The 288,358-nt window shown below is 37.7% G+C and overlaps 2 long non-coding RNA genes, 1 other non-coding gene and 1 pseudogene across 3 annotated transcripts; 2 read left to right on the forward strand and 2 right to left on the reverse strand.

Annotated features, from left to right (window-relative positions):
• Window positions 1–2,071: 2,071 nt before the first annotated feature.
• On the reverse strand, window positions 2,072–30,824 carry LOC129481063 (uncharacterized). Its single transcript, XR_008657248.2, has 3 exons — window positions 30,604–30,824; window positions 2,709–2,828; window positions 2,072–2,138 (listed from the first exon to the last, which is right to left on the reverse strand). It is a non-coding gene; the product is annotated as an uncharacterized lncRNA (long non-coding RNA).
• On the forward strand, window positions 28,054–150,982 carry LOC129481062 (uncharacterized). The gene is made up of 6 exons (XR_008657247.2): window positions 28,054–28,158; window positions 30,563–30,733; window positions 57,690–57,935; window positions 68,382–68,508; window positions 140,543–140,698; window positions 150,537–150,982. It is a non-coding gene; the product is annotated as an uncharacterized lncRNA (long non-coding RNA).
• LOC129481429 (U7 small nuclear RNA) lies at window positions 56,196–56,254 on the forward strand. The gene has a single exon (XR_008657423.1). It is a non-coding gene; the product is annotated as a U7 small nuclear RNA (small nuclear RNA).
• Window positions 150,983–204,334: 53,352 nt separating the features above from the next.
• On the reverse strand, window positions 204,335–205,522 carry LOC129480324 (armadillo repeat-containing protein 1-like; annotated as a pseudogene).
• Window positions 205,523–288,358: the final 82,836 nt, after the last annotated feature.

The raw sequence follows: 288,358 nt of genomic DNA on the forward strand, positions 1-288,358 counted from the left end.
CTGACACTTGCCAAGAGAGGTCTGAAAAGGCATTCCTTCAATAAAGTGTATGAAAAACAATACCTATCATCCTCAATAATAAATTAATATTGAAAATGCCAAGAGAAAAGTTCTAAGAATCTATATATCTCTGCATTCTTTAAAAATTTGCTTTTTAGAAGCAAATCAATCCTCAAAAGAATTCGGAGAAACAAACAAATTCCACTTTATAAATCACTCATAGGTAGGATAACACCCATAATAATAAGAGACTTACAGAGGTTGCTCTTTGTTTAAAGCAAAAGTTTATCCACATGCTATTCTTTCTCTACACATGTTACTGGGAGAATTGGAGGGATAGTTTCTATTCTCTGTACTGTTTCTCTGGTTATACATGTACCAAATTATTTTTGAAAAATCAAATTTATTTGTAATTGGTTTCATAGAATGATAGTGTTTTCCTTATATCCTTGGCATTTTTGATTAGCCTCCACAGTTCTTTGAGTCATAGAAATTTCTTTTTCATGCTTGGTAACTAAATTATATTTGTTTTGACAATTTGAAAATATCTGTTTTAAAATAATGATGGATAAATACACCAAAAATGTACCTTTTATGTAATCTTATTCTTTTAAAGAAAGATAACTTGCAAGAAAATAAAATTTAAATGTACACCACTATAATTTTTTTCATAAAAATAAATCAACGAATGAGCAAGTGCTTAGGCAGCCAGCTGAACCTCTGTCAATGGGTTTATCACATCATGTTAAAATTGTTTATTTCTTTATTCTTCTGGTGCATGTAAGCACTCCATATGTAGGAGCAATATATTATTTAAATCCCCAGGACCTTATACAATATGGTGCTCAGTAACAATTCTTGAATGAAACTGAGCTGTAAAAAGTAGTCTTATTCCTAGAATGCCCCAAGGTTGAGGCAATATCTGCTGGATGTGTTTTTACTTAAAATGAAGATTGAAGAGATGTAGAATGGTAATAGATAAGGCTATTGGGACATGTACAGAAACAAATCTTTACTACATTCAGGCATAGACTGTTACTAGACAGGTTAAACATTATATAGTTTCTATGAAAAATATTTTTATATTGTAAGGAAATATAAAAACTAAAGTGGAATTAAAAAGGAGGATCTGTCTGTAGTGTTTGGTACATGTGGGTATTGACTAAACAGGAAAGAGACCACGATAGGGAGTAGCGGAGGAACAGGACGTCAAGGTATGTGTAAGTGGTCTGTCTACAGAAGTGGGAACCAGAGAGGAAAAAATGACTGAGTAATCATGAGTTTAGAGTGAAATGTCATCAGAATTCGTGAGAGTAATAAACCAAGGGAAAATTTCCTTAGTCAAGGCATAATCTAGGAAAGGCATGTTGAGTTACTATTGCTGAGTGATGGTTATGGCACCTTAGGAGGTTCTCCTAGACCTTAAAAGAATTCCCTTTTAGACATTCCATTGAGAGCTCAGTGGCTTATTTCTGCCCTAAACCCCTTTCATCCTCACCTATTCCATCTGTAGTTGTCCCAACATCCACAGATCTCTCTGCTGTTTTACTTTCAAGTATTAGTGTCCTGGTTTTCCACCTGAAGTTGGACTCACATAAGGATATCTTTTCTTAGGATCAATTTCCAAGTATGTGCATCGAGCATTTGACTTATCCTGTAGGTCTGAGTAGACTCTAGTTTAATCTGTTCTTCCACTTACAATCCCTGGTTAAAGCTCCAAGTGAGGTTTTGGCTGCATAAGCTGATGCTAAAAAAGTGCGTTGAGTCTAAAAGCACCATTGTCAAGTGAAACTGGAAATTCTCATTCTACACATGCCCAATAATCTGTCTTTGGGGTAATTTCTTCCCAACCCACACTCTTTTCTCCATCAGCTCTGCGCCTATCCTACTCATAACATGCATATACCTAATTGCATTTACCGTACATTTTGATTTGATTTTAAAAAGTAGTGGTGTTTTGTTTGCTTCAGGTATATCCTTATTCTTTTACTCTTATATGAATAAATGTCACTAGATTTTAGTAAGTCAAATATCAAAAAACCTCAGTACTCACCCATAGTCTGTGATAAAATATATTTTGTGTAATGTTTCATCCTTTAAGAAATAATGTCTCATACAACTAATATTTCTATCTGCATCTGTGAAAATAATCAAATTTTTCAGACTATTAAACTGCGAAACAAAGTGTAATTATTTGATGTTCAGCTCCTATTTTCTTAAAAACGTATTATAATTAGAGAAATATTAAGGCAAGCAAGAGCAAGAATGAGCCAAGATTTAATACATATCACCTAATTTAAAAATATTTATTGAGTATTTGTTATATATTTAGCATGATGCTAGGCATTATGGAGGCATGTGTATGTTTGAATCCTTCTAATGTGTATAGTTACAGATGTTTGGTAGAGTAGATTATAAATTTATAGAAATAATCATAGTAAAGGTAGGACAATAAAGAGATGAGGACGTTACTTATAAAACACAAAGACTTTCTTGATGACAAACAGGCATGAACATAGATAGCCTATTTAAAAATAAATAAAAATAGCCGAGTGCAGTTGCTCATGCTTGTAATTCCAGCACTTTGGAAGGCCAAGGCAGGAGGATACCTTGAGCCCAGAAGTTCAAGACCAACACCTGGGCAACAAAGGGAGATCTTGTCTCTACAAAACAATTTTAAAAAATTATCTAGGTGTAGTGGTACATACCTGTAGTCCCAGCTACTCAGAAGGCTGAGGAGGGAAGATCATTTGAGTCCAGAAGATAGACAGCAATGTACTCTGTTTGTGCCACTGCACTCCAGCCTGGGCGACAGAGCAAAACCCTGACTGAAAAATTAAATAAATAAATAAATAAATAAATAAATAAATAAATTTAAATTAAAGCAGCTGGTTAATATGAAAATACTTAACCCCACTTGCAATCAACCAAATGGAAAATATGTTTAAATACACTATTTTTTAAATTGGCCAAAATTTTAAATTATGTCGTCCAATGGTATGATACAAAGCTATGCTGCAGAGCTGTGCTGATAAATGCTTAAGGACTTGCTCTCTGGAGGGAAGTAAAACAACACCACCTATTTGTAGCATTTGCTGATTTCTGTTGTGTAAATACTCTCACCATGGCTGATTGCAAGCTACCAAATACACATCACTAAACACTAGATTGCGAAGCCATGCTTAGGATAGGCTTTCCTGAGCCAATCTGAGTAGACTCCAGCACACCTCTGATTGTGTGTACTCCTTGAAGAAACATGAATTAGGTAAATCTCTTGTAATACCAATTTGGCAATATGTTTCATTTGCCTTGAAACCATTTATGGCATTTAGACTCAGTAATCTTATATCCAGAATCTATCCTAAATAACTTCAAATAATTTTTTAACGTTACACAAATAGTTGTTTGCTGTCATAATAATTATGATAATGTTAATAATTAAATAGTAAGTAAGTATAACACATCTACAGTGTAATAGCCATCATTAAAAGCATGTTCATAAAAGGTATGAAATAACAGGGACAATGCTTTATTTATACAATTGAATTTAAAAGACAAGAAAAAGTGATCATGTGTGGTATGAACACAATTCCTTTTTAAAACCTGTACATAGAAAAAAGAAGTGATAATATATTGATAATAACGGGTTTGGGTGCAATTTTTTCATTCCTTCATAGCCCAGCACCTAGGAAATATTCAAAAAATATTTATCAGTCTCAAATATTTTCTGCTACTTTTCTACATTTCCCAGATTTGTTCTAATATAATCTACTTAGATAAGCATTAAAAAGAACTTTAATTGTGTTAGGTATGAGAGAAGTGTAAAACCAGGGTTGCTGGCTTGAGAGGATTATGGGAAAATAAGACCTGAAACAATTAGGGAATTACAAGTGGTGGAAGAAGAGAAGGAGCACAGAGGAAAGAAGCTATGCAAGATGATACTTAAGTTAGAATAGCATTTCCTTAACCACAAAACTTTTTTTAAGATTGAAACACCATATATAAGGACGGAAAATAATAGAAAGAACTACTTCATAGAGAAAGACAAAGTTCAAAGCAAGAACCCCCATGATTTGTCAAGAGATTAATCTAAATCACATTAACAGGTCTAGAGGTTGGCAAACTATGGCCAATGGAGCAAATTTATCCCATTGCCTATATTTTTAAATAAAGCTTTTTGGAATACAACCATGTCCACAAATTTGTATACTGCGCAGTTGAGACAGAGAATGTATGATCCACAAAGCCTATAATATGTACTATCTGACCCCCTACAGAAAAAGTTTGGCTACCCTTGATCTAGAAAAGAAAGTTCAAAATTTAAATATTCCATGTTTTTTAAAAAAAATTATGTGAAATTAGCTCTATATAATCATTAGAAAATGTCTTCTGAAAAGCCAAAATGTCTGACTTTACCTAATTTCCCCAGTCCTTTGTGTGAATGTGTGTGTGTGTGTGCACACGTGTGCTTAGTGGTAAATCCACTTAAAAAGTCAAGGCCATGTACTGTTACATTAGAATTGGAAGACAGATATAAAATGCTCTAAATAAAATAGAGATTAATTACAAATTCAAACGCATTAACATTATGTGAATGGCCAATTCAATAACTGATTATGTGAAAAATTAATTGCCTGCTTAAGTGGACAACCACACAAAACCGCATATCCTGTCTCAGCCCACACAGGTGTTCTATGTCTCCCAGACTTTTCAAATGATTTGGCATTCATATGCCATGGCTAAAAAAGTCAGACGCATATTTTTAACATTCAATTATCTATTCATTCTATAAACATAATAAATGACAATTTTATATTGGGAACTATATTAGTATTTAGGAATATAGTAAAGAAAGATGGTCCTTGACCTCAAAAAGAACATCTCTCCCCCACTCTCTCCTCGATTAATTTGTTATATGTTATAGGACGCATTCCAAAAAGTACACATTCCTAGGGCAATTAGTTTATGTCTGTATAATGAAATGGACAAAGAAATAAAAATGGCTACTGTTACAATTGATACTGAGAAAATGTGGTTTGGTTTGTAAAAATATTTATCAGAGTCTATTGCTTGTACCCAGAATTGCTCCCAGGATGATGTGGAAAAAAGAAGTTGAAATTGAAAGGAGCAAATTTATTCTGCATAACTAAGTATATTTAACTTTTGATTCTACCTGGTGACTTGGGAAGTTATTTCTAAAACTTGGGAAATGGAGATGGAGGTGGATTTTGGTTAGTGTGACGATGAATTCTGGCAGTATGTTGGGGGTCTGGAACCAAAAGAAATACGTCATGAGTGAGTAATTTCCATATGCAGTCTGACCTAAGTGAGGAATTTCAGAATAACTTGGTACCCAAGTGTAGTTGGTGTCTATACAATAATGAACCTCCATTGTCTCTAAAGCCTGTTACCCAACACGATAGCCTCATATTTGTGCTTCTTTCGGAAAAGGAGACATGTCCACACTTGGGATAAAGCCCTGAGAACCAGGAAGAGACAGGCAGGAGTGGTGATAAGTGATCCAGGACTGATCCTGGAGTGAAAAATGCGCTTGCTAGGCGATTGTAAGCACCACCAGGCAGGAATCATCATAAACACCAGAAATGGCACTGGACTCCTCAGATTGTGTGGGATGGAGCCTTGAGTTATTTTATTGGACATAAAAAAAGACTTGGAGACTTGGAAATTTTCAGCTTATTATTATAAACCTGATTTTTGTTTTATGTTATGCTTATTTACATCACATCAACCTCCTTCAGTGGGATGCAAGCACATGTCATATTTATCTTTATATTCCTCCTGTACCAAGCTTAGAGCATTATAGAGTAGGGGCTCATTAAATTAAGCAGAAAAAGAATTTCGAAATCAGAAAGAAGAGATGATCTTAGCTTCACCACAGAAGCAATATAGAATTGACTGAGGGCTAAACTACTTTTGTCTAATTGGGTGTCCCCAACTAAAATAGTGTCTCTAGAGTTAAGACTGGAGAAGTTTGGGAAGTGTGAATGTTGGAGAAGAAAAGTTAGATAGACCGTTTTTGTAGCAAAACCTCAAGCTAGGAAAACAAATGTTTTTAAGAAGGAGAATATATTTGCCTGTTAGGTAAAGAGAAAAAAAGGTCTCCCTAATGTAAATTTGATTTATTCTGTGGATCACACACAATATGGGCCAGAAATCTCTAAACATAGCAATACAATAAAAATCACTAAAAACAGATTTTTTTAGGTTTATTAAAAGCATATGCTCATGTTCAACCTCATGGGATTCTGATATCCTTGGTCTGGGTGAAAGAGTAAAATCTATACTTTTATTGTATTTCCCACAACCCGTTAAAATTCTAGAGAAAATTTCCTACTCCTATTGGTCTTTTTAACTTGAGGTCTGGCGTGTTTACTGAATTAATTAACAATGTGTTCACCATGTAAAGTTGCTCTCTTGCCTTCATAAATTAGAAATTTGTCGATAAAAATATTTTAATGCAACCTATTTCTCACTTTGTTTTGCTTTAAATGAATTCTCATAATACCAGATAGTATATATATCGAATACACTTCTCATTCTGCTCAATAAGTAGAAAACTTAGAGAATGGCTAAAATAAGGCTCTAAGCTAGGAAAAAGACATAGCAAAAAAAAAAGAAAAAGAAAAAGAAAAAAGAGTACTGAATAAACACGTGTTTATTATGTTATCAATGGCCAAGATGATATTGAAAGCACATGTAACAGAAAATATTATTTTCATGCTTCAGATTTCCAATCTACAGTCATGTTCTTGCACTTACTTTGAATACTATGATAGATGGATGGATGGATGACAGACAGATAGATAGACACACAGATTCATAGATGAGACATAGATAATAATTCGATAATAGATGTATAAACATAGAGAGATGGCTAGAGATAAAGATTGAGATTTTTTTTTAAAGTAAGAAATCTTGGAATTTAAGAAATGCCACACAAAAATACAAAAGAGAAAGGGAAATAAAGATTTCTTTCAATGTAAATTTTTTATTTGCTGTTTTACCTTAAAAATAATAATGTCAATTTCTGTCACATTGTCATGTGATTATATAATGAAATTGGTTTCAGTATTGTCATTCATCTGTTCTAATTTCAGGTATCAGATGTATTAAGCAGTTCAAACTGAGAGTGTAATCTTTTTAAAATCGTATTATAGATTCAGGGGGTACATGTGCAGATTTGTTACATGGCTAGGGTTTGGGCTTCTAGTGAGGCCATCACCCAGATAGTGAACCTAGTACACAATAGGTAGTTTTTCAACTATCATCCCCCTCCTTCAATTCATTCCCCCTTTTGGAGTTCCCATTGACTATTATTTCCGTCTTTATGACCATGGGTATCTACTATTTAGCTCCCACTTATAAGTGAGAACATGTGGTATTTGATTTTCTGTGTTATTTCACTTAGGAAAATGGCCTCCAGTCCTGCCATGTTATTGCAAAGGACATGATTTCATTCTTTTTTAAGTACTCCGTGGTGTATATGTACCACATTTTCTTTATCCAATCCACCATGGGTGGATTGATGGGTGCATAGGTTGACTCCATAACTTTGCTATTGTGAATAGTGCTTTGATAAACATATGAGTGTAAGTGTCTTTTAGATAACAAAAAATCATTTTCTTTTAGGTGGATGTCTAGCAGTCAGATAGCTGGGTCAAATGGTAGTTCTGTTTTTAGTTCTTTGAGAAATCCCCACACTGTTTTCCAAAGGGGTTGAACTATTTTACATTCCCACCAACAGTGTATAAGCGTTCCCTTTTCTAGTCATTGTTGTCAATGTCTTTATTTTTTGACTTTTTAATAATAGCCATTCTGATTGGTGTGAAATGGTATTTCATTGTGGTTTTAACTTGCATTTCCCTGATGATTAGTGATGTTGAGCTATTTGTCATTTTGTTGGCAACCTGTATGCCTTCTTTTGAGAAGTGTTTGTTCATGTCCTTTGCCCACTTTTTAACAGTTATTTGTTTTTTTCTTGTTGATTGGTAACAGTACACTTTCAAAGACAGTTGAGAAGACATAAAAATTATTGCAAAGCTCCTTTTCTTATAGGAGGTAGCATGGAAGTTTGGAGTCCACTTGCTACCTACAAATGTTGTGACTTAAGGGTGCCGATTATTTGAAACTATTAAGAGGGAGAAAAAATCTATCCCTCCCCCTCTCCCATTGAAAGAGCACAATCAGGCCGGGCGCGGTGGCTCACGCTTGTAATCCCAGCACTTTGGGAGGCCGAGGCAGGTGGATCACGAGGTCGGGAGATCGAGACCACGGTGAAACCCCGTCTCTACTAAAAATACAAAAAAATTAGCCGGGCGTGGTGGCGGGCACCTGTAGTCCCAGCTACTCGGAGAGGCTGAGGCAGGAGAATGGCGTGAACCCGGGAGGCGGAGCTTGCAGTGAGCCGAGATTGCGCCACTGCACTCCAGCCTGGGCAACAGAGTGAGACTCCGTCTCAAAAAAAAAAAAAAAAAAAAAAGAAAGAGCACAATCCTAGGATAGGTGTGCTGACACTACCCCAAAGCTTTCAAAATTATTCATATATCATCACCTCGTTTCCTTAGTTTTCATACACACACACACACACACACACACACACACACCACACTTCTGGTTCTGGAAAAAGAATGTTATTTCATAACTGTAGTTTTCTTTCCATGAAAACCACTATAAAATGAAAGGCATATTTTGCAAATGAGGGCATATTAAACTTGAGAACATATTGCATTTATGCTCCCAAATTTTAGTTTATGCTGTAAGCCTAGATCTAGAGAGAAAGGAAGTTCCGTGGAAGTCAAGAAAAGAACTAGGGGAAAGAGTGAGATTGAGATTATGTCTACTGTGCATTTACACCAGGTGCCATCAATTTAGCAAGTTATTAGACAATCCGAAGATCACAACTGTTCCATTACTTCTTGCAGTTCCCATACAGTCAAAAGGATACTGCCCTGTCCTTGCTAGATTAATGAAAACCGACTAAGATCAGAAAAGTAATAAGTTGAAAGAAGATAATTCAGACAGTTCTAGAAGTTACTAAAGTAGGCCCCGTATTGCCATTTTCCCAGAGAAAGAGGATAACGACTTTCTAGGGGTGCTGGAGCCTGCTCTTGTGGACTCACTAGAACCTATTAATAAATGTTCAGGAATTTTGTGAGCCAGGTATTACACTGTTGGTCATTTGTAATTGGCCATAGTGGGAGTATGCACAAAACAGAAAGCACAGAATGCTACAAATCAGGGACTTTTGTTCCCCCTGAGGGCCTATTTATTAACCCAGCACGTACAAAAATATCATGGTAGAATGTTTACATTTTTAAAAGACGTAAAAATAACTATTTTGTTGAAAAATGTTTACTTTTAGGCAACTGTTTCCCTTTTACAAAATTCATAAACCTATATCTTCATTTTTAGAAATGATCTAGAAAACACTTGCAACTCTATTAATGAGAAAGTATTAATTATCTTTAAAGTAATATTTGAGATTAAAAAATAAATTGACCTAATTTTAACCTAGCCCAAACAACCCAATGTCATTTGAAAATATTTGCTTTTCAGTATTTCCAGGGACACAGAGAGTGTTCTTTCCCTAAACCAAACTATTGACCTAAATTTAAAATTAAATTGCACACACACACACACATGCACACACACACATGCGTGTGCATGCAGGCACTAAAGAAGGCCACATTGTTCCAATCCAAACACAGTGATTATCATCCACAAAGAAGACACCCCTTGGGGTGTCTGAAATTTACAGGGAAGACAGCTGAACTCCCAGCAGGCATAACCCATCTGAAGATGTCTTCCTACAAATACCACAGGTACAAAACAATATTGCCTCACTGTTGAAACCTGACTGCCTGCTGCAGTGAAAACACAGGCCTCTGTGAACACTGAATTGGGGATAAAGGACAAAATGTTTAAGTTTATTATACTTTTTATATATGGATGTTTTGAGACAAAATTATAAAGTTTTTTTAAACAAAAACATTTTAAAGCATTGAATTGAGTCCAAATATAGAAATAAATAGGTCATGAATATCAGTTTATGTTTATAATTTTTATAAATATTAAATACACATCTTAGGAACATAATGATTTTTATACCATCATTTCTCATATTGATAATTAACTTGATCTCAGTTAATCTGGTATGTCAAGTCAATCTATGCACTGTATCAGGAGAAGACTATAGCTAACAATGTAAGATAAATGGAATATACACTTAGTGTATGTTCTATAGGGGGAAAAAGCCTTTATAAAGCTTAAGATGTTTTTTTTGAGACGGAGTCTCGCACTGTTGCCTGGGCTGGAGTGCAGTGGCACGATCTTGGCTCACTGCAACCTCTGCCTCCTGGGTTCAAACGATTCTCCTACCTCAGCCTCCTGTAGCTGGGATAACAGGCGACCGCCACCACACCCAGCTAATTTTTTTTTTTTTTTTTTGTATTTTTAGTAGAGACGGGGTTTCACTATGTTGGCCAGGCTGGTCTCAAACTCCTGACCTCATGAGTCGCCTGACTTGGCCTCCCAAAGTCCTGGGATTACAGGCGTGAGACACCATGCCCAACCAAGCTTAAGACTTTTGAATCAAATATTAGTAGCAACTTAAAGCAAAATTGTTTTGCTAAGCATAAGCAATGAGAATGCCTGCTCACCAGGAACTAAAATATATTTCAATACATTTATTTTGTTATTTATTTATAGAAACAAATGACAGCATAGAAGATAAAAGTAACTGTGGATAATATATCTCTATTTCAGTTTTTAACTATGAATTACTTTTAAACAATGAATATATTTAATTTAACTCAATTTTAGTTTGGTCATGAATACTAAATATCCATATCTGAAAGTCTGCTCTAATATATATTCATTTCTTTGCTGTTCCTTAAATACTTCGATTATTCTCCCACCTCAGGGCGCTTGCATCTACTATTTTCTCTGTCTGGAATGTTCTCTCTCTGACATCAGGATGGTTTATTCCCTCACTTCCTCTATGCCTTTTCTTAAGTATCACACTGTTAGTAAGTCCTTCCAATGTGAAAGAGCAAATTATGCTAGCTTCCTCCATCCACATTTCATATTTCTCTTATCATTTCTCCACAGCACTTACTACTAACACACACACACACACACACACACACACACACACTTTTAAAATTTTATACATACAGACATATATATATGCTTTTTAAAATTCTATTGTCATAAAAGCAGGATTATTAGCTGTTTTATTCACCACTAAATCTTGAGCACCTAAAGCGATACCCACATTTAGTGATAGCTCAGTTAATGAATCTTAATAGGGTCAGAAGGAACTCGAATGTTCTCTGATAGCTTCAGCATTACTTAATGGCAAAATCACAACCATAACCAGAATTAGTACAAAAAAATTCTTCTGTTTAAATACAGTAAACACGATTTCTGCACAATCCTGTTATGGAATCTATATAATTGTATCATTCTATATAAAGAAAAAAGGGTTGTTATAGTACCAAAGGAAAGCCATTTACAATTTTATTCCCCGAAGAATGCAAACTGTAAGAGAACAAAAAGCTGTATGACCAAAACTTTACCAAGGTGGAGAAAGTAAATAGCTAAATCAACAGAATGTTATAAATATTAAATTTATTTTTATATTAGCAAAGAAATTATTATTTTACAAGTGAAAATTATACACCAATTTATAGTTTGAGACTCCATAATTTAAAGGCAGATCACCTATATATGTAGCCCACAGTAATCATTGGGAATTTTTGCTTCTCACTGACTTGAACTTCTGAATTCGATAATAAACATCTCTATGAGGTAAGAATAATCACGATTAACGGGCACTCTCTATGTTCCAGGAGCTGTGCTTGCACTGGCCACTGTCCCAAAACAATTCTACAAAGTAGGTATTACTTTCCTATTTTTAGAGATTAAAAAAAAGAGAGAGCTACTAGAATTTTGGGGCTGAATTAATATTGAAGTTATCAGAGGACATTCGGGTACCTTCTGACCTTGTGGTTAACTTAATTCATTTAAGATTTATTAATTGAGAGACCATTACATGCCGACATTGCTTAGGGACTTAGCAATGAATAAAACAGGTAATGATCCTGATACAAAGAAGTGATTGAATAAATAAACAAACGGGTGGAGAAGTGCCAAATATCCTTTACAGAAAAAATCTGAATTATTTATGTAAATATTCTCCCTAAGGATTTGAATCTTAACTCTTATTCATTGATTGTGGACTAAGTGTATTGACTTATTGATTTGCTTCTAAGGAGTAGAGTGTGGAAAGTGAAGAGAGGAGAAAGAGTAACTTTACAGTGGAGAAACCTGGCAACACTTAACTCAGCTAGGTGATCAAGGTCAACATTATTAGTGATGTCATGCCAATAACAAGTGTGCTTGACATGGTGAGATGAGAATGGCATCTCACTTTTGTGATCTTCCTCCTCAAAATACATAACTCTGGTCTAATCATGAGGAAAGCTTCAGATAAATCCAAATTGAAGGACAGTGTACAAAGTACTTGTCCAGTACTCAACATTGTCAAGGTCATCAAAAACAAGGAAAGCCAGAGAAACTGTCACACGAGAAACAAAGGAGATTTGACAGCTAAATGTAGTGCGGTACGCTGGATTGGATCCTTGAACAGAAAAAATGGCATTAGGGAATAATTAGGAAAATCTAAATAAAATATAGAGTTGAGTTAATAATAATGTATGGTAGTTGTAAAAATGCACCATAGTAACCTAGAATATTAACAATAGGAGAAACTGGGAAAGGAGTAGACAGGAACTCTCTGTAATATCTAGCAACTTTTCTGTGAATCTAAAACTATTTAAAATTCAATGCTTTTTAAAAATATATACTTACACATACACACACACACACACACATTCAGCCTCTTAAACAAAAATGCAAAGAGGACATGCTCCCATTTCTGACCAAGCACATTTACTACTTTCCTAACAAAGAAAATGAGCCAAAATGGACCCCAAGATATTCAAACTGGAACCACCATGGAGGATAGTGTTTTACCTTGGATTAGTGAGGATGGCTTTACTGGCTAAGCATAAGAGAGAGACTGTAGAGTATAATTACCTGGATGAAAGATTTTAGGTTTTCTAACTTCAGGGATGGGTGGGAGCTTCAAAATCTCAGCTTAACATTAGAATGTCAGGGAAGCTTTCTTTCTTGTGCATGAGAAAAGACTCATTAAGAATTTCTGTTACTGGAGGTGAAAATCAGAAGGGGTTTCTTTGGAGATGTTGGGAGTAGTCTACAAAATAGGCCAGCTATGGGAGCAGTAAACCACAGGAAAACAATTGCCAGAGATGCCTTTAGGGTGCAGGGGCAGAAAAGCTTATCTGCTCAGTGAAATGTGATCGAGTAATCTGAGGGACTGATTCCTGACTGGGAAGACCAAGGCACCAAAGGCTCTACTCTCCAAAGTGCCATGTGAGCATTGCAGGCCTCAGGTTTAAGAGGTTTTGCTGTTGTAATTAAATATCAAAAAATGTATGAAGAATGTTTGCTAGTTAGAGTATGTTTTTCCCTTTGTGGAACAAGCCAGTGAACTTTTATCCCCTCATAATACAAATTTGTAATCTATGTTCCTGAAACCTTGAATGTAAAGATTCATATATAATTCTCACTTTGAGAGAAGCCCAAACATGAAAATGGGTTATGCAAAGCAGTATTATAAAGAGTAAATTCAATTTTTGCCTTGATTATTTTGTGTCTCTTGCCATGTCTACACTGATCAAAAGAAGAAGTGGAATTTTTTTTTGCTTTTTGCTTTCAAAATGAACTTTGTCCTTCTGAAAAAGAGACACACACTTCAGGCAAAATAAAAATATGTACCTTTCTTTTGGGCACTGGCCATTTACTGCTCTTACATATGATTGCCTTTCTCAGGTGTAATAATTTATTGCCTATTAGTTCACTATTGTGCAGGATCACTTTTCTCCCTTTGGTTGCGTGGGTAACTCCATTAGTGGTAATGAACTGTGCCATGGGTAATCACACCATTAAAACCTATCTACCTTAAACCCCAAAGCTTGAAACCCTCTCAGCTGTCAGTCCGGCAAAGAGAAAAAGAGCAATGACCTGCAAAGGTAGAGACCTGAGAACCTCTAGAGATATTAAGTTTAAGCTTAATAGTGAGTCATTAATAAATAAGATGCAGTATAATTATCAATATGAAGCACATTTAATAATTAATACCTTGCAAACAAAAAAGAAATGAAATACCTAGTGGAATTAGACAGAGGTTATATTCAGTTCCCCTTGACAATCCTGACTTGAAGGAGAATTCACAGACTGTTTAAAATTATGCAAGAGCCATTTCCCCAAAGCTCAAGAAGTGAAGCCACTTAGTAAATAGAATTCTTAACACTCATCTATCTGCGCTCTTACAAACTTTACCCATACTTGACTCTAAAAGTACTACTCCTCTCATTTAATTGCAACTTTTCATCTTTCAATTAAATATAAAAATGTTTGGGTGTATGTGTGTGATTAATAAAAACAAGTGACAAATGTAGCCTCTTTCATCTCTCATTTTTATGACATGGGATTCTTAGAATGGAAATTGCTGGCAGTAACTTCCAGTTTCTACTCACAATCCCAATTTTTGATAACCTATACTTTGTTGAGTAAGGGAAGAGAGCTAATATTTATTGAGCATTCACCAAAATAGATTAATTTTGCAATGGTTATCTCATGTAATTATCTAAACAAGCCTATGTAATTAAGCTTATTAACCTCAGTTTTAGACCAGAAATTTGAGGCTAAGAGAGGCAAAACCACTTTCTTCAAGATTATAAGTAGTAGATTGACAATTTCATTCCTGACCTTTCTGATCCTTAAGCTTGTAGTTTTTCAATTCTGTTCCTAAATATATCTTTAAATAGGGTATGAAAGTCTTCTTGTTGCTTTGCAAATGATCATATCAAAGCAATGATGTGTTTATTTATGTAACACTTCAACCAATCACCCATATTATTTAGCAGTTTGTCAACAGGTGGGAAACCAAGGGATAATAGCATTTCCCAAGTCACTGATTTGAAAGAAAATCCAGCCATTGTCCTGCATTACTGGCCAGTCAAATCTGTGATGAAAGGAAAGAATCAGGCTTTCACCATCATCAGCTCATAAACTTGGCCACGTCACCAGCCTTCCCCACTGCACTAACCCCTTAGCTCTCCTGAGAGGTTGAAAGAGACAGTTCTAATTTCTTTCTATCACTTTCAGCTTAGCAGGAGCATTTCTAGCCTTCATCATGAAATATGTTCACTTTAGGCTAAATAAAATCAGAGAGGTAACTCGGTATGCTTTAGAGTTCCCAACTGCAATGTGTCCTTTTTTATTTTTTAATTCTCTTCTACTAGAAGACCAACAGCTTACCAGGATATGAGATTTTCTTAGGAATGGAATGTTTGTTTAGTCATAATGAAGCCACACTTTTACCATCTATGCTCCCAGTGACCCCAATCTCACTTTCTCTACCAAGTGTTTTCCAGCATGCTGTGAACAGTTAGTTGTTCCATACTTTTAAAATTGAATGCCTTTATGTTTGTATTTCAGATTCTGTTCAAAATCCTCAATTCTATTGACATTATTTAAATTTTACAACCAAATTTTACTAAAAAACACACCTTTAAGGTAATAATGATGATAATTATAATAAAAATAGAGCAACTGCTGTCATAAACTAGTTTATTACTTAACAAGTTTTAATAATTAATAAGTGTTAGAAAAATGACAGAATGCTTACTATCCTTAGTGATTTCTGTCTCACTTAATTGAGCAATACAAGGAAGCCTTAGGTTTCAGAAATTCCCCTTCCTCAAAGGTCAGACAGGCAGGTATCATCATCTACTATGACCTAAAGGAAAATGGAAGAGAAACAAAATTGCCATGGGAAATATGAACTTGGTATAAACTTGTCAAAAGGAATTCATCTATCCAAACAGAATTAAATTAGGATCCCCTATATATGCAGTCTCTCATAATAACAGCTGCAAAATATCACATTCAGCTAATTTCAGGAAATGCCCTCCCTGCTCTTTGGTATCTACCTGAATTCTAGTCATCTTTCTTTCAAAGCTTCTATCATTGCATTTTCCTCCTGAAGCCATTGTTCTTACTCTGTTCCTTTCACCATTTTGAGCTCTGTTAAATATAGGATTGTACCACAGAAACAAACATGTAACACAAACTTATTTTACATTGTAAGGCAGATAATGTCATATGTCATTCTCATCTCTTGCCCAAGAAGCTGAGCCTCTTGAATGCAGAAATGTCTCCTTCCTATATTTCCTTACTGCAACTAGCAATGAGCTAGGCACATATATTATACTCAATAAGTGCCTATAAACTGACGACTGGGTGAATATTAAATGATCCTCTGATGTTATCGTATATTTCACTTTGAGCATGTTTCATCATTTGTTATTCTCTTAGTGTGTTTTATTTCCTCTTAATTTATGTTCTGATTTATATTTCTGAACCTGATATGCAAATGCTCTTTCCTTTTCTCTTGATCAATCCAAAAGCAACATTTCATTAAAATCCATCCTTAAATCCAGCCTCTTCCAGGCAGTCTCTGTGATACACCTATGTGCAGTGATTTCCCCTTCCACAGTCGTGATTTCAATGACGCGAGCATGTTCTTAAACATCATTGCCGCACACTATTCTTCAGTGTTTTCTACCACGCTTTTTTTTTTTTTTTTTTTTTTTTGAGACAGAGTCTCGCTCTGTTGTCCAGGTTGGAGTGGAGTGGCGCAATCTTGGCTCACTACAACCTCTGCCTCCCGGGTTCAAGCGATTCTCCTGCCTCAGCCTCCAGAGTATCCTGGATTGCAGGCACCTGCCACCACACCCAGCTAATTTTTGTATTTTTATTAGAGACAGGGTTTCACCATGTTGGCCAGGCTGGTCTCGAACTCCTGACCTCATGTGATTTGCCTGCCTCAGCCTCCCAAAGCAATGGGATTACAGGTGTAAGCCACTGTGCCCAATCACCTATCACATATTTTATTTCTCCAGTACAATATATCTCCAAGAGATATATTATTACAGAAAATGTGTTTGTCTGGTTGAATTAACAGTATGCATATAGAGAAGAGCATAAATCATTTTAAACTACTTAAAATTATTAAAATTGAGATAACTAAAGGTGTTGTTATAAATGTCTTATCTTAAAGAGGTCTCTAAAAGTACGTTAGTCAAAAATATGTAATATTCATTTTTAAAGCAAAGGAAGAAAAAATAGAGTTTATAAATGTTAGTGGATATGAATTTTATTGGGATGTATTTTATACTTTCACCATCATGTTGCATAGAAATGTCACTACTTGATAGTTTAGGATTTTCAATAAGAAATTTTGGATGATGTATGTGTGGGGGCATATGTGTAATTGTCAGGTACTTAATGGAGACTACTGAACTTTTAATTTGTTAAATTAAGACCTGATTATAAACAAACAGTTCTTTCAATTGCTTTCTCGGTTTTAAAAATGAGTTCTCTTACTATCAATATCAGTGATTTGTAGATTTATGAGCTTCTCTCCATTGTAAGGTACTTGCTTTGTAAATAATATATGCTTTCGTCAAAGCCACTGTAACTCTAAAAGAGAAAATTGTAAAGTTACCTTTAAAAACTTGGAGAAGAGACAGAAAATTTTGAAGACTAGAAGATAATATTAAAAAGAGTAAATATTGAAAACAAATATATATTTCATAATTAACTGTATAAAATATGACTCAAAGGCTTCTTTGGGTATCTTTGTTTATTTATTTATTTATTTTCTTTTTCTTAGAGGCAAGGTCTCACTCTGTCACCCAGGTTGGAGTACAGTGTCAAGATCATAGGTCACTGCAGGCTTGACCTCTTGGGCTCAAGTGATCCTCTCACCTCAGCCTTCTGACAGGCTGGGACTCAGTGACTTGGAGAAGGGGTGGGGGAGAGAGAGAGAGAGAGAGAGAGAGAGAGAGACAGTGTTGTAACAGGCATGCTTTTCAGTTGCCAGCCCAATCCCCTTTCCTTTGTAAGAGTCTCCTCTACCCTTCAGCATCAGCTCTCTTATGGCCCCCCTCAACTCTTTATCTCTTAGTTTCTCAATTTACAATTAATTTGATGAGAATAATAAATTATTTCCTGACCAGTAAAGAAACTGAATGAGGCAAACATCATTAGAGCTTAATTTAACAAATTAGTGTTCAACTGTGTTGACCCTAAGCAGCGATGAGTCCCGGGCATAATAACATGCTGTGTGAATTCTGATGGTGTCTCTCTGTGACTCACAGTCATCACTGCTTCTTGTTGCTCTAGTTGAATCTGTTCTTTACTGGCACCCGTTTCAGTGCCTCATAGGCCTGTGGTGCTTTATGTTTTCCATAGCACTGAAGTAAGTTGGAAAAGTCTGACATTTCCACAAAGCTTTATGAATAATCAAAAGGGCGAGTCTCACGTCCATGTCTCTTGATTCTATGCATGTTGTTTTCCATGCCCCCTAATCCTGTCCCTTCTTGTTCCTTTGCTTCCTCCTGTTTCCCTGTTAAGACTCCCCTGAGACACCTTCTTTTGCAGAAAGTCTTTGCTGACCTCCCAGGCTAGCCTTGCTCTTCTGTCTCTCTGCCTCTATGTCCCGTGCATCCATCATGGTACTCACTACCTCGGTAATTGCCTGTTTACTTGTCTATCTTTCAAAGCATTCTGTCACCCACATTGAGAGTTCTCTCTAAGTGTATACTTAGAGATGTCTTTAACATCTGTGTCTCTGCTAGAAAGCATTAGGGTGCCTGATAATATAAATTGGAATGAATGAATGAATGAATGAATGAAAATTTGAAGGAAGGCATGAATGAATACCCGTATTCATGAACAGCTATCTCTCTTTGTCAAACAGTCTAGGCTCCTTAGCCTGGTCCCCAGATTTGCCCCCTTCTTCCTTTTCATCTTCATCTCCTGTAACTTTTCTCAAGTTGCCCTGGTTATTCAAGTAGTCCAGTCATCCAGGACTTAACCTTTCTCACTTAAGCCTTGTAGTCTTACACCACAAGTCTGCCCTGGTCATTCTAGTTAAAATGTTTTCTGTTTTGTATGCAGTGAAAATCAAGGTTAGGCTTAAATGTTGCTGCCTCTATGTTCCCTGAGCATTTTGATCATAACACTAATTTAGCACAGATTACATTGTATCCTGGCTGGTGATCTATCTGTCTTCCCTGCCACACTGAACCCTTTCTTTAATGACCAAGAGCCATTTGGTTTACCTTTGTACCTTCAAAGAGATTAAATAATTTGCTTAAGATCATAAAACCGGCAAAAAAAAATAAAATAAAATAAAATAAACACAGGTAAACCCAGATATTTTGCCTCCAAATCCAGTACTCTAAAAATGTTTCTCCTGAACATCTCTTTCTCTTTCACACTGGCTTAAGAATTTTATTACTTTTACTCATATACAAATACACACATATACACACATATATTTTTCTTTGTATCTTCTTTTCAAATACATGTCTCATAAAATTCTGGAAACAAATAAATGTAGTTGGTAAATGCAGAGACCCTTATTAGGGAAAATTCTGAATGGAAAACCAGGTACCAGCATATATTCCCAAAGTTATGCAAACTTCTGTCGTAGTATTTACCATGATTAGGCAGCCTCTTTTGCTGTTATTTCCTACTCCTAAATAGTTTAAGTTCTGATGAACGAGATAAAGACTAATGAAGGCTGAATAAATTGCTTAATATTCCTACATTTGAAAAAAACCTTTTGAAAATTCCTATGTGAAAACCAATTTTGGAGGAGAAACTGCCTGTCAGGCTATAATGAAGCCCAACTGCAACTGGCCAATCTCTGGTATATTTCTAGGCTGTGTCTCCAGACCTCTTTCACATTTGCTGACAGCAGTTCAAATACTCAAGAGTGCCCCGGGGCAGGAGTAAGGGAGGGAGGACTTATTTTAAGTAGGCCAAGTCGGCTTGAAATAAGTGCAGTCTGATCATAGGTCTTGGAATTTGGGGCTTTCTGAATTGCAATCCTAGCTCAGACACTGATCCCTCCTGTGACCTAGGATAAATTACTCAACCTTTTTGCCTTGGTTTCCAGATCCCCTAAATAGGGATAATAATCCTGACCTCAGAAGGCCAGCATATGAATTAAACATTTGCAAGACCTGATCTTAACGACAGGCGAATGAAGCATCTCATTCTTGCAATATAATAACTCTTTCAACTCAATTTAACAAGAACTATTTCTGCTAAAGAAGCAAAAGGTGGCTGATTCTGGTATCTAACCAGCCCAAAATTGTTGATGCAGCCTCAAAAGGAAATCAGACTCATAAATGAAAAAAACTTGAGGCTGAAAACAAAACATTAAAATGTTGATTTTACCCCGAACCACCATGCCTGGTTGGTTCTTTTGCTGTAACAGGACAGCTTTTGAGTTTGGCCTTCCTGAGCATTGGGACAGTAGTTAGCTTTCCTGAGCACCACTCTCCAATGTAAGCCTTATCAGTATATTTATGTTGTTTATTTCAATAGTTTGAAGATATATTTAGTTGGAGAAAGATTCAAACTATGATCACTAACAGCTCAAGGACAAGACTTTTTTATATTTGGAAGTTCCATCAAAAGTGATATTTTATACAAAAATTAGCTGGGCATGGTGGTGTGCGCCTGTATTCCCAGCACTTTCAAAAGCCTACGTGGGCAGATCACTTGAGCCCAGGAATTTGAGACCAGCCTGGGCAACATAATGAGACTGTGTCTCCGAAAAAAACAAAATTAGCCAGGTGTGGTGACATGCACCTATAGTCCCAGCTACTCAGGAGGCTGAAGTGGGAGGATCGCTTAAGCCTGGGAAGTTGAGGCCACAGTGAGCCATGATCGCACCACTGCACTCCAGCCTGGGTTGAAAGCAAGACTCTGTTTCGGAAAAAAAAAAAAAAAAAAAAAAAAAAATATATATATATATATATATATATATATATATATATAAAAGTAAGATTCTGTTATTTTAGCAATACAATTAAATATGTACAAAGTTACTTTTAGAGTGAGGAATGTGTTCTAGAACATCATATATAATTCCAAATTCATGCAGATTAAGATTAATATTTCCAAAGGAAAAAAATGTGAAAGAGGAAATGCATTGTTGGAAAGGTTGACTCCAAAACCAGCAGAATGTATCCTTATATTCCTGCTGCTTTTTCTTTTCTTAGCATTATATCTCTCTCATAAAACACAGAGTCAGCCAGGTGTGGTGGCTCACGCCTGTAATCCTAGCACTTTGGGAGGCCGAGGTGGGCAGATTGCCTGAGCTCAGGAGTTCGAGACCAGCCTGGGCAACACGGTGAAACCCCGTCTCTACTAAAATACAAAAAAATTAGCCAGGCATGATGGCATGTGCCTGTAGTCCCAGCTACTTGGGAGGCTGAGGCAGGAGAATTGCTTGAACCCAAGAGGCGGAGGTTGCAGTGAGCTGAGATCACGCCACTGCACTCCAGCCGGGGCGACAACAAAACCTCAGTCTGTCCTAAATTAACAATAAAATAGAACATGGTCAGTATTTGTCTTTGAATTAGTATCTATTCTGTGTAACAAACTACCCCAGAACTTAGTGGCCTAAAACAATAATATTTACTATCTCACATATCTGTTGGTCAGGAATCTAGGCATGGCATAACTGGGTCCTCTGGCCCAGGGTCTTGCACAGGCATGATGCAATCAAGGTGTTAAAGAAGTTGTAATCATCTCAAACCTCAACTGGGGGTCAGCTTCCCCGCTCACTTGGAACTTGGTTGCTGGCAGGATACAGTTCTTCATAGGCTGTTGGACTGGGTCTCAGTTCCTCACCAGCTATTGGCCTGAGGCCACTCTCAGCTCCTTGCCACATGGGTCTTTCCATAGGGCAGCCCATAACATAGCAACTCATCTTATCAAAACACATAAGCAAAAAGTGCTGAAGAGAGAGAGAGAGATGGAATATGCCAACAAGGCTGAAGTCAGTCTCTTGTAAATTAATATCAGACGCGACATCCCATCCCATTTGCCATAGTCTATTGACAGAAGTGAGTTGCTAGCTCTAGCTCACACTCAAGGGAAGGAGATTACACAAGGCTATAAATACCAGAAGGCGGAGGTGATCATTGGAGGCCATCTTAAAAGGCTACCTATGGCTGACTTCTGCATACTGTATATTATACCTAACTTCCTTTCCAACATTCCTGAAAGTCAAGAGTGTTTTTTAGTATTAGCATATGATTTACTTCCTAGTAAATACTTATATGACATTGCTATAAGATGTTTAAAAACTCTTAAAGATAACAGTATATGTTTAAAAAAAAAACAGGACAAGAGTTAAGCAAATCACTCAGAGATGTGTCACTAATCATCTAGGGGGTCTGTGTAAAGGATAAGGCAGCATTATCCTGTGACAAGAGCAACAACTTGTTTTATAATTCCTTCAGACTCATTCAATGGCTCTCACATAATGCAATTCTTAAAAATTCGGGGGAAAAAAGCTTAGATTTCTTTTAAAGCATTAGTTCATGCCCATAAAGTGAGGTTTTTACTAACATGCTATGTCACATTATCTCAAGCTCATGTAAAATATGACCACATTCTATGTTTCTGTGACTATGTAAATAGTGACTATGTGAATGCTCGTAAAAATAAGGCTTATATTCCATATATGTCACTGTGTGAAATGTTTTTGAAATTTAATCCATTAGCTCATTAGACCATGGTGTTAATTCAAAGTCATATGCTTCATATTCATGTAAGTTTTCTAGTTTTGCAACAGAAAACATTGTTGCTAAAATTCTTATCCTCCTCTAGGTTGGTTTCATATATATATATATATATATATACACACACACACACACACACACATATATATACACACATATATATGTATATATACCTAAACACGTACATATTTGTGTAACATATGTATATTTGTGGGCATATAAAAATTGTGAATGGATGGGTAGAATTTATCACCACCCTTATGAGAACAACTCAAGGTACATTGTTCAATGTACTTCAAAAAGAGGGTCAACATCGTGATTTATATATTCCTCCTCAACAGTCATCATTTGTTTGCAAAGAAAGTGGTTACCTGAGAATACCCATTCTACTTTTTTTCTGATATTGGTGAATATGAATTTGATTAGAAATGCTACTTTTAATATGTTTGCTAAGAGTCCTGTTACAGTTGTGACAGATACTTTTACTTGCCAGTAAATTCTTCTTTTTAAAAAAAGTTTTTCCTTCACTCTGAAATGCTTTATACTTGTTATTTCCAAATTTATGGCTATGTAGATTGCTTTCAGTTTAGCGATCTGAGATAAGATGTATTACGAAAATGTATTTCCATTTCTGCGTCATCAAAGAGAGAAAATGGAGAAAAATAGAAAGTTCATTTTTTTCTCCAAATTTTGTGTCTATGATTAATGAGCTGCTGACTTCGTGGAGAAGGATTCCCCTCTCCACAAGGGTTTCAAAGCACTGTTTGTCAATCCGAAAAGCAGAAGCTCACTCTGAATCCAAAGTTTCAGCTGTTTGAACTCAACGCAACTCAGTGTGTGTTGAGGAACAGTAACTAGAAAAAAAGAGAAATTAAGCTAACCATTTCTCTCTTCTTTTCACTTGTCAGACTACATCTGTTTAGCCTTGACATTAAATTTCAAATGGGATATTGCTACATTAAAATGCCTGTGGTCAAAACCCAATGGGAAACAAAGTGTTGTAAAAGATAGCTGAAGAATCTGTAGATGTATTCATTTGCTAGGGCTGCCATAACTAAGTTCCATCACAAACCGGCTTGCTTAAACAGCAGAAATGTGTTTTCTCACAGTCCTAGAGGCTATAGCTGTCTGAAATCAAGATGTTGACAAGACTGGTTCCTTCTGAAGGCTGTGAGGGGAGGGTCTTTTTTCTGTTCCAGGCCTGTCTCCTAGGCTTGTAGATGGTGTCCTCCCTGCAATTTCATATCAGCTTCCCTATATGCATGTTTCTGTGCTGAAATTCCCCCTTTTTATAAGGAAATTTGTCATGCAGGATTAAATTCCATCTTATAACCTTACTTGAGCTTGATTACCTCTGTAAACACCCTATCATCAAGTAAGGTCACATTCTAAGGTACTCAGGTGTGAACTCTTCAACACATAAATTTTTAGGGGAAACAATTCAGTCCATAACATTGTCTTATTCCATTCAGTCTAACATAACAAAATATCACAGACTGGGTGTTTTATTCCTCACACTCCTGGAGTCCTAAAAGACCAAGACCAAAGTGCCACTAGATCTGGTGTCTGCTGAGGGCCCTCTTCATAGATGGCTGTCTTTTCACTGTGTCCTCACATGGCAGAAGAAACAAGAGACTTCTCTGGGGTCTCTTTTATAAACGCAGTAATTCCATTCGTGTAAAAATGTTTTAGAGGGTATATAATAACGATTTTCAAATTTCTGAAAGACTGTGCTGAAAAAGAGGGATGAGATTTTTCTGCGCTGCTCTAAAAGACAAAACTAAAATGAATATATAAAATTAGGGAAGCAAAAATTGTCATTAATATAAACAATACATTATTTGAGAACTTTATATTTCATAAGAAAGGCTTTGGATTTTGCAGTCATTGAGACAATAATATAAAATGACATCACCAATAATTGCTAGCAGATGAGGACTTATGTTTTTGCCTTCTCTCAGTCTTGGCTCTTCCCTTTTAGTAAAATGGGGGTAATAACACTTATTTCATATGATTGCTGTGAAAGCTACATGAGATTATGTATATTTGACATCTAGCACTGTGCTCAGCCCAGATTACAACCTTAGAGATTATTAATATTACTATTAGTATTTTGAGTTTTCTAATTATTCTAAAGTAAAGAGACTATTTCAAAGAATTAAAATACCGGGTAGAGGGCCACTTTTCACAGATATTACAGCAATTCTTAAATTGTTTGGAGGTCAAATAAAGGATTTTTAAAAGTGACATACATTAATATTTTATGGTTCTAGAAGCAGATAAGAAGCTGAAAGTAGATTGAGTAGCCTAGGTTTTGTAGCTTCCCCAAACCCCCACCCCCACTAGACAAAAACTAGAGTTTCTATTGCTTACTTTGGTTGTATCATTCCTCAACTACTTAATTTCATAACTTGTAACACTATTTCCCCGTCATTGTTTGATTAATGTTCAAAAATGCCTGTACAAACACCAACATCAATTTTAATGTAATCTTCAATGTCAAATATTATCACAAAAAGCAGCACTGAATATTCAACTGTTGCAGCTCCTGGAAACTGAATGAATGCCTCTAAATACAAGTCTGTTGTGGGTTTATTGGAAGAAGTACAAATTAATCTCTTCCTCATAAAAGGAAATATAGAGGATTCATCATCCATCCATTCGTTAATTCCTAAGTCATCAAGGAACACCCTGTTGTGCGTCCTGAGACTGCTAGGCATTGGGAATACAAATGCTTAGCAGTCTCAGGGCACACAACGGGGTATACATCAGGGAAAGCGCCATCTTACGGGAGCTTTCAGTTTAGTGGAAAAAACATCCAGGTAGACATTTGTTTATTAAAGTGTTACTGCAGGTGATACGGTTTGGCTGTGTCCCCACCCAAGTCCCCACCCAAATTGTAATCCCCGTGTGTTGGAGGAAGGACCTGGTGGGAGGTGACTGGATCACAAGGGCAGACTTCCCCCTTGCTATTCTCATGTTAGTAAGTGAGTTCTCAGGAGATATGATTGTTTGAAAGTGTGTGGCACTTCCACATTTGCTCTCTCTCTCTCTCCTGCTCTGCTGTGGTAAGACGGACTTACTTCCTCTTTGCCTTCTGCCATGATTTTAAGTTTCCCGAGGCCTCTTAGTCATGCTTCCTGTTAAGCCTGTGGAACTGTGAGTTGATTAAGCCTCTTCTTCATAAATTACCCAGTCTCAGGTAGTTCTTTATAGCAGTGTAAAAATGTCCTAGTACAGCAGGTTACTAAAATGGGCACTTAGCCACAACTTTGACGGTCAGGAAGGGCTTGGCAGAAGAAGTGTTTCTAAGCTTAGACTATAATGGTTAGTAGGAGTTCACAGGTAAAAAGGAGGAGGAAAGAGTGCTCTGGAAAATAGAAAACTATATGTGAATGTTCAAGAAAGAATATGCATCAAAGAAGGAATTAACCCGGGGTGAGAAGGAACACGATGTGGTGGAAAACTGCATGAGCCCAGAGTCAGGAGGCCTTCTGTAGCCATTAAGTAGTGATGCCCCTTTCCCATCCATGAATGCAAGATGCACTGTATAACGCTAAGAATGCTAGCCAGCTTTAGTGTCCATATATTACTTAAGATCTCTTATGCAAATTTTTAACATGATCACACTCTTATAATGAGATATGAAAAATAGATTGGAGATGACTGGATGTTGAGCTACTAAAAGCCAGATCTATTTTTTTCTCATCTCTGCAATAACTCAAAATGCCTAGCATGGTGAAATTATGTAAAATTGAACCAAGATATACTTCTCTATACAGAAGGAATTTAACATGGAGTCACACCACAAGAACTGGTTTTGCCAATAGAGAAATGAATAAGAATGGACTCGTTCTCTTAAGAGGAAAGTTCAATCTCCCGTGGTGCAAAATGAAGCTCTCTGTGAAGTGCTCTGCAGAGTACTCAAACCGGAAGCCAGATCACGGAGGCCTGGAGTACCTGCAGCAGTGGCTCTCAAACTATTTTACCACAAAATAAACTTGGTGATTTGTTTAGAATACAAGTTCCCTTGTTTTAGCTTCCTACAGTCTAATTGTGTTGCCCCAGGCAGAAGCGCATGAGTCAGATGTATACTCAACTTTCATTGCCAGAACCAAGTCCTTGCCCCTCACGTTGGATCTTTCCTGTGTTTTCAACCTTTGGTCTCACTTTAAACCCTACCTCAATCCTTGCTTCAACCACGTGGAAGTGGCTCAAACATGCCAGTTTATTCATGCCTCCATGCCTTTGTTATCAGCCCCCCTTCTATTTTAAAATGCTTTTGCCCTTAAAATGCAGTGTTCTGTTTCCCAGGTAACTGCCCATACATATTTCAAGACTCATCTATTTTAAATTTCTTCACTGCCTTTCTTGTTTAGACTTGACCGCTCACTCCTTAGTGTCTTTACTTTAACCCTGACCTGTGATGTAATCTATAAAACATTTCTCCACTTATTTTTTATACATTTCTTTCTTCTCTATTACAGTATTTGATACGATAAGCACTTAATAAATGTTTGCTAAATGGATAAATGCATGAGTGTATGAATGAATGAGATACATTCTAAAACAGTGCTTAAAGCATGGATTCTGCAGTTAGACTGCCTGGTTTCAAATCCTTTCTCTATCACTTACCAGGTGTGTGAATTTAGGAAAGTTACTTTAAGACTCTCTCTCAGTTTCTCAATTATAAATGGGAATGATAATATAGTATTTGCCTCATGTAGCTGTTAAGAGGTTTTAAATAAACTAATATTTGTAAAGCTGCAAAGCACTTAAAAGAATGTCTGGAACATAGTGTTATCAGCATTTATAAAATAAACGAATATACTACAGCAGAGATGATGAATGTTTAAATTTATATCTAGAAACAGAGATTGAGAGCAGAGACAAATCCACAAGATGTAAGAAGAAAAAAGTGATGGGCTTGATGATTGAGGAAGAAAAAGGACTGGGATGAAGTCTTGGGATTCTAATGGTCACTGGAAGGGGTTAGCAAGCTTCTTCCATTAATTCATTACTTTTAATTATTTGATCATAGGAAAGGAGAGTCTGGCCTTGTGGAAAAACATACAATCAGTTTCATTAGAAAAGAGAGAGTCAGATGTTTTTAAAACAACAACAATACGCCTTGAATAGTAGAGAAAAAGAAGAGCGATTGATGTATAAAGGCAAGACCTAGATTGAGACCACTGTGAACCCTGCAAAACAGAGGAGCCCCTGGGTGGGAGGGGATATAACTGGAACTCTGGGAATGTAACGTGCATGGTGTGCTCGTCTGACAGACAGGGCAGCTTAGGGGAATAAGTCTCTGCAGCGTTGTAGTGAAGAGAGAATACGGGACAACTACGGGACCACAGCTCAGCCAAGAGTAAGTGTAAATTTAAACATATTTCTTGATTTCTCTAAAGTCTCTCTTTTCTGTTAAATACAAATAATAATGCATGCTTCATTCAGCAAGTTATTGTGAAGACTAAATGAGACAGTATTGAAGTTACTATGTAACAGTAAATAAGGTACAGATAATCCTCAGTACAAGCACAATAGTGTGGGACTGCAAAGATGATTGTGCAAAGCAATCTTAATAATCAATGAGAAAACTAATGATTGGGCCTTGGCCTTTAAAAAGTTTTGCCAAAACATCAAAATCTTTCTTGCTGTCATTGACAAAGGTACAAGCAAATAAAAATAGTAAAACTAATACCTAATACAATATAACTTAAAACATGAGAAATGTTTAAAACTAAAGTTACGTTTCATAAAAACTTATCAAAAGTAGTTTAAACCATGCTTGCCTCCCTGTCATGTAACTAACAATGTGGGGCACCATCTTTCTTTACGCACTGGTGAATTATCATACGCTTTTCTAAGTTCAGATCGGCTTCCCGCATTGTATTCTTCGTTCTTTCAGTGTCTTGAAACACTTCCAAGAGCTTTTTCTAATGTGAAAATTTTCTGCCAGCATTACTTCCTCTAGGACATCTTCATTCTGTTCATCACAACTACCTTTCTCATTTATGTCAAGTTCTCTTTTAGTAAATTTATGTGGCCTCATACCTAGAAACTGAAATGACAGCAATGTCAGTATTCCATAGTCAGCTATCTTCTTACTGGATCTAATTTCACATCCAGCATTATTGCTTTTCATTTCTTGGCTGCACTTTCGTTTGCTGCACAATTCCTTCTTTTACTCATCCGTTTTGTAAAATGTCATGTGAGTTTATCATGGGAAGACATGGAGGCAACACAATTACGTGCTTTGCTGGGTGGTAACTGAGTAACAGATGTGCAGTAGCCATACTGAGGTGATCCGTCACTCATCATGATGTGCGTCTGATATTTATGTAGTGATTTCTGAACTGAAGTGCTGTCAGTGAGGTTAGAACTTCATGAAATTGCAGTTAATATACCATAGTTAATGAAACGTGAACCATGTTATTGAGGGACTGGTGTTATTTAACTAAACCATGGTAACTGAAATTGATACATATGAATTAGCAAATTGAGAGCTGCCAGTATTTTTAATTTCATCCTTTCAATGTTCTTAATTTCTTTTTAATCAGTAAGACTTATGTTTTTATGCACACCATTGTGATGAGGATCCCCAGGTTTTGATGGTTAAGCTGCAATTTGAGTAAGCGTTTCAAAATTAGGCTTAGTTCCTAACCCCACTCTCTGCGTGATCCTCTTTCCCACATCATTCCAAACATATCAGTGCGGCACACACCCAGGCTGAGAACCACTGCTCTAAAGCCTTCCACATAATTGAAAGTTTAGTCACTCTAGCTTTGAATTTTTCTACTTAAAAAAAATTATTAAAAGCTGTTAATTTAGAATTTTTGTGTCTTTGCTTTTAATTATTTCTTATTTTATTTTTGCTTATTTCATTTCCATTTGCTCATTTCATTGTAAAGAAATAGCTCTCAGAGAAATTTAAATTACCTTTGACTTTTCAGGGTGTGCCCCTAGATCTCACTTCACCCCTTTTCCCTCTTTCCATCTCAAGAAACAAAATTAAGAATAAAAGTAAGGGGAGCTAGTGTGAGTGAGAAAGAACTGAAATCTAGCCCCATGTAAATTAAAATGTTAAAAATAAAAAAAACATATTTTAAAAGGATTTTTCCATTAAACATAGGAATTAAATAAGAATTTATGTTAGAGAACTAGGTTTGGGGAGACAAAAGCTTTCATGAAAATGTTTATTTTAGGTTTATTTTTTAATAACAAGTATTGTGAATATTTTAAATACGAAATAATGGGGAAACGGCAGAAAAAACATACTAACTAGGTGGAATATTGCATAAATTTAGTGAATGTAAATGTTAGTTTTAAATACATTGTAGAAAGAAGAAAAAATGCAAAAGACACAATGTGAAGTGAAAAAAGCAGGAAACAGAATACCTTCCATGTAAGACAACAGTGCAAGGGAGTTGATGCTTCTGCCCCTTTCCTCACAGCAGGAGTGCCATTGCTCTCTCCCTCCCAGCCCCTCTCCCTCGCAGTACAAGGAACAAGATGTTTCTTGGCCAGTTCCATAGAGTTACTGCTCAGAAGAAACACTGCAATGAGAAATAGTAACTGGCATGGCAATGTCCTGTTATCTTCAGGTTCCTGGTATTAATAGAATCAAAATAGTAGACAAAACCCATCCTGATTCTTAACATAAGTTTAACAGTATGCTCCACTCTGAATTTCTAAGCCTACCCCCAAACGCATCCCAAATGGTGTACCAGTGTGGCCCACTGCCAAAAATAATATAATAATATTTCTCACAGCGGATCACAGTTATACCCAGAGGAATAGAAGGTCGATCTACCTGGAATTCCTTCTCCTCTTGTTGTGAAGCAGGTTCACTGTGCCCTGGTCACCAACTTGTCTTGAGTCCAGTGAGAGAAAACACCTGTGCATACAACAAGCTGCATGAAGAGACTTTTTACTACTTACAGGTAGGCAGCAAGACAACAGAAGCCTGTGACACATTGTAAGCCAGTCTGCAAGGCTCAAGAAATTTGCCCAGGATAGATGGAGTGTCCTCCATGCATACCCCACTTGTATCAGCTGAGGGACCCCAGAAAGCCTCTCACCCTGGGTTTTATGCCGTGGGGCAATGAGATTTGCTGGGCTAAAACATTGAAGGTTATCTTATTTCAGTAAAGCGGGGTCCCAGAACAGAGCTCAGGCTGTTCCAGCCAGCCCTCCTTATCTCAGAATGTTGCATTCCCAGAACATTCTACAGCTGTTCTTGAGAACTAGAAATGAGAAAAAGGAGGACAATAGGGCTGGTCCAAGGCCACCCAGAGAACTGTTCTACATTTTTCCTCCCCATCTCCCTTCCCTGCCCCTTTCTCCTCCTCCTCCTTCCTCCCCCTCCTCCTCTTCTTCCTCTCCTTCTTCTTCTTTTCCCGTTTGATACCTATCTGTCCTCCTTAAAGAATTCCAGTCACATCCTGGTAGTGTCCCACCTGGCTTGAGACCAGAGAGGTTGTCTTTTCTGATAACTTTGCATCCTGAAATGGTGAAAACGAATGCATAAATAACAGATCTTACGGTCTTTTGAAGGAATCTACTCCCCAGTGTGTTTCTAATTGTCTAGGGTAGAATGTTTACAAGAGGACAAATAAACTCCCCTCTTGATAATATTAATCCTCTTTTATAACATATCTGGACTTGTGTTACTTTTCTATTCTCCTTTTACCATGAGTGAGAAGAGAGAAGAATAAAAGGAATACCAAAATATATGGACTGTGAAATATTGAAAGCTGAGGATTGGGAATTCATAGAAACTATTTCTCTGGATACTATTTTTCTTACAGCACAATCACATGACTGAAGACAGAGCTCATCTGGGTTAGTGTTTCAGAAAATGTTGCCAAGAAACTTCTTCAAATGCAGATTCCTGGACCTCAGTGCAAACTACCATATTAGAAGTGAGAGTCAGGGTGAGATGGAGGAGAGGTGATATTGAGAACCTGCATTTTTTTAAACTTTTATTTTAGTTTCAGGGGTACATGTGAAGGTTTGTTATATAGGTAAGCTCATATCACAGGGGTTTGTTGTACAGATTATTTCATCACCCATATGTTAAGCCTAGTACCCAATAGTTACTTTTTCTACTCCTCTCCCTCCTTCAACCCTCCATGCTCAAGCAGACCCCAGTGTCTGTTGTTCCCTTTATGTTCATGAGTTCTCATCATTTATCTCTCACTTATAAGTGAAAACATGTAGTATTTGGTTTTCTGTTCCTCTGTTAGTTTGCTAAGGCAAATAGCCTCCAGCTCCATCCATGTTTCCACAAAAAGACATGATCTCGTTGTTGTTGTTTTTTATAGCTGCGTCATATTCCATGGTGTATATCTACCACATTTTCTTTAACCAATCTGTCCCTGATGAGCATTTAGGTTGATTCTGTATTTTTGCTCTTGTGATTCATGCTTAAATAAACATTCGTGGCTGGGCAAAGCGGCTCACACCTGTAGTCCCAGCACTTTGGGAGGCCGAGGCGGGTGGATCATGAGGTCAAGAAATTGAGACCATCCTGGCCAACATGGCGAAACCCCATCTCTACTAAAGATACAAAAGTTAGCTGGGCATGGTGGTGTGTGCCTGTAGTCCTAGCTACTCGGGAGGCTGAGGCAGGAGAATTGCTTGAACCCGGGAAGCAGAGGTTGCAGTGAGCCAAGATCGTGCCACTGCACTCCAGCCTGGTGACGAAGCGAGATTCCATCTCAAAAAGAAAAAAACAAAACAAAAACACTCATGTGCATGTGTCTTTATGGCAGAATGATTTTACCTCTTTGAGGAATCACCATACTGCTTTCCACAATGGTTAAACTAACTTACATTTCCACCAACGGTGTACAAGTGTTTCCTTTCCTCTGTAACCTTGTCAGCAACAGTTACTTTTTGACTTTTTATCAACAGCCATTCTGACTTGTGTGAGGTGGTTTTGATTTGCATTTCTCTAATGATCAGTGATATTGAGCCTTTTCTCAGTGCTTGTTGACCACATGTATGTCTTTTATTAAAAAAAAAAGTGGCTTTTCATGTCCTTTGCCCACTTTTTAATGGGGTTGTTTTTCTTTAGTAAATTTGTCTTAGTTCCTTAAAGATGCTGGATATTAGACCTTTGTCAGATGCATAGGTTTGCCAGTATTTTCTTCCCATTCTGTAGGTTGTCTGTTTGTTAACAGTTTCTCTTCCTGTGCAGAAGCTCTTAAATTTAATTAGATCCCATTTTTAAATTTTTGCTTTTGTTGGGATTGCTTTTGGTGCCTTTGTCATGAAATCTTCGCCATGCTTGTGTCCTGATTGGTATTGCCTAGATAAGAAAATCTAGAAGAAACTATAAGAAAATCCTAGAAGACACTAGGGTTTTTAGAGTTTTGGGTTTTACATTTAAGTCTTTAATCCATCTTGAGTGAATTTTTCCATATGGTTTAAAGAAGGGGTCCAGTTTCAATTTTCTGCATATGGCTAGCCAGTTATCCCAGCACCATTTATTGAATATGCAGTCTTTTCTCCATCATTTGTTTTTGTCAGCTTTGTTGAAGATCAGATGGCTGTTGATCTGTGGCCTTGTTTTGGGGCTCTCTATTCTGTTCCATTGATCTATGTGCCTGTTTTTGTACCAGTATCATGCTGTTCTGGTTACTGTAGCCCTGTAGTATAGTTTGAAGTCAGGTAATGTGATGCATCCAGCTTTGTTCTTCTTGCTTAGGATTGCATTGGCTATGAGGGTTCTTTTTTGGTTCCATATGAATTAAAAATTTTTTTCTAGTTCTCTGAAGAATGTTGTTGGTAGTTTGATAAGAATAGCATTGAATCTATAAATTGCTTTGGGCAGTATGGCCATTTTAAGGATATTGATTCTTCCTATCCATGAGCATGGGATATTTTTCCATTTGTTTGTGTCTCCTCTGATTTATTTGACAGTGTTTTGTGATTCTTATTGTAGAGACCTTTTATCTCCATGGTTATCTGTAGTCCTAGGTATTTTATTTTTTTGTGGCAGTTGTCAGTTGTGAATGGAATTGCCTTCCTGAATTAGTTCTCAGTTTGGCTGTTGTTGGTGTATAAGAATCTAGTGATTTTGTGTACATCGATTTTGTGTCATGAAACTTTGGTGAAATTGTTTATCAGCTGAAGACTATGGAGTTTTCTAGATACAGCATCATGTCATCTACTAACAGGGATAGTTTGACTTCCTCTCTTCTTATTTGGATGCGCTTTATTTCTTTCTCTTGCCTGATTGCTCTAGCTAAGACTTCCAATATGATATTGAATAGAAGTGGTGAGAGAGGGCATCCTTGTCTTGTGTCAGAGAACCTGCTGTTTTTTCTCAGTGTTTAAAAAAAACTTTTTATTGTAAAATCTAACAGATATATGAGTATATAAAACAAACCAAATACCCTTATAACCACAGCTAGGTTTAAGAAATATTATTTTTCCATCCATCTATCCTAATCACAGTCTCTTCCCTCTTTTCAATTTCAAAAGTAATCACCGTCCAGATCTTTTTTCTTTTTTTTTTTTTTTTGAGACGGAGTCTTGCTCTGTCACCCAGGCTGGAGTGCAGTGGTGCAATCTCGGCTCACTGCAAGCTCCGCCTCCCGGGTTCACACCATTCTCCTGCCTCAGCCTCTCTGAGTAGCTGGGACTACAGGCGCCCGCCACCACGCCCGGCTAATTTTTTTTGTATTTTTTAGTAGAGACGGGGTTTCACCGTGGTCTCGATCTCCTGACCTGATGATCTGCCCGCCTCGGCCTCCCAAAGTGCTGGGATTACAAGCGTGAGCCACCGCGCCCGGCCAGTCCTGATCTTTATGGTAATTAAGTCTTTATTTTCTTTGTAATTTTATCACCCAAATGTTCATGCCTAAGCACTAGTTTAGTTATGCTTCGCATTCCTTTTTCTAGAACAGGAGTGTTTTGTTTTTAATTGTTCCTCCTTTTGCTTTCTTTTTTTTTTTTTCCAATGGGGTTTTGGGAACACATGGTATTTGGTTACATGACTAGGTTCTTTAGTGGTGATTTCTAAGATTATGGTACAACCATCACCCAAGCAGTGTACCCTGTACCCAATGTGTAGTCTTTTATCTCTCACCCCCTCCCACCCTTTCCCCCGAGTCCCCAAAATCCATTGTATCATTCATATGCCTTTGCATCCTCATAGCTTAGCTCCCACTTGCAAGTGAGAACATATGATGTTTGGTTTTCCATTCCTGAGTTACTTCACTTAGAATAACGGTCTTCAGTTCCAACCAGGTTGCTTCAAATGCCATTATTTCATTCGTTTTTATGACTGAATAATATCCCATGGTGTGTGTGTGTGTGTGTGTGTGTGTGTGTGTGTGGTGTGTAAAATAATTTATTTGTCTACTCTTTGAATGATGAATGATGAGCATTGGGCTGAGAGAACCTACATTTTTAACAACTTATTTAGGTGATCCTCAGGAACTCTAAACCATGGGAATCACTGCTAGCCTATCTCCTTATACACTTAAGAAGCAAGATCTACACCCTCCAATGTATCACATTTTATTTCCATAAGCCTTCAATACCGATCAGGGGTGATGAGGATGGCATTATTTATCTCAGTTATGTATTTTCATTCTCCTTCCTAAAACAAGATTACATGCCTCTATCTGTTGCCATGTGACTTGAAATGCTTCTCTTTGGGAAAGGCATACTCCATGGTCTGAGGAGGTCATTTACATCACACTTGGCCATGTAAATTACTATGGCCAATGCAATGTGAGTAAAAGTGATATCTGCTACCTCTGGGTAGGTGCTTCAAGAGCCATCCCATGGCTCTGTCACTATTCTTTCCTTTTGCCGCAAGACTAAGATAAGGCTCTTTCCTTCAGTCTCAATCACCAAATAAGGAAGATAAGTGAGGCAGACCCACATTTTAGGCTCTCCTAAAACCTACATTGACAGAGTAGGAAATAAACTGTTATTGTTGTAAAGCACTGAGACTTTGAACTGGTTTTTATTTTTTAATGGAGCATAACATAAAGAAAGATTTCCAATCCATGGAGATAAAATAATTTCTAAAATTTTCTTTCCTATGACAAAAATATGGCCACGTAAAAGCAAAAAGTAGCTTGTGCTGCCTCTAAGGTGGCGCAGTAAGTGCACCTACGAATGCCCAATGAAAGGACAGTCCCAATGTGTATAATAGCTACATATTAGTTTCATCCTGCCTTAGCACCCCCATTCTGCACTGTCTCAAGGACAGCAATAGAGCTTTACTCTGTCTTCAAAACAATGGAAGGATGGATTATTTGCCCTGCCCTCCTCCTACACATATATACAGTTTGGGCAAAAGGAATACCACCAGGCAAATTGTTTTCAAATCTATCTAATTTCTTCAAGACTTTTCCTGTTTGTTTTTCTAAAATCACTTTCTTTCCTTCCATGGCAACAGCACAAGACAAAACGGTTCTCTTTTAATATTCAAGAGCTGTTGCTCTCAGACAATGTAGTGCTATTCAGCAGAAAAGCCCTATTCAGCATATTAAAAAATCCCATTAACTCTTCCCTTCTCATCACTTGAGAATTACAGATACCCTGGTCAATACCCTTGTCAGAAACTGATTTCATCTTTCTGACATCAGAGCTTTTAAACACATATCAGAATGAAAAACAAAGTATATGGCTATTTCTATCTACTCATGTCTCACTGTAAATAAATGAAATGGCAGGGTTCTGAAGTTGATATATAACATTAACTCGATAAATACTATTTGAATCTGGAGACTTATACACGGAAAGGAATTTCCAGAAGCTACCTTTCTTTAGCTCCCAGTCATCTAAATTAATAAAAACATTTTGCAATTAAAAAAAAATCTAAAAGATACTGGAAGCAAGTTTAATATGCTGAAAACATACATGCAAGTCTACTCTATACATGGGTGACAAGTCACATAGAATTACATTAAAGCAATTATTACATGTCATTTGTGCTTCTTGATTAGTCCAGAGTCCCTATATAGTACAAAAGCAAATATATTTGTTTGATGACAAAAAGCCAATAATTCCTCCAGGTATAACTGGAACCATGTCATTTGACACAATATGCTTTAAAATGGTATGTGGCTTCAAAACCCAAAGATTTATCAAATATAATTTTGCAAGTGTGCTTACAGGAGCTAATACAACCTTAGTTTCAAACATTTTGTTTCAAATGTAAGGAAAAGATGCTTCCATATGGAATAGAGCCATTTAGGAGCCACAATCAGTCACTGAAGATAATCAAATGTCCCTGAGCTTCATGACCCAGGCTAACTGAGTTACAGGTAATGATATTTGAATTTCCTCTTGTTGCCTGATTTAGAAGCCCATGACACTGCTGAGATACTTATATTTAACTCTTAGCAGGATTCCATTATGGTCTAGAAGCTTCTGAGACTGTTGAGGTTGGAAAAAAAAAAGCGGGGGTGCTCTAAACTCCACCAGGACTACCTCCAAGGGGACAATTCTCAGGCCAAGATAACTAGTGGAACTCTGGCAAATTATTTATACAGTTTTTCCTCTTCCTTTCTTAACTACAAGAATTCAAGACATTCCAAGAGGTTTAGGAGTAGTTTACTTGGTCCCACACTTCCTGGAATACCTCAGAAGACCCCAGAATTTTTTTATAACCCCAGGGAACATCCAAATTTCTATAATATGAAAAAAAAATACATGCACACTGATTATGGGCTAGACTGTGTGCCTATCAGACTTATATACAACAAACACTTGGATACATCCAGAATCCTTAAATTTTGGGGGTACAAAATATGAGGCTTCATTCATCAACTGGCATTCACCACCACAGGCATTGCCACCCCACCACATTTATTATCACTTTGATGGGGACATGTATGCCCTCAATTTCTCAGGTATTCTTTTCCTTCTGTTACATCTTCTTCTTATATCAATTTCTCCCCATCACACTTCCAAAATATATGACCATAATAAGAATGCCATCTAGACTGCTTAGGGCATTTGTTCATTAAAGAGCCAACTCTCAGCTAAATGAAGAGGCAAAGATCATTAGAGGTGACAGAGCATGGAATTTTTGAAATGAGTACTTCCCATAAGGCCTCAAATATCACCTTGGCCATTTATGACTCTCTTGGTGTGTATTTTATACACCATTTATTTAAAACAGCTTCGAGAGAAGGTCATTCAGATATTTGGATGTGGGTTAGCATCTAAAATGAACCACGGTTTATTATTCTTCTTATTGTCCACTTACTAAGGATAGTATAGTAGATGGTTGAAGTCTATGGCCTCATTTAAGAAAGTGCAAAAACAGCACTTTTCCTCTGTTCATATTAGAATGAATATCTTGATATTTAAGGCTCTAACCCTTTAGGAGTGAGTGGTAATTTTGTGCATATAGTATATCCGCACTTCATCCTTTTAACTCTCGAGCATAATATTCTAACTCAGGCAGAGAAGAGCTGCGGCAAAAGGATGTCAGGGTCGGCAGCAATGTTCCCTTTAAATGGATTGGATCTATAAGACAATCTTATCAAGCTTGTTCTAGCATAAGTGGCAGCTTTATGTTTAAGAACAAGAGGAGGTAGTGAAGGATACCGTGATGCATCATAAACCTGCAGGATTTTTACAAGCCAAGATAGATGTTAAGATAATGAGAACAGATTCACTTGTGAGAGGCTCTGATGTCAAAACTGGAGTTTTCCATTATTTTCACAAAGAATACTTTTTAATACATTCACAACACAAAAGCATGCAACAGCAATTGATGATCCACAGAAATATATGTGATTAATATCAAAAAGAAACATCTACCTCTGATTGTCCAAAGTGCCTGTGGGTGATATGATAGTTACTTTAAACATTATATATTTTTGAATGTTAACTTTTGCAAGCCCATCTTGTTTGCTCTCATTAGTCAGGAACTACTTGAAGGGCCATTCTACAAAAAGCAATTCATTTCAGACTATGAGCAGGACTTTTATGAAAATTCTACACAAATGCGAACTGAAGAAATTTAGTCACCATAGGGCAAAAGATGAAGCTCCATCATTAAAATGTCTTTGAGAGGAACTGAGAAGACTCAAATGGGTAAGGCTCAGAATGTAAAAAGATTAATGATAAAATGCCCCCAGAGTACAGTGTGAAACTGTTAATGTCCTATGAATTTGTTAACCTAGAAAAAGAATGGGTTGTGAATCTGAAAGTGTGGTCATGTTACAGAAGCGTTAAGAGAATTTAGGAATGAGAGGATTGAGAGAGCTACCAGGGGCCATCTGATTTCTTTCTGTGATGCTCTCTGGGTGAAGCATAGAAATAGGCATGATGTAGAATGCTTCTGCTTTAAAAGACCAGGACTGAATATCCTAAACAAGGACCAAAGAAAGTATCTTGGATTCTGAAAAGGAAGTGGGGGCAGAGGGCATTCTAGTCAGAACTCCACTAGAAAAAGAAATGACTTAACTATTTGTTGCTTACTGATAAACACAATCATTGGACATTTAGGAAAGAAGTTATTTAGTATCAGGGATCAAAAAGAATTTGGAAGGTTCGAACGGGATTAAGAAATGAAAATAGACGAAGATGTATGAATAGCTTGTTTCAGTATATAAACCAGTGATGTAGGCATATGGTGAACACCATTTTTTAGTTTGATGAGAAAACTTAGTTGAATTTTATTTAAAAATGTCAAAGATGTCAAGCACTAGGTCCTATTATTTCCCTCAAGACCAGTACCCCCAGCTGCTCCAAATGGAGCAGCAAAGTGAAATTAGCCAGTTCCCTTGAAAGGCTGTAGTGGTTCAGCTTCAGGGGGCTTGTTAATTTTCCTTCTCCAGGGGTTCCAAGTGAGGTCTGAGAGCAGAGCAGGGAGGCAGAGTGAAAAGAGGAATTAATAAGCTTTCTAAAGTATTGCTACCCCTACTTCTTTCAAGAGAATTAGTTAATTTCACTTTGCAACTCCATTCAGATCAGCTCAAGTTTGGGAAAAGCTCCAATTAAATAGAGGGAGAGGGGAGACAAAGGCAATTGGTAGGAAAGAGAGGGAATGGACAGAATTTAAATCGGCGACCTCGATCCAAAGCATTGCCCCAAATACTCAAAGTACTTTACAAATAAATATTACAAATATTTGTGAAAGATCTGGCCAGGACATAAAAAGTTTTCATTTTTATTAATTTTTATTCTTCCTTCGAATCTTGGTAAAACTTCTGAAATATAAATATTTTCTATTTCACCTGAATCACAGGGTTCACAGCAATATCTTTATGCCTGATCCATATAACATTCTCTCAATTTCTTCACACCTGGATGGTATGAATGTCTCTACCCATTTCTGATATGAAATAACAATATCCAGTGTTTTAAAATTGAAAACAAGAAATAAACACATAGAGAGGACTTCTCTTAAGCACTGCCTTGAATTATAAAAAGGGAAAAAATGACAATAGAATGAAAGAAACTAATAGCAAAAAATAAAGAGATGATAAGTGGAAGAGGCTAAAAGGGAAGATATACATGAAAATAGTAAGCACATATAAATTACCTATGGACATGAAGTATCATATTTTAAAGGTATTATAAACGGCTTAAGTTAACACATTCATTCAATTTATAATATATAGGTAATGGACAAATTGTCCCTAAGAAACCCTCCAACACGTAAAAATCACTGAAATAAATAATGCAATACAGCCCTTAGCCTAGTGTAAATAAGTGTTCAATAAAGTACTAGTATTTTTAAGTTATTTTTCTATTATCTGTAGAACACTTCTGTTTATGCTTCTCTAGAATATTTAAGACCCTTTCTTACAAAATAATATTTTACCTTTGACAAACTGGACTGACATGAACCAACAATATTAGAACATTAAGGATATACAGACTAGTCTTTTGATAGGTAACATGATTAAATAGAAAAAGCAGTTTTGTGCCAGGTCACAAATAAAATTTATGTTTTTAGGCAGACTCCATATGTGGCCTTGGGCACATTCCTAGGCCATCCTAAGAAAGAAATATCAACCTTCTTTCAGAAAATGAGGATTATAAGATCTGCTGTGTAAGACTAGGGGACTAGAGGACATGTATGTAAGGCACCCAAGATGGTACATATGCAGTGTCCAACAAACGATAACTAGTATTATCGTTACTAAAAGTTAAATATGGGTAAGGCTAGGGCTGAAAAGCCATGTAAGAGCTCATCTTATCAGCAGACTCCCAAACTAGTTTTGCATCAATATAACCTGTATAAAACTTAACAAAAATAGAGATTTGAATGCCCTACTTCAAATTTGTTAGATAGAATTTCTGTGAATGCTGTCCAGAAATCTAATTCCAGTTCACCATGTTATTTGTATTAATGATACTTAGATGGGTTAGGTCACTTGCCAATATCTCACAGTGTCCATGCAAAAACTAGAACCCTAGGCTTCCTTTGTCTCCATTTGAGCTTGCCTATTATATCACTGTATTTCTACAATCAACTACAGTCTTGTATTCACAGTGTCTTTAGAAGTCTAATTATTATTATTAACCATTTTGTGGTCTGATTTTTTACACTTGGTAAATCTCACTATGTTTTTTGTCCCCCCCCAAACTCCAGACTCCTCCTGGCAGACGATAACCAAGCATATATTTTGCCCACTTTCTATGGATTCTTCCTGTTATTTTGCCACTGTTTTGTTTACAAACACAGAGCTGAATCAAGAATTCCTATATAGTAGCTTCACTGAAAGCACATAAAAACAATATTTAACCTAAATACAAACTTGTGCTCCTAAACAAGATAGAGTAGCAGGGACCAGATTTACCTTCCTACCTGAAACAACTGAAAATCTGGACCAAATGTAGAAAACAACAGTGCTTAAGACATTGGCCATCAGGCAACAAAGGACAGTGATCGCTAAAATGTGGGAAACAATGCCTCCCATGCTCCAGATCACTTCCTAAAGTGAATTTCCAGGCCATAGTCTAGGAAGAGAACAGACTGACAGAACTAAAAAAGGTTCAAATCATACAGCATATTGTTTCTGGCCACAATGAAATTAAATTCAAAATCAAAAACAGAAAGATCCCTAGAAAATCCCCAAATATTTGGAAACTGAATAATCCTCTACTAAATAACCTATTGGTCAAAGAAGAAATCAAAGTAAAATTAGAAAGTATTTTATAATAAATGAAAATGAAAATACACATATCAAAAATTGTCGAATATGGCCAAAGTAATATATGAGAGAAACTTATAGCATGAATATGCCTACATTAGAAAAGAAGAAAGGTCTTAGGTTTCACCTTAAAAAAAAAGAAAATTAAGTCTTTAAGTATAGAAAGGTAAATAACAAAGATCAGAGTGAAAATTAAGAAAATAGTAAACAAAGAAACAACGAAGAACATAAATTATGAAAACCAAAATGCCGTTATTATTGATCAATAAAATCAATAAACTACTAACCATACCGATCAGAAAAAAAGAGAAAACACAGAAATTACTAATATCTGAAATGAGAGAGGTGATATCATTACAGATTGTACAGATATTAAAAGAATTATAAAGGGATATTATTAATAACTTTACAGTAATAAATTTGATGACAGACAAAATGGACAATTTCCTTGAAAAACAAACAACACTTACTGAAGAAGAAATAGCTTGGATAGTCTCATATACTTTAGTATATAGCCTCATATATACTAAAGAAATGAAAGCTGAAATTTAAAAAACCTTCTCACAGAGAGAAGTGCTATGTGTTTGGGGGTGGGGAGGAGATTACAAAGGGGCATGAGAAAATTTTTGGAAATTAATGGTTATGTTTATTATTGTGATGATGGTTTCAAAGATGACTGTCTATGTCAAGATTTATCAAATTGTACGTTTTCAACATGTGCTGTCAAGTGCATTTCAATAATGCTGATTAAAACTGTGATGAAAAAATACTTATTGCATTTAAAAAGCATGTGGTAGTTGGTAGTTTGTATTCACTCAAGAGGACTCCAAAAATTAATCAGAAACATACAATTCCAATTTTAGAAAATGATCACAAAAGAACCTTAAACCAGAAAGTGAGAATCCCTCAAGTTTAAGGACATTGTAGATCTTCTAGAAGTGTTTTTTTTCTTTCTTAGATGAAAGGTGATTATTTGAATTTCTAACAAAAAATCTAACATCTTCAAAGATAATATGTTTACTAATGGCGAGGAGAGAATACCTATAATCACTATGACTGAAATCAGAGAGGAATAATATTCCCATGTCAAAGTGTGTGCAAGTCTGTCTACACCTCTTTCTATTCATCAACAGTATCTGTGCACTTCATAGTCCTCTCATGAGAATAGAATAAAATAATGTCTAAAAGGAGCTTTTTGTATAAAATGTTTAGTGTTTCTAACATTTTGAATGAACAAGACTCATAAGGTGGAATGGAAAATAATTTTATTCATTTATCAAATCTGCCTTTACATATCAGTTCACAGGTGATTATTCCACCCTTCACCGCCTCCCACATCCCCAGTTTATATGGAATCTAGGGAAGGTCCCATGATTTTTCTGGTCAAACTCAAGAAAGTAAGAAGTCTTTACTCTCCCAAGCTGTTCTGGAACATCGAGTATGTTCTGCCCAATGTAATACGAACCCTGGATATAATTCAGTGTTAAAGCTTCGCTCCTGATTAACATTGACCACCTACAGTGTGGGAAGAGAGAAGGAATGATTGCCTTCTTCCCTTTTATCCTCTTTGTGCTTCAGCATCTCCTCCTTCAGCTTGCTACTGTGGATTTGTTACCCCTCCAGGATCTAAACAGAGGAGGTAAAGTAGATAAAAAGGCAGGAGAGTTTTTACTTAGGCCCTGATATGGTTGTGTTGAGGTTTACAGCAGATCCTTTCTCTTATGAAAATATTCATGGGTTCTTGGGAAACCCTCATCACAGAAAATCATGAAAATCTTTTTTTTAATTATTTTATTACACTTGAAGTTTTGGGAAAATAATGAAAATCTTTAACTAGCAGCCCTCAATGGAAGCACTCCCTAGAGCATTACTCAGAACTCTTCTCTTCTTGGGTATCTAGCTGTATACCTTCAACATCTTTTTGTTGAGTTTTCCTTGCACCACCAAGTAGTCCATTTGAAGGAGATCTGAAATGACCCTCGAGCACTCTTTCTTTCTCTCATATGTCTCACAATCTGACCGAGGAAAACTGCCTATGTTTTGTATCACTTGGAGCCTAACTACATTCTGTATGACTTTCCTAGGGCTGCTGTAACAAAGTAGCACAAACTGGGTGGCTTCACACATTGGAAAGTTATTTATTGTCTCACGGTTCTGGAGGTTGGTAATCCAAAATCAAGAGGATGTCAGGGCCATGCTCCCTCTGAACTCTGTAGGGGAGAATCTTTGCCTCCCCTAGCTTCTGGTGCTTGTCGGCGTTCCTTGCCTTACAGGTGCATCATGCCAACCTCTGCTTCCGCCATCACGTGTCCATTTTCTTCCTATGTGTCTTTGTCTCTTATCTTGAATCTCACAATTTCATCTTATCTTGAATCTCACAATGTCTCTTATCTTGAATCTCACAATTTCATCCGTCACATATGCTGACCAACCCAATGGCAGCCCGGTGCTCTACTGCCACTGGACCCTCAAGCTGATACATGAGGCATTATTCCTCTCTGACTTCGGTGACTTTTTATTAGAAATTCAAATAATCACCTTTCACCCAAGAAAGGAAAAGAATACTTCTAGAAGATCTACAATGTCATTAAACTTGAGGGATTTTCAATTTCTGGTTTAAGGCTCTTTTTGTGATCATTTTCCAAGATTGGAATTGTATGTTTCCAATCGTTAATTTCTGGAGTCTTCTTGAGTGACTACAGACTAACTATTACAGGCTTTTTAAATGCAATAAGTATTTTTTCATCACATTTTTAATCAGTTTTATTGAAATGCAATTAACAGCATCTCCTTTTGGAACACGGGTATTGTTAGCATCTATTATATTAAGGCCTCAGTCAAGACTGAAGCTGAAATAGCTCCATATTTATTTACATACATAATTGTGAGAGTAGAATAACAATAGTTCTATTAAAGCAAATGCATACCAACCACATCTATAATCAGAAATTTTATTCTTAAGGGTTAAAATAAGAAGCATACATTGCACAGAGAAGTTTCTATCTTCTCTGTTGTTTTCTTGATGAGGGAAGCCAGATGAGCTTTATTACAAGTCATATGCTATTATTGGCTTATTAATATATAGTGTGACCATGAGTAATAAACCCAAAAGCATAATCACTGAAATCAATAAGTCATTCAGAAAACTAAAATTAGGCTGTAGTATAAATAGCTATCTCTCCCGATAATTTTTGGAGATAAATAAGAAAAGTGGTTAATTTGATATCTTTTTTTTTTTTTTTTTAAGATGGAGTCTTGCTCTGTCACCCAGGCTGGAGTGCAGTGGCTCGATCTCAGCTCACTGCAAGCTCCACCTCCTAGGTTCATGCCATTCTCCTGCCTCAGCCTCCCGAGTAGCTGGGACTACAGGCGCCCGCCACCACGCACAGCTAATTTTTTGTATTTTTAGTGGAGATGGGGTTTCACCGTGTTAGCCAGGATGGTCTCGATCTCCTGACCTCGTGATCCACCTGCCTCAGCCTCCTAAAGTGCTGGGATTACAGGTGTGAGCCACCGCACCGGACCAATTTGATATCCTTCACCAAATCGGTTTGCAGGTGAATTCAGATGAGAATAAAATGGCCAAAAACAAGCATAAAATAGCAAACATGGAAAGCTAAAAACTTAAAGAATAGGGGCAATAAAAAAATGCAATAATTGTGTTAAGAAATGTTGAATACATTTAAAATCATAAAAGGTAAAAAGGAGAAAGTGGTTTTACTGCACATGACTCATGCAGGCAACTAACTTTCTTAGCACCTATTTCTTACAGGAAAATAATTAGCTGCACACATAAAAGCTAAGATTAAATGAGAACAATTTGCAATCATTCTTGAGATGTGGAATGTTCATGATCACATCCCTATAACATGCACTAACACCCACTGCATAGCTCATGGCCCCATTGATCATAATTTCCATCCATTACATGCCAAGAGCTATATGAACTCTTCTTAAGAGAGAGGAATAATAGTTACTTTATCCTTTTTAAATTTCATCAGATAACACCTTTTCTTTTTCCTGCCAATATACTACTATAACTTTATTTGAGCTTATGTAATTGCATATGTCCAAACCATTGAGTCAAAAAGCTATTTCGTACTATTAAAAATATTTTACATACATGTACAATAGCACTCCTCCTCAATCTCAACCCCTCCAGTTACGTACTAGACTTAAACTGATTCCCTAATGTATGCTTTATTCAACCATATCAGCTCACATTATTCCCTACTTAGTACTTCCGTGCAATTCAGACCAGCATCAGTGACTTCCTGTTACTCCTATGTGGTTAGAATTACAAAGGGTTTTGGGGAAAACCCAGCTGTGACATTCTCCTTTATTTCACCCCAGTCAAATGTCTGGCTCTTGGAGACCTTCCACTCTCGCATAGAATCTGCTACCAACAGGCTCTGTTTAGTTTCCATTTTATGAATAAAAATTTTCAAACTTTGAACTCAGCTCCAGCTTCATTATCCCAAACTTTCGGTGACTTACAATGAAATTTCAAAACAAATACAGTGCTTGAGGAACAAACACTCCAAGCAATTCAGGGTTCAGGTATGTGGGACTGAATGAATAACCTTAGGATATTTGAGAAGGGAATAGAGTTTTCACTCCTGTCTGTCCACAGCCACCTTTTCTAAACTTTATTTTCTCCCTTTTCTTGTCTGTTCTTCCCTGACAGCAAGATGCTTTGTATTCTTCAGCTCTCTGTGACTGCCACGATAATTCATTTACAAAAAAAGTGTTATGTGTCTAATAAGTTACATCTTAGGAATATTTAAATTTCTAAATAAAGGGAAGAAACTCTTTAAAAGGGGGACCAGTACAAAAATCACTGAGTAATAAAACAGGAAGGGACGCAAATCCTTCTTCCTTGGGTTTCATTGTGTGTGGTGGCTTATTCATCCAATTTTTCAACAAATATTTTTTAAGAGCCAATATATACCTTCATGGTGCTTGAATTATCTTATTTCAATTTGTTCTGTACCAGTGTTAGCTGGACATTTGTCTAGCTTCCCTCTCACTTGTGGACTAGTTTCAAGAACAAATCAAGCTGATTATATGGTACAGTAGTGCCTTATATATAGTACTCACTCAATAAATGAGGAATTTAATTCATTCTCATCTAGTTCCCCATTGGAAAAAAAGTGCATTGTAATCTTAAGGGACTTTTCCAATGTTCTACATCTGGTCAGTGGAAAACAAAATAATTCACTAGCATTTTAGGTGCCGGTATAGGAAAACAGTTTTTGCATAATGTTAACAATCAAATCATACCATATTGGCACCATCTGATTCAAATTTGAATCTTTAGCACCAATTTATTTGAAAATTATACTTTTAATTTTTACGTTCTCATAACTATTAAGCTAACTATTCCTGGTTGGTCCTGATGCATTATAGAGTTTTATGATCACTGTGCAGTGTGGCCTGACAAGATCTACAGCAGGAACAGCCTCACTATGTTCAGAGTGCATTCGTAAGAAAAGCCTCAGTTTTAAGAGGAGTGATATAAACCTAGAATGACAGGGGAAAAGGGTGACCAGGTGTAGGATGAAAATATAGTTAAATGAAAAATGGCTAAGGAATCACAGGATTTTGGACCTTGAATATCAAGAATTTCAGGGGCCCCATTAATGCTATTTTCAAATCTTTGAAGGTGTTGAATTTAGTAAATGAATAAATTATTTATGTGTGTCTTTGGAGACAGGAATAAAACCAAAGCTGAAGAAAAAGAAAATCAATTGCTATCTGTTTAACTATAACTAATTTATTGAATCAGTTGGACTCAGTAGGATACAAAAAGGAAGAGCAAGAGAGTGAGTGAATGAAGAGAGAGAAAGAAAAAAGGAAGAAAGAAAGAGAGAGAAAGAGGAAGGAAGGAAGGAGAAAGAAAGAGAAAGAAAGAAAGAAAAAGAAAGAAAGAAAGAAAAGAAAGAAAGAAAGAAAGAAAGAGAAAGAAAGAAAGAAAGAAAGAAAGAAAGAAAGAAAGAAAGAAAGAAAAAGGGAAAGGAAAGGAACGAAGGAAGGGAGGGAGGGAGGAAGGAAAGAAGAGAGGGAGGGAGGAAGGAAGGAAGGGAGGGAAAGAAAGAAAAAGCAAGCAAGCAAGGTTTTGCCCTCTGACCTTTCATATACACCTCTAGGGCGTTTCTCTTTCCCCATCATTTATTGGCATCTAGGACAAGCCTCTCTGCCCCCATTTAGTCACAAGAACAGTCTCATTTCAGTAATTTTCAAAGCCCTACCCAATAATATAAGAAGCTTTGAGTCTTATCCTATTTGAAGCTTCTCCCTTCCCCTGTATCTGGCTGGAAATCTGAAGTGCATGAGAGATTGGCCTCCTCTCTCTTCCCAGCTCCACTTCTTCCCGTCACTCCCTAGCTACTCTTTGATGGCGCCCAGGTCAGACCCAGGTAGTGAGAGAAGATTAGGCAAAAGCGGCTCAGTTGTATGCCGTTGGTTGAGTTACTTTCAGGGCTTTTTTGCTGACAGTGTTTCTCAACAGTGTTTCTACAGATTCCTAGAAACTCTTCTACTGGGTATTCCTCCACTGCCAGTCAACCTGGGCAAGGCTGCTCCTCCAGCCGGCTGCTTAGGACTAATCTGGGCTTCTGCTGGGTCCCTCTGCTGTGCTCTCCTTGTCCCTTCAGGCAGTCCTTTTCGGTGGAATCCTTTTCAAGCTGACCTACAGCCAATTCCTTTTGGTGGGATTCAAATCTAGATAATAGTAAGGACATGCATTTTCCTATGGCTGGAGCAAGTGCAGCTCATTCTATAGCTCACTCTCAAAGTCATTTTTCTTCCTTTTGTCATCAGCAAAGCACAGCTCCAGCCACAGCCTCTCCCGTTAGACCAAGAGTAACTCAAGTATCACATCTTCACACATCAAGAGCTTGACCAAAACGTTATTTCAGGGTTTTAGCCTGATTCTTCCTTGAAGGCTTCTCACTTAGAGTGGGGTGGAAAGTACCTTCTTCTCCCCTTATCCCAGTGACACAAAAAATGTTCCCCAAAGAAATGTCTTTCTGGAAGGCTTTCAACCATGGCCTTTTATAGATGCCTGTGAATGAGTGATAACTAGTGCAGGCAGGTGCAATTTAGGATCACCCCCTTTGCAAGTCTAGCTCCATGATTTAGAATGTTTTGTTCTCCAACTTTGGGCCTCCAGAGACAACAGAAAATAATTTTAGTGAACATCCTTTGGCTTACTTAAAAATGTTTCAATAATTCAGAGGTTCAGAAAATTTAACTATCAGCCTTGTGAACCCCTAAATAATTCAAGTCAGGGCTAAATCTCTGTTTTAGACTGTGAGAGAACAGATAAGTCTCCACCATAGATTGAGAAGGTGATAATCTCTAAGTTCCTTTTAGCTCCTAGGATTTACTGATCCACAGGCTGCCTCTGTCAGATGAGCCGAGTGGTCTCCTAGTCTTCAAAAACAAACAAAAGGAAGAACATCAACAGAAAACCAGAATGTGATGCAACTCAATAAACATCTCCACATATCCTACTTGGCTATTATGTATTTGATCTCTTCTCATTTTGTTTGAGTTGGCAAATCATGATAGCACCAAGATTGTTATTTCAACTCTAAAATCAAATCTCTAGAGGGATAAAAGCAGAGTTTTTAATTCAGATGTATTAAGTATTAAGATAATCAGAAGAGGCTAGAAAAGAAAATAGTAACAACACTGGAATGATTAAGCAATGTGGAAATCTTCAACTCTTTAAACATAATTACAATAATGATAATTAAAATAATTTTATTATCTCTTTCCTTTCCTTCAGGGTCTTTCATTTTAATTGCACTTAGGCATTTTCTTTCTCAGGCCAGAGTTAGTATCCTCCCTGCCCCCCAAAACTTGCTTTGGTTTCTCTCCAGTAACTGAAAGAATTAGGTTAGCTTTTTCCTAATCTTCTTGATACTGAGGTGATCAGTAAATGCACTTTTTGCTCTGAGAAAACTTGGGTGCCGAACTTGTTACTTCTCTGAGTGGTCCTATGGAATACACACACACACACACACACACACACACACACACACCCCATACGTGTGAAATGTAGATTTGTCACCAGAAAGGGGTCCTGATCCAGACCCCAAAAGAGAGTTCTTGGATCTTGCTCAAGAAAGAATTCGGGGCGAGTCCACAGAGTAAAGTGAAGGCAAGTTTATTAAGGGAGTAAAGGAATAAAATAATGGCTACTCCAGAAGCAGAGCAGCCACGAGGGCAGCTGGTTGCTGATTTTTATGGTTATTTCTTGATTATATGCTAAACAAGGGGTGAATTATTCATGCCTCCCTTTTTAGACCATGTAAGTAAATTCCTGACATTGTCATGGCATTTCTAAACTGTCATGTCGCAGGTCAAAGTATAACAGTGAGGACGACCAGAGGTCACTCAAGTCACCATCTTGGTTTCAGTGGGTTTTGGCCAGCTTCTTTACTGCAACCTGTTTTATCAGCAAGGTCTTCATGATCTGTATCTTGTGCTGACCTCCTATCTCATCCTGTGGCTAAGAATGCCTTATCTATCTGGGAATGCAGCCGAAGGGGTCTTAGCCTTATTTTACCTAGCCCCTATTCAAGATGGAGTTGCTCTGGTTTAAATGCCTCTGACAGATTTCCTAACATTTGCATAAAGAAGATGGAGAAGAAGGTTAACATTTTGAGCCCTACCTCAAATAATTTAAAATTTCTCAGATATTCTTGCCTCTAAAACCCCTCTTCAGCTAAACCTCCATGGAAGATTTTTTTTTTCTTTTGACTTTTCACTTTCTTACTGCAATATCTTGACTTTGGATCCTTTTCTCCTCTCCCCCAGGTTTTCCTCAGAAATTTCTCATTCTTTCCATGAGGAGTCAATTCACTACCTCAGCACCTATTGCACATTTTTTATATTCAAACACATTCCAGTCATGTTCAGCAAACAAAAAGAGCCTCAAACAGCTCCTGCCATCCTGAGAATACAACGTAGCCAAGACCTTTGGCTACTAAAACACACTGACCACAGTTTATCCTCCTCATCCCTAAGGTTTATCAAGGTAGTCTTCTGAATGAGATGTTCTCCTTCTGTACTCAGTTTTCATGCTGCCGATAAAGACATACCCAAGACTGGGAAGAAAAAGAGGTTTAATGGACTCACAGTTCCACATGGATGGGGAGGCCTCACAATCATGGCAGAAGGTGAAATGCACGTCTCACATGGCAGCAGAAAAGAGAAGAGAGCTTGTGCAGGGAAACTCCCCTTTGTAAAACCACCAGATCTTGTGAGACTTATTTACTATCAGAAGAAGAGCACAGGAAAGCCCTTCCCCCATAATTCAATTACCTCCCACTGCATTACTCCCACAACACATGGGAATTCAAGATAAGATTTGGTGGGGACACAGCCAAACCATATCATCCTGTCCCTGGCCCCACCCAAATCTCATGTCCTCACATTTCAAAACCAATCATGCCTTCTCAACAGTTCCCCAAAGTCTTAACTCATTTCAGCATTAACTCAAAAGTCTACAATCCAAAGTTTCATCCAAGACAAGGCAAGTCCCTTGCACCTACAAGCCTGTAAAACCAAAAGCAAGTTAGTTACTTCCTAGATACAATGGGGGTACAGGCATTGGGTAAATACAGCCATTCCAAATGGGAGAAATTGGCCAAAACAAAGGGGCTATAGGCCCCATGTAAGTCCTAAATCCAGTGGGGTAGTCACATCTTAAAGCTCCAAAATGATCTCCTTTGACTCCATGTCTCACATCCAGGTCACGCTGATGCAAGAGGTGGGCTCCCATGGCCTTGGGCAGCTCCACCTCTGTAGCTTTGCAGGGCATAGCCCCCCTCCTGGCTTTTTTCACAGGCTGGCATTGAGTGTCTGTGGCTTTTCCAGGCACACAGTGCAAGCTATTGGTGGATCTACCATTCTGGGGTCTGGAGAATGGTGGCCGTCTTCTCACAGCTCCACTAGGCAGTGCCCCGGTAGGGATTCTGTGTGGGGACTCTGAACCCACATTTCCCTTCTGTGCTGCCTTAGCAGAGGCTCTCCATGAGGGCCTGCCCCTGCAGCAAACTTCTGCCTAGGTATCCAGGCGTTTCTGTACATCTGATATCTAGGTGGAGGTTCCCAAACCTTAATTCTTGACTTCTGTGCACCCACAGGCTCAACACCAATAGAAGCTGCCAAGGCTTGGGGCTTCCACCCTCTGAAGCAACAGTTTGAGCTACACCTTGGCCCCTTTTAGTCACAGCTAGAGCAGCTGGGATGCAGGGCACCAAGGGCTTCACACAGCAGTGCCCCACTCTACTGGTACCAATTTACTGTATTCGTCAGTTTTCATGCTGCTGATACATACCTGAGACTGGGAAGAAAAAGAGGTGGTAATGGACTTTTCAGTTCCACATGGCTGGGGAGGCCTCTCAGTCATGGTGGAAGGTGAAAGGCATGTCTCACATGGCGGCAGACAAGAGAAGAGAGCTTGTGCAGGGAAATTCCCCTTTTTAAAACCATCAGCTCTTGTGAGACTTATTCACTGTCACAAGAGCAGCCTGGGAAAGACTGCCTCCATGATTCAATTACCCTCCAACGGGTCCCTCCCACAACACATGGGGACACAGCCAAACCATATCACCTTGCATTGATACATGTAATCTCAATGAAATAATGCAAATTTTCTTTATGCTTTGTTTCTCTGTTCTGCCAACTGAAGCTGGGTGGATAATTTGGGGTATTATTTTCCTTGGTAGTCACAGTAATCATGTTCAACCAGATGGCACAAATATATGAGGAAGCAGTTGTGCAAAGTGAAGAGGGTTCTTAGATCTCACACAGCTTTCCTGTGCTCCGCATTTTGGAAGTTTCTGAGTCAGCAAGCCCTGAAGACATCGCAAATAGGATGCTATTTCTTCCCAGGGTCTGCCCATATTTCTCATGGCTCCAAGAACTACATTCCACAAGATTATTTTTATGTCCAACCATACATCTAGAAACTTGTTTAGATGGAAATAATGACAAAAATTACCCAGATGATTATCCTTTGAATTTATAGGGCACTTTTCTGAGGGACTCCAAATTCTTCTAAGGCTAGAAGTCTCCCTGTCACTTCTCCTCCCTAACTACCATAATTCAAAAAGTAGTGATTATACCTATACATGAAGACTTATTTCAAGGATTTAAATACTTTTTAAAGAGTTAACCACAAATACAGAGTCCTGGCATGTTCCACCCATACCTGATGCCAGGAATTATGAAATAGGAAGCTGGCGGTGAGTGATGGTGCCTACTCTGGTTGTAAAGTAGTTTACTTTCTGCCTGAGTAAAGCATTAAGACATGCGTCAGGTATCATTAGCGAAGTTGTTCAGCAACTGTCAGCCCCCAAATAATTACAGACCACGGTTTCTTCTAAGATGTGCTCCCCACTTTCCACCATGGCGGTAACTGCCTTATACTACCTGTTCCATCAGCATTGCATGTGAGAATGTGAGGGGCAGGCTTGCTGCTTGCCTGAGGTTAATGATTACCCTGTGGATTTTCTCTACGATTTACACATTCTAATATTTTTCTGTTGTGTATGATCACCTGGCGACATTTACAGGGAAAGAAAGAAGTGCACTGCGGGTCAAGATTACCCATAGACTTTCTCACTGACTCTGAGTGTATGTGGGTGTCAATGCGTGTGGGGTGTGTGTCTGTGTAATCAGCAACATTGCTGCAGTACCTTTGAACCACATTGGAAAGGGAGGAACCAAAGGCAAGAAAATGACTTGAATCAAAATCATCTCTCCAAGTGTATTATTGATCCATAGAAGGAATGTTCTTGTAGGGTTGCAAGATGACGTCCATGAGGGCTGTGTGCATACTGTTTAGGACAGATATTACTGCTCTATATATTTAAATTGATGTTTTGTAAAATAAACACACACAAGCACATGACATGAACCTTCGTCAACATTCCTTAAATACTGCCTTTACTAAGGAAAGCACAGGTCTTCATGTGGTTAAGAGACCATAATTTTGGCCTAGGAAGCTAGTCTTTATGTTGAGAAAATGAAAGCCCTCTGAAAATTAATAGTTCTGCATGTCTTCATTCACTTTACAAGGGCAAATCCACGCTGATTCCTGCACTGTAGCAATTTAAGGAGAGTAAGCATCGGCCTCACCTGAGAGATATGAATCATGATGAAATCTTCCCCAGATTGCCCCCATTCATCCAGCCTCCCACAACTTCCCAGTTCACTACAGTAATACATATCTCCTCCAGACACTTCTGAGAGTTGAGGCTGGACATCTCAGTAAATATGAACAGAGCCTCTTTCCCAATAAGTTAGCTAATTTAGGTTAGTACATTAAAATTCCCTGAAATGGTATTTGGAGTCTCTTGGAACATTTTATTCCTTAGGCAAATGTGGCCCAAAATAAAATTGCATTTCCCCAAAATGCATCTGTTCTAAGGTTCAGGCCCATCCACAGAAAAATACAGCTGCCTCTCTGTGGCTCACCCTGCCTGGATCCCTAATGAGGCTCTGCTAATCTCCAATTCCTATAAGCGGCTCATTTCTTACTACATCTTGGGCTTACAGCTGTGTGGCTTTTGGGATGAGATTCTTTTTAAAAAGCTATGTTGAAAGGCAATCCATTTGATCAGAGAGTAATATCTTGACTTCATCTTTTATCAGTTCCCAGTGATACTTGGGCTGCAGGTGGAATCCTGCAGTTACCTTGTTTAACATTAAAAATAATTTCATTTTCCTGCCAGAAGCTGGTCTTACTGATCATGTTGCTGCTTAGAAGCCTGGAGAATCATGACTTTTACTTAACTTTTAGTAGTGAGAGATGGCAGATAATCCTAATTAAGAAAGAAACACAGATGGGGAGAAAGACTGCAATGCAGAACAAGAATAACAAGTCTACTGTAGTAGTGATTTCCATAATCCAAAAGAGAAAGGGAAATTGTCAAGGCAGCAGGAATTGCTTTCAAGAGCAGTCTCTACTCCAAGAATAAAGCAGAGATGCAGCTGAACTTACTCAGACCCTCTACTTCTTTCTTCAATACGGTTGAAGATTTCAATTTAATCTAGTGCTGCAAAACCAACAGTTCAGTAGAAAACACCACCAATTCTGAAGGGAAAATCAGTTTACTATTGCATTAGCTATATTTAAATTCAGAAGGTCTGGAGACATTTTCCCCAAGGCATTACTTCTTTTCTTTACTTCAAATCATTAGTTAAATCTTCTTTTTGAAGATTTAAAATTGATATAGGAACTGTCAATGCCTGTAGTCCTGTGACTTGCTGTAGTTGATAGTCAGTCTGCTGACTTGGGTGTCTAATACTGTTGTCAAATGATTGAGTGCTTATTAATTACATCCCTGGGCAATGGCAATGGCCATTACCCAGGGCAGCATAACATGAATGCTAAATCTGAATACAGCATGGAGAAAACCTAAGATTCTCAATAAATCAGAACCTATTTGTATATATGGCTCTCATAACAGACAATCGATCTTCTATGTACAAGCAATAAAAAACAAGAAGCAAATCTATCTCTAGAATTAGAGAAGTCATAGCTTTAGGGTCAGCTAAACCTAACTCCATGTAAACACATGAAGAGTCCATATTGCCTTCTAGATAATCCATATATTCACAATTTGAGTGGTTTATAACAGATACAACCAACTCAATAACTCACAAATGGAGAAAGTTATGGAAATTGATCAAAGAAATACTAAACACCAAGTATCTCTCATTCAACACTGAAAATTTACAAAAATAGTCTTTAACATTCAGAATCTAAAGGATTGTTAATGAGCCTAAAGGACTTACTAGATCAGTGTCAAAGGTCCTGTAACCTAATGTAGAGAGAAATTTGGGTTCTGTTTTGGCTAGAAAGGGATAGTGAAACAATTTCAATTGGTTGACTATTGCGTATCTCTCATTTTTTATATAGCTCATTTACTTCTCATGGCAGTGCAAATATTATTGTCTCCATTTTAAAGAAAAATAAATTGGGACCAAGATAATAGTAATAACACTTACAATGATTGTTTTAATTACTATTAGAGTTAACATTTGGAGGAACAATATGTCAGTTAACCATACTAAGTCCTTTAACTGTATTATCTTACAGAACTGTTCCAGAAAAGGTCGATGTTTTCATCCTCAATTTATAGATGAAGAGATTGAGGCTTGCAGAGTTAGAATAATTTGCCCAAGATTACACAGCAAAAACAATAAGGCCAAGATTAATACCACAGTCAAGAGCAGCTCTTTCAGAATTTGTCTAGCAGGATTTCTAGTTTTTACCAGAAAACCTCCCACAAAAGTAAGACCAAACAACAACAACAACAACAACAAAAACCTAGTCACTTCTACTAGGCCACAGCCACCAATTGGGACAGATATGATATGCTTTACTTGCTATAAATCTGATAATTTTTCAAGTTACTGGTAATGTGAAATGTGATGGTCCTCTGTAAATTACCAGCAACAAGTGCAATAATTGAAAGTGTATGGTATTCACTAGGAAAATAAAGGCAATATTTAACGTATGAAACCTAGACCAGGCCCAGTGGCTCACACTTATAATCGCAACCCTTTGGGAGTTGATTGCTTGAGGCCAGGAGTTTGAGACCAGCCTGGGCAACATAGTGAGACCCTGTCTCTACAAAAAAACCAAAAACTTACTTGGGCATGGTGGCAGACACCTGTAGTCCCAGCCACTAGGGAGGCTGAGGTGGGGGAGGAAAGACGATTTGAGCCCAAAAGTTTGAGGTTGCAGTGACCTATGATTGTGCCACTGCACTCCAGCCTGGGCGACAGAGTGAGACCCTATCAAAAATAAATAAATAAATAAAGCATGAAATCTAGTGTCAGGTATTTGTGGTCTAGTCAGTGATATACTCAGCAGGAGTATTACAGTTGTTAGTCCCTGCATTAGTATAGCAAATAAACAACTTCCCTGAACTTCTTACCAAAAAATTTCATGGTGATACCAACATTGCTTTGAGCACCAATAAATACATTCATAGCTCATTTATCCTCATCAGTTAACCTTCATCTTATAAAAGCACAATTAACTATTAACTTCATGATTAAAGGTTGTTCTCAATTTCAAGAGTGGGGACCCTTGAAGATTTTGCCAGCCAAGGTTACATTTGCTTTTTGATTATTGCTGTCTCAGCAAAATTATGAAATACCAGCCGGACACAGTGGCTCACGCCTGTAACCCCAGCATTTTGGGAGGCCAAGGCGGGTGGATCACCTGAGGTCAGGAGTTTGAGACCAGCCTGGCCAATGTGGTGAAACCCTGTCTCTACTGAAAATACAAAAATTAGCCAGGCCTGGTGGCACGCACCTGTAATCCCAGCTACTAGGGAGTCTGAGGTAGGAGAATCGCTTGAACCCAGGAGGCGGAGGTTGCAGTGAGCCGAGATCGCGACATTGCACTCCAGCCTGGGCAAAAAGAGTGAAATTCCATCTCAAAAAAATATATATATGTATATTATATATAATTTATATTTATATGAAATACTTTAAGATCTACAAATTGATAAACAAAAAGTTCCAGGAAGAAGTTTAGAAATATTCTTGAATTGTACTAAAGCACCTACAGGATTTCAAAGTAATTTGCCAGACATATTTTCTAATGTAGGTTTTATAGTCTCTGGGGTTTTTCTACTTACTGATTGCATGAGGGGCCCAGGAACTATTAGAGTGTGCATATCACAGTGTGTGTCTCTCTACTTCCCAGGCCCCCTTGCAGCTAAGTTGGCCATATGACTGACAGCAAGCCCTGGAATGCAGCCAGAAGTGATAGAAGCCTCTTTCACACCATGCTCCTAAAATATTCCAAGAAATTTTCCAAACCCACTCTCTTTAGTCCATGCATCTGGAAGTGAAAGTTTTAGAAAGGGTAAAGTCACTTAATGGAAGGGGCCCAGATCTAGCCCCTTGAAGCCAAGCTGTCCAACTAGAAATTCTGCATTAGTATTTGTGGGTGAGTATTAACCTTTGTCGGGCTAAGCCATAGAGAATTGTTTTAATTGCAGCCAGCCTGATTTTATAGTGACCTTGGATCCAGAATATTACTTAGATATTACTAGTATCTACTTCATAAAGTCTCTGTGAGGATGGAATAAGATAATGAACTCAAATATAAAGCAACTCCTTCTTTACATGAGTTTGAGTCTGTAGTATATAAACTACAAGTTATGTGTTTTATGATATATGCCTCTAAAAATAAATACACATGCAATTATATATATATATACACACACACACACAAGCATATATATATGTTTGTAAACACACACCTCACTCAGTCCATATATTCCTCCACTGTGAATAGAAATGTATAGAAAGCAAGCAATCTTTAGGGTGGCCATTTGGTGGTTACCAGACATAGAAAAAGAAGGTAATAAAATATAAATTTTAGGACAGTCTTTTGGTGATTATGCCAGACTCCTACCAGCATCTTTCCATGCCAGATCAATGGAACAGAAAATTCAATCATGTAGACTCATAGAATGGCAAGCCCACAGGGTGAATGAACTCAATATAGCTCTTTATATCGAAAGCCGAGAAATAGAGAATTCAGGTTTGTGTCCCAATATGATAACTTCTGCACGTTATTATAAAGCAAATGTGAGCTTTTCCCAAGATAGAAAACTATTGTGACTGATTTCTGGGACTTTTAGAGGCCCCTCTATATGCAGCTGAATTAGATAGCCAAAGAACTCTTCCTAACAGTGGTTATTTCTGCATCAGGTGGTAGAAAATGAGGATCGCCATTTTAGAAAAGATCCCAACACTTTCTCACTAGAAGTTAGAGAAATCATCAGAATGACTAGCATAGGTAAAAATCAGTTATACCTATAGGTTTTCAGAAGTAAAAATATGTCTTTTGGATTTGCTTTTTTTTTTGGTTAAATAAACATGTATCCTGGAACTTAAAGTAAAATAAAATTAAAAATTAAAAAAAGAAAGATGGACAAAGGCAGTTAATTAGCACAAATAAAATACACGTTGCCAATAAACAGAAGAAATAGTTAACCAAAAAAATTTTCTAAAATTTAGCTTATCTTGAGGCAATATGGGGAGCTTGGACATTGGGTATATACAAATACCGGGGCTATTTAGGTAATCCTATCACAGGAACCCAACATTTTTCACTTTTCTCCAGCTCTGTTAAAAAGAAAGGAAAAATGTGTATACTCAGTACAACATTCACTTAATGCCACCAATTCACTTAATGCATTGTTTAGATGTGCAATGGCTACTAGTTACAGTGTTGAATATAGAAATGTGTACATATGAGTTATATAGCTCCTGTCCAAAAGTCAGGAGGCCCAAGACCCAGGAAGAGTTGATGTTCTTTGTAACATATGACATCAGATCACAAAAAATACCAGAATAGTTTTGTTAAATAATTTTCTTGAGTACTAAAATTTTATAAAATTATTCTATTTTTAAAATATGTTATCTTAATATACATACTAATATTTTGAAAAATTACTTGACCGTATCAGATATATTCCTATGCATACAGTTTTGTAGGAATACCATAACAAATATCAAAAGCTGGGTGGCTTATACAGCAGAAATGTATTTTCTCACAGTCCTGGAGGCTGGAGGGCTGCGACCAGGTAGCAGCAGGGTGGCTTCTTCTGTGGCCTCTCTCCTTGGCCACGTCTTGCAGTGTTTTCACGTGGTTATTTCCTCTGCACGTGTATCCCTGGCATCTCTCTGTGTATCCAGATGTCCTTTTGTAAGTACACCAGTTAGATTGGATTTGGGATCCACCCTAATGGCCCCATTTTAACTTAATCATCTTTTTAAAGACTCTCCAAATACAGTCAGTCTGAGGTACTGGAAGTTAGAGCTTTAACATATGAATTTTGAGAACACACAATTCAACCCCTAACACTATATCATGAATTAAATAATATAGGAGAATATAATAGAATAATCATGGACTGTAGGGGAAATTATATTAGAAACAGATTCCCGGTTGATCCAGAAGTAGATGCATCCCATGGTGGTTTTTAATCCAGTGGGGGTCTTTGCCACTGGCTAAGTCATTTAAGAATATGTGGAGCATCTTCTTCAGGCCAGATATTGTGGCAGGAGCTGTACATGTCAGCAATAGTCCCTGTCTTAAAGCTCAGAACCCAGTGAACACCCAGGAAAAGACATGAACAATAAAAATTTAATGTAATAATAAATAAGCACAACCATAGAAGAATAAACAGGGCATTAGAAGAGCAAAGGTAACTATCTCATTCTTCCTGGAAATAAGGAAATTTCCACAGTATAAAGGACACTTCAGTGAAATAAGAAGTTGAGCAAGAAGAAGAAAAACGAAGAAAGAGCATTTCAGAGACAGGAGGCAACCTGGGTGAAGTTTAAAAAGTGGCAAATTCTTCTGTATGCCTAGATGAAGATGTAAGCTAGAGAATAATGATAATTTGGTCAGAAGAAGGAAGGGCCTGGTGTACTCTCTAATGCACTTGGACATATCTAGTGTAATGCTGCCAAATACGACATTCTGCAATGAGGGAAATCTTCTACGTCTGAGGTGGGTTAGATAAGGTGGTCATAGCCTCTCTTAAAGAGGAACAAACCACCCAACAGTGTGCAAACTACATCCTGGGCTCATGGTTAGAACATCCTGCCACAAGCTGGTAAAAGAGAAGGGGAGAAAGTCCCCAAATTTTTGCAAGCACAGAAGCCCATGATCAGTGTCTTTGGGCTGACCTATGCTCATTATAATAGTTAAAAACACTGCTGTGTAGAGAATTAAGATGCTAAGGAGGCATGCGATATATGTACTAGGATGGCAGCAATAGTGCATATGTGTCCAGAAGACCACCCACAACATGCATAGCAACAATGCCCATTCCCATCCCTTCATGAAAATCATGTAAGACTCTCATAAAGGGAGTTTCCCCAGCATCAGTCAGTGCTGTCTCACTTTTGAGCAGCCTGCTCTGATCAGCTGTCAGAGTGCACTTTTACTTTCCAATAAACTCCTTTATTTTGTTTTTACTTTTTACTTTTTTGAGACAGTTTCACTCTTTTTGCCCAGGTTGGAGTGCAATGGTGCGATGTCTGCTCACCGCAACCTCTGCCTACTGGGTTCAAGTGATTCTCCTGCCTCAGCCTCCTGAGTAGCTGAGATTACAGGCATGCACCACCACACCCAGCTAATTTTTGTATTTTTAGTAGAGATGGGTTATCTCCATGTTGGTCAGGCTGGTCTCGAACTCCTGGCCTCAGGTGATCTACCCACCTCGGCCTCCCAAAGAGCTGGGATTACAGGTGTGAGTCACCACACCTGGCTTCCTTTGTCTACTTTTATTTGAACTCACTCTCAAATTCCTTTGTGTGGTGAAATCAGGAACCTGAACTGGCCCACCGACAACATGTCTGTGCTGTGCAGTATGGTAGCCACTAGCCACATGCAACTATTGAGAATTTGAAATGTGTCTTGTGTCACAGAGTAACCCAATATTTTTAAATTTTATTTAAATTGTTTTAAATTTAAATATAGATAGCCAACATGACTCATGACTACCGTATTTGACAGTGTAGATTTAGAAAGGGTTTTTTATCTTTTTTCTTCATCTATACTGTCCACATGCATAATACACTCCAATCAGATACATTTTTCATTACGTGTGAGATGTGTAGCAGGATGTTTAAGTGGAAATTTGGCTGTGAATATATGGCAGCAAGTATTAGAAACCAAAATGAGTTGCGAAATAGATCACCAAGTCAGGGTTCTTCAGAAAAACAGAACCAATAGGATGTGTGTGTGGATAGAGACAGAGCCAGCAAGCTGGAGATGCAGGATAGCTGAAGGTGGAGCACCTGTCCAAGAGCCGGCAGGCTCAAGATCTAAGAAGAACTAATGTTTCAGTTTGAGTCTAAAGGCAAGAAAAAGCTGATGTCCCAGTTTCAAAGGAAGCAAGGCAGGAGGAATTCTGTCTTACACAGAGGAGGGTTGGTGTTTTTGTTCTATTCAGACCTTCCACTGACTGGATGAACCCATCCACATTAGGGAGGGCAGTCTGCTTTCCTCCGCCTATTGTTTTCAGTGCTGATCTCATTCCAGAACACCTGCACAGAAACACCTAGAATGTTTGACCAAATATCTGGGCACCTGTAGCCCAGGCAAGTTAACTCATAAAATTAACCATCACACCAAGTGAAAACTAAAAAGTACTTATTAGAGACTTAAACCTCTCATGCATGTGAAGAATATAAGAGTTTAGACAGCAGTTGTGGAGAGAATCAGTGGGGACTATAGAGAGAGCTACTCATGGGTTAGTCTGCTGTGAGAAACACCAGCTCCAAGGGAAAGGATCTGTTCACCTCTCACCTCAACCCTAATGAGAGAGCTTCGACCGACAGCTTGGTAGGTGTCCTTGCTATTGGAGTGACACAGCGGATTGAAGTCTGGTTCCCACAGGGAAAATTCAAAAAGCAGAGTGGGGCTGGCTAGTTGTTCCAAGCAGAAGGAAGGAAAGGGAGGCAGCATATTTCAGTTGCCTGACTCCCAACTTTGGTTGACACAAAGCATGCAAGAGTGTTTGCCATAACTAGATTTGGGCTACATGTGAACTCCTTTATTACAGGGTCACCCATAGAGGCAAACAGGCCTCAGCACAACAATGCTTAAAATACAGCATTCCTAGAGTCAGAGAAAAGTATATCACCTGCATCAAGGGAAATGTAGATGAGCACTCTACATCTACATGTACTCTTAGAAGTCCCAGTGTTGAGACTTCTAAAGAGAACCACAATTTCAGCACCCAAGAAGAAGAAGGCTTTTAACTTCAGCCATGTCCTGAGAGTATGAAATCAACTTTTGAATATACCAGTGAAGTAGGATATTTCCAGCCCACATATCACTTCCTCCACAACACTTAAAACAATTAGAAACCACACTTTTCAACTTGAGAGGAGAGCTTGTCCAAAATGAAAAGGCTGACCACATCTACTTCCCCAACTGCAAGCTTTCCACCAGTTGGCCTTAGTTAGGAAAAGAAGAATAGCTGTAATCTGAGTGCAGTTGGACATTTTACCTGTAATATGAAACTAGACAAATCCAAGAGATGTCTAAGAGGCATAACTGAAGGCTTTTGATGAACATATTTGATGTAGGTAGTGAGGAAGACAGGGTTTTGAATATTATGCTTGGGTTTCTCCTTGTGTAATTCTCCCCAGCTATATATATTTGATGATCCTATGACTTTATATTACCTAAGATTAATTACAAAGGTCAGTGGTATGGTGGAGTTTTCATCAAGAGCAGAGAAAAAACTAGCCCCATAGAACCAAGCATTAAGGGACCAAGGAGAGAAAAAAAATCACTCTGTATCTAATAGTTGTGCTTATCTGTGTACCAGATACTTACACAATGGTATTCAAATAGTCCATCAATGAGGGGGAAGGGGTATGATCCCTAAAGCAACATCTTAGAAACTTGGGCTAGGTGAAAATGTACATTTCAGTAGCTCAAAATGCCTTTCTAGAAAGATTGTGATTCTCTCAAGATGAGAATCTCTCCTATGAAGGATGGGGAGCCGTTACGTGATTATTAAAGGAAAATAACATAAAGAGCCTTGTGTTTTAGAAAGCTCACCCTGATACTTATGTGGGAAATACAGATGGGCTAACTTCAGACTTTAAACACAAACACCTGCTGGGAGATAAATGCAATTGTTCTGGTGAAAGTTGATGAGAACCTGAGCTAAGAAGATAAGGTAAGAAATGCAACAAAGGGAAGAATTTCAGGAGATATTTAAGAGGCAAAATTAACAGATCTTGATAACAAAATCAGATGTAGGTGATGGGAAACAGAGGCATTGAGGATGATGTTCAGGTTTCTGACTTGGGTAATTCTCTCTAGCTATATTATAGTAGAAACTCCAGAGGCATGAGCTGTGGCTTGGATCAAGGTGGTCCTTATACTTATCGAGTCAGAGCCAGTCCTGACTTTACGAGGTGGGCGTTCTGCTATATCACATCACTGTATCATATTACCTTCCTGTGATAAGCAGAATAAGGGTCCCACAAAGATGTCTATGTTCTAATCCTGGAAACTAAACATGTTAGGGTACCTAGCAAAGGGAATTAAGGTTGCATGTGAAATTAGGTTGCTAACCAGCTAACTTTAAAATAGGGGTCGTATCCTGGATTTATCCAAGTGGGCCCAATGTAATAAAAAGCCCCTTAAATTTGAAAGAGGGAGGCTGAAGAGTCAGTGTTATGGTGATACAATGTGAGACCTGAACAGCCTTTGCCGAATTTGAAAATGGAAGGGAGCCAGAAATGGAAGAACACAGGCAGGCTTCAAAGTTGGAAAAAAAAATCATTTTTCCCTAGAACCTCCAGAAAAGAATATAGTTAAGCCAATACCTTGATTTTGTCCCAGTGAGACCCACTGCACACTTCTGACCTCCAGAATGGTAAGATGATAAATCTGTGTTGTTTGAGAACACTGAGTTTGTGGGAATTTGATACAACTGCCCTGGGAAACAAATGCACTTATCATTTATCCTTTCTCAGCAAATCCCTACTCTCAGATTCATCCACATTTCTAATTTGTTTACCTCTAACTAATGCTTTATTTATAGTTTTCTTGACTTGTTATTTGCAACTTATTTAAACAGTATTATAAGCTAGTCATTGTGTGCCTACTGCTGTGTAACTATCACTGGAGTAAGTTAAACTACCAGGTGTATTCCCTATGAACAGTTAGGCCCATCAAATTATCTCAGTGCAAACATGAACAATAAGAACATCTTGTGTTGTAGTCTTTTTTTTTCTGCTTATCTGATTGCCATACAACTAAAACATTTCCCAAGTAATAAATAATTTAGTTATAAAATTTGGGCAGCTTTCTGTCATAAGATATAATATTTATTTTGCTGCTGAATTAATTAATGTTTGGGAAATGCCATGTAAATGTTAGCTCTTATCCTCTTCTTATTTATAGTAAGTACATAACCTGAAACTTAAGTCCATGCAATAGAAAATGCTGTGGACTGTAAGTGGTAATGATGAATTAACTTTATTTGTCCTTATGACTTGATCTGTAACCTGCATATAAAATTCAGAACTTGAAATGATGAAGATAATATCTGTCCATCCTAGCTTGGCCCAACACTCATGAAACACAGATGTGAATGATTTTTGACTGGAAGATTTCAAAATGAATATGCAGCTACTACAACTTTTATATAACTTTAAAATTCTGGAAGAGGAATGTAAGACTCTGTCCAAATTGTGTGTTTGGGGCAATGAGAATATTATATGTACAGTCCAAAATATATTTCCAAATACAGGTAAACAAAGGCTATCTTGATTCTGTTTTAAGGTCGCAAATAGTCTGTCATGGAGTTTAGATTGTGAGTCTCCCTGCTACAAGATGGGTCGCAATTGGAAGAGTGCTTTATATTCCCCGTGCCACTTCCAAATGATCCTAGAGGTTAGCAGAAAACAGCATTGGGGCTTCCAAAGACAAGGACTGAATTATATACTTGGTAAGACGAGAAATGATAACATTGTATTCTTCAAACAAAGTAACAGCCAGACAGGCAAAAGAACAAAGAATCTGGCCTCCAAGAAATCCTTAATTATAACCCTGCACCCTAAAAGGACAAGAATATAAAGCGGGTCAAGAAGAAATGCATGAATTATATAAGTAAAGAAAACTGAAACACAGTTCCAGGAACAAAGCAAGCTATCTATAATTTACTACTATAAAATTCAAGAATTTTGTACCCTAGCTTATGCTATTAATCCATAAAGATACAAAAGCCTTCAATATAAAATGATACTAGAAGCTGTAATTTAATTAAGGCTGAGGTACTACAGTTGTTAATTACATGTGAAATAGTAAATATTTAAAATATTTGAAAATTGCTCGTATTTCTTAAAATTGAGTAATATGCCGTAAATCTCAAACGGCAGGGTAATTGCAGTCTCCGTGGCAAGTCTGTTTGTACAGCAAAACCTGTATAGCATCTCTGGAGAACTAAGGTATAATCTGCAGCTGTGTAATTGAAGAAGATCTGACACATGGAACTATACAACAAGTTATTTTCAACTAGCAGAGCTTAGGATATTTTTCTTTCAGAATAAAAGTGCAGAATTCTGGATTATAATTATATTTCTACCACACTAAAATAGCTCACAAATGCTTATTCTATGTTAGAAGCAGGCTTTGAAATGGATAGTCTAAATGTATGGAATTTCACCACTTTTTGACAATGTAATTTTTGATTAATTTTCCAACACCATAAGCAAAACGCACCTGAACCCATATACACAGTGAATCCTGGGTGGGAATGTTGATTTAAATGTGTGTTTGCAATAAGTAAACATCCTGAAACACATCATATTCCTGTTCACATTAACTGCCTCTATCAAATATTGAAACCAAAGTATTTTGTTATTCAAAAGAATATTGTTTTATGCCTATGTATGGATGGTTGTTCCAATCATCTTACAGACTCTAGTGCAACATGAGATACTTGTAAACTTCTATAGCCTATGCTGTATGGAAGCTTTGTAGTTTCTTCTCCACTTCCTTAATCTGAGAGTAGTTGGTTTGTCCCTGAGTTTTCCTGGGTGAATTGACTTTCCACCAAGTGTCATCAAGAGAGTTTGATTTCTGGTTCTTGCCTTAATGAATAAGAGCTGCAATTCCAAGTAGTTAGCTGTGGCCCACACCCAGGTATACCTCTGAAGTAACCTTAGCATAAGTTCAGTTAGTAGATAAACCAAGATCCTCTCTACCTGACGAGAATCTAGCTAAAGGAAAGGCCACAGGGCTACCAAGGGCTCCTAAGAAGTTTCCAGCTTTTCATTGGCCATTTAAAAAACATCATATCACTTGTGGGACTTGGAACAATGAGGACTCTGTTCTTCATGAATGGACCTTGAGATTGTTTTACAGGTAAAAGGAGGGAATTCAGCTTATTACGAAGACTTCATTCAAGGTCAGGATGTGGCTGGAAGAGCGGCCTCTCTAAGAACATGGTTTGAAAGGAAATCTTGTGAGGAAGTAAGAGAAAATGACTCACAAGCCAGCCACACGCACATCAGTGCAAGTTAGCAGGATGGCAGGTGTCACAGGGAGGTAGAGTGCCCTTGGTGCCTTTTGGATCCCAATATTTTAATGTTTACCGCTTCTTGTTATATAGTAATATTCCTAACCCTGCATGTGGCACAATTGCTTTCATAAAGACAGTTATAATGAGTGGATAAAGAAAATGTGGCATATATAAACCATGGAACACTACTCAGACTACTCAGCCATTAAAAGGAACAACATAATGTCTTTTGCAGCAACTTGGATGGAGCTGGAGACCATTATTCTAAATGAAGTAACACGGGAGTGGAAAACCAAAAATCATATGTTCTCACTTGTAAGTGGGAGCTAAGCTATGAGTACACAAAGACATACAGAGTGATATAATGGACTTTAGAGACACAGAAGGAGGAGGGTGGGAGGGAGGCTAGGGATAAAAAAAAACTACACTTAAGTACAATGTATACTACTCAGGTGACGGGAACACTAAAATCTCAGAATTCACCACTATATAATTCATCCATGTTACAAAAAACCACATGTACCCCAAAAGCTATTGAAATAAAAAATAATAAAGACACTATTATGAAGATACTAGAATTAGTTCATACAAAACTAGCAGGGGAGCTTCTTTGATAGATGATGAACTCTGTGAGGGAGGGACATATTCACTTTTGCATGCCCAGAATCTAGCATGATATTTGGCAGACAGTGGGTGCCAGAGAAGTGTTTATTAATTTGGATTTTTTAGTGTCCCTTAATTGTTTAATGTCTGTCTTCCTTGGCATAGGTATTTCCTAGTCCCAAGAAACTGTGAATAATGAGGTATAAAGCACATACTTATAGTAACATCATACACAGTGTCACAAGATTGATCCTAACGTAGCTTCACTTTTATGTACCTTTTATTTCACTTATTACATAGATGGGAGTGAACACCCCAAGGAAAGACAGGTGTTAGGGCTTTATACATATTTAAGAATGTGAACATGCCCATAAGCCTATAGTTTGGGAGCAACACAAACACTAGAAAACTTCATGAGTCTCCTTCAAGGGTGTGTTCATAGGAGGTGCTCAATAGATGTTAAGTGACTGACTGCTAAAGGAATAATGGGGGCATTGGGCACTCGTCAAAAATAAAAGCTGAATGAATGATGGGAATAAATTTCTGACCAACATGGGAAAAATACCTGTACTATTAAATCCTGGATAGCTATAATTGTGCCCAGGATCCCATTTCTTCCATTCCACTGGCCGACTCAAAACCAGAGCAAATGTGCAAAAGATTCTGTGATATGATTTTCAGAGCACAATTTTCTTCATCTTCCTTTCTTTCAGCCCCAGTAAAAAAACAAGTCCCACAAAGATGTAGGATCTCACTTTGCCTGCATTAATTGTCCTTTGCCCAGTTTCTCTTCTCTTGGAAGGCCGAGGCAGCTTCTGATTTTGATCACTTCATGTCCAGGTAAGCAGCGCTGGGAAGCATATTGGGGCAGGTCATTGAAGAGAAGAGCTACCATGCTTCCAGCTTCACTCAGGACACAGACGGCAAAGGCTCAATAGTCCAGAACAAAACAATCTTGATCTGAAGCTTGACAATCCCTATTTGCAGAACACTTACTGGCATTAGCTGAAAATTTGCTTTTCTTTAAAACCTTTCTCCCTGGAAATGTCACATGCAGGGCAGCTCACCTCTGTCATGGGAATGGCACCTCCTCTAGTTGAGGTGAAAACTGGAAAGATGAAAAAACTGGCCTGTTCTTAACCTGAATTTCCACGAACCCTTGGGAGCATACAGTAAGGTACTCCAAAGCCTGAGTGGAGAGGCAAGATAAAAATGTGGTTATTCTTATGACTTAATACCTTGGAAAACTCAGATCTGTTGGTGCTTGATTTATTTGCAGATTTCTATAATGTCAGAAAACTAAGCAGAGCTCGTAGGATTAACATGTTCTCTATTTTTAGTACACACACATATGCATAAAGCACAGTTACTCAATGACCAAACAGAAAACTTCCAAAAAACCTCTTATGCAGGAGAGCCCTGCCAAGATTTTCAGGTCTTGATGTTCAGTTCCATTAGCACAGCAGGTCAATATCCATTAAGTGTAGACAGTCCCTCAGACAGTAAGAACCACTGTGGGTTAGTGGTTCAGGGCATGGTTTTGGAGGTGCACTGCTGGGCTTGGAATCCTAGCTCGCCCATTCAATATTATATAACTCTATGCACATTATTTAATCCCTTGGAGCTTCATTCTTATCTATGAAGTGGAGAGGAGATGATCATAATGTACCTCCCTCGCAAGTATTTAATAAAAGTGATGAACTTGGAAAAGTATATGTAACATAGTGAGTGCTTTACAAGCATTAGTCATACCTAAATTGGCACTTGAACACTACGTTAGAAAAAAAGTTGGAGAAAATAGTGGGTAGGCTCTGTTGTCTTAGGATGAGAAAGTACTGTTTAAATGATTTTTAAAAAGAAGAAGAAAATAAAAAATCCTTGGGAGCATAAAAAGAAATAAGGCCCAAGACTGTTGTGATAACATATTATGCAAGAGGAAGAAAGGTCCTTGAACTATGGCAATAAGGATAAATGTGTTTTAAATGAACATTTAAAAATTTCTGTGATTGAATCAGCCAACCATTAAATTTTAAATTAAGAAAGACTTACAGAGAATATAGACAACCATCTAGGCAACAAAAATGAAGATTAAAAGAAGTATTAATATGATTTTTACATAATCTCTTTATAATATTAATATAAATGTCTGCAAAGTAGACTAGTGTAGGTATACCAAAACTTCTGTACAAAAAATTAAACTTAGATTAAGTATTCCTAACAAATCAAGCAAGTTGCCCATAGAAAATATATTTTTGCTTTCATATGTAAACACATCTAAATACCTATTACAAAAGAAAAAGCAAGAAAAATGCTTTCTTTTTAAATGCACCCCAGGGTAGCAATAATGTTATTAGTTCCACTTGGGATTTATTCACATATTCATTATATGAATGATGTATAGATATATATATATAGAGAGAGAGAGATCAGTTTCCTGACCACTGCATTAATATTTGCATAAAGTGTTATGTCATTTTAAAGGCATTTAAAATCATTGAACACCATCCCCAATTTTCAAGATTTAAAATTAAGGCCCACAAAGAATAACTAATTTCTCTAAATTATATACAAACTAATTCACAGTCTGATGATAGTTTCTTTTGCTGTGTGGAAGCTCTTTAGTTTAATTAGATCCCATTTGTCAATTTTGGTTTTGTTGCAATTACTTTTGGTGTTTTAGTCATGAAGTCTTTGCCCATGCCTATGTCCTGAATGGTATTGCCTAGGTTTTCTACTAGGGTTCTTATGGTTTTAGGTTTTACATTTAAGTCTTTAATCCATCTTGAGTTAATTTTTGTATAAGGTGTAAGGAAGGGGTCCAGTATCAGTTTTCTGCATATGGCTAGCCAGTTTTCCCAACACCATTTATTAAGCAGGAAATACTTAGCCCACTGCTTGTTTTTGTCAGGTTTGTCAAAGATCAGATAGTTGTAGATGTGGGACATTATTTCTGAGGCCTCTGTTCTGTTCCATTGGTCTATATATCTGTTTTGGTACTAGTACCATGCTGTTTTGGTTACTGTAGCCTTGTAGTATAATCTGAAGTCAGGTAGCATGATGCCTCCAGCTTTGTTGTTTTTGCTAAGGATTGTCTTGACTATACAGGATCTTTTTTGGTTCCCTATGAAATTTAAAGTTGTTTTTTCTAATTTTGCAAAGAAAGTCAAAGGTAACGTGATGGGAATAGCATGGAATCTATAAATTACTTTGGGCAGTATGGCCATTTTCATGATATTGACTCTTCCTATCCATGAGCATGGGATGTTTTTCCATTTGTTTGTGTCCTCTCTTATTTCCCTGAGCAGTGGTTTGTAGTTCTCTTTGAAGAGGTCCTTCACATCCCTTGTAAGTTGTATTTCTAAGAATTTTATTGTCTTTGTAGCAATTGTGAAACTATCATCAGAGTGAACAGGCAACCTACAGAACGGGAGAAATTTTTTGCAATCTATCCATCTAACAAAGGTTTAATATCCAGAATCTACAAGAAACTTAAACAAACTATAAGAAAAAAAAAAAACAACCCCATCAAAAAGTAGGCAAAGGATATGAACAGACACTTTTCAAAAGAAGACATGTATGTGGCCAAGAAACATATGAAACAAAGCTTATCATCACTGGTCATTAGATAAATGCAAATCAAAACCACAATGAGATACCATCACACGCCAGTTAGAATGGCGATTATTAAAAAGTCAGGAAACAACAGATGCTGGCAAGGCTGTGGAGAAATAGGAACACTTTTACACTGTTGGTGGGAGTATAGATTAGTTCAACCATTGTGGAAGACACTGTAGCGATTCCTCAAGGATCTAGAACCAGAACTACTATTTGACCAGCAATCCCATTACTGGCTATATACCCGAAAGATTATAAATCATTCTACTATAAAGACACGTACACATGTATGTTTATTGCAGCACTATTTACAATAGCAAAGACTTGGAAACAACCCAAATGCTCATCAATGATAGACTGGATAAAGAAAATGTAGCACATATACACCATGGAATACTGTGCAGCTATAAAAAAGAATGAGTTTGTGTCCTTTGCAGGGACATAGATGAAGCTGGAAACCATCATTCTCAGCAAACTAGCACAGGAACAGAAAACCAAACACTGCATGTTCTCACTCATAAGTGGGAGCTGAACAATGAGAACACATGGACACAGGGAGGGGAACATCACACATCGGGGCCTGTTGGAGGCTGGGGGCCAAGGGGAGGGAGAGCATTAGGACAAATACCTAATGCATGAGGGGCTTAAAACCTAGATGATGGGTTGATAGGTGCAGCAAACCATTATGGCACATATATATCTATGTAACAAACCCACATATTCCGCACATGTATCCCAGAACTTAAAGTAAAATAAATAAAAATAAATGACCAGGCACGGTGGCTGACACCTGTAATCCCAGCACTTTGGGAGGCCAAGGCAGGTGGATCACGAGGTCAGGAGATCAAGATCATCCTGGCCAACATGGTGAAACCCCGTCTGTACTAAAAATACAAAAATTAGCTGGGCGTGGTGGCGTGCACCTGTAGTCTCAGCTACTCGGGAGGCTGAAGCAGGAGAATCCTGAAGGCGGAGGTTGCAGTGAGCCAAGATCATGCCACTGCACCCCAGCCTGGGCGACAAAAACAAGCAATGGGGAAAGGATTCCCTATTTAATATATGGTGCTGGGAAAACTGGCTAGCCATATGCAGAAAGCTGAAACTGGATCCCTTCCTTACACCTTACACAAAAATTAATTCAAGATGGATTAAAGCCTTAAATGTTAGACCTAAAACCATAAAAACCCTAGAAGAAAACCTAGGCAATACCATTCAGGACATAGGCATGGGCAAAGACTTCATGTCTAAAACACCAAAAGCAATGGCAACAAAAGCCAAAACTGACAAATGGTATCTACTTAAACTAAAGAACTTCTGCACAGCAAAAGAAACTACCACCAGAGTGAGCAGGCAACCTACAGAATGGGAGAAAAATTTTGCAATCTACCTATCTGACAAAGGGCTAATATCCACAATCTACAAAAAACTTAAACAAATTTACAAGAAAAAATCAAACAACCCCATCAAAAAGTAGGTGATGGATATGAACAGATGCTTCTCAAAAGAAGACATTTATGCAGCCAACAGACACATGAAAACATGCTCATCATCACTGGCCATCAGAGAAATGCAAATCAAAACCACAATGAGATACCATCTCACACCAGTTAGAATGGTGATCATTAAAAAGTCAGGAAACAACAGGTGCTGGAGAGGATGTGGAGAAATAGGAACGCTTTTGCACTGTCGGTGGGACTGTAAACTAGTTCAACCATTTTGGAAGTCAGTGTGGTGATTCCTCAGGGATCTAGAACTAGAAATACCGTTTGACCCAGCCCTCTTATTACTGGGCATATACCCAAAGGATTATAAATCATGGTGCTATAAAGACACATGCACATGTATGTTTCTTGCGGCACTATTCACAATAGCAAAGACTTGGAACCAACCCAAATGTCCATCAATGATAGACTGGATTAAGAAAATGTGGCACATATACACCATGGAATACTATGCAGCAGTAAAAAAAGGATGAGTTCATGTCCTTTGTAGGGACACGGATGTAGCTGGAAACCATCATTCTCAGCAAACTATCACAAGGACAGAAAACCAAACACCACATGTTCTCACTCATAGGTGGGAACTGAACAATGAGAACACTTGGACACAGGGTGGGGAACATCACACACTGGCGCCTGTCGTGGGGTGGTGGAATGGGGGAGGGATAGCATTAGGAGATATACCTAATGTAAATGACTAGTTAATGGGTGCAGCACACCAACATGGCACATGTATACATATGTAACAAACCTGCACATTGTGCACATGTACCCTAGAACTTAAAGTATAATAAGAAAAAGAAATAAATCATTGTCCTTTACCTTTTCCCTGCAACTCGCTCCTCTTAACTGAGATGTGATTGTAGATGTGACAATCTGAATATACTCACAGATGAACCCCCATAACCTAGAATATAAAAAATTAATAAAATGTTATATATCTCATGAATGCATAAAACATACGTAGATATGAGTCTATTTTGTGATTTACTACCATAAAGTATACACAAATCTATTATACAGAGTTAACATTTATCAAAACTTACACACATGCTTACAGACTGTACAGGGTTCCATTTGCAGTCAAGTGAAATGTAAACAAACATAAAGTTGCAGCATTAAAACACAACTGAATAAAATTAACTGTAGTAATGCTGTACTGCTGTAATAATTTCATAGTCACCTCCTGTTGCTATTGCAGTGAGCTCAAGTGTTGCAAGTATCTGCTTAAAATGCCATGTGATGCTAATCATCTCTGCATGAGCAGTTCATCTCTCCAGTAAATTGCTTACCACAGTAAAAGTTAATTTCTCATGGTTCTTGAGTATTTCTTATTGTGTTTAGTGCAATAACGTAAACCTTGAATTACGCCATGAGACCCATTCAAAGTGCCTCTAGTGATGCTGGAGGTGCTCCCAAGAAGCAAAGAAAGGCATGACATTACAAGAAAAAGTTGAATTGCTTGATATGTACCACGGATTGAGGTTTGCAGCTTCAGTTGTCATTCCCACCCCCCATTTCAGACAGATGGTTAATCTTCTAAACAGGGAATGTAAACTTATAGTCTCAGTAAATACAGTAAAGTACTATAAATATATTTTCTCTTATGATTTTCCTAACATCTTCTCTTCTGTAGCTTACTTTCTTATAAGAATACTATAATAAAATGCAAAATATGCATTAATTGACTATGTTACCAGTAAGGCTTCTGGTCAACAATAGGGTTTTGGGGGAGTCAGAGTTATGTGGTGGATTTTCTAGTGCTTACGTTTCAGCACCCCTAACTCATGTATTGTTCAAAGATCAACTTTATATCAGTTATGCACCATATTACTTTCTAAAATCTAAAAAAATCTGAATCTTCAAACATGTCTGGCTCAAACAGTTTCAGATAAGAGATTATGGAACTATGCAATGAGCAATTTCTAGTCCAAGATTTCTCCTCTACTGTTCACCATCCCAACAGGGGGTGAGGCTTATTCTTGGTGGAATTGAATCAGACGTCATAATCTCTGGTTCATATTTGGTTCATAGAAAAGAGCAGCTGGATTTATGCTCTCTGGGCAGAATATTACAGATTAGAGGAATTTTCCCTGAGTTGGCCTAAAATAAAAGATATATACAGTTGACATTTGAGGGTTCCTGTGCAAAACACTGGGAATGCTGTCTATTCGCCCTATAGAGATGTCTCAGCCAAGCATAAATTAGAATGAATCAACCTTAAGTCACACTGAATAGAAGTCAAGGATCATTAGACCTTTGAGAACGTGAAAGACTAAATAAAATAAATGAGACAAAGAACTCTGAGTAAAAAATTTCCCCAAAGCTGTAATTAATATTCTCAGAAAGGAACAATTATATCCATGAAATGAGAACAGAAATTTTATTTTTAAAAATCTTCAGAAAATAAATAACGTAAGAGGATTAAGAGTATATAATACTTGTATTCATTTGAAGTACTGGAAATTAAACCTGGAGGAAACAACTGTCAGAAAAACAGAACAAAAAGGTAACTACATGGAAAATAAGGAAGAAGTACAATATTAGTCTGTTCTCATACTTCTATACAGAAACTCCTGAGACTGGGTAACTTAATAAAGGAAAGAGGTTTAATTGGCTCATGGTTCTGCAGTGTACAGGAAGCATTGCAGGATCTGCTTCTTGGAGAGGTCTCAGGAAACTTACAATCATGGCAGAAGGTGAAGCAGAAGCAGGCACGTCTTATATGGCTGAGACAAGAGCAAAAGAGGGCAGGGGAGAAGCTACACACTTTTAAACAACCAGATCTCACAATAACTTACTCACTACCACGAGAACAGCACCAAAGGGATGGTGTTAAACCATTCATGAAGGATCCACCCCCATGATAAAATTGCTTCCCAATAGGCCTCACCTCCAACATTGGGGATTGCAACTGAACATGGGATGTGGTGGAGACACAGACCCAAACCATATCAAGTACCTGCATCAAGGCATACATTAGTGAAGTTTCAGAACATCAGGGATTGTTTTTAAACCTCAAAAACTCCCAAGGATAACAAACATGCTGCATGGAAAAAAATCAGAAATCAAAAAGGCATACCACTAGGCACTAGAAGATAACTGGCAAGTCTTCAAAATTCTCAGGAAAAACTAATTTCGAACTAGACTTCTATATCCATCTAATATATTAATTTGAGAAATAGTATACAGACATACAATCTTTTAAGACTATTACCTTCCAAATATCAGAGAAAGTTCCTTGGAGAACATACTTCAAAAAAACCAAAAAGTAAAGAGGAAAACGTGAAATCAAACAAACAAGTGTCCATTTCTTTAAAAGGCAGTTAGAATTTCAAAGATAATATGTCTTATAGTAATATATTATCCTAAGAACAATCTTAGAAAATATTTGCTCCAAATTGGTGCCTTAGACTTCACAGTGTGCTTAACCACATTGAAAGAGCTATGGAAAACTAAGCAAACAAAAAACAAAGCAATTATTACCTTCAACAAAAATGAAAAGTTATATAAGAAAGAAATTGTGATAATCATAGTAGACCATATGGCTTAGCCATTGGTCTAGCCATTATCTATAATAAATTTGTAAACATTAAATATTGATTAGCAAAAATGATTACTATATATATACTAGTCGAATGGGGAAAAGGAATTATAGGAGTGAGTATAAGGGATTATGAGTTAGTGTGAGAAAGTGAAATGTTCATTTTTCAGAGTAGAGAGTCAAAAAATAGTATATAAAATTTCAAAATCAAGAACTAGTCATATATGTTTGAGACTTAAAAATAAGAAGGTAAATGTTAGAATAAATGGTTAAAAGAGTTGAAAGCTGCTATCTTTGTTACGGAGATACTGGGGTTGTTCTGCTTGAACAGGAGACTGGTATTTTTCATTATGAATCACTGATTTTTATAAGGTGTTAATTTGATGTAAACAAAAATCAAATTTTTAATAAAAAGAGCCTAGTGATTATTTTAGCAAACAAATAAGATTACTATAATTATAATTTCTCACTTGTACAAGTTTAATATTTTCCTTCATCTCCCTTTCCATCTGAACTGCTTTTTTTGCCAGATTAATCTTTCCACAGAGCAGCTCAAATCATGTTGTTTTGCTTAAAAACTTTAAGTGACTAAACTCATTAATTTAGCATTGGAGATCTTCACAACTTATTTTCCATCTATTTTTTTCTTCCATTAATCAACAGATATTTGTGGAGCAATTGCTGCATGTTCTGTTGGAAGCAAAGAGGATATAATGATGAACAAGGCAGACATAATTCAGGTGTTCAAGGCACTTAAATTCAACATACTTCTGCTAACATCCTCTTTTCCTAGGCCTTTGTTCTAAACTTTTGGCTTGTCAGTCTTCTACTTCATCTTCAAGTATGCGTGTACAAGCTCTGGTTATACTTCAAGGCAGAATACAAATGCTACTTCCTTAACGAAGTCCCCAGGTGGAAGTTCATTTTTCTGTTCCAAATGTCCTTTGAACTTTAGCCTCATGGCTTTTATGCATTTTCTCACTATTACAGCAACTCACAAATGTGTTATCATCCCAACTAGAACTTGGGTTCCTTGAGAAGGGGGTCCCTGAAAGATTCATTTTTATATACCCTATGGTTCCCCTGCACATGGTAGATGCTTAATAAAGCATTACCTGGATCATCCATTCGGCATTTGGATAGTTTTACCTACAACATTGGAACACCATTTTAATAGTGGCTTATATACTAAGACATTTACTTTTTATTCTTTGTTAAATGTTTCATTTTAGAATAGTTTTAGATTTACAGAAAAATTGCAAAGATAGTACAGAAAGCTCCCATGTACCTCACACACAGCTTTCCCTATTATTAACACTGCACATTTGGCACAATTAATATTTATACATCATTATTAATTAGTATCCATAATTTGTATGGATTTCCTTAATTTTTACTTAATGTTCTTTTTTCTTTTCGTGGATCCCATCCAAGATACCACATTTCATTTAGTTGTCAAGTCTTCTTAGACTTCTCTTGGCTGTGACAGTTTCTCAGACTTTTCTTGTTTTTGATGACAGTGTTACTTTTCTTTTGCTGCAGTAAAATATTACCACAAACTTAGTGGCTTAAAATAATCTAAATTTATTATCTCCCAGTTCTGTAGGCCATAAGTCTAATAGAGGTCTAACTGGGCTGAAATCAATGTGTCAGGAAGGTTTTATCCTTTCTGGAGGCTCTAGGGAAGAGTCTATTTCCTTGTCTTTTCCAGCACCTAGGGGCCATTCACATTCCTACCATAATGACCCTTGATAGTTTGGAGTAGTATTGTTCAGGTATTTTATTGAATGTCTCTCAATGGGGATGTGCCTGCTATTAATATTTTTCTCATGATTAGACTTGGGTATGGTTGGGTTGGAGGGGGGAACATCACAGAGGTAATGTAACACTCCATCACCAATCAAGTCTACATGATTTATCAGCGTGACTTACCACTGTTGCTGTGAGCCCTGACCACCTGGCTAAGGCAACATTAGCCAGATGTAATAGACAGAATACTAGCCCCTGACCCCCGGCAAGTGTCTCTATGCCCTAATCCCTGGAATCTGTGAATATGTCAGGTTACATGACAAAAGGAAATTAAGATTACTAATAGAATTAAGCTTCCCAATCAGTGGACCTTCTGATAGAAATGTTATACCAAATTACCTGGGTAGGCCCAATGCAATCAAAAGGAAGAAGAGAGAGTCAGAGGAAATGAAGAAAGCAGATGAAGGAAGTAGGTCCAAGTGATGTGATGTGAGAAGAACTGGACCTGTTGTTTTATGGCTTTAAAGATAAAGAAAGGGGACCATGAGCCAAGGAATGTGGGCAGCCTCTAGAAGCTGGAGAAGGCAAAGAAACTGATTCTTTCCTGGAGCCCCCCAAAAAGAATGCAGCCCTGTCCACATCCCTGCCAAGACCTTGATGTTAGTCCAGTGTTAGACTTCTAACCCCAAAACTATAAGGTAATAAAGTTTTATTGTTTTACATCACTAATTTTGTGATCACTTGTTACAGCACCAGTAGAAAACTAATACATTGGGCTTTTCCACTGAGAAGTTACTCTCTTCAACCTCTTTCCATACTCTACTCTTTGGAAAGAGGCTACTATGTGCACCATCCATACTTAAGAAGTAGGAGTTATCCTCCGCTCCCTTGGGGCTGGAGCAGCTACATAAATTCTTTGAAATTCTTCTGCAGAAGAAATTTGTTTGTCTTCCCCTATTTGTTTATTTATTTAGTCATTTATATCAGTATGGGCTCATGGATATTTATGAATATTTAGGATTATAACCCAATATTGCCTCATTTGTTTTATTGCTCCAATTTTTTTTTCAGTTTTAGCTATTGACAGCTTTTTCAGTTGGCTTCTGTGTCTCTTTGACATACCTCTACCGTTGTGGGGTTTTTTGAGCATTTCCTTATTTTCTGGCACTACAGTATGGTCCATACTTGTAAAGTCTGATGGTGGAATATGCAGGTTAGTTCAGTAGCTCCATGGTATCATCAGAACATGGCTCTTTCTTTTTGCTCTGCTATCCACAAAGTGCCAATAATGTATCCTTTTATGATCACGTGTTGTCTCCAGAATGTTAAGCATTACAATATCATTCCAAAGTCTTCCCAAGCAGGAAGAGGGCAGGAGCAAAAAAGCTTCCATCTTTTGTGCCTCTCTCTTATGGGGATGCTAAATCCTTCTGAAAAGCTTCCATTAGATCTCCATTTACATTCACTTGGCCAAAACTGGGTCACATGACCATTCCTGGCCCAGTTACTAGCAAAAAGATCTCCATGACTGGTTTTGACTGATCATTTCCACTGGGGCTGGATACAATATCTAACCCCTGCCACCAAAAATAAACAAATTGGAATTTGCTTGCAAAAAAGAGGGAAAGAATGTAGTTTGTTCTTCAGTGGCCAAACACTCTGCATTTGACTAACAGATAATCTGTTTCATCTTGCTTTATTTTTAATATGAAATGAATTTGAAAGACATAGCAGAAACACTACACTGACTCATTAATCATCACATTTAAAAATACATTTCTTATGGTCTTGACAAGTATTGACAGCTGAAAAGACAAAAGCATACTTTTCACATTGAAACAAAAAAAAATTTTTTTTTCAGTTAGAAGCCTTAAAGGGAAAGTTACATATTTCAGGGCTTTGCAATATATATCCCAATTAAGATTCTCAAAAATCAGATTTACAAGGTGACTTAACTGTTTTTGTTTTGTTTTTGATATGTCAACTTATCTAGGCTACACTGTCCAGTTATTCGATCAATAACTCCTAACCAGTTGACTTTGAGTATGGTAGATTATCCAGGGTAATCTAAATGGGCATGATTGAATGAGTTAGAAAAACTTAAAAGCAAGGCTGATGTTGCACTGAAAGAGAAGAAATTCTGCCTATGGAGAGTAGCTCCCACTCATGCCCATATGTTGGAGCTTACCCACGAGCTTCCTTTCTTTATTGTCTGCCCAGTGGATTTCAGACTTACTTAACCAGCTCCCACAGTCCTGTAAGCCTTGTAATAAATCTCTCTTCCTCCCTCCCTTACTCCCTTCCTTTCTTTTCCTCCACCCCATCTAGCTTTCTAGCTATCTACTACCTATCTATCATCCGTCTATCTGTCTGTCTATTCATTCTACTAGTTCTGCTTCTTGGGCTGAACACTGACTGAAACACTTAGAGATAAACTACTTCAGACAAGATCATCTTCTGGTTCTGTATTCTAGTAACATTCCTTCTTCACGCCAATAAAAATGCTTTTTCTCTGAAAATTGCAGTAACTCATATAGATAAAGAATAAGCAGTTTTACTGTGATCCATTCAGTGTTTAGCGCCCTCTACCTAAGACACATTCTCCGGAAGAAAATTTCTTCCAAGCTTGGCTAAATTAGAAGGGAGGATTTGAGGAAGGGTTGATATGAGGAAAAACTAGGGCAGAGTGCAGAAGGTGAGGACACATTCACAAGATGAAAAATAATACATGTTGACTTTTTGACAAAATAAATTTGTCAAAAACATCCGCTGGTCTTTGGTGTTTTGAGTACTCCACAGGCTTGTTGACACAATGCTAGAAGTAAGCAGGAATCCAAAGCTGACTGATTCCAACTCTGGCCTTTCAAGAGGGGCCAAATAGCAGTGCTTGCCTTTATTTATTTGAAAACAACTCCTCTAGTTTCCTTAGTTGTGATGATACTCCAACCCTTCTTCTTTCTGGGACAGTTACTCAGATTTATTGCTTATCTTAAGAGTAATTCATGAACCACAGAAATTATTCTTTCCTATGAATCCATCTTGGGCAGTATCATCGATGAAAATCTCTTGTTCTTTGTATCTTACTGTAATCAGAGTAGCACAGGATTTGAAGACAGAATACCTAGGTTTGAGGCCTGTCAAATCTTGTATCAGAACACTCTCTATAGCCCTTTCCTCTTTATTTTTCACCATAATACTCACTACCTTCTTACAGTCAATATATCTATTCATCTCATTGGTTGTCTATCTCCCCTACTAGAATACAAACTCCAAGAGGGCTAGGATTTTCCTCTGTGAAATCACTGCCATATCCCAGTATGCAGTGCAGTCCCTAAACATAGTACGTGCTAACTATTGAACGAACAAACCTCACTCTGTTACTCTATCTGTAACGTGGACATAATAATAGAATCTAATTTACTACATTATTATGAGGGGAAAATGTTAATGCCTGTGACACTCTGGGATATCTCAGTTAGCCTGAACTCAAACTTTCTATAAGGATTTCAACATCTGCTTCTTTCCAAACAGAGGATATGGAAGATAGAAAAATATGGAGCAGAAATAAAGCATTAATTAATTTTAGCCTTTCTCAGAATTTACTATTCTGCTAGCTATAATTTTTTAATTCTTTATCTACAACATTGTCGTGGGCTGTAATTCATTGAGAAGTTTGTCTGTTTGCTTTAAACTATGCCCACACTAATTAGGGATTTAGGAAGAGCCTCTGCTGCTTATCATTTAGTCAAGTCAGTCAGCCAGTCAACAAATGGGGTAATTGCTGCCTGGCTTGATGCTTTAAGTGCTGAAGTATTAAAGATCAATAACATATTTGTTCCAGTAACTAATAATAATATCAAGCAAATTTTCTTCAGACATAACCCCAATACCTTAGGTTGCACTTGGCAGTTTATATCTCTTATTCTTTCTTTAGTGGGAATGAAAAAGAAAAAAAAGATATTCCCCCCGCAATAAAATACTGAACAGAGCTTGAAAATAACCTCATTTGAATATTCGGTTTTAACCCTGAGACCAAAAAAACAGAAATTTGCAAGGCCTTGTTCTCTAATACCCCATAATTGAGAATGAATGATCCAATGTTAAATAAAATATATTGATGTATTAAGTTCATAGGAACACAAACAAGAATGTTAACAGTGGTTCTCTCTGGGTCATGGGCGATGTTTGTTGTTGTTGATACCTTTATTTTTTTCTGCAGTGAACATGCATTATTCATATGCTGATAATAAAAAGAAAAAAGTATATTTTCTTTAAAATTGCGTTTTAGATCTTGGGGTAATAGAAATTTTGCAACTGTCTGCAAAGTCTTATTACCATTAACTAAGTAGAATAAGGGAGAAGGTAAAAAACAAACAGGAGTTTAAAACTTGAAAATAGATAACCACAGGTCATATAAGAAATGTGCAGTCAAAAGTTCAATAAACAAACTGATTTGGCAGCACAGTTAACTGAAACCACTTATAAGCAACTTCTCTTGGCCCTTCTGATATTTTCCCATAAACACTAGGATATCACGGTGTTTAGGGACTGCCAGGCTATTGGCAGGGGACAAAACACAAAGCACATTTTTTACTAATACTATTTTATTTTAAAATGCAATTGATCTTAAGGTACCACCACAATTGCAAATTGGGGGCTTTTCAAGTAATTTATACGGAAAAACTATGAAGTTTATCTTTGAAATGAAGTGAAATAATACCTGCACTTCCTACTTCGGGGAAATTTTATGTTAAATCACGCCAACAGGCAGAGATGACAAAACATTGAGAAATATTTAAAGATTTCATTTCTCTTCCTGATAACGACAAGGATCATTTTGTGCTCTCAGGGGGGAAATCAAATCTGATTTACAGTCAACTACCTCAGTGCCATGATCCACATTTCATATTCTTTAAGCAGCCTCAGCATAGAAGCGATATTACTGTCCTTTCACAATGGGGCTGATCAACTGCCAAAGGCCTGACAAATCATCAAATGCTTTCATTTAAAACTACCTGTTTCTTTATCGTGATAAAGCATGATGCGCAGCATGTGGCAAAGTATCATAATTTTATTGGCAAAAGGAAGCTTGATTTACACAATCTTTCTTTGAAAGGGAAAACAGTAGCAGTGAAAGGGACAGACTACATCTAGATGTATTCTTCCATTCATCTCACTTTCCCTCCTTTCTTTGTTGCACCTAAACAGCAAAATATCTCACTCCCTTCCTTGGCCCTGTCTGAGAAAAGCTCAAGAAAGATAACCAGAAAAGCATCTGAAAAGTAACATTGATCAGCCTTATTCTCATAATCCTCAAATCACAATTCTAATCTTGAACCCAAAGCAGTCCAGCAGTAAGCTAAAAGGAAATGTTAGTGAATAGGCAATGAATTTAAACGTCCAGCAGAAAAGGAATTAAAATGCCTAATCACCCTACCAAGCTCATAAGATGTAGCAAAGCAAATGCTACCGGCCTAGATTGAATTACTGCTTGGAGCAAAGATTGTTTGCATGTCTTTAAAGATATGTGGGGGTTATATTTTATTGTTTCTAGTTTTCTATTGGCGCTAGATCCAACTTAACCAAAATTGTGGTGCCTGATAAAACTCCCAGGGGCACATCCACATTCCCAAGTCTGCCCCAAGTCATCATTACGGCCTATTTGGGTTTTCCTTTTTCCTCCTGACAACTGCCATAAATTTCCAATGATAAGATTTGGCAGTGGAATAAGGAAGGTAAGAGACAATTTTCTGTGTTCTTGAAGAGATACCAAGATAAAGAATATACTTTATCCATCAATGTTTTCCTCTTGGATAACTGAGGGCAGAAAGTTAAAAAAAAAAAAATGTTTGGAAAGCCAGGTTGGTGATTCAAGGAAACTTTATAAAAGCAAAACAAAACAGCAGGGTGAATACTAACTTTAACACAAAGCATAACTAATTGCCCAATTTTCCTTTTCCAGAACCTGAAATCATTTGAAAGAGTTGTATCAAACTTGCTTTGCCTTTCTATTCAAAATCATTACCTCTTTTTAGAATCATACATTCCCTACCAAGACCTGTACTCTTGCCATTCACAGAAGACCAACATAGCTTTCTATTTAGTAATTCAGTCTTGTTATTGGACCACTTTTTAATTTAAAACATTTAAAGTTCAACTACGTCCCTTTATCTCAGAATTACTAGGAAATGCAGAACTAAAATTATTCATATTGCCAACCCCTTCTATGCAGAGAAAAAAATTAAAAAGTAAAGATAATGTTACATGAAGGAAAAATGCTTTCCCAGATAAACAAAAGCTGAGAGATTTCATCAACACCAGACCTGTCCTACAAACAATGCTAAAGGAAATACTTCAGTCTGAAAGAAAATAATGTTAATGATCAATAAAAACATCAGCTGAGGGTACAAAACTCCCTGGTAATAGTAAGTACACAACAAAACCCAGAATACTATAATACTGTAATTGTAGTATATAAATTACTTATATCTTAAGTAGACAGACTAAAAGATGAACCAATCAGAAAAAATTACCACAACTTTTTAAGACATACATAGACAGTACAATAAGATATAAATACAAACAACAAAACATTAAAAAGTGGGAGGATGAAGTTAAAATGTAGAGTCTTCATTAGTTTTCTTTGCTTGTTTGTTTGTGCAATCAGTGTTGAATTGCCATCAGTTTAAATTAATGGGAGTATAAGATATTATCTGCAGTCCTCATGGTAACCTTAAATCAGAAAACATGCAGAGATACACAAAACCTAAGAAGCAAGAAATTAAAACATGTCAGCAGTGAAAATTACCTTCATGAAAAGGAAGACAAGAAGGAAGGGAAAAAAAAAAGATAAGACCACAAAACAACCAGAAAATAGATAACAAAATGGCAGGAGTAAGTCCTTACTTATCAATAATAACATTGAATGTAAATGGACTAAGTTCTCCAATCAAAAGATATGGAGTGGCTGAATGGATTAACAAAAAAAAACACCCAATATCAGTCCCCTATAACAAACACCACCCCATAAAGACACACATAAACTAATAAAAGGGATAAAAAAATATTGTCCATGCAAATGGAAACCAAATAAGAGCAGGAGTAGCTATACTTAGACAAAATAGACTTCAAGACAAAAACTGTAAAAAGAGACAAAGAGGGTCACTACATAATGATAAAGGGGTCAATTCAGCCAGAGCATATAACACTTGTAAATACATATGCAGCCAACACTGGAGATATATATATATAAAGTTTGCTTTATATATTTGCTAAATATATAAAGCAAATATTATTAGAGCTAAAAAGAGAGATAGACCCCAATAAAATAACAGCTAGAGACCTCAACACTCCACTTTCAGCCTTGGACAGATCATCCAGACAAAAAATCAACAAGAAACGTCAGACTTAATCTGCACCACAGACCAAATGGGCCTAACAGATATCATGCAATGGCTACAGAATACACATTCTTCTCCTCAGTATGCGGATAATTCTCAAGGATAGACCATATGTTAGGTCACAAAACAACTCTTGAAACTTTCAAAAAATAGAAATTATATGAAGTATCTTCTCTGACCACAGTGGAATAAAACTAGAAATCAATAACAAGAGGAATTTTGGAAACTATACAAATACATGGAAATTAAACAATACGTTCCTTAATGACCAGAGGGTCAATGAAGAAAAAAGAAGGAAATTGAAAAATTTTTTGAAACAAATGATAATGGAAACACAACATACCAAAACCTATTGGATACATCAAAAGCAGTTCTCAGAGAGAAGTTTACACCCATAAGCACTGTATTACTCTGTTTTCACACTGCTGATAAAGACATACCTGAGACTGGGTAATTTATAAAGAAAAAGAGGTTTAATTGACTCAGTTCCATGTGGCTGGGGAGGCCTCATAATCATGGTGGCAGACACGTCTTACATGGCAACAGGAGAGAGAGAATGAGAGTCAAGTGAAAAGAGAAATGACGTATAAAACCATCAGATTTCATGAGACTTATTCACTACCACAAGAACAATACGAGGGAAACTGCGCCTATGATTCAACTATTTTCCACTGGGTCCCTCCCACAACACAGCCAAATCCTATCATCCTACCCCTGGCCCCTCCAAAATCTCATGCCCTCACATTTCAAAATCAATCATGACCTCCCAAAAGCCTCCCAAAGGCTAAACTCATTTCAGCATTAACTCAAAAATCCACAGTCCAAAGTCTCATATAAGACAAGGCAAGTCCCTTCCACCTATGAGCCAGTAAAATCAAAAGCAAGTTAGTTACTTCCTAGATAAAATGGGGATACAGGCATTGTATAAACACAGCCCTTCCAAATGGGAGAAATTGAGCAAAACAAAGGGGCTACAGGCCACATGCAAGTCTGAAATCTAGTGGGGCAGTCAAATCTTAAAGCTCCAAAATAACCTCCTTTGACTCCATGTCTCATATCCAGGTCATGCTGATGCAAGAGGTGGGTTCCCATGGTCTTAGGCAGATCTACCCCTGTGGCTTTGCAGGGTATGACCTCGCTTCCAGCTGCTTTCATGGGCTGGCATTGAGTGTCTGCAGCTTCTCCAGGTGCACAGAGCAAGCTGTAAGTGGATCTACCATCCTAGGGTCTGGAGTACAGTGGCCCTCTTCTCACAGCCCTGCTAGACAGTGCCAAGTGGGGACTCTGTGTGGGGGCTCTGACCCCTCATTTCCCTTCCACACTGCTCTAGCAGAGATTCTCCATGAGAGGCCCACCCCTGCAGCAAATTTCTGTCTGGACCAGGTGTTTTCATACATCCTCTGAAATCTAGGTGGAGGTTCCCAAACCTCAATTCTTGACTCCTGTGTCCCCACAGGCTCAACACCACATGAAAGCTGCCAAGGCTTGGGGCTTGCACCCTCTGAAGCCATGGCCCAAGCTGTACCTTCGACCTGTTTAGTCATGGTGGAGCAGCTGGGCCACAGGGCACCAAGTCCCTAGACTGCACACAGCAGAGGGACCCTTGGCCCAGCCCACAAAACCATTCTTTTCTCCTAGGCCTCTCATCACCGTGTGATGAGAGAGGCTGCTGCAAAGGTCTCTGAAGTGTCCTGGAGACATTTTCCCCATTGCCTTGGTGATTAACACTCGGCTTCTCGTTACTTATGCAAATTTCTGCAGCTAGCTTGAATTTCTTCTCAGAAAATAGGTTTTTCTTTTCTATTGCAATGTCAGGCTGCAAATTTTCTGAACTTTTATGCTCTGTTTCCCTTTTAAAACTGAATGCCTTTAACAGCATCCAAGTCACCTCTTGAATGCTTTGCTGCTTTGAAAATTTCTTCCACCAGATACCCTAAATCATCTCTTTCAAGTTCAAAGTTCCACAAATCTCTAGGGCAGGGGCAAAATGCTGCCACTCTCTTTGCTAAAATATAACAAGAATCACCTTTGCTCCAGTTCCCAAAAAGTTCCTCATCTTCATCTGAGACAACCTCAGGCTGGATTTCATTATCCCTATCATTATCAGCATTTTGGTCAAAGCTATTCAACAAATCTCTAGGGAGTTCCAAATTTTCCCACATTTCCCTGTCTTCTTCTAAGTCCTCCAAACTGCTCCAAACTCTGCCTGTTACCCAGTTCCAAAGTCGCTTCCACATTTTTGGGTATCTTTCCAGCAGCATCCCACTCCCGATACCAATTTACCATATTAGTCCATTTTCATGCTGCTGATAAAGACACACCAAAGAGTGGGTAATTTATAAAGGAAAAGAGGTTTAATGGACTCACAGTTCACATGGCTGGGGAGGCCTCACAGTCATGGTGGAAGGTATGTATTATATGGCAACAGACAAGAAAGAATGAGAGCCGAATGAAAAGGAAAATGCCTTATGAAACCATCAGACCTTGTGAGACTTATTCACTATTGTGAGAACAGTATGGGTGAAACTGCACCCATGATTCAGTTATCTGCCACTGGGTCCCTCCCACAACACGTGGGAATCACGGGAGCTACATCTCAAGATGAGATTTGGGTAAGAACACAGCCAAACCATATCAAGCATCTACTTTTAAAAAAGTAGAAAAACTTCAAATAAACAACTTGGTGAATTTTAAAGAACTAGAAAAGCAAGAGCAAATCAAACCAAAATTAGTAGAAAAGAAATAAGATCAGAGCAGAAAGAGTTGAAGAAAACAATACAAAAGATCAACAAAATAAAAAGTTATTTTTTGAAAAGATAAAGAAAATTGACAAACCTTTAGCCAGACTAAGAAAAAAAGAGAGAAGATCCAAATAAATAAAATCAGAGACGAAAAAGAAGACATTACAACTGATACCACAGAAATTCAAAGGATCACTGGAGGCTACACTGAGCAATTATATGCCAATAAATTGGAAAATCTAGAAGGAAAATGGATTAATTCCTAGACACATAGAGCCTACCAAGATTGAACCTTAAAGAAATTCAAAACCTGAAGAGACTAAAAACATGTAACAAGATCAAAGTTGTAATAAAAAGTCTCATAGCAAAGAAACACCCAGGACCAAATGGCTTTACTGCTGAATTTTACCAAACATTTAAAGAAGAATTAATACCAATCCTACTCAAACTACTCCAAAAAATAGAGGAGGAGGATGTACTTCAAACTCGTCCTATGAAGCCAGTGTTACCCTGATACCAAAACCAGACAAAGACACATCAAAAAAAGAAAACTACAGGCCAATGTCACTGATGAACATTGATGCAAAAATCCTCAACAAAAAATATTAGCAAACAGAAGTCAACAACAAATTAAAAAGATTATTCATCATGACCTTTATCCCAAGGATGCAAGGATGGTTCAACATACTCAAATCAATCAATATGATGTACCATATCAACAAAATGAAGGACAAAATCATATGATCATTTTAATTGATTATGAAAAAGGCTTTGATGAAATTTAACATTCCTCCATGATAAAAAAAAAAAACCTGGATAAACTGGATATAGAAGGAACATACCTCAACACAAGAAAAGAAATATATGACAGACCCACAGCTAGTATCATACTAAATGGGGAAAAACTAAAGTCTTACCTCTAAGATCTGGAACATGACAAGGATGACCACTTTCACCACTGTTATTCAACATAGTACTGGAATTCTAGCTAGAACCGTCAGACAAAAAAAGAAATAAAGAGCATCCAAATTAGAATGGAAGAGGTCAAATTATCCTTGTTTGCAAATAATATGATCTTATGCTTGGAAAAACCTAAAGACTTCACTAAAAAACTATTAGAACTGATAAACAAATTCAGTAAAGCTGCAGCATACAAAATCAGCATACAAAAATTAGTAGCATTTCTATATGCCAATAGCAAACAGCCTGAAAAAGAAATCAAGAAAGTAATCCCATTTACAATAGCTACAAATAAAATAAAACACCTAGAAATTAACAACCAAAGTGAAAGATCTGTACAATAAAAATTATAAAACGTTGAAATAAATTGAAGAGGACACACGAAAAAAGGAAAGCTATTTCATGTTCATGGATTGGAAGAATCAATATTGTTAAAATGTCCACACTACCTGAAACAATCTGCAGATTCAATGCAATCCCTATTAAAATACCAATGACATTATTCACAAGAATAGAAAAAACAATTTTAACATTTACATGAGTGCACAAAAGACCAAGAATAGTCAACACTATCTTGAACAAAAAGAACAAAAGTAGAGGAATCACATTACTTGACTTCATATTATACTACAAAACTACAGTAACCAAAACAGCATGGTACTGGTATAAAAAAACAGACACATAGACCAGTGGAACAGAACAGGAAACCCAGAAAAATGTCTATACAAACGAGTGAATTCAACTTTTGACAAAGTTGCCAAGAGTATACATTGGGAAAAGACAGTCTTTTCAATAAATCGTGCTGGAAAAACTAGATATCCATATGCAGAAGAATGAAACTAGATCCCTATCTCTCACCATATACGAAAGTCAAATCAAAATGGATTAAAGACTTAAATCTAAGACCTCAAACTATGAAAGTACCAAAAGAAAACTTTGGGGAAACTCTCCAGGACATTGGTCTGGGCAAAGATTTCTTGAGTAATATTCTACAAGCACAGGCAACTAAAGCAAAAATGGACAAATGCAATCAAGTTTAAAAGCTGCAGAATAGCAAAGAAAACTACGAGCAAAGTGAAGAAACAACCCACAGAATGGGAGAAGATATTTGCAGACTATCCATCTGACAGGAGATTAATAACTAGAATATATAAGGAGCTCAAACAACTCTATAGGAAAAAAATCTAATAATCTGATTTAAAAATAGGCAAAAGATATGAATATACATTTCTCAAAAGAAGACATACAAATGGCAAGGAGGTATATAAAAAGGTGCTCAACATCACTGATCATCAGAGAAATGGAAATCAAAACTGAAATAAGATAACATCTCACCCCAGTTAAAATGGTTTTTATCCTAAAGACAGGCAATAACAAATGCTGACAAGGATGTTAAAAAAAAAAAAGGAACCCTTGTACACTGTTGATGGGAACATAAATTAGTACAACCACTAGGAAAAACAGTTTGGAGGGTCCTCAAAAAACTAAAAATGGCACTACTACCATATGATCTAGCAATCCCACTCTTAAGTATATACCCAAAAGAAAGGAAATCAGTATGTTGAAGAGATATCTGCTCTCCCATGTTTACTGCAGCACCATTCACAATAGCCAAGATTTGGAAGCAACTTAAGTTGAATGGATCAACAGATAAATGAACGAAGAAAATATGATATATATACACAATGGACTGCTATTCAGCCATAAAAAACAAATGAGATACCATAATTTGTAACAACATAGATGGACTTGGAGGACATTATGTTAAGTGAAATAAGCCACACACCAAAAGATAAACTTTGCATGTTCCCACTTACTTGTGGGAGCTAAAATTTAAACACTTGAACTCATGGAGATAGAGAGCAGAATGATGACTACCAGAGGCTAGGAAGGGCTGTTGGGTGTGGGGAGAGAAGGTATGGTTAATAGGTACAAATATATAGCTATATAGAATGAATAAGATCTCATGTTTGATAGCACAGCAGCATGACTAGTCAACAATATATTATGGTACATTTTAAAATAACTAAAAGATATAATTGGATTGTTTATAACACAAAGAAAGGACAAATGCTTGAGATGATGGATATCCCATTTACCCTAGCGTGATTATTACATTTGTATGAGTGTACCAAAATAGCTCATGTACCCCATAAATACATACACCTATGATGTACACACAGAAAACTCATGTAACCCATAAATATACACACCTACTATATACCCACAAATATTTTTAAATTTAATTAAGCATTAAATTTAATTAAATTTAAAAAATTTAATAATGTTGCCATGTTTAGACAAAAGAAATTCATAGCAAAATTTGGGTCACAAATTCAGGCCTGTCAATTTTTCTATTTTCTGAAAGTATACATAGCAGATTTATTAAAAAGTAAAATGTAATCATTTGTAGCTTTTGTTGTTGTTATTGTTTGTTTGTTTGTTTGTTTTTGAGATGGAGCGTTGCTCTGTCACCCAGACTGGAGTGCAGTGGCACCATCTTGGCTCACTGCAACCTCTGCCTCTGGGGTCCAAGTGATTCTCCTGCCTTAGCCTCCTGAGTAGGTGGGATTACAGGCACCTGTCACCATACCCGGCTAATTTTTGTATTGTTAGTAGACATAGGGTTGCACCATGTCGTCCAGGCTGGTCTTGAACTCCTGATCTCAAGTGATCCACCTCGGCCTCCTAAAGTGCTGGGATCATAGGTGTGAGCCACCATGCTCAGCCTCATTTGTATTTTTAAATATGCAAATTACATCTCGACAGATTTGATAAATTGATCATTACATTCTTCGTAAACCTCTTTTTCCTTTGTTTAGGGAACTTCTAGTCTTTTGGATTTCCTCCTCCCTTTCAAGTTGCTAGACAATAGCTCCTTTAATATCTCTCTCCAGGAGTAAATTTTTCAATGTTGAGATTCTGCTCATAGCTTACATTATCCTGAATATGTTATTAACAGGTTTATTTTGCAGGAAAGCTTTTGTTTACTCTTTACAGTCTTCCCTCTCCTTTCAACCTTCACCATTCTTTGGCAGGTAGCTTCTGAACTGGATCTTTGTTTTGATGAGAAAGTGAGTGATGCTCTATTGATGACAGGAAGTAAGGGAAAGCTAAACTTACAGAAATAAAGATTTATTGTGGAAGATGAGGATGAGGCAGTGGTAAGGGTGGAGTTAAGGACTGTAGAAAAAGAGGGTAAGAGATGAAGCAGCTGCTGTTGAGAAAGAGCCCTTGGGAAAGAGCTAAAATATTTCAAGGGAACTAAATGAGAAGCTTTGCTATGCCATGAACATCCTTTCTTGTCTCACAAAACCTTGCTAATAAATGCATATTATTCATCAATATTTCTGAAACTGAATTTGTGTGGGGGTACTTTTTATTTTTTGTCTGTTTGGTTTTGGTGTGCAAAGATATGTTGAAACTGCTCTCAATTGGAGAAGATTAGGAACAAAAGTGGCTTAAGTTCTGTGTCCTGTTCAGTGCTGCTGTCTCAGCTATCCATTGACTATCCAACTGCATTCCTCCCAGCCCCACTTTAGGTAACTCAGGACCCAACCTGGCCTAAAGTAAACTCAAAAACCTGTTTCTTTTCTGCCATTTCCCATTCAGTAAATGACAGTACCACTCATCAAGTTGTTTCTACCATAAATCTTGAAGGACAGCTCTTCTCTCTTATCCTCTACTTTATAGCAATTGCCATGTTCTACCTCCCTGATCCATCTCAAATCCATCTCCTTCTCTCCTGACCCAAGTACCTTCATCTCTCTCTCTGGAAGTATTGCTAAAACTTCCTAGCTGATCTCTTGCTTCCAGTCTTTTTGCTTTCAAAAATCAGAGTAATCTTTAAAATGGATCATATCATTAGAGTAGGGCTTCCCACTCTCTTAGAATAAAAATTCAAGCTCCTTATATTTACTAACAACACTTCTCATGATATGGCCTCTATTCAGTTTTTCATCCAACTTCACATATCCTCCTTTCTTTTCTCATTATGTTCAAGGCACATGATTACTCCTTCATTACTCTGAAGAGCTAAGTAACTTTTTGCCACTAAACAAGTTGTTTCCTTGGCTTGAAAGCCCCATCCCCGCTCAATCCCCGATCTTCACCTAGCCCACTCCTTTCTTCTACTCACGCTTCCTGTCTCTTTGAATGTCACTTCTTCAGAAAAGCTTCCCTAGCCCTGCTCCTCCCCTAAGTCCCCTGTCCCTCCCAGACTGATCAGGTCTCCGTTATATACTCATTTTGTTCATAGCACTTGTTTCATCTATAATTAAATAACCTTTGCTATAATTACTAATGTCTGCTTCTACTGCAGACTCTCAATTATATGATTTGTGATGTTGTTGGTGGTGGTATTATGTTGGTGAACTGCTAATTAATGTTGTGTAGACAGACATTCCTGGGACTACTATTTCTGTGATAGAATTTTTAAGGCTAAGACATTAAAAATTAAAAGTTCTATAGATCAATCACATTTATATTTGCTATTTATCTTTCTCTCATTACTTTAAAGGAAAGAGAACACCTAAAATGTCCAATAAGTATAGGAAATTAAGATTGAGATGAGGAAAAGACTAAAATAAAAATTCTGGGAATTTCAGCAGAATGGCATTCTTTCTTCAAAAAACACATCAATCATAGGCAAGGACAGGATCTCACACCTACAAGTGCAATTTTTGCACCTCTAGAAATAAAGAACCAGTGTCCATTTCAATTCAAATATTACCCTCATTGCTTAGGGAGCTCACAAAGTAGTTCATTAGTGCCACCTCGGGTGACAGGTTTATGGTTCTGTCATTATATCTTCTAATAAATGAACTGATGATATGAATCAAATTCACTAAAATCTCTGTTCATCCTGAGTACATTGTAAAAAATCTAAAGTCAAGATTATGTGTTCCATGGTATTTCAGATGTAATAAAGCCTAAAGCTCTAACTGCAAAATGAGAATTATGTGCAGGGAGCTATCTTATTTAACGCAAAATGTTTTGGGGGCTAATAGCCCATGGCATACTGCTCATCAAAATGGACCAAGAGAAAAGACATGTGTTAAATCAGGGCTGACTCTATTGGCACTCACAACTATTTCCAACTCTAAGAGAATCAGTATAAGCACATCTACCCACAGATATCTTAGAGGTCTTTCCCTGGGAAGCCACTTTGGTCCATTTCTCCATTTAACATATACTACTTACAATTTTTTATTTCCTCATTTGATAGGAATTTGATGTGTGTTTAATATATGTTCATGGTATGCACTGCTTTAGATTCTATGGAAAATTATAACATAAAATGAAATACAGAGTCATCGATTTTAAAATAGGAAAGTGATATTTGTAACTTTTACATACACATGTAAACAAAACTAGTGGACAGCTATTTTTAAAAGTGGATATTCTTTTGACATAAATCACATGGTGGGTTTTAAGTTAATTTCAAAATAAAAGAAAGGTCATTGTGGGATAAGTTAAGTCTAAGAAATATTCTTGAAGCGACACAAAAGAGTGTAAGATTTTACCTATACTTGTGCCTATAGCTTGCGTGTTGAGTTGAGGGGAGTCAAAGAGAACAAACTGGCTGATGTTTGGAAGCAGTAAGAGAAAATATTGATAAGGTGGGGCCACATTAAGAAAGATTTTAAATACTGGATTGAGAAAATCTGAACTCATTAAAAGGGCTGTTATATTCTTAATGAGAGTGACATAAAAGTATACAAAAGGAAATTACAGATTAAGGACTATATATGCAAATATTAGAAAGACATGTTAAGGAGTTGTGGTAATACAGGTCTAAATTGATGAGGGCCTTGATTGGACTTTACAGGTGAGAAAAAATAATGTAATAATTAAGAGTGACACTGAGAAATAAGAACCTGTAGGCTTAGGTGACTGGTGAGTTATGAGAGATTTTGGGAGAAATAAATACGAAAAAGATGAATGTTTTGATACTTGGAATAGGGAAGAGTGGTATTTTAATCAATGAACTTGGAAAATTAGGAGGTGGGCATCCATTTGAGAACTACTTGAGTTTTGTATTTCAGATTTTGCAGAAAAGACAGATTCTAATGGAACTGCCAACATGTTAGAGTTGAAAGGTTCATAGGACCTATGGGTTCAAGTCCTCAGCAGGATTCAGGAATCCTTTCTATAATATTCCTCACAGAAGTATGAATACTTTCTGTATTTGGGAACATTACTAGGAACCCCTTCCTTAAGGTGAATTAAAATGCACTCTTCCCATAACTTACACTTAAAATTTTTCATTTCTACGTTCTGGCTCAAAATTGAACAAGACTATGTCCTCTTCCATGTTATAATTTCCAATTATATTATAGTCATTGCATTCCCCCTTTAGTTCCAGCTTTTCAAGAATGCCCTAGTTCCTTCAGGTGCAGCTCATTAACATAACTTAGAAACTCTTTATTAACAGAGACAAATAAGGCATCACAAATATCTCCCAACTATGAGAACCACTGATGCTATTTTAATCTTATAGTTGAATTTTATAATAGTCTCTTACAAAAAAAGGGTAGGCAACTCTCTTTTCCCTAAAAGCAAAAACTATAAAAGCTACATTCAAAATTAAAACATCCGAAGTCTAATAAAAGCCCAAGATCAGCAAGTCTGAGAAACCTGTGATTGGACTTGAAACTTGAATGAACAAATAAATTAAAAAGAATCAAATTCGATTTTCCAAAGGATTGTGATTTTCTGCTTTTTTCATGCAACAAATCTGGCAGGCCATAAAGATTTTTGAAAAATTATTGTGTTTATTATCTGATCTTTCTAATAATGCATTTGCTTCTAAATTTTGAAGTGCATTCATGAAATAGAAAAATCCATTTAAGTATCTATTATCACGGAATGGAGACTTGATTTGATGAAACCTCCATACAACTAACAAATGTTTGCCTCCCCAAATGACTTTTGCGCTGGCATTATGCTTCAGAAAATAGATTATTATTATTTATGATCATAATAATATATATTTACATAATAAGTTTCTCAGAGGAGTTAAAATCCATTTTTGCTTATTCTACAGTACTTTTCATTTGTAAAAGTCAGAAAACAGCAGTTTTGTTGTTGCAAGTGAAAAAATGTGTTAGGAAGGCACAGGCCCCTCAAAGCCAAAGTCAGTACTCAATGTGCGAGCAGTCAGAGGATACCTGTGAATCAAAATTCCTGTGATGTTTAATTTTTCCATTCAGTATCAGCAATTCTTATAAAATACAAAATTTTAAAAACTTTAAAAACATATATCAAGGACTATAAACATTTACTGTATGATCAATGTTATATGATATGTAAGAAGCGGCCCAGCCGCAAATCTAATTGAGAAGACAGGATTTCAAAATAAAAAATAATTTGAGACACTTGTGACAGAGAATATAATGACCTTTTAAGGGAAAGCAGTAGCTAAATTACAGGGTAAGAAGTAAAAAGAGCTCTGTTTTATTCTCTACTCCAAAAACAATGTGAAGCTAGTTATTTATCCCACCTGTAAACCACAATAAAACTGCACACTACAATCTTACCCCAGAAGGATAGGTGAGGATTAAATGTGGGTGTCTAGAGTTTCACAAATGGTGTTGTGATCTACAAATTGCAGTACCTTCACTTTGCTTTTATAACACATTTATGGTCCTTACACACAAGAGTCTTCCTTCACCTGTCTAGATACTACATCAACATGCATCCGACATCCCTCTTTAGAATCTCCTGAGGATGAGCTGAAGACCAAGCTAAAAATATGATTCAGTGATTGCATATTAAATCATACAAGGTTGAGACATACCAGGTCTCAATTTACTTTTGTAATACAAAATTAACCTTGTAGGTGCAAAATCACAGTATTATTTTATAATTATAGATATATCCTCTATATTTATTAGACATTACAAAATACCTGACCTTCCCAAGGTAGGTTAGGTAATTATTTTGTATCTAGCAGGAGCAGATTCATTAAACCTGCATCTCAGTATAAGTGTGACTAACACTTTTTCATCTTACCAGTTTCTATTACCATTGTTCGTGACACATTAATTAGATTTCATATTCAAGTATTAAAATTAAAAAATTTTGCTGAGTGCACCCCAGTGACAGTTGTTTATAGCATCAAACTGTTCGTGAAAAATGGTCATAGGTAACTTTACATTTATTTATCTCTGTATTTTTAATTATCTCTACTATAAGCTACTTTGGGGCAGGAAAATTAATTTTTTAAAATTCATGTTTGTACCAACAGCTCCTAGAAAGACATTTTGCACATGGTACACAAATAATACATATTCATTGCAAGCTTGAAAAATAGTTGGACTGAAATGAAAGACATGCCTTTTTCAGCACATTGTGTTGTTATGTGTGTAGAATGTTGTCCATTCATTTTGCTCAGTTTTAACTATTTGATCATATTCTCATTTATATGGGCTTTAAACAAGTGCAAATCTAAAGCCCAAGATATCATCTAATGAAGCTGTATTTACTTGTCTTTAATGGTCATTTCTTAAAATGCATATTTTGGTAATATAAAATAGAATGCCATAGTGCAGGCATACAATGTATAATACTGAGAAATTCACTCTTCTCAAAATGAGTAGAATCAAGGTATGGACTCATTTTAATTACTGCAGGTTGCAAAAGATATAGAAATCATCCTTTCTTATTTTTTAATTTCAAATATTCATTTTGAGAAGAAACACATCAATATTCAAATGCGCATAAAAACCTTCAAGTAAATAAAAATTGAAACTTGAAAGTTCTTTTGTAAGTATAAAATCAAGAAAATTTTATATATATATATTCCCTCAACCATCATATTTCTTTCTTAGAATTTTCTCATCCTGCAACTTTATGTTTCTCTTTCTTTTCTGTAAAAAAGGCAAGAAGAATTTACTTGCCACTTCCTTCCTCTGAATGGAACCATAGGCAACCTGTATTTTTAATATAAATGTTTGGGTTTTAAAATAACTAAGAAAAAATTTCAAATGTCTCCCCATAAAAACGATGGGTGAATGAGGTGATGGGTATTTTAATTATCTTGATTTAATCAACCCCACTGTATACATATATCAAAAATCACATTGTACTCCATAAACATATACAGTTATTTGTCACTTTAAAATAATGTTAATAATAAGAATTCTAATATGTATCATAGAAACCCTTTATATAAAATAAGAAAAATGAAGGTCCAAAGACAAAGCTTTGGAATTAGGTAAGATGTTCTCTTTTCACCATATATGTTCTATATTCCTTTGTAACACTGGTGCACTATCAATTTGACTTTATTTGAGTGAGCTACAATGTTAATTATTTTCATATAATTTATTTAGTTTTCACTAAGAGAAGAAAACTATTAGGTGCTGGTAGAAATGCAAATGAAATAAAGACCCTGGATCTTAAAAAGCTTAATGTAAATTTGTAGGGACAAAACATAGACCCCAGAAATGAGGAAGAATAATTATAAATAAGAAGTCAATAGGTGCAAATCATATTCTAATTCTACCTATTGAATACATGAGTCTTTTTTAAAAAACAAAAAACGATGGCTAACAATAGAGGTGGTTTCACAGGTTAGCAAGGCCTAGGCCTACAAGTAGGCTTCACAAGTTTCAGCAGATGAGGATCAGCTTTATTTCACATTCATTTGAAGCAGTCTCACTGGCTACAGTGTTCATATTGAAACAGTGGATTAATAAAGACAGAAAGATGACCAATAACTAAGTTGTAAAAGTTGTCCCACGATACATCAGCTTTGATCCTGGAGAACTTCTATATTCAATCCTCTCTTGCTTTCCTCTCTACTTTACGTCAATTCACTTTATTTCTAAGTAAATACAAAGTACCATTATATTAAATGTCAATTAGTAAATAAATATTAACCCTCACTGGAAGTTCAGAAATCAGTACAATTTATTTTGCATCTTCTTTTTATGCCGCTAGATAAAAACACTCCTTTTTTGTTATTATTCAATTACAGTGAATATCAGAGTGGGTTTGCTCACTAATACTGTGATCAGAGAATTTAAGGAAACTGTAAAAAAAAAAACAAGCAACAGATTTGTTTTCCTTATGGAGGTTAAATTACATGTGGAGAAATAGTGGTATTCTTCTTTTTCTACTCTCCAACTCTGAAGTTCAGTTTCAACTTAACTTATTGATTCTGTTGTATGGCATTTCAAAACTTTTTTTTTCAGTTTTCTTTTTTATTATTATTATTATACTTTAGGTTTTAGGGTACATGTGCACAATGTGCAGGTTTGTTACATATGTATCCATGTGCCATGTTGGTGTGCTGCACCCATTAACTCGTCATTTAGCATTAGGTATATCTCCTAATGCTATCCCTCCCCCCTCCCCCCACCCCAAAACAGTCCCCGGAGTGTGATGTTCCCCTTCCTGTGTCCATGTGTTCTCATTGTTCAGTTCCCACCTATCAGTGAGAACATGCGGTGTTTGGTTTTTTTGTCCTTGCGATAGTTTGCTCAGAATGATGGTTTCCAGTTTCATCCATGTCCCTACAAAGGACATGAACTCATCATTTTTTATGGCTGCATAGTATTCCATGGTGTATATTTGCCACCTTTTCTCATCATCACTGGCCATCAGAGAAACGCAAATCAAAACCACAATGAGATACCACCTCCCACCAGTTAGAATGGCCATCATTAAAAAGTCAGGAAACAACAGGTGCTGGAGAGGATGTGGAGAAATAGGAACACTTTTACATTGTTGGTGGGACTGTAAACTAGTTCAACCACTGTGGAAGTCAATGTGGCGATTCCTCAGGGATCTAGAACTAGAAATACCATTTGGCCCAGCCATCCCATTACTGGGTATATACCCAAAGGACTATAAATCATGCTGCTATAAAGACACATGCACACGTATGTTTATTGCGGCACAATTCACAATATTTATTTATTTTGAGACAGGGTCTTACTCTGTTGCCCAGACTGAAACATAGTGGCCTGATCTCAGCTCACCGCAACCTCCTCCTCCCAGGCTCAAGCAATTCTCCTGCCTCAGCCTCCCGAGTAGCTGTGATTACAGGCACGCACCACCACTGCCTGGCTAATTTTTATTTATTTATTTATTTATTTATTTATTTATTTATTTATTTTTGTATTTTTAGTAGAGATGAGGTTTCACCATGTTGGCCAGGCTGGCCTCGAACGCCTGACCTCAAATGATCCACCCACCTTGGCCTCCTAAAGTGCTGGGATTACAGGCATGGGCCACCATCCCTGGCTATCAAAACCGTAAATACTTAATTCATCCTAAATTGCACGCAATTGATAACAGAATAAAGGGTTTTTCCTCCTAATGACATTTTTACTTGTACTGAAGTTTCCATTACAAACACTCTGATGGCTGAGTTTCAGGTCTTGGTATAATGGGAGGGCAGGAGAAGTGAGTCAATGGGAAACAGGCATTGCTTCTTATTTTATTTTATTTTTTGAGTCCCGGGATACATGTGCAGGATGTGCAGGTTTATTACATAAGTAAATGTGTACCATGGCGGTTTGCTGCACCTATCAACCCGTCACCTAGGTATTAAGCCAAGTATGCATTAGCTCTTTTTCCTAATGCTCTCCCCACCCCCATCCTCCCCCAGCAGGCCCCAGTGTGTGTTGTTCCCCTCCTTGTGTCCATGTGTTCTCATTGTTCTGCTCCCACTTATAAGTGAGAACATGCGCTGTTTGGTTTTCTGTTCCTGCATTAATTTGCTGAGGATAATGGCTTCCATCTTCATCCATGTCCTTGCAAAGGACATGATCTTGTTTCGTTTTATGGCTGCATAGTATTCCATGGTGTATATGTGCCACATTTTCTTTATGCAGTCTATCATTGATGGGCATTTGGGTTAATTCCATATCATCGCTATTGTGAATATTGTTCCAATGAACATATGCATGCATGTATCTTTGTAACAGAATGATTTATATTCCTTTGGGTATATATACCCAGTAATGGGATTGCTGGGCCAAATGGTATTTCCAGTTCTAAATCTTTGAGGAATTATCACACTGTCTTGCACAATGGTTGAAATAATTTACATTTCACCAACAGTGTAAATAATTTACATTCCACCAACAGTGTAAAAGTGTTTCTATTCCTCCATAACCTTGCCAGCATTTGTTGCTTCATGGCTTTTTATTTAATCGCTATTCTGATTGGCGTGAGATGATATCTCAGGCCTTGCTTCTTGATGCTATTAAGCATCTGCTCATGTATTCTCCTAAAGCAAACTTTGATGAGCAGAGGTAAAGGACACAGGAACCAGGAGCCCTGAGTTCTAGTTTTGTTATGCTCTAAACTCATTTTTGCTGCCTAAATCAAGAGACTTTGAGAAAGCTACAACTTCTCTACCATTCAATTTCTTATTTTAAAAAGTACAGGAAAACTAGAGTAAGCCAAAATTTTGCAAAAGATATCCTAAAGGCTGTTAGTAGATACTACTTGAAAATAGGTGGCAGGGGAGGTAGTAGCAGGGGGTGACCCACAGTCAAATTAATGTACTTCACGTTGAGTTAAATATTGTGAAAATTTATTTCCTACTAATGTATATTTTAACTATCCAAGAGTAGGCATAGAGTATATAGTGTTCCTTAATGTTATTAGAACACGGAATTACTGTTTAAAAGAGTATCTAACTGACAAATACACCCTCCCAAGACTAAACCAGGAAGAAGTTGAATCTCTGAATAGACCAATAACAGGTTCTGAAATTGTGGCAATAATCAATAGCTTACCAACCAAAAAGAGTCCAGGACCTGATGGATTCACAGCTGAATTCTACCAGAGGTACAAGGAGGAACTGGTACCATTCCTTCTGAAACTATTCCAATCGATAGAAAAAGAGGGAATCCTCCCTAACACATTTTACAAAGCCAGCATCGTCCTGATACCAAAACCTGGCAGAGACATAACCAAAAAAGAGAATTTCAGACCAATATCCTTGATGAACATTGATGCAAAAATCCTCAATAAAATACTGGCAAACCGAATCCAGCAGCACATCAAAAAGCTTATCTACCATGATCAAGTGGGCTTCATCCCTGGGATGCAAGGCTGGTTCAACATACGCAAATCAATAAATGTAATCCAGCATATAAACAGAACCAAAGACAAAAACCACATGATTATCTCAATAGATACAGAAAAGGCCTTTGACAAAATTCAACAACCCTTCATGCTAAAAACTCTCAATAGATTAGGTATTGATGGGACGTATCTCAAAATAATAAGAGCTATCTACAACAAACCCACAGCCAATATCATACTGAATGGGCAAAAACTGGAAGCATTCCCTCTGAAAACTGGCACAAGACAGGGATGCCCTCTCTCACTGCTCCTATTCAACATAGTGCTGGAAGTTCTGGCCAGAGCAATCAGGCAGGAGAAGGAAATAAAGGGTATTCAATTAGGAAAAGAGGAAGTCAAATTGTCCCTGTTTGCAGATGACATGATTGTATATCTAGAAAACCCCATTGTCTCAGCCCAAAATCTCCTTAAGCTGATTAGCAACTTCAGCAAAGTCTCAGGATACAAAATTAATGTACAAAAATCACAAGCATTCTTGTACACCAATAACAGACAAACAGAGAGCCAAATCATGAGTGAACTCCCATTCACAATTGCTTCAAAGAGAATAAAATACCTAGGAATCCAACTTACAAGGGATGTGAAGGACCTCTTCAAGGAGAACTACAAACCACTGCTCAATGAAATAAAAGAGGATACAAACAAATGGAAGAACATTCCATGCTCACGGGTTGGAAGAATCAATATCGTGAAAATGGCCATACTGCCCAAGGTAATTTATAGATTCAATGCCATCCCCATCAAGCTACCAATGACTTTCTTCACAGAATTGGAAAAAACTACTTTAAAGTTCATATGGAACCAAAAAAGAGCCCGCATCACCAAGTCAATCCTAAGCCAAAAGAACAAAGCTGGAGGCATCACGCTACCTGACTTTAAACTATACTACAAGGCTACAGTAACCAAAACAGCATGGTACTGGTACCACAACAGAGACATAGATCAATGGAACAGAACAGAGCCCTCAGAAATGATGCCGCATAGCTACAACTATCTGATCTTTGACAAACCTGACAAAAACAAGAAATGGGGAAAGGATTCCCTATTTAATAAATGGTGCTGGGAAAACTGGCTAGCCATATGTAGAAAGCTGCAACTGGATCCCTTCCTTACACCTTATACAAAAATTAATTCAAGATGGATTAAAGACTTATATGTTAGACCTAAAACCATTAAAATCCTACAAGAAAACCTAGGCAATACCATTCAGGACATAGGCGTGGGCAAGGACTTCATGTCTAAAACACCAAAAGCAATGGCAACAAAAGCCAAAATCGACAAATGGGATCTCATTAAACTAAAGAGCTTCTGCACAGCAAAAGAAACTATCATCAGAGTGAACAGGCAACCTACAGAATGGGAGAAAGTTTTTGCAACCTACTCATCTGACAAAGGGCTAATATCCAGAATCTATAAAGAACTCAAACAAATTTACAAGAAAAAAACAAACAACCCCATCAAAAAGTGGGCAGAGGACATGAACAGACACTTCTCAAAAGAAGACATTTATGCAGCCAAAAAACACATGAAGAAATGCTCCTCATCACTGGCCATCAGAGAAATGCAAATCAAAACCACAGTGAGATACCATCTCACACCAGTTAGAATGGCCATCATTAAAAAATCAGGAAACAACAGGTGCTGGAGAGGATGTGGAGAAATAGGAACACTTTTACACTGTTGGTGGGACTGTAAACTAGTTCAACCATTGTGGAAGTCAGTGTGGTGATTCCTCAGGGATCTAGAACTAGAAATACCATTTGACCCAGCCATCCCATTACTGGGTATATACCCAAAGGACTATAAATCATGCTGCTATAAAGACACATGCACACGTATGTTTATTGCGGCACTATTCACAATAGCAAAGAGTTGGAACCAACCCAAATGTCCAACAACGATAGACTGGATTAAGAAAATGTGGCACATATACACCATGGAATACTATGCAGCCATAAAAAATGATGAGTTCGTGTCCTTTGTAGGGACATGGATGAAACTGGAAAACATCATTCTCAGTAAACTATCGCAAGGACAAAAAACCAAACACTGCATGTTCTCACTCATAGGTGGGAATTGAACAATGAGAACTCATGGACACAGGAAGGGGAACATCACACTCCGGGGACTGTTGTGGGGTGGGGGGAGGGGGGAGGGACAGCATTAGGAGATACACCTAATGCTAAATGACGAGTTAATGGGTGCAGGAAATCAACATGGCACATGGATACATATGTAACAAACCTGCACATTGTGCACATGTACCCTAAAACCCTAAAGTATAATAAAAAAAAAAAAAAGGAAAAAAAAAAATAAAAAAAAAATAAAAGAGTATCTAACTGAATTAGTGACCCTCAGAACACATGTCAGAAGTGAAATTCAGTGTAGTCTCCTGAGAGATGAAATATGTCCTTCAAAATAATTTCACCACAATACATTTTCCTACTTAGGGGATTTTGATTTTTGTCAGTTTGGTCTCAAGGCAAACATTGAATGTTAATGTAAAGAAATAAAATGCAATGATGATGATATAGGGATGGCAAATTCCATTGGATAATATTCTATGTTTATGTGGAATAATGAACTAATTCAAGATTTTAATATAGTAAAGTATTTAAAAAAATTAAGTTACTGCAGTGATTATATAGTTTCCTATTGCTGTTATAACAAATAACCACAGACTTAGTCATCGATCAGATGATGCATTAGTTATCTATTGCTGTGTAACAAAGTATCCCACACTGTAACTCAGAGTCCTGAGTCACAATGCCGGTGTCAATCTAGATGTCAGCCAGGACTGAGTCATCCAAAAACTGGACTGGGACTGGAGGATTCACTTGGCCCCCACTGTTGCTGGTTTTGAAGCTGGAGGAAGGGGCCAGGGATGCCAGTGGTCTCTAAAAGCTGGAAAAGGCAAGAAAATAAAATCTCCTCTAGGTTCTGCAGGAAGAAAGCAGCCTTCAGATGCTTTGATTTTAGCTCTGAGAGACTCACGTTGAACTTCTGATCTATGAAGCTGTAAATACACATAAATTTCTGCTCTTTGAAGCCACTAAGTCTGTGGTTATTATAGCAGCAATCGGAAATGATGCAATCACTGTCGTAATTTAATTTTTAATAATTTAGTATATTAAAATCTTGAATTAGTTCATTATTCCACATAAATAGAGAATATTATCTAATGGAATTTGCAGTCTCTGTATAATTAGCATTGCATTTTATTTCTTTATATAATACTCAAGGTTTGCCTTGAGACCAAGTTGACAAAAATCAAAATCTCCTGAGTCAGAAAATGTATTGTGGTGAAATTATTTTGAAGGACATATTTCATCTCTCAGGAGACTACACTGAATTTCATTTTTAACAACAATTCTTGCGGGAACTGTTAGAAGAGATGGGACTTAAAAATTGCAAGGACAAGTCTGAATGGGATAGAAGGTTGAAAATGCCCACTTAAAAGTAAACTTTATTCTTTAAAAATTTGTGTATAAAAATGCTTCAAACCATTTTATGTCAGTATTGGAGTTAAATCAGGGTAGAAAAGAAGATATTAACTTACCCAGTAAAATATACTTAATATTTCTTATCATTTGAAACGTGTTTTCATTTGAATACCTAATAGCAATGTAGTATAAATGTTAGGGGAGACTATAAAGAAGTTTAAGACCTAATCACTAATCTTGGAACATGGACAACCTAAGGATACAAGACAAAATATTAAACATTACAGTTAAAATTGACATCAGAAGAAACGACAAACTAGCAGGTGATTAATTTCCAAATAAATGACTCAGAGAATAAATTATATAGTACTTCAAATGAAGGAAATACGATCAGAGAGACAAGGATAAACACCATAATGTAGATGGTATTTTATCCAGGTCTTGAAAATGGCAAGAAATTGTGTAGTATAAAGAGGAAAGGAATGCTAAGCAGCTACTTAGAGGTAGGAAAATACTTCTATCATTATACAAATCACTCTGTATTATAGTTATTGGTTACCTGTTTAGGAATTCCTTGAAGATAAGATCATGTTTGACATTTGTACACCAGAATTTATGCAAGTCCCAAGCACATAGTACAAACTCAATACATATTTTTATTGTATATATTTCAGGTTTATAACATGATGTTTTCATATACATAGTGAAATGATTACCACAAGTAAGGAAATTTTACATCACCATCCATAGTTAATTCACGTGTGTGTGTGTGTGTCAAGAGCATGCAAAAATATATTCTATTAACAAATTTTTAGTGCAATATTATTAACTATAGTCCTCCTGCAGCACATTAGCACTCTCAACTTATTCATCCTACATAACAACAAGTTTTTATCCTTTGAACTACATCTCCCTATTTTCTTTCCTTCCCTGCTCCTGGTAAACACTATTCTACTGTTTCTATGTATTTGATTTTTTTCTTTTTAAGATTCCACATATAAGTGAGATCATGCCATATTTGTCTTTCTGTGTCTGGCTTACTTCACTTAGCATAATATTCTCCAGGTTCATCATTGTTGTCAGTATGTCCTTTTCTAAGGCTGAAAAATACTCTTCTCTGTGTGTATGTCACAGCATTTTTATCCAATTTTTATCCATTCTTCAGCAACAGACACAGGTTGTTTCCATACCTTGGCTATGGTGAATAATGCTGCTATAAACATGGCAGCACCGATATCTCTATGAGCTATTGATTTCATTTTCTTTAGGTACATATCCAACAAAGGAATTCCTTAGTCATATGTAGTTCTACTCAATAAGTATTTAGTGAGTGAAACAGATGATGGTTAAAACAGGGAAGTGATAGTGAAAAAAACATTTTCACAAAAATAAGTCTGAAAATATTTTATGAGATGAATTGAAGTCCAAAAAGAGACTTAGATCCCTGTTAAAAGGTTGTATTAACTTCCTGAGAAGAAGACAATAAAAACATGAGCTGAGGGTTGACAATGAGAAAGGAGGGGATTAAGAGGATCTAAGACACGTCAATAAGAAGGAAATGACATAATCTGATGAATCTTTAGATCTTGAGGCAAAAGGAGAGTCAAGACAAAGTTTGAAATTTGGATTCCATCTGACCATAATAGCGATGCTGCAGTTAACAAGAATGAGGAAACGAGAATGAGAAGACAATTTTAAGGAACTTCAAAATGTTGAGTGAAGTATGATACATACAAAACACACAAGCACCGTGGGAGTGAGCTCCAGTAATTCAGGAGGGAGGATATAAATTTGAAAGCTGTTTCACACAAACCATAATTGGAGCCATGTGAGAGGATGAGATTACCAGTGAACACCAGGAAAGAAAAGAGTAAAGACACAATTTAGGAAGCTCCTGCATTTAAAGAAATAAAGGAAAAAAAGAGAAGCTAGCAAAGGAAAGAGAGAAAAAGCAGAGATGCCCACGGGAGGCATGGGACAGATAGAACGGGTCAGCAATCAGGGCCAACTGCTTCAAAGTGAGAAAAGGGGTCTTCCCGTTTAGGAAGTGGTTTTGGATTTGTGTTAGGTGGCAGCTTGTGACCACTGAGCAAGTACTTTCAGAAGAATGACTAAGAGAGCAATTAAAATCATGTATCTCAAAAATCTTTTTGATTCTGAAATTTATTAAACCAAAAATTGATACTTGGAAACTAAAATAATGGCACTCTCCAATAAGGAGTGTCCAATATCTCATCACACCTTCACTTCTGTAATTTCTCCTGGGTGTATATTCAAAGTAGCCCAAGTAATGCAGGTTAGTGGAGGGGCTAATGGCCAACATGCCCGTCTGTGTAAGCTCAGGCGTGTGTGTACTGGAGGGCTAGGGTTCTCCAGACCTTGAATCCAGTCTGAGAACAGAAAGGACCCAGGAAATTCAATTTTATCCTATAATCCAGGTGATCCAATGCTCTTCTAGTAGGGCATTCAAGTAAATTGTGGGCATTTCTTTATTCTTTAGGGGGAGGCACCTAATGTCTGAAGCACAGAAGAAAGACAGTAACCCCTCTCCCAACCAAGTGATTGATGCAGTAACATTTTCCCATGATATACACCATGATGTAGAATAGAAACAGTTTCTTTTAAGACAAGGACTACCTTTACCAAATTTATAGTAAGAATATGCAATGTGCCTGTAAGATGAAAACACATTAAATTAGCAAGACTTTGGGTTCAAAAAGGTATATCTTACAGGCCAGTAGATGAAGTACACTGCCTCCGCTCAAGCTGACATTTTTGTCAACACACTCTGCTGATTATTCAGGATAACATTTTTCATAATTGGTAAGGCCACGCCCCCTGCGTGGACTTTCTCAGTGAATGTTGAAAATTGTTAAATACAATTTATGTAATTTATTTTTGTCAATGACCTTATTAGTACTTCCACTGCCAAACTGTGTTTGTGGGTGGATGTGGGTATGAAAATGCAGTCTTTACTTTTTCAAAAAAGAAGTTATATAACTTTACACTTCGTAAATTTAACAACCAAAATGTTATCTGTAAAAAGTGTTTCAGAGAAGCACTGTTTTACCACTGACTGGTTTGATGGGAGTTGATTAGATAATGGTTCTTCAACTGTGTGTTGTTACTGATATTGGCCACATTCCAGTTGGCTGCTATGGTGTCTAAATGCTCCCAAACAAAAATTACCCATAAAACCTGTGGCAGGGTTCTCTGAGATCATGGATACAGATCACTGCACATATGGATGGGTTGTTTTGACTGAGTTTATAATGTGACATTCCTTGTAAACATGATACACCTGTCTCTGTTTAACAGATAGTTTTTGAAGCTAAAACATTTATTTTCTCCCAGAACTCAGCAATGCCACATTATTTACCAATATTGAACCTGGGAGTCACTAAAACATTCCAGGATTCCAACTATTTCATCTTCAGCTACAATAACCCTTTACTTCAGTAAATTAGCAGAAAAAAATCTGCTTTATTTTGTCATAAAAGGGGAAGTAAAGGAGAGACAAGGAGACAATCAGTTAAAGGTTTCCATTACCTTTTAGAGATTAAAGACACAGATTTGTAACTATTTTCATTTTTTACATGTTGAAAGTTATGTTTGCTGTTAGTGTTACAAAGAATCAATCACAAAAACCTTCTGTGAGCATCAAGTATATACAAGGCACTGTGCAACAGACTTACGAATTTACAAAGAAGTGTATCCCTGTTGTCACACTGCTCCAGAGGGGCTTACAACCCATTTAGGAGAATAGGATTGACACACATGAAAAGATACTAAACTGGACAGTAACTAGGTGTCAATCATGTGCAAGGTGGGAATAAAGCAGCTGATGAATGGCAGGTGCCTGTGTCCATAGGAAACAAGGATGAAAGCTGCCCTTTGATTTAAGACCTGATCTGCTGCCTGCGGAGTCAATCACTGGTTGCTACTGTGCCCCTCATCTCAAAATCACTGACTTCAAATGACCACTTTATTAGTGTAGGCCTCAGGATTTATTTGCAGCCAGGGCCACAAAATATATATCAGATTTTCAGCTCCTCATCCCCAGCGTTCTGCTGCTAAGCCCCAACTACAAACTTCCATTCCCAAGGTGCATACACATATTCACACTCATCTCTATATTCACTGGATATATCAATCAAAATAATAACATTAGGAAGGAAACATTGGTGCCAATACTTACATACTGCTAGGGCATTTGGAGTTGGGGGTTGAATAATTTTCAGAACAAAACCCTTGGGGGTGTATCTTCATAATTATGATGTATATAAAGTGGTGTAAGATAGCAGCATGGAAAATGAACAGTTTCTGAAGAAGAAAACACACTCATGGATTTTCTTTGTGACTGTAAGACTTAACTGTTATAATTCAATATTGGTGGATTAAAAATTGATTTTAGCTATTAGATCTTCTCATAATTCGTTACTCCTTTCCAAATACCTTTATCCAATACCTACCGTATGCCAGGTTCTGTGTGTGATAGGCACTGGGAAGACAAAGATGAACCAGTCTCTGCACCCAAGAAGCTTGCAGTTTAGTGGGGGAGAGACGAGAAAATTAGCTATGGAGAAGTATGCATGTGATTCCACAGGAGCACAGAAGAAGAAAGGAGGAAAACCAAGAGGGAATGATGCTGAGATGAATATTTAAAAGATAAAAAGAAAGGAAAAGACACAGCAAGAAAAGACAACACATGTGTTGTAGGTTCACGGCAGCCCAAAAATAACACCCCTTTTCTCAAAATAAGAATCAATTGAGATATAATCCAAAGAAGACGGCAGAGGGAGACTGTTATAAACTGAGTGTTTCCCCTCAAAATTCATATGTTGAAATCTTAACCCCCAGTGGGATGGTATTCGGAGGTATTAGGAGGTGGGGCCTTTGGGAGGTGATTAGGTCATAAGAGTGGAGGAGTCATAAATGGGACGTCTTTGTAAAAGGGACCCTGAGAATTTCTTCATCCCTTTCTTCTATGTAATGGTACGGAAAGAAATTAGCAACCTGGAGGAGGGCCCTCATGAAAACCTGACTGTGCTGGCACCCTGATCTTGGGCTTCCAGCCTCCAGAACTGTGGGAAACAAATCTATGTTGTTTATAGTCCACTCAGTCTATGTCTATGGTAGTTTGTTACAACACCCCCAACTGATTAACACAGGAGCCACGAAGAAAACCTTAAAAGGAGGCTCAGGTGGAGGATACTGGTGGCATCGGTGGGCAAGCAGACTCTAATAGTGATTTGGTCAGACAGCCAGCTGCAGGCAATGCTGGACCAGGAGAACATGAGGAGCCAAGGAGAATGGACTGGCTCCTGATAAAAAGAAAGAGAAGGAGCTGGCATACTCATGATCACTTTCTCTTTCCAAACTTTCTCTGATTAGAGAAGCCACAATCTACCTGCTTTGGAGTGAAGAGTGTGAGGATATGAAAAGGGAAATAAAGTCAGGAATGTTATTCTAATGGAACTTCCTCCCCATCATAGAAACTCCAGACTAGAGAAAGAAATATTCCCTAACATTGTGCAAATGCACAGACATGAAAGAGTGTGGTATGACATGGGAGAGAAGCCTTAAATAAGTTGATATGGCTGAAATAAAGTACATATAAACAGATGTAGCTGAGGATGAGGCTGTTAGAAGCCATCTCATACAGCACTATGTTATGGGCTGAATGCTGGTATCTCCTCAAAATTCATATGTTGAAACCTCATCTTCTAATGTGATGGTATTAGGAGGTAGGGTCCTTGGGAATTAATTAGGATTACATGAGGTTGTGAGATTAGAGCTTTCATAAATGTGATTAATGTCCCTATAGAGTCCCCAAAGAGCTTGCTTTCTCTTCACGTAAGGATATAGTGAAAAATCAGCAGTTTGCAATCCAGAAGACAGCCCTCACCAGAACCTGACCATGCTGGCACCCTGATCTCAAACTTTCAGCTTCCAGACTGGGAGAAATAAGTATCTTTTATTTTAAAAGCCTAGTCTATAGTACTTTATTATAGCATCCCAAACTATGACATACTGAAAACAAGAAGCCAGAAATTCTGTATATTTTAGACATTATGACCACAATATGAAGAACCTATTCCTTATACCAAATCTAATCAGAGTTTTAATACTCTGAGGCCTGTGACCAAATGTTGGTGAGGCTTTCATTCTGTAGGGAATATACAAGTTACCGAGAGTCAGCAGGCAAATAATGGCTAAATGATGGAAATAGTATGAATAATACTAACTGGAAGCAACAAAGCATCCCTTCTGCCTGTCTATTCATTTTAGTGTCTTCTAAAAATAGTGTTACTGTGAAAGTTTTGAAGTGGTAAACAGTTATAGAAATTTTATTTTCTACATCATCAATCATTCTTAAAAATATGAGTGGACATAGTTTTGAAGTTATTAATTGTTAACTATCTTATAAAAAAAAAAAAAGATCAGGCTGGGCACGGTGGCTAACGCCTGTAATCCCAGCACTTTGGGAGGCCAAGGAAGGTAGAATGTGAGGTCAGGAGTTCAAGACCAGCCTGGCCAAGATGGTGAAACCCCATCTCTACTAAAAATACAAAAAATTGACCGGGCGTGGTGGCGGGCACCTGTAGTCCCAGCTACTCAGGAGGCTGAGGCAGAGAATTGCTTGAACCTTGGAGGCAGAAGTTGCAGTGAGCCAAGACCATGCCACTGCACTCCAGCCTGGGCAACAGAGCGAGACTCCATCTCAAAAAAAAAAAAAAAAAAAAAAGATCAATTCTGCCAAGTTTTGGCCAACAGAAACAACTTCTGAAGGGATTAAGGGACATTAAAACAATTGTTTTTTATTAACTTACTAACTGCATTGTTAAGATGAGTATCCTAAAATATCCTGTCCAGTTTTATCTATAAAAGATAATATGGAAGGCCTTAAATAAAAATGTGTAACGTGTATGTGTGTATGCACATGTTTGTGTGTGTATAAGAGACTGAAACATGAGATACTTCAAATTCTTTTCAGAAAAAAATGTTTAAATGTTTAAAAATAAGAAGTTTAAACATAAATACATACATGTAAACACCAAATACAAAGCAAAAACATTGTAACAGTGGTCCTCTGTTGTTTCTCTATCCATTAAATAAAAATTGCATCAGCCTGAAGTTTTCTCCTCTAATGGTACTCAAAGGTCCTGAACAGAAAACAAAGTACAGGTGCCTTTATTTGCATAGTGTCACCTCACCTAAAGAAAATCCTTCCTCTGCTCCTCTCCACTCTACAGGGCTAGGGAAGTCCTTTGATTCCTGCTGCTGAAGTTCCTGTTTGCTCTCAGTATTGTTTGATCACTCAGGGCACAACAGAACAGCATGTAGCTGTTGCCTTTTTGGCACCGGCTTGATATTCAGCAGTAGGTGGTTTCTCACCAGTTTGGCTCTTGCTTTAGGACAATGAGTGACAAGATGTTAGTTCACACAGCACGACTTATGTAACTTACAAAAGAAAAGATCAGGCTGGAGGTTTGTTTGGCAAATCAGCAAGATTTTCAAAACAAGAATAAAAGTCTTTTCCTTGCATCTCAAAATAAGGTTGACTTGGCCAAACTAAAAAAGGGCAACTCAGTCAAGAAAATGAATCAATACATTGGGTTAATGCCATTCAAAATAGCCAGAGTGGATTCCCTAAAGAAGATGTCTTTTGGGTGGAGGGGAGTTGAAAACAGAAAATATTATTTATCAATGTGTTTATTTATTTACACAGTGGCCATGTTACTATAAGGAGTCTAAACCTAGAGGAACAAAAGTTCTGCCCCAGAGTTTCAAGAAACCAAAATTACATGGGATAGTTTTGCTTGATTCTAATAAACTCACGTAAATGCTTGTCTCTTGCTTAGATTATTTTTAGCTCCACAAAGATTGTTTGTTAGAAAGTCAAACATCCCTTCACATGAAAGCACTGTAATAGCCATTTTTAAATTTGGGAACTAGTGTTTTTGAGGTGTCAATTGTGATTTGTTTTCACAGCCACAGGAAAAACTTCCTGAGAAGTTATGTAATAATTGTTAAAACTCAGAGTCTAGATTTCTGAATGAATCATGAATGTTCACATTTGACTCTTCCTCTTTGCTTCCTAGAAATAACAGTCACACAGCACGCAAAATTTCCAAGATTGTTCAATGTTTCATTACCATGTTTTTCATGAATTTTTCTAAAAAAAATAGAGTCTATGCATTCCTCTGGAGTCTGTAATTCTGATCTTAATATTCTCTCCTATAATTATGTCTTAAGGGGACAATGTTTCACCAAATTTAAAAAGGCAGGTTGGTTTTGACAGACAATTTAATGTCCATACCCACTACCCACTAGCCATATATAGATTCTTTTTTAAGATTGTCACCCAATATAATAACAGGCATGTAGGATTTTTCCCCTTATATCTCTAAGAAGTTAACATTTTCCACATATCTTTGGAAACAAAGTAAAAGCAAAATAGCTTCCACAACAACTTTACAATCTGATTTTTAAAATATAACTAGAAGTCAAATACATTGAAAAGCCAACCAAACATGGTTTCAGGAAGCTAAAGGCAAATGCACATCTTATATATAGCAAGGTTCTATTTTTTTCTAAGTCAGAAAAAGTATTAGAAGGGTTATTAGCAGTAAATAAAGCATAAAGGTAGGGTCATACCATGGAACAGTCATTGTGTTAGTAACAAAAGAAATGGACTCGTGCAAGCTTACCACTAGCCACTTGATCTCTCTGACTTGACCTTTCTGAGATGCCGGACAATAGCTGGTCCATTCACCCACTAGACCAGGTGGCTGTGAAGTTCAACTCACATCATGTATGTAATGGTGTTTCACAATTTGTAATATACTTAGAAAAAGGTTAGGAGTTATTGTGTAAATGTGAGGTGTTATGATTTTGTTAAGGTAAGGTGAAAGCTGCTGTTCTTATTCTTCTATTCCCACTTTAATTCTTTATGAAAGACAATGACTTAAAAAAGTCAATTCATGATAATAAAATCTCCACAAATCAATGTAGCAATATTTTCAACTTATTTCTTAAGTTCTCTCTTCCATCCTGTAATCCAGTTATGTCACATAACCTTATGCTTTTAGATATAGAAAGAACATTTGTCATTTTATAGTCCCAAATCATAATATTATAGACAAGGAGACAGAGGTGCAGATATAAAATGAAATTACTGAAAAGGACCTCGCCATAAACATAAGAAGTCTATAGGCAGTGAAGACTGAGGATTCCTTCTCAGTATTTTGGCTACCACTGTGGCTGATGATAGTTTTAGGAAACAGTACTGGAGTCATTGATAGCCAATAGGTATCTGCAAGAGCACAAATATCATTTCTATGAAAGTTACAAATAACAATCAAATTTGGTCACCTGTTTTATTTTGTTTGAAAAGTGTCCATGCTGATTGAACAAACACATTCAGGCATGGCACATCTGTGCTGTGTAGTGTTGAATAGCTTTCATCACCCTAAGGCTGTTCTTTGAGAGAGACCGGCTTCATGCTGAACTCAGCATGAGGACAACAGGGCAGGACACCAATTAGTGGAGGCATTTGCACCAACTTGACAGAACCACTGTGCAGGGAAGTTCACGGGAACCAAAGCAATAGCGGAAGCATGTCCTTTGGCAGTAAATAATTAAACTGGAAGGAAAAACTTTATCCTTCATAGATGGGAGTTTGATTTATATTCAAGAAAATCTGCAGCCTTCAGAAAATCTAATCAGTTACCAATCCCACGTGATCTTCATGAAGCCATGAGAAATTGCACTGTTCTCCTGTACTGCACTTTCTATATAATCTAAATTCACTTTTTTGACCTTCAGCAGAATAGGCATGGAAGCAGAGGTCATGACTGTGAGTTAGCATAGTATCAAATAGATGCTGTCAGGACCCCAAATCCCTACTCCCTGAAAATAAACACCATTTGCTTGTCTGGCCAGCTAATGCCATATTTTTGTAGTTCACAAGCTTCATTTAACTATAATTTTTAAGTATTATATTTGCTAAGTTTTTACAACATGAATTGTTTTTAGAGAAAAAAAGAGTGAGATAAGTAGCTGTGTATTGGCTGTGTTTTTTCTAGAAGGTGTTTTGCTTTTAATACTAATTTCCAGATCTAATTCCCTCTTGGCCTATTTCTACTCAGAGTGCTCAGCTAGAAAATACTAAGAAAAGATCACAAATCAAATGTCTTATGATAATATCCTCAGAAATTTTAAACAGCTCTAAGAGATTTGGCCTCAGACCCAAACATTTACATGATCGCTCAATTTTAATGAGGTCAAACAAGCTGCTTGGCATCTGGCCGGTGCTCAAGGTCTTGGCTTGAGTGGGGAGGGCCATCTTGTTCTTACAGAGAACGTAAGACATAGTGACAGGTGATAATGTAATGCATGAGGATGCTGCCCTTGGCCATTTCATCTTTTCACCCCTCTGGATTCCCAGAGGCAACGTTTTGGCCAGATGTAAACAGTTTTACCAGTAGCTAAGGATCTGAAGAAGAACCACATTTTGCAGAGAAGCATTTTAAAGGATTTAAGTAACCCCCTAACATTTGTCACAATGAGTTCATCAACCTGAGAAAACAAGAAAGAAAACAGACCTCTGGAAGTGCTAAGCAGAGTGATGGAGGCTACTAAGGAGCCAAATTAATACAGCTGTATTTTCATCTTGATTTTAAACTGCCAACTCTTGAGTATTAAAGTCACGTCAAAGATATATGTTCCTTTATAACTCCTCCATCTTAAATATTATCTTTGAAAAAATTAAGTTATTCTTGAGTAGGCTGTTTTTTCTTCAAGTAACAGCAATGTCTTTAAGTCTACTTAAATCTTATTTAAATAATTTACTAATTCTATAGGGTTGTTCATTAGAAACCGAGATTGAATTTAAAAAAAAATTTAAGGAGAGCAATCTCAGATGTAACTCACTTTACAAACAATTGCTTATGTTTTTCATTCTAATTACCAATATGAAATTTTCATCTTAATATCTTGCTTAGTACAGAGCCTGCCATGATACCAGTGAGGGGCCTTGTCACCAAATGTGGGAAGGAGAAAAGCACCTATAAACAATCTTAACACTTACTTTTACAATAAAGCATTGAGATTAATACATATATACGGTGTATTAGTCTGCTCTCACACTGCCATAAAGATACTACTTGACTCTGTTATTTATAAAGAAAAGAGGTTTAATTGACTCACAGTTCTGCATGGCTGGGGAAGCCTCAGGAAACTTACAATCATGGCGGAAGGTGAAGGAGAAGCAAGAACCTTCTTCACAAGGTGGCAGGAGAGAGAGAGAGAGAGAGAGAGCGAGAGCACACAAGGGAAACTGCTAGACATCTATCAAACAACAGATCTCATGAGAACTCCCTGACTAGCATGAGAACAGTATGGGGGAAACTGCTGCCATGATCCAATCACCTCCCACCAGGTCCCTCCCTCAACATCCGGGGTTTACAATTCGAGAAGAGATTTGGGTGGGGACACAGAACCAAACCATATCACATAGGAACCAAAAAGTAAAAACAGTAAAATCATTCTCTACTAATATTGTGTCACCTTAGAATCCACAAAATCCCACTTTTTCATATATTTAAAGGGTTACAAAGAAAGTAGAGTTTTAAATCACAGAAATGAATATTAAAACTTGGTTCAGTTAACTTGTAAATAACAGTAAGCTACTTTATTATGGAGGTTGTGAATGTTCTCTAATAGAATTTCAGGCCAGGCATGGTGTCTCGCACCTGTAATCTCAGCACTTTGGGAGGCTGAGGTGGGCAGATCACCTGAGGCCAGGAGTTCAAGACCAGCCTGGCCAACATGGTGAAACTTCATCTCTACTAAAAATACAAAAACTAGCTGGGCATGGTGGCATGTGCCTGTAATCCCAGCTACTTGGGAGCCTGAGGCAGGAGAATCACTTGAACCTGAGAGGTGGAGGCTGCAGTGAGCCGAGATCACATCACTCCACTCCAGCCTGGGCAACAGAGTAAGACCCTGTCACAAAAAATAAAAATAAAAAAGAATTTGAGAAAGCACTCATTATAAAATGATGTTGAAAATATAAGGCAAACAAAGTGAAAAACTCAATGGCTTTCCTAATTACTAAGAAGAGAATTACTGAATGGATAAGCAGTCAAGCACTAAAAGATGACTATTTTCTGAGACCAGAGAGAAGCTCTCTAAGTCCCTCTTGTGTTAAGTCTGTCCTACTGTTGAGAATGTGTGTATGGGGTAGAAATTATTTCCCCATCTCTAATATTCTTTTACCATGCACTCCACAACCTAAGGATATGGTCTTAGGTTGTACAGATCTTTGAAAGGTACTTTTCTGTGTCACTACAAGCATGCAGGCAGAAGACCAGGGTTGTTCTACACTAGGAGCACCCTCCATCAGAACTTTCTGCAATGTTAGAAATGCGCCATAACTGTACTGTCCAATATGTCAGCCAATACCCTCATGTAATCAAATGTAGCTACCATGACTGAACAACCAAATTTTTTCTTTTAGTTTAACTATTTTAAACTTAAAAAGCTACATGAGTCTAGTGGCTCCGTCATTGAATAGAACAGTTGCAAAAGCAAACATAAAGCTTGTGGGCTGATAATCAACTAGATCTACTAAAAACATGTGTCAGTCTGCACCATAAAGAATAAACTATTCCTCTTTGAAGCATCTATGTTAGTTCTATCACCGCCATTGTTTTGGTTCTTTAATATCATCTGCTGTGGATTTCTAAAAATTGGGAAATTGAAATCTAGGGTACAAAATCTTAACAATTAAATCAGTACATTCCAGGTAACAGAAAATATTGGGAACCTGTTCACTTATCCACAGATCCCAGGTGTGAAGCTCACGTCATGTAGTGCATTGTACGGCCCTCTTCATGCGTGTGGCAAACTACCCCATCAGCAACTATGAATAACAAAAGTTTTTTTTAGCTTAAAGAAAGAAATATAAACGACTTAATAAGAGTACTCTGACCAATGGAGGAGTTCTTTTAAGAATCAACTGTTTTTACCTCCCAGATAGTCAGTCCAAGAAGAAACAGACTTAAAGTCACATAAAGGAAAATAAAGATAAAATGCAAAGAGCTTCTTTCCAACTTCAATATTAGGCAATGAAATGGGTTCCCAAAGGGTAACTTCAGAATCTCTAACACAGGACATTGTCATACATGCCATCTGGTTTAGCTTACTGGTGTCATCCACTACATGCTATTTCTAGAATTAGTTGTTTTATTTTAGCTGAATATGTTTGGTTGAGTATCTTACATAAAGGTCTTGCTATAATTTTTTCCAGACTTTCGACTCCCACATAGTCTAGTATGTATGCATAATTATTTCCTTAAAAGTGTAAGTTCAGAGTTAAGGTTAATAAGATCTCATATATGTTGGTACTAAGGTTGTTATTTAGTTGTAAAGTGTAGCAATGTGATTGGCACTGTATTGAGGTGCAAAAGATACAGTTCTTAACCTAAGGGCATAATCCAAAATCTAGCCAAGTGAAAGATAAAGATATGATCATGATTTTATTATTCAACACTTCTACTTGTAGAAAAACTCTAGGAAAAAAGTTTTTAGAAGCATTATTGAGCAGTATGAAATAATATGGATTTCAACTTTTAAAAATTAGGGGTAAGAGAAAAGAAATAAGAAGGAAACAAGTTGACATATTGGGCAAGAATTTAGAGACAGTAATAAGCTTGGTATGTGTTTATTAGCAGTAGACAATAAGTTTAGAGGATTAATTATTAACTGTGATGCAGAGAATAAAATCCTGCTATGGGCTATATTTATAAAGTGCAGTTTTGACAAGCAATAATTATGTAAGCACAACATTCCCTTTCAGAATTAGTTGGGTTTTTTTAAGCTTTCACCATTCACAATTTGCCGCCAAAATGTTAACCATAATATAATACCACAGATGCAAAACATTCAGGGGGTCTTCGTGCACACTTTCAGCCTTCTACAAACACACTCTGCCCTCAGGAATCAGTGAATCTTTGAGACAAGCTCTCCCCTATACCACTGTCCACCTGCACCCCAGGCCACAAACAAAATGGAAGATACAAAACGATGTGACGCAGGATGGTAAGAAAGAGAGCTTTGGGTAGTGACCAAAGAGAAAGTAGATCTGAGAGACCGCAGGTGATGAAAGAATTAAAAATCCGAGACAAAGAAAGAGCTAGGAGGGTCAAAATTTCAGGAGCCCTGCTTTCCTGTCTCCAGTCCTTGATCTGGCTGAAACTGTGCAGAAGTGAAAGCGAGGGCCTGTGACAGGTGACTCTCTCACAGTACTTTCTGCAAGAGACCATCTGACTCCTGCCACCAGTGTGACAAAGACCACATGGAGGTCTGGGCTGAAAATCAGATCACCAGCCTCTAGCAGGTAAGACTGCTACTATTAGATTTGCCCTAAGACTGCTGGATATTTTTTATGACAGGTACCATTGGGTAACTCATTGGTTAGGAATGTGGGTTCTGGAATCAGACTGCCTGAGTTCAAGCTTCAACCCACTTCCTGGCTGTGTGACCCTAAGTAAGTTAATTACACTGCCCAGGACTCAGTTCCCCTAACTATGAATAGGACACAGTGACACTGACCTTGTGAGTACTAAAGGAAACTGTGCTCAGGAAAATGTTAGAGTAGTGGCTAGTTTGCTATAAACACCCAACAAATATTATATTACTCATTGTTATTTATATATATATAATATACATATAAATATATATAGCTTTCTGACTCTCTTGGAATAGTTTAACTGTATTTTCCATAACAAACAAAATTACTGATATTTAATGGCTGCTGAATTGATAGACATGATGGTTTTAGTGGTTGGTAAATCTCATTCAACAGGTTTCTAATAGCCAACTGGTATTTAATGAGCATATTAATGGTCTTACTGTCTTTAAATTAAACCCTATTTCAACCATTTAATTTCTGTTTATAACATACTTCCATCCTTTTAAAAGAAGCATATAAAGCTTCTCTTGAAAAGAATAATGTCCATTGACTTTTTTCTTCCCTGTTTTATTGACTGCCTAAATTCTTAGTAGCATTTGGGCAGACACTTCATGCTGTTCAAGTCTATTGAGTCATATGTTGTTGTGAAATTATTTTCTACCTAACCACAAATGTAATATGCTGGTATAACTTCCTCTTTTACATTTTAACAGTTTTTGATTGGCAGACAATCCTCAACATATTCTTTTTTCACTTGACAATGCAATTCTATCTATATGCCCTTCTTTCTTATTTTCCTTTTGGTCTTTGCCCCTTGTAGATGACTTCAATTCCATCATTACTATTCCTGTCTACTTGAAATATCAATATTATTTATCATTGTGTTGATCTGTGCCTTCTTCTATCTCATACATACTATCAGTATAAACTCTTTCATTATATTGATTAACCAACTCAGTTTATGGCACTGTTTCTTTATCTGTCATCAACTGATTATCACACATTCATCAGGCACTGGATAGAATTCACAGGATGTGCCACAAAGTGAGAAGGGGGATCATTTGCTTCTAGATGAAGACACATTTACTCATCATACTGCAAAGAGCAAGCTGACCCCTGCTTGAGATCTTACAGAGAATTACAGAAAATTCACAAAAGCCCCCACAAGAGAGACTGCTGTGACCACCTGTCAAGTTGTCAGCTGTAAACACCTGCCAAAATGCTAGATCACCTCACAAGGAGCTGTGAAGTAACAACTTTGCTGCCTTTCTTACTTCTTCTTCCTTCCTGGCGCCAATCCTTGAAGAGCCAGAAAACTCTGCCGGTGAATTGGAGAAGGAGTAGAAGGAGTATTAGATTAGGTAATAAATCTCTTCCACCCCTACTTCAACTTCTGGCTTCCCACTCACAGCAGACTCAAGCTGCCAGAAAGGAAAAAAACTTCAACTTTAACACAAGATCAAAGTTTTTACAAACACATGCTCTGACAGTTACTAAACTGGGGCAGTTTTCTGTGACCTGAAGTAACAAGAAAACTGTATTATTCAACAGTGACCAGAAGTATCATGGAGTCTGCCTAACTTTTCACAAAGAAATGAAAAGGCTAAACTCACAAACTACATTTAAAAGGATAGAGGGAGAGAACATTTAAGCTACTTCTTGACTATATTCCACAAGTCATCTCTGTTCAATGTATCAGCTGTTTCTTGGAAGAGAAAATGGTGATATCAGGGTACAGGATGGCTTCCTCAAGAATGAAGTTGTCATGCCCAGGCCAAACTCAATGACAGCCCTTGAATTCATGGAAATTATCCCAGGCAGAACACACATCCTTGTCATCATTGTCAAGGATTACTGATTACACCATTGTGTTTCATCTGCACCTACAGACATAGGAAGACACCAAACTACATGTCTCTTCGTGTCCCCAAGCTGCTAAAAAGGAATCATCTAAAATGCCTCTTCCTGGCCTCCCAGGAAGGTGTTGTAGAGATTCTCATGAAGTTATTATCTCTTTTAAATAATAGCTTGGCATTAACAGAAAATTTTCTCTGTATTATTGCCATCACTTAAAGACAGAACTTATGACATCACAAATGACCCAGAGAAAAGGTAGTTCTAAATCAATGCAAAATAACAAAAGGATAAAAAGCATATCCCCAGAGACACACCAGGAGATGCACACTGTGTAGCATTTATTAAAATGCAGGTATAAGCATAAGGCATAAAATGACAATATTAAACCAAGAGTTTAAATTATGTAGAATATTTTATAAGATTACAACTTTAATTTCCTTTGGGAAAACTAAGGCGGAAAATTGTAGTTTTGTGAGACTGTTCACTGTTGATTTGAAAGCCATCTGGCTAATCCTTAGCATTTATTTTTTAATGAATAAATGAAAATCAAAAGAAGGATGCAATATTATTCAAGAAAAATATTTATGCTCTGAAATTTTTAAAATAATATTGCAACTCCAAAATTACATGTAAATCCCTCAAAATAGACCAAGTAGGCATGTTCTCCCAATCTAATGTCTGTTTAACTCCATTGAAACAGGTGATCTATTTTTTAATATTGCCTATGTATGGGCAAGAAATGTGGGTATTTGCTCTGTTTTGTTTTAAATAGAAACTTCTAATTGCATTTTCTTTCTCTGGGAATCACACCTCCAAAGTGGTACACTGTAGGAAATAGAACAATCCTAGGGGCCATGGGCCTTCGTGAGAGGTATAAGTCTTGCTCCATCCCATTTCAGATGTGCAAGATGTTTACTCTGACACAGCCTATGTATCTTTAAGAAGCTCAAATAATACTAATTCAATGCCATTCCTAAGTTATCAAGAGGATCCAACAAGACAGTGAGCATAAAATTGTAAAGACAAAGTAATCTAAAATGGTGATTATTTTATTCTTTTTGTTATAGTGTTTCAATGAGGAATTATATTTCAGTAAAGAACAAGGAAAGTAATAGAAAAAAGAAGTATAATGCTATAAATAAGGAGCACATATTTCTCCATGCCCTGTTTACCCTAATATGTAAATACAGAGGGCTACAAAGAACAAATAACAGTTCAGAGAAATAAAGGGGCCATTTAATATTGAATCACAAAGGCCTCTGACAAACCCCAAATCCACCCTCCTTAAGCAAATCACCACTTTCCAAGCCATGGGATAATCTACTGAGTTTCTCTAGCTCTTCAAAGTTCTTTCTTCTTTTGACTTGTTGTGACCACTTCTCCAAAAGAGAGACTGAAAGCTTACTATCAAGTAACTTTGAATGTCCACATTTTATTCTCCCTCTTCCTTGTGACTTGCTCCACTAAAGGGAGATTTTGTTTCCTCCATTCCAATTCTACATCAAAATAAAACTACTGTGTTTCGCCACATCCATGTTTGAAGCATTTGCCTTGATCATTTGGGTAAGCGTAAATTTTTCACCTGCAATTTGATCATTCTTATTTCCTTAGCAGTAATTTACACTTTTGGAAGTCCTATCAGAAAACCAAAATTGTTCTGAGAAAAATTGTCTTAACTTTATCTTCCAAATTTTAAAAACAATAGGGGCACATCATGGAATATGTTAAAAAGTGTAATTTTTAAAAAGCAGAAAAATAATTTTGGGTTTTTTTGTCGCTGGTTTATTCTTGATCTTTAATATAGTCAAATTCATATTGCATATACATTTGTATCCTACTTTTTACTTACTATCATATCATTCACACTTTTCATGTCAAAAATTATTTGTAACAAAGTTTAATGCTAGTTATAATTGATTATTCGAATATAATGCCTAATTTTACAATAGTGAAATCTCAATTGCTTTGTATTGGTTTATAATAAATGCTAGCTAGTTTGCTATGGAAGCTTGGATCTGCTCATAATTTGTTTTTTTAAACATCAGAAATAGTTTTGAATTCAAGCAAATGTCTTTGTAGCACTAATTGAGATATTCAACAATTTTTCTCTGTTACCTGTTAAAACATGAGTTGTTACCTTCATTTTCTTCCTTTTTTATTTTAAAGTGCTGCAGTTGGGAAATGTGGTCAGAAACATGTCTTACTTTTTAGAATGATCTGAGATTGTCTTTGGGAGTATCTTGTTTATAAATTTGCACGTTCAGTGGTATTTTGAGCTTTGACAATGGAGAAAGAAGGTTAAGGTTATTTTTCTTAAACTTATAAGGTCACTTGCAAGTCTCTCTGTTTTCACTTTCACTGTTTATCTAGAATCTCTTAGAACCGATTCAAGAAGTGAATCGGTTCAATGTGGAAAGCCAGATGGCATGTCACTGTGTTCTCCCTCATTTCCTAAGGAACACTTTTAAGAAACTGTGGACAGTGACCAACCATCCCAATTTGTTCCAGACTGAAGAGTTCCCTAGGATATAGGACTTTAGGTGCTAACACTAGGACAGTTCCTGGCAAACTAGGATGTTTGGTTGCCCCTGAACAATTTTCCAGAGGGAAGTTTATTCAACATCAAACTCTCAGAAATTAAATCCAACTAAGTGAACCAGTTCCTGCCGAAGAGATTCACATTTACAATCCCCTTTCTGTGACAGTGAGTCTTCACAACTGAATCAACTGAATAATCAGAATCTTGAATGATGGACATTGGGCTTACTCATCTTAGTGATGATATCTAAAAACATTTGTGAAGGGTGCATGTACCAATTATAATATGCCATAACCAGGTGACCTGGCCACCAGGCCTTCTCATTCTCTGTCCCCTCCACTGCCCCTGGCTTCTTGCCCACTCTGCTCCAGTCACTCTGGCTTCCTGCAGCTCAAGTGTTTCTGCTTGCAGTTCCCCCCGCCTCTGTCCTTACTCTTCTGCCAAATATCACGTAGTTTGCTCCCTCATTCAACTCTTGGCACAAATCTCACCTTATCAGGGAGGACCTCCCTGACAACCCATTATAAAATAACTCCTTTACTTTCTATCCCTTTACCTTTTATTTTATTTATTTACTTATTTTTGAGATGGAATATTGCTGTGTCGCCCAGGCTGGAGTGCAGTGGTGTGATCTTGGCTCACTGCAACCTCCGCCTCCTGGGTTCAAGCGATTCTCCTGCCTCAGCCTCTCGAGTAGCTGGGATTACAGGCGCCCGCCACCACACCCAGCTAATTTTTTGTATTTTAGTAGAGACGGGGTTTCACTGTGTTACCCAGGCTGGTCTCGAACTCCTGAGCTCAGGCAATCCACCCGCTTTGGCTTCCCAAAGTGCTGAGATTACAGGCGTGAGCCACCACACCCGGCCCTACCATTTTATTTTTTTTTATCACAGTTACAAACCCCTGACATGTATTTATGTATTTGTTTAGTGTTTGTTTCCACTCCACTAGACTGTGAGCTCAGAGGATAAGGTAGGCACTTAACGAATGAAGGGATATGGTAAACACCACTGACGCTGGAGTCAGAATGGCTAGATTGAGAACTCAGCTCTGCCTCAAATAATTATGTGACCCTTAGCAGGTTACCTCACTGAAATTTCTAGGCCCCAGGTTCCACATAGATAAAATGAGAGTAACAAGAGCCCCTACCTCTAAAGGTTGTTTTGAAGAGGAAACAAAGTAATACACAGGAACCATTTAGGGCCCTGTCAGGTGTGTGGTAAGTGCTCAGTAGATGTTGTCCTGTATTGCCACTATTTCCCTCATTAATGAATATGTTTCCAAATATTGAATTAAACAGAAGCATCAAGCCTGGGGTTATCTGAATATGAATATGTAAACTATCAAGATCACAAAATGGCAGATGTTGTATATTGCTATTTAATATCTGCTATTTTATATATATATGTATATATACACACACACATACACACACACACACACACACATATATATATATATATATATTTTTTGTAGATGGAGTCTTGCTTTGTCATCCAGGCTGAAGCTCAGTGGCACCATCTTGGCTCACTGCAACCTCCACCTCCTGGGTTCAAGCAATTCTCCTGCCTCAGCCTTCCGAGTTGAGAATTGTTCCTTTAATTTCTAAGGCATTACACAACCAGTTTCCCTCACCAGGATCATTTTCTGGGCCATAAAACACACTAAATTTGGTTTAGTAGGAGGCCTCAGTGGAAGCCTTTGTCATGAACTCCACCAGCAGGGTATTCCTACAACATGTCACCTAAATGTTTCTGAAATTTTAGAGAGTTGAGCAGATGGTTGAGCTCTCTGATATTGTCTATAATGGCCCCACAAAGCTTTGATTTCATTTGTAAAATTTTAATCTTCAAACAATAAATCATGGACAGGGGGATTAAGAAGTACATTTTAAAGTTATTCAAGGATATCATCCTATGTGCCTATAAGGAGTTAGATACAGGTTCCTATTTACAATCTTAAAATCCATTGGCTTGAAGATGTTTGGGAAGAAAGAAGGGAAGCATGCAAATTTGTAATTTTGGAATTTTGAGTTTTGTCACTGTATTAGTTCATTCTTGAATTGCTATAAAGAAATACCTGAGACTGGGTAATTTATAAAGAAAAGAGGTTTAACTGGCTCATAGTCCTGCAGGCTTTACAGGAAGGAGGGCAACCGCATCTGCCTGGCTTCTGGTAAAACCTCAGGGAGTGTTTAGTCATGGCAGAAAGTGAAGGGGGAGCAGGCACATCACATGTTGAAAACAGGAGCAAGCTAGAGAGAGTGGTGGCGAGGTGTTTTGCCACATACTTTCAAACAAACAGATCTCATGTGAACTCAGAGCAAGAGCTGGCTTGTCACCAAGGGGATAGCCCAGGCCATTCATGAGGAATTCACCCCCATGATCCAAACACCTCCCACCAGGCCCCACCTCCAACATTGGAGATTACAATTTAACATGAGATTTGATGGGGACATGTATTCAAACTGTATCAGTTACTCACTGAAGGAAGAAATAATAAGAATGAGCCCACCAACCAAAAGCTAGGCAACTACCATACCTCAGTGCTCCCACATCAATTGCATGGCTCGCTTTGATATGAGGGCAAATCATAACTGCTCCCTCTCTAAGAGCTACTTTGTGGTCCACAGGAGAGGAACGGCCTCGTGACACTCAAATGGCCCTGGTACTCACAAGTTAACAAACTTCAAAATGCCATTTGAAAGGGAAACTAATAACATTAAAAAGAGGTCACAGTACTGTTTGAAAATCTACAAAGGAGTCATGATCTTTGTTCAAGGAAGTAAAATATTAAGGAAATTTGTGTTAGTTGAGTTCTTGACTGAACATGTGCTGTGAATTTCTGATTGTGGAAGCTGCTTCCTATTCGAAAATAAAATAAAACTCTCTTGCTATGCAAATGATAAGAATATGTTTTGGTATCAGACAATATCTAAAAGCAAACTCTCTGCAAAGTATCCCAGAATGGTTTACTTAAGAATATCCTGGCTGAACTTCAAAGTAGAGCCTACTGGAAAATATTTACCCAGACTATTTGAAAAGAGATTTGAAAAGAGAGTTTCATTGATTTCCATTGTCCAGCTTTATTTCATGGATTTCTATCATTCGACTGTATTTTTTATTACCAGTATCATTACCACAAGAAAGTATTACAGTCAAGAGATGACAAATAATAATGATGATAGTAACTGTAAATCCAAAAACTTTTACCTGTTAATAACTCTGTAACTAACTACAATAAACTACCTTTAGTATACAGATAGGTCTGGTGCAGTGGATCATGCCTGTAATCCCAGCACTTTGGGAGGCTGAGGCAGGTGGATCACTTGAGGCCAGGAGTTTGAGACCAGCCTGACCAACATGGCAAAACCCCATGTCTACTACAAACACAAACATTAGTCAGGTGTGGTGGTGCATGCCTGTAATCCCAGCTACTCGGGAGGCTGAAGCACGAGAATCATTTGAACCTAGGAGACAGAGGTTGCAGTGAGCCGAGATCATGCCACTGCACTCCAGCCTGGATGACAGGGTGAGACTCTGTCTCAAAAAAATAAAAAATAAAAACAAATAAACCTGTAACTTGTATTTACCAATGCCACATCAAGCAGGACAGCATAACTGACCCAGTAAAAATTACTCCCTGGCTCAGCACAGAGAGTGAAAGTAGCTGGAAATTCATAATACAACCTTCTGCAACTAGATCAAGAGGCTTCCCAGGTTCTTTTGCTTGATTTTACCACATGATTGTGGCCACCATCTTCCCTGATTTGTATCCTCGATTTCCTCTGTTGTTCCCTCAAGTAGCTCTCTGCACATATGATTGTATTCCCATGACAACTGTTGCTTCTCTTGGTGGGCCTGTTAGTCCAACTGAAACCAGGAACTCTGGCCTGCAGAGATACATTCTGTGCTGAGGACATAGAGGTTCTGTAATTCATCTGAGTTCCCGTGATTGAGCTCAGTTACTAGGCAACACCACCATGAGACCACGGATCCTGGTTGCACATGTACATGACTTCTCTGGCTCACCTTCTCCTTACCCTCCTTTCCCTGAGATTCAGAGAAAAGTCTTTGGAGACTGGGCCAGAAGACAAATAGAGTGATTAACAAAGCTTATCTAAAATTACTAATGATCCTTCATAGCCATGCTGCCATCCCACATCCCAATCTCTGTCAGAGGAAAACCCTAATTCCAAATAATTTATTTAAAATTGGCACAGTTCTGTCATGGCAAAGAAATACACAGGAGATGGCAACCTTAAAGCCTGGTGTACCTAGCTCTTTTGTCAAGATGCAAGCCTGAGGCCGAGCCTGAAAGTCCACTGTCAACTCTCCTCTACCTGAGGCTCTGAGAGAAGTAGGAAACTCATTCTACTGAAGCCTGCAGTGCTTATGGTGCCAATCTCTGAAAATAAAAGAATCGGAACCATGCTAGAAAATAAAAATGGATAACCTCTGAAGGCTCACATGATAAAAGTAATTTGGAATAAACTTTGTGTTTCCCTTAGCCTCTCCTTTTACCCATTGCATTAATTTTCCTTACATATCTGTGAATCAAGGCACTACAAATTCATTACTTACTGATGTGTCCAATTTCTTAAAGAATAACAATGTATCTTCAAATACTCAGATTTAAAATACTGTAGTCCTAGTTTTTTCATACGTTTTGCATTTCTCTTGCCACATTTTGGGTGACATAAAATGTCCCATGTAGCCACAAGTAATTATAAAACAGGTACACACAGAATTGGAAAGCACATATTTCATGCTTGATTATTATTTTTCTATCTTTGTCCACCAGTGTAATCTATTCTCTCAATTTAGTAAATTGGGTGTCATAATAGCTATGGCAGGGCTAGTGCCATGCAGCCTCCTTTGGGAGTAGGGAGTTTGGGAAGACAAATAGAAGTGAAATATGAACCACCAGGGTAATACATCTGAAAGTATGAAGATAGTGACATAACTTTTATTCTGGTTGACGTGGGTATTACAATTATCAGATCATCAGTGATATCAAATGTGCAGTGAGTCAAATTTGAGATGAATAAACTTTCTAACGATATGATGTTTCAAACTTTCATTTGCACTGTAGTTCACCATAACCTTTACTGGCTTCAGGTTGATTAGGTTATTGATAGCTAAAGTCATTTCTTCAGAGAATGCTGCTGGAATCTTAAACACACCCCAATATTTAAATTATAAATTGTATAGATACTCTAAGACTACTCAAAAGACCCCAAATAACAGCCAGGTAAATTTCAACTTATCAGCTGCCACAAGTATAGACACATCAGTGAGGGGATTCTCCTACTATTCTGGTACATTTATGAGATTAAAACCAGCCATACATTGCCAAGTGCAATGTCCGTCCCAGATGATAGCCAATCAATATTTATCAAGCTTCTCTAGAATGAGACACAGAAGGCTGAGAGCTAAGAGATCTGTCCAACTTCTGCCACTATCAGCTATGTGGTTTTGGGAATGTCACTTAATGTCTCCTGGTCTCGGTTTCTTCTGCTGCAAACTGGGCAAGATAATCTGTGGTCTCATCCAAAGAATTTCCCTGCTCAGTTAACAAGGTCACGGTCATTTACAGAGAAGTTTCATTTTGGAGTCCATGGGAGGCCATAACATAAAATTTCATAATTTCAAGCACTTTTCTATTTTAAGCATCATTATGTTTGAGGGAAAATAGTCCCAAATGTGTTAAACTAATTCTTCTTAGCAACTTTCTAACAGTCCTCGAATTTATTCAAATTAAGTAGCAAATTGAGACATCCTAGAGCAGATATACATTTAGTTTTAAATTGCTGCCTTTATATTTTACATATCATTGAATTTTCAAATAATACAATTAGCAAAAGTGCAAAAATATAAGTGAATTGAATTTAAACTGTGAAGCTAGAGGGATAGAAGTTTTTAATCACTAGATGTTCCATAGCATAACTGAATCAAGTTGTTTATGATAATTTTATTACCTCAAACCTCTTTTTTATAGAGTTGTTACATTTTCTCATGATGTATGATATCACACTTTCAAAGCCCTTTCAGTAATTGGAGCTCCATGAAACTGGCTTCTAAGGCTCATTAATGTGAAAAATTATCTTAAAAGTTAGGTAAAAGTAGTTTCACTTTGTTTTAGAACTACCAACTATGAAAGATATTTTCTATATCTTTGACAGTATTTCTGATTAAAGGTCACTCTTTTTTGTCAACATTGTATCTTCATGAAGTTCATTTACATTAAACCTATTTGTAACAGGATAGATTTAATTTTTCAAACTAAAAATGTGAAAGTGTTCATTTTATCCAAATTGTAAAATTTGTTTCAGAAACCTGACAGCAGGGATATTATCCTTGACTGCTGTTTAGAATCACCTAGGGAATTTGGAGAGAAAATAATTTACATATGGCTGGGCCTACCCCAGAATATTTAAATCAGAAACCCTAGACGTGGGAGTAGGTATTCGTATATTTTAAATGCTCCCCCAGGGATGTGCAGTCAGGACTAAACTGCTGGCCTAGAGTAACTTCTTATCTCATTGGTGCAACAGTCTCTGTTGCATTTTACCATTGGCATTCCCATCCCGATGCCTGCTCCACCACAATGCCCTCTACTTCTGTTTCTAACAGTTTTTCAAAATGCTTCTGAAATAGCTAGCTTTATTTTCTCTTCCTTTATAACAGTTCTGTAGAGTTGGCAGCACATGTATTATCCCATTTGAAAGCCTTGATTTGCCCAAGGGAGCACAAATAATAAGTGATAGGGCAAGAATAAGGATTTAGGCATTCTTATATCAAGTCTAGTGCACTTCCTGCTGTATCACACTGCCTTCCATGCTTGGAACCCAATGTTTGACTTTAATCACTCCTTGTCTGCACACAAAACTATAGTTTGATATTATCCAAAGAAAATGCAAAGAGGGGCAGGGTGCAGTGGCTCATGCCTGTAATCCCAGCACTTTGGGAGGCCGAGGTGGGCACATCACCTGAGGTCGGGAGTTTGAGACCAGCCTGACCAACATGGTGAAACCCCATCTCTACTAAAAATACAAAATTAGCCAGGCGTGGAGGCGCATGTCTGTAATCCCAGGTACTCGGGGGGCTGAAACAGGAGAATTGCTTGAACCCAGGAGGCGGAAGCTGTGGTAAGCTGAGATGGCCCCACTGCACTCCAGCCTGGGCAACAAGAGCAAAACTCTGTCTCAAAAAAAAAGAAAAAACAACAACAACAACAAAAAAAAAACCACACAAAGAGGAAAGAAAGGCGACTCATGTTGTGTGTAGTTGAGGCCCACTGACTACCTGTATTCAGCCCATGATAATTCCTTCAAGGGCTTTGGCAAGACCTTCAATGTTTAATTATAGACATTTTATCTTACTAATGATGAGTCATTTTAATAAACAATCAATTCACTAGCTTTTAGCCAATTATCATTTAGTTGAAGAATAGCAGCTAAAATTATGCTCTAGTCTGTTTTTCTCTTTTACTTTGCCCCCTTGTTTCCAAACTCCTCTTCCCTAATTAAAACAATTCCCAACTCTGACAGCTCTGGCCCCCACATCTAGAAAGAAAAACAAGAACCTTTACATTCCTGGCAACATATTTTAAATGTATATAATTAAAGCAGTAAAATTAAAGAAAAAAACATATAAGAAATGTTTTCACAGCAAAGTACCTTGACTTCAAGATCTGCTAACATAGAATTACATTAATTGTTCAGTGATTTTGATTTTCATAAGTCAATCCAAAATATCAACATGTTTTCCTCAACAACAGGTTTATATTATTTTGCTTGAATAATCCAAATAATTGTTTAAACTGCCTATTTCTCTTTATTTCTGTATAAAAGTCATCCATAACAATATCTCAATAGTGTAACTAACTCAAGAGATTTCTAGGGATTAAAAAACAAATCATATTTTAATTTGAAAAAATTATATGTGATAAAGAAGCCTTACAGATTCTCATTTATTGGATAGTGGTAAGCTAAAAAATGAACATCTCTGGCCAGCCAAACATAGCAGAAAGGGGGCGAAAAATTTCCTACAAGCACTACATAAATTAGCGTGGAGTATCAATGAAGAGTAGAAATCATGTGCCTAGTTCCAATGCTTCTCTATGTTGCCTTAGTTTCTTCATCATCTATGATACAGGGATAATAAAAGTTTTTGTCACACAGAGTTGTTGTGAAGATTAAATGAAGTCATGTGTATAAAAGCCTTGTAACTGCCTGGCACACTGAACAAGGGCTACCTACCTAAGTGTAGGTAGGACTCGTATTATCAGATTGTCGGCATTTGGCATTTTTAATTCTTCTTTCCTAATTCTTGCTCTCTCCAAGGTTGCTTCACAGCCAGAACTTTTGTTTTCAAACTCTGAATTCATTATAGGTACATAAACTTACATTGAAGAGTGACTATACTGGTTCATAAAGCCAATATGTAAGAGTCCTAAAAGTGGACGATGATTTAAATGAAAGAAACCTCATTTATCGGAATGACTGGATTCGTCGGACAGATGTGCAGAGCATTGCTCCACTGAAGATAAGGTGATTCTTAAGATGTCCCCAATGATTTCAGAACTCCTTACCCTAAGCACACAGACATACACTCATACTCTATCCCATACCACACAACACACACCAGAAAACACACATGCACACATACATACACACCTCATACACCAGGCAACACGCACACACATACACACACCACCACTACCATATACACACACTGCCAAAAACTTTTGTAGCAATAAGAAGGGAAAAGGCTGAAACTGGAACACATAGGCTTGCGGCAAAATTTTAACAACATCTCTACTAATTTAGATTTATATTTCTTCAGCCAATATTAAACACTCTTCAAGACACATTCTTTCATTTGATACTGACTTCAATCTGTGTCTTCCCTCTTCAGAATTCCAGAACTCTTTGACCCTATAATAAGGCCTTCTGACCTCCAGCCTCCTGGACAGAGACTTTTGACCATCCATAAAAAAACTTGTGAATGACTTGAAGGTTATGAATGCTATCTTAAATGCTTTACAAACATTATTGAATTTAATCTTCACAATTAACCTTTTGAGGACTATTTAGTGAATGAAGTGAGTTTTGAACTCAGGCTGACTTAGATTGTACAAGCCCACATTTCTACTCCTGCCTCAGCCTCCCAAGTAGCTTTGACTACAGGCATGCGTATCACCATGGCCCAGCTAATTTTCGTATTTTTGCAGAGATGAGGTTTCGACATGTTGCCCGGGATGGTCTTGAACTCCTGGGCTCAAGCATCCTCCCGCCTCAGCGTCCCAAAGTGCTGGGGTTATGGGCATGAACCACCATGCCTGGCTTAAAACAACAGTTCTCTTAAACATGACTTGAGTTATTCCAAATTAACCCACTAAACAGTGGGAATAGAATTTCCTGCTTTGGGACAGAAAACAACTTGATACTTCGTACCCAAACACACAACTCATTCAAATCCTATAATATCCGTTTCTTCCAAGCAGAATGAAATCCTATCAGTTGTAGCTCATATCTTCTTTTATTACATGAGATGAATAAAATAGATTTGTACATTTTTAGGGATTTAAAGTCTAGCAATAGAATTATAGTCTTTATACCTTTTGACAATGACCCTGATACTGCATAAATGTCACCAGTGAATGAAAACTAATTACAGTTCTTCCAGGCTAAAAAGCAGCAGCTGAATACCACTAATTATGCAATGAAGCTAACAATACAACTAAAAACACTGGCAATAAATGTATTCACAGGGAAGACAAATAAAGAATAAATGCAGCAAATCAACCATTGTAGAAAAAAATGGCAATTGCTGAAATCTTTCCACATTACACAAAAATTTTAAATAATCATTTAAAGTATTCATTTTGTTATTATACAATGATTACTTCTATCTCAGCACAAAAGTAATTTTCATAGCTGACACATACCCCCAAATGCCCAAATGCCTCTTTAACACACATTGATAACTGTGAGTTTAGAATTAATGGAGATATGCCTTGGCTCAGATGGCAAACAGCTAGAGTTGACATTCAGTTATGCCAATAATCACAGACCAGTTTCTAAGATCACAGTTATCCAAATGATTGAGAAGGAAAAAAAATTAGATTTTGTTTGGATTTGGGAGAAATAATTGCAATTCAACTTTGTTAACCTGGCCAAGTTATTCTTCCACACAGACTTCTATTCTAGTCAAATTAGATGCTACATAAAATCCTAAGTATTCAATTGGGACCGTATGCCAATTTTATCTTTAATATGGTCTGATTCAGGAGAGACTAAGTGGAGAGAAAGAAATATTGTTAATTTGAATATAAACCTATCATAGCTGGGTATCTATTTGAAGAGTGCCATAGGCATCACTGCCGTTGTCTGGGAGCATTTGCCCCAGAGTGAGTGTGGGATGAGAAGTGTGAATCCGCTCTTACCCCCACCTGGGCTCAGTTTTCCTGTGTCTCTTGAGCATCTCACTTGTTATGGACTATTTAAGGGACTTTCAAGGGTTATTTGGTAAATTTAACTTCGTGTGATTTTTGCCTTGCATGCCCTTTTAGAATCTAATTGTAAGGAGATTATTAAAACCGAAGGTGAGTTTCTCTATAATAATGTATATTTTATGTAAAGAGGCTGAGGATTTTGATATCGTCTTAATAGTTTGAGCTTGGGGTAAGTACTAAGCTCTATAGAAAGAAATTTGCATATGTTTGTAATATTTTAGTGGAAGAATAGATAGAAATGATGAAACTAATATTAGCATAAGAGACAGCAAACTAAGTGTTAGGCCTAACTCTGAAATTAATTATATGTGACCCTGAAAAGTCACCTATAGTTTATTCACCTTACAAAATAAGGAAGTGGGAAAGAAAGAAACAAAAGAAAAAGTGAGGTTGGAAGAACCCAACACCTTTTTTATGTCACTAGGAGTATACAGTTTCTTGTTATTCCAAAACCTGAATAATAAAGAGCTACCTCCAAACACAGTGAGGGGTCATGGCAGACCCTTAATGGACTAGCATAAAACAGTCATGACTCCATAGACTGGGAAGATCAAAATCTCTTGGACTTTATGCAGAGGGAAGTGGGGCTTAGAAAGAGCATAAAATTATGAAAACAATTAGCTACAAAAATGAGTATGTGTTTTGAATAAGTAAAGCCATTAAAATAAGTTACAAATTTTAAAAGTTCTTGAAGGACAAACTAAAGATCAACTTTGAAAATAAAATAAGACCGTTATTTTGCTTGCAAGACAAAGAAGAGCCTAATAAATCAAGAAACAAATGTCGAGGGACTCTCAGAGCTGAACAGCAAAAGAAATATCTTCTATATTGGGGGGAATTCCTAGACAACAAGTTCTGATCGGTTAAGGACAGCATGGCAAAGTCCTTAGAACTGTTCATTGTACCCTCCATTGCAAGAGACCCAGTACAGTTTCAAAGAGGCCAGGCATCTGTGTTAGGCACAGGGTCACATGGGAGGAACTTCCACATACTTACACTTAGGAGTTGGTAAAACTTTCCTATAACAATACAAATAGCCTTGGTTGTCTTTCATATGACGATTATTCTGTAACATAAATTCTAAAATCAATATTTTCTCAATTTTATTTTATAATTAAAATCAATGATATGGATCAGTTGCACAATAATATGAATAGACTTAACACTACTGGACTGTACACTTAAAAATAGTTAAGATCATCAATTTTATGTTATGTATTTTTAGCACAATTAAATTTCAAAAAAATTTTAATAAGCAACAATAATTTAGAAAAGTTTCTTTCAGCTTCACTATTCATTATTGGTAATGTACCTTTTTAGGATTGTTGTGAAATCGGGCCAAACTGCTATATAAGTGAAGCTCTTTTGAGTTTGGCTGTGCAATAAAACACATAATAATAATAATAATAATCATCTTAAATACTCCAGATTGTTGACTCTTTTTAACTAGTTTGAAGTTGATGGTCTCACTGTAGCTGTGCATAAGTTTGATTTTATTTCCATCTGTGTCAATATTTATGTCAAAATGCCAAGAAATCTAAATCTTTTTCCAGTGTTTTCATATGCTTCATTCCTCTTCATTAATTGGATTATCAAAAATCTAAAACCCCATTTATTATCTCTACCCAAAATGTGTCTCTTCCCATAAATCAATTACTGCTTTGGATGTGGTTATTTAAATAGCATACTTTATTATTTTTTGTTGTGGTTGAGATAGAGTCTCACTCTGTAGCCCAGGCTGGAATGCAGTGGCGTGATCTTGGCTCACTGCAACCTCCGCCTCCCAGGCTCACAGGCTCAAGAGATTCTCATGCCTCAGCCTCCCGGGCATGCACCACCATGCCTGGCTAATTTTTTTTTTTTTTTTTTTGGATTTTAGTAGAGACAGGGTTTTACCATGTTGCCCAGGGTGGTCTCGAACTGCTGAGCTCAGGCAATCTGCCCACCTTGGCCTCCCAAAGTGCTGGGATTACAGACATGAGCCACAGCACCCATCCAATTTTTTTAATATTCCATCTTTTGCTGAATATCCTCTTAGCTCCCTAAAATTTAAATCTAAATATGATGAAAGAAGAGTTTATTGAATCATTACAAAACATTCTTCCAAAATGCATTTCAAATGGAGTATTTGATCTTTATAAATTATTTTGAACAAAGTTTTTCTTTTTTTAATCTACGTAGTGTTTTAGTTTCTCTTTCAAGTGTCCTTATGTCATTAAAAACAAGTTGCAAGGCACGAACCACTTTAAAGTTCAAATCATCCCATTACCCACGGCCTCCAAAGACAATCTAAGTTTTCCCTATCCAAGCAAAGAATGAGAAATGGAAAAAAGGACAAAACTGTCCACTGAAGTAGTCCACAGCCTCTAAAACTGTGGAGGTGTCAGTGCAGGGGGAAGTGAGGGAAACCGCCAGATGATGGGGAGTGAGTGGCTCTGGCCTCAGATGCCAGCACCTCCCGCTGAGCAGAGTTAGCACCAATATTTGGGAGACAGGAACAGGGTCTTTCTCCCTGATCTTTGCTGCATATAGCACCCTGGGAAAATGACTTTCAGGCAGCTATGGCCTTTCAAAGGGAGGTTCCTGAGAAAGGAAGAGACAATTAGCTATAGTTTTTTAGTAATAAAAGAATTCACCTTAAAAGCTCCCAGTTTCCTGTCTTTGGAGGGTAAGAGTCATCCTGGGATCAGAGCAGTCTCCAAGGCCTCACCGGACCCTTCTCAGCAGATTTCCTTGCTCCTATAATTGAACAATTTATGGAAGTATCTACAAACCAAGTAACTATATCCTGCTAAACCCATATAAATTGTATCCCAACTCAACTCCCCCTTAGCTGAATGCAAAAATGCCCGTAGCCATTTAAATACCACCCAAGAGGAAGAGAATTTTCAGAGGAGTCAGAATGAGATGTCAAAAGTTCTTAATCAAATGCAGGCTAATTGGCTTACTTTTGCAAAATAGTTTTAAATGTATGACCATATGAACCCATTCCTAGGGCCCTTCTGGAGCCCTGAATGGGACCAAGACAAGTGAGTGACCCTGAAACTCAACCTTTGTATTCACAGTAGGACCTCCTGCTTCAGACTCTAAGCTTCTGGAGATCAGGAATTGCATCTTTTCTATTTCACATACCCAACTCCTCACACAATGCATGATGCAAGTGGGAATCTACATAAAATATCTGATGGATAAATGGAGTAGCATTGATGCATATGAGACCCAGTGTTAACCAAAGGAGGCAATCAACTCCAAGATCAACTGCCAAGATGAAAACCAGGACCAAGGAAAGCTTCTGAGATAAAATGATTTTTAAGATTAATGTAGTGGATATTTCCAGTTGTTTTTTATACCCTTCATCTGACTTCTCCTTCCTAAATTTGAGAGTTAGCCATCAGTTGAGTATTGTGAGAGGTTGTACCCTGCCACTAATTACAGAAACAAAAAAGGCCAGCTACCTGCTTTCCCGGACTCTAGGAGGTGAAGTTAAAAGAACATGAACTAACCTCTGTCAATAAGATACAACTACCAGGGAATTGCACCTGGAGTTAATGATTGAATCCATTCTAGGAATGCCAAGAGCATCTAGCGTCCAATGGCAGAGGGCCAGCCATGGTGGGCTGTCTCGGAGGCATGACGTGGTGGTGGTACCAGGGCCAGAATTTATTCTCTAGAAGCATCTCTCAAGATGAATGGCTGTACAGAAACATATTTAACCTCTCTTCATTTGTCTGCATGACAACATACTCGACTGTTTCTTCCTTGTCTCCTCTGAGGGCATACCAGCGTGTTGTCCTCCTGTCTCTCTGACCATTTATCTGTCACTCCTGAAGGCTCTTTCTGATCTCCCCGGCCTTTAAGTGTTAGAATTTCAAGGTTCATCATTAGGCTCTCTTCTTTCCTCATTCTGTAATCATCCACTGTCAATCTCTTCCACCCCTCTCTGCTTTAGTTCCAGCCATCATCATCTCTAGGCAAGACTATCCCAGGAATATCCTTCCTGTCACCCCACATTACCAACTTCCACCCAACCTCTAAAATCCAGTAGCTACACTGAAACCAGAATAATCTTGCCTAATGGCAATCAGATCACCCTCTGTGTAAACCCCTCATTGGATTCCCAGTACCTTGGGATAAATACCAAAATTCTTACCACTTGTGATGGTTAATATTGAGTGTCAAGTTGATTGGATTGAAGGATGCAAAGTATTGTGTCTGTGAGGATGTTACCAAAGGAGATTAACATTTGAGTCAGTGGAAGACAAAGAGGTAGACCCACCCTCAATCTGGGTGGGCACCATCTAATCAGCTGCCAGCGCAGCTAGGATAAAAGCAGGCAGATGAACGTGGAAGGACCATGACTGGCTGAGTCTTCCAGCCTTTATCTTTCTCTCATGCTGGATGCTTCCTGCCCTTGAACATCAGACTCCAAATTCTTCAGCTTTTGGACTCTTGGACTTAGAACAGTAGTTTGCCAAGGGCTCTTGGGCCTTCAGCCATAGACTGAAGACTGCACTGTTGACTTCCCTACTTTTGAGATTTTGGGACTTGGACTGGCTTTCTTGCTTCTCAGCTTGCAGATGACCTATTGTGGGACTTCACCTTGTGATTGTGTGAGTCAATAATAACTCCTTAATAAACTCCCTTTCATACATACATCTATTCTATTACTCTGTACCTCTAGAAAACCCTGACTAATAGACCATGGTGTATAAAATTCTACATAGTCTTGCTTCTGCCTAATTCTCCAAACTCATAATATGATGTTTGTATTTAATGAACCAACCCAGCTCCTCTACCCTGACCCTCCTTTCATCCAACTATATCTTTTCATAATTCAAATCTCAGTTCAAGTATAACATCCTTCAGGAATTGAATATTTTCCAACTGTCCCACTCTCCCCATGCTCAAAACCTGGAAGCTGTCATTGACTCTTCATTTCCTCAATTCTTTATTTTATCATCTGGTGTCATCATTCTTCCTTGATAATTTTCACCTGCATCTTCACTTTATATTCATACTGTCAACGTGCTAGTGCAAACATCATGCTTTCAGAAATAAATTTTTATAATTGCTTTCTGCATGCTTGAGGCTCTCCATCTCACTGTGCATCCCACATACTCCTGCAAAATTTAGAATAGATCCAAAAAATAAAGTAAAACATTCATAATATTATAAGTTATAGTGATAAGTATAAGGGAACTTATCAGAGTTCTTTAGTATATTAAAAGTCAGCTTCTCAACCTAATCATCTTAGTTCATCAGTCTGCAATCAATGTACCTAAATAACTTCATTGCCCAAATGTTTCCGATATAAATTACAACTTTTTCTAGAAAAGTGTGATTATTTTCTAATTAGCATAACCTGTGACTCTCATCTCTTCTCCTTTTTTCAAATTGGTCTCACATTTTAGAATGTTGTCATCTTCTTTTGACTGTAAAAATGCAATCCATCTACATGTGGAGCCTCACTCAGCCCAATTTGCTCATAACTTTCAAATGAGAGAAAAATTGTAAATGAAAGTGACGCCATTTCTTACTATCTACCACCAAGGGGCAGGATGGCAGAGGTAAGATCAAGAAATATTCAATGCATTGGAAAACATTATAAAATCTGCTCTATTTCTACTACTTTTCATAATACTCTCTCCTTTACTCCTAATTTTTAACACAAAACATTTTCTAAATGCAGCCCATAACTCTCAACTAATCCCCCCATCCTCTCTATTTAAAATATGTCTGCCTTTCCCCTGATAGAGATATGTAATAGGTCATTCTTTTTATTTTATGATTCTGCTTAACTGGATCAATATGCTCTTTGTCTACACCTCCAACACACAAGCCATAAATAAATGCACAGCAAAGTCATCCTTAGGAACAAAGACTTCAGTAACATCACAAGTTTCAGAGTTTTATCCTCAGCATCTCTGTCCTATTTAAATAATCTTGTATTTCCACAGTTATCACTCTCTGGTTTAATTGATGCATCCATGAAACTTACTGAGATAGAATAAGATTTCTTCCGTAGCTCGAATGGGATGAAAACAAATGCCTATTCTCATGCTATCTACAAGCAAATATTCTAGCTTTTAAGCAAGTACTCATGAGACCAGGGTGTGATACAGAAAAGCATTTAATTTGCTGAGGGAATGAGGAGATGAACAATATAGTAGTTATACCACTTACATAGTCTTTTTTCCCTCCAGCATTTCATTATTAAATTTTCAAACCTACAGAGAAGTTGAAAGAATTGTATAGTATTCACCTACATACTTACTACCTAGAATGTATTTTGGTTTCGTATTTTTAGAATTGTTTTTATCATTTTCTATCCATTAATCTGGCTTAATTGGGGACGCATCTAAAAGTAGGTTGTATTAGAGATACCAATGCCCATCACCCTAAAACCCTTCAATACAACTTTTATTTTGGTTTTTGTGACATTAACAATTTATTATCTGTGAAATACACAAATCAGAAGTGTACCACTTGAGAAGTTGTGAGAATGCATGCAACCCAGCAACTAAACCACTGTCCATCACCCCAGCAAACTTCCTCTTGCTGCTTCTCAATTTCTACTCTCCATATACAGGGACAACTGCTGTTTTGACTGCCTCACATTGGCTGTGACTAACATAGAACTTCATATAAATGGAATTACACAGTATTCATTTTTGCATAAGGCTTCTTTCACTCAGCATAATGTTGCTTTATGCATCACAAGAGCATTCAGTAGTATTCCACCGTATCATTTGTATAACACTTTTGTTTTTCCAGTCTCCTTTCCATGGCTAGTTTAGGGCTATTAGGGATAGCCCAAAACTATTCTTTTCACACTCTAATATAAGTCTTTTTGTGGATATTTGCTTTGGTTTTTTTCTGGGTAAATTTCCAGGAATAAAATTGCTGGGTCATAAGTAAATATAAGTTTAATTTAAAAAAACAAAAAGTTGCCAGAAATTTTTCCAAAGTGATAGTAACATTTTACACTGGCACCAACAATATATGAGTAGATCCAAATCCTTAGTAACATGGTATTGTCACAGTCTTTTAAGATTTTAACTAAATCAAAAATAGCTTCCTTTAAATATGGCAAATCATACCACATTTTCCTAGATATCTTCGTGAGCTAAATAACTAGGTTGAAGTGGTCTGGTATTAAAGATAAAACTGCAGTAACTACATGCAGTAATTTTATGATGTATCAAAATGATTGTTACTAGTTCATTTAAGCATGGACTGCTAAAATTTTCTGAGAGTTTAATTGCTGTTCCTCTCTCAACTGCAGCTCTTGAAAGACTGGTATTTTATTCTTTCTTATATCTCTACTATGTTTTTTGAGTTGATTTCAGCAGTTACCTAAAAATTATATTCAGATTAATTATAGATGCAAAGTTCCAAGACAGCAAAAACCATGCCTGTTTATCCACCATTGTATTCCCAGTGTCTAGCACAGTGTCAGGTTTAGTGGTGAGGACTCCAGCTGTGAGAGTCCAGGAAGCACTCAATATGTATTTTTTATGAATAAATGATTTATTTGGCAGATAATCTAACATTTTTCCTCTAGTTCCTTATCTAGAATAATAGTGACTGTTTCTCAGGGTTCCTTTGAAGTTTGAGATAATATATGTAAAAGTATCTCACACAATATGAGATACATAGTACACACTCACCAAGTATCTTTTTTAACTACTACTTTTTATAACTGTAAGTATTATTATGAAATGTAGCTTGCTTTTCCCTTTTCTCTTCTGTAATTTATGAAATATCCAGTCTCACAGCTGGTGTCCTCACCACTAAACCTGATGTCTCGCATAAGTTCTGGTTCTATAGTCCCAAAGGACTGCTGCACATCTATATCTACATAAAACTCCCCATGTTTCCAAATTCGACATGTCTAAAACCAAATGTTCCCACTCCATTCCTAACGGAACCTATAATGGAACCACCGCTTACCCAAGCAGTTACCAAACTTTTCCGACTTCTTTTTCTTCCTATAGAACTTTATAAAATTCAGTGAACTCTCCCTACATGACACATTTATATTTTACTTCCCATTCCTCCTTTATTTTCAATGCCAGTACCCTAATCCAGGTCACTACTTACCTATGAATTGTACTTCTTGAAATGGCATCCCAACAAAGTTCCTTGTCTGCAGTCTCTCCCTGCTTTTAATCCATACACTTTGCCATGGTTAATCTCCCTAAAGTACTGCTATACTCATTTTACTCAGCCCTTTTGAGGAAGCTGAGGATCAGCCGTATATGTGGTAAGTAAGAGAGACTATCATTCATGTTTGTTTCTCATGGTACCATGCCATGTATATAATAGGTTTCTAGTTAACAAAAGATAGTCAGTGAATGATTCAAACTGTTCAGAAGAAAAAAAAAAAAACCAACCAACCAAACAAAAAAAAAACAGAAAGAAAATAATGAATTCTGACTGAAACCAAATTAAGTAGCTATCCCAATAAGTCACTTATAGTTAATGTTTTAAGTTACATTTCTTTATGATGTGGAAAAAGAAGGCAATTACAACATATACTTAAAAGTAATTATAAATTTGGGAGTGGTCATGAGAAATGAGGAAGGAAATAAGAAAATAATGTTCTGCTTCAGACAAAGCAAACAATATGTCTTAGGTAAAATAATCCAAAACACCTAGAAGGCAGTAATGACAAAAAAGACCTGGAGAAAAGAAAGGATAACAGATGATATATGGGCTTGCACTACAATACAGAAACAGAAGGATGAAAGAAGAAAAAAACTAATGTAATTTTGCTGTAAGCTCAGAGGATTCCTGAGACTGAGTAGAATTTCACCTATAAAGCTCTGGTCAGTGCTGGATATCATGGTATGTAATAATTGGAAAACACTGGAGGCATTTCCAAGGAAAGCAATAAAAGTAAGCCCAAGAATAGTTGGATATGGGCTGAATCTACACATTGCTTCTGTGCGCAAGTGGACTGTAAAATTCAGTCCCAACCATTTATTTCCATTAACACAGCAGCAAAGAACAGATCAACTTGAAGAATCAGTTTTGCAAACGTCTACATTTGTGCGTGTAAACTTATTACTTCTCCAAAAAGTCAGTACGTAGTCTTTTTTCAGAATTTAAAACCTAGAGGAGATGGGCCACTTTCCAGGTTTCTCTAGATATAAGACAGGTAAACTCAGATAGATTTTTGTTTCTAACGAACATTTTTCCTGCTACAAGAAGTGGGCCAACCAGGCAAAATTAACATTAACAAGGAGAGAATGAGTGCATTGCTAAAAAAGAGGCACAGTACCTAATGGTTTAAAAGAAGCAGTTTTCTAGTTACTTGCTTGGGTTCAATCCTAGCTCCACTAGATATTAAGCTATATTAACCCTGGGCAAATTACTCAACCTCACTGGATCTCAGTTCACTAAAATGAGACTGATGTCAGCACTTACCATCAAGGGAGGTAATAAGGATTAAATAAACGAATACAGCTGCTGCACTTAGAACAGTATCCAACATACAATTAGCATTTACTAAGTGTTAGTTACTACATATTTTCAAACAGTAGGCTTAAAATCAAATGACAAAGAGTGGTGACGATTGGGGGAACCATTCAAAATTTATTGTCAGAAATACTGGGTTCAAGTCAGAGCTGTAAGATTTACTTCTGTAAATCTTAGTGATGCCTTACTCTTGTTCTTTGTGCCTCAGTTTCCTTGGATGTGACAATATTTCTTTTCTTATATCAAATGATCGTTATGATGATCAAATTATATAAAATAAGGATTTGTATAAAAGACTATACAGGTTATTATATTATGATGATGATCATCACCTCACAGTACACGGTGCTTAATAGCTTTTCAGTAAATGTTGAAGTTAGATGAATCTCATGACAAACCAATTGCTTTCAGGTAATTATTTGAGAAACTTTTTTGAGGTAATTGTTAAAAAATAGAAAAGAGAAGACTTCAAATGGCTAACATAAAGCAATGCTTATGGGGGTTTAGTTTATTGATTGATTTGTTTTAATTTTCCAGATTATCTCTAGTTTCAATTTTTGCATATATCAAGTGCTTGTATATAAAATACACAAAGTTAGGGTACTTTATCTATTTCTTATCTCATTAAGAAAAGCAAAACAGGAGAGGGGAAAAGATGGTTGAATAGAAACAGCCCTGATCTGCAGCTCCCAGAGAGACCAACGCAGAAGGTGGGTGTTTTCTGCATTTCCAACTGAGGTACCCAGTTCATCTCATTGGGACTGGTTAGGCAGTGGGTGCAACCCACGGACAGCAAGCAGCAGCAGGGTGGGGCATCGCTACATCTGGGAAGTGCATGGAGCCGGGAGACCTCCCTCCTCCACCCAAGGGAAGTGGTGAGTGACTGTGCTACCAGCCCAGGGCACTACACTTTTCGCATGGATTTTTGCAACCCGTGGATCAGGAGATTCTCTCGTGAGTGTAATCCACGAGGGCCCTGGGTTTCAAGCACAAAGCTGGGCAGCTGTTTGGGCAGGCACTGAGCTGCAGGAGTTTTTTCATACTCCAGTGGCACCTGGAACTCCAGTGAGACAGGAGAACCATCCACTCCCCTGGAAAGGGGGCTGAAGCCAGGGAGCCAAGCAGTCTCACTCAGCAGGTCCCACTCCCACAGAGCCCAGCAAGCTAAGAACCACTGGCTTAAAATTCTCACTGTCAGCACAGCAGTCTGGAGTCAGCCTGGGACAATGAGTTTGGTGGGGGCAGGGGCAACCACCATTACTGTGACTTTAGTAAGTGGTTTTCTCCTGACAGTGCTAAGGAGACTGGGAAGTTTGGACTGGACAGAATTGCTCCGATGGATTCCTCTTCAATGGGCAGGGAATCTCTGCAAGAAATCCAACAGCTGCAGTCAGGGGCTTACAGACAAAGCTCTCATCTCCCTGGGACAGAGCACCTGTGGGGAGAGATGGCTGCAGTCACAGCTTCAGTGGATTTAACTGTTCCTGCCTGCTGGCTCTGAAGAGAGTGGCTTATCCTGACAAGGGGGTTTCTCCCAGCACAGCACACCAGCTCTGCTAAGGGACAAGCTGCCTCCTCAAGTGGGTCCCTGACCCCGTGCCTCCTGACTGGGACAGACTTCCCAACAGGGGCCAACAGACACCTTAGAGAGGAGAGCTGTGGCTGGCATCAGGCTGGTGCTTCTGTGGGATGAAGCTTCCAAAGGAGCAGGCAGCAATCTTTGCTGTTCTATCTACAGTCTTCACTGGTGATACCCAGGCAAACAGGGTTTGGAGTGGATCTCCAGCAAACTGCAACGGAACTGCAGAAGAGGGGCCTGACTGTTAGAAGAAAAACTAACAAACAGAAAGCAAATGTCTTCCTATCCAAAGGTCATCAGCCTCAAAATCAAAGGTAGATAAATCCATGAAGATGAGGAAAAACCAGCATAACAAACACTGAAAATTCCAAAACCCAGAATGCCTCTTCTCTTCCAAATGATCACAATGCCTCTCCAGCAAGGGTGCAGAACTGGAAGGAGCATGAGATGGACGAATTGACAGAAGTGGGCTTCGGAAGATTGGTAAAGACAAATTCCACTGAGCTAAAGGAGCATGTTCTAAACCAATGCAAAGAAGCTAGGAACCTTGATAAAAGGTTACAGGAGCTGAGAACAAGAATAACCAGTTTAGAGAGGAACATAAATGACCTGATGGAGCTGAAAAACACAGCGTGAGAACTTCATGAAGCATAAACAAATATCAATACCTGAATTGACCAAGGAGAAAAAAGGATATCAGAGTTTGAAGTCCACCTTGCTGAAATAAGGCCTGCAGACAAGAGTAGAGAAAAAAGAATGAAAAGGAATAAACAAAGCCTCTAAGAAATGTAAAACTACGTAAAAAGACCGAACCTATGATTGATTGAGTACCTGAAAGTGACCAGGAGAATGAAACCAAGTTGGAAAACACACTTCAGTATATTATCCAGGAGAACTTGCCAACCTAGCAAGACAGGCCAACATGCAAATTCAGGAAATACAGGGAACACCACTAAGATACCCCACAAGAAGATCAACCCCAAGACACATAATCATCAGATTCTCCAAAGTCAAAATGAAGGAAAACAAGTTAAGGGCAGCCAGAAAGGTTGGATCACCTACAAAGGGAAGCCCATCAGACTAACAGCATATCTTTCAGCAGAAACCGTACAAGCCAGAAGATGGTGGGGGCAATATTCAACATTCTTAAAGAAAAGAACTTTCAACCCAGAATTTTATATCCAGCCAAACTAAGCTTCATAAGCAAAGGAGAAATAAAATTCTTTCTGGACAAGAAATGCCAAGGGATTTCATCACCACCAGGCCTGCCCTGCAAGAGCTCCTGGAGGAAGCACTAAATACGGAAAAGAAAAACCGGTACCAGCCACTGCAAAAACATACCAAAATATAAAGACCAATGACACTGTGAAGAAACTGCATCAACTGGTATGCAAAATAGCCACCAGCATCATGATGACAGGATCAAATTCACACATAACAATAAAACCTCAAATGTAAATAGGCTAAATGCCCTAATTAAAAGACACAGACTGGCAAATTGGATAAAGAGTCAAGACACATCAATGTGCTGTATTCAGGAAACCCATCTCACGTGCAAAGACACACATAGGCTCAAAATAAAGGAATGGAGGAAAATTTACCAAGCAAATGGAAAACAAACAAACAAAAAAAAGCAGGGGTTGCAATCCTAGTCTCTGATAAAACAGACTTTAAACCAACAAAGAGCAAAAGAGACAAAGAAGGGCATTACATAATGGTGAAGAGATAACACAACAAGAAGAACTAAATATCCTAAATATATATGCAGCCAATACAGGAGCACCCAGATTCATAAAACAAGTTCTTAGAAACCTACAAGGAGATTTAGCCTCCCACACAATAATAGTGGGAAACTTTAACACTCCACTGTCAATATTAGACAGACCAACAAAACAGAAAATTAACAAGAATATTCAGGACTTGAAATCAACTCTGGATCAAGTGGACTTAATAGACATCTACAGAACTCTGCACCCCAAATCAACAGAATATACATTCTTCGCAGTGCCACATGGCACTTACTCTAAAATCAACCATATGATTGGAAGTAAAACACGCCTCAGTAATTGCAAAAGAACAAAAATCATAACGGTCTCTCAGACCACCGTGCAATCAAATTAGAACTCAGGATTAAGAAACTCACTCAAAACCACACAACTACATGGAAATTGAACAACCTGCCCCTGAATGACTCCTAGATAAATAATGAAATTAATGCAGAAATCAAGAAGTTCTTTGAAACCAGTAAGAACAAAGAGACAGTGTACCAGAATCTCAGGGACACAGCTAAAGCAGCATTAAGAGTGAAATTTATAGCACTAAATGCTCACATATGAAAGCTGGAAAGATCTCAGATTGATACCCTAACATCACAATTAAAAGAACTAGAGAAGCAAGAGCAAAAAAATCCAAAAGCCAGAAGAAGACAAGAAATAACTAAGATCATAGCAGAACTGAAGAAGATAGAAACACGCAAAACCCTTCAAAACATCAATGAATCCAGGAGCTGGTTTTTTGAAAAAATTAATAAAATAAATAGACTGCTAGCTAGACTAATAAAGAATAAAAGGGAGAAGAATCAAATAGGCACAATAAAAAATGATGAAGAAGATATGACCACTGACCCCACAGAAATACAAACTATTCCTATCAAGCTACCATAGACTTTCTTCACAGAATTAGAAAAAACGACTTTAAATTTCATATGGAACCAAAAAGAGCCCATATAGCCAAGACAATCCTAAGCAAAAAGAACAAAGCTGGAGGCATCATGCTACCTGATTTCAAACTATACTGCAAGGCTATGGTAACCAAAACAGCATGGTACTGGTACCAAAACAGACATATAGACCAATGGAACAGAAAAGAGACTTCAGAAATAGCACCACACATCTACAACCATCTGATCTTCAACAAACTTGACAAAAAAGAAAAAGAAAAGCAATAAGGAAAGGATTCCCTATTTAATAAATGGTGCTGGGAAAACTGGCTAGCCCTATGCAGAAAACTGAAACTTGAACCCTTCCTTACACCTTATGCAAAAATTAACTCAAGATGTATTAAATACATAAATGTAAAACCCAAAACCATAAAACCCTAGAAGAAAACCTAAGCAATACCAGTTAGGACATAGGTATGGGCAAAGACTTCAGGATGAAAACACCAAAAGTAACTGCAACAAAAGCCACAATTGACAAATGGGATCTAATTAAACTAAAGAGCTTCTGCATAGCAAAAGAGACTATCATCAGAGTGAACAGATGGCCTTTAGAATGGGGGAAAATTTTTGCAATCTATCCATCTGACAAAGGTCTAATATCCAGAATCAATAAGGAACTTAAAAAAATTTACAAGAAAAAAAATACAACCCCATCAAAAAGTGGGCAAAGGATATGAACAGACACTTCTCAAAAGAAGACATTTATGCGGCCAACAAACATATGAAAAAAAGCTCATCATCACTGGTCATTAGAGAAAGGCAAATCAAAACCACAATGAGATACCATCTCACACCAGTCAGAATGGCGATCATTAAAAAGTCAAGAAACAGTTGAGGCTGGTGAGGCTGTGGAGAAATAGGAACACTTTTACACCACTAGTGGGAATGTAAATTAGTTCAACCACTGTGAAAGACATTGTGGTGATTCCTCAAGGATCTAGAACCAGAAATACCATTTGACCCAGCAATCTCATTACTGGGTATATACCCAAAGGAATATAAATCATCCTACTATAAAGACACATGTACATGTATGTTTATTGCAGCACTGTTTACAATAGCAAAGACATGGAATCAACCCAAATGTCCATCAATGATAGACTGGATAAAGAAAATGTGGTACATGCACACCATGGAATACTATGCAGCCATAAAAAAGTACAAGTTCATGTCCTTTGCATGGACATGGATGAAGCTGGAAGCCATCATTCTCAGCAAACTAACATAGCAACAGAAAACCAAACACCACATGCTCTCACTCATAAGTGAGAGTTGAATAATGAGAACACATGGACAGAAAGAGGGCAACAACACACACCAAGGCCTGTCAGGGGCTGGGAGTCAAGGGGAGGGAGAGCACTAGGACAAATATCTAATGCATGCAAGGCTTAAAACCTAGATGACGGGTTAATAGGTGTAGCAAACCACCATGGCACATATATACCTATATAACAAAAAAGAAAAGAAAAGCAAAATAATATGTAAAGTTACTAAACTTAAATAATATTCCGTATACTATAGGTCAAGCTATAGATCATACATTTCATCTATTTCAGAGGCGAGAGATCAATGGATAACATCAAAAATGTATTAAAGTCAACATATTCAATTTATTTCTCCACAGGCCTCTTCTGGGACTGATTGCAAGGAGTGAAATGGACTAATTTTAGAATAAGCAACTCTACTATGGAACTTCTGAAAAAAAAGAGCACTTTTTAAATTGCAGCAAAATATTTTTTGATATAAATTTGTGCCTGGCTTCTGCAGAAAACAGTAGACACATATAAGGTATTGCTCCAAGAACAGACTGCAAATGTGGACAAAGGAAATGACTTATATATATCCACAAGGGACACGTTTTTAAGGCAGTTGTCAGAGGAGAAAGAGGAGAAGCATGTGGAAGGAGGGCTTCCTGATGACTAAATTATATGTATGTTTCTGCATGTCTCATTTCATGGGAACTACCTCTACTTTCAAATGATCGTTTCTTCCCAACATTTCAATCTATATATCATTTCTCTTTGTAATAAAAAGCATGTTACTTTTCTAACTTTCGGCCTAAATACTAAGAAATAAAAATTTATTTAATGATCCATTAGACCCACTTATTTCTGTATAGTGGCACCAAAGAGATATTTTATAGAACACATAGTTCTGTTTCTTATGCCATTAAACACAGGAGGTTATTATTAACAACAATAATACTGAAAAAGTTTGTTGAGTGCATACTATATGCCAGACAAATGTGGTATAGCTTTTTACAATTACATGGCATTTTTATATTTATTAGTGCATTTGATCCTTATAACAATTTTACAAAGTAAAACAGACATCATTATCCCGATTTTAAATTTGAAAAATCACCACAGGTAACACCATACTTAATAGTAAAACTGTAGCAGCATTCCCATTACAGTCAAGAATAAGAGAAAAATGTTGCTTTTGTCATCCTTATATAGCACTGTTGTGAAATTTCTAGCTAATGAAGTGTAAACACTGCAAAGGAAAAGAGAAAAATTATTTTCTTTGCACCCAGCATTATTGCTCAATTTATATAATTCAGCAAAATTACCTTAAAGACCTGAACAGAAAAAAGAAAAACACTGTAGCTGTTAGGTTTGCATATGGCTGCAAATGATAAGACAACTGTAATAGGCAGTGGCTTACACATGCAAAGATTATGCTCTCAAATAAAGGGTGTGGAGGTAGATGACAAGGCCACCAAATCCTTAGGGAGCTAGCTTCTTCCAGGTTTCTACCCTGCCATTCCTAGGGAGCCTGGTCAGGTTGGCTCCTGGATCTCACCATCACTGCATTCCAGACAGCAAAGCTTAAGAATGACTGTCCAAAAGTGACATATGGCATTCTGTCATATCCCATTGGCCAAAATGTAGTCACATGGCCACACTGAATGTCAAAGGAGGGTAAGGAATGTCTTTATCCAAAATGGCCATGTGTACAGCTATAAAAAAAATCCAGAGTTCTGTTAAGGAAGAAGGGGAGAATGCATTCTAGACATCAACTAAAGTCATGCTCCCAATACAGTTCAAAATATCCACAAAAAAAGGAATTATGAGGGAATGAAGTTAATTAAAAAATGCAGTAGAAACTATAAAACCTTGCAGAAAAATTTTAAATGTTTTAAATAAATGAAAATAAAGATTATGTTCCTGGATTGGAAGACTCAGTAATGCAAATATCTAAATTCTTCCCCAGAGATCAACCAACAAGTGGTGTGCGATTAGAACAAAATTCCGAAGAAATTATTTGGAATTTAACAAAATGATTCTGAGGTGCTAGAAAATAAGTAAATGTCAGTAGGTGAGAAAACTTATGGAAAAAAAGACTGAGCCATCGGCTCAGTCTATCACATTTTACAGCATACAATAAAGTTACAATCATTACAGAAGTATGAAATGGCACAAGAATAGACACCAATAACAATAAGCATAATATTAAATCTAGAGAGATAGGTAATTATTTACAAAAATTTAGCAAATGATAAAACACTGGTGGTACAGGTATATGATGATGAAGTAGCAATATGATTTTTCAAAACATAGTCAAACATTCAAACATCTAATTCTATGCCTAATTATTTATTTCACCTACCAAAGGTAAAATGGTTCTCACCTCTTTCCTCCCAGTGGCTAAATCCCAGTGGCTAAGACCTCAGGCTCTGGGCCTAGAAAAGGCTGAAGTTTAAATGCTGCCTCTATATGTTGGCTGCATAACACTGAGGAACATCCTTCCCTTTTCTAGATCTCCATGAATTAAAGAATTAAGATTGCCCAAGGAAAAGTGTACTCCTTGCCCAGCTCCTAGGAATTAATCTCTGAAATTTTTCTGCCTGTTAAGAGTATCTTTGCTTACCCAGAGGTCTTGGTCCATGTCTCAGGATTATTTACGGTGGGGAACTTGGGCTATGTGCTATCAGCTTGACCTCTGAGGGGGCTAGAACTAAGGTCACCCATGTGGGCAGTCAGCTATATCTATATGACCAACCTCCAATAAAAACGCTGAAAGCCAAGGCTCAAGTGAGCATCTCTGGTTGGCCACGCACCATGCATATTGCCACAGATCATTGCTAGGAAAAATAAACACTGTCCACATGACTCCACTGCAAGAGGAGAGCTGAAAGCTTAAACCTGGTGCCTTCTGGATCCTGCCCTATGTGTCCCTTTCCTTGGTCAATTTTAATCTCTATCTTTTTGCTGGAATTAACTATCGACATGAGGATAACAGCTTTTAAAAGGCTTGTGGGCTCTTCTAGCATATCATTCAACATGAAGGTGATCTTGGAGACCCCTGAGCTGCAGCCTGTCTTCATATCTATAACAGGGGTAATAATAACAATACAACCTCGTGGGTTTTTCTGAAGATAAATGAGACAATGTCTGTATCGCACTTGCACAAAGCCTGCCACACAATAATTACTCAGTAAATGTTAGCTTTTATTACTTTAAGTCAGTAGGGGGAAATGGACTATTCAATGAGTCATATTGAGATAGCCGATTGACAATTTATGACCAAAAAAAACAGTTAAAGAATACCTCACATTTTATCTTCAAATGAATCTAGGGAAGTTTTAATATTTATTCATAAAAAACAAAGCCACAAAAGAATTTCGGGAAAATACATATGAATATATATCTGTAGTGAGTAAGGGGGTGCCTGATCTAAGCATACAATTGGAGAGAACTCCCTGAAAGGAAATGATAAATGATCTTAAAATATACAAAAATTTAAGACATTTGCATGCCCCAAATTGCACTCGAACAAAGTTAAAACAGAAAAACAAAGAGTGACAATATTTGAAACACAGATGACAGACATAGTTTATATCTTTAATGCACATTTTAAACAGCACATGTAAATCAGTAAGAAAAATTTGAACACTCTGTAGAATAATGGTAAAGGGCTTGAGAGACAATTGAAAAAGATTAGCATATTTATATCATGAATAGACTCAGAAAAATATTTTCTCTTACTAGGAATCAAAGAAATACGGCATTTTTTAAATGCGGTGTTTTTTCTCATTCAAGCAGAAAGTTGAATTATATTTTTAAATGATAATATGCAATGTTAGCAAGGGTGGGTGTCATAGACATTCTCGTATTACTAATTGGAATATTAGTTGGCATAATTCTTCTGGCTGGCATAATGGAGAAGGACTGGCATAATCCTTCTCCACTGTCATCAAAACTCTGACAACCATTCTTCCAAACTTCCCTTCCTCTAAGTTAAACTTAGTATCTGACTTTGCCTTCTATTTCACAGAGAAAATAGAAATTATAAGGCAGATTTTCTTGCCAACAAATCTACAACTCTACGATACTTACACTGATTCTTCTTCTCTTCTGGCAATTAGAGTTCTGCCTTTCCTCCTGGCTAGAGCCAATCCTGCTTCCCTTGTTCCAGACCCTAATTCCCACTCTCCATGTTCAAGAAATTTATACCACAATTTATACTTCCTCTCATTTAGAGATCTTCCTAGTATCTACCACTTTAATTTGCCTCTTACTTAATTGACTTCTTGTCAGTCTTATTTGCTATTTTCTTATTCTTTATCCGACTTTGAATAGCCATGTACCGAGTATTCATTATTTCTAGTGATCTCATCTAAATGGATGTAATATCATCTCCATTCTAATGATTCCCCAAATTATGTCCCCATACATATCTCTTTCTTGAAACCAATATTCACACATCCAGCTGCCTGCTTGATATCTCCACTTGGATATCCAACAGCAATCTCAAGGTTAATAAATCCCAAACAGATTTCTTAATTTACAACCCCCCACATACATATTCTTCTGGTTTCCTTGTCCTGGTCTTGGCAAAAATCTAGATGTTTTCTCAGATTCCTATTTCTCACATTCCCCCATCCACTCCACCATCCATCAACTCCCATCAGTTCTACTCCATAATGATATCTCTTTTCACCATCCTGTAGGATCAATATGAAACCAAAAGAGCTCTTGGATATCCTACGGAGTCATAAGAAAGAGCTTCCACAACTGTACTAAGGGGTGGAACTAAACATCTGGCCCGTAACATCTCTATCTGGAATGGTAGAACAAAAATATTCTCTTTTTTATGGGTATTTCTATATAAATGTATATCATTACAAAGATATAGAAAGAGAAACATGCCATCATATTAAATAAATAGTGGTTACTTTGGAGTGGCAGAATGATTGAAAAGTAATGTTTATTCTTTGCGTTTCCTGTAGTTTTTACATTCTTAGCTATGTGTGTTTATAATTTTCATGTGACACTATTGAAAACTAGAAAGATGTATCTAATAAAATAGCCTCAAAATATAAAAATGATAGAACTACTCAAAGAAATTGATAAATCCACTATTATGATAGATTTCAATAATCATCTCACAACAGTAAGAAATCAAGCAGATAAAAAAGTCAATACAAATATAAAGGATTTTAATAACAGAAGTAATAAGCTTGATCTAATTGCACAGAGATATAACTCCCAACCCAACAATTACAGAACATACATTTTTCACATACTGTGATTAATATTTGTTAAATGTTTCTATGCTTGAAAAAATGTATATTCCGTAACAAGCAAGTCTCAACAATTTTTTTAAAAAGGTACAATATAGAATTACTGACCAAAGTGCAATTAAGTTAGAAATCAATAACCAATAAACATGTGAACAAGCAAAATAACCATGTATATGGGAAATTAAACACTTCTAAATACCTTAGGAACAAACAAGAAATCTTAACAAATGTTAAAAGTATATTTCAATTTTCAAAAATTCCAAAAATTCACCTTGTTGATGAAACTGTTGGGAAACAGACTCTCTCATACTCTGATGATGTTAAAACAAAGTAATTCCCCTATGGAGGGAAATTTTGGTGATACTAATAAAAAAGATATAAATCTACCTCCTGACCCAACAATTCCATTTCTAGGAATTTTTCTTATGAATGTGCTCATGTACAAAATGACATATGTACAAGATTATTCATTACGGTACTAGTTACTGTAGCAAAAGATAGAAAGTAGCACAAGTCTCTCAATAGAAAACTAGCAAAACAAGTTTTCACTCTTCCTCACAATGAAATATTATGCAGCCATAAAAAGGATTAGGAACTTTGTATGAAATTTTCTATAGATAAAGTACTTTGTCTAGAACAAGGGCAGGAAGTTTACAGTATATTTTCCCTTTTGTGTAAGAAAGAGAAAAATCAAGAATAGGTGTTCATATTTTCTTGTATTTACATAAAGGAACAGTGGAAGAATGCATGAAAAATTAATAAAAGTCATCACCCATAGAATGTCAGGGAACAGAGTGGGTAAGGAAAGACAGGCACAAGATTCCTAAGTCTACAGTTATTCTATAGTTTTGATTTTTAGGTTATGTGCATATATTAGCTATTCAAAAATAAAATAATAAAAATTTTAAAATAGAAAGACAACATAGAATCTGTGGAATTAATCAAAGTAATACCTAGATGTAAATTTAAAGCCTAAAGTACATATTTAGAATAGACAGAAGGTCAAAAATTAATAACCTAGATAACTAACTTAAAAAGAGAGACAACTAAGTTGAAAAAATTAATAACTAAAGTTTCTAACTTTAAGGATTAGAAAAATAAAACCAAGAAAGTATAAGGAAAGAGATAAATATAAGTATAGAAACAATAAATATTTTGAAAATCTGAAAATAAAATGTAAGAGGATCAATAAGGACAAAAGTTGTAACCTCTAGACAAAAATGATCAAGGGTACAGAAAGAAAACACAGAGAGGCACAGACAACAAATATTAGAAATAAAAATAAATCTAGAGAAAGTGCAGCTCAAAGTGTAAGGGTATTTAAGAAACCGCCTAAGATTACATATGCAATAAAGTTTAGAGGTAGGCCTCACATTCAAGACTTCTGACTCAAAACTAGTGTTTCACTTATTCATTTCTATGTTCCTGAGACATGTCTTCCCATAATCAATTCAATCAATAATCATTGGCCTGGATAAGAGAAAGGAAAGCTAGGCTGGGTGCGGTGGCTTCCGCCTGTAATCCCAGCACTGTGGGAGGCCGAGAAGGGCGGATCACGAGGTCAGGAGATCGAGACCATCCTGGCTAACACGGTGAAACCCCATCTCTACTACAAATACAAAGAAATTAGCTGGGCGTGGTGGCAGGCGCCTGTAGTCCCGGCTACTCTGGAGGCTGAGGCAGGAGAATGGCATGAACCCGGGAGGCAGAGCTTGCAGTGAGCTGAGATCGCGCCACTGCACTCCAGCCTGGGCGACAGATGGAGACTACATCTCAAAAAAAAAAAAAAAAAAAAAAAAAGAGAAAGAGAGAGAGAGAAGGGAACACTAGCAAGTACTTGATTTTTCTTCTCTCAAGCTGCCTCTCATTTTTTGTATATACTTTGTCCCACTTCTTCCTGGCAAGGAATATCACACAAAGATGTGACTGCTGTACAAATTAGGATTCCAGCAGCTGTTTCTACTTTTCTGGAATTAAAAGTCTTCAAGGCCAAACCTGAAACTTGAAAAAAAAAATCTTTAATATTAACAGAATTTTAAAGACCATGAACTCTATCCACCTCACTCCTGTTGCTATTGCAGCAATATGTATGCTGCAGACATTCACTCTAAGAACTCACTGAGCCACATCACCTGCATCACCTTCCAAGGCCCTTCGAACATCTGGACCCACCATGTCATTCACAAAATCTAAGGTACTGGCCTGGGCATTCTGTAAATTTCCTTCCACTCTGACATTCTGTGATTCTGTGCCTTCAGGAATGTGAGAAATCACTGAAGGATATGTTTCAGAGATCTAGACTGGTTTACCACTGATTAGGTTAAGCAAAGGGGATGAGACTCTCAAAAGCTAATAGAAATTGCTAATGCTGAATATTTACCATTATCCAGATATTCATATTCTCTACTCTTCTTCATCTCCAAGTTTAAAGATAAAACACCAAGGGAAATAGCATCAAAATAATGATTGATAGATCCATATATTGTCAAGATTTCAAGTTTCATCTGTAAACTCCAGCCTAATTTTAGAGAAGTGTTGCCTACAGCTTACAGGAAAAAATAAATGTTAAACTTGTAATACAAATTTATACCTAGATCTATTGTAACTTTAAAAAAAAAAAAAGGCTATTCCTAACTGCATTATCTTTCTTTTTAAGAGGAAGCAAGTCAGCTAAAGACCTTAATCAAAAAATCGAATTACTGTTCTCAATTCCTTCATCCCCTGAAACAAATAGTACACATCACACCTACGACATAGCAGGTAAGGTATACATCACTGTCTGGGATGTATACCTTTTTGGTTTGGGGTTGGCCATGTGACTTACTGTGGCCAACAGGATGTTAGCAAAGGTACGGTGATGCAAGTGATCTTGCACTCTCGTACTCTGCCTTTGTCCATAAGAAGAACATGCCTCTGGAATCTGCTGGCCCAAAAACGAGAAGGAATACACAGAAGCCAGGACTCAACCCTTAACCTTAATCCAAGTCCAACTGAGCCTACCATAAGTCAGCTTTAGCCAGCTGATCTCATGGGTGAGAACGATAGGATTTCACTTGTGCCACTGAGATTTTTATGGTTGTTTGTTACACAGCATTATTATGGCAATGTTTGACTAATACACTTACCTACCCAACAACACTTATTAAGATAACCTTAACTATGAAATACATTTCCAAAAGAAAACATGCTTTACAATTCCAGAGTACTAACAATGAAAGGAAAAAGAACCTTTAAAAAGTAGATCTTAGGAGGAAGGGGTGGGACTCAACAACACAGAGATAATGTGTTACAGTAACAAAGCCCTTTTTAGTAAGTATTCTTATTACATCTGTTTTGGAGATCATAAAACAGAGGCTCAATAATTAACCAGAAGTAGTAAAAACAGCATTTCTGCTTAGGTTTTTCTGGTTCCAAATCTAGTGCACCTCCAGTAAGTAAAGTTCTTTTCAAATATTCTTTAAAAATAAATAAATAAATAGATAAATAAATAAATAAATAAATAAAGACATCATCTCGCTATGTTGCCCAGGCTCGTATCAAACGCCTGGGCTCAAGCAATCCTCCTGCTTCGGCCTCCCAAAGTATTGGGATTACAGGAGTGAGCCATTGCATCCAGCCTCAAATATTCTAATGAGTAGAAAGTATAGAAAAAAGTCTCTACACTTTGGGGAAAGCTGTGTGTCACTCAGAAATTAAATAAGGATGTGTTCTAAAGCAGGTGCCTGCGGGTTCATTTCAAATCACTAAACCATTGATGGATAAGCTTGGTTTCTCAATGAAAACATCCAGCAGTGGGGTGAAAGACATTTATGCAGTGTTTTCTAGGAAAACCCTTAGAAGACTAGATGAAATAGAAGTTCCTTATAGAGGGAGGGTGAAATCTCCACTTCAAAACACCCACTTCTAAGACATGAATTTATTGTCTTTCCAAAATAGAAATTAAAGTTTTCTCATGGATACTCATTTATGAAAACGCTTTTTATTAAAAACATATGGTCTCCAGCTGATTCAGGAATGCTCATCTATCTTGCCATTGGGTGTATATCATTATGTAAAATTCTTATGATCTCTACAGCCCTAGAGCCATATAGAGTTTTCTCTTTCATTCTTGCATCTCAAGAGGAAAATACAGAGATGTTACATGAATTACTCTTTCTCTAGTGTGAACATTTGGCAGAGATGATATCATTTCCAGATGCTTTCTTATTTTTCATCTGTTTAACGACCTTACTCATCAGAGAGTTGGAGGGTTTCTAAGTTTGGCTCTATCTAGGTATTATGGGGAAGAAGTTGAAAGCATTCTTGCCAGTGGTGTCTCAATTAAGACTGCCAAACAAAGCTTCCAGTGTATAAAATGATCCCTGTTTCCCCCCTGTTCAGTTATGGAAAAAATATATATATATACACACACACACAATTACTAACATCTACCTTCAAGGCCAATAAGAGAGAGTTAAATGTAAGCAACACGTTGTGATTCTGCTATTGAGGTAGTAATTGATAGTTTCGTGGACATCAATAATTGTTTCAGGGCCAGAATGACTAAAGACTTCAGATTTATGTTATTAAAAATACATAAATGAGTACACAGTGATGAAAATGTTGGACATAGGCTACTCTACAAAACATGTGCTTGGAATAACTTTTAGCAGGACTGATCTCCTGAGATTCTCCAAGTAATTATAATTTCAAATTTTGTTGAGAATCCTGTGTATGCCATTTAGATATCTTATTGTTACATAATGTGTTAAATTTATTTTCAACAAAGTAATGAAAAAATATATAGATGAATTTAATTAACATGAAGAAGTACAGAAACAATTTACCTATGCAGAATTCAGCTATGCCGTTGTCTTATTCAACCAGAAAGAATACCTAACAAAACCAAAATTAGGCAGAAAAGATCAATTTCAGGGGAACTAAAGTAGGTGTGACAAAATAGATCCCCCTCTCAGAGAGCATTTATTCTTATTTTAAACATTTGTAATAATTCAGATTTTCCATTCTCTGTATTCAGAGTTGATCATTTAAAATGATTTAGAATTCAATTTAGAATGTCATCTTTTTTTTTTTTTTGAGAAAGAGTCTCGCTCAGTCACCCAGGCTGGAGTGCAGTGGCATAATCTCAGCTCACTGCAACCTTGGCTCCCCAGGGTTAAGTAATCCTCCCACCTTAGCCTCTGGAGTAGGTAAGGTGTGCACCACCACTCCGGGCTATTTTTTTATAATTTTAATAGAGACGGGGGCCTTGCCATATTGCCCAGGATGGTCTTGAACTCCTGAGCTCAAGCAATCGGCCCGCCTCAGCCTCCCAAAGTGCTGGGATTACAGGCATGAGCCAACGTGCCCGGCCAGAATGTCTTATCTTTTAAAAAAATATTGTTTTAAATTTGGTGTTGCATTTTCTTTGAATGTGCAAGATTGCATTAATGAGAAATTATGCTCTTTCATTCAGAAGACTTTGGAGACCTTCATTCCAAGAACAACATACCTACAAACTGACTAATTTTTAAAAATTAAAATATGCTACTATGCTTTTTCTCGCCTAGAGAAGGGATGATGATCTCAGCAGTCCCATATCTGTATAGCACCATGAAGGCCAGGGCTGTATATCTCACTCTGCATTCACCTAGCACGCCATAGAATTTATCTGGGCATTTATAATTTTTGATGCTAGTGATAATGACAATGAAGAAACATGGGATGAATATTTCACCCATCCCTAAGCATTTACAATTTTCCTGCTACTTTCCATGGAACTACTATGATTTGGGAAAAAATCATATAAAATTATCATTTATTTGTGTCATCATTTTAAACTTGCTATTACCCTGATTAGGCCAATGCCTTTGCATTTGTCTTTCAGCTTTTTAAGAAGTATACATAACTTTCTTTTTTTTTTTTTTTTTGAGATAAAGTCTCACTGTGTCACCCAGGCTGGAGCATAGTGGAACAATCACAACTCACTGCAGCCTTCACCTCAGGGGGTCAAGTGATCCTCCCGCATCAGCCTCCCAAGTAGCTGGAACTGCAGGCACATGCCACTATGTCTGGATATTTAAAAAAAAAAAAAAAAAAAAAAAATTCTGTAGAGGCCATGTCCCACTATGTTGCCCAGGCTGATTTTGCTCTCCTGGGCTCAAGAAATCCTCCTGCTTCAGCCTCCTAAAGTGCTGGGATTGCAGGTGTGAGCCACCATGCCTGGCCCTTAAGTTTCATGTTATGTGATAACCAGGTCTTTACTGGGAGCCTAAGGACAGGGTAGTAACAAGTATAATGCCATGTAATGTCTTTGACATAGTGCTCTACATGTATGGACAGAACCTAGGAGGGCCGATTGGAAATCTCGTTCCATTGGTTTCCTCTTTTCCCACTGCCTTGTCCCTCCTCCAGGGTCCTGGCTTTATCCTTGTTAAAGCAAACTAAATGTGGCCTGAGAAAGACTTTGTATTTCTATATTTGAGTCCTTGTGGACAAACTGCAACCTAGCTTACTAATCAGACAAGATTGAAAATCTAACTTAGGAGCTTATGCCTGTAACAATAGCTGAACCTTGGCCAATCCCAGCGGCCACACCTTCAATCATTTACAGACTGCAAAGTGTTCTGTGTTCAAATTAAGGCGAACGCCAACCTGTAACCAGTCCAGCTGTTTCTCTACCTCACTGCCGATTTCTGTACACCAGTTTTCTTTCTTTGTCTATAAATTTGTTCTAACTATGAGGTATCCCTGGAGTCTCTCTGAATCTGCTATGATTCTGGGGGCTGCCCAATTCATGAATCATTCATTGCTCAATTAAATGTGTTTAAATTTAATTTGACTGAAGTTTTTCTTTTAACATCCTGAATCTAGCCTTTTAATCCCTTCCTAGTTTCAACCTGAGAAAAGAACAATAGATCTTTCTTCTTCAGAGACCAACATTTACCAAAAAAAAAAAAAAAAAAAAAAAAAAAAAAAAAAAAAAAAGTTTATGTCCTACTAATGCTCACGGCATTTATACACTAAAAGATCCCTCCTCACCAAGACTGAAATAGAAACGATTAAATAAGTAAAGAAATGAAGAGATAGATAATCATTTTCTATTCATAGGCGTGTTCATCAAAACCCACAAAGTATGAAAAGGACAATGATCGGATAAGAGCCAGGCCTTTTTGCATTCAATAAGGCATAGCATGAACCTGGCAGAACTTTTATCAAAGGCATCTGTTGTTATTTCTCATTACAGTGAGCAAGCCATGACCTCAAGTCTACACCATCAAATAGCCATGGAGATGACAAATCTTCCTTTGTGATATAATGCAGAGATTTCTGTCATACTTGCAGAACAACATTTATACAATAACATATAATTATCTCCTGAAACACCAACCAATGTCTGTCTAAAATTTAGATGCTGTTGTTTGGGAGGTGTAATTTTTTTTTCTTAAAACATACATAAAAATACATTTTTATAAAGCTTTACTTTCTCTGTGAAAATCTCCAATCTAAAAAAAAATGAGAGTTAACATTAAAAATTGAATAGATCCCTATTTTAGGTATCCATTCTTTTTTTACATTTTTAAAATATTTTTTAGTTTTTTTTTTTTTTCCCTAGAGGCAGGTCTCACTATGTTACCTAGGCTTGTCTTGTACTCCTGGGCCCAAGTGATCCACTCGCCTCAGCCTCTCAAAATGTTGGGATTACAGGCATGAGCCACTGTGCTCAGCTAAGTACCCATTCTGATTTAAAAAATCAACTTAAAAATACTTAATTACTCTTTTAAAGCTATTTATTAATTTTTTTAAAATTTAATAGGCAACCTAACCTTTTCAAAAAGAACTTCTAGTGTGAACCGTGAAATAAGCCACTCGGCAGATTTTATTTTCACATTGTCCTATGCAAATAATAAGCTAAAGGATTTTTTTTCATTTAGAACAAGTGAAATGAAATAGTTGTTATTCTTATTTTGATGTTCCTGAAAGGCAGCTCAAATGAAGCTTATCTACAATAATAATGATTGATGAGCTTCATCTAATGATAATCCTTAATACCTTAGAGAACAATCTCAATAGATCCAAACAACAACAAAATTCTGGCTCAATGAAGGGCATTGGGAGTAAGAACAAAGAGGTGAATTAGTAATTTAAATAAAAGAGTATTTAAGTCAATTCTAGCAAAGCAAAAAGAAAAGAGGGTTAACATTGTAATTTAAAATTTCCGGGTGTTTATTCCAGCAGTGACACTTCAGAACAGTGAATGTTAGGGAGTTTAGTTAATTTCTATGAAGTTTACAGTTTACATGTATTAAATGGGCGCTTGCTTAATTATTTTCTCTCTTGATTTTAAGTTCTACCAGGTTACAGTCCTTGTCTTTCTGGTTCATTTTTGTGTTACATGTGTCCAAAATAATACCCATATCTTGGTAAATGCGGAATAAATATTTGATGACTGAAAGAATGAAATCATTCAGCATTCAATAAAGATTTATTGTAAGCCTCATCTGGTCCAGAAACTCTTCTAGTTGCTGGGTGGGGACGGCACAAAACAGAGAAAAATCCCTCCCTTTGTGGAGCTTATACTTGAATGGATAAGACGATCAACAAAGCAAATGGGCAAATTTGATACCAAAAAAAATCAAAACTGGAAAGGAGGATATGAAATGTTGAGTGTTGGAGCAGGTGGTGAAATTTTAGTTAGGATTGCTGAGAAAGTCTTTAGCAAGAAGGTAACTTTCAAGTAAATACCTGAAGAAAGTGGGCTGCTCCCTATGTCGCTATCTTGGAAGAGATCGTTTCAAACAGATGGGACAGAAAGTACAAAAACCCTGAGGCAGGAGTGGTGAGAAAACAGCAGAGGGCCAGTGTGATTTACCAAGCAACGAATGGAGGGAAGGAGGATAAAATAAGAGAGGAAAAGGGAAGAGGAAAATCATATGACTTGTTGGCTAAAGCAAGGACTTTGGCTTTTATTCTGAGATAGACAAGAAGCTACTGGAAGGTTCTGGGCAGAGGAGTGACATAATCTGACTTACGTTTGAACGTGAACACTCTGGCTGCTGTTAATAATAGACTACAGGAGGGCAAGGATGGAAGTAAAATAAACACCTACTTCATAGCATTTTTATAAAAATTACTCAAAAAAGTATATAAGCCCAGCACAGACCTGTCACTAATTGCCCTTACTCGCTTAAGGAGAGCAAGTATCCCCTGTTCTCATAGGGAATGCCTTTCCTGCTCTGACAGATGCATATACAGAGGGTCTGGGTTATCACCATTAACAATCTCAAGAAACTACACCTCCTTTAAGGTAGCCCAGGAATTGGGGGTGTTGGCTTAATACAAGCAACAATAATCAGTGGACTTCCCCTTGGCCCCCCTCCAAAAAAGAAATGGCCCTGGCATCCAATGGAGTCATTCTGACAAAGTGAGGCAGCCATCCTATCTGCCGTCTCTGCCTTGTACCAAGGGAGCTCAATCACTTAATGTTGAAGCATCAAAGGGTTGTGAAGATGCTGGGAATTTAGCTGTTAACAAAATGTTTATATCTAAATTCCACAGTACTAGCATCAAAGGGCAGCCATTCACATCAATATCAACTAACAAAGCACACAGGGGTGCTTTATACTCACTCCATGTCTAATATGTTTTCCGGAGGAAAGGCTAAAGGCTACACAAAACATGACAAAATCCATGAACCCTAATTAAATTTCGCCTTAAAACACCATCATTAGACATTAACTAGGGATGTTTTACTCTCTGAAGGAGTAACTTCTTAGTTTTATTTCTTAATAATATAAAAAAGAACTTAGCAATCTGAGGGGAAGCAGTCCAAGCAGTCGTGACTTTGCAAACAAACAACTGAGCAGGTAGCATTTCCTTCCCATTCTGTCCCCTTGCTGCTCGTACATGTTGAAAGATTTCCGCTCCTATTTCTGGCCTCGCTTCACTGCTTTTCCTGGGAGGGTTTGCAGCAGTTCATTCAGCAATGGTTTATTGAGTGTCTACTTTGTGCCAGGTGCTATTCTAGCTGTTAATGATACAACAGTAAACCAAACAGACACTGCTCTCTGGGAGCTTAACTTCAAGTACCTACAAAAGGTTAAGGGAGAAGAAGAGGTGAGGTCAAGAAAGGTTAATCCACCTTCAGATTCTCCCTTGACTGCATCTCCATCCTCAACCACCCTCAGTGGTGGGCTTTAGTAGGTGCCAACAATAGCCTTTTTTCAGAAGGAAAACACTTTAGAATAAGTCAGGGCTTTCCTCTGAAATGTTGAGGAGTCACATACCGCTTCAAAAGCATCTAATCACCCACCACATCATCTATGTGCATTTGTGTCTGTATATGTAATATTGAGCATAAAGAAAGAGAGACAGAAAAAGAAGACACAGGAGACATGTTGGAAATTTTTACATAATAAAAAAGTGGAATCCAGGAATATCAGGCTTTTTTCATCTTTTGAAGTATCTTTTAAAATGTGGGGATTTGCCCTTTAATAATTATTATTATCCCCATTCTGATTTTAGTTTCTACAGTTACCACATCATTCAGAGCTACTTTTCTCCAGAGGATGTTTACTAGAATTACCTACTATGTAAGACACTTTTCGTTACCTCCTCAGCCTCCTTTCCTCATTCTGCTTTCCTACCAGAACCCACATTTTATTCAGAGATCCCCTGCCTATTCATGATGCTGGGCAACTTGACATTCCCAGGTCCAGCAGTATTCAATCAGCTTGGGGCATTCCCAGGGACATGTAAATACTTTAGGAGTGGATGTATGACCTAAGATGACTGAATGAAAGAAGACCATGGCTAGGGGAGAAGTTTTTTCTCTCTCTCTCTCTCTCTCTCTCTCTCTCTCCTGCTAGATAAAAACAAGATATTAGAGCTAACACTGTGAGAGACAGAAACTTAGCCCACCATTGAGCTCTTAAATGAATCAAACCTGAGGCTACAGGAGATGATAAATGTCCTTATTGTCTAAGCCCATCTGAATCAGGTACTCTGTTACTTGCAGCCCAAAGCATTATATCAGATACACATTGGAATTGTCACAGCTCTGGGCAGAAGCAGGATTTATTTGCAGTTCAGATTCCAAGCAGGAAGAGATTCTTCACATCACAGGATCTTTTAAAATCACTCCTGTTTTTTATAATATGAAAAAAGAAAGCAGTACCAGAGCAAAATAATCTGATCCCAACAGAGAACATCCACACAAAACTCTCAGGTTAGATTTTAACACTACAGTGCCACTGCATTATGGTATTACTTTGGGTACTCAAAGACAGAATTTAAATAAATGCTTAAGTAAATACCATATTATAGAAATAGGGTTCTGAAATGGCTCTGCCAACAGCTTAACTGTACAGGACAGGAAAGATGTGGGACATGAGAAAATAATTGAATCCAGATTGGACTATACATATTCCCTAAAACCAGTGGTCCCATTTTTTAAAGGAGAGGAATGGGAGACAGATAACAGAAACTGTGTATCTTATATATTGCATTATACCATAAAATATACACACTATAAACGTGCAGTAAATTTTGTTGTTTTTCTTATAGCCTGTTCAGTCATTCTCAGCAGGACCTGTTCTTAAAACCATAAATAAATTCTAAGTATTGTTACCTGTAGACATATTGATAGATTATGGGAAATCCTTTCTGACAGATGGTTTGCAAAGATGGCTACATCAATTTCTCCAGTTCCTAGAAGCCTATGTCTCTGGAAGTTGACTTTGCTACTCTTCTCCAGAGGGAACTATTTTCCCTCCTCTTGATGTGGGCTAACTCTGTCCTGTGACTTGCTATAACTAATAATGGCAGCAGAAGTGATATTGTGTAACTTCAGAGCCTCAACTTCAAAAAGCCTTGTAGCTTCCTCTCTTGCCCTTTTGCTGCCCTGAGACTGCCACATAAAAAAGCCCGGACTAGCCTCCTGGAGATGGGCCACGAGAGAGACCTTGTGAAAAAGCCTGGCCCCCTGTCCTGAGGCCCCAGCCATGCTACCGAGACTATCTGGAACCAGCGAACTCCAAGTCAACATAGCGACTGACAGCAACCTCATCAATGACACTGGTGAGACATCTGATGCTGATCCTAGTAAACATTTCAGAATTGTGAGGAATTAAATTATTTGCAAGCCACTAGGTTTTGGGGTAGAAAACTGATGCATCCTCCGTGTCTCCTAAAGTCAGGATTCTCGTACAAAAATCAATCCCTTGCAGGAGTCTATCCTAAGGAAAGTTTTTCTTTTTTCTTGTCCTTGAATATGCAATGTGTTATGCTGCAAGTAAATGCCTTAGAAAACCTCGAAGTGTTTTTAAGGAAGGAGTCATTCTGGAAAGACAACAACTCCCTCCTCAATGGAAGGTCCCGTTCTCTCCATTCTATACCTCTGACTCCTTCCCTCTATCAATACCTCTCACCCTCTCCTCTTTTCCTTCTACCTGCCTACCGTAGGTCACAAGAAATTTGTCCATAATTGGAGCTAGAATAGTGGAAAGACATGTTCCTATTCCAAGAGCCACAGCATCTGGATGGCTGTCATACATTCTATCAATACAACCATTTAGGTGTGCTGCATGGTGGGCTTTGGCGAGCTGGTCTGAGACCTAATTCACATGTGCTGTATTAATTATAAGTCCCAAACCACTAACTTACAAGCCTATTTTGTTATACCTGTAGCCAATTAATCTTTTTATTTTACTTTGTTTTATTATACTCTAAGTTCTAGGGTACATGTGCACAACGTGCTGGTTTGTTACATATGTATACATGTGCCGTGTTGGTTTGCTGCACCCATTAGTGGTCAATTAATTTGAAAGTGAACTCAAGAGAGTGAAATCAAGAAATGGCTTTATTCTGCCAGGCTGACTTTTGGCTCATTCATCCAGTATCCCTCTTCTGTTCCTTAGCAGCATGGGGTTCAGACTCCACAGCTTTCAGATCACTTTCAAGGCTTTAAAAACTCCAATCAATCCCAAAGCATCAGTCTCTGTGCTAATTCAAAGCTTCTCTCCTCTTTTCAGGATAAGCCTTACTCTGGATATTCAGTCTAGATGTTCTAGACTCTACTTGAGAATTTCTGAACCTCAGCACCATTGATATTTAGTATCAGATAAATCTTTGTTGGAGGAAACTGCCCTGTGCATTGTAGTATGTTCAACATAAACCTGGCCTCTACCTAGCTGATTCCAGTATGACCCCCTAGATGTGAGAACAAAAATGTCTCTAGATATTGCCAAATGCCCCAGAAGGCAAAATTGTCCCCAGTGAAGAATTACTGCTCTAGACTATCCATTCTTTTGTTTTGTTTTAATTTTATTATTATTATACTTTAAGTTTTAGGGTACATGTGCACAATGTGCAGGTTTGTTACATATGTATACATGTGCCACGTTGGTGAGCCCCACCCATTACCTCATCATTTAGCATTAAGTATATCTCCAAATGCTATCCCTCCCCACTCCCCCCATCCGAAACAGTCCCCAGAGTGTGATGTTCCCCTTCCTGTGTCCATGTGTTCTCACTGTTCAATTCCCACCTATGAGTGAGAACATGCGGTGTTTGGTTTTTTGTCCTTGCGATAGTTTGCTGAGAATGATGGTTTCCAGTTTCATCCATGTCCCTACAAAGGACATGAACTCATCCTTTTTTATGGCTGCATAGTATTCCATGGTGTATATGTGCCACATTTTCTTAATCCAGTCTACCATTGTTGGACATTTGGGTTGGTTCCCAGTCTTTGCTATTGTGAATAGTGCCGCAATAAACATACGTGTGCATGTGTCTTTACAGCAGCGTGATTTATAATCCTTTGGGTATATACCCAGTAATGGGATGGCTGGGTCAAATGGTATTTCTAGTTCTTGATCCCTGAGGAATCGCCACACTGACTTCCACAATGGTTGAACTAGTTTACAGTCCCACCAACAGTGTAAAAGTGTTCCTATTTCTCCACATCCTCTCCAGCACCTGTTGTTTCCTGACTTTTTAATGATGGCCATTCTAACCAGTGTGAGATGGTATCTCATTGTGGTTTTGATTTGCATTTCTCTGATGGCCAGTGATGATGAGCATTTTTCCATGTGTTTTTTTGGCTGCATAAATGTCTTCTTTTGAGAAGTGTCTGCTCATGTCCTTTGCCCACTTTTTGATGGGGTTGTTTGTTTTTTTCTTGTAAATTTGTTTGAGTTCATTGTAGATTCTGGATATTAGCCCTTTGTCAGATGAGCAGGTTGGGAAAATTTTCTCCCATTCTGTAGGTTGCCTGTTCACTTTGATGGTAGTTTCTTTTGCTGTGCAGAAGCTCTTTAGTTTAATTAGATCCCATTTGTCAATTTTGGCTTTTGTTGACATTGCTTTTGGTGTTTTAGACATGAAGTCCTTGCCCATGCCTATGGCCTGAATGGTATTGCCTAGGTTTTCTTCTAGGGTTTTTATGGTTTTAGGTCTAACATGTAAGTCTTTAATTAATTTGTGTATAAGGTGTAAGGAAGGGATCCAGTTTCTGCTTTCTACATATGGCTAGCCAGTTTTCCCAGCACCATTTATTAAATAGGGAATCCTTTCCCCATTTCTTGTTTTTGTCAGGTTTGTCAAAGATCAGATGATTGTAGATATGCGGCATTATTTCTGAGGGCTCTGTTCTGTTCCATTGATCTATATCTCTGTTTTGGTACCAGTACCATGCTGTTTTGGTTACTGTAGCCTTGTAGTATAGTTTGAAGTCAGGTAGCGTGATGCCTCTGGCTTTCTTCTTTTGGCTTACTATTGACTTGGCGATGCGGGCTCTTTTTTGGTTCCATATGAACTTTAAAGTAGTTTTTTCCAATTCTGTGAAGAAAATCATTGGTAGGTGATGGGGGTAGTATTGAATCTATAAAATTACCTTGGGCAGTATGGCCATTTTCACGATACTGATTCTTCCTACCCATGAGCGTGGAACGTTCTTCCATTTGTTTGTATCCTCTTTTATTTCATTGAGCAGTGGTTCGTCGTTCTCCTTGAAGAGGTCCTTCACGTCCCTTGTAACTTGGACTCCTAGGTATTTTATTCTCTTTGAAGCAATTGTGAATGGGAGTTCACTCATGATTTGGCTCTCTGTTTGTCTGTGATTGGTGTATAACAATGCTTGTGATTTTTGTACATTGATTTTGTATCCTGAGACTTTGCTGAATTTGCTTATCAGCTTAAGGAGATTTTGAGCTGAGACAATGGGGTTTTCTAGATATACAATCATGTCATCTGCAAACAGGGACAATTTGACTTCCTCTTTTACTAATTGAATACCCTTTATTTCCTTCTCCTGCCTGATTACCCTGGCCAGAACTTCCAACACTATGTTGAATAGGAGTGGTGAGAGAGGGCATCCCTGTCTTGTGCCAGTTTTCAAAGGGGATGCTTCCAGTTTTTGCCCATTCAGTATGATATTGGCTGTGGGTTTGTCATAGATAGCTCTTATTATTTTGAGATACATCCCATCAATACCTAATTTATTGAGAGTTTTTAGCATGAAGCGTTGTTGAATTTTGTCAAAGGCCTTTTCTGCATCTATTGAGATAATCATGTGGTTTTTGTCTGTGGTTCTGTTTATATGCTGGATTACATTTATTGATTTGTGTATGTTGAACCAGCCTTGCATCCCAGGGATGAAGCCCACTTGATCATGGTGGATAAGCTTTTTGATGTGCTGCTGGATTCGGTTTGCCAGTATTTTATTGAGGATTTTTGCATCAATGTTCATCAAGGATATTGGTCTAAAATTCTCTTTTTTGGTTGTGTCTCTGCCAGGCTTTGGTATCAGGATGATGCTGGCCTCATAAAATGAGTGAAGGAGGATTCCCTCTTTTTCTATTGATTGGAATAGTTTCAGAAGGAATGGTACCAGCTCCTCCTTGTACCTCTGGTAGAATTCGGCTGTGAATCCATCTGGTCCTGGACTCTTTTTGGTTGGTAAGCTATTGATTATTGCCACAATTTCAGAGCCTGTTATTGGTCTACTCAGAGATTCAACTTCTTCCTGGTTTAGTCTTGAGAGGGTGTATTTGTCGAGGAATTTATCCATTTCTTCTAGATTTTCTAGTTTATTTGCGTAGAGGTGTTTGTAGTATTCTCTGATGGTCGTTTGTATTTCTGTAGGATTGGTGGTGATATCCCCTTTATCATTTTTTATTGCGTCTATCTGATTCTTCTCTCTTTTCTTCTTTATTAGTCTTGGTAGTGGTCTATTAATTTTGTTGATCTTTTCAAAAAACCAGCTCCTGGATTCATTAATTTTTTGAAGGGTTTTTTGTGTCTCTATTTCCTTCAGTTCTGCTCTGATCTTAGTTATTTCTTGCCTTCTGCTAGCTTTTGAATGTGTTTGCTCTTGCTTCTCTAGTTCTTTTAATTGTGACGTTAGGGTGTCAATTTTGGATCTTTCCTGCTTTCTCTTGTGGGCATTTAGTGCTATAAATTTCCCTCTACACACTGCTTTGAATGTGTCTCAGAGATTCTGGTATGTTGTTAGACTATCCATTCTTAATAAGGATGATATTGCCCCCATGGGAATGGAAATTGGCTCCTGGAGGGCAAAAAATATGTGTTCCAATGATTTGTGGACCCCCAAAGACCACAGTACCCAGCATACAGTATGCCTGTGGCATACAATCCACAGAGGAAGGGGAAGGCAGTTAGGAGAAAAGTCAAAAAATAGCACCTTGGGAGAGCGAAATGAAAAAAGTTTATGAAACATGGCACTAGACCAATGGTGGGGTGTGAGATATGTTTCTTCCCTCTTCCCTCCCTCATTTGCTTTGCCAGTGGGGGTAAGCAGTGGAGAGGCAAAGTCTTTTTACTTAGCTGGTGTTATGTAATTCCCCCCAGCTGTTGAATTCCCCCTGCTATGGCAAGCATCAAAGGCGGGTCTCCTTGCAGTCTTGGGCCTGGCGGCTTTCCATTGATTCTTACTTTGAATATCTGTGTGATATGGTTAGAACACTCTCCAATTTCCCTCCAGCAATTAACCACACACAGCATCTTTCCGCTGGAGACCCTCAGTTCCCGTGGAATGCTCTTGGATGGGATTATTTAGAGATGGCTTTAGTTTGGCCCCACCGATCCAGGGGAATTTCCACTGTCTTATTCTGCCCAGCAGTGAATGCAGCTCCAGCCACCTCTAGCCTCCACACTTCTCCCAGACAAAGGCAGTCACTAGTCGCTGTGCCTACCACACCTGAGGGAGCTCACATCTGGATCTATAAAGAGTTCTCTAGTCCTCTGCTTTGGTACTAGTACAAATGGGAGCATCAGAAATACACACCGGGTAGCTCAGCAAGCCTCCAGGCAGGAAGTAAGAGACAGGACTGCCTGCTGGCACACAGCTTTCCCAGGGGTCTTGGTGCAGCCCTCACTTGCCTTGTGGGAAAAGTATCTCTCTCCCCTCCCTCATCCACTGCTCTTTCTGCTCCAATAAGTACCTTTACTTATGTGGGCAGAAGCTGGGAAAGCAGGGTTGATAGTTTGGCCACCTTTTAATAAGTGTTTTGAGGATCTGTCTAAAACCTCCCTATAGAATATTTTGTTATCAACTTTGTGGCACCATTAGAAATTCTGAGATGACAGGATAACACTCATTAAATGCTCATTTATACAACCCCTTGGAGTCGATTGGGACTACACTGGGAGAGAAGAATTTAAGCCGGTGTTTCCCAGTCTGTCAGCTAAAACATTGGGATATTATTAAGAGTTCTGCAAACTGATTTGTATTCTCTTTTATTCAGTCAACAAACACTTAGTGAACTCCTTTCAGGAGCACCTGTGGATACTACAGGCAACAAGAAAGGCAAGGTCTCTGCTCTCATGAGAATAGTTTAGCAGAGGAACATAACTAATAATGTAATGCCAGATTGTAATAAGTGTTGTGGAAAAAATAAGGCACTTAACAGAGTGATTGGGGGGATACGCGGAGGAGAGTGCTGGTTTGGAATGAGTGACCATAGAAGGGTTCTTTGTGGAGGAAATATTTGGACTGAAACCAGAATAACAAGAAGTAGCCAATCTTGTGAACATCTTGGGGGAAAAAATTCCAAGGAGAGAAAGAGCAGGTGCAGAGGCCCCGAGCAGAAGTGAGCTGGACATATTCCAGAAGGAATGCAGCCATGGCGCTGGGGGTGGTAAGAACGGGAGAATGCTGCAAGAGGACAGAGAAGCAGCTGGGAAGAGGAGAAGATCCTGGGAATGACAGGAAGCCAGAGGGGTTTGTTTTTTTTTATAAAAGTGCTTTTTTTAAAAAAAAATTACTTCTGGGGTACATGCGTAGGATGTGAAGGTTTGTCACATAGGTAAACGTGTGCCATGATGGTTTGCATCACCTATCAACCCATCACCTAGGTATTAAGCCCTGCATGCATTAGCTATTCTTCCTGATGCTCAAGAACTGCCTCCCATCCCCAAACAGGCTCCAGTGTGTGTTGTCCCCTTCCCTGTGATTCATGTATGCATGTGTTCATTGCAGCACTAGTCACAATAGCAAAGACATGGAATTAACCCAAATGCCCATCAATGATAGACTGGATAAAGAAAATGTGGTACACATACACCATGGAATACTATGCAGCCATAAAAATGAATGAGATCTTGTCCTTTGCAGGGACATGGATGGAGATGGAAGTCATTATCCCCATCAAACTAACACAGGAACAGAAAACCAAACACCACATGTTCTCACTTATAAGTGGAGCTGAATAATGAGAACACAGAGGGATTTCAAGTGCAACAGTCACACTACTCACAGACTGAATCTGTTTCACACACATGTGCCACAATTGTCCAAATGCGTGTAAATCTTGAAAATGATACAGACATGCATTGTACATGTTGCTAAATGTCTGGCAGCTTTCTGTCATGAGGAGAGGGATGGTGACATATGTTGATGTTAAAAGTCCTTATCTCTGAAAATATTAGACAGTACTGCCTGCTCTGCCTTTCTGATTTTAGATTTATCTGTACAAAAATTGAGTTCCTATTCTTTCTTCTACACTAAAAATAAACAAAACTTTACGAAGAGGAAAATGCACACAGACTCACTATGTATCTTTCCTGAAAGGACCCCATTCTGTATACAACAGGCAAACCTGAGTGTCATTGATGGGACAAGCACAGAAATGAGGTATCACCCTCAGGCAAGTATCTGCATCCTTGAAAGAAAAATTACTCCCATAGAAACACAGTATCTGATATCTCCAGGGATTCTGCATATTTACATTTCAAATAATTTGGAGTGAACAAAGAGTGGTACTTTATCACCTTAATGGGCATAGATTTTCACTAATAGAGGTTATAAATACAGTTATTTATAATGATTTAAATTGAAAGCAGGCTGTTTTTAGTGGCTGATGCCAAAATCATCCTGGAACTACCTCTAACTTACTATCAGAGGCTTATTTACCATAATTGACTGTCTCATTGTTTTACCTTGTCTTTGACCCTGTACACCAACCATGATGCTCCTGAATTTAAAAAGAGAAAGTGATTAATGTGGCAAGTGTAGAGACAGTCAGGCTTGTATACCCCAATGGGGATACAAGAGAAGTCTGGTAAGTAATAAACACCACCACTTTCTCACACTCTGACTCCCTCTTTTGCTGCATCTTCCAGGCAGCCCTTTAAACGAGAGGTCACTTATTTTAAAGCCAAATATACCTTTGTGCTACTCTAAATTGATTTATGCCCTGGTCAGGAAAAAAATATTTACATCTAAAAATGCTGAACCATGAAACTCTAGCTACAGGAAAGGTGACTTGTATAGATAAAATGTTAGCATCAACATAATTTCCATAATCATTATTTCTTCTCATGAAAAAAATTCCTACCTTAAGTGGTTAACTATGGGTATTCTTCCTGCTCAAATTTCTCTATGAGACAAATCCCAAATGAAAATCTTTTAAAGTTGAATGTAAAAATCCTTTAAGTATGAGGAGAAAATAACAAAGAAAATCAATTCTGTGAATATAAATGATAGAACAATGGTTTTCTGAAATTAAAGAACAACAATAGTGAATTTTAAATTCATTGTGTGTAGGATGTACAGAAATAGAAATGAAATATCCAGTTTCTAATTTCTTGGTAATCAGGAGTTAATGAATACTATAATTCACTTTTGCTTTCAGAGATCATTTATATCTCCCTCCCACTACTTACCTATTAGTTTTTCATCTTATTGCTAGTAGGGCCTATTCTGATAGCTATCAGTTTACTAGAAATTGTGCTCTCTCTTTCTCATAAGGAGTAAAGTAAGTCGAGTTACTGGAGATTAATGGAATATTCGGTTAACATATGTGGTGCATAGGCATAACTCTGAGATATTGCTGGTTCGATTCCAGATCACCACATAAAAGTGAATATTACAGTAAGACAAGTCACAAAAATGTTTTGATTTCCCAGTGCCTATAAAAAATATGTTTGCACTATACTGTAGTGTATTACGTGTACAATTGCATCATGTATAAAATAGCAATGTATATAATTAAGTTAAAAATTCTTTATTGCAAAAAAATGCTATCATCTGATCATTTAGCAAGTCATAATCTCATTGCTGCCGGAGGGGCTTGCCTCCATGTCAATGGCTGCTGACTAATCAACGTGGTGGCTGCTGAAGATTTGAGTGGCTGTGGAAATTTCTTAAAATAAGACGACAATGAAATTTGCCTCATCAATTGACTCTTCCTTTCATGAAAGGTTTCTGTGTAGCATGCAATGCTGTTTGGTAGTATTTTACCCCCAGAAATTCTTTCAAAATTAGAGTCCATCCTCCCAAACTCTGTTGCTGCATTATCAACTAAGTTTATGTAATATTATAAATTCTTTGTTGTTATTTCAAAAATGTTCACAGCATCTTCCCATAAAGATTCCATCTCAAGAAACCACTTTCTTTACTCATCTGTAAGAAGCAACTCCTCCTCTGTTGAAGTTTCAACATGAGATTGCAGCAATTCAGTCACATCTTCGGGTTTCACTTCTAATTCTCTTGCAATTTCGACCATATCTGCGGTTACTCCCTCCACTGAACTTTTCCAAGTCATCTATAAGGATTAGAATAAACTTCTTCCAAGCTCCTGTCAATGTTAACATTGTGACCTCCTCCCATGAATCATGAATATTTTTAATGACACCTAAGATGATGAATCCCTTCCAGAAGGTTTTTATCCTCCTTTGCCCATACATATCAGAGGAATCACTATCTATGGCAGCTATACCTTAATAAAATGTCTTTCTTCAACAACAAGACTTGAAAGTCAAAATTACTCTTTGATTCATGGGCTGCAGAATAGATGTTGTGTTAGAGGGCATAACAACAACATTAATCTCCTTGTACATCTCCATCAGAGCTCTTGGATGACCAGGTGCATTGTCAATGAGAAGTCATATTTAGAAGAGAATCTTTTTTTCTGAGCAGCAGATCTCCAGAGTGTGCTTAAAATATTCAGTAAGCCATGTTGTAAACACATATGCTGTCATCCAGGCTTTGTTTTTCTATTTATAGAGCATGAGCAGAATAGATTTAGCATAATTCATAAGGAGCATAGGATTTTCAGAAAGGTAAATGAGCACTGGTTTCACCTAAAGCCACCCACTGCGTTAGCCCCTAAGAAGAGAGCTACCCTGTCCTTCGCAGCTTTGAAGCCAGGCATTAACTTACCCTCTCTAACTATGAAAGTCCTATATGGCATCTTCTTTCAATATGAGCCTGTTTTGTCTACATGAAAAATCTTGTTGTTTAGTGTGGCCACCCTCATCAATGATCTTAGCCAGATTTTCTGCATAGTTTGCTGCAGCTTCTACTTGCTGCTTCACCTTGCAATTTTATGTCATGGAAATGGCTTTTCTTTTTTTAATTTTATATTATACTTTAAGTTTTAGGGTACACGTGCACAACGTGCAGTTAGTTACATGTGTATACATGTGCCATGTTGGTGTGCTGCACCCATTACCTCATCATTTAGCATTAGGTATATCTCCTAATGCTATCCCTCCCCCCTCCCCCCACCCCACAACAGGCCCCGGTGTGTGATGTTCCCCTTTCTGTGTCCACGTGTTCTCATTGTTCAGTTCCCACCTATGAGTGAGAACATGCAGTGTTTGGTTTTTTGTCCTTGTGATAGTTTGCTGAGAATGATGGTTTCCAGTTTCATCCATGTCCCTATAAAGGACATGAACTCATCATTTTTTATGGCTGCATAGTATTCCATGGTGTATACGTGCCACATTTTCTTAATCCAGTCTATCATTGTTGGACATTTGGGTTGGTTCCAAGTCTTTGCTATTGTGAATAGTGCCACAAATAAACATACATGTGCATGTGTCTTTACAGCAGCACGTCTTTTCTTAAATCTTATGAAGCAACCTCTAGCTTCAAACTTTTCTTCTTACAGCTTCTTCACCTCTCTCAGCCTTCATAGAATTGAAGAGAGTTAGGGACCTGCTCTAGATTAGGCTATGGCTTAAGAAAATGCTGTAGCTGGTTTGATCTTCTATCCAGACCAATAAAATGTTCTCCCTATCAGCAATAAAGTTGTTTCTTTTTCTTATCATTTGTATGTTCACTGAGGTAGCACTTTTAATTTCCTTCAAGAACTTTCTTTTTCTGTTTGTTCACAACTTGGTTAAGCATTTGGTGCAAGAGATCTAGCTTTTTGCCTATCTCAGCTTTTCACATGCTTTCCTCACTAAGAGTAATCATTTTCTAGCTTTCGATTTAAACTGATGCAACTCTTCATTCACTTGAACACTTAAATGACATTGTAGGGATGTAAATTGGCCTATTATCAATATTATTTTGTCTCATGGATTAGGGAGGCCTGAGAACAGGAAGAGAGGCAGGTGAACAGCAGGTCGGTGGAAAAGTCAGAACACATTTATTAATTAAGTTCACCATGTTTTATGGATGTGACATACTATACTATAACATAGTATGACATATTATACTATGTGTGTGACATATTATACTATAACAGTATAATAATAACATCAAAGAAGATGGATCATATCTCACCATAACAGATATAAGAATAATTTAAAGGTTGGAAATATTGCAAGAATGAGCAAAATTGACACAGAGACACAAAGTGAGCACATGCTATTGGAAAAATGACGCTGATAGATTTGTTCAACACAGAGTTGTCACAAGCCTTCAATTTGTAAAAAAAAAAAAAACACAGAATCTGGGAAGTACAATAGAGTATAAAGCACAATAAAACAAGGTGTGCCTGTATTAACAGAGAAATGTCATAAATGCTGTGTGGAGGGAAGTAAAATAGGGGAGGGAGGGTCAGCTATTGGTATTTAGATTATTGGGCTAGAGTAAACTCATACGTTGCTATCAGCTTCATGCTTTATTCAAATATGTTAAGATTATTCTATTTTAGTGATAATTTCGCCCTAATCCCATCAAAAGTTACAAATTTGAATCTCTATTAATACATCTATGGTAACTCTGTAATAAGTTGGGAAATGCATTGGGTTTAAATCTTGCCTCTGCCCTGTAGCATCAAATTATGTAAACCTGTCAAGTTTCAGGTTCTAGATCATGTTATATGGCAACCTCTGTGCTTGGCAAAAGGTAACTATTTATATCAGTTAGTGAATGTGATTCTAGTATATCCACTGTCTCTGTTTGAGGGAATTCTTTCATTCTTTCTGTTATTCTTCTATGCATTTAAATATTTACTAAGCACCAAATATATACCAGGCTTTAAACCAAGTGCAGAGATACATGGACATGACAGAAGTCCCTAACTTTAAAAGGCTCACAATCAAATGGGAATTTTATTTTTAACCGAAAGATGTTCTCAGATTGCGAGTCTTCACATTTGTTAAGACTTCTGCACTCATACTGGAGCTTTGTGGCTCACTAGAACAGATTTCACAGCAAAAGTCACTGTCTCAGAATTACTAAAGCCAAAACCTACTTAGCAGCAGCCAGTATAACTAAGCATAAAATATAGATCAACAAAGCTTAAAGTTAAAACCTAATAACAGAATATGTTTATACACCTTTTCAAATCTCCAGATATAATTTTAAAATTCTGTTTTTGACAGACTTTTCCAAGACAGTACCAAACTCCCTCCATCTCCTCTTGGGTATGATGTAAAGCCCACACATGTCAAAGCCAACATCACCCAGAGAATACCAACAGAGAGAAAACAGGAGAGGAAGAGGCCAACATAGGGTTTTATTCGTTTGTGATATTATCAAGATAAATGACGTTAGGACATTCCCTCCAACACCTTCTGGATGCCCGAGTTCAGGTAGAGAAAATTACTGCTCACCTATTTATTCCTTGCTTTTTCCCTACCAAACAAACTGACATGAAGTGCCAGGATGACATCATATCTGGGTTGACACTGACTGTAGTAAGAAACAAGGAATCTGAAAAGAATAGGAACATGACTTATCTACTCCATTTGGCATTTTGTTAACAACTCACTACATCTTTTGAACTCTATCAGGCATCTTAAGGGTTAACATGTATTCAATTTCATTAAGATAAGATCAATTAGCTTTCCATTTTCACTGAAATGACTGATAAATTACATTTAGATATGTAATATTAATGAAGAGGGGATGCATGGGAATGCCTTACTGAACGTATTTTCTTAATTTACTGATCAAATTATCACATCACTTTTCCCCCAAACCATTATTTTCCCAATGCTGTACATTGGTAGGGCTGAATGGCACCCAGAGCCAGCACCCTTTAAAAAAGCCAAGATCAACTAGATAATTTTGGGAGATTGTCTCAAGGCAACAAAACTAAAAGCTTTATTGACATGAAGCTCAATGTTCCTGAACTGAACCTCCAGCATAGACTAGACTCCAACAGGAAGACATGGATTAGAGACACTGGGGCTTTCCCTCCAGCACCAAAATAGCCAGTGGATTCAGTCAATGCAGTCGTGGAAACGCCAATTGTACCGTTCTATTGATCTGGAACAGAGTTAAGTCAATCAAAAGAATCAATCCTGTTAGTCCACGCACTCAGGAAAAGAGCAGAATCAATTATTCAGGGACTTTATGTTAAAAAAAACAAAATAAAACTTTTGTTCTCTAATGGATATTGGACATGTGCAAGTATTTTTGACCTGATCTATTCTAAAATACACATTAGTTCCCCACTGAAACCAGAATAAGGAATGCCATTAAAGCTACCAGTGAACAGATCTTACTCTCATCTAAATGAACAATATTGGTTTTGTCCTCTCTGACACACACATACACACACACACACATTAGTCATCAACTGTGTCAGCTTGAGTAAAAATTAATTTTTCAAATGGATTTTTTTTCAACTGAATTCAAGAAAATGTTATGTATATCCTTCCATCAGGGACTTTTACCCTTTTTTTGGTGGGAGGGGGGCTATGGTCCACTTTCAGAATATGATGAAAATTGAAAGAATCTCTTTGTAGAAAAATTAGATATTTGCATTGATGCATTTATATATATATTCACACACTCAAATGCACAAAATATTGCATATTAATTTCAGGAACATCACAGATTCTCAGAGCCCTTAACTCAGGGTTAAGAACCCCTGTTTCATGTACTTGCAATTGAGTTAGACACTGAAGGTCTGAAGCAAGGACGACAGGGTTCCATGTACAAGGATATGAAACAAAATGGTATGACTGGGGGAGAAATAACAGCTTGATAACCCTGAAACACAAACAAATGGGAAGTAAGAAGACAAATGGTGGGCAAAAGCAGGGCATTAAAGGCCATATATGTCATGTTAAGGAATTTAAGCATTTATTACAGGATGCTGTAGCCCCCAGTTTCTTATTATAAGTCAAAAACATTTGCAAAGAATCATCTAGGATCATTTACTAAATTAAAATGCGCCCAGGAATATGCATTTCAAGATCACTGCTCAGCTAACACTGGAGTATATAAAATTTTAGAACCCTTCAGAGAGCCTAAGGGAGGAAGCACCACAGGTAGTAAGAACAACAGCCCAAGGGTTCTGAGTGGGGCTGGGGATGATGATCAGATTTTCATTTTAGGTACAGCAGCCTGCAGGCTTCAGGGTACAGGTTTAATGAGGCCAGACTGAAAGATGGAGACTAGTTAAATCAGCTTGCAGAGAGATTCTGTGCCATGTACTAAAGCGGAAGTTGTCCTCAGGACAGATGTGGAGGATTCTTAGGGACTGAAAATTAACAGACTCCATTATTGAGAAGTACAAAGAGGGAATCAATCAATGATGACCAGGTTTTCTGGCTTGAGAGACTAGCCTGATGGCAGTATTACTATTAAAATGGGTAAAAAAAAAAGCAGATTTAAGAGGCAAAATAGAGTACAGATTTGGATTTTGAGATATGTAAGGAACACCTGGTGGAGATAAACACGTGTCTGGAATTTGGTGGAGGTGTCAGTGCATGTAAGGCTTCAGATGCCTATTTTGTCAGGTATTTTCTCCTAGGACGGCTCTCTCTGAGGACCACAATCTCCTCTGTGGGCAGCAAACTGCAGGCATTCTGGGAGCACACTTGGGAGGTGGTGGGGGCCTCACCAGTTACTTAGTCCCCCTGTGCTCAGTCAGGATTTCCTCCACCTTCCGTTTGCTTGAGCTCCAAGTCTGGAGCTGCTCTGGCCCAGTTCTCCTCGTGCCTCTCAAAGCCTCGAGGACTCAGCTTTTCTCTTGCCACCACTCTCCCTGCCCACATTGTCTTCCCTGGCTCTACCATGTCAACCTCCACCCTTCCATCGCCTGTTTATCCTCACTTACGGTGATATCAGGTTCTACTTCCGTCCTAGAGTTTCATAAGTACATTTCTGCATTTTTGTCTTCAGCCTCATTGTTACTTGGGAGCCAGTTTCTCAAAAAGAGAGGGTGAGGAAGAAAAGACTTAACCATCTTAAATGTAATTAGCATTGCTCTTGTAATAACACACACATTTATTTCACTGACCCAACAGTTCCATCCTAGGAACCTATCCCAAAGAAATTCTCATTTTAAGTGCACAAAGATGTATGTACATTGATTTTTTTTCATTATTTGGAAAAGAAAATTTTGAAAAATGGAGGCAAATTAACAATCACTAAAAATAGAGTGGTTGAATAAGTTATGGAGCATTCATACCATGTAATACTACATGGCTGGCAAAAAGAATCAGGTGCACCTAAAAACTCAAGCTAATAATACTTTGTAACATTGTAAAATATTATACAAAATTATAATATTTCATATTTTATAAAAAATATTCTTGTCTATAACTTAATTCATTAATATCTCCACCAATAAAAGACTTAGCCAAAGGAGAAGAAGCAACTTGTGCCCAGAAATACCATCTTAAGTAGGAAAACAATGAAAAATTTGAAGCACTGGGGACAAGTGATTACAATCAGAATTCAGCTGCTGAAAGCTAGAAAACTGAAAAATAGTGGAAAAAACAAAAATACTGTTTTACATAATTGAGATATGAAGACACAATTAAATCAAGAAAAAGTCCAAGTTTATACTGAGCATCTGCAGATATTGCCCTCCATACAGCAAACCATACTAAAATATTCTACTAATTGAGACAATTTGGTATCATGCACAAATTAAAAAACAAGTCAATAGAATAGAGACCAGAAGCATACCCACACATACATGGGAATTTTAGTTATAAAATTTATAATAAAGTTGATATTTAAAATTAAGGGAGGAAATGGACTATTCAATAAATTGTATAAGACAATCAACTGTTTGCAAGGAAAAAATAAATTTTGATCCCAGTTCCACAACTAGGGCTGCAACATTGAATACAGCATTTACAAACTACAGATGGATTAAAGAACTAAATTTGTGTGTGCATTTGTTAGGGGGAAATTCAGAAGGATATTTTTATAATTTTAGAATGTAAAAGGCCTCCCTAAGCAAGCCATAAAGAAGAAATGTCCTAAAGGATAAACTGACAGTTTTTAGCTCATAAAAATTAAAAGCCTGTTTATAACGAAGACTAAAAACTGGGTCTGGGACAAGTGACTGACAGAGAGAAAACATCTGTAGCATATTCTACAAAAGCTTAAGATCTATAATATATAAAAATTACTTGACCTTTTATTAAAGAAAGCCAAACAGCCCAGTAGAAAATAACATAACAAATGAATAGGCAATTCCCAGAAGAACCAACAATGACCAACAAACTTACGAGATGAAAGCACCTCACCGATTATTAGGGAACTACAAAGTTTTAGAATAAAATATCAGGGAGTGGGTATTATTGCAGTAAGAACACTTAGGATGACATCTACCCTCTTAACAAATTTATATGTGCGCAATACAGTATTGCTAAGTACAGGCACAATGTTGTACAGCAGATCTCTGGAAGTTATTCATCTTGCATAACTGAAACTTATCTATTGAATAGCAACTCCCTTTTTATCATTTTTTAATCTCTCAGATTGGCAACAGTTAAAAAAAATAAGTATATGTGAGAAATGCAAGAAACAGGCATTTCTGTACACTTTTGAAATGAGTATAAATTAATGAAATCTTTTTGAAAGGCAATGTCAGGAATAAAATTCAAGAATTTAACATCCAGTTTGGCATAGGCATTAGCTCCTCCGAACAGATGTCAGCTACCACCAGTTGTTAAGTTCCTGCCAACACACTGTCCCCAGTATGCACCAGCTGAATATCAACTCCAGCAGAATTTATCCAGTCTTAAATCATGTGTGGTCTCTGACTGGGCAATTCCATTTCTAGGAATCTATCCAAAAGAAATTCTCTTTTAAGTGCGTAAAAGATGCACACACATTTATGTTAATTTTGTCATTGTCTTGAAATGCTGAAAAAGAAAAGAAAATAGAAACATCCTAATGATCACAAAAAAAGGGAGTGGTTAAATAAATTATGACATATTCATGCCATGGAACACTATACAATCACTGAAAAAAAAAAATAGAGGTGACCCTAAATAGGCCAATACAGAAAAATATGGCATGATATTAAGAAAAAAACAACAGCAAGTTGCAAATCACAGACCAAAATTTACATATCTAATCCCATGTATTTTTAAAATATCCATGTCGTGATAGTTAATTTTATCATCAATGTGACTGAATTACAGGATGTCCAGGTATCTGGTTAAACATAATTGCTGGGTGTGTCTGTGAGAGTGTTTTCAAAAGAGATTAGCATTTAAATCTGTAGACTGAGTAAAGAGGATTACTCTGCCCAATGTGGATGGGCATCATCCAATGCATTGAGGCTCTGGATAGAAAAAAATGATAGAGGAAGGGATGATTGGCCCTCCCTCTCTCTGCCTAAATGCTTGAGCTGGAACATCGATCTCCTCTATCCCTTGATACTCCTGGCTCTCACATCTTCAGACATGAACTGAAATCTACACTATTGGCTCTCCAGGTCTCAAATCTTCAAACTACACCACTGGCCTTCCTGGGTCTTCAGCTTGCAGACAGCAGATCATGGGAGTCCTCAACCTCCATAATTACATGAGCCAATACCTTATAAATTGCTTTAGTGTGTACACACACACACACACACACACACGTGCATCAGCTGAGAGGGATACATTCGGAGAAGTGCATCATTAGGTGGTATTGCCATTGTATGAACATCAGAGTGTATTTATATAAACCTAGATGATATAGCCTACTACATACTATTCAGGACAGTAACATTTGTACAGATTTGGAGCCTAGGAGCAATAGCCTAGGCTATATTATGGGCTATTGCTCCTAGGTTCCAAATCTGTACAAATGTTACTGTGCTGAATAGTGTAAGGAAATAGTAACATAAGTATTTATGTGATAGGAAATTTCAGCTTCATTATAATCTTATGGTACCACTGTTGTATATGTGGTCCATTGTTGAACAGAACATCATGACTGTTTCTTAAATACACACACAAATATATATGCATATACATACATATACATATATAGACACACACATATATATGTGTGTGTGTATATATATTTTTATTGGTTCTGTTTTTCTGGAGAACTCTAATAGACATGTATTTGTATGCATAAGTTTTCATATAACATAATGTGTATGAATCCATAATCATAAATAGAAAAGAGGATGCAAGAATCTGTAACACTAGTTATAGGAGTTATAGTTAGGAAAGAATAAAGACTAGAAGGGTGGAAAGCAGAAGAGAGGCTTAGCATTTTATTTTGCATACTCTTCATTGTATGTATCATCTACAATGAGAAGACATATACAGGTACACCTCGGTTTATTGCACTTTGCTTTATTGCACTACACAGATACAGCCTTTTTTTTTTTTTTTTTTACAAATTAAAGATTTGTGGCAACTCATGTCAAACAAGTCTGTCAGCACCACTTTTCCAACAGCGTTTGCTTACTTCTTGTCTCTGTGTCACATTTTGGTAATTCTTGCAATATTTCTGACTTTTTCATTATTGTTATATCTGTTACGGTAATCTGTGATCAGTGATTTTTGAGGTCACTATTGTAATTGTTCTGGGACACAACAAGCTGCACCCATATAAGACGGTGAACTTAGTAAATGTGTGTGTTCTGACTGCTCTGTTATGTTGCTCTTCCCTTCTCTCTCTCCCTCTATTCAGGCCTCTCTATTCCCTAAGACACAACGATATTGAAAATAGGCCAATTAATAACCATACAATGGCCTCTAGGTGTTCAAGTGAAAGGAAGAGTGACATCTCTCTCATTTTAAGTCAAAAGCTAGAAATGATTAAGCCTAATGATTGAGGCTTGTCAAAACTGAGATAAGCTGAACACTAGACCTCTCGTGCCAAACAGCCAAGTTGTGAATGCGAAGGAAAATTTCCTAAAGGAAATTAAATGTGCTACTCCAGTGAACACACAAATGATAAGAAAGAGAAACAACCTTATTGCTGATAGGGAAAACATTTTAGCGGTCTGGATAGAAGATCAAACCAGCTACAACATCTCCTTAAACCAAAGCCTAATCCAGAGAAAGGCCCTAACTCTCTTCAATTCTATGAAGACTAAGAGAGGTGAAGAGGCTACAGAAGAAAAGTTTAAAACTAGCAGACAGGTTGCTTCATGATGTAAAAGCGTAAGGTGAAGCAGCAGTGCTGATGCAGAAGCTGCAGCAAATTATCCAGAAAATCTATCTAAGATAATTGATGAAGGTGGCTACACTAAACAAAAGATTTTTGATGTATGTAATCCCAGCACTTTGGGAGGCCGAGGTGGGTGGATAACAACGTCAGGAGTTCAAGACCAGCCTGGCCAACATGGCGAAACCCTGTCTTGACTAAAGAAATATAAAAATTAGCCAGTCATGGTGGTGGGTGCCTGTAATCTCAGCTACTTGGGAGGCTAAAGCAGGAGAACTGCTTGAACCCGGGAAGCAGAGGTTGCAGTGAGCTGAGATCACGCCACTACACTTCAACCTGGGTGACAGAACGAAACTCCATCTCAAAAAAAAAAAAAAAAAAGATTTTCAATGTAGACAAAATAGCCTTCTTTTGGAAGAAGATGCCATCTAGGACTTTCATAGCTAGAAGTCAATGCTTGGCTTCAAAGCTTCAAAGGTCAGGGTAATTCTCTTCTTAAGAGCTAATGCATCTGATGACTTACAGTTGAAGACAATGCTCATTTACCATTTTGAAAATCTAGGGCCCTTAAGAATTATGGTAAATCTATTCTGCTTGTGCTCTATAAACCTAACAACAATGCCTGGTTGATAACACATCTGTTTATAGCATGGCTTAATATTTTAATATTTACTGGATACTTTAAATCTACTGTTGAGACCAACTACTTAAAGAAATGTTTTTCAAAATATGACTACTCATTGGCAATGCACCTGGTCATAAAAAAAATCTAAAGGAGATACACAAGGAGAATTTTTTCATACCTGCTAACACAACATGCATTCTGCAGCCCATGGATCAAGGAGTTATTTTAACTTTCTGTTTTTTTTCTTCATCTTTTAAGTTCAGGGGTACACGTGCAGGATGTACAGGTCTGTTACACAAGTAGACATGTGCCATGGTGGTTTGCTGCACAGATCACTTTATTACCTAAGTATTACACCCAGCATCCATTAGCTATTCTTCCTGATGCTCTCTCACCCCCACTCCACCAACAGGCCTCAGTGTGTGTTGTTACTTCTCATGTGTCCACGTGTTCTCATCATTCAGCTCCCACTTATAAGTGAGAACATGTAGTGCTTGGTTTTCTCTTCCTGCATTAGTTTGTTGAGGATAATGGCTTCCACCTCCATTCATGTCCCTACAAAGGACACGGTCTCCTTCCTTTTTATGGCTGAATAGTATTCCATGGTGTATTTGTACCCCATTTTCTTAATCCAGTCTATCACTGCTGGGCATATAGGTTGATCTCATGTCTTTGCTATTGTGAATAGTGCTGTAATGAACATACCCGTGCATGTATCTTTATAATAGAATGATTTATATTCCTTTGGGTATATACCCAGTAATAACATTGTTGGGTCAAATGGTACTTCTGCCTCTAGGTTTTTGAGGAATTTTCTCCACAATGGTTGCACTAATTCACACGCCCACCAACAGTGTAAAAGCATTCTTGTCTCTCTGTAACCTTGCCAGCATCTGTTGTTTTTTGACTTTTTAATAATAGCCATCCTGACTGGTGTGAGATGGTATCTCATTGTAGTTTTGATTTGCATTTCTCTAATGATCAGTAATGTTGAGCTTTTTTTCATATGTTTGTTGGCCGCATGTATGTCTTCTTTTGAGAAGTGTCTGTTCATATCCTCTGCCCACTTTGTAATGGGGTTGTTTCTTTTTTGTAAATTTGTTTAAATTCCTTATATACTCTGAACATTAGATCTGTCTGATGGATAGATTGCAAAAATGTTCTCCCATTCTGTAGGTCATCTGTTCACTCTGATGATTGTTTCTTTTGCTGTGCAGAAGCTCTGTAATTTAAATAGATCCCATTTGTCAATTTTTGCTTTTGTTACACTTGAAATCTTTGCCTGTGCCTATGTCCTGAATGGTATTGCCTAGATTTTCTTCTAGGGTTTTTACAGTTTAGGGTTTTGGGTTTAAGTCTTTAATCTATCTTGAGTTAATTTTTGTATATGGCATAAGGAAGGGGTCCAGTTTCAATCTTCTGCATTTGGCTAACCAGCTCTCCCAGCACCATTTATTAAATAGAGAATCCTTTCCCCATTGCTTGTTTTTGTCTGGTTTGTCAAAAATCAGATGGTTGTAGGTGTGTGGTCTTATTTCTGAGTTCTCTATTCTGTTCTACTGTTATATGTTTCTGTTTTTGTACTAGCACCATGCTGTTTTGGTTACTATTGCCTTATAGTATCATTTGAAATCAGGTAGCATGATGCCTCCAGCTTTGTTCTTTGTGCTTACAATTGTCTTGGCTATTTGGATGCTTTTTTAATTCCATACGAATTTTAAAACAGTTTTTCCTAATTTTATGAAGAATATCAATAGTAGTATAACGGCAATAGCATTCAATCTATAAATTACTTTGGGACATATGGCCATTTTCATGATATTGATTCTTCCTATCCATGAGCATGGAATGTTTCTCCATTTGTTTGTGTCCTCTCTGATTTCTTTTTTTTTTGTTTGTTTGTTTGTTTGTTTGTTTTTTGTTTTTTTTATTTTTTATTATATTTTAGGGTTTTAGGGTACATGTGCACAATGTGCAGGTTTGTTACATATGTATCCATGTGCCATGTTGATTTCCTGCACCCATTAACTCGTCATTTAGCATTAGGTGTATCTCCTAATGCTGTCCCTCCCCCCTCCCCCCACCCCACAACAGTCCCCGGAGTGTGATGTTCCCCTTCCTATGTCCATGAGTTCTCATTGTTCAATTCCCACCTATGAGTGAGAACATGCGGTGTTTGGTTTTTTGTCCTTGTGATAGTTTGCTGAGAATGATGTTTTCCAGTTTCATCCATGTCCCTACAAAGGACACGAACTCATCATTTTTTATGGCTGCATAGTATTCCATGGTGTATATATGCCACATTTTCTTAATCCAGTCTATCGTTGTTGGACATTTGGGTTGGTTCCAACTCTTTGCTATTGTGAATAGTGCCGCAATAAACATACATGTGCATGTGTCTTTATAGCAGCATGATTTATAGTCCTTTGGGTATATACCCAGTAATGGGATGGCTGGGTCAAATGGTATTTCTAGTTCGAGATCCCTGAGGAATCGCCACACTGACTTCCACAATGGTTGAACTAGTTTACAGTCCCACCAACAGTGTAAAAGTGTTCCTATTTCTCCACATCCTCTCCAGCACCGGTTGTTTCCTGATTTTTTAATGATGGCCATTCTAACTGGTGTGAGATGGTATCTCACTGTGGTTTTGATTTGCATTTCTCTGATGGCCAGTGATGAGGAGCATTTCTTCATGTGTTTTTTGGCTGCATAAATGTCTTCTTTTGAGAAGTGTCTGTTCATGTCCTCTGCCCACTTTTTGATGGGGTTGTTTGTTTTTTTCTTGTAAATTTGTTTGAGTTCTTTATAGATTCTGGATATTAGCCCTTTGTCAGATGAGTAGGTTGCAAAAACTTTCTCCCATTCTGTAGGTTGCCTGTTCACTCTGATGATAGTTTCTTTTGCTGTGCAGAAGCTCTTTAGTTTAATGAGATCCCATTTGTCGATTTTGGCTTTTGTTGCCATTGCTTTTGGTGTTTTAGACATGAAGTCCTTGCCCACGCCTATGTCCTGAATGGTATTGCCTAGGTTTTCTTGTAGGATTTTAATGGTTTTAGGTCTAACATATAAGTCTTTAATCCATCTTGAATTAATTTTTGTATAAGGTGTAAGGAAGGGATCCAGTTGCAGCTTTCTACATATGGCTAGCCAGTTTTCCCAGCACCATTTATTAAATAGGGAATCCTTTCCCCATTTCTTGTTTTTGTCAGGTTTGTCAAAGATCAGATAGTTGTAGCTATGCGGCATCATTTCTGAGGGCTCTGTTCTGTTCCATTGATCTATGTCTCTGTTGTGGTACCAGTACCATGCTGTTTTGGTTACTGTAGCCTTGTAGTATAGTTTAAAGTCAGGTAGCGTGATGCCTCCAGCTTTGTTCTTTTGGCTTAGGATTGACTTGGCGATGCGGGCTCTTTTTTGGTTCCATATGAACTTTAAAGTAGTTTTTTCCAATTCTGTGAAGAAAGTCATTGGTAGCTTGATGGGGATGGCATTGAATCTATAAATTACCTTGGGCAGTATGGCCATTTTCACGATATTGATTCTTCCAACCCATGAGCACGGAATGTTCTTCCATTTGTTTGTATCCTCTTTTATTTCATTGAGCAGTGGTTTGTAGTTCTCCTTGAAGAGGTCCTTCACATCCCTTGTAAGTTGGATTCCTAGGTATTTTATTCTCTTTGAAGCAATTGTGAATGGGAGTTCACTCATGATTTGGCTCTCTGTTTGTCTGTTATTGGTGTACAAGAATGCTTGTGATTTTTGTACATTGATTTTGTATCCTGAGACTTTGCTGAAGTTGCTAATCAGCTTAAGGAGATTTTGGGCTGAGACAATGGAGTTTTCTAGATATACAATCATGTCATCTGCAAAAAGGGACAATTTGACTTCCTCTTTTCCTAATTGAATACCCTTTATTTCCTTCTCCTGCCTGATTGCTCTGGCCAGAACTTCCAGCACTATGTTGAATAGGAGCGGTGAGAGAGGGCATCCCTGTCTTGTGCCAGTTTTCAGAGGGAATGCTTCCAGTTTTTGCCCATTCAGTATGATATTGGCTGTGGGTTTGTTGTAGATAGCTCTTATTATTTTGAGATACGTCCCATCAATACCTAATTTATTGAGAGTTTTTAGCATGAAGGGTTGTTGAATTTTGTCAAAGGCCTTTTCTGCATCTATTGAGATAATCATGTGGTTTTTGTCTTTGGTTCTGTTTATATGCTGGATTACATTTATTGATTTGTGTATGTTGAACCAGCCTTGCATCCCAGGGATGAAGCCCACTTGATCATGGTGGATAAGCTTTTTGATGTGCTGCTGGATTCAGTTTGCCAGTATTTTATTGAGGATTTTTGCATCAATGTTCATCAAGGATATTGGTCTGAAATTCTCTTTTTTGGTTAAGTCTCTGCCAGGTTTTGGTATCAGGACGATGCTGGCTTCGTAAAATGTGTTAGGGAGGATTCCCTCTTTTTCTATCGATTGGAATAGTTTCAGAAGGAATGGTACCAGTTCCTCCTTGTACCTCTGGTAGAATTTGGCTGTGAATCCATCAGGTCCTGGACTCTTTTTGGTTGGTAAGCTACTGATTATTGCCACAATTTCAGAACCTGTTATTGGTCTATTCAGAGATTCAACTTCTTCCTGGTTTAGTCTTGGGAGGGTGTATTTGTCGAGGAATTTATCCATTTCTTCTAGATTTTCTAGTTTATTTGCATAGAGGTGTTTGTAGTATTCTCTGATGGTAAATTGTATTTCTGTGGGATCGGTGGTAATATCCCCTTTTTCGTTTTTTATTGCATCTATTTGATTCTTCTCTCTTTTCTTCTTTATTAGTCTTGCTAGCGGTCCATCAATTTTGTTGATCTTTTCAAAAAACCAGCTCCTGGATTCATTAATTTTTTGAAGGGTTTTTTGTGCCTCTATTTCCTTCAGTTCTGCTCTGATTTTAGTTATTTCTAGCCTTCTGCTAGCTTTTGAATGTGTTTGCTCTTGCTTTTCTAGTTCTTTTAATTGTGATGTTAGGGTGTCAATTTTGGATCTTTCCTGCTTTCTCTTGTGGGCATTTAGTGCTATAAATTTCCCTCTACACACTGCTTTGAACGTGTCCCAGAGATTCTGGTATGTTGTGTCTTTGTTCTCGTTGGTTTCAAAGAACATCTTTATTTCTGCCTTCATTTCATTATGTACCCAATAGTCATTCAAGAGCAGGTTGTTCAGTTTCCATGTAGTTGAGCGGTTTTGAGTGAGTTGCTTAATCCTGAGTTGTAGTTTGATTGCACTGTGGTCTGAGAGACAGTTTGTTATAATTTCTGTTCTTTTACATTTGCTGAGGAGCGCTTTACTTCCAACTATGTGGTCAGTTTTGGAATAGGTGTGGTGTGGTGCTGAAAAAAATGTATATTCTGTTGATTTGGGGTGGAGAGTTCTGTAGATGTCTATTAGGTCCACTTTATGTAGAGCTGAGTTCAATTCCTGGATATCCTTGTTAACTTTCTGTCTCGTTGATCTGTCTAATGCTGACAGTGGGGTGTTAAAATCTCCCATTATTATTGTGTGGGAGTTTAAGTCCCTTTGTAGGTCACTGAGGACTTGCTTTATGAATCTGGGTGCTCCTGTGTTGGGTGCATATATATTTAGGAGAGTTAGCTCTTCTTGTTGAATTGATCCCTTTACCATTATGTAATGGCCTTCTTTGTCTCTTTTGATCTTTGTTGGTTTAAAGTCTATTTTATCAGAGACTAGGATTGCAACCCCTGCCTTTTTTTGATTTCCAGTTGCTTGATAGATCTTCCTCCATCCCTTTATTTTGAGTCTATGTGTGTCTCTGCACGTGAGATGGGTGTCCTGAATACAGCACACTGATGGGTCCTGACTCCTTATCCAGTTTGCCAGTCTGTGTCTTTTGATTGGAGCATTTAGCCCATTTACATTTAACGTTAATATTGTTATGTGTGAATCTGATCCTGTCATTATGATGTTAGTTGGTTATTTTGCTCGTTAGTTGCTATAGTTTCTTCCTAGCCTCGATGGTCTTTACAGTTTGGCATGTTTTTGCAGTGGCTGGTACCGGTTGTTCCTTTCCATGTTTAGTGCTTCCTTCAGGAGCTCTTTTAGGGCAGGCCTGGTGGTGACAAAATCACTCAGTGTTTGCTTGTCTGTAAAGTATTTTATTTCTCTTTCACTTATGAAGCTTAGTTTGGCGGGATAGGAAATTCTGGGTTGAAAATTCTTTTCTTTAAGAATGGTGAATATCGGCCCCCACTCTCTTCTGGCTTGTAGAGTTTCTGCTGAGAGATCAGCTGTTAGTCTGATGGGCTTCCCTTTGTGGGTAACCCGACCTTTCTCTCTGGCTGCCCTTAACATTTTTTCCTTCATTTCAATTTTGGTGAATCTGACAATTATGTGTCTTGGAGTTGCCCTTCTCGAGGAGTATCTTTGTGGCGTTCTCTGTATTTCCTGAATCTGAATGCTGGCCTGCCTTGCTAGATTGAGGAAGTTCTCCTGGATAATATCTTGCAGAGTGTTTTCCAACTTGGTTCCATTCTCCCCATCATTTTCAGGTACACCAATCAGACGTAGGTTTGGTCTTTTCACATAGTCCCAAATTTCTTGGAGGCTTTGTTCATTTCTTTTTATTCTTTTTTCTCTAAACTTCCCTTCTCGCTTCATTTCATTCATTTCATCTTCCATCAGCGATACCCTTTCTTCCAGTTGATCGCATCTGCTACTGAGGCTTCTGCAATCTTCGCATAGTTCTCGAAACTTGGCTTTCAGCTCCATCAGCTCCTTTAAGCCCTTCTCTCCATTGGTTATTCTAGTTATCCATTCTTCTAATTTTTTTTCAAAGTTTTTAACTTCTTTGCTATTGTTTTGAATTTCCTCTCGTAGCTCAGAGTAGTTTGATCGTCTGAAGCCTTCTTCTCTCATCAAAGTCATCCTCCATCCAGCTTTGTTCCGTTGCTGGTGAGGAACTGCGTTCCTTTGGAGGAGGAGAGGTGCTCTGTTTTTTAGAGTTTCCAGTTTTTGTGCTGTTTTTTCCCCATCTTTGTGGTTTTATCTACATTTTGTCTTTGATGATGGTGATGTACAGATGGGTTTTTGGTGTGGATGTCCTTTCTGTTTGTTAGTTTTCCTTCTACCAGACAGGACCCTCAGCTGCAGGACTGTTGGAGTTTACTAGAGGTCCACTCCAGACCCTGTTTGGCTGGGTGTCAGCAGCGGTGGCTGCAGAGCAGCGGATTTTCGTGAGACCACAAATTCAGCTGTCTGATAGTTCCTCTGAAAGTTTTGTCTCAGAGGAGTACCCGGTTGAATGAGGTGTCAGTTTGTCCCTACTGGGGGGGTGCCTCCCATTTAGGCTGCTCAGCGGTGAGGGACCCACTTTAGGAGGCAGTCTGTCCGTTCTCAGATCTCCAGCTTTGTGCTGGGAGAACCACTACTCTCTTCAAAGCTGTCAGTCAGACAGGGACATTTAAGTCTGTGAAGGTTCTTGCTGAGTTTTTGTTTGTCTGTGCCCTGCCCCCAGAGGTGGAGCCTACAGAGGCAGGCAGGCCTCCTTGAGCTGTGGTGGGCTCCACCCAGTTCGAGCTTCCTGGCTGCTTTGTTTACCTAAGCAAGCCTGGGCAATGGCGGGCGCCCCTCCCCCAGCCTCGCTGCCGCCTTGCAGCTTGATCTCAGACTGCTGTGCTAGCAATCAGCGAGACTCCGTGGGCTAAGGACCCTCCGAGCCAGGTGCGGGACACAATCTCCTAGTGTGCCGTTTTCCAGGCCCGTTGGAAAAGCGCAGTATTAGGATGGGACTGACCCGATATTCCAGGTGCCGTCTGTTTCCCCTTTCTTTGACTAGGAAAGGGAACTCCCTGACCCCTTGCGCTTCCCGAGTGAGGCAATGCCTTGCCCTGCTTCGGCTCGCGCACAGTGCGCTTCACCGACTGTCCTGCACCCACTGTTAGGCACTCCCTAGTGAGATGAAACCGGTACCTCAAGCAGAATTGCAGAAATCACCTGTCTTCTGTGTCGCTGGGGCTGGGAGCTGAAGACCGGAGCTGTTCCTATTCGGCCATCTTGGCTCCACCTCTCCGTGTCCTCTCTGATTTCTTTGAGCAGTGTTTTGTAGCTGTCCTTGAAGATGTCCTTCACTTTCCTTGTCAGCTCTGTTCCTAGGTATCTTATATTTTAGTAGCATTTATGAATGGGAGTTCTTTCATGATTTGGCCCTCTACTTGCCTGTTGTTGGTGTGTGGGAATGCTAGCGATTTTTGCACATTGATTTTATATCCTGAGATTTTGCTAAAGTTGCTTATCAGTTTAAGAAACTTTTGGGCTGAGACAATGGTGTTTTCTAGATATAAGATCATGTCATCTTCAAACAAAGATAACTTGACTTTCTCTCTTCCTATTTGGATACCTTTTATTTCTTTCTCTTGCCTGATTGCCTTGGCCAGAACTTCCACTACTATGTTGAATAGGAGTGGTGAAAGAGTACATCCTTGTCTTATGCTGGTTTTCAAGGGGAATACTTCTGGCTTTTGCCCATTCAGTATGATGTAGGTTGTGGGTTTGTCATATATAGCTCTTATTATTTTGAGGTATGTTCCTTCAATACCTAATTTATTGAGAGTTTTTAACATGAAGTGATGTTGAATTTTATGTAAGGCTTTTTCTGCATCTATTGAGATAATCATGTGGTTTTTGTGGTTAGTTCTGTTTATGTGATGAATCACTTTTATTGATTTGTGTATGGTAAACCAAACCTGCATCCTGGTGATGAAGCCAACTTGATTGTGGTGGATAAGCTTCTTGCTGTGCTTCTGAATTTGGTTTGCCAGTATTTTATTGAGGATTTTTGCATTGATGTTCATCAAGGATATTGGCCTGAAGTTTTCTTTTTTGTTGTTGTTGTGTCTCTGCCAGGTCTTGCTATCAGGATGATGCTGGCCTCATAGAAATAGTTAGGGAGGAGTCCCTCCTTTTCAATGTTTTGAAATCATTTCACCAGAAGTGGTACCAGCTCTTCTTTGTGCCTGTGATGGAAATTCTGCTGTGAATCTGTCTGGTCCTAGGGCTTTTTTTATTTTTTTGGTTGGTAGGCTATTTATTACTGCCTCAATTTCAGAACTTGCTATTGGTCTATTTAGGGATTCAATTATTTAAGAAATACATTTATAAGGTTATAGCTGCCACAGATGGTGATTCCTCTGATGGATCTGGAAAGAGTAAATTGAAAACCTTCTACAAAGGATTCACTATCCTGGATGCCATTAAGAACACTCGTACTTAATGGGAGGAGGTCAAAATGTCAACATTGACAGGAATTTGGAAGAAGTTTACTCCAACTCACACAGATGACTTTGAAGGGTTCAAGACATCAGTGGAATAAGTTATTGCAGATGTGGTAGAAATTGCAAGAGAACTAGAATTAGAATGAAACCTGAAGATGTGACTGAATTGCTGCAATCTCATGATAAAATAATGGAGAAGGAGTTTCTTGTAATGAATGAGCAAAGAATGGTTTCTTGAGATGAAAACTACTCCTGATGAAGATACTGTGAACATTCTTGAAATGACAACAAGGTATTTAGAATATTATATAAACTTAATTGATAAAGCAGTGGCAGGGTTTGAGAACAATGACTAATTTTGAAAGTTCTTCTGTGAGTAAAATGCTATCACACAACATCAGATGCAACAGAGAACTCTTTCATAAAAGGAAAAGTCAATCAATTCAGCAACCTTCATTGTTGTCTTACTTTAAGAAATTGCCACAGCCACCCCAGCCTTCAGCAACCACCATTCTCATCAGTCAGTAGCCATTGACATCAAGGGAATACCTTCCACCAGCAAAATTATTATGGCTCACTGATAGCTCAGATGAATGTTAGCATTTTTTAGTAATAAAGTACTTTTAATTGAGATATGTACATTGTCTTTTAGATATAATGCTATTGCACTATGTACATTGTCTTTCAGATATAATGCTATTGCACACTTAATAGACTACAATATAGTGTAAACATATCATTTATACACACATTTATATGCACTGGGAAACCAAAATATTCAGGTGACTCACTTTACTGCAATATTTGCTTTATTGTGGGGGCCTGGTACCAAACCAGCAATATCTCCAGGGTATGACTTCATTGTAATTTTTTTAAAAGAACTAAAAACGTGTATGAGAAGCTCTCAAATTATGAGGCACATTCTTCAAAATCAAGCATAACTAAAGTACACATTCACCTTTAGAACTTAAAGTCAATGTCACTTCTCAACATATAATCTGAAATATTCAAAGTAAATGGAATAAGCCACATCTCAAGGGCAGCATTCTAAATGGAATTTATCGAACCATTTTTAAGTTAGCTAATTTTCAATTTTAAATATTTGACCTTACACTCTCTTATATTCCCAATTTTGTGTTTTTCTTTAAGGAGAATTCCTAGAAGCACTTAGGGAAATCAAGCTAGCTCACTTGTTAAACATGGAATAATCTGAACCAAAAGCCCAAATGCATAATTGTCTCTAGTTTTTGGAGCAGAACATCGTTTGCAATTGATAGTCCTCTCCATAGTTATGGTATTTTATTTCATACTCTGTGTCTCTAACTCCACAAGGTGAACGACCAGGCTTCCAGTTATAAAATGTCTGTGCCTAACTCTTTAATGTCTATTATATCTGCTATATAATGTGCCATAAATGTGAAACTCAGTCCTTAAAATATTAAACAGAATTTAAAGCTAACAAAAATATTCAACAAAAACACTATATACAACCAGATTTCTCTGCTTTATAGTCAACAATACAACTATTCAGGGGATTTTTTTAATTGGGTAGCCTTAATTAGTAAGGGAAAAGCCATTAGGTGACGGAGGGGTCCATACTCTGAGAAACTCAGATCTACAAATCCTTATCATCTCTACCTTGTGAGATGATACACAAAAAAAATAAAGATATCAAGGGCTCCAGTGCTGGTATATTCTGAAGAGCTGCATTTCTCAGAAGCAAACCTATTCTATCTAATTTACAGTTGGTTCTAGAAATATTTCTGTTATGTTTATTAAATACATATTTTTAATATCACATATTCACCAAATTAACTATTTTAGGATATTTTCGACAAGGAATAAAGGAACTAAAAGACTCTCATCTCAATTCTATGTCATATTCTCATTTAGAATGCATGGAGAACAAAACAGTAATTTAAATAAATTGAGTATATTTTCCTTAGGCAATTAGACTGTGTTTTCATTTAACTTGCCTGATGTATATTCTTCCTAGATTCCTATGAGATAAATAAGCCATTGTTTTTAAGGTGACAAGAATACTCAATGAACTTGGGACAACCTAATGAAGTGGCGGTTGAAGTCTAAATACAAGATAATCTCTCAAAAGACATTACAAATCTTTTGAGAACAAAATGTACGATTACTGGATGTCATAAAGAGGCCTTTTGTTTCCACTGCAATCTGAAACATGATGTTCCAGAAATCAAAACTGCATAGCAGAGCAAATATTCATACATTCTCAGCTGTTTCAGGTTATTTCTTTCAAAAGGTTATGGCTTTAAACGCTCACAGGCAAAAGCAAGATGCCTATTAGAGTGGCCAAATGGAGAAAAACAAGGGATGTAGAAAACAAAGCATGAATTGCCTCCCTAACCCTAATTATTCAGAAGAGAGAAACAAAGAAGAAGGTGTGCATTGCTATGCTGCTAAATCAAGGATTATTCCACTTCAAATCTGGTCAAGTCTGATCATTGGAGGCCTATATTTTGTTAGGTATCCAGACAACAAACCTGACAGGTGGCTTGCAAAATGTAGGGAAGCGAAGACTTATTGTTTAACCCACATTCTTGACATAGATAGGAAAATATAGCATATCTGAGGTTATTCACTCAGCCCTTCGGAGAGCTGGTCCCCCATTTCTCCTTCACCCAATTTTTCCAGGCTATTGCTCTGATGCGGCATCAAAGCCAGTAAAAGCACATTTGAAAATGAAAGGTCTATCACATTCCACGCTTCTTTTGAAACATCAAAAAGGCACAAAAAGAAGCGGTAGGACTAGAAAAAGCGGACAAGGAGCAGGACAGTGCCTGTTAGAACGGCAGGAATAGCTGGAGGTGAACCAATGTGAGGTCTATGAAAAGGCAAGTGAGAGAACCAGAAATTTGCTGCTGACAAGATGAAACAGCCCACAGCTGTGTCATGCTAATAAAAAGTTAATTTCAACTTTCAGACACTCTTCATGGTACTTTACAGTTCAATGGCACCAAGCTCATCCATTGTGCTGCATCACCTGCAGAGGCTGGGTCTATTTACAAGCTCTCAGAATCCAGATAGAATTGGAGGAAACTATTTTATTCCTGGAAGATGTCCATGGGGATAAGAACATTTGCGATCAGGTTGAACTGCTACCCCAGTATCCTTGCAAACTGGAGCTTCAGGCATTGAGTAAGTCCTAAAACACAAACATGGGTGGATCAGGAGCTTTTCCTTAGCCCTAGTTCATGCCATCACTGTCAAAATCTGGGGATAAGCAGAGTTTCAGCTGAAATAAAAAAAATCTTAAATACCTTGATAAATCTGTGGTCAGTCTCATGACCTACTTCTTTCAGGCTGAAATAGACAACCTACAAAACTTTTAAAAAAATCATGTCCCTAAGTTTTCTACTGTGTTATTTCCTGAGACCATAAATCCAAGTTGTTATGTATACATAGAAGCTGCCTCTAGAAATCTGGTGCTTGGTGATGTTTAAAAAATACAAGTAGAAAACAAAAATCCAATAATTCTTCACATGCACATCTTCTTGGTGCCATTGTACCCTGACCTCAGAAAATGTCATAGTGGCTATTTCACTCTATAAAGTTGAATAGGCATTACATTTCCTGTAGTAGCCATGTAATTTAGAAGAGCTATGTATTTGAAATTTTAAATCCTCGATGTGAATTTCAGCTTTGTCACTGATCGTTTCATTGTAAGCAAGACATTTAACTCTGTTCCAACTCACATGTGTAAAATGAACTATAAAAGCTGCCCTGCCCTGCCCTGTTCACTTTACAGGGATGTTGTCAGGAGCTAATGAGAAAAATCCTTTGCAAACTGTATAGAAAAGTATACTTTTCTATACTCATTATTACACATAACAAGATATTGCTGTGCCTAACAATGAGTATAGGCAACATATTTGTTGAATTAATGAAAAAATTAATTACTCATAAAACTAAGAAAAATTTACCATATGACTTTATTTCAACAAATATATTTCAATTTAATGTACATTATGGCTTATGGTTGCAATATCCTTGAAATTCTATTGCATAGCCCTGAAGATATTAATTATGTTTACTCTAGTACTTCTGTTTGCTATCTTAACTCTTTTCTTAGATACTAGTTCTTCTAGTGTATTTAGTGTCTCACATATAGAGACGTTTGTTTTCTTTTTTTAATATCCACTCAATTTTAATTATGTTACCTTTTATTATTTTACAATGTATTTCAAAAAATGCTGTTACAGTTGCCTTTACAGCTCTATATGATCTGGAATAAAAGAACACTTAGAATTAGAACACACAAACATCAAGTTGTAATACCTACTTGTCCTGAACAATTACTACCAAAGGGATGTAGTTTTTAAATATGCAGATGTGTGACAATACAAAATAAAATACAAATTCATTAGAACAGTAAACTTTGCTTTAGTGGCTATAGAAAGAAGGTGGTTTTATTTTCTTTTTTTCAACACATCTGGTTCTGGCAGCAAGTTATATTATGCATTTAGAGCAATAGGTGCCCTGAAAGTTTCTTTTTTTTTCAGTTTATGCATGTCCCTTGAATCAGAAACAAGACAGATGAAAAAAATATCCTCAATACCCTCCAGTAACTCTCCCTCCAGAAGGTCACAATGTTAGTGAACTCAAGACTCTCACTGGTGATGGTATTTTACAATGAAAACACAAGAAAACCCTTTGGGGTCCAATTTTCACACCACATTCTCCAAATAGTAAAATAGCAGCTCTATATGTGGATGAAAAGGAATTTCAATTTCTTCCTATTTGTTTTTAGTCATATCATATTAACATGTATCTGGATTTAGTTAATTTCCAAAAAGAAAATTTTAGTTACCAAATATTTCAGAAATTTAATAAAGCATTACATACATGTAATTAGCACTTATCTGCCAAAAAAATTATATGTATATGTATTTATTTATCTTACCTTCATTGAAGTTCTTTTTTTCTGGCTAGACATGAAAAACAGGATTAAGTGATCAATGCTGGCTTTATTTCTTCATAAGCAATAATTTGGGTCTTTTTCATTCAATACAACTGCAGCATTTTCATAATAAATTCACAAAAGGCAATACAAAGAAACATCTACTGAATAGGCTTCTGTCAAGCAATTCATGTTTTAAAGTTAGACCGTACACCAAAATGGCATTATGGTATTATAGGCATTTGATTTTTGTTTTTTTCAGTTTGTCAGTTCTTTACTACCATTATTTTTTTCTAGCAGGAGACAATGTATAATCACAAAGTAAGGCCTAGAGACCATTTACAGTTGTTTGCAATATCATGGTCAGACTTAACTCTCAAGAGCTGATATAAACCAAAGTGAAAAAAAGTCAACTAGAACCACATTTGGTCACATTCAAATAGTCTCCAAAAACACTTTGCTAACATACATGTTTCCTTCTTCTTGACTGATTTTGTGTTAATTTTATTAAAATTATAATGAATAAGCCTGCAAAATTTTTGTAGAGTTGTTTTTCTAGGGGACTACTATGTTCAAATGAATGTTTTTAATTTGCAAAATGTCATTAGTAATGTCCTTTCTATAAACATGGCTGGCAAAATAAGAAGGCACAAAAGAGGTTAACAAGAAACGTTTTCAGCTTTCAGTGAAGAGTACCAAAGCATGTATCTTTCATAGTAAAGCACGTATCTTTCATAGAGTAAAATATTCAGTAATTCATGCACAACTTGAGCTACAAGAAAACTTCTCTTCAGGTAGGTCCTGAAGCTTGAGGAGAAAATGAGTTTTCCTAATGACGCACTTCACGTACAATAAAATGTAAAGCTGGACATATCTGTTTGGTTTTTTTTTATTATTATGTTTTAAGTTCTAGGGTACATGTGCACAATGTGCAGGTTTATTACACATGTATACATGTGCCATGTTGGTGTTCTGCACCCATTAACTCGTCATTTACATTAGGTATATCTCCTAATGCTATCCCTCCCCCTTCTCCCTTCCCCCAACCCCACAATAGGCCCCGGTGTGTGATGTTCCCCTTCCTGTGTCCATGTGTTCTCATTGTTCAATTCCCACCTATGAGTCAGAACATGCAGTGTTTGGTTTTTTGTCCTTGCGATAGTTTGCTGAGAATGATAGTTTCCAGCTTCATCCATGTCCCTACAAAGGACGTGAACCCATCCGTTTTTATGGCTGCATAGTATCCCATGGTGTATATGTGCCACATTTTCTTAATCCAGTCTATCATTGATGGACATTTGGGTTGGTTCCAAGTCTTTGCTATTGTGAATAGTGCTGCAATAAACATACATGTGCATGTGTCTTTGTAGCAGCATGATTTATAATCCTTTGGGTATATACCCAGTAATGGGATGGCTGGGTCAAACGGTATTTCTAGTTCTAGATCCTTGAGGAATCGCCACACTGTCTTCCACAATGGTTGAACTAGTTTACAGTCCCACCAACAGTGTAAAAGTGTTCCTATTTCTCCACATCCTCTCCAACACCTGTTGTTTCATAACTTTTTAATGATCGCCATTCTAACTGGTGTGAGATGGTATCTCATTGTGGTTTTGATTTGCATTTCTCTGATGGCCAGTGATGATGAGCATGTTTTCACGTGTCTGTTGGCTGCATAAATGTCTTCTTTTGAGAAGTATCTGTTCATACCCTTCGCCCACTTTTTGATGGCGTTGTTTGATTTTTTTTTTGTAAATTTGTTTAAGTTCTTTGTAGATTACTTTGGCCAGTATGGCCATTTTCACAATATTCATTCTTCCTATCCATGAGCATGGAATGTTCTTCCATTTGTTTGTGTCCTCTTTCATTTCATTCAACAGTGGTTTGTAGTTCTCCTTGAAGAGGTCCTTCACGTCCCTTGTAAGTTAGATTCCTAGGTATTTGATTCTCTTTGAAGCAATTGTGAATGGGAGTTCACTCATGATTTGGCTCTCTGTTTGTCTGTTATTGGTGTATAGGAATGCTTGTGATTTTTGCACATTGATTTTGTATCCTGAGACTTTGCTGAAGTTGCTTATCAGCTTAAAGAGATTTTGGGCTGAGACAAGGGGGTTTTCTAAACATACCATCATGTCATCTGCAAACAGGGACAATTTGACTTCCTCTTTTCCTAATTGAATACCCTTTATTTCCTTCTCCTGCCTGATTGCCCTGGCCAGAACTTCCAACACTATGTTGAATAGGAGTGGTGAGAAAGGCATCCCTGTCTTGTGCCAGTTTTCAAAAGGAATGCTTCCAGTTTTGGCCCATTCAGTATGATATTGACTGTGGGTTTGTCATAAATAGCTCTTATTATTTTGAGGTACATCCCATCAATACCTAGTTTATTGAGGGTTTTTAGCATGAAGGGCTGTTGAATTTTGTCAAAGGCCTTTTCTGCATCTATTGAGATAATCATGTGGTTTTTGTCTTTGGTTCTGTTTATATGATGGATTATGTTTATTGACTTGTGTATGTTGAACCAGCCTTCCATCCTAGGGATGAAGCCCACTTGATCATGGTGGATAAGCTTTTTGATGTGCTGCTGGATTCGGTTTACCACTATTTTATTGAGGATTTTTGCATTGATGTTCATCAGGGATATAATCTCCTGGTGTGCCGTTTGCTAAGACCATTGGAAAAGCACAGTATTAGGGTGGGAGTGTCCCGATTTTCCAGGTACCGTCTGTCATGGCTTCCCTTGGCTAGGAAAGGGAATTCCCCGACCCTTTGCACTTCCCAGGTGAGGTGATGCCCCACCCTGCTTCTGCTCACACTCCATGGGCTGCACTCACTGTCCCCAGTGAGATGAACCCAGTACCTCAGTTGGAAATGCAGAAATCACCCGTCTTCTGTGTCGCTCACGCTGGGAGCTGTAAACTGGAACTCTTCCTATTTGGCCATCTTGGAACCTCCTCCCATGTTTGGCTTTAACAGTGGACCCATGGTTTATAAAATATGAGGCAATTAAATGAAAGAAAAAAAAAACAAAATACTTTCATAAACAAAGCAACTCCATCCATAACCTCTGTTCTTTTTACCACTCAGTGGGGTAAAATGTCCAATAAAATGTAAAATGCAGTATATGCAATCATGTAATCTAAAAGCTTTTCATGATAGCTTATTGCAAATTGCACTTGACAGTTCACCACAACAATGGAAAACTGGCCCCTGGTTGGTTCACACAGTCCTTGAGCCCCAAATTGAAGTCACCAATAAAACGATCTGGATAAAAAGTTTGCCACTGTGCTCAGCCAGCTAGTTCCACCCACTGGGTGTGAGCTGACCCAGGACACCACTTTGTCCTGTTTCTTTGTGGTACTATCATCTTCAGACAGGTAGTCAGGTAGCTCTGTGTTCTGTTCTACCACAGGAAGGTCTTGGAATGGGACCAGCATCTCTTCTCCACTTTCACTTTTCACAACTTACTAAGCTTTCATAACCTTGGTTGATGCTCTTGCTGATGCCAAAGCCTCAGCTTTCAAATCTGAATGGATTCACACCACACCTTTGAACAGCCATTTGAAAAGTAAAGCTAATAACACCTTTAATTTTTAACAAAGCCTCTTCACACAGATTTCTTGAAGATGTATCATCAAGGTCGTCTATATGCAAAACCACTGTTTTGGCACGTTTGTTTGTAGTTCCCAGAAAAAACTGAGCTTTCCTTCAATATTAATTCATTTCACTGAAACTATCACCAACTGCCTTATTGGAGGACTGAAGTATGTCGTAGATTTCAGAGGCCAGAAGTTTTGTTTCTCCTAGAGTTGCAGTTTTCTGTATAACATTTTGTAGGCTCAACATCAGTTCTCCTTTCATCTTTTCTCTGTTTGCATGGTATTCTCCCAAGTATCAAAGAGCAAGCAAAGCCGAATGGACGACTGGAGGGTTGGGGTGGTCCATAAATAAAATAAGGCCAGGCAGACATCCCTGATCCTGGACAATGGCTCTTCTGTTTAATGGATCTGCTGTTATATCCTGTAACTGGTTAACTACTGATAGAGTATCAGACTCTTCACTCATGGTGGAGGTGGAAGAATTCATCTTCTATGCCATGCACGTGAATGAAATTTTAAATTTGCTCCAGAGCTTTAGGAGTCCAGAGCCTGCCGCACCATCAGGGCCACACCTACGGATGAGGTAGAAACCCAGGTGGCGTGAGCCCCTCGGTTCACAGCCACAGCCTCGGCGATTGCAAACAACCGGACTAACTCAGGGAGCCAAAGAGCAAGGCGCTCTTTGGCGATGGGGAAAGGAGATGCTTGTTTTCAAGTGTTCAATGAGTCAGTGTTGTTTGAGCACTTTTTTTTTTTGATATGGAGTCTCACTCTGTCACCCAGGCTGGAGTGCAGTGGCACGATCTCGGCTCACTGCAGCCTCCATCTCCCAGGGCCACTTGATTCTCCTGCCTCCGCCTCCTGAGTAGCAGGGATTACAGGCATGTGCCACCATGCTCCGCTAATTTTTGTATTTTTAGTAGAGATGGGGTTTCTCCGTGTTGGCCAGGCTGGTTTCGAACTCCTGACCTCAAATGATCCACCTGCCTCAGCCTCCCAAAGTGCTGGGATTATAGGTGTGAGCCACTTCGCCCCACCAAGCACCTTTATTTTTGAGAATGCCAGTTCTATGTCTTTGCTACTCTATCCTGCCCAAGGTTATTGTGGAAGAATGGTGAGACATGGTACCTAGTGAGACATATTGGTAGAGTCTCTTCTGTGAAGGTGAATTCCTCATTCTCCTGATCTTGGTAACCACCAAGGACACTGCTCTACCTCTGCAGAGCCAGGACACACGGTGACTTTATTTGTACATCCAGTGCGCACAGCGACCTCATAATATGGGCACATATCGTTATTGACCCATTCTCAGAAAAAGCAAGGGTCCAGAAAGAGGCAACCATCCCAGCTGTGCCAACTAATAGAGAGTACCTGGTGATTGTCCCAAGGCCTCTTCCCTCCTGCTCTCTGTTAACTGTGAGAGAGCGGACTGGCAAACAGCTCAGCACTTGCCCAGACCTTTCCCTCACGGTGTATCACTTTGAATCTCTCTCTTAACTATTTTTCAGAAATGCTTCAATATTTCCCATCCTCTGATAAGAATTTATTCTTGTTTTTGATTTGATGATATGAAGGAGACACTAATTGCAACATGAACAAAAGAAATTAGCTTAGAAAGATTCCTAAGCAATTGGTTTGGTCATCACTCTGTCTCTATCAGTTCATCGACTTATTATGAAAATAACACATGCTTTCGGTTGGAAATTCAAAATAGCACAAAAAGGTATCCAAAGTAAGTCTTCTTCTCAGCCCAGTCCCTGAGTCCCACTCCCTGTAGATAAATGCCATCGACCATTTCTTATATGCTCTTCCAGAAATTTTCCATGTAAATATATGTCTATAGACATTACTAAGTACCTTCTTTTTGTTTAACTTAATGATATATCTTGAAGATCTGTCCATATCAGCACATGTAGATACACTAAATACAACAATTTATTATATGACATCAAAATTTGTTTAGTCAGTCTCCTGTTGATGGACATATGGCTGTTTCCTGGCTTTTGCTTTTCAGACCTCTCTGTGTACAGGTGAAATTAAAATCAGAGGGCAAATTGCTACATTTGCTGGCAGGCCTTACAAGATTGGCATGTTGTAAATTTTAATAATATTGTCCAATTGCATTTCAAAGAGAGTGTACCAATTTTTACAACACCTGCATTGCATATGTACTTGTATCCTTACACCCTTAGCCACTGTGAATTTCCATATAACTATTGCCATTATGATAGGCAAAAAATTGTTTCATGGTCTGAATTTGTATTTGTTTAATTATGAATGAGATTGATATTTTTTTAATATGCATAAAAATGTATTTTTCTTTCTGAACTCCTCTTTCATACATATCCTTTGCCTATTTTGTGAGGTCATTTATATGTTTCTTGTTGGCCTATACTAATGTTTTATACGTATATAAAAGGGATATAGTACATATACGGTGCAGATGTGGTAAAAATTCGTACAACCTCTCTGGAATGCAGTTGGAGATGAAGATGCATGTGTACAAAGTACAGGGGTTTTTTGTTTTGTTTTGTTTTTTGAGACTGAGTCTCGCCCTGTCGCCCAGGCTGGAATGTAATGGTGCGATCTTGGCTCACTGAAACCTCTGCATCCCGGGTTCAAGGGATTCTCCTGCCTCAGCCTCCTAAGTAGCTAGGAATACAGGTGCATGCCACCACACCGGCTAATTTTTTGTATCTTTAGTAGAGACAGGGTTTCACCATGTTGGCCAGGCTGGTCTTGAACTCCTGACCTCATGATCCGCCCCCCTCGGCCTCCCAAAGTGCTGGGATTACAGGCGTGAGCCGCTGCATCTGGCCCAGACTTTTTTTTTTTTTTTTTAGTTTTTTCTTTTGCCTTTAATTACGTAGTTTTCCCGAAAGAAATTTAATATTTTATAGTAAAATTTATTGCTCTACCTCCTTTATTGCTAATATCTGCTTATGTTTTTTTTCTTACTTAGGAAAATATTACTCACTCCAAGATTACTTTACATTTTTTTCATGATGCCTTATAAAAATTTTTTAGTTTTGCATTTTATCTTTAAAGCTTTGGTAGAAATTCAAAATAGCAAATCTAGAATGTACTTTAATGTAAGGAGTGAGACACAGAACTATTTTTTTCTAAATGACTGAAAACGTCTCAATGCCATCTATTAAATAATCCATCTTTCTTCACTGATTTAAAATGCCACCTTTATCATACAATAGATTCCCTGAAGTGTTTGGACCTACTTAAGATTCTATTCTGTTCCATTGATCTGCCTGCCTATGCAGATATTTTAGAAATGGATACATTTATGTAGCTATAATTTAGCCTATGTGGGTCTATTTCCAGGCTTTAGTTATTTGTATTCTACAGTATGTTTATTTGTCATTGTGTACCTCAGGTTTGACTTCCTCAAGGGTAAAAATTATGGATTCTCTTCCCTCTGTAATTCCCTAAAACATGAGTCACTGCCAAGTTTGGCATTTTGAAAACTGAAATCAAGCCATGTCCTTAGGCAGAACCAGTGGTGGTCTGAGTGGTTTCAGTGAGTGAAGCCCCTGCTCAAAATATTCAACCTCTAAATGTAATATATAAAACACTATGACAGTTTATTCCTTTCATTGAAGGGACGCTTCTTTAAACACTAACATTGTGCGTGGTGCTGAGAATAATTGTTCATCATAATTTCTCCTTGGTCTACGTTTTGGTAGAAAGGCAACATGAACTAACATTTAAGATCCATGAAATGTGTTAAGAATAGCACATATTCCATCTCATTTAATATCACAAAACAGCCTACAAAATTGGTGTTATTAATCTCACTTTACGGAGGAGGAAACAGGTTTAGAAAAGTAATTTGCCAACTTAGTGGAAAACTCTGGATTCAAACCCAAGCCTGTTCGATGCCAAATATCATGTTCTTACTCTCCTGTGCTACCTCCCAGAGACAGAGATCCTCAAACAATAATGGAAAATAATTTTCACTTCTTGTCCCAGCCATGCAGTGGCTCCCTTGATCACTGAATGGAGAATAATTTCTAGCTACAACCATGCTTAGCAGGAAACAGGACCATGATAAGTGACTGACATCTGCCACAGAAGTCAAGGGCAGCAGTGGCTATACAGGACACTGTATTTGTCATTATTGCACTACAACACAACATAGGAGACCAAAGGAACATTTTCCCAACTTCACAGTTATGTTTAGGAACAACCCTAAAAATCAGTTGATCGACAGAATTTCACTCCCTAAATAAAGCCTAAGAAGCCAATGTTAAAAATAAATTTTGAGAAATATAGTAAATAAAAGAGAGATTTAGATGTGATATCCAAAGTATACCAGTCCTGCCAACTTGACATGCTAAATATTCAGCCTCTTTTTGTAATAATCAACTTGGCTCTAGTAGTCATAGGAAGGTACTACCTCAAACCAGTTTTCCCCAGGCAGAAGAGAGAGAAGAAACTCTATTACATTCTAGAACTATGTATCAAATCAAGTACCTGAACTTTGAATCAAGCTCTACGCAGATCTACCAGTTATAAGAACTAGGCCCCTGGGTTTGTATGATACTCAATAGTTCCACATCTGGCCTCTCTGGAGTAGCCATTGAGTGGCCACCCAACTCCTACTACTCTTTCCTCCCCCTCAGGGATCTGCAAATTTATCTAAGTTTTCTGCCCACTTCCACAAATTCATATGGCTCAGGGAAGATTAGCCCAACTCCAGCCCCTCATAGTCCAGGTGTAATCCCATGCCCTTTGTCAATAACTGGATTAGCAATGGGACTAATTGCTATTTGCCATTAGCAACGTGATTGGATTCAGAGTCCTGAATTTTGGTAGAGGTCTGCTCTAAGCATAAAAAAAAGTTTTACCTTGCTCCTCTGGAACAGCACCAGGGAACAACCATTACTTTTCATCTGGCCAGTCTCCTTTGCTGATACAAGATCCGGAACTGCTGCAGCACATTCCCACCAGCCATCATTCAGAGGATGGCAGCACCAAAAGGATCACAAGGAATTGAACCTGTAGGCATCATGGACTCAGCCATGATGCCCACAGTAGCGCTGAACTTGCAGTTACTGAAGCAGTGAACAAGTTTAAATTGTAAGCCATTATTGTCCTCCAAATGTTTCCTAACTGACCTCACTCTTACACCTCCACTATGAATCTCCGAGACAGTCACTCTCTAAACTCTAGACAAGGGCTCCCAAAGTATTTACCTTCTTAAAGGACGCTGTAGGAGTTAAGAGCATAGGCTCAAACCCTGGCCCTGCCACTTATTTTCTGTGTGATCTTGGCAAGTTACCTAAACTCTCCAAGCATGTTCCTTCATCTATAAACTGGAGATAATCGTCACATCTAAGAGTTGTGTGAGGATTGAAGCAACTCATGCCTAGTGCTTAAAATCCAGCCTGGCATGTAAATACTGTCCTGATTTTGTGTACTTTTGTCAATGCCTGTGCCTGATTTTCCTCTCCCCAACAGTGAATTTTTAAAAGTCTCTATACCAAGTGAGGCACAGGTGCTGAACTGCCATAATTGACAATGGAGCCTTCTACTGGAAGGTTATCCTGGGAACCAGTATTCCAGCTCTTGTCTCTCTGGGGTGGGAAAGGCAGGGTTCTGAGCCCTGATTGAAGTCCAAAGAAGCCATTAACATAATGTCTGCCATAATACAGTTCCACCCAAAGAGTACGGAAGACCAGACGTATTAATCTTCTACTCAGAGGCAAAGGATGGGAGAACAGGGAACTAGGTGATTGGTGCCATTTCTCTCTTTGTCTCTTTTTTTAATATATCCACACGTAATCCAGTGAAATCACATATGTGGGCTAGTAAGATCTGAAATAGGCTGCACATTTTTGAAAATGGCCCACAGAAGTTTTTCTGTACCAATGCCCTTCAATGACTCCTTTACTCTCTCTGAGGTTCAGTTTTCTCACCTCTATAATGAGGAAGGATGATTACATGAAATAACCTTTGTAAAAATAACATACTATTGGCCGGGCGCAGTGGCTCACGCCTGTAACCCCAGCACTTTGGGAGGCCAAAGCAGGCAGATCACCAGAGGTCAGGAGTTCGAGACCAGACTCGCTAACATGGTAAAACCCCGTGTCTACTCAAAATACAAAAATTAGCCAGGCGTGGCGGTGCATACCTATAATCCCAGCTACTCGGGAGGCTGAGGCAGGAGAGTCACTTGAACCCGGGAGGCGGAGGTTGCAGTGAGCCGAGATCGTGCCACTGCACTCCAGCCTGGGTGACAGAGCAAGACTCTGTCTCAAAAAATAAATAAATAAATAAATAAATAACATACTATTAAGCAGGGACATAGAAAATCCTCAATGTGAGTTACTGAATAAACAAGCTAGTATCATTCTTAATAGGTAACTAATCCGAGTATACTGGTGAGAGTAAAAATTCATCTAACCCTAGATACATCTATCACCTATCGCTAAGGTAACAGAATAATCAAGAATAAGTTTTATTTTTATTTTATTATTATTATATTTTTTTGAGACAGAGTCTCACTTTGTCGCCCAGGCTGGAGTGCAGTGGCATGGTCTCAGCTCACTACAACCTCTGCCACCTGAGTTTAAGCAATTCTCCTGCCTCAGCCTCCTGAGTAGCTGGGATTACAGGCACCTTCCACTGCTCCTGGCTAATTTTTTTTTTTTTTTTTTTTTTCAGTAGAGACAGTGGCCAGACTGGTCTCTAACTCTTGAGCTCAAGTGATCAACCCACTTCAGCCTCCCAAAGTGCTGGGATTACAGGCATGAGCCACCGTGCCCAGCTAAGATTAATTTTTAAACCAACATTGGAACTTAAGACAATTTTATTTAAAATACAGCAAAACGGATATGATCGGTGAATACAGAACTTTAAAATGTCCTATGAAATACAGAATTTAATTTTGGATAAGTTAATTGCCTGTCTTCCTTTTCATATTTTTAGTTAAGCTTTTGAAAACATTAGTTTTTCATATTATTTATGTCTATTTTCCCAATGAAATTTATCAGATAAATTACTGCTTATGAATCCGTGGTTTTGTCTATTTACGTCTTTCAATCAGCTATAGAATAACATTTTAAGTGTATAAAATACAAATTTTCTATCCTAGAAATAAATGCGTAATACTTTGTTTTCTAAACTATTTAAGATTTTTCTAATCCTGTTAGGCTTTTAGTAATGTTTCTAATTCCCCAGTTTTCAAAGGATTTTTTGTGAGACACTTTTCTATTTTCTTTAGAGTGGGTTTAAAACAGTTCAGAATATAGCAATCATTGCTGCATTGCATGTATATCACCTTCTCACAACACCATGAATAATATATAAGAATCAATGATGATTTTATATCTGATTGCTGGCTCAATGCCATGTTATAAAAAAGAATTGCTTTGTGTGTATTCTAATATTCTTCTATTTTCTCTTGAGAAAATTAGTAGCTTTTGCAGTCTTTTATCCTCAATCAGTTTTACTTGGAATTCTTCAGAAATACAAGAGATTAAGGGTCATATATGGAAACATATTCCACCTCAAACATATTGAAATGTGTTTTGTGCATTGCACAACTTCAGGGGGTGACATTTACATGGTCTCCATGGATGCCATTCCAGAGTTATAAATGTGGCATCTCAAACAAATTGATTGAAATTCAATATTCAATCTAACTAGAGTCTGTTAGACTCTGTTCTGTTCTCAACTCAAGAAAAAAAAGTTAGACTTAACTAGGCAAGATTAATTTATTAGAGGTCCCATGTTTAATTTTAAGACATGAAATTATGTTTTAATATGTAATGTTAATTACTCAAGGCTTATTATATAAATTAATTTGTTAACATAATTCCTAGATTTTCTAATGTTAAAAAACTCAGAAGATTAATATATACAAGGAATGCCACACACTGACCATCTCCAGAACATAATCTGCCACTTTCACTCACAGCATCTCTGAGAACCAATACTGTGTGATGCCCTCACAAGTTTCCCTAAGGAAGTTACATTGGGCAAGTTATGCTGCAATAACAAGCAACCCTCGAGATCTCAGCAGTTTGAAACCACAGAGTTTTATATCTGCCTCATGCCATGTGTCCATCATAGGCCTCTGCTCCTCACAGCTTCTCAGGAATCCAACTTGCTTGTGTTTAAACAATCACTGAAGAAGTGGGAGAAAGCTTAATTAATCAAGCAGTAAAGAGTCTTCCTAAAAGTCATAAACATCACTTGTTCTCACACTTCATTGGTCAAAGCAAGCCACATGGCATCACCCAAGTTCATGTGGGCTGGGAAGTACAATTCCTCCATGAGCTGGGGATAACCAGATATATTTGGTGGACAGCTCCTACTCACCTTGTGATAAAGGAAAGAAGTAAGAAAACAGAAGTTTTAACAATTGGCCCAGAAAATACCCAAACTCTTTTCAATGACATTCATCCTATTTCTTTATAACGCAAACCAGGAAGAAGAGGATGAATAGAGTAAAAGTTACCATTTCCCTCACAGTATATTCTACCTGTAAATGTAGGGTTTAAATGATCTTTTCTTCCTCTTTTGTTTCCATGATAAAGCTAAATGTGAACTTGGCTGGATTCAGAACTTGAGTCTATTAGATTAAAATGGATAGTTCCTAATGTTTATTTACAGTCTATGCCAGATACTATTCATAGTGGCTTATGTGGATCATCACATATAATCTTCATAGCAACTTACATGAAGTAGGTAGATACTATCACCATCCTCATGTTCCAAGTAAAGAAGGTTAAGAAGAACGCAGAACTCATTAGTGAAAGAGGGTAGATTCCATTTCAGGCATGGACTCCACACCCCATACTCTCAATCAACATACAGCAGTGAGTAACACTGATAAAATATTTTATTATATAATGCCATTTGAGCTTGTGTATTTATATAAATGCCAGTGTACGATTGTAATTCTGAGAAAGAGTTTCCAAAACAGCATTCCAGCACGTTCCTCCATTTTTTAAAAAAACCACTGGCTTTTCACTTCATAAGATTTCATACATTAAATGGAAAAATATGTAAAGAGTGTTTTGGAGCTATTTTATAAACTTTACATGACTCTAAACTAACTAGAGAATTTAAAATTTTACCAAAAACGAGTAAGACTGAAAATTTATGAAGATCACACTGGGATCATGACAATATTCACAGATGCCACATTTATAACTCTGGAATGGCATCCATGGAGACCACGTAAATGTCACCCCCTGAAGTTGTGCGATGCACAATGTGTATGACCATATGCTGAGGCCCTAATGTTTTATGGGAAATCTGCCATCACTTGTATTTCTATTCTGACACTGTGTCTTAATAGGCAGTCTTATTTTGACTTTTGTTTCCCAAATAGCTTCAAAATTTTAATACCTTAAGTTCTTCTCCAAATTGAAAGTAGAAAATGTTGTCATACTGATATAATAAGCATTATAAAAACCAGTCTTAAATAAGCCATCTCATGTTGTCATTTCATTTGCTTAAAGAGTCAGTGTCTGGGTCTACATATGTAAATTATATTAACTGAACTGGGGAGCTGCAAAAATAGTTGAATTTAAGGAACTATATTTACTCAAGCATACAATAACAGCTAATCAATTCAACTGTTTTAAAACTTCTTAGAAATATGTCACATTACAGACATTATATGTACTGGTATCTATGGGGGGAAATCATAATTATTTTCAAGCATGCCAGAAAGAAACACTACTTCAGTTCATCAACTTCAACAGCTTCCTATTAGAATCTCAGGAAAACTGCTCGATTATTCCTCTCCTTCTACAGGACCCCATTACAGGCCCCACGGGATCTCTCCACTATTGCTATTGTGTCTTAATTTTGTTTTAATCATATTTTCAATCCTCCAATCCACTCCAGTGTCAGCAAAGTGCTGTTGATCTTGAGAAGTCCTTTGTTGTAAATCCCACTGAGCCACTTTCTGCAGAGAAGCTCCCCCTTTGAAGACTTGCCCCAGTGGTCTTTGTGTTGGCTGCTTCACTGAAGGAAAAAGCAGCATGCCTTAGGTAAAAATTTTTTGCAGTACCTTTTCAAACAGTATTTGTACACTTTAGTAGTCATCACAGAGTCTCTGCTGACCTAAAAGATTTGCAGCTTTATAAAAGCTGTGGCAGATGCTAAGAATATTCATCAACCCTTTTCTTCTTTTGAAACAGGCCCAAAAATGAATGACTTGTGGGCAAATATTGATTTCTTTTCCCAAAGATCAACTATTAAGCATGAAAGAACACCTAAACACAAAATCGAAAGGTTTACCTTGTCAAACTAGGGCAGAATGTAGACCACCACACTTTCCTACCTGAGGACACAAGGGCCAGGGAACAAATCAGAAATGTAATGTCTGTGGCACTTCCCGTCAGTCTTCTCTGGCAACCAAAGCTGAATAAACGAAGCAACATAAGGCTGTGCTTCTCCAACTTAAACTTTAATGTGAGTATGAATTACCAGGGATCTTATTAAAATACAGATTCTGATTCACTGGGTCTGGGATAGAGTTTGGTATTCTGCATTTCTGACTAGCGTCCAGGTGATACTGATTCTGCTCATCTAGGGACCTCGCTTTGAGTAGCAAGTGTTTAGGCCACTTACTAGCAGGAACTAAGCATAGTATCCTACAATAGCAAATGTCTTTCCAACAAGAAAGACAAGAGCAAATGCTGATGCCACATCTGCACTGCCTCAGAAAATAAAGAAGGGATGAGGAGCCCCCCAGTGGCACTCTGTGCCCATAAAAAGATCACATCCACATGAGAAGGACTGAGTGAGGCAATGGGGTTGGTGCAAGGAGCTCAGCAATCCCTCTGCTGCATGCTGGGGGCACTGGGTTTTGTTTTCACATTACCAGCCTCAGCGAGGTGGAACAGAGGATTACAAAGGGATAATCTAAATGGCAATTGCAAGTGTATTGCTGTGGTCACCAGCACCTTTTCCATCAGTATTTTCCATTTCTCCAAAGCCATATGGAGCAGTTAATCTATTTGGGTGATTTCTTAAGAGAAAATGAACAATACATGGTCCCAAGTGGCAAGTGTAGTGAAAGTTAAAAATGACATTTTCTTTTATCCCAAAGACTCCAAAATGTTCACAGATCTTACTATTATCATAAAAATAAATGACAAGAGGGATTTAGTTCAGTTAGAGAGCATCCTGCTATTGGCCATGTGGATAAACTTAAAATAAAACACACTGTCTTCTAGCCTTCAGCAGCTTCTAGCCTTGAGCATTGAGATAAAAGTCCAATATGAAGTTTCCTAATGATTTGAAAAGCTAGCTGTTTTAACAGAGATCATGGGAAAAGAGTTAGAAAAAGAGAGATTTCAAATCCAAAACTAAAAAAAATAGTAGATGTATGCTTCAATAGATTTGTTCCTTTAGCATATGCTCCATTGATCTTTCTGAAATTCTTCCAGGTGAGTTACCTGCTCTGTCCGAAAGGAATCACCATCAAAAAAACAAGAAGTCTTTTTAAACTAACAATTCCCTTTAGTTTGAGGCAGAGACTTTGGCCAAATTTACAAAGAAACATTTTTCACTGACTCGCCAAAGATATATATCAAGAGTATAAGTAAAAATGAAAAAGAAATTAGACACACTTGTTTAAAAGCCAGTTATGACAGAACCAAATCTACAGTGGTAGAGATTTGAGCTGGAGCCTGATTAGAAGGAGAACAGCCAAACAGAACCTGGCCTGACTTATAATATTACACCCAAAGCAGGGACAATCTAATTGGTGGGCTGAGTAGGTATCCACCTACATGAAACAAAAGAGCTGTAGCGAATCTTCCTCTTTCCCAGTCCAAAAGCATCTTTTGCCTAAAATTCCAAATTAGACACCCTATTCCTATTAATATATCCACGGGAGAAGTAACACCATAAATTCTCTTGAATCCTTAATATATTTCATTGGTTTGTTATTAGAGCCTCTTTGCATTATCTAGCCGTAGATACATTTTTTAATAGGTTTTGAGTGGAACGACCATCCTGACTAACAAGGTGAAACCCCGTCTCTACTAAAAACACAAAAAAAATTATCCGGGCATGGTGGTGGGCGCCTGTAGTCCCAGCTACCCGGGAGGCTAAGGTAGGAGAATGGTGTGAACCCAGGAGGCGGAGCTTGCAGTGAGCCGAGATTACGCCACTGCACTCCAGCCTGGGCAACAGAGCAAGACTCCGTCTCAAAAAAAAAAAAAAAAAGTTTTGAGGGGAACAAGTGGTGTTTTGTTATATGAATAAGTTCTTTAGTGGGGACTTCTGAGATTTTGGTGCACCCACCACCCCAGCAGTGTACACTGTACCCAATGTGTAGTCTTTTATCCCTTTCCACCCCCTACCCATTCCCCCATGTCCCCAAAGTCCAATGTATCATTCTTATGCCTTTGAGTCCTAATAGCTTAGCTCCCACATAGGAGTGAGAACATGCAATGTCTCGTTTTCCATTCCTGAGTTACTTCATTTAGAATAATAGTTTCCAATTCCCTCCAGGTTGTTGTGAATACCATTGTTTCCTTCCACCGTATGTCTGAGTAGTATTCCATGGTATTACGTATCACATTTTCTTTATCCACTCATTGATTGATGGGCATTTGGGCTTGTTCTATATTTCTGCAATTGCAAATTGTGCTGCTATAAACATGCGTGTGCAAGTATCTTTTCTGTATAATGACTTCGTTTCCTTTGGGTAGATACCTAGCAGTGGGATTCGCTGGATCAAACGGTAGGTCTACTTTTAGTTTTTAGGAATTGCCACACTGTTTTTCATAGTGGTTGTATTAGTTTACATTCCCACCAACACTGTAACATTGCTTCCTTTTCACTGCATCCTCACCAACATCTATTAATTTTTGATTATGACTATTCTTGCAGGAGTGAGGTGGTATCACATTGTGGTTTTGATTTGCATTTCCCCGATAATTAGCGATGTTGAGCATTTTCTCACATGTTTGTTGGCCATTTGTATATTTTCTTTTGAGAATTGTCTATTCACGTCTTCTGCCCTCTTTTTGATGGGATTGTTTGTTTTTTACTTGCTGATTTGTTTGAGTTCCTTGTAGATACCGGATATCAGTTTTTTGTCAGATGTATAGATTGTGAAGATTTTCTCCCACTCTGGGTCTTGTCTGTTAAATCTGCTAATTGTTTCTTTTGCTGTGCAGAAGCTTTTTAGTTTAATTAAGTCTCATCTTTTTATCTTTGTTTCTGTTGCATTTGCTTTTGGCTTCTTGGTCATGAAGTCTTTGCCTAAGCCAATGTCTAGAAGGGTTTTTCTGATGTTATCTTCTAGAATCTTTATGGTTTCAGGTCTTAGATTTAAGCCCTTGATCCATCTTGAGTTGATTTTTGTATAAGGTGAGAGACAAGCATCCAGTTTCATTCTTCCACATGTGGCTTGCCAATTATTCCAGCACCATTTGTTGAATAGGAAGGGTGTCCTTTCCTTGCTTTATGTTTTTGTTTACTTTATTGAAGATCAGTTGACTATATATACTTGGCTTTATTTCTGGGTTCTCTATTGTGTTCCATTGGTCTATGTGCCTATTTTCCTGCCAGTACCATGCTGTTTTGGTGACTATGGCCTTATAGTATAGTTTGAACTGAGGTAATGTGATGCCTCCAGATTTGTTCTTTTTGCTTAGTCTTGCTTTGGCTATGCAAGCTCTTTTTTGGATCCATATGAATTTTAGGATTTTTTTTTCTAATTCTATGAAGAATGAGAGTGGCATTTTGATGGGAATTGCATTGAATTTGTAGATTGCTTTAGGCAGTATGATCATTTCACAAGCTACTCCTGCTTGCTTTTGGCGTCCATGTGTGTGGAATATCTTTTTCTACCTCTTTACTGTAAGTTTATGTGAGTCCTTATTTGTTAGGTGAATCTCTTGAAGACAGCAGCAACTTGGTTGGTGAATTCTTATACATTTTGCCATTCTGTATCTTTTAAGTGGAGCATTTAGGCCATTTACATTCAATGTTAGTATTGAGATGTGAGGTACTATTCTATTCATCACGTAATTTGTTGTCTGAATACCTTGGATTTTTTTCATTGTGTTATTGTTATATAGGTCCTGTGAGATTTATGCCTTAAGAAGGTTCTATTTTGGTGTATTTGGAGGATTTGTTTCAAGATTTAGAGCTCCTTTTAGCAGTTCTTGTAGTGCTGGCTTCATAGTGGTGAATTCTCTCTGCATTTGTTTGTCTGGAAAAGACTGTATCTTTCGTTCATTCATGAAACTTAGTTTCGCTGGATACAACATTCTTGGCTGAAATTGTTTTGTTTAAGGAGGCTAAAAATAGGACCCCAATCCCTTCTAGCTTGTAGGGTTTTTGCTGAGAAATCTGCTATTAATCTGATAGGTTTTCCTTTATAGGTTGCCTGATGCTTTTGCCTCACAGCTCTTAAGATTCTTTTCTTTGTTTTGACTTTAGATAACCTGATGACTATGCACCTAGGCAATGATCTTTTTGCAATGAATTTCCCAGGTGTTCTTTGAGCTTCTTGTATTTGGATGTCTAGATCTCTAGCAACACAGGGGAACTTTCCTTGATTATTCCCTCAAATACGTTTTCTAAACTTTTAGATTTCTCTTCTTCCTCAGGAACACCAATTATTCTTAGGTTTGCAGGTTTAACATAGTCCCAAACTTCTTGAAGGCTTTGTTCATTTTTTAAAATTCTTTTTTCTTTGTCATTGATGGATTAGGTTAATTCAAAAGCCTTGTCTTCAAGCTCTGAAGTTCTTTCTTCTGCTTGTTCAGTTCTATTGCTGAGACTTTCTAGTGCACTTTGCATTTCTCTAAGTGTGTCCTTTTTTTTCCAGAAGTTGTGATTTTTTTTAATGCTATCTTTTTCACTGAAGAATTTTTCATTCATATCCTGTATCATGTTTTTCATTTCTTTAAGTTGGACGTTACCTTTCTCTGGTGCCTCCTTGATTAGCTTAATAACCGGCCTAAATTCTTTTTCTGGCAATTTGGAGATTTTGTCTTGGTGTGGATCCATTGCTGGTTACCTGGCATGATCTTTTAAGGGTGTTCAAGAACCTTGTTTTGTCATATTACCAGGATTGTTTTTCTAGTTTCTTCTCATTTGGGGAGACTATGTCAGAGGGAAGATCTGTGGCTCAAGGGCTGCTGTTCAGATTCTTTTATCCCATGAGGTGCTCCCTTGATGTGGTGTTCTCCCCATTCCCTTAGGAATGAGGCTTCCTAAGAGCCAAACTTCAGCGATTGTTTTCGCTCTTCTGGGTCTAGCCATCTAGTGGATCTACCAGGCTCCAGGCTGAGAAGTTTCTGCAAAGAGTCCTGTGATGTGATCTATCCTCACATCTTGCAGCCCTGGATACCAGCACCTGCTCTGGTGGAGGTAGCAGGGGAGTGAAGTGGACGCTGTGAGGGTTCTTGGTTGTGTTTTTGTTTCTGTGCTGGTTTTGTGTCAGTTGGCCTACAGCCAGGAGGTGGCGCTTTCAAGAGCACATCAGCTGTGGTACTATAGGTAGGATGGAAACTTGCCCTAGGGACACCTGGTTAAGTATTCAGATTTCTCAGGCAGTGAGCAATGTTATGGAGCTCCCAAGAGACCTTTGTCTTTTGCTACCAGGGCAAGTAGAGAAAGACCACCAGGTTGGGGCAGGGATAGGTGTGTCTGAGCTCAGCCTCTCCTTGGGCAGGGCTTGCTGTGGCTGCTGTGGAGGATGAAGGTGTGGTTCCCATTCCAATGGAGTTATATTCCCAGGGAGATTACGGCTGCCTCTGCGGAGTCATACAGGTTGCCAGGGAAGTTGGGGAAAGCCAGCAGTCACAGGTCTTACCCAGCTCCCATACAGCCTGCAGTTCTAAAGACCGGTCTCATTCCCACCATGCCCCCCCACAACTGCACTGAATCTATTTCCAGGTACCTGGTGGCCAGGGCTGAGAACTTGCCTCAGAATACAAGCCTCTCCACTAAGAAAGCAAGCTGACTCACAAGTTTTCGGCATCTCAAGGAGCCCACAGTGGTGATCCAGTTCCTTCAAAGGGTCTGTAGATTCTTTCGGCTTTCCTAATGTGTTCCTGCAGTAGTTCTTGGAGCAAAAGTTCACAATGTGAGTTTCCACACGTGGTCTGTCCATCTGAGAGCTGCAAGCTAGTCCAACCGCCTATCCGCCATCTTAATCCTTACTCTAATAAATATTTTTGTTATGAAAAGAGTAAGGGGAGGAGCAAAAGAAAGTCCAGAGTCAATGCATGGCTGATTAGCAAGCCATCTAGGGGTGATTATAAGAGTACTCAGGTATCTGGTGCTTGAATACAGAATCGGACCTTTACCAAAGGCAATATTCTTTAAATTTTTGCCTACAATGGTAATCACAGCAATCACAGAACATGAGCAACAGGCCACAGCTTGTGCCCCACACCTCAAGCTAAACCAAGCTAAATACATATAGTGGCTCTTTTAAATTAGAAATACAATAACTGAGATTAATTGTTTGACAAAATTTGGGTAAAACAACCTTATTGGATTTTGTCCACTATAGTTGAGGTATTCCAAATAGACAGAAAATAAAGCTCTTCATAACCTGGATTATTTATATTCACTTAGAAGACATGTTTTCTTCCTCTAGCAGGATAGCATTTCTGGTAGTAAACAGCTGCTTCCACCTCCACATAACAAATGGCTTTGACTCACCCCTGTTCAAGTGATCTAGTCAAACTGTCAGGAGTAAGTTGAAGCAGAGAAGTACATATCTTGCTTTTTATGGAAATGGATAGTAAAAGTGTGAGGGAATGGGTGCCCCAGGTAATGCTGTCACATCAAAAAAGACTTTGAAGAGATGCCAGAGACAAATTCTCCTGGTCCTCTGCATCTCCTTTTTCTACTTAACTACACTGATCCCCCCTCAGGTGTCCTTGAGGGGACTCTGAACATCCTGATAATGATTTTCAAACCTAATACATTTCTACAATTGTGGAATGAATGCCTCTGTGAAACAGAGAAATTAGCTTGAAAGAAAAGATGAAATTTGCATGTTTCTTTGCAACCAGGGTTTTCTTTTTTTTTTTTTTTTTGGAGCTCCAACTTTGTCTTTAATCCTCAAAAGTTGCCCCCTGACAAAAGGACGGTATAGGAAAAAGCAGTGATGTATGGTGGGTTTTAGCTTATCACCACTGACAAAGACCCTCTTCATGACCAAACTTTAGTCAGGCTTCTCTGAGCCCACTTCTCAACTAGGCCTCAACTTTGGCCTATAAGAACTGCAAATTTCAGCACAATTTCATCCACCCGACCCCCAGACACACACACACACTAAGAGACTTGAACAAACACTAGCATAGTTTCTATTCGCTCAAGACCATTTCCCTAGTATGACAATTCCAGCCCTCTTAAAATGCCTTCCTGAGACAGTTCACTGCTGCCAAAAGAATTTACTGTTTGTTCAGGCCAAAACCTGACTATAAGCCCTGAGTCCCTTTCCTTACAGCATGTACTTTAGAAAACTTGCAATTGTAAATTCTTTCTCTCTTCTTTTAAGATGTATCTTCTACGACCCAGGACTGTCTTTCTCAACAACTTGGAAGCCATCCTTTTGTAACGTAATGATCAAGAAAAATAGGGCCCATGCCTACCTGTCTCTATGGGAAGGTAGGAGCTTAACTTTCTTTTCTTTGATTTTACTTTCTTTATTTCATTTCTTTTTTATAGTTCTTAATTTTTTTATTATACCTTAAATTCTGAGATACATGTGCAGAACGTGCAGGTTATTACGTAGGTATACATGTGCCATGCTGGTTTGCTGCACTCATCAACCCATCATTAGGTATTTCTCCTAATGCTATCCCTCCCCTTTCCCCCCAACCCCCTGACAGGCCCCAGTGTGTAATGTTCCCCTCCCTGTGTCCATGTGTTCTTACTGTTCAACTCCCACTTATGAGTGAGAACATGTGGGTTTGGTTTTCTGTTCTTCTGTTAGTTTCCTGAGAATGATGGTTTCCAGGTTCATCCATGTCCCTGCAAAGGACATGAACTCATTCTTTTTAATGGCTGCATAGTATTCCATGGTGCATATGTGACACATTTTCTTTATCCAGTCTATCATTATTGGGCATTTGGGTTGGTTCCAAGTCTTTGCTATTGTGAATAGTGCTGTAATAAGCATATGTGTGCATTTGTCTTTACAGTAGAATAATTTACATACCCAGTAATGGGATTGCTGGGTCAAATGGTATTTCTGGTTCTAGATCCTTGAGGAATTGCCACACTGTCTTCCACAATGGTTGAACTAATTTACACTCCCACCAACAGTGTAAAAGCATTTCTATTTCTCCACATCCTCTCCAGCATCTGTAGTTTCCTGACTTTTTAATGATCGCGATTCTAAATGGTGTGAGATGGTATCTCATTGTGGTTTTGATTTGCATTTCTCTAATGACCCGTGATGATGAGCTTTGTTTCATATGTTTATTGGCCACATAAGTGTCTGCTTTTGAAAAGCATCTGTTCACATCCTTCACCCACTTTTAGATGGGGTTGTTTTATTCTTGTAAATTTGTTTAAGTTCCTTGTAGATTCTGGATATTAGCTCTTTGTCAAATGGATAGATTGCAAAAATTTTCCCCCATTCTGTAGGTTGCCTGTTTACTCTGATGATAGTTTGTTTTGCTGTGCAGAAGCTGTTTAGTTTAATTAGATTCCATTTGTCGATTTTGGCTTTTGTTGCCATTGCTTTTGGTGTTTTAGTCATGAAGTCTTTGCCCTTGCCTATGCTCTGAATGGTATTGCCTAGGTTTTCTTCTAGGGTTTTTATGGTTTTAGGTCTTACAGTCTTTAAGTCTTTAATCCATCTTGAGTTAATTTTGTATAAGGTGTAAGGCAGGGGCCCAGTTTCAGTTTTCTGCATATGGCTAGCCAGTTTTCCCAACACCATTTATTAAATAGGGAATCCTTTTCCCATTGCTTGTTTTTGTCAAATTTGTCAAAGATAAAATGGTTGTAGATGTGTGCTGTTATTTCTGAGGCCTCTGTTCTGTTCCATTGGTATATATATCTGTTTTGGTGGGAGTACCATGCTGTTTTGGTTACTGTAGCTTTGTAGTGTAGTTTGAAGTCAGGTAGCATGATGCCTTCAGCTTTGTTCTTTTTGCTTAGGATTGTCTTGGCTATGTGGGCTCTTTTTGGGTTCCATATGAAATTTAAAGTGGTTTTTTTCTAATTCTGTGAAGAAAGTCAATGGTAGCTTCATGGGGACAGCATGAATCTATAAACTACTTTGGGCAGTATGGCCATTTTCATGATATTGATTCTTCCTATCCATGATTATGGAATGTTTTTCCATTTGTTTGCATCCTCTTTTATTTCTTAGAGCAGTGGTTTGTAGTTCTCCTTGAAGAGGTCCTTCACATCCCTTATAAGTTGTATTCCTAGGTATTTTATTCTCTTTGTAGCAATTGTGAATGGGAGTTCACTCATGATTTGGCTCTCTATATAGGAATGCTTGTGATTTTTGCACATTGATTTTTTTTTTTTTTTTTTTTTTTTTGAGACAGAGTCTCGCTGTCACCCAAGCTGGAATGCAGTGGCATGATCTCGGCTCACTGCACGCTCCGCCCCCCAGGTTCACGCCATTCTCCTGCCTCAGCCTCCCGAGTATCCAGGACTACAGGTGCCTGCCACCACGCCTGGCTAATTTTTTGTATTTTTAGTAGAGACAGGGTTTTACCATGTTAGCCAGGATGATCTCGATCTCCTGACCTCATGATCTGCCTGCCTTGGTCTCCCAAAGGGCTGGGGTTACAGGCATGAGCCACCGTGCTTGGCCAACTTTTGCACATTGATTTGTTATCCTGAGACTTTGCTAAAGTTGCTTATCAGCTTAAGGAGATTTCAGGCTGAGACATTAGGGTTTTCTAAATATCCAATTATGTCATCTGCAAACAGAGACAATTTGACTTCCTCTCTTCCTATTTGAATACCCTTTATTTCTTTCTCTTGCCTGATTGCCATGGCCAGAACTTCCAATATTATGTTGAATAGGACTGGTGAGAGAGGGCATCCTTCTCTTGTGCCAGTTTTCAAAGGGAATGCTTCCAGCTTTTGCTCATTCAGTATGATATCAGCTGTGGGTCTGTCATAAATTGCTCCTATTATTTTGAGATATGTTCCATCGATACCTAGTTTATTGAGAGTTTTTAGCATGAAGGGGTGTTGAATTTTACCAAAGGCCTTTTCTTCATGTATTGAAATAATCATGTGGTTTTTGTCATTGGTTCCGTTTATGTGATGGATTATGTTTATTGATTTGCGTATGTTAAACCAGCCTTGTACCCCAGGGATGTAGCCAACTTGATCGTGGTGAATAAGATTTTTAGTGTGCTGCTGGATTTGGATTGCCAGTATTTTATTGAGAATTTTTGCATCGATGTTCATCAGGGATATTGGCCTAACATTTTCTTTTTTTGTTGTGTCTCTGCCAGGTTTTGGTATCAGGATGATGCTGGCCTCGTGAAATGAGTTAGGGAGGAGTCCCTCTTTTTCTATTGTTTGGAATAGTTTCAGAGGGAATGGTACCAGCTCCTCTTTGTACCTCTAATAGAATTCAGCTATGAATCCATCTGGTCCTGGGTTTTTTTTTTTTTTTTGGTTGGTAGGCTATTAATTACTGCCTCAATTTCAGAACTTGTTACTGGTCTATTCAGGGATTCGACTTCTTCCTGGTTTAGTCTTGGAAGGGTGTGTGTTTCTTCTAGATTTTCTAGTTTATTTGCCTAGAGGTTTTTGTAGCATTCTCTGACAGTAGTTTGTATTTCCATGGGATCAGTGGTGATATCCCCTTTATCACTTTTTGTTGTATCTATTTGATTCTTCTCTCTTTTCTTCATTAGTCTGGCTAGGAGTCTATTTATTTTGTTAATCTTTTCAAAAAAAAAAAAACAACTCCTGGATTGATGGATTTTTTGAAGGGTTTTTTTTCTGTCTCTATCTCCTTCAGTTCTGCTCTGATCTTAGGTATTTCTTGTCTTCTGCTAGCTTTTGAATTTGTTTGCTCTTGCTTCTCTAGTTATTTTAATTGTGATGTTAGCGTGTCAATTTTAGATCTTTCCTGCTTTCTCCTGTGAGTATTTAGTGCTATAAATTTTCCTCTAAACACTCCTTTAGCTGTGTCTCAGAGATTCTGGTACGTTGTGTCTTTGTTCTCATTGGTTTCAAAGAACTTATTTATTTCTGCCTTAATTTTGTTATTTACTCAGTAGTCATTCAGGAGCAGGTTGTTCAGTTTCCATGCAGTTGTGCAGTTTTGAGTGAGTTCCTTAGTCCTGAGTTCTAATTTGATTGCACTGTGGTCTGAGAGACTGTTTGTTATGATTTCCATTCTTTTGTATTTGCTGAGGAGTGTTTTACTTCCAATTATGTGGTCAGTTTTAGAATAACTGAGATGTGGTGCTGAGAAGAATGTATATTCTGTTGATTTGGGGTGGAGAGTTCTGTAGATGTCTATTAGGTCTGCTTGGTCCAGAGCTGAGTTCAAGTCCTGAATATGCTTGTTAATTTTCTGTCTTGTTGATCTATCTAATATTGACAGTGGGGTGTTAAATTCTCCCACTATTATTGTGTGGGAGTCTAAGTCTCTTTGTAGGTCTGTAAGAACTTGTTTTATGAATCTGGGTCCTCCTGTATTGGATATATATATTTAAGATAGTTAGCTCTTCTTGTTGCATTGATCCCTTTACCATTATGTAATGCCCTTCTTTGTCTTTTTTGCTCTTTGTTGGTTTAAAGTCTGTTTTATCAGAGACTAGCATTGCAACCCCTGATTTTTTTTTTCTTTCCATTTGCTTGGTAAATCCTCCTCCATCCCTTTATTTTGAGCCTATGTGTGTCTTTGCATGTGAGATGGGTTTCCTGAATACAGCACACTGATAGGTCTTGACTCTTTACCCAATTTGACAGTCTGTGTCTTTTAATTGGGGCATTTAGCCCATTTACATTTAAGGTTAATATTGTTATGCTTGAATTTGATCCTGTCATTATGATGCTAGCTGGTTGTTTTGCCTGTTAGTTAATGTAGTTTCTTCGTAGTATTGATGTTCTTTACAATTTGGTATGTTTTTGCAGTGGCTGGTACTGGTTGTTCGTTTTCATGTTTAGTGCTTCCTTCAGGAGCTCTTTTAGGGCAGGCCTGGTGGTGACAAAATTCCCAGCATTTTCTTGTCTGTAAAGGATTTTATTTCTTCTTCACTTATGAAGCTTAGTTTGGCTGGATATGAAATTCTGGGTTGAAAATTCTTTTCTTTAAGAATGTTGAATATTGGCCCCCCACTCTCTTCTGGCTTGTAGGGTTTCTGCTGAGAGATCTGCTGTTAGCCTGATGGGCTTCCTTTGTGGGTAACCTGACCTTTGTCTCTGGCTGCCCTTAACATTTTTTCTTTCATTTCAACCTTGGTGAATCTGACAATTATGTGTCTTAGGGTTGATCTTCCCAAGTAGTATCTTTGCGGTGTTCTCTGTATTTCCTGAATTTGAATGTTGGCCTGTCTTGCTAGGTTGGGGAAGTTCTCCTGGATAATATCCTAAAGTGTGTTTTCCAACTTGGTTTCATTCTCCCCATCACTTTCAGGTACACCAATCAAACGTAGGTTTGGTCTTTTCACATAGTCCCATATTTCTTGGAGGCTTTGTTTGTTCCTTTTCTTTCTTTTTTCTCTAATCTTGTCTTCACATTTTATTTCATTAAGTTGATTTTCAATCTCTGATATCCTTTCTTCTGCTCGATCAATTTGGCTGTTGATACTTGTGTATGCTTCACGAAGTTCTTGTACTGTGTTTTTCAGCTCCATCAGGTCATTTATGTTCTTCTCTAAACTGGTTATTATAGTTAGCAGTTCCTGTAACCTTTTATCAAGGTTCTTCACTTCCTTGCATTGCATTAAAACGTGCTCCTTTAGCTCAGAGGTGTTTGTTACTACCCACCTTCTGAAGCTCACTTCTGTCAATTCGTCATCTCCTCCTCCATCCAGTTTTGTTCCCTTGTTGGTAAGGAGTTGTGATCCTTTGGAGGATAAGAGGCATTCTGGCAACCAGGATTTTCTAGGCTATTGCTTGATTCAGGAGAATATTCTCCCTGTTTTTCTGTGTTTGAAGTATAACATGTACTCAAGCAGCTAATGGATCTGTTTCTGGCCATAATGCCATCTTTGGAATGCAAATCTTGCAGAGTATGCATCAGACTGACCATTGCTTCCCTGCTACTCTTGATCTTGCTTCATACTGATATATTCTTCCAGAAAGAGCAAAGGCGTAAGGGCTAAACAATCCAGCAGAGATTAAGTGAGAACATTTCTTAAATTCTGTTTTTCTTTAGGTAACTAACTGCAGCCTCTCTAAGGCTGCAGAATCATTCACTCACATATTAATATCACATGCATATATATCATTTTGAACCTCTCTAGGCACGTCTAGGGGATAAAAGAGTAAGCAAGACAAAGCCTACAACTTCATGGAACCTACACTGTAGGGGAGATAGACAATAAAGAAACCAAAATTGTCTGTGTACCTGTCGTGCAGTCTTGTGTAATCGTAAGTATTGTGGAAAAATAAGCCTGGGTAAAGGGATCAAGATGAAGGGACTGTGCACACCCACAGTAGGTTCATTTGAGAATGTAATCTAGAATAAAGACCTATATGAATCAGGGAAGTGGTCCTTACAGAGCAAATAACATGTCCAAAAGTCCTAATGGAAATGGAAAATTAGTATTTTTGAGAAACACAAAGAGCCAGTGTGATAGAGCCTAAAGCGAGAGTAGCAGGAAATGAAATCTTGTGAACAGAAAGAGGCCAGATCTAATGGATTCTGAAAAGCCATAGTAAGAAGCTGTGTTTTTGTTCTGAGTGAGCTGCTGCAGGATTTTGAATAGAAAAATGGCTTACATAGGCTGGTTTACATTTTACTCAGCTAACTCTGTAACTCTCAGCTTGGAGGAAAAGTCTTGTGGGTACCATCAGAAGCAGAGAATGTCTTTCTCTAAAATGGAAAGAAGAAATGGTTAGGAAAAGGGAATCAAGAGCTCTAATTTGAACATGTTAAATTTGAACGTCCTCTTTAGACATCAAGTGGAGATGTTGAGGAGAGAGTTTGGCATAAAAGTCTGGAGTCCAGATGAAAAGAAAGGGTGGGAGCTATAAATTCCAGAACCACCGAAAAATAGATATTTAAAGCTATGGTACTTAACGAACTTCCCTAGGAAGAAAGCATAGAAAAAGAAGAGAAAGCACCCCAAAATCTTTAGATCAGGGGGAAGAGGAGCCAGCAAAAAAGAATGGAAAGGCACAATTGCTGTAGGAATAAAACAAGGGACCAATAGAATTTCCCAAGCCAGTAAAACAAAATATGCTTCCAGAGGGTGGAAATGTACAACAGGATTCAGTGCTACTGATACGTCAAGGAAGATTAAGACTGAGAAATGTCCACAAGATTTGGCAAGAGGAGAATCATTGGTCACTTTGATAAGAAGGATTTCAGTGATGTGTTGAGGATGAAAGCCGTAGTAGAATGGGCCACAGAATGACTATTAAATCATTCTTCCAAGGAAATCCCACCCGAAAGGGGATGTGACATCGGTCTGGAGTAAAGGATTTTGTCAAGGAAGATTTTAGAATGTCTTTGGATGTTGGTAGAAATGATTGGATAGGGAAGGAGAAAATAATGTCAGAGAAAGAGAACACAATTGCAGGAGCAAAGTCCTTGAGCAGGCAAGAAGGATGGGATCCAGCATATAAATGTGGAGTTGGGCTTCAAAAGAAACAGAGTTTTTCATGCATTATAACAAAAGAAAAGGCCAAGTATATGGATACAGGTACAGGTGGACTCATAGTGGTAGGAAATAGCAGAAATTATCTTGTGTTTGTCTTTATTCTCTCAGTGAAATGAAACAAGACCATCAATTAAATGTGAAGGGAAAGGGTGTCAGATGCTGGAGGAGTAAGAGAAGATGAGAAGCAGTGTCCCAGAGAGTGCTGGACTGAGCTGACCAGGGAACACTAACAGCTGTCCAGGCAGGGCAAACTGCCCACTTGAGATTTATGGTCAGAAGCTAGATGATCCTCTGACTTTCATTGTTTCAGCAATGATAATAGATGGGAAATTTGGATATAATCTTTATATTCTAAGAAGACTTTGTAAGTTTATTTTAAACTGAGGGGGATAAAAATAGAATAGAAATCATGTTATAATAGGCAACTATGCATGAATGGAAAGATGCTTAAAACCAAACTTTGTAACCTAACTTTAAAATAATAATAATGATCTTTATTCTCATTTCCCTCTATACATGAATTTGCCCCATATAAGATTAAAGGGCCATTTTCTTTGATTTCAAGAGTACTATACCATCAAGGGATATACTTCTAATCTCTGCCACTAGAACACTGTCAGATCCTAAGCAATTATTTAATCTCACTGCAGCAGAGATAGTAGGTTAGCACCTCATTGTCTCGTTTGCCTTTCTCTCAGAAAGAACTCTCAACTCCTTAGCTGAGCAGATGGCTCCAAGAATCAAGACTACATTTCCCAACTTCTTTTGCAGCTAGGTGCACCCATGGAACTAAATTTGGACCAATGAGACATAAAAAAATGTGGTATGAGACAGTTTCTAGAAAACTTCCTTTAAGAACGTGACAGGTTCTCCTTATCTACCTTTTAATATCTTCCTCCACACAATGGCTAGAGTTCTAGTCATCATCCTGGACCGTCCTAAAAATGGCAAAACAGTTAGCTAGATAGAGTATGAGTCACTAACAGTTTTCTAGAAGCCACATCAACCCTGGAATACAAACCTTCAGCCTTCAATAATGTGAGAGAGAATGCTATCTCTATTAAGCCAACTGAACTGAATCATGATTGATATGCGTAGTCTCAAGTCTTAGTTTTCCCTTCCTTAAACTAAAGCTATCGTCAAGTTTTCTGTGCAAATGTAAAATTATCATTTACAATGCCATTTCTGTTTCAGAGATCAAAGTGGAATCTAGCTTCAATCCTATGTTTAATGCCCTCCTGAAATCTATTCAGTGTTGCCAAGGAAGGTGATACCCAGAGTTTTAAGTCCTCCCTTCACGTGTATATCTCCACAGAGTTAATGATCATAGTGTTTGATCTCTGAGGTTCAGCAACACAGTTCTGACTCTGGACTTGGTTTGACATTTAGCACAAAGAGGCATTGTGGGGTATTTTCTATGAGCTACTGGAACCCTCTCCGCCGAACAGTTCCACTAGTTTGACTCCTGTATTGTCCTATGTAGAAAACAAAAATTGAAAATAATACCTCTTGTGAAAATTTACTACCAAAATCATCCTTTCTTTAGCCATTCTGAATAAAATGATCAGTATCTGCCCATAAAGTTTATTAACTAAGGAAGGATGCCTTTATTTTTAGCTCTAAAATGCTATCACAAAAAGTACAAAAGGAAACATGCCAGATGAAAACAATTATTCAAAACAAGTTTGGTAAAAGCTATATCTTTAGGAAATAAAATATTGAACTTACATTATTTGGATAATTTGTAAGTAACTGTGTAAAAATGTTTTCCACATTGCTGGACTAGAACCCTTTCCCTATCATTTATTAAAAGTTTCCCTGGATTTTCAGGAAATTTAGAGAAATTTAACTTGCAGGACAAAACACTTATATAGTGTTTCAACAAAATTTCTCTTTTTGCACACTACACAAATAATACTGAGCCAAGAGAAACTTTCGTAAAAGCCAGCATGGAAATCCGTCTCTGTATTTTTTTTTTTATCTCTCTCTGGATTTAATGCCCTCATGAAGCTTGAATGGAATATAAGCATGTCACAGCATGGCAGAGGGATAATATATTTCCCTCTGCTTCACTGAGCATGAGTTGTGTATCTTGCTATCTTGAGAGTCCACAGTGCAGCACATTTATCCCTATTAGAAAAGCTCAGTCTAATAATATATGGATGCTGCAGCCATTTATGACAAATATATAAAATCATAACCTTATATATTCTGGAGATGGATGCATATACATGGAATCTATTAACTACGCATTGACAGATTTTTGTTAAAACTAGGTTTTTGGCCTGGCGCAGTGGCTCACGCTTGTAATCCCAGCACTTTGGGAGGCCGAGGCGGGTGGATCACGAGGTCAGGAGATCAAGACCATGATGAAACCCTGTCTCTACTAAAAATACAAAAAAAGAAAAAAAATTAGCCGGGCGTGGTGGCAGGTGCCTGTAGTCCCAGCTACTCGGAGAGGCTGAGGCAGGAGAATGGCGTGAACCCGGGAGGTGGAGCTTGCAGTGAGCCGAGATTGTGCCACTGCACTCCAGCCTGGGCGACAGAGCGAGACTCCGTCCCCGCAAAAAAAAAAAAACCAAAAAAAAAAAACTAGGTTTTCAACCTCAAAGACTAAAAGGACAAATATATTGATTATATTTGTATATTTATGTAGCCTCAAACTTTAATTTCAAGACAGAAAAAAAGAGCAGTGCCACTGTTGCCACTTTGGCCATACTTGGATTCACTTTGCCCATCCTGAGCACACAGCTATTCAGATGAGGGCATATGTTTATAAATACTGTTTGATTAATTTTGATAAGACATTCAGCTTCTCATCTCATTTTAGAAATGAAGGTCACAGCAATGAAAGAGTACATTTGTAAAAGTGACCCAAAAATAAGCAAATATTTATGGCTCAAATCCCGACATTTTCTAATTATATAACCTTGGGCAAATTTACTTAACCCAAGTCTCAATTTGCTCACCTGTAAAATGGGGATGATAATCATACCTAACTAATAGGATTGTATGTAAAGTGTTTAGCATGTCATTGGGACTCAATAAATGTTGGCTATTTTCATCATGACTAGTCCCTCAGAACCCTCGCCAGTAGACCAGTGGGAAAAAGTGAGCATAATCTGTGAAAGAGGGTAGGTAGGAGAGCGATCATTAACTGTGCTCTCCAGTTACTCTTATCTGCTCGCAAGGGGTATAATGTGATGCTGTCTCTAAACACACCTGAGAAAAGCACAAGATCCTGAGAACAGCACAAAGGCCTGATAATCCCTACAGAAGTCTTGTTTTAAACAGACTTAAACCATACACTCCAAAATTTAGGTCTGCATCTGTATCTAATTAGTACACAGAAAAACAAACAACCTTACAACCAAGAGAAAAATGGCCAGGGGTCACTTGAAGAGAGCAATAGGGTTAGATTTTTTTTTCCCCTCTATAGAATTTGCATCTTTCCCATCTCAGATTTAGCATTTCTTGGAAAAAATTGTGCAAAAATATTAAACTAGTTGATCTTCTGTGTTGATAAGGCTATACATTCATTCCTCAAATTTTTTGGCTTTGAGAGTCCAAAGCCACGACAGTGAAAAATAATGTTTCACACCATTTTCCATAAAGTTAAGGATTCAAATACCTTGCCAGTGTTAAAATCTCATATTTGTAATATACCTATTTCTCTAATTAACACAGCACAGTCATTAATATACTATATTATGTTAGGAAGTCATAATTGCAGCCAAGCAGAAAATAATTACCATCTATCAGCCTTTATGTTTTACAAAAGCAAAATTATTTTTCCTTTGTTGTAGAACTTCCCCAGGACAAATAATAGTTTTACAGTGGCAACACTTTCATTTCATGACCCAACTGCCAAATGTCTATATAAAACTGTCGTATATTCTTCTGAGCTCAACTCACATGCAGCTGTTTCAATTTTAAAATCTAATCAAAGAGCAAATCCTTCTCATTCCATTGTGAACAGCTGGTAACAACAATAGTGAAAAATAATAGGATCTCTTTCAAATGTGTCTCCATGTGAAAACAAGTTATTTCATATATCTCTCAGGTCAGATCTAGAAAACAATTCCTTGAAATTAATTCATGTCAGCAAACCTGTAATGAACACCCACTCTAACGTGCATTGTTGGACAATGTGCTCTTGGAGGTACACAGCACATGCCCTCAGGCAGCTTACAGATCACTGGAAAACAAGACAAGTAAGGGGCACAAAGGGTTACAAATAACTGTAACACAAAGGCAGAATAAGATAAAGGCCTGAAAGAAAGATAAACATTGTTACAAGGTTCAGAGGCAGGACAATTCAAGATCATTTAATTAGATAGATTGGTATCATTGAATGCAATGTAAGGTTGGTAACACTTCATCCAGCAAAGGGCTGGGCATTCCTGGCAATGGACACAACATTATCAAAGATCCTAATGCAAGAAAGCACATGATGTTTTGGGGTCAACAAGTAGTCCACTGTGCTTGAGTCAAGGATAGCCTCATGTAATGGACTTCTGTTGTTACTGCTATCCAGGATTCATTTATTTAACTTCTAGGAACAGTCATATTTTTCTCACCATCCTTCTCCCTTCAGTGGTTCATAGGGTCTGAATGACCCTATTTTGCTCCAAAGAGAGAAATGAGATTTTCATAGTACACTTAATTGCAATGACTGATGGAGGAGTAGGTAGGTAGCTTAATCTGACCAATCAGCATTATTAGAGCTAATAGACAAGACCATTGCTATTGTCTTCTGCTAATGAACAAGGAAGTCTGTGACTCCCGGATCTGCTGGCAATCATTTTGTAATGATAATGGGACCAACCATGAAGCAGACCAAGAGATGGCAAGAGAGAGGTCAGATCCTTCTACTGTAACTGCAGATAGGTGTGTCTGGCATGGATGCTTCAAGGGCATTTCAAACTCAATGTGTCCCAAAGCAAACTCTTTATCTCCCCATTATAATTCCCTTACCCATCCACCAAAACAAATTATTTTGTGTTCTCTACATTTGTCAGTGGTGTTACCATACACCCAATTATCCAAATTAAAAAGTTGAGAGTCAGCCACAATTCCTTCTGCTCTGTAAATTCTACATTAGTCTGGATCGCCAACCCCTGAGGAGTCCATCTTAGTAATAACTTTCCATTCTCCTCTCCATCCCTACACTCCTGCCTTCACGTCTCCCCAGAGGCCTCTGAGTCTGGAGATTAAGAATTTAATCTCTGCTGTCAGATAAATTAGGATTCACATTCCTACTTTGGTCCATTAATTCCAGGACCTTTAACAAGTTCCTTAATATCTCTAACCTCAGTTTGCTCTTCTGTAAAATGGGGATAGTAATTATTCCTACCTGACAGTGTTGCAATTAGGATTATGTAAAATTATATGTAAAAAGCTTAGAAGAGCACATGACACAGAGTAAGCAACCATAAGTACTATTATTCTTATTCTGATAATCTTCTAATTAATCTCTTCCTCCAACCCCTCATTATTTTTTATCCTCTAAATGATTTCCAGAGTTCTGTAAATATGTCACTTATCTGAATAAAAAATATTGGTGGTTCCTCTAGTTTGTTTCTTCAAGCTACATAGACACAATACATTGGCAAATTGTGGAATTAATTTACTTTGTCTAGCTACCATATAGTCTACTTGAAGAGAAAAGGTATCAGAGTGTGGCACGTGTGGTTGACTAGAACAGTTTGATGGAACACTTTTTTTCAGGTTGGTGTGTGCACACACATGAAATTGCATGTATATGTGAACGAGAGAGACTGGGTCACAGTATAAAATGTCTTACTGTGGTCACGGTAAACAAATTGAAATCCTTTGGCCTATGGAGTAGAGTCCAATCACCTCAGCATATCTCTTCACCTCGGCATGCCTTTCAAGATAGCGATTCCAAACAAAGTCTGCATAATGACTGCACTGGACCCCTTGCCATGTCTCAAAGATACATTTCTATATCTCCTTGTTTTGTTTACTTCTTAAATTTTATTGAGAAAAAATTATACACAATAAAATGTACCCATTTTAAGTATACAACATGGTAAGTTTTAACAAACACAGGCAGTCACAATCCAGATATAGAATATTTCCATCATCCCAAAATGCTTACTCATGTCCATTTGCAGTCATTCACTCTCCAACCTCTGGCCCTAGATCCCCACAGATCACCTTTCTGTTCATTGATTTTGTCCATTCTTGAATTTTATATAAATGGGACCATACAGCATGTATTCTTGTGTCTGGTGTCTTTCACTCAGCCTAATGTTTCTGAGATTCATCCATGCTGTTGGGTATATCATTTGTTTGTTTCCTTTTATTCATGAGGAATATTCCATTTTATGGATATACCATGATTTGTTTATCCATTTTCCTGCTGAGGGACATTTGAGTTATTTGTAGTTTTTGTCTATTATGAATAAAGCTTCTAGGAAAACGTATGTACAAATCTTTGTGTGGATATATTTTCATTTCTCTTGGGTAAATATCTAGCAGTGGAATGGCTTGGTCTTCAGGAAAGTGTATAATTAACCCTATAAGAAACTGCCAAACAGTTTTCCAAAAATGGCTATACTATTTTATATTCCCACCAGCACTGTATGAGGGTTCCAGTTGCTCTACTTCCTTGCCAGTCAGTACTTGATACTTAGATCTCTTTAATTTTAGCCATTCAAGTGGGTATACAGAGGCATCTCACTACAGTTTTAACTCAGATTTTTCTCATGTCTAATGATGTTGAGCAACTTTTCATGTATCATTCTTGGTCATTCTTTTATCTTCTTTCATAAAATATCCTTTCAAATAATTTACCTATTTTTATTGGGTTGTCTTCTTATATCCTTCAAAAATGAAATATTTACATATTCCTCAGTTGTTTTATGTGATTCCCTGTGTGTTTGATGGCCATCCACTCTGTCTCTATCTGACATATTTTTTAAAGTCTGGCTCATAGGTCTCCTTCTCATTGGAGGCTTTTCCCCATCTCCCCAATGACTACTTTCTCTGGGCCCTCACAACATCTGGTTTCCACATTCCTCTGTAGTGGTCCTTACCATATTGCATCATAATTCAGGGTTACATCCTGAACCCTGATAGAATAGAGCCTCTATCCTTCCCTAGCTTGTGAGTTCCTTGAGAGCACAAGAGGAGTAATTTTCTCCTTTGAATCTTCCCAAGGCTTACTACAATATCTAGCATATTTAAGTACTCAGGCTTACCTGAGTACTTGAATGATTTAGATTCAGAAGCTAAGAGAAGGAATAGTGAATTACTGAGATTAAAGCCATGGATGGGTGAGTATGATTTCAGAGTATTGTGGGAAAATATACAGGAATTCATTCATTCATTCACTTATTAAACAAATATTCATTTGGCTCTTACTGTGTACCAGACACCTTAGATGCTAGGATGCAGAGATATATGAGCTAGACCAAATCTCTGCTATGGAATAACTTAGCCTATAGCAAGAAGGACAGATCCATTAATCAAAAGTTAAAGTACAGTGTGACAACCAGGGAAACCCAGGATGCTAAGGGAGCTCATAGCAAAATCCCTAACTCAGGCATTGAAATCAAAGGGGACTTTCTAAAGAAGTGCTATCTAAGCTCTGACCTAAAGGTTGGGTCAAAGTGGCTCAAGTCAAAAAAACAATAGAACAGCAGTTTATACAAAAGCCCTGAGATAACAAAGAAAAAGTTATTTCAGGGAATTGCAATAAGTGAGCAGAGTGAGAGAACTAGTTATTTGATATAGGAAATAACTACAGAAGGAAATGTTGGTGACAATTCCATGAAATTATCAACAGATACAGGATAAAGAATGCTTACAAATGTTTATTTTTGTCATGTGTGAGAATCTCTTTTTCATTCCCCCTCCACCATAATCCCACCTCTAACAACTACTTGTTTGATCTTGAGAAAATGAATCCTCTCTGTATCTGTTTCCTCATTTTTATCACGAAAAGAATAACTTCATAAAGTTGTGTGAAGTATGAACTAATGCAGGTAAAATACTGTGCCAGGAACTAGCTAGACACTCACCAAATGTGTTACTCCTCTTGGGCACAAACTCTATTTTGCAGTAACCATATATCTAGGTGAGCCAAGTAACCAGTTATCAACAATAAGATATGAGCCCAAGGGTTGGGTCAGTTTTGGGCGAAGGCAGTTAAGATTAGGTGTGCCTTTCTCATGATCTCTCACTCTTTCTTTTTATGGTAACTTTGGAGTACCCATGTTGAATATTCACTAGGAAGAAGCCTGGTTCTCTGAATGACTGCATGGAGCAGAGCCCCTTTGCACCACCCACACCTACCTTCTGCTTACCTCATTGGCCTGTGACATATGGCAGCAAAACAAAGAAAAAAGAAAAAAAAAACTTGTATTATATTAAAAGACACAAAGGATTTGGGGTTGTTTGTTACAGGGGTTATCCTATACTGGTTTATTCAAACATTTAGCCCAAGCAAGACATGGTGGCTCACATCTGTAATCCTGGCACTTTGGGAGGCCGAGGCAGGTGGATCATTTGAAGTCAGGAGTTTGAGACTAGACTGGCCAACATGGTGAAACCCCGTCTCTACCTAAAATACAAAAATTAGCCAGGTGTTGTGGCAGGCACCTATAATCCCAGCTACTCAGGAGGCTGAGGCAGGAGAATCACTTGAACCAGGAGGCAGAGGTTACAGTGAGCCGAGATCGCGCCACTGCACTCCAGCCTGGGTGACAGAGCAAGACTCCATCTCAAAAACAAAAAACAAACAAACATTTAGCCCAATGTTTAGTGTATATTAAGCATGTAAAACATGTCAGCTGAGGATGCTATATATTTTTTTTAATTACATGAGACAATATGAGATAGTTATTCAGGCTCAAGCTCTGAAGTCAGACAGAATTGGGTCTGACTCCTGAATCTATATTTACCAATTTTGTTTGTTTCCTTGGCTAAGTGGCATAGTCTCTTGTGCTTACTTTACTTACTCATCTGTAAAATGAAGCTAATAACAGTGCCTACCTCATAAGGTCATGGTGAGCACTGAATGAGATAAAACATGCAAATCTTTTGTAACACTCACACATAGTAAGTGCTCAGTAAGTGGGCGCTACTAATACTATTAATAATGGAGTCTGATATTAGGGAACATTGAGGATTTGTTGCTGCATTTGTACTTCATGCAATCACTCCAGGAATGTTGTTCTTAACGCGTATCCATAGTATTTTCAGGTCAGTAATTACTCTGACTGACAAAGATAATAACATGTTAACAGATCAGGCCTCCAGTGCTCATAAATTATTCTGTCTCTTTCCTCAGCAAGTCAGGGTTCAAGGGATTTGAGTTGTTATTGGCATCCGAGGTTTTTCGATGGCTGGTTCTCACTGCTAATGCTCCTGGCATGCTCCGTTTTCCCCAGTGCTACAAGTTGCAATCAACTCGTGCTGGCAGTTGACATCTTTTAATATTTGTTGCTCCCTTTCTGCCTAGTACTTGTGGCTCTATCTTGACATGAAGCCATTCCTGGTATTGCCATTACTAACTAAACAGCCCTTGGACTCTAGCTGGGAAGCAGTACCCATAAATTGCTTAGAGTTATCCTATTTCCTGCAAACAAAAATCCCGGCAGCTTTAGGCCCATTTTTACTTTATTATTTATACAGCCAGACCATTTATTGCAGGATACGGCCTCTCCCTGGGTTGAAGTAGGGAAATTATTCCATTTCCTATTGTAAATGGTGCAACTCCTGATTCAGCAGCCTCGACAGGAGGCGTACTTGGAATGGAAGAATTTGCACATTTGTTGCTGAAAGTACAAATTCATTATCTGTGCCCTATTCTTCTTTGGCACTTAAAACAGAGTGGGATAAAGAGACAGGTTTTCATATCTCTTTAGCCATTCGGTCAGGTTATTGCTGGAGAAAGAAAGATGAGGAGAGATAGTGTGGACAGCACAGATTCGTTGTAATGGTCTATTGGTTCCACTTAGTGAAGGCCTATTAATTGCATAACATGCATCTGTATCTGTGTCTTTCAAATAACATTTCTAACCACCTGGGGAACTGCTAAGAAGGCACAGAGGAACATATAAAGAATGGGTGCAATTAGAAAATTACCATCGAGGATGGAGAAAGGTTTGAAGGAGGAGAAGGGAAAGATGCTCCTACTTCAATGCTGTAGGATTTTTTTTTAATAGAAAAATAATCTGTTTAACTGTGAAAGCCTTTCTTGTAAATTGCTACATGAGTAACAGTGGCTAAGGGAAGTAAATTCATCAGTGAAGGAGAGGGTGTATTGTGAAAAGTAGAAGGCGAGCTGGGAGATTTCTGATTGACTAAAAAGAAACTTTTTTTCGGCCGGGCGCGGTGGCTCACGCCTGTAATCCCAGCACTTTGGGAGGCCGAGGCGGGCGGATCACGAGGTCAGGAGATCGAGACCATCCTGGCCAACACAGTGAAACCCCGTCTCTACTAAAAATACAAAAAATTAGCCGGGCGTGGTGGCGGGCACCTGTAGTCCCAGCTACTCGGGAGGCTGAGGCAGGAGAATGGTGTGAACCCAGGAGGCGGAGCTTGCAGTGAGCCGAGATTGCGCCACTGCACTCCAGCCTGTGCGACAGAGCAAGACTCCATCACAAAAAAAAAAAAAAAAGAAAGAAACTTTTTTCTATTTTGATAAGAATCTACTACAATTATAGTTTTCATTCCTCTTTATTATTTCCCAGTGAAATTCCATTTTAATGAAATGTGGAAATTAATAACTACTTGATATGTTTTAACCCTTCCTAGTATCTTGTGTCCACTGAGAGACCCCAAACATCTCCTTTTGGCTGAGATTGTGCATCTCTGTGGAAGAGGAAACCTCTTATTATCCCCATAAGAGAAGCTGCCAACTGGTGGAATACTTGTCATTTCCTGACAGTACCATTCATCTAGCATGTATTATTGCAGTATTATCTCCCTTAACAGACTATAAACTGCTAAACAACAAAGGGATTTCTTTAAATATACTGTTGTGACTATCATACCTTAGGAAAAAGGAAAATAAGTACCTGAAATTTTTGAAAATGTTTAGGTTTATATTTATTTGAGAGAAGAAAATGAATAGCAACAGATCTTTTCTATTTTTATTTTAGATTTACTATATTTTGCTCTGCTAAAAAAGGCAAAGGGTTCAATAAGAAGTATCTCTGTTTCTAGAACATTCTCAAGTAGAAGAAACAAGCTGATTAGGAGGTAGTTTTTTTCTGATGTGACCAGTTTGAAGAAGTGGATTAGTGAGGATCAGCCTCTCTCCTCTGGTACAAAGGGACTGAGAAATTATTGGGAGAACCAGAAACTGGCCTCTGACTAGCACACTTCTCTCCTTTGGATGATGCTTTGAAAACTAAGTCAACTCTTTGGTTTCTGAATAGAAGCCCAGCAGCAGATAAACTGACAGATATGGCACCTACTGGTAGCCAGTTTCATTAAAGAGGGATACCTGGACAGCAAACTTATTTTACCTTGAGTCTAGAGGTGAATATTAAGGGAATAAGTGGTTGGTACCTCTACTTTAATCTTGGTCCTTCATATGCCCGATAAGTAAATGAGTCTCTGTTTCAGAAGTGTAAGTACTATCAGGAGTAATTAATTCCATTTTCTCTCCTGATAGTTGAGGCACTGTTGTGAGCTATTTCTGCTACTAACCTGGGTCTTCTTATGAATCCAGAACAAGATTTAAGGGTAAAATTGTGGTGATAAGACCCAGGGAGGAAAAGGTCATGCTGTCTTAAGCTCCATCAAAAGCAATTATGAACAGCAACAGGCTATGACATTCAGGACATCAGTACTAGGGAATAGCACTTAGAATTCAGACTTGAATTGGGTTTGTTAAAAGTATTGTACATAAAGACTTCCATAGTGTCTCTTGTAGCTTATACTAGAAAGATTTTGACTAAGCCTAATGTACTACCAGCCAGGAACCACCTAATCTTATGCCATAATGTTATTTTGGACCATGGATAACAGTCATATATGACTTTATTTTACTTATATCAACAAGCCTAGTATTTTATAGTTGTTAATTCAAAAGTACTTGTTAAATAAAATGGAATGGAACTAAATAGATCCTCTTGAAGAATCTAAAAATTAGCTGGATGTGGTGGCTCATGCCTGTAATCCCAACATTTTGGGAGGCCAAAGTAGGCATATCGCTTGAGCCCAAGAGTTCGAGACCACCCTGGGCAACATGGTAAAACCCCATCTCTACTGAAAAATAAATAAATAAAACATTTTTTTAAAAAAAACCTACAGTTTAGTGTATTTTCCATCGTATGACCATGCTTTGTGTGACTTTGTTATGGAGAAATGATACATTCAATTAGAAAAAATATATATACTTTGCCTTCCATCTACTGCAAGAGTGATCAAAATTGTTACCTCTGAGGAACAAGTTTTCAAAGACAGGTTTGCTCTCATATACAAGATGTAGTGGAGAATCATAATTAAGTCATGTAATATCACTGATTAAACAAATGTATATCATGGAGACTAAAAGAAACATATTATATGATAGCCATTTCTGTAATTCCAGCTACTTAAGAGGCTGAGGCACAGGATTACTTCTGCCCAAAAATTTGAGGTTGCAGTGAGCTATAATTGTGCGACTGCACTCCAACCTGGGTGACAGAGTGAGACCCTGTCTCTAAAACAAAGAAGAAGTGCTGCTGGGGTGAGGGTGACAGACAAGATAGCTGACTAGACACAGGCAGGAAGTCTTGCTCCAACCAAAAGAAACCAAATTATCAAATAAACCACCACATTTTAGCAGATCTTTGGAGTGAAAATGCCAAGAGTGGTTGGAGAGGCAATGCTGAAGCTGAGGCTGAAGTGGGAGGAAGCTGCGAACCCTGCATGGGGTACCTGAACACCAGGGCAAGTTTCTGGCCCAGAATGGCTCCTGGGAAAGGGGTGAGTGAGGGAACTGGGGGACTGCTCACTTTTACCGTGGACCTCTGGGATCCTAGCTATAAGGGGACCCCACATCCCCCATGGATGTATGAGCTGGCAGGGGAAATCTCCCTGGGGTACAGGCAGAAATAGGTCTTCAGACAGTGTGGAGCCTGGGAGCTTTTGTGCATTGGGCAGCTCCAGCAGAGAGTGGCCATAGACACCCATCACCCAGGGATCCTCATCCTCCTCCAGGAGGCACATGACCTAACTGTCTTCCAAGCCAGGAGAGAGTGGAGTCAGCTTCGCTGGGAGACTGGGACGTCTGCTCGGTGACGTCTTCTGCCTGGCAGCTCCTCCCAGGGCCCATGCCTAGCTGCCCTGTAGAAGTGAGTGCACAGCACAGCCCCTAAAGCCCAGCCTGAGTGCAGTGCTGCACCTGAGTACTTTCCCAGTGACCCAGGAGCACAATGGATCCCCCAGTGCAGCTAGAACCTGACTGTGAGCCACAAGGCATCCTGGTGCCCCAGGACTGTGGTACACAGCTTGGGAGTATGAAGCCAAGATCTGTGGCCAGCACTAGAGCTGTGGAGGAGGCTGCACCCTCAGACCACTGAGAAGGGAGAGATGTGCAGGTTCTCAGGCCAGGGCAGAGTAGGGTGTATCTCCTCCATAGGGCCAGTTTAGAAAGGTTATGGCATATCTCCCTGCTGCAGCTTCTACCTGACAGGGCCCCACAGCCCACGAGACCTAACAAAAGAAGTGCACATGCAGTGCAAGTCTTCAGAGGGCGATCCACCAAGGCCCAGGAGTGGATCTGACGAGCGGACCATCTCTCCCTCCCCCACAACAACAACAGAGCATCCCTGCAAACACAAGGAAATATAAAAGAGCCCCATGGCTGGGTATTAACTTAGCTACCAGCCATTACACTTAACCGCCATCTACTGGATCACAGTCCAAACTACAACAACAAAAATTATCCTGCTAATACATACACCTGTGAAACCAAGTTCAAGAATTAACCCACACATAAAGATACTGTACAGAGCCCCGGCCCTCTAAAAGCATTCAGAAATGAAGCCAACTGACTATACTCAACTTTCACCACAATTAAAAGAACACCAACCCCACCCCCCCTCCACCAGATGAGAAGAAAAGAGTTCTGGCAATTCAAAAAGCCAGAATGTCCCCTTACTTCCAAATGAGTACACTAGCTCTCCAGCAATAGTTCTTAACCAGTCTAAAATGACTAGAATGATTGACATAAAGTTCAGACTCAATGGCAAGGAAGCCCATCAAAATTCAGGAGAAAGTTAAAACCCAATCGAAGGAATCCAGTAAAATGATCCAAGAGCTGAACGAAAAAAAACTTTTAGCTTACTTTGGTTCTTGCTTAAAATAGCTATTTTTGAGGTTTGAAAACCTCACTGCAAGAATTTCATAATACAATTAGAAGTATTACCAGTGGAATAGACCAAGCTGAGGTAAGAATCCCAGAGCTTGAAGACTGGTTCGTTAAATCAATTCAGTCAGATGAAAATAAAGAAAAAAGAATTTTTTAAAAATGAATAAAACCTCCAAGAAATATGGGATTATGTAAAGAGAACAAATCTACAATTCATTAGCATTCCTGAGAGAGAAGAAAGAATAAGCAACTTGGAAACTATACTTGAGGATACAGTCCATGAAAACTTCCTTAATCTCACTAGGCACATTGACAGGCAAATCCAAGAAATGCAGAGAACCCCAGCTAGATACTATACAAGATGGCCAGCCCTAAGGCACATATTCATAAGATTCACCAAGGTTGATACAAAAGTAAAAAGCTTAAAGGCACCTAGACAGAAGGGTCAAGTCACATAAAGAGATAACCTCATCAGGCTAGCAGCAGACATCTAAGCAGAACTTGTATAAGTCAGAAGAGATTGAGGGCCTATTTTCAGCAACCTTAAAGAAAAGAAATTACAACCGAAAATTTCTCATAAACTTCATAAGTGAAGGAGAAGTAAAATCCTTCTCAGATGAGCAAATTCAGAGGGAATACATTTTAACTAGACCAGCCTTACAAAAAGGTCCTTAAGGGATTGCTAAATATGGAATCAAAAGAATGACACTTGTTACCACAAAAACACGCTTAAGCACATAGCTCACAGGCAGTATAAAGCACCTATACAATCAAGTCTATATAACAACCAGCTAACAATGCAATGACATGATCAAAATCACACATATCAATACTAACCATGAATGTAAATGGATTAAACAAACCACTTAAAAGTCACAGAGTGGCAAACTGGATAAAAAGACAAGACCCAACAATCTGTTGTCTTTAAGACACCCATCTCCCATGCAGTGACACCTACAGGCTCAAAGTAAAAGGATGGAAAAAGACTACCATGCAAACAAACAAACAAACAAACAAAAAAAAAACAAAAAAGAGCAGGAGTCGCTATTCTTATATCAGATAAAACAGTATTAAACCAATAAAAATTAAGAAAAGCAATGAAGGACATTACATAATGATAAAGGGTACAATCCAACAAGAAACTTAACTGTTCTAAATAATTACACACCCAACACTGGGGCACCCAGTTCACAAAACAATTTCTTCTTAACCTATGAAAAGACTTAGACAAGCACACAATAATAGTGGGACACTTCAACACCCCATTGACAACATTAGACAGATCATCAAGCCAGAAAACTAACCAAAAGACCCTGGACTTAAACTTGACACTTGAGCAACTGGACCTAAGAGACATCTACAGAACACTCCATTCAACAACCACAGAAAATTCATTCTTCTCTTCTGCACATGGGATCCAGATGAAGCATGTTAACAGGAAAGTTTATAGCCCTAAACACTTGTATCAAGAAGTAAGAAAGATTTCAAATTAACTAGCAACATTTTTTCCTAAAGTAACTAGGAAAAAAAAGAACAAACAAATCCCAAAGCTAGCAGAAGAAAACAAACAACTAAAATTAGAGAGGAGCTTAATGAAATTAAGATGCAAAAATCCATACAAAAGATTAGTGAAAGCAAGAGTTGGTTTCTTGAAAAAATAAACAAGATCAATAAACTGCTAACTAGATTAACAAATAAAAAAGAGGAGATCCAAATAAGTACTCTCAGAAATTACAAAGATGACATTACCACTCATCCTACAGAAAAACAAAATATACAAAAGATCTTCAGAGAATACTATGAACAACTCTATGCACACAAATTAGAAAATATAGAGGAAATGGATAAATCCAGGAAGCACACAATGTCTCAAGATTGAATCAGGAAGAGATTAAAACTCTGAATAGACCAATATTGAACTCTGCAATTGAATCAGTAGTAAAAAACCTACCAACTAAAAAAAAGCTCTAGACCAGATGGATTCACAGCCAAATTCTACCAAATGTACAAAGAAAAACTAGTACAGTCCTACTAAAACTATTCCAAAAAGTTGAGGAGGAGGGATTCCTCTCTAATTCATTCTATGAAGCCAGCATCAGCCTAATACCAAATCTGAAAGAGACATGACAAAGAAAGAAAACATCAGGCTAATATCCCTGATTAACATCGACATAAAAATCTCAACAAAATACTAGCAAACCAAATCTAGTATCACATCAAAATATTAATTCACCAAAATCAAGTAAGCTGTATTCCTGGCATGCAAGGTTGGTTCAACATATAGAAATCAATAAATGTGATTCACCACATAAACAGAATTAAAAACAAAAACCATATGATCATCTCAAAAGATGCAGAAAAAGCTTTTGATAAAATCCAACACCATTTAATGATAAAAACCCTCAACAGCTTAGGCACTGAAGGAACATACCTCCAAATAATAAGAGCAATGTATGACAAACCCACAGCCAGTATCATACTGAAAGGACAAAAGCTGGAAGTATTCCTCTTGAGAAACTGAACAAGACAAAGATGCCCATTCTCACCATTCCTCTTCAATATAGTACTGGGGGTGCTGGACAGAGCAATCAAGAAGAGAAGGAAATAAAGGCATCCAGATAGGAAAAGAAGAAGTCAAACTATGTCTCTTCATAGATGATATGATTCCATACCTTGAAAACACTAAAGACCTCACCTAAAGGTGACTAAAACTGATAAATGACTTTAGTGAGGTTTCACAATACAAAATCCATTTACAAAAATCAGTTGCATTTCTGTACACCAATAACGTCAAGGCTGAGAATCAAATCAAGGACACAATCCCATTCACAATGGCCACAAAGAAAATGAAATACCTAGGGATATAGCTAAGTAAGGAGGTGAAAGATCTCTGCCAGGGAAACTACAAAACATTGCTGAAAGAAACTAGAGATGATACAAATAAATGGAAAATTGGAAGAATTGATATCATAAAAATGACTATACTGCCCAAAGCAATTTACAGACTCAGTACCATTCCTATTAAATCACCAACATCATTCTGCACAGAGTTAGAAAAAAAAACTATTCTAAAATTATTTTAAATTATTTTGGAACCAAAAAAGCCTAAATAGCCAAAGAAATTCTAAGCAAAAAGAACAATGCCAGGTGCATCAAACTACCCGAATTCAAAGTATAGTATAAAAACAAAGTACAGTAATCAAAACAGCATAGTACTGGTACATAAACAGACATATGGAACAAAATAGAAAATTCAGAAATACAACCGCACACCTATAACCATCTGATCTTCTACAAGACCAACAAAAAAAAGGAATGGGGAAAGGACTCCCTATTCAACAAATGGTGCTGGGAAAATTTATTAGGCATATGCAGAAGAATGTAACCAGACCCTTACTTTTCACCATATACAAAAATTAACCAAGAAAGATTAAATATTTAAATGTAAGACCTCAAACTATACAAATTCTAAAAGAAAACCTAGGAAATACTCTTCTTGACACTGGCTTTGGCAAAGAATTTTTGGCTAAGTCCCTAAAAACAATTACAACAAAAACGAAAATTGACAAGTGGAGCCTAATTAAACTAAAGAGCTCTGCACAGCAAAAGAAACCATCAACAGAGTAAACAGTCAACCTACACAATGGAAGAAACTATTTGAAACTATGCATCCAACAGAGGTCTAGTATCCAGAATCTATAAGGGATTTAAACAAATCAACAAGCAAAAAGCAAATAACCCCATTTTAAAAATGGGCAAAGGACATGAACAGATACTTGTAAAAAGATAATATACACAAGCAGCCAAGAAACATATAAAAAATACTCATTGTCACTAATCATTAGAAAGATGCAAGTCAAAACCACAATGAGATATCATCTTATACCAGTCAGAATGGCTATTATTTAAAAGTCAAAAAACAACAGATGTTGGTGAGACTGCAGAGAAAGGGAAATGCTATACATGACTGGGGGATATGCAAACTAGTTCAGTCACTATGGAAAGCTGTTTGTAGATTTCTTGAAGAACTTAAAACAGAACTACCATGGGACCTAGTAATCCCATTACTGGGTGTATACCCAAAGGAAAATAGATCATTATATCAAAAAGACACATGTACTCATGTTCATTGCACACTATTCACAATAGGAAAGACATAGACTCAACCTAGGTTCCTATCATGGTGGACTGAATTTAAAAAAACATGATACATATATGCCTTAGAATACTGCACAGCCATAAAAAAGAATGAAATCATGTCCTTTGCAGCAACGAAGAGGGAGCCATAATCCTAAGTGAATTTATGCAGAAACAGAAAACCAAATACTTTATGTTCTCACTTATAAGTAGGACCTACACATTGAGCACACATGGATAAACATGGGAACAACAGACCCTGTGGACTATTAAAAGGGGATGGGCTGAAAAACTACCTATTGGGTACTATACTTAGTACCTAGGTGCAATATACCCATGTAACAATCCTGCACATGTACCCCTTGTATCCAAAGTAAAAGCTGAAATTTTTAAAAAGAAAGAAATATAATGTGGATTAGCTAAAACAAACCTTCTGAGATATAAATGATTAAGTTGTAGTTTCTTGTCACTAGGACCCATTACTGATAAAACCATTCATGTATTTTCGTCTGCCTGTTCTTAACATAGGAAAATAAACATGAAAGAGAGATGAGTTTTCTATCACCTTTATCTCCAAATCTCAGATTTCTCTAGTCATTGGTTGGAGATGGAAGGAGAGAATCCACCTCCAAGTAGCTAAAGACAAGAAAAAAAGGAAAACATTGATGTTATTTTAGCATAAAATATAGTCAGTAAAATCTTCAGTGAGGAAAAATCAACCAAACCAAAACATTTGTTTGAGAAAATATAAAATCAAACCAAACTGAAAAATACTGGAAAGAAAAATTCCCAAGTATCCCCCACAAGGCATTGCATCATTTATTATCACTTAATATACTAGATGATGCAAGGCCAGCTCTACAGTAGCTGAATCATTCTCCTAATGAAGGGTTTTCTTATATTTCCAAGGCATGGAACACATAGAAAATAATAAATCTGGAAAGAGTAGTAAATACTTACTGTGCACACAAATGACATGCAAGGGTTCAAGAAACCCCAAGGCCAATGAAGTATGCATTTCAAAACTATTCTCTCTAGAAAAGTGGTCAGCAAACATTTTTTGTAAAGGAACAGTTAATATTTTATTTAAGTTTGTTCTAAATCGCTCTCTGTCTCAACTATTCAACTTCAATGTTTTAGCATGAAAGCAGCTATATATAAATATGCAGATAAGTGGCCATGGTTGTGTTCAATAAAACTTTGTTTATAAAAACAGTAAGTGCTAGGGCTTGGTCCACTGGCTATGGTTTGCCAACACTCTCTAGAAGAATGAAATGGTAACTGAGTGAATAGGCTCTGGACCTCATCATCCCCAATACACCACACATACACACACACACATACACATACTTCAACCAAGGAAAATCTATATTTATCTCTTTTACATATTTAATTTCCATGTGAGGTTTTGTTTGAGAATAGTTAGTTCTATTACACAATTGGAAAACAAATAAATAAAGCTATGAAAACCAGTTCGGTAAACATTTATTATAAAATATATGTGTTTTATATATACATATATAAACACATAATTATAAAATATATGTGTTTATTATAATAGTAGTATTATTCAACTAAATTCTACTATGTTTTTCAAAATATAAGTCAAGATTTAAGATAGAAACGTACTTGAAAAGAAGTTCCAGCGCTTTTATTTACCTGTTTAAACAACTGATGAATTTAGAAACAAACTTTCATGGGGTACCTGAATATGGGGAAAGTTTGTGAAAATTTAGGGTGGGAGAGATGCCATCAAGATGGCTGACTAAAGGCACCCAACATTTGCCTCCCCGACAAAGAAGGACCAAAACAGCAAGAAGATAACAATACATTGAATAGAGTGCCAAAGGAGAATGCTAGAATTCAGCAGGAAAGTGACAGGAACCCTCTGACGCATAGAAACTCAAAATGACAGTATAAAGAGGAAAGAAAAGCTGGGGCAAGGATTGGTTCAGAGTCAGGAGTGACTCTCTAGTGCAAGGAAAAGATAAGCAAGAGATCCCCAACAGTTCACATTTCCACCACCAATGCCTGCAATATTAGCTACAGGACAACACCTCAGCCCTCACTTGCCCTGAGCTGGTACAGGGAGCTTCTTGCAGTCTACACAACTACATTGTCTCAGAAAGAGAATTCATTCTATGTCCCACCCACATCCCCTGAGACCCAAGAAGCTGTATAATGACACCATTTTGAGGTCTGAGCCAACAACAGACTACTTTCTGCTCTGGGGTCCAACAACTCCTGCATTCCCCCACATCCCTGGTGGGCCATGATGACATCCCCCCCAATATCAGTTCAGAGGGCTTCAGTGTTGTGTTATGTACTAAACCCAGCAGTGTGACTGTATCCCTAGCACCTGAACCCACACAGCTCCCTACACCCTAGGGAGCAAATGGTCCAGTACCCCAGGGAGGCTGCCCCCAGGGAATAGGTAAGCATGAAATCCCCAGAACCTGAACATAACCTGACTGGGGCCACTGCCACGGATATTGACCCTGCCGCCTCCAGCAACGAGGCCACCACACACCCATGCATGCCACCCAGGGGTATAAAACCCAGCCCATCCAAGCCATTGACACCACCACAGGAACCCACATACACCACCCAGAGTCCCATGGACCAGTGCACTCAGCCCATTGTCATCACTCAGCCCATTGTCATTGGCACCTGTCCATATCACCCAAGAGCCCAAAAAGGGGTCCACATGGCCCACTGCTACCACTACACCCATGTGGCCCACCTGGAGCCCCTGGACACATCTGCCCAAGGCCTGCTGCTGCTACCACCAATGCCTGCATGCATTTCCTGGGAACTTGAAGACTGTGCATTTGGGGCTTCTGCCACCACTGCACATGCCTATATACAACAAGAAGTGGTTTAGGTATCTCATCCAGGGCCCACGACCACCACAGCCAGTATCCACCCATGCCACCCAGGGGCCTAAGATCGGGCCCACCCAGTAATCCATTCCCCAGCAGATCCACAGCCCCCACAAACAATTGCAACCTAAGTCACTGAGGAACTTCCAGAAACTGATTACATTGATTACAGTAGAAAAAAAATAATAACACAGAGACTACACTGCAGGACCCGTCCAGAGCCAAAGCCAAAATACCCTACCCAACTGACACTATAGATACATCTACAGGAAAAGATGTTTCCGTATAAAAGCTACTCTTTAAAAACGAAATCAGTGATCATTAAAAAGTCAGGAAACAACAGATGCTGAAGAGGATGTAGAGAAATAGGAACGCTTTTACACTGTTGGTGGGAGTGTAAATTAGTTCAACCACTGTGGAAAACTGTGGTAATTCCTAAGGGATCTAGAACTAGAAATACCATTTGACCCAGCAATCCCATTACTGGGTGTCTACCCCAAGGATTATAAATCATTCTACTAAAAAGACACATGCACATGTATGTTTATTGTGCCACTGTTCACAATAGCAAAGACTTGGAACCAACCCAAATGCTCATCAATGATAGACTGGATAAAGAAAATGTGGCACGTATACACCATGGAATACTGTGCAGCCATAAAAAAGAATGAGTTAATGTCCTTTGCAGGGACATGGATGAAGCTGGAAGCCATCATTCTCAGCAAACTAACACAAGAACAGAAAACCAAACAGCACATGTTCTCACTCACAAGTGAGAGTTGAACAATGAAAACACGTGGACACAGGGAGGGAAACATCACACACCAGGGCCTGTCAGGGGGTGGGGGACTAGGGGAGGGATAGCATTAGGAGAAATACCTAACATAGGTGATGGGTTGATGGGCACAGCAATCCACCATGGCACGTGTATACCTATGTAACAAACCTGAACGTTCCGTACATGTACCCCAGAACTTAAAGTATAATTTTAAAAAAATGTGATCAGTGACTGTTACACCACATGTGTATATATTGACATGAAAACACAAGAAACATGAAAAAGTAAGGAAACACAACACCCCAATGGGACACAATAATTCTTCAGTAAAAGATCCTAAATAACAGGAAATCTATGCAATGCCTAAAAAGAATTCAAAATAATAATCTTAAGAAATCTCAGCGAGATACAAGATAATACAGATAGACAATATGAAGAAATTAGAAAAACAAATCATGATCTGAATGAGAAATTTAACAACAAGATAAATATCATAAAAAAGAACCAAACACAAATTCTGGAACTGAAGAAAACAATGAATGACATAAAAATATAATTGCAAGCTTCAACAATATAATAGATCAAACAGAACAAATAATTTCTGAACTTGAAGACAAGTCTTTTGAAATAACTCAGTCAGACAAAGAAAAAAATAACTTAAAAGAATGAAAATTCAGTGTGACATATGGGGCACCATCAGGAAAACAAATATTTGAATTTTGGGAATCCAGCAGGAGAGATGAGAAAAGATATGGAAAACCTATTTAGTAAAATAATAGCTGAAAATGTCCCAAGTCTTGTAAGACATATAGACATTTAGATACAGAAAGCTCAAAGGTCTTCAAATAGCTTCAACCCAAAAAGGTCCTCTCTGAGGCACATTATAGGAAAACTGTCAAAAGTCAAAGACAAAGACAGAATTCTAAAAACAGCAAAAGAAATATCACCAAGTCACATATGAGGGAATCTCCATCAGACTAACAGCAGATTTCTTATTAGAAACTTTACATACCAGGAGAGGAGATAATATATTCAAAGTGCTGAAAAAATAATTGTGAGCCAAAAATACTATATCCAGCACAGCTGTCCCACAGAAATGAAGGAGAAATAAAGTATTTCCCAGATAGGCAAAAACTGAGAGAATTCATCACAACTAGACTAGTACTACAAGAAATACTTAAAGGAGTTCTACCTCTGGAAGCAAAAGGACAATCAACCATCTATCATCACTAAAACACACAAAAGTATAAAACTTACTGATAGGACAGGGGCACAAATAAGAAATAAAAAAGAATCAAACATTATTAGCACAGAAAACCACCAAATTGCAAAGATCGTAAGTGAAGAAGAAAGGAAAAAATTATATGCAAGACAATCAGAAACCATCTAACAAAATAGCAGGACTAATTCCTCACACAAAATGACAACCTTAAAGGTAAATGATTTGAATTCCCCAATTAAAAGATATAGACTGACTGAATGAATTTAAAAAAAGAAAGAAAAAAGCAAGATCCATCTATCTGCTACCTACAAGAAACTCATTTGATCTGTAGGTAAACAAACGGAAAGGGAAAGGATGGAAAATGATATTCCATGTGAAAAAAAAAACACAAAAGTATGAAGAAAAGCAAGCATATATCACATAAAATAGACTTTAAGTCAAAAACATAAAAAGAAACAAAGTCATTCTATGATAAAGAGATCTATTCAGCAAGACGATAAAACAATAGCAAATACATATGCACCCAATACTGCCCAAATATCAAATATTATTAGAACTTAAGAATGAGATAAACTCCAGTACAATAATAGCTGAGGCCTTCAATATCTCACTTTCAGCATTGAACAGATCACCTAGCAAAAAAACAACAAACATTGGACTCAAACTGTGCTATAGACCAAATGGACCTAACGGCCATTTACAAAAAATGTCATCCAACAGCTGCAGAATACACATACTTCGCATCAGTACATGGAACATTCTCCAGGATATGTTATCCCACAAAACAAATTTCAACAAATACAAAATTTGAAATCACATCAAGTATCTTCTCAGACCACAGTGGAAAAAACTAGAAATCAATAACAAAAGGAACACTGGAAACCATACAAATACATAAAAATTAAACAATGTGCTCCTGAATGATCTTTGGATCAATGAAGAAAAAAACATTCTGAAACAGACAAAAATGGAAACACCTCATACCAAAAGCTATGGAATTAAAAACATTACTAAGAAGGAAGTTTATAGTAATAAATGCCCACATCAAAAAAGTAGAAAGATTTCAAATAAACAACCTAATGATGCACTGTACCTCAAAAAACTGGAAGAGTAAGAAGAACTCAAAGCCCAAATTAGTAGAGGAAAATAAATAATAAAGGCCAGCACAAAACTAAGCAGAACAGAGACTTTAAAAACAGCACAAAACGTCAATGAAATGAAAAGTTTGTTTCTTGAAAAGATAAACACAATCAACAAATCATTAATGAAACTCAGAAAAAAAAGAGAGAAGACCCAAATAAATAAAATCAGAAACAAAAAAGAAAACTTTATAACTGATAGTAGAGAAACACAAAGGATCATTGAGACTATTATGAACAACTATACACCAAACAAGTAGAAAACCTGAAAAAATAGATAAATTCCTTGACACACATAACCTACCAAGACTGAACCAGGAAGAAATACAAAACCTGAATGGACCAATAATGAAAAATGAGATTGAATTAGTTATAATAAATCCTCCAGCAAAAGAAAGCCCATGATCAGATGGCATTACTGTGAAATTCTAACAAATTTTTAATGATGAACTAATACCAATTCTCCTCAAACTATTCCAAAAAATTGAAGATAAAGGAATTCTTACTAACTCATCCTATGAGGCCAGCATTACCCTGATACAAAAATCAGACAAAAACACAATAAAAAAAGACAACAGAACAATATCCCTCATGAATATAGTTTTGAAGCTCTTCAATAGATACTAGCAAGCCAAATCCAACAGCATATCAAAAACATAATACACCCAATCAAGAGATTTATCCCAGTAATGCAAGGATAGTTCAGCATATGCAAATCAGTAAATGTGATACATTACATTAATGGAATGGAAATAAACCATATAATCATCTCAATAAATGAAGAAAAAGCATTTGAAAAAATTCAACATGCTTTCATGATAAAAACTCAACAAATTAAGCATAGAAGAAATATACCTCAACACAATAAAGACCATATATGACAAACCCAGATATAACATCATACTGAATGGGGAAAAGCTGAAAGACTCTTCTCTAAGAACTGGAACAAAACAAGGTATGTCCACTTTCACCACTTTTATTCAACAGAATACTGGAAGTTTTAACCAAAGCAATTAGGCAAGAGAATAAAATTAAGGGAATCCAAATTGATAAAAACGGAGTCAAATTGTTCTTTGCACACAACATGATATTATATGTAGAAAAACCTAAAGACTTCATGAAAAAATTCTTAAAACTAATAAGCAAATTCAGTGAGGTTGTAGAATACAAAAACAACATACAAAAGTCAGTAGCATTTTTATACACCAATAATGAATTAGCTGAAACAGAAATCAAGAAAGTGATTCCATTTATAATAGCTATAAAAATTAATATACCTAGGAATAAATGTAACCAAAGACCTAAAAGATATCTACAATGAAAACTACACTAATTTAAGAAATTAAAGAGGACACACACAAAAATGAAAAGACATTCCATACTCATGAATTGAAATAATTAATATTGTTAAAATGATTACACTACCCAAAGCAATCTACAAATTTAGTGCAATTCCTATCAAAACATCAGTGTCAGAAATAGAAAAAGCATTCTTAATGTTTGTACAGAACCACAAGAAAAAAAACATGAATAGACAAAGGAATGCTAAACAAAAAGAACAAAACTGAAGACATTATACTACCTGACAAAGTGTGAAATTACCTTACAAAGTCATATCAACCAAAATAGCATGATAAAACATGTAAAAGCAGACATATAGACCAATGAAACAGTATAGTTATCCCAGACATAAATTTATGTGTTTACAGTCAGCTAATTTTTTACAAAGATTCCAACAGCATACATTGGGACAGTCTCTTCAATAAACGGTGTTGGGAAAATAGAATATCCCTATGCAGAAGAAGAAAACTAGATCCCTATTCCTCACCATTAAAATGGATTAAAGCCTTAAATGTAAGACCCCAAACTATAGAACTAGTAGAAAAAAGCATACGTAAACACTTCAGGACATTGGTCTAGGCAAAGATTTTATGGCTAAGACCTCAAAAGCACAGGCAACAAAATCAGAAATAAACAAATGGGACTATAACAAACTAAAAAGCTTCTGAACAGCAAAAGAAAACAAAAAAGCAAAGACAAAACCTGTAGAATGAGAGAAAATATCTGCAAACTATTTCTTTAACAAGGAACAAATATCCAGAATATATTTTTAAAAGCTCAACATTACTAATCATCAGGGAAATGCAAGTCAAAACCACAATGAGATACCATCTCATCTCTTTGGAAAAAAAACACATTTTTCCTCTACTTTCACACCACAACAATCATAACACAGATGAAGACTTCTGTGACAAAATGTGTGGGGAGTGAGGAGGGGAGCAATTCACCAAGTGCACGATCAGTTCTGTGCAGACATCAGATGGGTGTCCTGCAATTCAATTCCAACACTATCTACCTGGAGATAATGTCAGATCACACAGGTTGTGGGCTCTGTCCCAAAAACTGTCCTGCCTCCTTCAGAAACCAGTTGCAACTCCAGGCCTCCAGAACTTCTGATGAATGGGATTTAGGTTGGGGTTCCCATGACTCCCTATTTTGGTTTGATTAATTTTCTAGAGTAGCTCACAAAATTCAGGGAAACATTTACTCACATTTAACAGTTTATTATAAAGGATATTGATATGGTTTGGCTCTGTGTCCCCACCCAAATCTCATGTCAAATTGTAATTCCCAGTGTTTGAAGAAAGGCCTGGTGGGAGGTGATTGAATCATGGGGGCGGCTTCCCCTCTTGCTGTTCTCATAATAGAGTTCTCATGAGATCTGTTTGTTTGAAAGTGTGTAGCACTTCCCCCTTTGTTCTCTCTCTCTCCTGCTGGCCATGTGAAGATGTATCTGCTTCCCCTTCACCTTCTGCCATGATTGTAAGTTTTCTGAGGCCTCCCCAGAAGCAGAAGCCTGTATGAGCCCATGGAACCATGGGCCAATTAAACCTCTTTCCTTTAAAATTACCCAGTCTCAGGTATGTCTTTATAGCAGTGCAAGAACAGACTAATAAAGATATTATAAGGCAAGGTATGTGGGAAGAAGCATGGAGAGCCCATGCCTTTCCTGGATACACCACTCTGTGGTAATATTCATGTGTTCAGTTATCAGAAAGCTCCCCAAATCCTGTCTTCGTTTACCTTTTATGGAGACTTCATTGGATAGGCATGATTGACAACCATGTAGAAATGTGACTGGACATAAAAGGTATTATCTAAACCCAGCAAGGCCTGTCTTTACAGATTCTTCTTGGCCTTTCTGAGCAGCATTTCTTACTCCAGGGTTTGGGGAAAGACCCTGTCTTAAAGGAGGGTCTTATCACCCACAATTAAATACAGTCCTAAGATTCTGCTTCATTACAACAAAAAATGGTAACAAGGGATATGGGAGTTATAAGCCAAAAACCATGGACAAATATATATATATTCGTCCTCCAGAACTTCTTTTGAACTGGGTTTAAGTTGGGGTTCCCATGATCCCCTCTTTGGGTTTGATTAATTTGCTAGAGTAGCTCACAAAACTCAGGGAAACACTTTACTTACATTTACCAATATATTTATATCTAAACATATATATAAATAACATCACATCACCCCAGGTAGACAAGCTATTATCAAAAAGACAAAAATTAAGAATTGCTGGTAAGGATGCAGAAAAAAGAGAACTCTTAAACACTATTGGCGCCAATTAGACCACTATAGCCATTATGGACAATGGTATGTAGGTTTCTCCAAAAACTAAAAATATCATATGATCCAGCAATCCCACTACTGGGTATTTATCAAAGAAAAGGAAATCAATGTGTCAAAGGGACACCTGTACCCCCATGTTTACTGCAGCACTATTCACAATAGCAAAGATATGGAATCAATCTAAATGTCCATCAGTGGATGAATGGATAAAGAAAATGTGGTATATACTCCCAATAGAAGACTATTCAACCATTAAAATAATGAAATCCTGTCATTTGTGGCAACAAAGATGAGCCTGGAGGACATTACGTTAAGTGAAATAAAGGCACAAAAAGATAAATACCGTGTGTTCTCACGCACATATGGGAGCTAAAAAATATAGCTCATAGAAATATTATGAGCTATATTTATTATTACAGTATTATTATCCTCTATTATCATTAAAGGATGAGAAAGGTGGCAGGAGAGGAAGATAAGGAGTGACTAGTTAACATACAAAGTTACAGCTATATGGGAGGAATAAGTTCTAGTGTTATTTAACATTCTAGAGTGAATATGGTTAACAATAATTTAGTGTATATTTTCAAAAAGCTAGAAGAGAGAATATTGAATGTTCACAACTCAAACAAATGATCAATGTACTAAGTGATGGATATAATTACCCTGATTTGATCCTTACACGTTGTATGCACTGTATGCCATAAATACACAAAATAATTACATGTCAACTAAAAATAAAAGAAAAAAAATTTAGGGTGAGATGAGTAGATATACGGCACTTTTAGCTAATTAATACCTAGACTTCTTTAAAGAGCTTCCTTGCTATTCCCAGGGAAAGCTTCAAGTAGACTTTTCTTTCTTACCAAGTTTGCTAATAGTTTTCAAACTTCAGTTACATAAGATTTACTTAGGGATGATTACGGAAAATACAGAATCCAATGACTTTCATTCTGAAGGTCTGGGATTAGGCCCAAGAATCAGCAGTTTTAATAAATATTCCAAGTTAGTGTACCACACTTTGAGAAACATCACTGTAGAGTGAACTAATAATATAAACTTCCTGTATTTACAAGAGGCTCTTGCCCTTATGAAAGTTGGAAAAAATAGGATAATAGTATGTTTTTTAGACCCATGTTCTCTGTATTGTGATTTTTTTCAATGACATGTGTTTGCCCTAGGGGTCTGAAGAATATTTTAATTTTTTTGTTGTTCTATTCACTGTTGTTTACTGATGTCTACTCCTAAAGGAAATGTTTTTAAAAGGTACAGAAACACAACTACACAGAGATACGATCTATATTTTAAAGCAAGATTTGGTTTTAGACCTTTCTCAGATGTGTTTAGGGAGTTGAGTTCATATTCAGTTCTAAAAGCATCAACCCTCAGTGGACACCAGTGTTGCAGTCAGCCAAGTTGAAATCATTGTACAAGGACGTATTTTCAGCAAGTTCCAGACTTCATTCAAAAGAGAAAAAAAGTTTCTTGTACTTTGTCTTTATAAACAGTAGCTGCTGTAACTTCGAAGGGGAAAAAAAATCACAGGAACTAGAAGTATTGATATCTGATTTAAAATGCAAAAAAACAAAAAAGGATTACAAGAGAAAAGGAGCAAAATATCTTCAGTGTGCCAAATGCAAGCATGGTAATAATCTGTAAGCATTTAGAAGATATAATGAATATTTCCTTAGGAGGAAGAGTCATCATTTAGTTGAGTGCAGGGTGCTAGGACAAGGAGAAATGGGTCCTGATTTCTGTGTAATTTTCTATCAAACTCAAAGTTGCTGATTACACAGTTTCAGCCATTTTTGAAAAATGTTTTTGGCACACACAAGCAAAGCTCTTAACTAATCCAGGACTGCTGATGTGAATGCAGCAAGAATTTATTTACAATTAGGCCTAACAGTCCCAAAGGTAAACCCATTTTTTAAAGTCATTAGGAAACTTACCTCTGCAAAAATTCTACTTTCCCCTCCCCCAAGGGTGTCAACTTGGGATAGGTGAATCAAATAATAAATTTGCTCAGTAGCACAAATACTAGTGAAGACTTTGCAGCTCTCATGATTTCTGCTACCTTTTAAAAGCTTACACATTCTATGTTTCCCTTTCAGTAAGCTATACTAACCAAGAAACCCAGGAAAACACAGACGTTTGCTGGCATGAAAGATAATTTATAATTCCAGAGTAAAAAATGCTATTTATCTACTGTTATCTTCAGGCTACATGCCTCATCTGCATTCATATTTTAATGCTGATTGAAAACATTGCTTGCTTCTTTCATTGTAGTTTCCTCCCCAAGATTTATTTTCTCAGAAAGGTCACTTCCACATTACTGTATTTCTGAGACTACATATTTCTACCTTGCCAGGATATTTTTTCCTTATTACTTTACCACATTATGTATTATTAATTAAAAAAACTGATTTGAAGTTGTTTATAGCATAGTCAAGTGTTTGTCTAAGGATATTTCCATGCAATGGGAGTTTTTTGAGTTTTGGTCTACAGAGCAGAACCATCAGTATCACCTAGAAGAAATGCACAATCTCAGGATTCATCCCAGATCTGCAGAATAAGAATCTTCATTTTCACAAGATCCCACAGTGATTTACGTATACTTTAAAGTTAGAGAAGTAGAAGGTTTTACAAGATCAACAACTGTAGGGAGGAGCCCCCATCTAGCCCCACTACTCCTAGGATTCTGAGTCTGCCATGCCTTAAGAGATTGTTCTCTACAGATTCAGTGGTGGATCTGCCAGAGATATTCCTCCTGTGTTTTCTCTAGTGGGAAGAGTACCAGGGTATCGTTTAGCATTCTGTCACTCTGTCTATGGCAAGACCCATAGACAGTAACATTCTGAAGAGAACCAACTAACTCTTCTCTACCATTATATCTCTACTGCCAGAAAGCAGTGACTGGCATATAATAGGTGTTCACAAATAAAATGGAATTGGAATCCCAGAAGCACCAAAATCATTGGTGAAATATATAAACATTTCAACAACTTGAAAGAGATGTATGGTCAACATGAAATTACCTACCCTCGTAGTTTCGTTGCTGCTGATCAAGTCAGAAGTATTGTTTTGTAAGATATATAGTCTACTCCAAATCTAAGTCTTGACAAAAGCATAGTACACTTTGGTTAGGCTACTGACTCCAAGCTACTTACTGACATCATAGAACATGTATTCTAAACTTCTGAGGACTTGTTTAGACCTAATTATATGATAAGCAAATGGTGGAAACCCAATAAATGCTGCTGACAGGCTGACAAGATTTACTCACCACTGGCTTGAGTCTTTGTGACTCAGTTCAACCTCAAAGGAAAAGAATTCACAGCCTTCCCCATCCACTCTGTAGCTGGGCAGCCTTTCGCCAATGCAGAGAACTAATTGCTTCTTTGTCTTTGGCTTGCATATCGCTTATTACTGGCATGACGTTCCAGTACCCAAGAAGCACAAATAGTGATCCCTGAAGCTGCTTTAACCTTTTCAAACTCTAACAACTTGATTGTATGCTTCATTACACTCCTCAGGATGACAGTCTGAAACAGAGAATTCCACCAGCATCCTTTATTAGTACTTTCTCCCACTTCCCAAGATAGCAAATGTCCTGCAAGTACAGGCAGAAACTTCAGCATCCATCCCTCAGTATTTTAGTGCTTCCTGTTCCTGGGCACATTTCCTAACTATTAAATCATGTGTGTGCTTTGAATACCATAAGCTCAATGAGCTTTGCCCACTCCAGCTTGCCCCAGGGCATTTAAACCCTTCACTAGAAAATTCCTCTCTATGGGGGTTTTCTTTCACAAAGCAACAACATTAGCAAAAACTCAAAAGCGCACAAAACTGAGATAAGGTAAATAGAAATGAAAACAATTCTCAAAGGGCTGGAAAGGTTTACTGAAATTACAAGTACCATCATATTTGGTATAGGATATGAAGTTCCTGCTAATCTGATCCTTGCCTTGCACACTCACCACCAGCGGTCCCCATATCCCAGCCCATGCTCTGCATTCCCTGCTGGCTATGCAACCTTACAAAGACACACTATAGCTGTTCACACTTGGGTCTTCCACTCTACTGGGTAAATGTCTACTCTTCTGTGACAGCCTTGCTCAAATAACTTCTATCAACCCTACTTAAACCACAGGTCATTTTCTATCCTGCAAGCAATGTATAAATTTATATAAACCCTAGTTTAATGCATTTCATGTTTATGATAATCATTTACATATGTCTCTACCCTAGAATGCAGGATATTTGTACATTCTTCTATTGAGAAGAGTAGTAGGGTGTCATTTAGTACTCTGTCACTCTGTCCAGGGCAAGCCACATAGAACATCCTAATAAGTAACATCCTAATAAGAAGCAACTACATCTTCTCTATGGTTATATCTCTACTGCCAGAAAGCAGTGACTGGCATGTAATAGGTGTTCACAAATAAGATGCAAATGGAATCCTAGAAGTATTTAGTTAGTTGGCACTACATATCCAGTGCCCATTTAAGTAGGTACTTGACACTGAATAAACAAGAAAACAAAAAATAATCACTAGGCTATGTCTAAAATTAGGGACATTTTAGGAAACATTTAAGACCCACTAATATGCCTTCATAATTAGACAAAAATTCTATTAATAATGTAAGTGTAAAAATGTTTCCTGTAATAAAAGCGTAATAACACAAACATGTGAAACCATTAGGTCACTCGCCTTTGAGAAGTTTAAAAATAAAACTACAGAAATTGCTCCTACTTGGCAGGAGTTAATGAATTCTGTTTATCTCAACTAGAAGCAATAATGCTATTAATTTGAATGACTGAGCGGCATCTCAGTCTTTACATAGGCCAATTTCATCGTATAGTCCCATAACCATATTATTTTTCTGAAAATGTTGCTTAAATACTAATATGAGAGCATCCCGAAGCAAACCAAAAATGATATAATTTTATTATATTTTCAAGTTAGCAATGAAAAAAAAATTTAAGAAATAAAATTAGGGTCTAGAAAAACACCTTCAGTGGGCCAGGGCCAAGATGGCTGACTAGAAGCAGTGGTGATCAGAGGCTCCCATAGAAAAGAACCATAATAGCTGTGAATCCTGTACTGCAACCAAAGTATCCAGGTTCTCTCATCAGAACTGACTAGGCAGCTGGCATGATCCACGGAGAGGAAAGAAGAGCAGTGTGGTGCAGTGGCCCACCTGAGAGCCACATGGAGCAGGGGAACCCCCACCCCTTAGCCAAGGGAGGTGGTGAGTAAGCATGCTACCCAGCCAGGGAAACCATGCTTTTTCCATGGAACCATGCCACCCATAGATCGGAAGATCCCACTGGTGAATCCATGCAACTGAGGCCTAGGGTCCCAAACTTGGAGGCATGTAGATTCTCAACAGCCTCTTAGCTAGAATCTGCTTAAGCCTGCTGAGTTTTCTGGGGGAGGGGGATCAGCACCACAGCTGTGGCTGCCTGATGTCTAAGCCTTTTAAGCTCCTTGTGGGAGGGGCAGCAGTCAGTACTGGGACTCATAACTGCCTAACATGCTAAGCTCCCTGGGTGGGGGAAGGACAGCATCCATTTCTATAGATCCAATCCATGCTTTTCCCCTGCTGGAGCCAGGGAGGCTGGACAGCTTGATTCCAAGAGGTGTGCCCCACAGCCCAACATACCAGCTGTGGCAGACTGCAGCCAGAGCACCTCTTCAGGCCTGACCCTGACTCATCCTTCCTCGTTGGGCAGGGCCTCCCTGCAGGAAAGCCAACAACTCTAGCCAGAGGTTCAGTGACAGAACCCTGAGCTCCCTGGGCCTGAGCCCCTAGGGGGAGGGGTCACCACAGTCTCTGCGGACCAGCAGAATTACCCTTTCCTCCTGGTAGTTCTGAGGAATCAAGGCAGCCCAGATGAGTGAGTATCCCCCCAGCAAAGCACACCACCTCCATCGAGGGACAGTCAAAGTGCTTTGTTAAATGGGTCCTGTTCCCTATGCCACCCAAATAGGCAAGACCCTTCAACAAGGGTTGTCAGAAACCCTATACAGAAGCGATCCTACTGGCATCAGGTTTGTGCCCCTTGAGGTCAGAGATCCCAGAAGAAGGAGAAGACACCCATCTTTGTTATTCTCCAGCCTCTTTCAGTGGCATCTCCAGGCACAGGAGCAAACCAGATGAATAGAGCCTGAATTGAACCCCAAACAAACCACAGCAGCCCTACAGAAAAGGGACCTGACCTTTGAAAGACAAACAAACAGAAAGCAACAAAAACAGCATCAACAAGAACAAAAAAGTCCCCACAAAAACCCCATCCAAGGGTTAGCAGCCTCAAAGATCAAACCTGGACAAATTCATGAAGATAAGAAAGAATCAATGAAAATATACTGAAACCCATAAGGCCAGAGTGTCTCTTCTCCTCCAAATGATCGCAATGTCTCTCCAGCAAGGGTGAAGAACTGGATGGAGGATAAGATGGACAAATTGACAGAAGTAGGCTTCAGGTGATGAGTAATAAGAAACTCCTCTAAGCTAAAGGAACATGTTTTAACCCAATGCAAAGAAGCTAAGAACCTTGATAAAAGGTTAGAGGAGCTGCTAACTAGAATAACCAGTTTAGAGAGGAACATAAATGACCTGGTGGAGCTGAAAAACACAGCACAAGAACTTCGAGAAGCATACACAAGTATCAATAGCCGAATCAACCAAGTGAAAGAAAGGATATCAGAGTTTGAAGACTGTCTTGCTGAAATAAGGCATGCAGACAAGATTAGAGAAAAAATAATGAAACAGAACTAACAAAGCCTCCAAAAAATATGGGACTACACAAAAAGACCAAACTTAAAATTGATTGCAGTCATGAAGGAGACAGGGATAATGGAAACAAGCTGGAAAACACACTTCAGGATGCTATCCAGGAGAATTTCCCCAACCTAGCAAGACAAGACAACATGCAAATTCAGGAAATACAGAGAACACCACTAAGATAGTCCATGAGAAGATCAATCCCAAGACACAAAATTATCAGATTCTCAAAGGTTGAAATGAAGGAAAAATGTTAAAGGGAACCAGAGAGAAAAGCCAGGTCACCTACAAGGGAAGCCTATCAGACTAACAGTACACCTCTCAGCAGAAACCCTACACGCCAGAAAAGAGGGCCAATATTCAACATTCCTAAAGAAAAGAATTTTCAACCCAGAATTTCATATCCAGCCAAACTAAGCTTCATAAACAAAGGAGAAATAAGATCCTTTACAGACAAACAAATACTGAGGGAACTCATCACCACCATGCCTACATCGCAAGAGCTCCTGAAGAAAGCACTAAATATGGAAAGAAAAAAAACAGTAGCAACCACTGCAAAAACCACACCAAAATATAAAGATTAATGATGTTATGAAGAAACTGCATCAACTAGTGTGCAAAATAACCAGAGAGCATCATGATGACAGGATCAAATTTACACATAACAATATTAACCTTAAATGTAAATGGGTTATATGCCCCAATTAAAAGACACCGGCTGGCAAATTGGATAGAGTCAAGATCTATTGATGTGCCGTATTCAGGAGACCCATCTCACATGCAAAGACACACATAGGCTCAAAATAAAGGGATGCAGGAAAATTTATCAAGCAAATAGAAAGCAAAAAAAAAAAAAAAAAGCAGGGGTTACAATCCTAGTCTCTGACAAAACAGGCTTTAAACCAATAAACAGCAAAAAAGACAAAGAAGGGCATTACATAATGGTAAAGGGATCAATGCAACAAGAAGAGCTAACTATTCTAAATATATATGTACCCAATACGGGAGCACCCAGATTCATAAAACAGGTTCTTACAGACCTACAAAGAGATTCAGACTCCCACACGATAATAGCGGGAGACTTTAACATCCCACTGTCAATATTAGCAGATCAACAAGACAGAAAATTAACAAGGATATTCAGGACATGAACTCAGCTCTGGATCAAGTGAACCTAATAGACATCTACAGAACTCTGCATGACAAATCAACGGAATTTACATTCTTCTCAGTGTCACATGTCACTTATTTTAAAATTGACCACATAATTGGAAGTAAAACACTGCTCAGCAAAAGCAAAAGAAGTGAAATCATAACAAACAGTCTCACAGACCACAGTGCAATCAAATTAGAACTCAAGATTAAGAAACTCACTCAAAACCACACAATTACATGAAAATTGAACAATCTGCTCCTGAATGACTCCTAGGTAAATAATAAAATTAAGGCAGAAATCAAGTTCTTTGAAATGAATGAGAACAAAGAGACAATGTACAAGTACCTCTGAGACACAGCTAAAGCAGTGTTAAGAGGGAAATTTATAGCACTAAATGCCCACATCAGAATGCCAGAAAGATCTCAAACTGACACCCTAACATCACAATTAAAGGAGTTAGAGAAGCAAGAGCAAACTAATCCAAAAGCTAGCAGAAGACAAGAAATAACTAAGATCAGAGCAGAATCGAAGGAGATAGAAACATGAAAAAGCCTCCAAAAAAATCAATGAATCCAGGAGCTCATTTTTGGAAAAAATTAACAAAATAGGCCACTAGCTAGAGTAATAAAAAAAGAGAGAAAAATAAAATAGACACAATAAAAAATGATAAAAGGGATATCACCACTGACACCACAGAAATACAAACTACCATCGGAAAATACTATAAACGCTTCTACACAAATAAACTAGAAAATTGAGAAGAAAAGTATAAGTTCCTGGACACATACACCCTCCCAACTCTAAACCAGGAAGAAGCTGAATCCCTGAATAGACCAATAACAAGTTCTGAAATTGAGGCAGTAACGAATAGCCTACCAATCAAAAAAAAAAAAAAAACCTAGGACCAGACAGATTCACAGCTGAATTCTACCAGAGGTACAAACAGGAGTGGTACCATTCCTTCTGAAACTATTCCAAACAATTGAAAAGGAGGGACTCTTCTCTAATTCATTTTATGTAGCCAGCATCATCCTGATACCAGAACCTGGCAGAGAAACAACAACAACAAAAAAACTTCAGGCCAACATCCCTGATTAACATTGATGCAAAAATCCTCAACAAAGTACTGGCAAACTGAATCCAGCACCACATCAAAAAACATCCACCATGATCAAGTCAGCTTCATCCCTGGGATGCAAGGCTGGTTCAACATATGCAAATCAATAAATGTAATCCATCACATAAACAGAACCAAAGACAAAAACCATATGATTATCTCAATAAATGCAGAAAAGGCCTTTAATAAAATTCAACATCCCTTCATGTTAAAAACTCTCAGTAAACTAGGTATTGATGGAATATATCTCAAAATAATAAGAGCTATTTATGACAAACCCATAGCTAATATCATACTGAATGGGCAAAAGCTGGAAGCACTCCCTTTGAAAACGGTACAAGACAAGGATGACCTCTCTCACTATTCCTATTCAACATAGTATTGGAAGTTCTGGCCAGGGCAGTCAGGCCAGAGAAAGAAATAAAGTGTATTCAAATAGGAAGAGAGGAAGTCAAATTGTCTCTGTTTGCAGATGATATGATTCTAAAGTTAGAAAACCTCATCATCTCAGCCCAAAACTCCTTAAGCTGATAGGCAACTTCAGCAAAGTCTCAGGATACAAAATCAATGTGCAAAAATCACAAACTTTTTTTTTTTTTTTTCGAGATGGAGTCTTGCTCTGTCACCCAGGCTGGAGTGCAGTGGCGCAATCTCGGCTCACTGCAAGCTCCGCCTCCTGGGTTCAAGTCATTCTTCTGCCTCAGCCTCCCAAGTAGCTGGGACTACAGGTGCATGCCACCACACCCGGCTAATTTTTTTTTTTATTTTTAGTAGAGACGGGTTTCACCATATTGGCCAGGCTGGTCTCGAACTCCTGACCTCATGAACTGCCCACCTCAGCCTCCCAATGTGCTGGGATTATAGGTGTGGGCCACCGCACCCAGGCAAAAATCACAAACATTTCTTTACCCCAGCAATAGACAGGCAGAGAGCCTAATCATGAATGAACTCCCATTCACAATTGCTACAAAGAGAATAAAATACTTAGGAATACAACTTACAAGGGATGTGAAGGACCTCTTCAAGGAGAACTACAAACCAAGCTCAAGGAAATAAGAGAGGACACAAATAGAAAAACATTCCATGCTCATGGATGGGAAGAATCAATATCGTGAGAATGGCCATACTGCCCAAAGTAATTTATAGATTCAATGCTGTTCTCATCAAACTACCACTGACGTTCTTCACAGAATTAGAAAAAACTACTTTAAATTTCATATGGAATCAAAGAAGACCCCATATAGCCAAGACAATCCTAAGCAAAACGAACAAAGCTGGAGGCATCGCACTACCTGACTTCAAATTGTACTACAAGGCTACAGTAACCAAAACAGCATGGTACTATACCAAAACAGACATATAAAACAAGGGAAGAGAACAGAGACCTCAGAAATAACACCACACATCTACAACATCTCATCTTCAACAAACCTGACAAAAGCAAGCCATGGGGAAAGGCTCTCCTGTTAAATAAATGATGCTGGGAAAACTGGCTAGCCATATGCAGAAAATTGAAACTGGAACCTTGCCTTACACCTTATACAAAAATTAACTCTAGATGGATTAAAGACTTAAATGTAAAACCCAAAACCACAAACACCCTAGAAGAAACCCTGGGCAATACCATTCAGTACATAGGCGTGGGCAAAGGCTTCATAACGGAAACGCCAAAAGCAATTGCAATAAAATCCAAAATTGACAAATGGCATCTAATTAAACTAAAGAGCTTTTGAACAGAAAAAAAAAAAAAAAAATTATCATCAGAGTGAACAGGCAACCTACAGAATGAGAGAAAATGTTTGCAATCTACCCATCTGACAAAGGTCTAATATTCAGAATTTACAAGGAACTTAAACAAATTTACAAGAAAAAAACAAACAACCCCATCAAAAAGTTGGTAAAGGATATGAACAGACACTTCTCAAAAGAAGACATTTACATGGCCAACAAACATATGAAAAAAGTTCAACATCACTGATCATTAGAGAAATGCAAATCAAAACCAAAATGAGATACCATCTCACGCCAGTTAAAATGGCGATTATTAAAAAGTCAAGAAACAATAGATGCTGGAGAGGCTATGGAGAAATAGGAACACTTTTACACATTGGTGGGAATGAAAATTAGTTCAACCATTGTGGAAGACAGTGTGGTGATTTCTCAAGGATCAAGAACCAGAAATACCCTTTGACCTAGCAATCCCATTACTGCATATATACTCAAAGGAATGTAAATCATTCTACTATAAAGACACATGCACACATATGTTTATTGCAGCATGATTTACAATAGCAAAGTCAAGGAATCACCCCAAATGCCCATCAATGATTGACTGGATAAAGAAAATGTGGTACACATACGCCATGAAATACCATGCAGCCATAAAAAGGAATGAAGTCATGTCCTTTGCAGGGACATGGATGAAACTGGAAATCATCATCCTCAGCAAACTAACACAGGAACACAAAACCGAACACCGCATGTTCTCACTCCTAAGTGGGAGCTGAACAGTGAGAACACATGGAAACAGAGAGGGGAACAACACACACCAGGGGCCGTTGAGGGGTGGGGGGCAAGGGGAGGGAACTTAGTCGATAGGTGCAGCAAACCACCATGGCACGCAGATATCTATGTAACAAATCTGCAGGTTCTGCACATGCATACCGGTGAGAGGTGACAGCGTGCTGGCAGACCTCGCTTGCTCTTGGTGCCTCCTCGGCCTCGGCACCCACTCTGGCTGCACTTGAGGAGCCCTTCAGCCTGCCACTGCACTGTGGGAGCCCCTCTTGGCTGGCCGAGGCCAGAGCCGGCTCCCTCTGCTTGCAGGGAGGTGTGGAGGAAGAGACGCAGCGCTCGTGGGCCAGCGCGAGTTCCGGGTGGGCGCAGGCTCGGTGGGCCCCGCACCAGGAGTGGCCGGCAGGCGCCGCTGGCCCCAGGCAGTGAGGGGCTTAGCACCCAGGCCAGCAGCTGCCGAGGGGGCACTGGGTCCCCCAGCACTGCCGGCCCACTTGCGCCACACTCAAATTCTCGCAGGGCCCCAGCCGTCTCCCTGCGGAGCGGGGCTCAGGACCTGCAGCCCGCCATGCCCGAGCCCTCCCCGACCCCCACCAGTGGGCTCCCGTGGGGCCTGAGCCTCCCCGAGGGTCCTCTGGATGGGAGGAAGGAACAACTCCAGACGCGCCACCTTAAGAGCTGTAACACTCACCACGAAGGCCTGCAGCTTCACTCCTGAAGCCAGCGAGACCATGAACCCACCAGAAGGAAGAAACTCCGAACGCGTGCGAACATCAGAAGGAACAAATTCCGGACACACCATCTTTAAGAACTGTAACACTCACAGCGCGGGTCGGCGGCTTCATTCTTGAAGTCAGTGAGACCAAGAACCCACCAATTCCAGACACAACTTAAAATAAATAAATCATTTTAAAAATCTTGAAAGAAAAATACCTTGAGGAGATAAATGTCACCGTTAAAAATAACCATTCTCCTAATTGTTTTTGTTTCCAATACTTCCTATGAGAAAAACGTGCTGTGTTAGATCTAACTATGAGTTTTGAGTACTGAGGATCTTCTTCACAAAGTCACGGTGTACGACAGAGTGAATATTTTCAGCCTAAGAAATATGTAGAATGTCCTTTGCCAAACAGCAATAAAGAAAAGTGGAGAAAAAATTTATTCCCATTTATGTGCTTTACTTTCTAATTAACAGCCACAATAGCATCAAAGAAAAACTCTCTTTTTTAGGGGAAAAATATGATTCTGGAAAATTTGAAATTGTCTCTGGCAAAAGCATGATGAGAGGGACCAAATATAGGATGCCAAGTTTCTGGCCATTCTCATTTCTTTTATATTACACCTAAGAAACCCAGTCTAATTCTCCATCCTTATGTATGAAGTTCTTTCCTTTATTTTATGGCACACATAACTAGTATATACAGTTGTTTCCTCATAACACGTGTTATTTATACACTAGGCTATTGTCATCTTCTAGAAGTGGAAAAGTATAGGGCTTAAGTACATAGGCTCTGTATCCCAGCCCTCCCACTTAGTAAATTTAGATAAGTGGCTTCACCTCTCTATGCTTCACTTTTCTTTTTTGTAAAACAGAGCTCATAAAAATACATATTTCAAAAATTTAAAGACAAAAGTTTTCACATTTTAACATTTCTGAAATCAGGATGTGCCTTACAATTGCGATCAGGCTAACCTGTAGTTGGGTTTCGCCAAAGGGAATTTTATTGTGCTCCTGCCCAGAATTTTCTACCCTTCCTAAATCCAGTGCAAAGATTGAGCCATGCAAGTGCTCTTGCTTTACCCTTCTGGGTGATGGATTTATTTTCATTTACCCTTATCCTGAGGGTAGAGACAGCCCTTTGTTGTCCTGGATGTATAGAAATTTCTCCTATCTTAAATGATGTTTCTTTCTTTGTATTGTATTAAATAACAGTGCATCTTACAATTGAAGACTCTTAGATGTGAAGAGCTCTCTCAGAGGGTAGATGTGAGGAGTAAATAAGATCATGCATGAAAGAGCCGATAGCAGTGCATGCCACATGACAAGCACTCAACACGTGCTATCACTTCTGTCTTACTATCAATAGCTAGTTGTCGCTAAACAGAGAAACATGTTAATTATCATTTCTGTCTTACTATCAATGTCTAGTTGTCGCTAAACAGAGAAACATGTTAGTTACTTAATTCTCTGAGCCTATGTACAAAATGCAAGACTCAAAATGAACCAATAATGCCATTTAAAATAGACCAACAAAAGCAGTGCCCCTGTGAAATCCGGGGTAGCCATCGCCTGTGGCTAGCGATGGCCTCCACAGGGCAAGACTCAAACTCAGTCTATTTGCCAGAAGTGATCTTGCCAAATGCTTCAAATCCCCTCTGCTGGTTAAGACTGGCTTTACAGAAAGTGTTCCCATTTTTGTTAATGGAAAGAGGGATTTAATCTTGCAGAGTTCCTCCTTAACATGCTCAAAATGGACTCCCCGGAGTTCTACAGATGCTGCATCAGCAGGGCAGGCGGGCTGGCTGGCAAAGATGCAATTCTCCTGGTATCCCAAAGACTAACTCGAAGGTCATGCTACTTTGCTAATTCAGTAAAATGTAATTACACTGCCAAAAGCTGGTTCTTTTTTGTTCCTCTTATTGATATACAAAGTTCTTAAATGCCAGGGTGCTCACATACATACATATTCAGCAGCTGTGCATCTGCATCTATTCAAAGAGCTCTAGATTTGGGCTTAAGAAGGAATCAGTCAATATGCACCATCTACAGCCACTGGCAATAATTTATCTTCCTTTTCTGGGTCCAAGCCCTTTTCCTCTGCCACTCAAGCATGCAGGAAGCAGACCAGTGATGGCAGATTATGTGTTACTTTCAGAGCTGCTTCATTGCACAACTCCAAGGGGTGCTATTCACATCACAGTCTGTGATGTGAACACAGTGCCCCCTGGAGTTACGCAGGCACTATTTGTGAGGCCATAAATGGCAGCCCTGGTTACCAGTAATTGGAACTAAGGCAGGATCACATGGATTCTCTATAAACTAAAACATACATTGAGGTTATTTGATAGTGTCCTGACTAATAAAATGTCATACCTTAAAAACAAACAAATAAGCAAATAAATAACTTGCAACTATAGTAACCATGGTTTTATAATTACTATCTTTATCAAAGTGTATTATTTATCTATACAGCAAATAATCTAAAGGATAACCTGTATAAGGCTTCCAGTGTTTAAAACAAACCAGCATTTTTGTTTATAAGCATCAACCTGGTATGGGTGTAAGTGGTACAAAACACCAGAGGATTCATCCAGCCTCCAGCTTATCCCTCTGAGTTCTCTCTCTTTTCAAAAGTCTCCACAGAAGATCTTCACCTTCTATAGTTACTCATACTAATGTCACTCCTCTTAAGGTCACAATTCCTTCCTGTTTTATAATAAAATCCATTCTTTTTCCACTAAAGGCACTTTCTGAATGTAAATCTTTAAGGAAGATAAAGACAGTTCTTCTTGTTCGTATAAAGTAGTTCACACTTCCAAATTTTAAGTCCTTGTTAAAGAAATCTGATATTGTGCCATACCTCCTGCCCCAAATAAGTTTCCCAGACCACTGTTTGGCAATGTGTTCTCCAAAAATCCTAAATCAGAGGCGGCCTTTTCTGAGTAACAATAAACTAAGTGCTCAAATATAATGAAATTTTGTCCATCAAGCATTTCTTTCTCCAGGTTATTTGATAGTCTATGATTCTTTTTTTTTAATTAAACAGCCTCTGATGCTCCCCCACAATCCTGGATTTTGGGTGAATGAAAAAGAAAGTCTGTACTTCCTAGTTTACCTTCTCTAATGTTAAACTGCAGAGTGGAATGGGTACACTCCTTCCTTTTTGGCAGAACAAGTAGGCACCCATGCCAGAGTAGGAATAGCTCCCAGGGCCCAAAGGTGTCACAGCACAAGCAGGGTGAAAGAGTGTTCCCATGAGGGGGCAGCCTGTGTGGAATATCAGAGCTCTAGCAGGGGGAGGAACAGCCCACAACGTGGAGTCAGAGCCTGAGAAGTATGTAATATGCAGTGTCGGAGTCCTCGCAAGGGCAGGAGGGTATCGACAGGGGTGGCCTGGTACAGGGTATCAGGAGGGTATGAGTAGGATAATAAGGGTTTTCAGCTGATGGAGGAAAGAGAAAGTGGTATTGAGGTGTCAGAGCCTAACCAGGGTGAAGGTGAAGGAAATGGCAGTGGAGATGGGAAACTGGTTACATACAAAGGGTGATCAAATATGTAAATAAATAGATAAGGATGTTGGGTTCAAGGTTTCTCATTATTGGAGAAGTGGGTTTCAAATATGGAAAAGAAGAAAACTAAAATGGCCTTTGTAATGTTGAGTGAGAACTGGTAGTATCCATGTGAACCCATGTTTTTCAATATATATAGAGAAAAAAGAAATAATATAATGTAAATATGCATTTGAATATGTGGGAGAGGGTCAATGAGATGGTATCTGTGAATATATATTATATACAATACATATATACACAGACATACACATATGCATACACATACACATTCTGTAAGGCTGGGAGGTATACGCCAACAGCAACAAGTATGCCTGTTGCCCATATCTGGGTCCCTGAATACCATTCCTTACAAAAAAAAAAAAAACTAGAACCATTTGGTGACCTGTCTGAATATAGGGCTGGGGCAATGTACCTGACAAACATGTCTAACCTGTATCATGAGAAAATATCAAACAAACCGAGACTGAAGGACATTCTACAAAATAAATGGCCTGCAATCTTCAAAAATACCGAGGTCATGAAAGTCAAGGAAAGTCTGAGAAACTTTCCAGACCGACAGAGACTAAAGAGATATGACAACTAGATAAAACACATAATTCTGAACTGGATGATTCTCTATAAAGGATATTATTGAGGCAATTGACAAAACTTGAATGGAGTCAGAAGATTAAACACTGGTAATGTATTATCAATATTAATTTTCTCTATTTGATGCTTATACTATATTTATGTAGGACAGTCTTTGTGGGAAACAATATACTAGATATTAACATTGTATCAATGTTAAGTTTCCTGAATTTGATCTTTGTACTGCAATTATAAAAGAGAATATCCTTATTCTAAGGAGATGCATACTGACATGTTTTGAGGTGAAGTATTATGATGTATACAGTTTAATCTCAAATGTTTCAGAAAAAAATATTTATAATAGTAATGCATACACATTCACATATATAATATGTGTGTGTGTGGAAAGAGAAAGGGAGAGTGAGAGCACAATTAACGAGCCTAGATGAAGAATATGTACAGATTCCTTTTGCTCTTTTGGAACTCTTTCAGGCTTGAATTTTTTTTTCAAAATAAAAATTTCAACAATAAAAGAGCAAAGCAAACTGAAAATCACCTCCATCATGCTTCGCAATCTTAGTGACATATCTGAATTCTCAGGGGTGCTTTTTATAAACTAAAGATTACTAACATATCCCCCAGGTTTACAAATCAAAATCTTTGAGAATTCTGACTAGAAAATTTCCAAAGTTTCTCAGGCGTTTGAATGCATCTCATCTACTGACCAGCATTTGGGAGCCACTAATCTGTCTCCCTCATTTTACAAATGAAGAAACTGAGACCCCAAGAGGTTATGGAACTATTAAGGCCACATTGATAGGTAATGACAGAGAGATCAGAATCTAGGTCTCCTAACTCCCAGCCCAGGTTTCCTTGATCACAATTCATAAAGGGATGCCCTTCAGAAGGATTGCTTTTAAAAAATGTATATATATTGCTCTTTATAGTTTTCTCAACTTAAAATGTTGTTGAGTTCGACCACAAAGCTTCCTAGAGAGCTCTGCTATGCGATTGTGACTATCCTCAGAGCACAGAGCTAAGTTGGAGACCTCATCTTGGAAAATATATAAACTGGTTTTTAATCATCATCTTTTTCAAGTCAAAAAGTCAAGCCTTTTAATATTTGCTAGAGTTAATGGGTTTCATCCCTAAAGGAAATAAAAGCAGTTGGAAGAAAGAAGTGGGGTAACAAGTAAAGAGCCTATGTTGATGAAGATAATCTCTGATGAAGACTCAACCAGCTTGACTGAAGCATTACTCTTCCCCTGTCTCTAGAACGCAGAAGCAGTTATATCAAACAAAGAAACTATGCGTTTGCACTGGAATCTTATGGTGAAATATCTGTGTATTTCCTACCAAGCATCTCTTCTCAAGAGAAACAGGGAAAGGATAAATTATATCAGTTTATTCTTTTGATTCCCTCGGCTGAGCCAGTTCCTGCTTCAGTGAGAGAAACCTTATAATCAGATTTGTTCAAATATTTCTGTCCAGGCTTGCTGAGCTTTGTCAGCACAAAATGTTCACAAACTGCTAACGTACAGTCGTATTTTTTTTCAGTCGATTTGTACAGTATCATTTAACTTCACTTTTTTTCACCTATAGACCGCATACTTTATTCCCAGACAGAGAAAAGAAAAAGCTACTCACCTAGGAAACCCATTATCCTCCCATCACATAAGAATCTGGAGACCAGAGAATGCAGTTAACATGAGTGTAGTTAAAGAAACCAAGCCCCACTTCCTGACAGTTGGATAAGTGTGGAATTCACAACAGCAGACTATTTCTACTAGCTTGAGTATACTTAAGCTAACACACTAAATAGGATTGTTAAGCGTTATCTTTGAGCCAGAAGTGAGTCCACCAGCTAATTCCACTACCTACTCACTCTGCTACACCACAATCTTGGTTTTTACCAGAAACCATCATAAGTTGAGATATTTGTAGCAGAGGAATGGGGCAATGCCATGCCTGTAGTCAGTGATAACCTGTATTCCCAAGAAAGTACAGGTGGTCCTTGACCTACAGTGGTTTGACTTACGATGGTTTAACTTGGCATATTTTGACTTTATGATGGCACTTTCAGCTGTGTACATTAGTAGTCAGTACCTAAAACCACTTTGTTTTACACTTTCAGTGCAGTAGTCAACAAATCACATGAGATACTCAACATTTTATTAGGAAATGGGCTTTGTATTAGATGATTTGCCCAACTGTAAACTAATGCAAGCACATTTAAGGTAGGCTAAGCTAAAGTATGATATTCGGTAGGTTAGGTGTATTAAATGCATTTTGACTTAACAGTATTTTCAACTTATGATGGGCTGGCTGAGATGTAACCCCATGGTAAGTAGAGGAGCATCTATATTATAAATCCAGCCAAATATTCTCCTCCTTGCTGAGGTCAGAAGTCTAGGACTTCTCTTCCCTCTTATGTAATAAGTCTTAATGTTTTGTAAGTGTGACTTTTCCTTTTCTCACAGATCTATCCTCTCTCTTCTGTTTCTACTGCTTGGGTTAGTCTCTCAACTATCTTTGATTTAGACACATTGAATAGCATTCTAATGTGTTTCCATGTCATTGATCTTTCCATTTTCCATCCATTCTTTATGGTGCTCCTGAGTTAATTTCTTTAAAATATAGATTTGATTATCTATATGCTTAATCAAAAGTCTTTTGTGGCTCCCTGCGACCTACAGAATAAAGCCCAGCTCTTTGCACAGCTTTCTACCCCTTTGCATAACACTTCTGGTAACATGAGGGACTGAAACAATATTAATATAAACAGGCTCACATCTCACAAGGAATATGGAAATACTGATTAAAAGATCCAAATATATATCTCACCTCAAAAGAAAGAACAATAAGAGCTGGGTCGGGGAAACAATAAGGAATGATAAAGCCTATATAATAAGCAGAAGATGCTGCCCAGCCATATAAAAGGGTTTCAGCCCCAGATAAGGGCTGTGGAGGGTAAGGGCTGAGCTTCTACCCACCACATGTGGAGAAAACATGTAGCTTTGGCCCATGTGAAACGAAAATGGACCTAAAACACTGAATGAGTTCAACAGCCTCTAAGGTCTGGTCTACCTGTGGAAATGAGACTACAAAAATTCTAACCATTAGCCCAGAGGAAGCTGTAGTAAGGAAGGCTGCCATTTCATCAGGCCAGTGGGAGGGGGAAGGTTCCAATCAGAAATCAAAACCTCAGGCCCGTGCCAGAATGGGTTTCGTTCTAAATTTGCATTGCCTGTGTTGTAAAGAAACCCCAAAATAAACATTGATCTAGGCTATGAAATCCCCAGAGCCCAGGCAGAGGCAAATAGGAAGCCATTCAGTGAGGACATGTCTACAATTCAATGCTCAAGGACATTTTCCAAAAAAAAAAAAAAAAAAAACACTTACAGAAGATGATTTTTCCAATAAAATATCACAAACCCTAGGAAAAAGCAATCCACTGTGAGCCAGGGAAGATGCAACAATTGAGAAAGTAGTTCACCCAGAACTGGAGGTCGTACAACAATTTGATAAAAGGAAAGAATATAGAGTTTGATTGGGCGTCATCGGACTAGTCTTGGAAACCAAAAACTACCAGAACAAAGGCAACTATTCTTTGAAAATTTGTCTGTTTTAGGGGCCATGCGCTACCTTGATGTGGCTTCCTAGTGTACATTTAATTCTCTGCTCCCTTCAGTTTACCTTTATCTACTTAAAAACAGTAACTCTTTGCTCCTTACTTCCATTTGAATGTATTCTTCCATATGCCATATGGAAGCCAGTATAGCTTAGTGTTGTAACATTAGATTCTGTAATTAAAATTTCTGAATTGACCTTGATTCTGCCACTTACTGGCTGTATTATTGTCAACTTCGCCTTTTTTTTTTTTTTTTTTTTTTTTAGAGAAGTTGCACTCTTGTCCCCCAGGCCTGAGTGCAATGGCTCAATCTTGGCTCACTGCAACCTCTGCCTCCCAGGTTCAAATAATTCTTCTGCCTCTGCCTCCCAAGTAGCTGGGATTAAGGCACCTGCCATCATGCCTGGATTTTTTTTTGTATTTTTAGTAGAGACGGGGGTCTCATCATGTTAGTCGGGCTGGTCTCGAGCTCCTGACCTCGTGATCTGCCCGCCTCGGCCTCCCAAAGTGCTGGGATTACAGGCATGAGCCACCATGCCCAGCCAACTTCGCCTCTTGTTCAAGTTCCTCTCTTGTAAAATAAGGATAATGGTTTGTATCTAGCAGCATTGATGAAGAGATCTGATGACATAGCACTGTAAAGCTCTCTGCCCAGGACCTGGCACAGAAAAGTAATAAATAAATGTTATTCATTATTATTCTTACGAATTACCTTGCACACATTATCATATATCCCGCAACAATTTTGTAAAAAAAAAAAATTACCTCTATGTTACATATTGGGAAACCGTTCATGGAGGTTAAGTAATATGCCTGAGGTAATATTGCTAGTAAGTAGTGGAGCTTGAGCATAAACCCAGATCTCTTTGATTCTGAGACCCACGTGGTCAACCTCTACATGATGCTGTACTGATAAAACTACTCATGAGCCCAAAATGATCACCCTCAACCTGCTCTGCTAACTCCAGGATTCACCACTGATAAGCAACAATTTCTCTATGTCTTAATGTAAATTCATTTATTTACTGAACTTATCATGCTTCTAATATGAGTCTAAGCACTGCATAAGGCACGGGGGTCTACAGTAGGGAGTAATGCTGCTGCAATCTAGTGAGATGATCAGACAGTACCTACTCTAAGTAAGAGAGAGAGAGTGTGTGTGTGTGTGTGTGTGTGTGTGTGTGTGTGTGTGTGTGTGTTTAAAATTGTAAAGAGTATTATGAAAAATATCACAGGGCACAGTAACAGGGTGACAAGTGAAATCTCCTTTAACAAGAGTGTCACAGAAAGGTATCTGCCAGAAGACAAAATTTAGGCTGAGACTTTTAAAGTGTTTAAAGGAGCCAACATGTGAGGAACTAAAGGCAGAGTAATCATGTGCAGAGGCTGTAATGTGGAATTGCCTAGGCATATTGGAGGAACGTAGCAGTGCTGGAGCCGCTGAGGACAGGGGATCTGAGGACAGAGAGCAAGCAAGGGAGAAGAGTGATGAGGAAAAAAGGAGCCAAGTGGTCATGGAGGCCCTTGTTGTAGAGTTCAGATTATACGTTAAGTGCAATGAGAAACCACTGAAATTTTTTAAGTAGAGGAATGACATGATCTGATAGTATTTTTTAAAAAATTACTCCAACTGGAGAATGGGCTTAACAGATAACATGCTACAAATGAAGAAACCAAGTAGGAAGCAATGGCAATACATCAGTAGTGATAGGAGAGTAACAGAGAGAAATGAGTAGAGGCAAGATATATTTTTGAGAGAAAATGAAGAACAGTGCTGATGGATTGAAGAGATTCTGACATAACAGGCTCTCACCCATTCAAGATTAGGCCTAATACATCTTGAGTCGCTGCTTAGTCAATGATTGGCTTCCTCTGAGCTCTGTGTCTATTCCCAACCAAACAGCTATGATCAGGGACCAGAGGCAGCATGAGGGGTAATCCTTGGAGAGGCTGTAGATGAAGCAGGCTCTGTGAAAAAATGTCACATTTCTTCTATTCAGTCTCATCTCCCATACTAGAGAGTGAGCTCTTCGTGACATGAATTTTTATCTTGTCAAATTTGTACCCCCACATCAATTAACAATGTTTTTTACATAGTATGTGCTCGATAAATATATTTCCAAATAAACTAAATTACTCAAGACTAAATCAATGTCACATGAAATTGAAAATTTGTCTCTTTTTTCTCCCTATCTCTTTTTGTTTTTTCCCTTTCTGTCTCCATGTTCCTTTCTCTTCCATGTAACTAGTATTTTTTTTTTTACTTGCTGTCAGACTTTACCATTCAGAAATGACCAAAACAAAAGGAAAAAAATGGTACAAAGAGAAAATCAGCAGTTCTGTTCAATAATAGCCAATTGTTTCCCTGACAGCATCCAGACAAATAGTCTAAATCACAAATGCATTTGTGACCCTCATTTTGGAAAGGCTGCTCTAATCTTAGGGATGGAATTGAACTTCAGAAATGGGTATCAAGGTCCTTGGGGACCCCTCAATTTGCTGTTCCAACACCCCAGTGGCTGAACTGCTACCATCCTTTTTCGTTCGCTTAATAAAAATAACAAGAAAAAACATAATAGCCAAATTTTTCTCTCAAATGCCAATGTAGTGAGCAATCATTCCCAAATTCCAAGGCAGTAAAAAGACTACTTTGAACAATGCTTTATTTTTACCTCATTTATTTCTCAATTTTTATCCCTAGATTAGATATATACCTATGAAAGAGGAGACAATACCTCGAACAGCAGAATAGTTTAAAGTTGTGAAGCAGATTAAGCAAAGAATTATGTATAATTACCATAGAATCACTAAGTTAATCATTCTTCTCTCATGCCTTTGTGTAAGACAGTCAAAAGGCAGCCTAGATTTAAAATGAAAAAAATCACAGCATGACTGGACATGGGTTCCAAGAGCTCCTTTTTAGGAAACAGCAGATCATAAAGTAGCCCTCAGTGGATAACATAAAATTTGGGTAAAAAACCAACCACAATGCTATGGAAATTCGAAGATATTATCTACTGATTTTACACTATGATTGCTTTCAGATTTTCACTGGACAACATTTTCAAAAATGCACAAATTTCTTAGCTCTCCATGCATGTGTAAGCACTAATACCTGTGTAAATACAGGAGATAGATATCTGTTTTCTAAAGATGCTAAAAATATATTTTTTAGATTATCTCATGGTAATATTTTACAGAACTAAATTTGAAGGACTTATATGATTAAAAAACTAAATTGTTCAGCTACAAATGCTTAAATGTTTATTATCTGGATGATAGCAAAGTCTTTTAATGGGCATGGATTTTGGTTAGTGAAAGTTTCAATAAGTCATATATGCACATCTTTTAATGAAAAAGATTCTCATGGACTCACAACATGGACTTTATTTTATTTCAATGTCACTTTAATATGTGCACTGAAAATTAAATAATAAAATTAAGTATAAACATATGTTTACTATTCTTCATAAAGTCACATTAATTTCTTTTTGTTGTTGTTGTTGTTGTTGAGATGTAGTCTTGCTCTGTCACCAGGCTGGAGTGCAGTGGCATGATCTCGGCTCACTGCAACCTCCGCCTCCCAGGTTCAAGCGATTCTCCTGCCTCAGCCTTCCAAGTAGCTGGGACTACAGGCACACACCACCACACCCAGCTAATTTTTGTATTTTTAGTAGAGAAGGGGTTTCACCATGTTGGCCAGGATGGTCTTGATCTCCTGACCTCATGATCTGCCCGCCTCAGCCTCCTAAACTGCTGGTATTACAGGTGTGAGCCACCATGCCCAGCCGATCATGTTAATTTCAAATGACAAATGATGTTTTGTTGAAACCAAATAGCACTTTCTAGGTTTAATGAAAAAGATATATTTCAGGTCTAGTTTCCTATTCGTTTTATCTACAAATTAGCTTTAATGACAATAATGCAAAGGATGACTTTTACATAAATATGTTTTTCAGAAAAGCTAATACCCTAAAATCTTTGTGCTCTATTTCAGGATAATCAGATCTCACATTTACCCAAATCAGCAAATAAGAAAGAAAGTTTCTCTTGATAATTCTCTACAACTATGTTGTTTCCTTGAATATATTATTACACTTGTGGCATTATTCAAACCTTAATTAAAATTGGTATCTGATCAATTATAAAAGGAACTTGGAAAAGAAAATTTCTTATATATATATTTATATATTATATATTATACATTATATAAAATTAAGTATATATATTTAAATATATATATATATACTTAATTGCTAACAAATTGTTGCAGAATGGTGTGAACAAAGGTGGGATCCTCACAATACATTCACACCAAATCATAATATATCTTTAAGTTCTATGGCCCAGATGCTTTTGAATTTTGCATACCTGTGTTGAAGAATTCCGTATTATAATCATTAGTTCACTGTTTTTCTCTATTTGAACAACTGTGGAAAACTTCCGTATGTGTAGTGTGCTAACACAGTATTTAGCCTTCACATGTTATGAAAAAAATCATAAATATACACAGAAGCACCAAAACTATATGAAATTTAGTTCAACCATAATGTTTATACCAATTTGTAGATTGTAATCCAAATGAAACACTAAATTTAAAATATGTTCTGTATACTTCAAATCCCCAAGAACATACACACACACATACACACACATACCACAGAAACACACCACACACACACCCCCCACACACACAGCAGTGTGAAAAATACTAGTCTTCTACAGGAAAGCTGGTAACATTTTTTACCCCTTAACACATAGGCAGGACACTTGAAGAAGTATCTCAGGGTTATGCTCAGTTCTGGATGGTTATTTATCACTCCACTCATTTCTCTCCCACTCAAAAAAAGCATATTGGAATTCAAGTCACATGAATTCATAGAGATAACCCAAAATATGATCTAATTTACTTGTAAAGCATTTTGTTAAACTAAATATTTAAACAATAATTAATAAATTATTTGTAGTACATTTTAGAATACTAGGAATATCATTGATTTTACTACAGTTACAGTTAAAAAACAAATAAAATTTAGGGGAGAACCAAAGGGGAGGGGGTAATTCACTACTAGTTTAGACATAAATTTTATGTCATTCATCATTTAAATATCAAAATAATATTTTAAATGAAAAATAAAATATTCATTTCATTGTTTCAATTCTCCATGCCCTTGAAAAACACAAGCTATTTGGTTTAGTTCACAGTTCTCTTTAGTATCAATTTCTAATACCTTTTTAACCCTAGGCAAAAGTCAGTCTGCATGCAAACATACCACTCAGTTCTAAAGGGGCTGAATAATGTTAAATTCACAAGTCAGATATCACATGATACATATCCAAGCAAATAATTATTTGTCTTAATTAACAAAAGTATTTCCTTATGAAATTCAAAGAAACAGTTTTTTTTTTATTTTTAGGTTTTTTTACTGGCCAATTTACACACTTAAGAATCATTCTTACAGCTAGATTGCATTTAGAGGCAGTCTCCATAAGAATCAAGAGCATAGAGGTTGGATTTGGAGAGACATGAGTTTAAATCCTGACTCAGCTTACTAGCTATATGACCTTGGACTAATTACTGACTTCTCTACGCATGTATACTCTTCCATAAAATGAGCATCATGATACGTAATCACACTAAGGAAGGATTCTTAAATCAAATAAAATTTGTGACATTGCAATCTATAACAGTAACAATTGAGGGCCAGTAATTATTAGCACATTAAGATTTAGTATTAGTTATTTTAAAACTCCCTCCTTTATAAGATCAGAACCAGTACAATTATTCACACTTTGTGAATGAGACTGCAGTCATGCATCATTGAATGGTGGGAATATGTTCTGGCAAAGGCACTGTTAGTTGATTTAATCATCATGCTAACATCAGAGTATACTCACACAAACCTACATGGTGTAGCTTACTATACACCTAGGCTATGTGGTGTAGCTTATTACTCCTAGACTACGAACCTGTACAGCATGTTTCTGCACTGAATACTATATGCAATTGTAAAACAATGTTAAGTGTTTGTGTATCTAAACATATCTAAACATAGAAAAGGTAAGGTATAAAAGGTTAAAAAAAAGGTACACCTGTGTAGGGCACTTATGACTGGAGCTTGCAGGGCTGGAATTTGCTGGGTGAGTCAATGAGTGAGTGAATGTGAAGGCCTAGGACATTACTGTACACTACTATAGACTTTATAAATACTGTATATTTAAGCTACACTAATTTATTTTAAAACATATTTTCTTCCTTCAACGATAAATTAACTTTAGCTTACCATAATAACAGTTTTACTTTATAAACTTTTTAACTTTTTAAAAATTTTTTTTATTCTTCTGTAATAACACTTAGCTTAAAACACAAACACATCATACAGCTGTATACAAAAATATTTTCTTTCTTCATATCCTTCTTCTATAAGCCTTTTTCTATTTTTCAAATATTTAATTCTTTTATCTTACTTTTTAAACCTTTTAGTTAAAAACTGAGACAAACCTGAAAAACCAAGAAATGGGGAAAGGATTCCCTATTTAATAAATGGTGCTGGGAAAACTGGCTAGCCATATGTAGAAAGCTGAAACTGGATCCCTTCCTTACACCTTATAAAAACATTAATTCAAGATGGATTAAAGACTTAAATGTTAGACCTGAAACCATAAAAACCCTAGAAGAAAACCTAGGCAATACCATTCAGGACATAGGCATGGGCAAGGACTTCATATCTAAAACACCAAAAGCAATGGCAACAAAAGCCAAAATTGACAAATGGGATCTAATTAAACTGAAGAGCTTCTGCACAGCAAAAGAAACTACCATCAGAATGAACAGGCAACCTACAGAATGGGAAAAAAAATTTTGCAATATACTCATCTGACAAAGGGCTAATATCCAGAATCTACAATGAACTCAAACAAATTTACAAGAAAAAACAACCCCATCAAAAAGTGGGCAAAGGATATGAACAGACACTTCTCAAAAGAAGACATTTATGCAACAAAAAGACACATGAAAAAAATGCTCATCATCACTGGCCATCAGAGAAATGCAAATCAAAACCACAATGAGATACCATCTCACACCAGTTAGAATGGCCATCATTAAAAAGTCAGGAAACAACAGGCGCTGGAGAGGATGTGGAGAAATAGGAACACTTCTACACTGTTGGTGGGACTGTAAACTAGTTCAACCATTATGGAAGTCAGTGTGGTGATTCCTTAGGGATCCAGAACTAGAAATACTATTTGACCCAGCAATCCCATTACTGGGTATATATCCAAAGGATTATAAATCATGCTGCTATAAAGACACATGCATACGTATGTTTATTGTGGCACTATTCACAATAGCAAAGACTTGGAACCAAGCCAAATGTCCAACAATGATAGACTGGATTCAGAAAACGTGGCACATATACACCATGGAATACTATGCAGCCATAAAAAATGATGAGTTCATGTCCTTTGTAGGGACATTGATGAAACTGGAAACCATCATTCTCAGCAAACTATCGCAAGGACAAAAAAACCAAACACCTCATGTTCTCACTCATAGGTGGGAATTGAACAATGAGAACACATGGACACAGGAAGGGGAACATCACACACCAGGGCCTGTGGTGGGGTAGGGGAAGGGGGGAGGGATAGCATTAGGGATATACCTAATGTTAAATGACGAGTTAATGGGTGCAGCACACCAACATGGCACATGGATACACATGTAACTAACCTGCACATTGTGCACATGTATCCTAAAATTTAAAGTATAATAAAAAAAAAAAAATAAAAATAAAAACCTGTACAAAATGTTAAAGGTCTTGCCTAGGAAATCCATAATCTTCTCGACATAGCAATGAATAGAGAAAAAAGCACAGGAAGTTCAGCATCATCTACTTCTGTCCTGAGAGGGGAGATTTCTGTGAAAAATAGTGAAATCATGGTCTCATCACTCCTGTATCCAGCATTGATTTATTTTATACAACATAAATCTTCATAAGTATTAGAACAACTCGTATAATGCTAATATATATTATAAATGTAGAATAAAATTATTAGCAATTAGGCTAACAAGATAATCTGTTGATTAAAATTAACAAAGGGTATCTCTAAGTTGTTGTAAATGGTCTATAATAGTAGTGATTTATTATCTTAACATAAAAATCCACTGGCCTGTTCTTTTTAAACAAACAAAGAATAAACATTTATCTAGTGTTCTTTCAAAAAAAAAAAAAAAAACTAAGACACAGTAACCTAGACCTACACAGGGTAAGGATCATCAATATCACTGTCTTCCACCTCTACGTCTTGTCCCACTGAAAGGTCTTCAGGGGAAATAACATGCATGGAGCTGTCATCTCCTATGACAACAATGCTGTCTCCTGGAATACCTCCTGAAGGACCTCCCTAAGGCTGTTTTACAGTTAACCTTTTTTTATAAGTAGAAGAAGTAAGCTCTAAGTAACAATTAATGGTATAGTAATGATATAAACCAGTAACATATGTTAACATCTGTGATGGGAGGAGGCTGCCACAAAGGTCTCTGACATATGTTAACATATCTTACTGACTATGTTACTGGTTTATACTATATTTTGTTATTTTAGAGTATATTATCAAGTATGTACTGTATATAATTGTATGCAATATACTTTCATATGTCTGGCAACACAGGTTTGTTTACACGAGCATCACCACAAACACATGAGTCATGCATTGTGCTACGATATTACAATGGCTATGATGTCACTAGGCAATACAAATTTTCACCCCATTATAATCTTATGGGACCAGCCTTATTTATGCAGTCTATCATCGACAGAAATAACTTTATGCAGTACATAACTGTATTGAAGTTCAGGAGATCAAATCACTTGTCCTAGAATCACACAAATAGAAAGTGGTGAAATCAATAGAATTCTAAGTCTGTCTGACTCTAAAGTACATGCTCTTTCCTTCCTACCTTAATGCTTCCAGCCAGACAAACAGTGCACCCAAGAATGAGTCTTGGTGGTTTCTGCAAGGTGATGATGGTCAGTAACCCAAAGACGCACCTCTGCCACCAGGATACCCAAGTTCTCATCCCCCTTCTGCCAAGCACTAGCTGAGTACCCTAGGGAGAGTTATGTTATGTCACTGTGCCTCTGTTTCCTCACCCATCAACCAAAGATTATATGTCATCTATCTCAGAGGGTTCTTGAGGGGATTGAATAAGGTATGCCATACAAAAAGCTTAAAACAGTGCCTGGCATTACAATTTTTACTATCCTGATTGTTTTGTAGGGCCAATAGGATAATGAACTGTAGTATTCTGAAAAAGTTACTAAATAGATTTCCCTGTGATGTAAAAAACAGGTTGCAGAGAGAACTGCCTTTCTTAAAAGTCTCCTGCAGCACTCAGTGACATCTCAAACTTCCTCTTGTGACACAGTTATAAACAGCATAAGGGGGATCATTTTTCTAGCAATTGTGCATGCTTGAGCCAACTGGAATTGAGAATTTGTTCCAAGTTTCCAGCAGGTTCAAGGACATCTATTCTCTATAGCGAAAGCTAGTCCTTCTTTTTCAAGAAAGCCACATTCAGAATCAGGAGAGACACACACAGGAAAACGGAGGGGACACTCAGCTATTGAGCTGCATCAACATTTATGGGTAACAATTGTCAAGCATGCCTGAGTCACCCCCAAAGCTAGCTAGAATTGTCAGCCAAAGCCTCCCTTCAGGGAATCCCGGAAAGTCCGTAGGAAACATCAATACAGTTTCTCTTTGTGAAAACCTCCAAATGTATCATTAAAGTTCCAGAGGGAATATTCAAACTTATGGTATTTATTTTCTTAAAAGAGTTTAGATGGGAAGTGCCTGAGTACTGAGGATGAAAGGCTATATTTATAACTACTTAAGTTGCGGAAAATTGCTGTCGTTCAGAGACTGGCCAGGAGTGTGGATGAAAAACTAGGATGGGTTTTTTTCCTACCCAGAGGCTATTTTAATTCTTTCAGTCTCATAGCTTTATAAATTCTCAAATTAGGGAGTCTTAAAACAAAAGCTTCTATTTTGGCAAAGATTTATTAATATTCATTTATGTCCAGTTTCTCATACCTGGGGTAGTTATATATAATGTTTTTAATGTTTTAATTCTGGCTTGTAAAAAATATTTTAAAAGACATTGTTTATATTTGTATCATGTATAATACAATTACAGTCTACAGGATTATTTTTTTTTTTGGACATCAGGTGCTGAATGTTCTCTTAGTCATACCATTCAGTTCACAGCTAATTATTATCACTGGTCTATGCAAGGCACTATCTTGTTTTATTTGACTCTGGGTTTTGTTTTCTTTTTGTCTTGTTTTTGTTTTGTTTTTAGACAGGTCTCACTCTGTCCCCCAGGTTGGAATGCAGTGGCACGATCAGGGCTCACTGCATCCTTGACCTCC

Source organism: Symphalangus syndactylus, chromosome 4, assembly GCF_028878055.3.
Source record: "Symphalangus syndactylus isolate Jambi chromosome 4, NHGRI_mSymSyn1-v2.1_pri, whole genome shotgun sequence".
In the NCBI taxonomy this organism is placed as follows: Eukaryota; Metazoa; Chordata; class Mammalia; order Primates; family Hylobatidae; genus Symphalangus; species Symphalangus syndactylus.